The sequence below is a fragment of the Elgaria multicarinata genome, chromosome 8 (genome assembly GCF_023053635.1).
Source record: "Elgaria multicarinata webbii isolate HBS135686 ecotype San Diego chromosome 8, rElgMul1.1.pri, whole genome shotgun sequence".
In the NCBI taxonomy this organism is placed as follows: domain Eukaryota; kingdom Metazoa; phylum Chordata; class Lepidosauria; order Squamata; family Anguidae; genus Elgaria; species Elgaria multicarinata.
The window spans coordinates 17,480,157-17,768,514 of NC_086178.1; the positions used below are offsets into that span (position 1 = coordinate 17,480,157).

General features: G+C 43.5%; 1 protein-coding gene across 3 annotated transcripts; it reads left to right on the top strand.

Annotated features, from left to right (window-relative positions):
• The first annotated feature begins 7,703 nt into the window (after window positions 1-7,703).
• TBL1XR1 (TBL1X/Y related 1) lies at window positions 7,704-205,693 on the top strand. 3 transcript variants are annotated; one of them, XM_063131956.1, is made up of 16 exons: window positions 7,704-7,774; window positions 101,110-101,174; window positions 166,454-166,556; window positions 179,496-179,641; window positions 183,252-183,477; window positions 189,911-190,043; window positions 191,126-191,267; window positions 192,741-192,804; window positions 192,921-193,018; window positions 195,016-195,076; window positions 195,727-195,848; window positions 196,620-196,694; window positions 197,625-197,752; window positions 200,424-200,589; window positions 202,022-202,123; window positions 204,264-205,693. In XM_063131956.1, the coding sequence occupies exons 3-16, from the start codon at window positions 166,499-166,501 to the stop codon at window positions 204,288-204,290; spliced, it is 1,548 nt and encodes a 515-aa protein (XP_062988026.1). In that variant the 5' UTR covers window positions 7,704-7,774; window positions 101,110-101,174; window positions 166,454-166,498; the 3' UTR covers window positions 204,291-205,693. The 3 variants fall into 3 exon arrangements, with proteins under 3 accessions (XP_062988026.1, XP_062988025.1, XP_062988027.1); XM_063131955.1 differs by lacking the exon at window positions 7,704-7,774 and adding an exon at window positions 8,169-8,306; XM_063131957.1 differs by lacking the exons at window positions 7,704-7,774; window positions 101,110-101,174; window positions 166,454-166,556; window positions 179,496-179,641; window positions 183,252-183,477 and adding an exon at window positions 187,028-187,241.
• Window positions 205,694-288,358: the final 82,665 nt, after the last annotated feature.

Here is a 288,358-nt window from a genome sequence, read left to right on the forward strand (position 1 = left end):
TCCTCCTCCTCCTCCTCCTCCTCCTCCTCCTTTTGTGCTTTATAGGTTTTCTACAGAACTTGAATAACCATTCTGAGCCCACTCCAGATCTTATAGCAGCAGTGCTGCTGAAGCCAGGAAGGCACACCCTGTGCACGCCTCTTCACAAGTTTAGCCACATGAGATAAGAGAACACAACACCCTTATGGCTGTTTCCCCAGCATGGTTCACATTGGCTTGATCCATACGAGGGATAATTTACAAAAATATTGAACTGCACAGAAAGGCAACGACACCGTTGCAATTGCACATGATGAACTTTTGCTTTGTTTTGGCCAAGGCTCAGCGACATCTTTGGAACGTATCTAGAAGTTATAAAAGTATCTCCTCATTGCGCTAGAAGAGTAATGTGTGTGATATACACTCTCCTTCCCGTCCTAAGCTACCCTTGCTTTCCTGTCAGCTGTGGTTTTGCAATATGAACAGCGTGTCAATAACTCTCAGCAACAAAACAATGAGGGTGAAAAGGTTTCCCTTTAATGCACCGGATCCCCACAACCCCTCGTATGAGCCACTCCAGAGTGGCTTTGTGGGCTCAAATAAGGATAGCATAATCTTACTTCTGGAAAATGATGAAGAGTTTTGACTGCAATGCAGATCCAGTGGAAGACAGTTCCACAGTTTTATACGGTGGCCTTAGGTGTGTGTGTGTGGAAAGGGGGAGTGTTCTTTAGGCTCTTGCTATTAGGATTTGCTGCATGGTAGTTCAAGGAAGACCACTAAGTGGTTTTAGGATTTAGCCAGTTTAGAGATGTATGAAAAATTCATAGAATCATAGAATTGTTGAGTTGGAAGGGACCACAAGGATCCTCTAGTCCAATGCTACCTGCAGGATTGCCTTCTCCCATACAATCCGCCCCACACACTCAGGTCCTCTGGGAAGAACTTCCTTCAGCCAGCCAAAACTAGGCTGACAGGTATCACCAAGAGGACCTTCTCTTCTGCTGCTCCCAGACTGTGGAATGGCCTGCCAGAGGAGATTCGTCAACTTAACAGTCTTTTAGCATTTAAGAAAGCTATAAAGACTGATCTCTTCCGGCAGGCCTATCCAGTGGAATTTTAGTATGTTTTTAGTATGTCTTAAGGAAGTTTTAAGGAAGTTTTAATAATGTATACTGTTTTTGATTAATATTTTATGTATTTTATACTTGCTGTTGTCCCCCGCCTCGATCAGAATGGAGAAGCAGGTTAGAAATAAATAATTTATTTTTATTTTTATTTTATTATTATTATTATTATTATTATTATTATTATTATTATTATTATTATTTGCAGGAAATCCAATGAAACCATCCATAAGAGGAGGCTGTCCAGCCTCTTTTTAAAAACCTCCAGAAATGGAGAACCCACAACCTCCATATAGCATTCATTTCAGTGTGTTTGACATCAGAACTTTCCCTGTTGGCACCCCTGAATGCGAGGGCATTTTTCGGGCAAAACTCATATTTTCTTGAGCTTGCAATCTTGTTTGCAAAATGCGTTCATTAAGAAAATGTGCTCTTTAGAAATGCACATTTGGGGAGCAAAAAAAGTCAGTTTGAGAAAAGTAGGCATATTTCGGCAGGCACTTTTAGAAATGTGTCCCTAAATGCACACCTTTCCTGTTTGAACAACAATGGCAACAAACTTGCATTCGGGAATAAGAACGCAGCAGACCGGGCTCTGAGGTGGAACATGAAGAGCTTTGATGAATTTGAGCCTCCCTGAGTCTCCCACCCCTAATTCAAATCACAATGTAAGCTTATATTAATTGTATTAATTATATTACAATGAATACAATTAATATAATTGAGCCTTCTGAAATATTGTGGGATTTTCTACCATGTGTAGCTGAAGTTGCACTACAAAGCACCCACTAGGGGGTGCTGTTCCATTCAAGGCTACGAGCACCGAGAGGAGGGGAAGTTCTCAATTATAGACCATGTGGTTGCTTGTCTCTGCCCATGTAATACAGCCCATTACAATTGTGCAAGAGAAGCAGGAAGCAAAGCTCCAGTAAGGCAACATGACTTTCCCTTAATTTAAAGAAGCCCTATATCTCCTGTCCTCAAGTGATGAAAGATGAAGTACCCATGCCCTTGGAGGGGGGTTCTGTGTATCTATCTATGTATGTATTATTACCTTTATATCCTCCCTTCCCCACCTCTAAGAGCCCATGGTAGTTTACATGGTCCTCCTCTTCATTTTATCCTCACAACAATCCTGTGAGATTGATTAGGCTGAGAGTCAGTGACTCACCTAAAGTCATCCAGTGAGTTTCCATGGCCAAGTGGGGACTAGAACACGAATCTCCTGAACCCCAGTCCAACACTTTAACCACTATGCCACACTGGCTCAAGATAAAGGAACTAGGGCAGATATGCCATTAAAGGGCAGCACACACTCTAAAACCTTTGCTATTCCACAAGGCTTTTTATGACTTTATTTTATAGATTTCTGAGTTCACACACACACACACACACACACACAGAGAGAGAGAGAGAGAGAGAGAGAGAGAAATCAATACAATTGCTGACGTGTTATTGTTTTGATATCTGTTTTATTATTGTTTTGTTTTATAACTATTGTAAATATATTTTGGGGAAGTCTTTAAAGGCAGTATAGAAAGGCGTATAATAAACAAAAAAAATGTTGTGCTGGCAACAGGGAGGGGTTATAGGGTGACCATATGTAAAGGAGGACAGGGCTCCTGTATCTTTAACAGTTGTATTGAAAAGGGAATTTCAGCAGGTGTCATTTGTATATATGGAGAACCTAGTGAAATTCCCTCTTCACCACAACAGTTCAAGCTGCAGGAGCCCTGCTCTCCTTTGTATCTGGTCAGGAGGGCAGGGCTCCTGCAGCTTTAACTGTTGTGATGAAGAGGGAATTTCACCAGGTTCTCCATATATACAAATGACACCTGCTGAAATTCCCTTTTCAATACAACTGTTAAAGATACTGGAGCCCTGTCCTCCTTTTCATATGCTCACCCTAAGGGGTTACATCATTCAGGACACCCATTTTTTTTCTTTACAGGGTTACATAAGTGTATCATGCTTGAGCTGGAACATTTGGCTAGAAAAAGATAAAACAAACAGGGGGGGTTAAAAGAACACAGGCACTTAGGATCTGTGCCACTTGCCATTGATTTCGCTTTCCCCTGTTTAGCCCAACCTCCATTTCCCTACCTCTGTTCTGTTATCTCCTATTGTAAGCCCCTTGCAGCAGGGACCTGTCCTGCTTTGTAAAGCAACATGCACCTTTACCATTAAGGGTACAATCCTATGCATGCTTAAACTAAAAATGTCCTTCAACGACCAGCATGGCCGGCTGGGAAATGCTGGGAATTGTAGGACTCCCCCCCCCATCTACACACGCAAAGGATTGTGCCCTAAACCAATTGTAAGTCTGTAGTGTAGCTATGCCTGTAAGCACAGTTTACACTGTTGGTTTTGCCCTACCCTGTGCCTGTTTACACTTCCCTGTGCCTGTTTGCATTCTCCTTCCCTCTTTATTGTTTACTACAACTTATTAGATTGTAAGCCTATGCGGCAGGGTCTTGCTATTTACTGTGTTATCTGTACAGCACCATGTACATTGATGGTGCTATATAAATAAATAATAATAATAATAATAATAATAATAATAATAATAGCAGGAGGGTATAAACAAATATGACTGTCAAACAATGCAGCCTTTTTCAGCTTGTGCCCTCCAGATATTTTGGACTCTACTAGCTTCATCCCACATACCTGTTTCCCTTGAATTATCCCCTACAGCGCTAAGCTGTTGGCGGTGTTGTTGTTGCTAGCTAAATCACACCCCGGGCGGCAGCGCTGCTAAGATCCTTTGCATACCAGGAAAAGGGTTTAAGAGGGGAAATGTAAACAAATCATAAAAAATCAATGGATGATCCCATCCAATTCAAATTTGGTATGCTTAAAGCTCTCCTTAATATCTATTACTGTGCCAATTTTGATGCCTTTATCTTTAAAACTTACGCAGAGGTAAGCATTTGTTTCATTTGAAGCTTAAGAGTATCAAATCCTGCTCCTGAGCCCCCAGTTACCATCGGAGGCTGTGACTTCTACTGAGTCAGACCCTTGGTCCATCTAGCCCAACCTTGTTGTCACTTTCATATTGTATTTTACATTATGGTTTTATACTGTTGGTTTATACTTGGAATGGTTTTAATTTTTGTGAACCGCCCAGAGAGCTCGGGCTATTTGGCGGTATAGAAATGTAATTAATAATTAATAATAATTAATAATAATAATAACTGACCGGCAGCTGCTCTCTGGGCTTTCAAGGCAGGATTCTTTCCCATCCTTACCTGGAGAAGCTGGGAGTTGAACCCAGGACCTTCTGCCCGCAAAGCAGGTGCTCTGCCATCGAACTACGCTCCCCCCCACTAAAGAGGTTTCTTTCTTCACCTCTGTCCCCCAGTCCAATTTTTTTGTGTTATAATGAGCGTGCCCCCCCTTTAACATACATAATCTTCAATGTCCCACCTCCCTTATTTTTCTGTAATTGGTTTGTTTTCTAAAACAGTATTTTGCAGAGGGGTGTGTCTTCCCCCTTCCCCTAACATTTCTTTCTTTTCCTTTGCCCTCCCAGTCCTACACGCTCTGTTTCTACTTTTTTTTTTTTTTATGCACGTTTCATTTCAAATGTGCAGAACACCAAATAATGACTTGATCTGCTTAATGCAATTTCCTGGTTCTCTTCTCTCCCTCTCGTAGTAATGGACTTCCCCTCCCCCATATAGTGTGTTTTCTCTTCCCTTCCCTTCTCAATGCTCTTCTGGTGGTTTGTATGTTTCAAGTGGGGCTTAAACAATGCCTCCTTCTGCTCATTGTGCACATTTCTTTGGCTTTCTGGTTTGAAGAAAGCGTGCCTTTTTGCTTTTCATTGTATTTCACGGTATCTTTCACCTAGACCACGCAGAACTATTATTAGGCCTGCAAGACTGTTGCAGATGTGTGACAGGTTTGGGGGTGGATGCAGTTTTTTTCTGCCTCTCAACCACACTGTATCCTCCATTCCTCTTCTAGTTCCTGCTTCCGTGCATTGCAGCGGCCTGTAGACCATCAAGTTAGCCCAGTATTGACTACTCTGACTCTCTGCACCCAGAAACTTTTCACTGGAGACAGCAGGAATTGACCCTGGGGTGTTACGCACATGCTAAGCATGTGCTCTATTACCAAGCTACGGCCCTTCACCAGGCCCCCATCTTTATGGCGACATGAGGCACCTTGCTCCCGCACTTGCGTTCCTTCCCGGCATCTGCGTGGCAAGGAATGCAAATGTGAACTTTTCCGGTCTTTAAAAGTAAAATATAAAATAAAAAGGGGGAAGGAGAGGAACGGGGCTGTTCCTCCCCCCTTTTTATTTTGTCTGCATCAGTGCACCTGCACGGATACAGATAATAAAAATAAAACGGGGAGCAGGGGAAGGAACGAGGCAACCAGAGGGAGACGTGAGGGAGCAGGGACTCGGGGTGAACCACCTCTCCTCCCTCTGGCTGCCTGTTCGTCCCCGCCCCATTTTTTATTACCTGTATCTGCGCAGTTGCGCAGATTTTTTTAAAAAGTGGGGGAGGAATGGCCCTGTTCCTCACCTCCCCCCCTTGTTTTAATTCCCCCCCTACTTTTACAGGCTTGGGACTGCCCATGGCAACCAATCAGGAGGAGCCATGGGCTCCACTGCCAAAAAAGTAGGGGTAAATGCCTGACCTTTTTGGAGTGGAGTTTCCAGGGTTTGCCCCTGGATGGCTTTGCAATGGCGGCTGCGTCATGTAGATGACGTGCCGGTAACTGCGAAGCCACCCCGGGGCGAACCCTTCATGTAGTCATGTCCCAAGAATGCATTTGGAAATGGGGTGTCGTGTTTCGTCTTTCATGGGCCCAGAACTTTCATCCTTCCCACACCGGTACCCCAAATACGCCACCCTTACCCCCTCCCAGATGCAACCTTTGCCAGCCACCAGTAAACATCAATTCGAATTTACAAGTCATTGTTCATACCCATATAAATGTATAATTGATAGCGCGCTGGGGTGGGGTATTCATTCATTTTGTTTCTATACTACTTAATGGCCAAAGCTCTCAGTTTCGTTTACAAAGATTAACCCCGTAAAATACAATATAACATAACAGAAAACTATTTGCATACAGAACTATTAAACAATTTTCCTGCTCCCCCAACTCCTTCCTGCTTTGCAACTCTCAATTGTGACCCCCCCCGCCCACTATTTCCCAATTTTCTGGTGGTGCATTTCAGAGAGGGCCTTGGTATCAGGGTGCCTTATTCCTCCTTCCAGGAGCGTTGGAACAACCAGTATTGCCCCTCCTTCCCTCTTCCCTTTTTTGGGGTGGGGGTGGCCACACATTCTTCCCAGTGGGACTTTGCAGAACAACCGAAACACACATCCATCCTTTTCTTGCAGGGGGTTCCCCTCCCCCTCTATTGCATTTTGGAAACTCTGTGTGTGTGTGTGTGTGTGTAAAAGTATTATTATTATTATTATTATTATTATTATTATTATTATTATTATTATTATCCTCCCCCTCCTCCTCCCCCCCCCACATTGTACAGTCCTGAACCCCCAAATGTGCTTCCCCTCCCTTCTTCTCCATTCCCCTGCCATGTATGCAACCTGGTTTGTTTGGAACTACCAATATGCTCCCCTTTCCTGTTGCCCCTTTTTAGGGGATGGGGTGGTGGTGGCAACGCCTTTTCTTCCCAGTGGGAAGAACAACCAAAACACACTTCCACCCCGTTCTTGCAGGGGGTTCCCTTCCCCCTCTGTTGCATTTTGGAAAGTGTGTGCGTGTAAATGCATTAGATTATTATTATTATTGTTATTATTATTATTATTGCACCCGCCCCCCCTTCTACAGCCTCGGACCCCAAATGTGCCCCTTCCCTCCTTCTCCATCGCCCTGCGGTGCGTGCAACCTAGTTTGTTTTTGCTGGGTGCAAACAAGAGAAGCAAGCCAGGAGGCCTCTCCTCGCTTCGCTCTCCCTCCCTCGCCTATGCATATGTGCGTTTGTGTGTGTGTGTGTGCGCGCGCGCCTCTCTCTTTTTTTTTTTTCCTCCGCTCATTTCTGTATGGCTGGCCACCTTTCTCTCCCCAGTGCTGAGTGTCTGAGAGCCGTTGGCTGCTCTGAACCGTTTGGCTCCTTCCCTTAGTAACAGCTTTAACATTCTGCCTCAATTCCTCTTCAATCTAAATCACACACACACACACACACACACACACACACACAATACTTTTTTATTTTTTTATTCCCTCCTCCTTCCTTGGGACTTAATCTGTAATCTCTCTCCCCCCCACACACCTCCTCCCATCAACCTCTCCACCCCCCCTTTCCCCCCAAATCCCCACCCCCACCTTACCCAAGCTGGGATATAATTGAATACATTGCATTTTTGGTGGCTATTTGTGGTCTATTTTTCCCCCTCCCCCCTTCTCTGTCTTTTTAAAATTTTATTTTTGGGGACTGCATCAGCGATTGCAAATCCATATATTCCATATAGGTAAATCTCTCGAAAAGAGGAGGAAGCTGCATTATCTATCCCCATATAAATAGATCTATATCTATATAGATATATATGTGTGTGTTTCTCCCCCCCTCGCTTTCCCTTCTCTCTCTCTTTCTGTCTTTTTTTTTTGCGTGTGTGTGTGTGCCTCCATTGCAAAAAAAGGAGGGGGTGAGAACAGGCTACAACTGAGCCATCAATTGCAAGGTAAGAAACAAGAGTGTTTTCTGGATGTGCGTCCTTTTCTCTCGGTAAATAGACATTTGCAACATAGGATAATAGCGCATCAAGTTGATGGAAAAGGGGGTGACGGAGCAGGATTTGAAGGCTGGTGTGTGTGTGTGTGTGGTGGGGGGTACAGATCAGACATGGGGGGTGGAGAGAGGAGGGCGCCTGTGTTTGTAGCTAGTTGGAGGAGGAAGCGTGGGGGATGGGGAGCAGCGGAACATGCATTTTTCAACTTGGCCCTCTTTCTCTCCAATTCCCCCTCCCCCTTCCTGGAAGTCGGTGTCTTTTAACTTTAATATTTCCACCCCCACCCCGATCGCTCCTTTTCTTGCGTGTCGTGGTGTTTGGGTTGCGTTCTCTCTCGCCCCCCCCCCCCAGCCTCTGACCTCCTTTTTGGGTGTATGTGTGTGTGTTGCTGTGGGGGTGGGAAGTGTTGATTCACCGCGTTTGGAAGGCGAAACGAGAATTTGCGCAAATAAATGCAAGCAAGCAAGCAAGCAGCCATTATGAAGTAAGCTGGATTTATCGCCTATTTTTAGACCGATTTGTGTGTGGACGTGTGTGTGTGTGCAAAGAAAAGAGTTTGTGTTTCCACGCATGCATATAGATTTGATTTTAATTTCCTGCTTTAAAAGAAAACGCACACACGCCTGAGCATAGGCAAGATCGCGCTCGGAAGTGGTTTTTATTTATTACTTATTACTATTATTATTTAAAAGGTTAGAAGGGTTGTTTCTTCCTCTCTCTTTTTTTTTTAAGAGGGGGGAGGGAAAGTTTTGTTTGCTGGGCTTCTGTCTTAAATGTATGTTTGCAAGGAATGATGGGGGGAGGGGAAGAAATGTGCCTGCACTCATGCTGGAGTGGGGGATGGGACTGTGTTAACAGTGGCGGAGCTTCTTTCTTTTTGGCAAAATAAGGATTTTAAGACGTCTGGCTTGTTATGCTTCCCCACCCCCTTTCCAATTGTCTTTTTAAAATATAATTATGGATTGTTTTGTCTGTTTTTTACCTGCTTTGAAGAATGCAAAGTTAAAATTTGGAGAAGGGAGGGGATTGAAGGAGTCTTTAAAAATCGTTAAAAGTGGCAGAGTTGTCGTGGAGCAATTTTCTAAGTTCTGGGAAGCATTTAACATTTTTTTGGACAAAGTACATAGCCATATCTGATATATGTAAGTGATATAGGCCCCAGTTTGAAATCAGGATTTCTTACCAATGACTGGGTTTCTTGCCCACGTGTAAATCAGTCTCAGAAAATGTAAGTGGGCAACTGTAATTGTGGTGTTCTTGTTTATATGCACTTTTGTTGGGTTGCTCCACAGACTTAAAAGTTGAGGGAGGCAGTTCCAGTACGGAGCAATATGTGGGCTATCTTACGCCAGCAATGGTAAAATATTCGTTTTATTATTATTCTGTGACGTGGGGAGAAGGTATAAATTAAAGATGGCTCTGGCAAAGAGGATTGTCAAATGGCTTTTGAAGTGAAATAGGGCAAAAACAAAACAAAACACCCTACGGTAGATGTTCTTGAGCATGGAAAGTTAAAAAAGCAAACAAACACAGAAGTTTGGTCAGTAGATTGGTGTTGAAGAGAACTTGTTTTATGATGTCCCTGAATTGCCTGGTGGAGTTTCTCATTCTTACATGTGCTTTACTTCCTCATTTTTTTGTTGCTTGTGTACAGGAAGTTCTAACTGATTTATATAAGCCCTGCACAATTTCCATTTTCTGTGACACCGGCATGGAGGGTGAGCGGGAAGAAAAGTTGTGTTGTCTAAGCTTATGTTCATGATCTGTTATAATAAATACATGAGAATACCACAAACCACGTGGTAAGTGGTGTCTCTTGCTGTTTGTCTTGTGTTCTTAGAATCCTTGTAGAGTTGGAAGGGGCCTATAAGGCCATCAAGTCCAACCCCCTGCTCAAAGCAGGAATCCACCTTAAAGCATTCCTGACAGATGGCTGTCCAGTTGCATCTTGAAGGCCTCTAGTGTGGGAGAAGCCACAACTAGAGGCCTTCAAGATGCAGCTGGACAGCCATCTGTCAGGAATGCTTTAAGGTGGATTTCTACATTAGATGTCTGTATCACACACAGTTCAAAAGCACAACTTTTGGCTAGGCTAGGTACACAAAGGTTCCGTTTGCAAGCTTGTAATTCTTTGTGCGTGGGTTGAGCTAGGCCTCATGCTTGGGGCCTTGTTTGGTTTTGATGGACTTTTCTTAAATGTAACATTTCGCCCATGTGAGGCATCCTGAAGAATGCTGGTTTGGATCTTTACTGTGGTGCAAATACCATCATGAATGTGTCTGGGACAAAATGCTTTTGACCGCAAGCCAAAAGTCAATTACTAGGAAGTATGTCCCATTGAACTTACACTGTTGGTGCCACAAGTGTGCAAATGGAGATGAGTGCTCCTGGCTAAACCACCATATATCAGTGGAACTGTTTACATAAGTATGGGACAGTTGAGTGGATCTTGAATGGTTTATTTTGGGAAGAAGCTGATGGGTTCCTTCTTTGTTGACAGTATGATTCATGTGGCATGATGGCCACTTGGAAGACTGGAGGATTTTGTTGGAGTGTTGTATTGTTGCCAGCAGAATCCATGCCACTCATGTGTTCCGAACAGTGGCTGGCATGCTATTGGTGCTGTATGACAAATAACGGTGGTTGGACTTGACTTGGACATATTGATGATTAGATTGATGTTGCTATGAGCTGTCATTGTAATTGAGTTGTACTCTTACTTCATTTTAAAACATGGTGTTACATTCAGTTCGTTTGGGTCTGCTGATTCTTCATTCAAAAAATAAGCTACTGAGTTTGGTTCTGCATGAATGCTGTTTACCAATGACCAGTTCTCTTGGCAAAAGTGTAGGTGACCGTTGCTTTCATATTGAGAGAATTGGGGGAAAATGTTCAGTGCTCTTGAGCTCCAGAAGTTGGAGTCACTCAGTATTGCTCAATGGCAATAGGTTGACTACTGACGAAAGGACGTACTTGTTCACACAAGCGATAATTGATTTGTACAATTCACTACTACAAGATGTGACACTTTAGGCTCCATCTCATTTACCCATCTGTGTGAGAACCAACGTCCTGTAGTATAATCCCACTGTGTGTGTGCATCCATTTAAATGGATAATGTTGTTTTTATATTGTTGTCTATATGTTTCTGATGGTTTTTTAAATGTTGTATACTTTTTAAATGTTTACTGTTTTTAACTGTTTTAAACCGCCCAGAGAGCTGTGGGGCGGTATATAAATGTAATAAATAAATATAAATATATAACTGTTTGGGTGGGGCTGATGGTGTTGGAATGACCCGTCATTGTGCACCTTTCCTTACATAATTGGGGTATTCACACATACTCCCCAGCGGCATAGGATTGTACTACAGGGAACTGCATGTGAAACTGGGTATGTGAGAGTTAGGGGGCCTTGAGTAGCTTTAAGAAATAATTGGACCAATTCATAGCGATTGCCTATCAATGGACTCTTAGTCATGATAGCTAACTGCCTGGTGTAGAGAAGTAGTATTCCTTTCAATACCAGATGCCAGGGAGATAGAGTGGTGGTGGTGGTGGGAAATATTTTTTATGGCCTGGTTGTGAGTGCCCAGAGGCATTTTTTATTTATTTATTACATTTCTATACTGCCCAATAGCTGAGGCATATGGTCGACTGGTGTTGGAAAGAGCTTGGTAGATGAGATGGATTTTGCTGTACCTACTTACAGTATTTATAGATTGAAAGGCAATTTAAAAAATACAAAAGCAATCTATACAAAATAAACACTGGTAATTGGCCCCTTCTATTGTTTTTCCACTTAAGTTTAGTTTCAGGGACCACTCAATTTATTGTTTGCCTCACAACACCTGAGCTTTGTATATACTTCCCCCTTCCTAATAACATTAGTTATACGACTGCAAGGTTATACCCATAAACAGGGAAGGCACGCACGTGTGTCTCCATCTTGGGAACATCATGGCAACCCTCCCAAATGACTATTGAGAACACCTGGAATATATTTAGCGGTCCCTACCTTCTTAAGGGTAGGTGGAGGTGAGGGAAGTATTAATAGGGTTTGTTTTGGTGGCTATTTGGCTCGGGGAGGTCTCTCCAGGGCTGATAGGACACTTGTGTTTAAAGGTGAGTGTCTTTAAGCTTCATGGAGGGAAAATATAGGTTGACTGGAACACTTTGGTATATGTGCTACCTATGTCGGTTTCTCAGCCCACTAGCTCAAGGTATTTTTTTAAAGGGCGTCTGTTTACACACCAATGGATTCCTCTCTGTGGTGGTGTTTGCGTGGTTTCCTGAAGTTGTAAGGCGTTGTTGTCAATGTAAGTGCAAAGTATGATAAAACTGCTTCCACCTTTGTAGTCCTTCCTGCAGTCACCCCTGGCAATAGTTGATGAGGTATATGGCAAACTGAACAGTCGGGCTTTAGAGAATTGTTAAAAGTTTAGAACTATGTTTGTGGTTATAGGTGTGTGTGTGTTTGGCTAGTTCTCACTGAGTTCTCACAGTGGTTTTTTTTTTTATGAGAACCTCCAGGGAGTATCCAGGCTTGAAAGAGGTGCATGCAGAATCGTTACCTAAAACATACTTTACACATAAAAAGGATTGGAAGCTGGTAGTAGGCACACGGGATATATATACTTGCCAATATCAATGGCTTCCTATTAGGTTTCCGGGCTCAGCTCAGTGTGGTCATGGTTCGCTCATAAGGTCCTATGCACATTATTATTATTAATTTATATAGCACCATCAATGTACATGGTGCTGTACAGATGGGTAGTAGACCCAGTGTACTTGCGGGAGTCCCCCCCCCCCATCAGTGTCCCCAAATATTACATTCAGCGGGCTAGTCTGTTTCTGTGTACCATCCTTTTCTGAGATTAGATTTTGTGGAACTTGGAGTAGGGCCTTTTCAGTAGTAGCACCTTAGCTGTGCAACAGCTTTTCCATGGAGGCCTGCCTCACCATCTCTCTTTGTTTCTCCATTTAAATGACTAGGAGAAAACTCTTCTGCTTTCTAATGTTTTTGTTTCTGTTAAATCGTCTGGATATTTGTTGTTGACATTTAAATGTCTTTAGTTGGTGTTTTTTTTAATCCCTTGCGTGTTCCTTGGTTGCTCGCAGAAAGATGATTCATGAATGTAACTAATAATAAAATAAATACTGTCACTGCCTGGATGAATTGAAAATAAAGTCAGTATGTGGCAGTACTGTAAGCAAGTGGAAGAATGAATTTTTAGGTTTTATTCCCTGTTCTGAAAGAGCTATATTTAATTTAATTAATTTTAAAATGCCTATATCCCAGAGTGAATTCAAGGCAGCTTACATAATAAATAGGGGGAAAATACAATACAAAAAATACAATACAAAAATAAAATTACAACAGAATCAAATAGCATCAAGCAAAACATCAGCCATAGAGGTAAACATTGCTAAGATGAAGAGGCCAAGCGGACAATCATTTAAAAGCCTTCCAGAGCGGACCTGTCTTTGCCAAGCATCAGCTGTGTAGTTGTGAAATATAAAGGGCCTTGTTCCATAGGGCATATCTCTAAAGTAGAAGACACTCATGTCATGCCTTGGGTTGGTTTTTTGTTGGTGAAGTACTAGAGCTCTCTCACTCCAGGCTTTTTTCTTGCATGGGATATTGCTTCTATGTAGAAAAATCATGGAGCACGCTTCCTATTTGGCCATGATACCCATATAGGAAAATTGCTATGTGTGTTGTGGCCCCAGGTAACAATCAAAGGTTACTTGTGCAAAAATGTATATACATGTGAAATGGGGCCTTTCTTATGGCCTTGCTGCCTGGCTGTGTACAAACTAGTGTTTCAGAGACTTGGAAGTGGTGGTGTAAAACTATTTCCCCCACATTTTTGTGTGTGGTCTTGCTAGGGGTTTATGTAGTGCTCCACACCCTGGTGTTCTGCATGAGTACCTTTACTCAGTATGTTATGATGGCTTAACTAAAGATCTGGGTACTTTGTCAGCGCTTTGCCTTTTGGCCAGATTATTCATCCATCTAGCCCAATATTGTCTACTTTGACTGGCAGAGAGTCAAAGGTCTGCGGAGTCTTGGGCAGAGAGAGGGGATATTCAAGTGTTAGTTAATTCATCTTAACTGGAGGTTGCCATTGATTGCACCTGGGACCTTTTACCCCCTGGCGAGGGTAGAGCACATCTTGCTGTTTCAGCAGAACTTGGGGTTGGCCAAGGTAATTTCATTCTCAGTCCGTCTCTCTGATGGCTAACTTTATTTATTTTTAATTTAGTTATACTTCGTATAGCTAACGACCGATAATCTTAAAGCTTCTAGAACGTTAAACACACGGGTCGTGCATAAAAGAAGATCTTCATTTGATCCATTTTGTTCTCTTTTATTTGGCAAGGTTCAGCATTTTAATTTCCAAGCTTATCTTCCAAAGGAAGTGCACATCTTTCTTCTTAAATCAGGGACAGAGAGGTGAGGAATGAGGTGAATGTGCTAGCAGGGAGGGGGAATGTGACATGTCAATTGAGGGTTTGTGGATTAGCAAAAAAATTGACCATCTTCTGAATCATACATGGCCACGTTATTGTACATTACGTTATACATCCTAGGACAAACTGAATGGTTTTTGGGGGAGGTGAGTACTGTAAATGCTTAATAGCAGTAGACTTAGGGCAAACAAGGTAAGGCAGAGGGTAGGACATGAACCAGTAAGTCCAAGAGAGGATACTTTGACAAAACATTAGAAGAATTACTAAGGTGACCATATGGAAAGGAGGACAGGGCTCCTGTATCTTTAGCAGTTGTATAGAAAAAGGAATTTCAGCAGGTGTCATTTGTATGCAGGCAGCACCTGGTGAAATTCCCTCTTTGTCACAACAGCTAAAGCTGCAGGAGCTATACTAGTGTGACCAGATACAAAAGAGGGCAGGGCTCCCGAGAAGTGAATAGATATGCTAAATAAAACCTGTACGTTCTTCCTTTGTTGCTGTTCTAGTACACCATGGTTTTATCCAGCAATGAGTGGAAACACTCTGTAGAGAAAAGGGCCATACACCAATGTTATAAGTCTATGCTTTGAATGCGAAAGGTCCCGGATTCAATCCCCAACATCTCCAGGTAGGACAGGAGTAAATAGTCTGCTGTTTCCAGACACATAGATGAGCTTTCCCCAATATTGAGTCCTCCAGATATGTTGGACTTCAACACCTATTATCCCTAGCCAGCAGTGGGATGGGAATTGTAGTCAAACACATGAAAGGCAGCGGATTGAGGAAGGCTGGTTTAGGGCAATACTGACCTAGATGGTCCGGGCAGCTTTGTATGTTCCTAGAAAACTTTGCTGCTGAACTGAGATGATCCTTTCTACTTTATGTTGCAATATTTGTACTTGTATACTACTTTTCAGCTGTAACCGTTCTTGAAGCACTTAATAATCACAACATCACAGCTTTAGATGGCCCTTTTGCCTCTCGTCTCTTTTGCAGTAGTGTTCAGTTCTAGGCCTAGGCACTCCTATCAGGTAGGTGTCAAAGGGTTCTTTGGTGTCGGCTGTTACAAATGGTGAATGTATATATTTTAAATTCCTAGGCTCTGGCATTAAATTTATAGGTTCTTGGGTGAGTGGGAGGCCTGGTTATTTTAGTGTATAGTAAAAGAGCATGCGATCAAATGGGAAGGAATACATTTAGGTAGTAATGAAGTGTAGGACTAATAAACTCACATACTTGCTATGTTAGTTCAGTTCTAATTGGTGTGAAAATAAAGTTTTTCCTTCTCTTTCCTCATCTCCGTCCCCCTGCTCTGAACTTCAATGGTCAGTTCATACCAGTCTCTGCTTTTGTAAGTTGGGTTTACTTCATTCCCTTTGTTCTTTCCAGAACTTTCTCTTGAACTGTTGTGTGTTACTCTCATCCTTTCTGCCAGCGTTAACATTGTTCCTGCAACGAGGATAAGTTGAGACAAAATAAGAGGCAGGGGGGACGTGCGGCTTTGGTTGTTTTGTCGCCGTAACTAGATTTGAATAGATTTTTCAGGAAATGAAGTAGAGACTGTATTGGGTGGCACATCTAACATTCTGTATTATTTTAGGCAAACTTGACGGATGTATTTAAAGTGATTGCCACTTTTGATGCTGGTAAGAAATGATCCCCCATATCAAACTGGTGATGGATCCTGGGCTTCCATCTAGCGTCAAAGCATTAGACTAGCTATTGAGCTGGTGTGCACTTCCCATGGACAACTGAAATGTTACCAGGTTTCCTGTGGTTGGTGTTCTGCACTATATCTTACACCTACAGCAGCTTGTTGTAATCCCATGGTGAATCTCATTCTCTCAGGGTAGTTCATAATTCTCCATGTATCGGTGACTATCTAGATGAGAGAGGCTGTTTCCTATGGCTTCCCTGTGGCAAGTATTCGCTTTGGACGTTTCGTTGCAGTGCAGTAGCTTGTAAAGTTTCCTTCTCTGCTTGTCACAGAATGTGGTCTGTGCGAGATGGCTTATCTGTGGGAGGCTGGGCCGTGATGGCCTAACAATTTCTGAAAGCATGATTTCAGAGCTTTCCTGAAAATATTAGCAACGTTCATTTTAGGTAGTCTCTGGCCCTTTTTCCTGGAATAACCTAAGGGTTATTCCAGGAAAATATGGCGGCACATCTTAATCACCCACATGTTTAGTTTTTTAACGGTTTTTAATGCTTTATGTGTGTATGTTCTGTGTTTTAGAATTTTAAATTTTGTATACTCGTTTTTATCTTAATTTTAGAATTTCTGTAAACTGCCCAGAGAGCCCTGGTTATGGGAGCAGTATATATGTGCAATAAATAAATAAATAAATAAATAAATAAATTTATATCGTTCCTGCTTGCTCGCGGGATCCCCTGTGTGGCATTTGGATCCACAGGAATGATCCTGGGATAGAGGCCTGGTGTAGACATGCCCTCTGTCTTAAGGTAGTCTTTGTAAAAGAGCCATTATTCATTCGAACTATTTATTATTTTACCTTAAGTACTTCAATCTTTCCGGACTGCTTACAAAACCAGAATGTTGAGAGAATTGAAATACATACATCTGCATGAAGATGGTCCCAGGTTCACTCCCTGTTACCTCCTGGTAGGGCTAGGGAAGATCTAAAACCTTGGAGAGGTGCTGTCAGTCAGTGTATACAATACTGAGCTATATGGACCATCCTTACCTGTACTTGGGAGGGTATACCTCATTGCTCTGATCCAGACGACTCTTTCTCTAGGAGAATGAATGTATGTCCCATAGACATCGGTTTCATGGAGGGCATGCAGCCCTAACACTTCATTGTATGTTGGATTGGCAAGTGTGTGAACTGATCCTCTGTGTAAGCCTATTCTTTAAGGCGGGGTGGGCAATTTGTGGCCCTCCAGATTTTTTGGCCTGCAACTCCCACTACCCCTCGCCATTGACAGTGCTGCCTGATGGGAATTGCAGGCCAAAACATAAGAAGAATAATGCTGGATCAGACCAAGGGTCCATCTAGTCCAGCAGTCTGTTCCCACAGTGGCCAGCCTGCTGTCAACCAGGGACCCACAAGCAGGACACGCTGCAACAGCACCCTCCCAATCATGTTACCCATCAACTGGTGCACACAGGCTTACTGCCTCAGATACTGGAGGCAGCCCCTATCCATCAGGACATCTGTAGGGAAATAAGTTGCCCACCCTGCCTTAAAGAATAGGCTCGCGTAGAAGGTCACTTCACTCGCCCTGCTATCCCAATATACAATAAGGTATCAGGATTGTATGTCCTCCTTGCAAAGTATGTGCATGGAACATAAGGCACCCTAGAAAAGACTTGTACTGGGGTTGTGGTCCTTGAAAAGAAAGACGGTTTCTGAAGTGCCACAGTTTGTCCTCTGCGACAGATCCCCCTGATTATTTTTATTTAGGTTCTAGAACAGCCTTCCTCAACCTGGGGCGCTCCAGATGTGTTGGACTACAACTCCCAGAATGCCCCAGCCAGGCTGGGAGTTGTAGTCCAACACATCTGGAGCGCCCCAGGTTGAGGAAGGCTGTTCTAGAAGAAGAACGTGAGGTTAGGAACATAGGAAGCTGCCTTATACTGAGTCAGAACATTGATTCACCTAGTCCAGTATTGCTGACTATTGGTTCATCTAGCCCAGGCAGGAGATTTTCCAGCCCTACCTGGAGACACTGGGAATAGAGCCTGGGACCTTCTGCATGCAAAGCAGGTGCTCTTCCAGAGAGCTATGGCCCTTCCCAGTGAAGATCTCCACTATTAAGAACGCTTTGCCACCTTTATAGCTGACCGCTAGTTCACTGTGAGACCAATCCATTTATTTACATATTCAGATTTTTTTTAGCATTCTTCATCTCTGGTTCACGGCAGATTGCAATCTAAAAGTTACAGGAAACCAGGTGGAACAAATATTAGCTAAAACCTTATACCAACGCCTGTGTAATGGATACAGCCCACAAACTATGTACGGCCGCTTGACAAACCTCCCTTGTGTGTGTGTTTGCTGCCTGCCTGGAGTGTAGAAATAGGGGGTGTTGCCTGCCAATGCATGACAACACTCCTTGGCTAGTGCCCTATACTTGGCCTGGGCAGGATCTACACTGCTGCTTTATAACAGTATTGAAGCGCACTGACAACTGTTGGGGCGCATAACACATTCCATATACCGTTTCCAAACCGATTTCATAGTGTTATATCCTGCATGGTGTAGATCTGGCCCTGGTGGGTGTACCCTGTTGTAAGTTCTGCTGGCCTCTGAAAGACAGCTTGGTAAAAAATGCAAACAGTATTTCTAAAAAAAGATGTTCTAGCCTTGGATTTAAAGAGATAGGGATTTTCGGTGTCTTGGGGCTCCTGATGTCTCCTGATGTGCCCTTTTCTCTTGGTGCATGGATGGAATATGCAAGAGGATGGTCTGTTGGTCTGAGAGGCTATAGTGAAGCATAAGCAAAGAGACCCTTTTCTTTTCTTTTTTTATTATTTTTTTATTACTTTTTTATTAAACATACACATTACATCACATAAAAACACACAACATACTACATAATTCAGTTGAATACAATATCTTATCTTAATAACATAATCAATACCTCTACAGTGCACCCCCCACCACGGGATCTCATTCCTGATTCCAGAATCTCATACTTTCTTCTGCTGGTGGATTCCCACTCCCTTTAGAAAATACAAATATTAGGAACTGTTTCCAAATTCCTTCAAAATCATTTGATTTAGCTATACCTCTTCTCCATTTAATATTACTTGTTAATTTATCATTAATAGCTATATCCCATACTTCTTTATACCATTCTTCAATAGAATATTCCCCTTGTATCTTCCAGTTCCTAGCTATAATTAATCTTGCTGCAGTCAACAAATTCGTTATCAGTTCCTTAATTTCCTTTTTACATTTAAAATCTTCTTCAAATAGCGACAGCAATGCAACTTTTGGTGTTCTTTCTATCTTCATTTCAACAATTTCTTCAATTTCCAAAAACACCATCTTCCACAATTTCTGAACATAGTTACATTCCCACCACATATGCAAATACGTTCCTTTAACCCCACAACCTCTCCAGCAATTTTCTGTTTGCTGATTGTTTATCTTGTTCAATCTAACCGGAGTTAGGTACCACCTCCATACAATTTTATAATAATTCTCTTTTATTCTTACTGACATATTTCTCAACGCTCTTTGTTTCCATATTCCCTCCCAACCCTGTTGTCCTATTTGTACCTTCAAATCTGTCTCCCAAACCGTTTTACCCGAATTATCCATTGTCCCTTTCTCCACCAATATTCTATATATTTCGCTCATCAACCCTTTTAACACTGTTCTTTTCCCCCTTTCCTTATCTTTCTTATCTATTAATTCTTCAAACTTTGTTAATTCTCTACACTCTCCATTATCTCTTACCCACTTTTTAGTCCATTGTTCTAATTGCCTATAATTTAACCAAGTTAACTTTTTATCCTTCAAGACCTCTTCTATGTCCTCTCTTGTACCCATTCCTCTTAACCAATCTCTTAATTTCATTTTATTTTTTTCTATTAAAACTTTGCTTAATCTACTCTTTAATTCCTCCGGGAAATTCTTCAACAATATTACCGGTGACAAGGGAGAGCTGCTCGGAAGCAGCGCCCCTTTATATTTACTCCAAATTTCCCAGTGAAACCTCAAAAGCGGATTATTTATACCTTCCACCCATTTTTTTTTCCTTCCATAAAAAAAACATTTTCTAATTTAGTCTCTATGTTACTCATGTTTTTTTCTTCCATCCAATCTAAGTTCCCTAATCCTAGGGAAAAAGACCCTTTTCTTATGCCACTTCATTTCCTTTCCCTTCTTTTTCTTGTCTTCTCGTTCGTAGGCCTGAGGGCAGGGCTTGTGTCTTTTCATTTATGTAGCGCTCACCAGTGGTGTCACAGACTGAATTTTAATTGGTATGAGCTGCTTCGGGAGACTTTTTTTCTTTTCTTTTTTAAATGCCAGTTGTGCACCACTCATACACATGTATAAGAAATATGTTCAGCCTCTTGGATATGTGGCAATTTAGGGCTTATCAGAAATGCAAACATCTTCACTTGTGCCCAGAATGCAGGCAGCACTAATGCTCAGAACCAAGATGTTTTGCTGTCCGGAAGCAGCCCTGCCGTACATTGCAAAGTGAGCCTGAGCCAAGGGGCCAATTCCAGCCCTCTAGGGTTCTTTATATGGCCACACATCACTTTCCCTGATTGGGTGGTGGTGGTGGTGTCCTGGCTTTTACACATTCTTTTCCTAGTCGCAAAGGTTGAAATGCCTATCCCACAAGCTTTAAAGTAAATTCTGCTGGTATTTTGGCCTCACCTGTCCCTGGAACGCAGCCCCCAATACACCTCCAAAACTGAATTTGGCCTTCTGGCTGAAAGAGGTTCAACACCTCGCAATATTACGTTGCATGAGATTATGAGGTTCATCTCTCAGATTTCTTGGGTATCACTAAAATACTGCTCCCCCAAGCAACCTATTGAGCTGGAAGGCTGTTCTGGGTAATGTCCATGTGATATTCTCTGTCTCTCTTTCGTTCCTTTGAAGATAGGTTGCTCCATTCTGTACCAGCGAAAGCTTCCATTCTTAAGCGAAACCTCCTGTAGTGTACTCTACAGAAGTCTGGCCTAGAGGTTACAAAGGCATGAATGACTCAAAGTACAGTTACCACAATAGGGTTCATCATTTTCAGTAGTCGCCTGTTGCTAAGTATAATTTAGTGTTGGAAGATGCTTCAATTCTTCAGAGCATCTTGATGGAACTGGTGGTACATGGGTAGCATTTAAGGGACAGTTCCAGGAGGATCACAGTAACGAAGTCTTTCCAGACATGGAAAAAGTGATTTGGCAAAAAGTTGTCCACAGTGAAAAGAACTACGCTTCTAACCCACATATTCTCTGACAGACACTGTGGGAAAAAGCCATTCCCAGCAAGACGTGAAGGTACAAAACAAAACCCGGCTTGAATTGGGAGCAAGGTAATTTCAAAGGAGTTTGGATGCATGTAGAATCAGATGTTGTGACTCCCAAAAAGTGTAACTACATCCAGAAAACCTGCTGCAGGCAGTGGTGTGATCTATTAGACAAATTAATAGAGGATAAGGCTGTCAATGATTACTAGCCATGGTGGCTATAAATTATTTCTGGTATTGGAGACAGTATGACTCTGTAACTGGGTTCGGACAACACAGCAACTCATGATGGGTTAAATAATCTACTGTTGGTTATTTAACCGTGAATTATCGTGTCATGTGGAATTTTTTAACCCACCGTGGGTAATTTTGCTGAAATAACCCATTCAAATAATCCATGATGTGCAGAGTGGCTTATTTAAAGCACTGTTGCTTATTGTGTCATGTAGAGGGCACCGTCGTTATTTTTGTTGGCTACAGAGTTGCTAAGCAAGGGCGGTCAAAGTAGAGGCTGCTGCTCTACTCAAGCTGGCAGAACACTATTTTCAGCAGCAAGTGATAATGGGTTATAAGTGGGAGGACTGAGAGGAGGAGAGAAGGTGGGGGAGAGTTAGGGCTCATCTACACCAAGCAGATATTCCACTACGAAAGCTGTATATAAAAGGCAGGAGCCTCACTACTGCTTTGTACCAGTATTGAAGTGCACTGACAACTGTTGGGGCCCATTGACACATACCATATACTGCTTTCATACCACTTTCATAGTGTTGTATCCTGCTTAGTGGAGACGTGTCATGGGCCCCAACAGTTGTCAGTGCACTTCAATACCACTATGACCCTTTCTACACCTAAGGATTATGCCAGGAAAATGGAAGGATCGTCCCTGCCTGTGTGTCATTTGCATGCACAGGGTTGATCCCAGGATGATCCCAGGAAAAAAAGCAGGTGTAGAAATGGCCTATAAAGCAGTAGTGTAGATCCTGCAGTGGCCATTGCAAGGTAGATTAATAATCCACTCACAGTTGATTATGACCAACTCATGGTTAGTTATTTCTCTGATTGTGTGGGGAGTACCTGCAAAATAGGCAACTGTGAGTTGACTATTAACCCACTATTGACTATCGTGGCATCCAAATGCAGTCAGCCTGTTGCTGGGAAAAAACCTAGTGGGAGGTGCTTTGCATTCATGCCCTGCTTGTGGATTTTCCGTGGGCATCTGTTTCACCACTGTGTGAACAGCATGCTGGACTAGATAGGCCTTTGGTCTGATCCAGCATGGTCACTCTTACATTAATCATACAGCTTGTAGGTCCTTGTTAGAACTCCCAGAATACAAGCCTGGCCTATGTCTGTGTGTCACTTTAAAAGTACATTCTGAGCTTTCACTGTTGCAAAGAAGTTTGAAAAATGTGAGGACGTAGAAATTGGAAGGAAAGACGAAGCTGGAGACATGTGGAACCCCCCCCCCCCCCCCGCAATGCTAGACTGTATTTCACCTTGAATAAGTTCTAGCTACGTGAAATAAATAATTAACAGAACATGCATATAGCAGTGGAAAGCATTGTGAAAGCCTTGGTATGTAGGTGTTGATTATGCAGGATACAAATCTAAGAAATGTATAAAATAAGCAGGGTAGCTATCACTGTCCAAATATTATGCACTTTCTGTGGAGTCCTGAAAATGGAGTAGGTTGTTCTTCCTACCTTGCGTTAGCGTAGTTTCGCATGTCATTACGTACATCCTGAGATTAGTTAAGGCTTACAGTTTGCCATTTGCTTCTTCTAAGTAGTCTGGGTTCTGGTGAGCATCTGAACATTTTGGTGGGGGAGCGCTATTGCCCTCATCTCCTGCTTGTGGGCCTTCCCAGATGCATCTGATTGGCTACTGTGTGAAAAGTACGGAAATTATGGTGAAGCTCTGCTTCCACTTGATTGTGGCCTGCTCTCCACCGTGCACCAACACCTTTTTGGTGCTAGTTGAAGGTTTTCTCTACTCCAAGGAAACTGTTTTAGCAGGTCCTGGTATTTTATTCTAATTGAGGTTTTTTTTCTTTCCCGTTTTAAATTGTTTTGAAACTTTGTATGTTAAAAATTTTATATTATGTTTTTATTACATTGCATTTCTGGGTTCTTATTTTTGTGAGGAGCCCAGAGCGATTTAGCTATTGGGTGGTATAAAAATGAAATTTAATGAATGCACAGCTTGAGAGAGAAAGAGAGAGGGGGAGGGGAGGGAGGGAGCTAAAAAATTAGCTGCATCCGTTTTAGGCAGCATCTGTAGGGCAGCCATTGAGTTAAAAAGTGACTTCAAGCTAAGAATTCGAATCAGTAAAGATGTACCATTGCTCCAGCAAAGTCTCAGCTTAAACAGGGAAGTTATTATTATTTCCTGTTAAGGAGAGTCGATGGTGAACTTTGGTGGGCAGACTTGCTTCAGTACATTGGAACCCTTTACCGTTGCTTCAACCTGTAGCCCTGGTGGCTTACCACACAGGAAGGCCATGCACAGAAACGGCTGGTGTTCGCTCAGCTCCTGATGACGTGCATCGTGGTGCTTTTAACGGAGGTAGAGAAACCAGCATGTACCATATGACTTAGCAGTGAGCTTCTCCAGGCACCAGGGATCCCTTTCTATGCTTACCTTCCTAGCTATGGCTCATAGAATTAATCTGGAGTGGCTCCATATCCCCCTGCTCTGGCTAAAAGGAAGTTAAGGGTGGAGGAAGGTGTGGGGGACGTGTTGGATAACCATCCTGTCCTGTTATTCTGTGGCCCTGTTCAGACAACACATTAAACCATGGTGGTTAAGAGTTTTGAGCTAAACATTACGGCTTAGTGTGTCGTGTGAACCATTCCTAGCCCTGGTGGCTACGTATTTATTTATTTATTTATTTATTTATTTATTTATTTATTTATTTATTACATTTTTATACCGCCCAATAGCCGAAGCTCTCTGGGCGGTTCACAACCACGTAACCACGGTTTAAACACGCTCACTAACCTACTTGCTGCAAAAGGGTTAGCGGCCTAACCATGGCTTAGGGTGTTGTCTGAACAGGCCCTCTATCAGTCTAATGGGCAGGGGGGCAGTCAAGGAGACAGTAATGGCCCAAGGCTTTTTTGCAGGGGGTGGGGAGCTCTGGCGAGACACAGTGGTTCCTCCTTACTGAGGGGTGATGAGTTGAACAGGTGGCAAGTTGTTGGACCGGCAGCCATCGCCATCACTTACTCTGGGAAGGATGAGAGCAGGCGAACAAATGAGAAGGAGCAGTCCCAAAACACAACAGTGTAGCCTTCTAGGGTACTGGGGCCTTGGCAGTCTGCCTTAAAATGCCAGTCCCTGATATACTGGCTCTGCAAAGAAGTTGGTGGCTACTGAGTTAATACAGGAAACTTAGCTAATTTAGTCCCTATGTACCCTAATTGGGAGTTGAACCTCTGATTATTGTTGTGGGTTTTTTAGCACATGTAGAACTTGCCCTGGACCTGGGTTTTCCAATGGGGTGCGTGCATGGCCCTTCTTGATTTTTATTTTATTTCTTAATATTTTAAAACTTATTCTTACTATTTTAAATTGGGAAGCTGGCTTTGCTACAAAGCCAAGTGCTACCACCCAGTCCCATCTTTACTTGGGTTCAAAAGAATGTTTAGGAACTTAGACTCACTCACCTCTTCCTTGTAACTTAGATTCCTGAAGAAGGTACTTTTCTTTTAGTCTCACCATCCCACAATGGCAGCCATTTTATGAATAAACAAGGCACTTATGGCAACCATTTTATGAGAACGCCCATGACACGCCGCCAAATCCAAATGTGCCTACTGATCCAAAAAAGGTTGGAGGTCCCTTTTCCGGTTGTAGTCAAACCCTTCCCAATCTAGTGTAGATTGTCCAATTTTTTATGCTCTGGGTTCTCAAGCTGTATTTTTCCATATCTGGTACCTGAGATTGCTTTAAGCGGAGAAGCTAGGTTTTGCATGGAGGGCTTCATACATATAAACCTTGCGCTCCCCTCCTTGGGGAGCTGTGACATTCCCCTGAGGAAGAAGTACTAGGACTGTGTGGCTTCTTTACACTTGCAGTTTTTTCTTCTTCACACCAAGAGTTACCCAAACAGTACCTTTTTATTTGGAAAATGTGAGAGACAATCGTAGTAAGCAAGAGCTCTGCATCTGTTCCTAAATGATCTTTGATGAACTTTTGTTCAAATATGTAAATCTTTCCAGGAAGTCGTGCTTGTAAAAGAATACCCTACAGCTCTGTGGCTTGACATTTTGCATTTAATCTGTTGTGATTTTCCTCCTCCATTTTGAAGCTGAGCGAACTTGGTTATGATAGATATCTAGACCATAGCTTTTCCTTGGTCCTTTCTAAACGTATATTAAAGTGGTCTGCTATCCTAGGCATATGGAGAAAACCCTGCTGCTGAGGGACAGAGCTATGCTCCACTTAGGGAAATATCTGTTTGCCAGTTCATGGTAATGTGAGGGGTATTTATTTATTTATTGCATTTCTATACTGCCCAATAGTCGAAATGCTCTGTATGATCCGTTGCCCAACAGGGTTGAATTTAGAGGTGCCTAGGTGCGTTGAGAGAACTGACCAGGGAGAGGGATTGCTGAAGGGAATTGACTGTCAAGGGAAATCTTAATTGCGCCCTATTTCTTTCTCCTCCTCATTTCTTCTCCTCATAATATGTAGCACCATGTTTTGGAGCTTCAGAGAACTGGGGCAATGTTACTGGAACTTTATTTGGGTTTTTGAAACTGCACTAGGCCTTCTAATCGCCCTCAGTCAGGGCGCGTCTTCATTGGAGGTGAGCAGCTGCTTTTGTGGTGGTGGGATTCTCTGGCAAGGTATCAGTGGACCATCTTTGGCATTGGATGAGCTTTTAAGACATTTCTAAGTGTTGCCATGTGACTTCCTCCCCCCCCCCCATTTCTATTCACCTCTAAGGAGCCCAAGGTGGCATACATGGGTGGGGGTGGGGGATGGTGTTTACCCCATTTTATCTTCATAACAACCCTCAAAAGGAAGTTAGGTCTGAGGGAGAGAATGACTGGCCCAGGATCACCCAGGCAGCATCATGCAAGTGGGGATTTGAACTCAGATCTCCCTGGACCAATCCAGCACTCTACCCAATTTAGCACACAGCTTTGCTGCATGCCTTTTTTGAACTAAAATTTCATATGAATGCTGGTTTGCTGTCAGACGGTTGGAGGGCATTGAAATCTCTTTATCGTAAAGGAATTCGCTTTGTTTACTGACAAAGGCTGACACCCAGGTAGCAAATGTGCACAACACCCTTTTTGGATTCTACTCAAATTTAAGGCTTTAAGGACACAATTCTATGTAGGTTTAGGCAGAAAAAAGTCCTACAACTCCCAGCATTCCTCTTCCAGCCATGCTGGCTGGGGAATGTTGGGAGTTGTAGAACTTTTTTCTGCCTAAACATGCATAGGATTGCATCCTAAAAAATCAAAACTTTTCAACTGAAGAGCAAATAGCACACAGTGCGCTAGGCCCAGGGCCAAATCCTGTCTACAGTTGCCAGTGTCAGGAGGAACATATATTTAATCTGGCCTTGTTGTCCCCACAACTTTCAGACACGTATGTTGAAAAGTCTATAGCGTTTCAAGCTGGCTGATCTATGGGCTCAAGTTTGGTTATGTGTGATTTCCCCTGAGCTTGTATGCCAGTGAGAGCTAAGGATCAGCCACTGATAAATTCAGTAGGTCAGTCGAAAGTTTTGATGATGCTTGTATCACTTTGTGTGTGACGAGCATGAGCTATGAACTGGAAGTTCCCTTGTTCAAACATAAATCTGCAGTGAACTCTTCAACTGGCCTTAGGGCAGCCTCCTACATCCAACATGTGGATAATAACAGTAGCCTACTTTTCCGGGATAAATGTGTGTGAAGCACGACAAGTGCTAAGAGGAACACACCCCTTAAATACCAAGCATTATTATTTATTGTCTTTCTATAGTTGTTGCTTATTCTTAGCACAGGATTAGAGTTCCGGAAGAGACTTCTTCCAAAACTCTGGTCTAAGGAATCTTATTTTCCTCGAGTTTGACTCCCTCTCTTTTCAGTAATTTGGTTGTGGTGATGTGATCTGTCGCTTGCTCAGGCATGAATTTAGTGCAACCTGTCATATCCTAGGGAGCAAACCCAAAGTGAAACCTTGGATCAGTCTCAGGCTGTGGTGTGTTGATCCCTCTCTGTGTCACAGCATATTTAAGATTGCTTTCAGGCTGCTGACAGTCCTTTTGTAATACTTGATCTCAAGAGTTGGATTTTTTAAATTTATTTTTTTACCCATGACTTCTGTGTTTCTATGTAAGCGAACTGGTTCTCCTGTAGCTGAAGTTTTTGTAGATATCAAACACCTACAAACTGGTGGTCTTGCATGGTGATGCGGACTCTCATGCGCTGCCACCCAGATCAGTGGGGCCCAGATGGGCATTGCAAAGGGGAGGTTATGTATCGACATCAGCGGCGTGTGGGTGTGTTTACCCTTCCTGGTTCAGTGCCCATGCGTTAGTTAGAGGATCGTGGACTCCGTGGGTTGCACCCAATGGTGTCGTTCTGCTGGTAGGAGGCAACTGTTCCTGAAACAAATTTCCCCTCTCTCCCCACATGTCCCCACAAATGTACCCCAGAGGGTTTGGGAGACCCTCCAGGGCAGGGGTGGGGCTACAGGGAGGGGGGAAGGGAGGAAGGAGAAGTTTGGTGTGCAAGGATTTCTGCTCATGTTTGAGCTGGATCCAACCCAGTTTGAAGTGTAGGCTGTAAGATTTCATTTTAAACTTGGTCTTATGAATGTAAAGCGCATGTCACCATCAGTCACCTCAGAGGGACTCATGAATAACGCAAATGGGGCTCATGCGTAGTGAATCTCTCCCGGTGTCACACATCCCGATTGCCTGCCTCCATCTCCTTGCCCCTCCCTGTTGGCGGTACCAGCCTAACTGTGTGGATGCTCTGAGACCCATCTTTGCATCACGCTGATTGGCCAAGCCGGGCTGTCCAGGATCCCACTGATGGAGGGGCTGCCCTGTCTGTTTGGCACAGAGAAGATTAATGGCTATTAAAGCTTGAGCTTTGAACTTCTTTGATCTTTCAAAATTTTCTGCACGTCTACGCTGCTCAAGCTTCAGTTTAAAACGAAAATGGTCTCAAGTAATTAGCTTTACACTACTGTATTCCTATACAGATTGTGTTCGTTTTTTTAAAAAAATAAATTAAAATACTTCTCCCCTCAATAATTCATTATTCATGAACATTTTCATGCAGTGAGTTGCTGCAGGATGAATCTATCTTGAATCCAGGTGGTTTCAGCCATGTTTAATTTTTTTAATTTGTGTATTTTCTGAACAAGCATACCTACTAATTGGGGACTATAACAATTAAAACATAGTTGTTAGCAATTAAAAAGTCTTTGTACTCCCAGGAGCATAATCTTAAATGTCTGGTTTAGAGATATAAAATTCCCGGAAAATCAAAAGAGCTATGACTGGATGTGGTGGGCTGTGGAGAGGGACATAAAACAAAAATAAAAATCAAACACAGAAATGTTGGGGAAATTAGAATATATATTTTCCAATCAAATGTAAATATTTTTGCTTTAACAACACTAACTGCGTGGTCTTAGCTTAGTTTAGTTTAGCATATAAAATTGTCCTATTCAATATATTTATGGATTTTAAAGATCAATCCTATACATATTTACTCAGGAGAAGACCCATTCTGTTTACTGGAGCATAATTCCCAGGCATGTGCGCATAGGATTGCTTCCTCAAAAATATAAGTATTTTACAGGGCATTTCAAATCGTATAATGTCTACACAGAAATAAGCCCCATTGAGTTCATTTGGGTTTAATCTCAGATAAGTGGGTATAGTATTTACCCACTTCTCTGAGAGCAAGACCCTTGATTCCAGTATCTCCAAACTAGATCAGAGGTGACCAGAAGAAGGCAAATGGCAATCGGATGAAAAAGTAGACCATGTATGGTCCTCATGAAAATGGCAGCACCATCAAGAGAATGAATCTTGGATCAGAGTGTTGTTGAATTTGTGTGTGGACAGCAGGCAATATTAGTAGTCGGGAAACAGTGATCTTGAGTGGAATTGCAGGGTGAGTTGGGGGAGAAGGTGTGTGTGAGAACACGAGTCTCTGACCCCCAAAAGGGACCCCGCACATCTGATCTACAGTATGTACAGGAATTATCATTCGCTAATGTTGTTGGTTGTCTTACATAAACATCTTGCTCCAAAAGAGAAAATATTTTACAGGAATATTTTTCGGTGTTTCTTCTAAATTTCCAACTTTTTGGATAAAAAAATTGAAATGTCTGGGGTGTTTTGGGGATTGGAAAAGTACTGAGCCCCCACCCCCAGGTTTCCCCCCTCTCTCCTTGGGTCTTCTCATAGCTCTAGTCAGAGGATGCACTCCTATCTCTTTTGCATTACAGAACTCATGTATTGAATCTAATCCTGACTTATGTTCCAGTGGAATGGAAACTGCTAGTGGAATGGTTTTCCCTCCCCTCCTGCAGCCCCCGCCCCCCGCAAACTGCTCTAGAGGGTTGAGGGACCCTCCAGAGCAGATTTGTTAAAGTTGTGGGGGGATGCAGGGGGAAACAGCAGGGTGAAGTCCTGCTGTGTAAGCGGAAGTCTGCTTGTGGAACAACTGCCCTGTGAGGTAGGTTGTGCTGAGAGGCTGTGACTGGCCCAAAGTCACCCGGTGGTTTTCCATGGCTAAGTGGGGACTAGAACCCAGATCTCCCTACTTCTAGTTCAACACCCTAGGCACTACACCACGCTGGCTGATCTTCCCAAACCATTGTTTGGAGAGTCCGGAATATACCATGAGCTTGTAATGTACTGTGAGTTTGCATGCTTGCAACTTTCCCTCTTGCATTCTGATCCACCCTCAATTTCCTAATTTCCTCTAATTGCACTTTGTGGGGACATCAACATTGAGCAAATAGTAGTTAGTGCTAACCCCCAACTTTGGCTTAAGAACATAAGAAGAGCCGTGCTGGATCAGACCAAGAGTCTATATGTTGTTGTTGTTTATTACATTCCTATACCACCCCATAGCCAAAGTTCTCTGGGTGGTTTACATCTAGTCTAGCACCCTGTTCACATAGTGGCCAACCAGCTTGCAAACCTAGTTCAAAATATGATTTCAGAATTTTGACCAGTGCTAATGCAAGCCTTCAAATCATAATTTTTCCATTTGGAAGTCACAGCAAGCAGTGGTAAGAGGAAGGCAAGAGATAAAGGGAATTGTTATGCTAGAGTTATGCAATGGTACATTCCCAGTGTGATGCCTCAACAATGGTACATAATGTGATGCTTGAACTTGGCTGGTATGTGCTTGATGGAAGCTCATGTATTCAGTTTTAAGAGATGAATGTAGACTATTATGTGTCTCTTGAATTCAGATTCTTAAATCGGTATTTTTAAGGGGCACTTGATATAAGTGAATATTTGGAAAAAAGAGAAAGTAAATGGAATCCTATTAATTCTTTTTAAAAAATGAGTCGGATTAAAATACACACACACACACACACACACACCCTCATCCCCTGAAGTGGTTGCCATTAATATGAAAAATACAGTATGTGAACAGTTTGGCTCAGAGACCTGTAGCAAGAAACACAAGAACCTCTCTTCTGAGAAATGTCTAACTTCAGAAATATTTAATTATGTTAAAGAGAGTCTTTAAGAAAAAGCTAGGCCACATTCCAAGCCATCAGGCATGAAAAGGATTTGTCGCTTGAACCCACAAGGGTGAAAATGTTTTGAGTTCTATTTCAGGGCTTTACGAGGGATTGTATTCTGGTGTCTGTAGGCCGGGCAGCCTGCTCAAATAGTGATAGCCTGAACCTGTGCAAGCTTACTCTGACGAAAGTCAGTTCAGTGGAACTTTGCTGAAAGTGTGCAGGGAATTGCAGCTTTGGAAGGTACAAAGTTTAGCCATCCTTGAGCCACTTTTACCTGACTTGTATGAGGATAAAAGCAGTTCTCGTGGTCTCCAGTATTCGCTTATTTGTTTGTTATATTTATAGCCCACCTTTATTCCATCACGGAACCCAAGGTGGCCACATGTGGTTCTCAGGTGGTCTCCCCTCCAAGCACTGACCAGACCGTACCCTCTTAGCTTCAGCAAGTTGGGCACCTCATGTGTCTTCAGACCATGCACTGAGGCCAGTGTTGCAATACATTCCTCAGTAGTTTGTAAATACAGCAAGAAGGAGGCTGCTGTTAATGCTAGCAAGGGCCATGCAGCCTCTTTACTTAAAAATAAGAATAAAAAATCTTTGTAATTCAATTTTAAGATTAATATATACAGCTCTGCATATTTACATATACTTGTTTGATTTTTGCACAGCCTGTTTCGCTTGCATGAACTAGGTATTTCCATTATTTGAACATTCTGGCAAGAAAGCAAAGGTGATGGGAATGTTTAAAGAGGGGTAATGCACAGCAACACCTCCAGGCTTTTTCTCTCCATGAAGAATGTGAAAAGTGGTGGGGTTTACATGCTTTTTGGTAGATAAAATAATAATCGGTGACTTTCCGGATGCTAAATTCTGTAAAAGGTTGCGCGCTTCCAAGACAACCAAGCACTCAAGACACACAATCATCTGTAAAGCCCTGTTCAGAGCCAAGTTTTATATATGGATATCAACATCCTCCATCAATTGCAGAAGTTCCTGTTCGGTGCTTTTTAAACATATGTTAAAACATCTTAAGCCTAGATTTCGGTTGGAAAGTGGGGTGGGGGGATTCCCCCCCCATGGGTGATGCATTTGAATTGTTTGAATTTACGCTATTCTTTGTAAGTAAAGAGCAGATCTGATCTTGCTAGGGCGGTTAACGTCTCCATTCCACCTTCCCTTCAGCATTTTGTTCATGGAACAGATTAGGGTAATGTACGATGTAGAAAATATATTTGACATGAGCATAAATAAATGGCTTGGCAAACAACTTAGAACAATTTTGCAATGTGTGCAGTAGATGTTGGTTGCTGCTGTTAGTACAACACCAGGAATATGTCGTCTGGGTTGTGTCGCAGGGGAGTCAACATATAATTCAGCGACAGCACGTGTGCTGTGCCAGGACCGCAAGGTCTCTCGTTGTTTACATTTTTGGGTCCTTGCATTTCATTGTCATATTCTCAGATCAAGATCACGCTAGAACCTTGTTAAAACTGCAGAACAGAACTTGGTCTGTTGGGACTGCATTGGATGCCTGTGATGCTCGCTGAGCTGCACAGGAGAGGAATAGGCTGGCAACTTCTGGCAATTCTTTTTCAGTTAATAAAAATAAACAAGCACGCCTTTGGGCACCAAGTCTTTGTGCCAGATTGCATTAAAGTTAGTGGGATGGCATAATTGGAGCTGGCTTGGGTTCTGCCAGGGATTTTCGTTGGCATTTTTGGGGGGTGGCTTAGCGTTCCATGTTCTCTTCTGAAAGGTTTGCACGATGCAAAACTCTGCCTGGCTTCTGGTTTAGTTTGACTTGTAGGGTAGCTATAGCTGCATGTAGCCAAGCCTTGGTGGTCGCTTCTGCCTTGCGACACAAGGGTGATATGCATTCGAGAAAGAAAGGGATGCTTAACCTTTCCCCTGCTAACTGCTAACCCGTTTGGTGGGGAAAGAGTTTTACACTGGCTGGCAGGAGAAGCCTTAAGTCCTCTCTACCCAACCCCAACCCCCTTGCATCATACTCCAGTGCAAACTGCTCAGTCCCAAGTACATGTTTACAAGGGAGAAGAGCTTGCTGGGGTTTTTTTTTTATTACAGACAATGCTTCATTTTGTCTCCTTCAGCAAAGTTGATGATAGCTTGGTGGTACAGAGCATCTGTGTTGCATGCAGAATTTCCCCGGTTCAATCCCCAGCATGTCCAGGAGGGGCCAGGAAGGGATCCTGGCTGAGTTCCTGGAGAACCACTGCCAGTCAGCGTCAATGATACTGAGCTAGATGGGCCAGTGGTCTGACATGGTATAAGGTAGCTTCTTGGTTTCCCAAGGGCAAATCAATAGATTCAGTCCTGTGTCTGATGGTGGGTGTATAGTTGCCATATTTTACACTCTGGATCCCAGTCACTTCAAGGACTGCCTTCTTGTCCATGAACTTATCCTATAATGAGACTGTCCTTGGAGGTCCTGCTTTGGACCTCCTCTTTGAATGATGGTTGGGCCCTTTTCCATGGTGGCTTCAAGATTTGTGAACGTCACCCAGGAAGGAGTTCTATCTGACCTTTCTTTGCTGGAGTTTTGACACCTTGTGGAGACCGCTATTTCAGAGAACTTTGGGGAGTATTCCTAAGGAGGTTCCCCTTCCGGCATTTTCTCCATTCCATGGTGATTGGCTTATGGGGTGCCAGGACGGTTTATTTTGTCCTTGATGAGTTTTAACATTTATGTGAAATCGGTGGAGGAAGTCACCTTGAAATTTGGCCTGAAGAGTCATCAGTATGTGGATGATACCTGGCTCTACCTGCCTTTTCCAACTACTACTCCCTGGGAGTCTGTGGAACTTCAGAACAAGTGTCTAGAGGCGGGTTTCAGATGGATGTGGGTGAACAAGATGAGACTTAATCCAGGCAAGATGGAGGTACTGTGGTCGGGAAATTGCCTTTGCCAGATGGACATTTACAATTGGTCTTATATGGCCTTACACTCCCTCTGAAGGATCACGTATGGAATTTGGGAGTTTTCCTGAGCCCTATTCAGATGTTCCTGATTCTGAAGAGAGGAGCGCTTCAGCTGCACCACCATTCTCACACATTTCTGTTGCCCTGGACATGTGGGCGGGGGGAGCAATGCTCTTTCATTATGTTTGTGAAAGTCCTAGAGAGCAAGGCCACTGTGAAAAATAAAGTTCATTCATATCCCTCTGGTGAAATGCTTTGACTATCAGTGTTGAACACCAAGCCTCGTTTTCATGTCCCCTGGTGGTTGAGAGTTACTAGGAAATCCTTGTGTTATTTCACTTCTTTATTTTGTGTGACTTGCTGTTCTGCCTAATTTGGGAGTTTGGGTTTGTATTTGCAGGAATAAGGACTTTTGGATTCAGATTTATTGAGAATTATGCTGAGTGAATGAGGGTGAAGTCACAAGTGTACGTTCATCGTTGCAACTGAGCTTTCATACTGCCTCAAATGTCATGCTTATAAATGGATGACAATAACCCATTCAGGAGCTGTGTTTGGTGTAAGCCACTGGTCTTCAACTGGTCCAGATCTGAGATCCACCTTGGACTCCCAACCTGCAACATGGGACCCACTTTCACAATTTTCTCCATGCCCAACATGGTGCTAGGACTTTGCTGCTACCCATCTGGACCGATCCTGCACCCCACTTTTGGGTCGTGATCCAGCAGTTGAAGACCACTAGTCTGTGATAGTGAGTGATGAACATCTACGTCCGGTTCAGTTACCCGACAGTTCATGTTGTGTTCTGAATATGAAAGGTTCTAGGTTCAAATCCAGCACCTCCCAGCCAGTAGGTGGACTGGGGGGGAAAAATCTGCTGGAGACCTTTGAGGAGAAGGTCTGCTCAAGACTCCTTTCAGACCATGTTTTGGCCCAACTAAGAAAGTAAGAGGATTGAAAGTGACCCTTTCATTTGTCAATGGATAACAAGCTATGATGGTAGACTTTCAGCCTTGTTTTTTCAAACTGTCTAATAAAATAAATTCTTTCCTGTCATTTATAAGAAGCTCATAGATAACAAATCCATTACCAGATGACTATTTAACAGTCATAGATTTTGAGTTCAGTAGATCAATATTTTTAAACAGTCAAGATGTACAATCTTCCGTAACGCTTATGAATGGGCTTACAATCCTTTTATCTACAACATACTTGCAACGTCAATTAATAATTTTAAAGCCTTATAAACAGTAGGAGAAAATCCCTTGTGTTTGATCACCTTGGTGCTTAGGAATTGAAAATAATTGTTGCATCAAAATCCTCTAGGAACTGGAAGCATTTTTTAAGACTTATAAACAATGTATAAATTGATGCCTCCTATTAAGCACAGTCCATCCATTTATGTCTTAGCGAGCATTCTTACACAAGTGGAGAAATTTGTTTTGCTTTCCTGGTTGTATAGGAGGACACAACACAGCCAGAAAGGGCATATGGGCATTATGTCTCTCAGTGAATATTAAAGCAGGAAGGGACAGCTCCTGTACTTTTAGGGTCGCTCTTCTTGGATGACTATCTGGGGACTGGAAGTATATCTCACCATAAGCTGGCTCTTCCATGGATTGTCAGACTCTAATAAAAATTGGTGCCCCTAGTACAGGGGTGGGTAACTTCAGGGCGGGGGGGCGGGGCGGGCAGGAGCCACTTTCTAACTCCTGGCTGTCCCTGTGCACTGCACTCCTCCTGCTGTGCTTCTGAAATTTGGTGGTACAGTGGTAGCAAAAAACAAAAACGCCAGTTTGGCACCAAAATTTGGCAGCAAACCACTTCAGGTACTTATAAATGACAAATTTAGCTTGAAAACAAACAAATAAAAAGCTAAATTTGTGCTTTTAAAGGACATGCAGTGGTTTGCATGTCCTTTAAAAGTCATGCAAAGATTACTGCAGACGCTGACTGCAGCCAGGAAATCAGAAGACGTTTACTTCTTGGGAGGAGAGCAATGACAAATCTTGATAAAATAGTTAAGAGCAGAGACACCACACTGACAACAAAGGTCCGCATAGTGAAAGCAATGGTATTCCCCGTAGTAACCTATGGCTGCGAGAGCTGGACCATAAGGAAAGCTGAGCGAAGGAAGATAGATGCTTTTGAACTGTGGTGTTGGAGGAAAATTCTGAGAGTACCGTGGACTGCAAGAAGATCAAACCAGTCCATACTCCAGGAAATAAAGCCAGACTGCTCACTTGAGGGAATGGTATTAAAGGCAAAACTGAAGTGCTTTGGCCACATCATGAGAAGACAGGACACCCTGGAGAAGAGGCTGATGCTAGGGAAAGTGGAAGGCAAAAGGAAGAGGGGCTGACCAAGGACAAGATGGATGGATGATATTCTGGAGGTGACAGACTTGACCTTGGGGGAGCTAGGGGTGGCAACGGCGGACAGAAAGCTCTGGCGTGGGCTGGTCCATGAAGTCACGAAGAGTCGGAAACGACTGAACGAATAAACAACAACAAAAGTGGTTTGCTGCTGAATTTTGGTGCCTTCTTGAAATTGTTTTCCTGCTGCCTTGGGGCCAATTTTGACATCATAGGTAGGGGATGCAGAAGGGTATAGAGGAGGGCGCATGCGACCCACATATCATGTGCTGGCCACCCATGCCCTAATACTATGGGTCTTATAGGTATGGAACAGATGTGAAGCTTGTCGATTTATGCTGAGTCAGTCAGTTTGTCCACCTAGTCTAGTATTTTCTCTCTTGACAAGCAGAAGCTGCTGTGCAAGGTCTTGGGCAGAGATCTTTTCCAATCCTGCTACCAGAGAACCTTTTTCTTAACGGGAGTTTGCACACAGAAGTTCTCAGGTTTAAAACATGTGTGGCTAGTGAGCAACGGCTCCCCTGTAAAGGGAGGTGTTGGTTTTTGGAGGTCATCTCAACATCTTCCAGGAATGAGTCTTGGAACTTAATCTCATCACAGCCCTCTTTTCCACTGAACCACCAATCAAGTCACATGCACTAGAAAGCAGCCACAGCATTAGATTACAGATTTAAAGATGTAATGATGGGCACCCATTGGGATGGCTTTAAAAGCGAGTTAACCCAATGCATGGAAGATAAGGCTATTATCGGATACTAGTCTTGATGGCTATATACTATTTCCAGTGTCAGAAGCAGAACACTTATGTGCACCAGTTGCTGGGGGTACATGACTGGGAGGATGCTATTGTACTCAAGTTTACTCATAGGTTTCCCGGAATCAGCTGGCTGGTCACTGCGTGTGCAGAATACATATCGAGGTGGACCCTTGGTCCGATCCAGAATGGCTCTTCTTAAGTTCTTTTGAAGAGATGTAACATTAAAGAATGGACTCTCTATCTGAAACTATGGGCAAAAACTTTTACCAGATCTTGACTCAAGACTTGGTACCGCCACTAGGACCAGGCAAAATTGCTCCAGGAAATGGATGGAATAATAGCATGTACAACCCAGAAAGCATAAAGGGGAACTACAGAAGCATGAACTTGCTTCTACGTGTGCATTTGGACTCTCCCCACTCCTTACATAACTCCTTATGAACTCCAAAAAGCATTCATGAGGATTGTGTGATTCCTTGGCGCAGCCAAATGCATATCTCTATTTATGTTTAGCTGCATCTGAGGATTGGGCTGCATCTGGGGTAACACAGCCCAATGGTAGAGCACCTGCTGTGCATGCAGAAGATCCCTGGTTCAATCCCCAGCATGTCCAGATAGGGCCGGGAAAGAATCCTGCCTGAAGCTTGGGAGAACCACTGGATTTTTCAGTTGACAATACTGGGCTAGATGGATAAGTGGCCTGAATCAGTGTAAGGCAGCTTCCCATGTTACATTTGATAACTTTGGATGTTATCAATCGAAAGTGCAATTCAGAAGAATGGCAGATTGGCAGTAGACAAGAGTAGGAGATCATGGTGTCAGACATGCAAAACTGATTCTGTTGGATCGGCCCTTTGGGTGATCATGCTGGAAAGGCGTCTACATGAGCTGTATCTTGCAGAACCATGTGGTGGTACTGCAGTGCCTTTTTTCTGGTAATCTGGGTGTAGATGTGGGGAAAGACGTTGCAGCTACTTGGTTTGAATCTTTGGCAAAGTGTGTTCAAAAGTGTATCCTCACAGAAAGCAGCAACATTTTATTGCAGTCCTGTTTTCTCTTCCAGATATGAAGCTACCTTTTAATGATTCATACCATTGGCATATCTAGACCAGTATCATCTGTTTTCTGGAGGAGCAACTCTCCACCCCCTTAGGCAGGTCTTGCTACCTCTAAGATTCTTTATCTGGAGATGTCAGGTGATCTTGGCACTTTGCGTATAGGCTTGAACTGTGGCCCTTTCCCTGGGAGTTGTGCTTGGCAGCAACTTTGTCATCTTGATAGATAAGGATCCAGGTTTTGTGTAGAACCCCAAAGACATTTTTGCCTGGTGGAGTCAGTCCAGGTAGAATTTCTTCTTTAACCAACCCTAAATGCCTCCTTTGCAGCTCAGGTAATATACTCATTTACCTTTCATTGCTGTCTAGAGTTTGGGCATCTAGAGATAATAGCAACATAGGCTTCTTAGATTAGTATCTGAAATTATTTGGATAAAAGTCACCCCATCTCCAAGGGAAGCTTTGCCTGCTGGTTGAAAATAAACTGATGTCTGCATTAATTATATACCCTAGTGAGGAGGAGGTTGCTAGGAAAAAGCCTGCCAGAGATGTACTGCACTATTATGCCAATTAAATTACTTCCATGGTACAAATATATTGTACTGGTGCACTTTAGGAACAGTGTGTGATTACAACAAAATCAAGTTGCATTTTGAGTAGATGAATCTTAAAGGGGGGAAATGTAAGCTTCTACATGTTGCCTTCAGACCAGTTTCTATAACAGAACTCTCTGACTTGATGTTGTGTTTGCATATCCATCTGTGGCTCTCTCTGCTTGTGACTGAGGAAACAACATGTCTAGGAATAAGCATAAACTTTTTAAATTGCCGCATGCGGGGCTGTAGAAATCCCAGATGCCTTGTGTGGCTCTTGAAAGATGGGCTACTTTCTTTTTTTCCTCCTTTTCCTCATGCATGTCTGGCATCTAGGCATCTGAAAGATATTTTTTTCCAGCTGGTATCCCCTGCCAGAATAAGCTTCTTTAGTACAGACCTTGTTTGAAGAATTAACACACATTTCAAATCCTTAAGTACCAAATGCAATTCCCTTTGATGTCATCAATTGCTGTAATTTTTATGTTTTAATGTCGCCTCCCATTTTAAGTTATTTGATACGTAACCATAATTTCATGTTGGATTAGTTAAGCTTTCCCTTTAGGTGAGGACTGAGCAGACATTTTCAGGCCTACAATACCTATCCTGTTTGCTCGCCAGTTTATAGGAGTCTTAAGATAACTTTAATATTGTAGGTGACTCATAGGACTCATCGCACATAATGCTAACCTGTTTTTTTTTTTTAAAAAAAGTATGGTTTGCTGCCTTACCCAGGGTTGCCTCACAAATAATTGAACAAACCGTTTCCCCCCCTCAGTTCCTGGGATGTTTATTTTCCCTCCTCCTTCACCCTCTCCCTCCCAGTATTCCAAATGCCTTTGCGGCACTGTAGCTCTGGCATGTAGAGTGCCTGTTTTATTTTGTTTTTATACTGCTCTTGGTTGCTGCCTCCATAGCCTGGAGAAACAACCCATGAGTAACCACAGTTCTGCGTTCACACGTAACAACAACTCATGGTTTAAACGACCCAGAGCTCACAGCCCAACAACAAACGACAGGTTCTCATTTTGGGTTGTTTGTCGTTAACAAACCATGGTTTGTTAGTGCGGCCACATTCACACACAACCCATACCATGGGCTAGCATTATGTGTGAATCAGGCCATAAGGTCTACCTCTCAGATCTTAGGCATGTATTTAGGTAGGGTCACATATTTTCCTACAAAGGAAAGGAAAACAGCAGCTAGGGTCTGAAGTCACTAAGAGGCTGTTCACCCAGTTTGGTTTCAACTTCTCCTGTTTTGTGATTGGACATCGTGGTGTGAAACATTTCATGCTCAGGAGTCCTCACATTTTGAAATGGTTTGGCCACATAATGAGAAGACAGGACACCCTGGAGAAGATGCTGATGCTAGGGAAAGTGGAAGGCAAAAAGAAGAGGGGCCGACCAAGGGCAAGATAGATGGATGATATTCTGGAGGTGACAGACTTGACCTTGGGGGAGCTAGAGGTGGCGACGGCCGACAGAAGGCTCTGGCGTGGACTGGTCCATGAAGTCACGAAGAGTCGGAAGCGACTGAACGAATAAACAACAAAATATATGTGGTTTCTTGGCACATATATACTATCTGGGTCTCAGCACAAAACACAGCTTGCCTCCAGTTCAAAAGAGTGTACTCTGCCTCCCCTGCTTTGGTGGAGTGCAGTCATCTGGGGTGGGGGGTGCTGAAATGGCTACCCCTAGGATGGTTGTCCCTGGAGATTATATTAGTGGACCCATGTGCATAGTTTGTTCTGAGTAGAAAAATGAGTGGAAGACATCTGCCCAGACATGATATGAGGAACCCCTCCCCCCCCCACACACTCTCTGTATTATGGGATGTAGGTGGGGCTGCTGCAGAGAAGCTATAATGTGACCTTGGCTTTAACTGTAGCCATAGTTTGAAAACATCTCTTTGCCCTTGTCTACATGAAGATGAATCTCTATAAAAGAAAAAGTAGCATTTGAAGTGGCCCTAACAGTTATATCAACAAACAAATATGCCTAATTGGAGTGCAACTGAAGTCTTCAAAGATAAAAGGAGCATGCTTTATTTTAAGCTGTTACCATGCATCAAGTTTTTATGAAGATACTTAACAAGCTATGAAAAAGCATTGTCTGATGGAGATGAAAGACCATCTTAGGGCTTCTGAAACAGTGACAGTGAATTCTGACATAATGTATGTATAGCCTTTAATTTTTCAGCTAGATCTCAAAACAGCTTTTGAGAAAAATCGTACACACTTCCTGCTTATCAGGTTTCTTGATTAACAGTTGCAAATTAATCTCTCTTTCTCTCCCCCCCCCCCAAAGGATCCTATGCCAGGTCTTTCTAATTTTAAATGTTCGCTTGGAACCTTTTAAACAGCTGGTTTATTAAGCAGATTCTTTTTTTCTTTTTCTAGGAAGCTTCAGAGATTAACCAGAGGTACTAGAGAGAGAATCAAATTATGTATATTGGCAAGGTTGATAGTTCTCCGGATAATCAAGGCCTGTAACAATGAACGTCTACTCCTGGATGCTATATTTATTTCCCTTTTCCTACTGGTTATTCTGGGCCTAATGCAAAAGATGCATGCATTTGATTATGTTGCTCAGCTGTGAGAGGAAAGACAGGCCACAGCTAAGTTATAGTGTGATGTACTTTCTATTGGTAGTATCCAATGTCAGTCCTGTGTAGAGTAGGCCCACTGAAATGAATGAGACTTAAGTTAGTCACAACTAACTTAATTCCCATTAATGTCAGTGGGTCTACTCTGTGTAGATCGGACATTGGATGCTACACCTATGACTGAAGTTCCTGGCATGGCCAGTTAAAATAATTTTTTGTGTCAGGGCTGAGAGCAGGGCTAGATGGATTGATGTTTGACCTTGTATAAGGCTTCTTCTATAAGCAGGAGCAGATGCTCTGGTTCCATGGATATAAAAGCAGTATTCCTCTCAATTCGCCCCCCCCCCCCCAAATTAGGAAATGCCCACATTCTATCGAGCATCATCACATTATGAGGCTCTGTGCCATTTGCTTACATTGTCTGAGATGAGAAAATTCAAAGCGATAATGGTGCATCACTGGTTGACGTTTCGTATATATTCATGGGTGGAGCAGGATGTGCTACAAGGATGACATTTTCCATGGCGTCTCTGTGTTATGTGTAACACCTGCGCCTTCCCACTCTATATACTATTCTCAAAGGATGATATAATTAATCCCCATGATCCTGTAGGCATCACTGATGATGCACTCTGTACTGGGCTCGGCCAGGAGCTTAAGAAAAGCCTTGCTGGATCAGGCAAAGGGCTATCTAGTCCAGCTTTTTGTTCCCACAGTGCCTGATCAGATGCCTCTGGGAAGACCATGAGCAGGACATAACCACAATAGCTCACTCCAGCTTATGTTCCACAGCAACTGGTATTGAGAAGCATATGACCTTGATACTGGAGGTAATATACAGCCGTCGTGACTAGCAGCCGTTGATAACCTCATTCTCCATGATTCCTGCACTGAGCAGGGGGTTGGACTTGATGGCCTTATAGGCTCCTTCCAACTCTATTATTCTATGAATTTGTCTAATCCCTTCTCAAAGTGTGGGGTTGCATGAAGAGTCAGCCATATAATGGGTTCTCTGATGGCTAACACATCCTGTTGGGAGGGGCTGGAGCTCAGTGGTAGATCTCAGGCACGCATTGTCCGTCTTTTCAGTCCCTGGCATTTCCAGGTTGGGCTGGGAAAGGCTCCTGCCTGAAACCTTAGAGAGCCGCTGCCAGTCAGTACAGCTGATCCTGATGCCCCAAGACATCTGATCTGACGCCACAAGACATCTTCCTAAATTCCTATTGTTCCGCTTCTGTGCAAAGAATCTTGCATTGGCCCCTCAGATCTTGAGCAACGCAAAAGAGAAATAGGAGTTTGGATTGCTTTTTCAAATTGGCTATTTGTCGGTTACATGTCCCAGATTTCCAGTCTTACTTTTTGCACCCCGTTTGCATAAAACCCATTCCGTGGCTTCTGTAATTTGGTCACGCCTGGTGCCCACTTTCAAGCTTCTCACTGTCGTGGCGGCAGAATATTGCAGCTTTCTCCCACAGAAGCAAATTGGTGCCATTTTACTCCTCTGGGAGAGTTTAAAGAGACGACAGTTGTGGGGACAGAATGGGGTGGGGGGCAGAAGCAGCCTGACGATACGGCACTGCCACAGTTACTTTGTTGTGGACACCACCTGAACTGTGCTCCCACATGCCGCAGTTTCATCATTTGTTTCGATGAGACAAAAAGGACGGGAGGTGGCAAGACCTGCCTACTGTTCCTATGTTATGTGATGCAGCCTCTGCCGACTGGAACCTTTCAAGAGGATGGGGAGGACCATTCAGACTTTTGAAGAGATGGATCTCTCCCCCCCCCCCCATCCTTGCTATTCACTACTGCCCCCATAGTCCCGGGACGCACCATCTTTTTGCGCACACATGCACCAGCGATCCTGATACAGATTGTTCTTTGTTCACTGCTAACAGTGGCGCGGAAAGAGCAGTCTTCTGTAAGAGTATCTCTGGGGGACTGAGTGGAAAGCACAGGCGGAGGGTGGCATTGGGTGTCGGTGTTGGGGTCAGGGCACCCTTGGCCAGGTGGGTGCAGGTTGCACACCCTCTACCCTAGTCTTTGCCGGTGAGATCATTTTTGCCATTTCGTCTGCTAAATGAAAGCATGGAATCCGAAGGGTTTCAGTAAAAGCCCATGAAGTGCACAGAAAGATCTTTGTGGATGCATTTTACCCTGTGGTTAAAAGGGAGGTTATGCTATTCTTGAAGATGATAGGTAGTATTTGGAAGCAGAAAGCAAAGGAAAATTGGTGCAGTTTTAGAAGGGATATATACAGAAGCTGAGTTTGATGGGTATGTTCCTTCTCTGGCCCACCTTTGAATGTACTTGGGGTTAATGGCACCCTAATAGACATGCATTAAGCACCATCGTTGTTTTCTTGTAGCTTTGATCCTAACCAGCTTAATTCCACATAGATGTATCTTCTGCTAATACCATTTACGTGGTATTAGTAGAAGGGCACCTCTTATTGAGCGCTGTTAATTAACCCTGTAATGAGAGAGGCTATTGGTGCAGCAGCCTAAGAAGAACTTAGTTTCCACGTGCGGGTATGGAGGATAAAGAACTATTTTCAGGTTTCTGGCCAGGAACCCACCTGCCTATACTTGTCAAGCCCTTGGCCATCAAGGCAGACCATTGTTGCTTGCCTGTCGCTTATAGAATTATAAGAATAGTAGAGTTGGAAGGGGCCTGTAAGGCCACCGAGTCCAACCCCCTGCTTAGTGCAGGAATTCCCCTTAAAGCATACCTGGTAGATGGTTGTCCAGCTGCCTCTTGAATTCCTCTAGTGTGGGGGAGCCCATGACCTCCCTAGGTAATTGGTTCCATTGACATACTGCTCTAACAGTCAGAACATTTTTCCTGATGTCCAGCCGGAATCTGGCTTCCTGTAACTTGAGCCCATTGTTCTGTGTCCTTCACTCTGGGATGATTGTGAAGAGATCCTGGCCTTCCACTGTGAGACAACCTTTCGAGTACTTGAAGCGTGCTTCTCCATCTCCATTTCGAATCATTTTTCTTTCCTATTGTTTCTCTGCCCCCCCCCCAAAAAACCCCTCTTTTATGCTTTCATAGAGATCCACTCATAAAAACAGAAACAAGATTGGAAGAGAGATTTGGCTGTGTGTCTTTGCTAAATGATTCCAAATTCTGCAAATTCCAAAGCTTTGCAAGCAGTATAAGCTCTGCGGAATAAAAGTGGAATAAGATTTATTGCCTGGGAATGATGGGAGTTGGAATCTGACTCATCTGGAAGGTACCAGGTTGGGGAAGGCTGATGTACAATATGTATTGCTGGCATGCTAGAAAACATAACACAGGATTAAAAGGGATGCATGGTGGCTTCCATGCAGGCATGGTGGCTTTCTGGGCTTCATTCCCATGGCAAGTTTTGCACCCCCTGCAACTCCGCTTGTGAGCCCTGGCGCATCCCTCTGGAGAGGCATCTAATGGAGCAGAAGAGGCCTCAGGTGGAAGCGACAATTAGAGGAAGTCTCCATCTGTGAAACCAGCATTTTAGGTGCCTGCATTGAGCTCTTTTATCTCTCCCTCCCTCCTTTACGGTATGCTGTTGTTCAAATGTTTGTCAAACACTCTGAGACTCACCAAGTTCAAGTTGGCTCATTAGCCAGGTCCCGTGGCCTGCCAGATACTTGGTGACCCTTCCCTCCCCACCTCTTAAGTTTGGTGGGTCATGATTCTGCAGGCTTGATGTGTACACTATTTCCATATGAACCTCTTTCTTCCTGCCCTCTGCGCTTAAGGAACCTGTGCCATAAATATACTTGAAAGTAAGAAAACCAAAAAAGAAAAAGAAAAAAGAACTGCAAAGAGAGAAGAAAAAGGGGGAGGGGAAATGGAGGAAGAAGCGGGGGGGGGGGGGTGTACCAAGACCGGAGACAGTAGGAGGTGTGAGACAGTATTGATTGAAATAGTGTGCCGTTGCCCTGGGTCAAAACGTAGCACGCACACACTCCTTTTCTAACTATATTTGATATTTCCAATTCCGCTTTTTGACAGCTGCTGCACAGTGAAGTGTTGAAAAAATGACTATGGGATGCCTTTCCTGTAAGCAGCAATTTAGAAGCTCACATATTTAGCAAGGGTATTTTAATGGTGTATTTTTTCCTTCTTTATACGCTTAACATAGTGTTCTTTTCTTTGTATCCTAGCTGTGCAATGGATACGTCTTGGGTTTCAGAATCTTGGGTAACTGTGCAGGATGCAAAATTTTACACAACTACTGTTTGGAGATGTACAGTAGGTAGAGAAGGTGTGTGTGTGCGCGCGGATGTTTAATCTGACCATCTTGTTGGTGGAAATTCCTGTGTGTGTGCGTGTACCCACCCGCACCGTTAATTTGAAGAGGAACTTAGAAAGTGATGTAATTGGAAGCAGTGGCTTGTTGAAGTATAATCTAGTTAAGTAAGGCATTTGTATGCATTTATAATACTGTTGCCCGGTTCAGACTACACAGATCATTAATGAATGTATCAAACACTGCCATTTCCATTACAGTTACTCGAGGCACCCTGCTGTTTTTACCACTCTCTGGTGCTTCAAGGCGAAGTAGAGTTTAAATCTGAACACATTATTCAGTTCAGGGTGGAGGCATTCTGAACAGCAGTCCAGGTCGACTCTCTCCCATTCTCCTTTGAGTGGCTCCTGTCTCCCCCGGGGACTTTTATGTCCTTTTAAAGGCCAGGCCTCACTGTACATGGATTCTCTGGGAGTTTATCTGGCATCTGTCGTCTCAAACTGTTTCCCAAAGCCCCCTTGTGCATGTTCCAGAAAAGCATGCAGGAACTGAAGTTTTCTATTCTCTCTGCAGCAAATCCAGAGAGTACAATCTTGTGCATATCTTCTCTGAAGTAAGACCTGTTACCTTCAGTGGGATTGATTCCCAGTGGGATTGCAACCTTAAAGGCGTTCACAAAAATTACTTTGGTGTGCCTTTGGGCTGACTCGTAGATCACCTTTCTATGTGGTTGGCTCCCACCTCAGACTGCTACATGGAGAGACTGTGTGGGACGGACAGGTGATGTTCCATGACAGTGCTGTGGGTTCCCAGGGAGGTGTAGGTGCTGGCCTGGAGGGTAACTGCATAGTAAAGTTCAACTAATGAGAATGTGAGTGAGTGTATAGAATCAACATCTGTAAACCTATTCAGGAGTTAAAAAAAACTCCCACTGTACCAGAGGGGCCCTGCCCCCCTGGGCATCACAGGCCTTATACAGGGGGGCTCTGCCGTTTACAAGCATGATGCAAATGTCTGTAGACAGGAGTTTATTTCCAGAGATGGGATTGCATGGTGGGGTCATATGGTTGAAGAAATAGGGCTAAGTCCTACAAAAGTCGTCCCCCCTTCTATATATTCTGATTGCAAGATCTGTGTCTTGCATTTTAGGGGCACATTTTTTCTATTTTAGTTTGGATTACCTACTTGGCCTGGTTAATTTGGTACAGAATGATTATAAGGCTTACAGCTATTTAGAAGGAGAATGAAATACGTTCTTGCTTATTTAGTGTGACTTGGACAAATTCAGTTTCCATGTTGCGGTTCCCAAGGGTTAACAGCCTTCCCAGCAATGACAAGGTTAACTTTGAATACTCTAGGATACAAAGTAATGGAAGAAAATTCCTCAAGTGATGGCAGTGGGCTGGAAATATATGATCTCTTCCCCCCTCCACCCACCACAGGGTTTACATAGTTTACATAGTAAACATATATGTTTACATAGACCATCATTAGGAGAGACAAAACGTTGTGCTGACTGCCTAGCTAATGAGTGTAAGTGCTCACTGTGTAAAAGACTCACTGTGTAGTTCTGATGGTACAAATCCTGCTTCTTATATAAGAGATTTTACCTTGTCTAAGCAGGCAACATTATAAACTTGTCCTCTCAAGGTAACAACACCGCTCCCCCATCCACATATGCAAAGAATTTCAGAGATCATCAGTTGCATGGATCTGTTAATTTCACCCACCACCCAGAGTGAACAATTTCAGATTGGCAGGAGGAAAGAAGGCCTCACAGCACCCAGGGGCCACTGCTGAACCGCTGCAGAAGCTGGATACCAGTCTCACCACGGCTGCCCCAGTTGAACAAGCTGCAATGTCCATGTATATACTGTATTTCTTGGATTTTAAGACGCCATCGATTGTAAGATGCACACTAATTTCAGTACCACCAGCAGAAAAAAAACACCCTAATACACACGCGCGATTCTAAGACGCACCCCGTTTTTAGAGATGTTTATATGGGAAAAAAGTGCGTCTTAGAATGAAGAAATATGGTAGTTCCTAGGTACAAGAGCTGGTTCTCTCAGACACAGTCTTCGTGTGTATGGAACCCGGCAGCAGCCTCTATCTCTTGAAGTTCTCACTAGGGATACGCGAATCAGCAAAACGTGAGCTCAACGAAGTTCTCTGAATTCCATCTTTAATTTTATTTCGACTCATATTTGTAGCAGTTTGCAAGTGTTATTTTTTCTGTTTGCCTGAAAATCCACATGTATTTTTCCTAATGACAGCATCAATTGTGCACACCTTTCAAATGTATGCATCCTTCACCCATTGATGAAAGCGTATTTGTATGAATTTTTCAACAGTATGTTTTTTCACACAAATTTTTCAATTGTATTTTTCATGAGCATTTTTTTTAAAAAAAACAACACAATTTGGTGTGTGTGTTGTCTGCAAATCACATTGCAAGCTTGGAAATGTACCGACTTTGGTCACAGATTATGTCTGAGTCCATGTTCGGTCTGGAAGGTGTGAACTGGGTAAATTGTGATCAAAACTGAACTGAAATGAATTTCTCATACATCCCCAGTTCTCAATTGAGGACTGGCATAAATGTGAATGAAACCTTCGCTTCACATCAGCCTCTGGATAGGAATGTAGGAAGCTGCTTTATACCTGGTCATGCAATTTGTCTGTCTAGGCCAGGTTATTGTCTACTTTGCCTCTAGTTCTCCAGGGCCTCTTTCCTATTACCTGCTAAAGTATACTTTTTAAATAAAAACTGGAGATGCCAGGAATTTAATTCCAGACCTTTTGCATGCAAATCAGGTTCTCTGCCACCGAGCTAAGTTCCCTGCTCAAAGGTATGGCTTCTCTATTTCCTGGTTGCATGAGTTGGACTGAAAAGTGAACCCAGAACCGAAAGCAAGAATCACGCTCCTGGACCAACAAGCTGGACATGGGTATGTAAAACAAGCTTCTTGTTGTCCCAAGATAACTGATTCTGGGGGAACTTGGGAGCAGAGAAACTTTGCAAAAATTAGGAGCAAGCAGTGAGGGACAAAGGAGACCTGAATACTCTGGTGAAAAGAGGGATCTGTTCTCATTGGCATGTTGAGAAGAATAGAAGATGGCTTCGTCATACAAACAGCAGCAGAACCGGGAGAGGAGAAGAAATCTGTTTTTTGCCCCCCTTCAGTAACACAAATGCCACTTGGCCAGCCCAGTATTTCAAATATCAGTGGCTTCGTAGGCCTTTGATTTTTGCACACTTTTGAAATTGTCACCTGGGTTCAGAAAATGCCAAATGTTGTGCATGAGTGACTCCTTCAGCCTGGAACTGAACTGTTCCACCTATTTCCTACTGAGATTTGTCTATATGAAATAATGTCATAGAAATAACAGATGTAGACTACAATACACAAGATGACCATTTTCCCATAGTGCCTTGATGTGTGCATATATATAGCCTGATCCTTCCAGCAAGGCCACACTTTAATCTAGTTAAAATGGTTGTTCTTTAAACCCAACCATTTGCTTTTAAGTGTCTTCTCTAGGGTAACATCACAGGGGGGGGAATGTAATATAATCTGTTACTTTGAACACCTATAATCTGAGTTCTTTGTTACACAGGCTAGGCTGAAAAGGTACAAATCTCTTTATCTCTGAGGGGGTCGATCTTGATGTAGTTTTACTAACAGTTATGAGCAGTCGCTCTTATCCTCGAATTGTGAAATTAGCATGGGGGTTTGCTATGTTTGGCTTGACCTTTTACAGAAGACCAAAACAACCAGGTCTTATCGCTGCTGGCGTAATAGGTTCTGGCGGTGGGGATCGGACAGTGCTAGCTAGGTAAGCTGTGTGCATGTTCATCAGTCTCTTGTTTTGTAGCTCTTAAGGCCAGCAGGGAGAATGAGCAAGTCGCCTCTGAAGCTTTTCATAGCTCTCTGGGGAGAGATGCAGGCCTGCAGCTATAGCACTGTCCCTGTGACTGATGCTACTTTGGAAAGCCGTAGCTGGGGTGGGAATGGTGTACTGAATCCATTGGCATCTTTGGCTGCAGGGAGTCACACTTCTCATGTTGATATGGGCCTCTGGCATGTCTCTTGCCCCTGTTACAGCAGTCTTAATTCTTGTCCTGGTTTGTGTGGGACAGAAAGTACCAGACAAGGACCCTTAATGAGATGGATAGGGCTTGGAGGCTTATTTGAAAGGAATGATGGAGATGGAGAGGTGCATTCAGGTGGACCTTGAGTGTTTGGGTCTTCACCATGAAGGGATGAGCCAGTGACTACAATGGGAAATTGACTCTGTCTGCTGCAGGTGGTCTTATTTGTGAGGAGGTGGGTTTTTTTCTGCTTGGGACAATGGTATAGAGCAGTGGTTCCCAATTAGCTAGGTACTGCGGACCCCCTTTTTTTCCAAATGCTCAGCCATGTCTAGCAGCTACTAAATCTAAAAGTGATGGAAGAAATCATGCCTCTTTTTGTCCCGAACAGTCACTTCCACATCTGGTTCAATATTTCCTACTTTTAATCTCAAATCTGGATCAACATTGAGCTGATTTCTATGCTTGTTCTTCATATAACAAAATGTCGAAAATGTTTCTTCACAAAGATATGTGGAACAAAAGGGAACTAGATGTTTCAAAGCCTTTTCACCTATTTATTTATTTATCACATTTCTATATCGCCCAATAGCCGGAGCTCTCTAGGCGGTTCACAAAAATTGAAACCATTCAAAGTATAAAACAACAGTATAAAACCATAATATAAAATACAATATAAAACCTCAACCAGATAAAAACAGCAATGCAAAATTACAAATTTAAAACACCAAGTTAAAATTTATTTATAGACTGTTAAAATGCTGGGAGAATAAAAAGGTCTTCACCTGGCGTCTAAAAGCATATAATGTAGGTGCCAAGCGAACCTCCTTAGGGAGCTCATTCCACAGCCTGGGTGCCACAGCAGAGAAGGCCCTCCTCCTGGTAGCCACCTGCCTCACTTCCTTTGGCAGGGGCTCACTGTGGGAACCTAACTTCTTATAATCAGGAAAAACCTTCACCCAGAATTGGTCCAGTCTATATTTTTTGAAAAATGATTTCAATGAACCATCACAAGTCACGTCAACAAGTGCATCTTGCTGTTCCGCAGATAGAGTTGTTAGCTGTACATCACCACATTCAAAAGGATTCCTGCTCCATGAGTTTTCAGGATTAGGTGCTGGGAAGTAATGTCTGAAGCTAGTCGCTAAATCACGCAGGTGCTTTCGCGCATGACGTCACCGTCGAAGGAAACGGAGTGCGGGAGACGGCATATTTTCTTTTATTAAAATGCAGACCTTGCAGAGCTAATATGTGAATGGTGCCACGGACCCCCTGGGTGGGTTACACGGACCACCAATTGGGAACCACTGGTATAGAGCAAGACCTTCAGGGCCGGCTAAGAAGCTCAATCTTTCTGCTTGGAAGTTGAACACTTCTTCATTAAAATATCCTGTGCTGGAGAACCGGCTTTCTTACACCTTGACTCAGCACAATATGTGGAATTTTTTGTATTATTATTTTTTGGGTCTTGCCAGGTGTAACTCATAGTAGCATTTGTTTTTAAATGGATGCAATTGCCAGTTGCTTTGAGTGAATCTACTTTCTTCTTCTTCTTTTTTTTTTAAAAAAGTGTATTATATGTTTTAAAATTTATTTTATCATTTGTATTAAATTTTGTAAGCTGTTCTCAGACAAGCTCTTAAATAATTTGTTTAGGGGTTCTATGATCCATACACAGGCTCCTCAGGTGCTGCCATTTTAAACATAGCAATGAGCGAGGAGCAGGATGGATTGATGATTTAAACCAAGTTGTCTAACATTTTTCCAAAATAGCATGTTCTGAATAATTTATTTTTAAGTCACGTTTCCATTTTGTAATTCATATATTTCTTGAGCAAACATGCATACTAATAGGTTTTAATATTTTGCAACTAAGACACTTGTTTAATAGAGCCGTTATACCAGAAATGTAATTTAAAGCAGGGCAGTCACAAGCCAGGATTTTACCTTGGCCTATAATCCTGACTTGCAGGGCAAATGCATCCTATGGTTTGTCAGATTGGACGTAATGGCAAACCGCAGTTTCCAGACAAGAAGAAATTGTACATACCATGCTGGGAGAGGAGAGCTCATTCATGTCGCACCAAATCATATTTTGGGGTGCACGTAGTGACTCATAGGCTGTGATTGGATGCAACACTCTATTATGGTTTAGTCTTAACTATGGTTTATGGAAGCAAGCCAACTTTAAATGGTAGTTTCTGATCTTGGCTCATTTCCTTAAACCATAGTTAATACTAATCACAATTCTGGGTTTTCATATAATGACAAATCATGGTTAGTGAAAGTAGTTGTAGTTCAGAACATGTGTGGGGCCACACATTTTCCCATCCCTGATGTAATGCTATACACTGTGGGAAGCAAAACTTCTCTCAAACCATTTAAAATTCATTTCAACTTTGTGTCGAACCTCCAATATGAATGATAGAGGTTCATGGATTCAGCTTTAAGAGTTTGTGATTACAGTCCAATGCAAAGTCGTGGAATAACTGGGTTTGACTGCATTTAAAACTGGGTTCTATCAGTAGGTAAATTTATTGATCAAGACTTCACAATAGAACATCAGGTAGCATGCAGGAATAAAGTTCAAAGACATCAATTAAAATTAGAGGAGTAAAGTCGAAAGCATGGATTAAATATCTCTAAATGCAGAAAACTAAGATTGCTTTAATTAATTAATCTTTTAGCTCACACCTTTTTTCTATCAGCAAGAATGTAGCTAGTTTCTATAATAGGTGCATCTGTACCAGGAAAAAAGTAATATTCAGAGAATACAAAGTGATAAATGTATTGTTTAGCTCTTTTCATAGGTCTCAATAAAACTATAGAAGATAAAGACATGGTTTATTGTTTAATTGTTGCCTGGAAGTACAGTCTTTAAAAATACACACCAAATTCATATTTTTTTTAAAAAATAAAACATTTAATACATTAAAAAATTGCAAATGAGTTTATGAAATGCAATTGGATCTTTGTCATATTGTTGGGACCTTGGCACCTGTCCCGATGTTCTGCATTGCGTTGTCACATGTCACAAATGGTTGGGGCTCTCAGCTTGTTCACACATCAAGCTTACCCAATTATATTGGAATCTCTGTAGTCGTAATTCAGTGTCTGCAAAAGACATGCAGCTTGGTTACTCTTTTCTGTGGGGTTATAATTTTTGGACAGCGTCTCCCACTTAACCACCCTGACCTTGTTTGCTCCTGGAAAGCACATCTACACAACCTTTGTGCGTGTGCACAGTTTAGCTGACATGATTATGTAATTTTTGATAGAGTGACTAATGCGGCAGAATCTGTCAATTGTTCTGGCAGTTCTAACAAGTATTAACTCCAACACACAGGCTACAAAGCAGTTTTGAGGACCCTGGGGAAACGAAGTTGAACACCAATAACGTTCTTGATAGTAGGAAATGCTACAAGTTTATTTCTGGAAAAGGTCTTTTCATTTACTGTACAACTTGCAAATAAATATGCATATAAAATACTGTGAAGCTATATGTTATTTCCAAATGGTCTTCTTTTAAATCTTCATTGCTATATATACTTGTTTACTACTGTCAGGAAGTCTAGAATGAATTTCTAAAAGAATCTGACATTTGCATTTGGAGAAAACGGAACATGGATTTGGTCTAAAAATACCTCTTGGAATCAGTCCTAAGATACTTCTAGATCATCTGTTCTAGTCTTTGCCCTAAAGCTGGAAACTCAGAGCATTTCCTCCAGTGAATAACTTACCTTTTATTTTGCTTCATACCCTACCCTTCAACAAGTTCCCAGGGTGGCTTACAAAAAGTTTAAAATTATAAGAACCCCCCCATTAAAATACCACTATCTAAAAGAGGCAGTATAAAAGCAGTCAGCCGAATTCAACCAACCAACCAAGTGTATTAGCTTTTCTATAATCAGCCTGAGGAGGGGCTGTTTACTCTGGAGGTGAGTTTTGAGTGAGCAGCAATATTAACTAAACAACAAATATAACCATACAAACAATTCTAACTTTAAACCACAGTAAATGACAAATGCAGTGCGCCTGTTAGTATGATAGTGGCAGTTGTTTTTGCAGCTCCGCAAACTGTTAGTGGCCCCTGCTGTTGAATCCTGCCAATTCTCAATGGTTAAAGGTGGCTCTTTCTTTCTCTTCCTCCTTCCCGTCACCACTCCACTGTTTGCCTTATCTTCCTCCTCCGCAGCTCTACTTTACTCGGCTGCCTTCTCTCGCCTTCCTCCATCCTTCGCCTTCTCTCTTTCCCCTCCTACCATTCCTTTCCTCCGAGCTCTCTCAGCATGAAGAGGTGTCTTAAGTTGTGGCTCCTGCAATTTTGAGAGACGCGGGTTCTGTGAAGAAGGCGCAAGGCCAGGTCCCGAACTTGCTCCTTGGAAAGGGTCATGCAAATTGCTTAACCTCCCTGGTCTGTAGTATGTTTCGGCCTTCGTGATTTGGGAGCTTGAAGTTTGCATTTGTCTAACCAGTAAATCTCTTGGGGCCAAAGTGCAGCATGGGTCCCACAAGGGCATGAGGGCCAGATCTACACCAAGCAGGATATTGCACAATGTAAGCAGTATGAAAGCGGTATATAAAAGGCAGGAGCCACACTACTGCTTTATAGTGGTATTGAAGTGCACTGACAACTGTTGGGGCTCACTGACACATACCATACACCGCTTTCATTCTGCTTTCATAGTGCAATATCCTGCTTGGTGTGGCTCCTGCCTCTTATATACCACTTTCTTACTGCAATATCCTGCTTGGTGTAGATCTGGCCAAGGTGTGTGTGTGTGTGTGTGTAGATTTGTGCTATGCCTAGACCGGCACAGCTAAGTCATAACGTCAGGTCTTCCTAACTCTTTCAAAATGTACTGCTCCCTGCCTTCTGACTAGCAAAAAGACCTCAAGCCGTTGCAGGTGCCCATATGTACAGCTGTGACCACTATCTCACCCTTCCGGCTTGGCTTGTTGCACATCAGCCCAGAGCTTGGCTTCTGGACAGATTTAGCCAGTGCATATATAGGCAAATGTAAACCGAATGGTTTGGGATGCTTTTTTTAAATTTTTTTAAGGCTGGTAAAAAGTCTGACTTGTGTTTTGGTGCAAATGCTTAAAAGGATGGGGGTGGACACCTACAGGTCGCTTGTAAATCATATTCTAATCACCAGGCAGCACATTGCAGCTGTTGCTTAAGCTTCCACATTACTGATTTAACGAGGCATTTCCTTTTGTACTAACAGATAAGGGTGGGGGGGGGAGGCTGTTTCGCAACATAACAACTTAGCCTCACAGTGTTCTGTGGAACTGCAGTGGTGACCTCAAACTTCCGTGTAGCATCCCCCATGCCTACACATGGCCAACGCTGAATATGTGGTTGTAATTCGCGTTTCTATCTTATGAGAAGGATACTGTTGTGTTTCTTCTTGGTTATTTCAAGGAAGTCCCTTGCTGATGATAACTTCTCATAGGTTGCACTTCACGCTAGTCACTTTTCTTTATTAAAAAACAAAAACGAAAAACAAATGATCCATACAGGTAGGGCAGCATCCTTAGCAGACAATGTAATCAAAATCTATTTCAGTACATAAATAAGCTTATAATGTGTTGTACATCCCACATCTGTAATTTGAATGTAGCACTTATATTGTCTAGACAGGGGTGGCTAACTTCTGTATCCTTGGGCGGCCAGATAGTGTCTGGGAACTGGACGTATATTTGACCACAAGGACTGATTCCCTCATGAGTTTTCAGTCAAGCAACAAGGGCAGCCAAGTTGTGGATAACATATATTCATTGCATAGTATTTCATGCAGATACATACTTTTCATGCTATGTAGTATTCAAAAGAGAGCTAAGAAGCATGAGTTAACTGGGCAAACCGTTGGTATACTTTGAATAAATTTGGGTAAGGCTGCCTTGGGCCAGGTATAATTCTGTCCAGTGCGTTGAAGCAGACGTAAGGCAGTACAATTCAGAAATAGTTTTACAACTTCCACTTTGCTGTTTGTGTGAGCTAGGTCTTCCAGCAAGGGTGGACAGCAAACAGTCAGTTTGGTGCATAAGAACATAGGAAGAGCCATGCTGGATCAGACCAAAGGTCTGTCTAGTACAGCTATCAGGAAGTAGGATGCAATGCTTCCCTTTACTCCGTTTTTCCAAGGAAAGGTTCAGGTGGAAGGGGGCATGCGCTGCTTGGTGCTGCTTCTCAAAGGTCCACAGAGCATCTTCAGACAGTGGCATCTAATACACGCCTCTGAACTGGTCTTCCAGGGCACAGAGGAAGGGTGCACTGGGCACCGTGGAATTCTGTCATGTGTTGTACATTCTTTCCTACTGCTGTGGAGGAGGTACCAGGCATATACACTTTCTGTGGGTTTTACATATAGGCAATCAATGCCTTTGATGGTATAGGCAATCAACGCCTTCGTTTCTCAATGCTGCCAGAGGTGCATGTAGCAAAATGCAAAGAATTTAGTAAGTGGATAGGCCAAGAAGGGCAATTGGGGGTACTGCTGAGATGAGGATTTCAGCTCACAATTATACACTTACTTGAATGTTGGAAGAGCATGGCTGAAATGGGAAAGGTGGAAACTCCAACGATGTCCATGACAGATTGTTAGGGCTATTTCCTAGGCCACGGAGAATGTGTGTGTTGTGTTGAATCTGAGTGATGTATTGGGTTAATAGGGATAGTGGAAAGTTGATGCTATTGAAAGCATACAGCCTTGGATAGAATTGGAGGCTATTCTTTCCAAATTCCAGATACCAGAATCAAAGCTCTAAGATCCTGTAATTATTTGCCAGGGATAGACAATTCATGACTACCTAGATATCTAGGTAATTGGGTACCTAGGATAGCTTCTCATTTCTCACTTTTGCTTATTTCTGCTATGGTGGATGCTTGCAAAGTGGATCCCAAGGTTAGTTTTGATTTTTCTCCTCCCTTTTCTTTATTTTCCTTTTGTTTCCTCATTAAAATGCTTGGTTATGATTCTGTTGTTGTGACCCACTTAGGAGTTGCAGCCATCAGTTGAAAACTGGTAGGGTGGATAACCTTTTGTTCCTTTCTAATTTCTTACTTTTTAGTTTAGGCAATATGTTTGCTTTGGTTAAGTAAAATTCTGGCAGGTTAAAAAAGGGAAAGAACTCTGAGATGGCTGTCACCTCATTTGCCGAGTATAGCAGCAAAAATGTCGAAGCCTGCCTCTTTAGTCGTGCAAGAAATACAGAGTAATTGGAGCAGAGTACTATCATAGGATCAACATCTTCTGCTTTGAAAACCTAACACCTCAGCTTTGCTGCAACATTTGTTGCTTATAAACGGCTTTTTCTTCCTTATCGTTAGGTTAGCAGCAGGAGCTTTCTATTTTGGAGCAAATGTTGTGTCTTTACGCTCATTTGAAGGTCTCACATTCTGCTTCCAAATGGTTAATCTTGCAAGCAGAAGATGCTTGAAAGCAGAGTGATCAATGCCCGTTGACTAAGGGCATGGCTAGACCTACCTGCGGAGGGGGGACAATATCATGATATGATGATCATGAGATCCTCCCTCTCAGTCTATACGCGGCGCGCGATGTTCTGGGAGGACAAGGACGTCACGCCTGCCTTTTTTTTTTACTCAAGAAAGAGTGCTCCAGCACTCCAGGTAGGTCTTTTTTAAAAACAACAACAACATCCTGCTCCCCCCTCCCACCCCCGATGGGTACGGAGCTCCTGAGGAGCTCCTTGCCCCATGCCTGGTTCCTGGCTCCTCGCGTTTACTCGTGAGGAGCCAGGAAGAAACTGGGACGGCTGCCCACACGTCCTGCAGTCTCAGGATCATCCTGAGACCACGGGAAAAACCGGGAAAAAAGTGTAGGGCCATATCCTGGGGAAATGCAGGGATCATCTCTCCCTGCTCCCGGGATCCCCAGTGCATCATGTGGACGCACAGGGATGATCCCAGGGCGATCCCCGGGATATCACCCTGCCTAGACATGCCCTAAGTGCTATATTAATCCTTGCCTCTTGGAGAAAATAATCCTGTAACCCAATCATTGAAGGATGACATTTCTATACCTCCCAATAGCTAAAGCTCTCTGCACGCTTCCACCTTGCATTTTATCCATTCTACCTGCCGCGTCATTCAGTACAAGTAGATGCCCTCCACAGACAACTGATTCTCACTAGTTACTAAAGCTGCTCCCGAATTCTGTAAAAAACTTGCAGCCAAACCATCCAAGGAGCACTGTGTTCACACGCTCCCTCCCTCCTCCTTTGTGGTGTAATCCTGAACTCCTGTTCCTGGTTTGCTGCCAAACCATCATTTGGCTGTTGGCCCAAAAGACCAAAACTTGGCCTGCACTTGTCTCCAGACCGGGGTTTGTGTGTGTGGAAAATACCCTGGATTGTATCCAGCAGTAGCTTTGCCTTAGTAGAAGGAGCTTCTGCTCAAGCGAGCCAGGGTACCTAGTTTTTGCTTATCTTTCTTGCCCATGTTGGGCCCCCAAATTTCTTCTGAGGGTTGTGGAACCCTCTGGGACAGAATAGGATAGGGAATATGTCTAGGATGGGCTGCAGTAGGTAGGGGAGATTGGTTAAAATTGCTAATGTAAGCAAGTGGAAGGATTTGTCACTAAGGTGATGTGGGCAACTTGTGGCTCTCCAGATGTCTTGGCTTACAGCTCCCCATCAGCCCTAGCCAACATGGTGCAGGAACATGGGAGATGTAGTCTAAAACATCTTGAGGGCCACAAGTTGCCCACCCCTGTACTAAGGCAAAACCACCATTAGATACAACTCCCTTTGTAGAGAGACCAATGAATGTGGCCCATTGCCCACGTGGTTATTGTCAGTATTCAGTAGTGTAGTTCCATAGATTTAGATATTCCTCATATATGCGCAGTTGATACCCTTTTGATTGCATTTTAGCCGTTTACAGTTCGTATGAAAATATTGCTTGAGTAGTTGAATCAACACGTAGAATATTGTAATTTTAGTCTTTGCTTTGGCACAGGGTGACATATTTATTTTATTACATTTATATCCCACCTTTTTTTCCTCCGAGGAACCTAAAGCGGCGTACATAATTCTCCACCTTTCCATTTTAGCCCCACAACAACCACCCTGTGAGGTAGGTTGGGCTGGGAGTCTGTGACTGGCCCAAGGACACCCAGTGAGCTTCCATGGCTAAGTGGGGACTAGAACCCGGATCTCTCGACTCCCAGGCCAACACTCTAACTGGCTCTCTTCGGAGTATGGAGTATGGTACAATGTGAACACTTTTTTTGCATCTCTTTTTCATTGTGGAAGTCTTCTCATATTCTTCTAGAATATCATTTATTTAGAAAAAAGGACTTGGCATGTTGTTTTGTCTGTGATCACACAGCCTTATATGCTGAAAAAGCTGCAGTCACGGTTGTGTGTAAAATTTCAAGCTTGAGCCGTGTTAATTAGTTGGGCAGCTGCTTTTCTCTTTTGCAGCTACAGAGTACTGAAATATCAAAATAGATGGACATGCGAAGGCTGCATGAGATTTGCTCTGAGGGTTGTTTCTTTTTATGCTTCCTACTTACTTTTGGAACTAGCCAGGAATGGCTTGGAAGCCATAGCTTGATCACTTGATTCTCCTGACTGTTGTAAACAAATGTGTTTAGTTAGAAGTGATGGGAACAGTTAAATGACGGTGTGACAGCACCTCTTCATATAAGATATTTGGGCCCAGTATGGCTGCTGCTATGTTTTGCTCATTGTGAAAACCTGCCTTGAAAATAATAGTCACTAATAAGACATCTCACTTACCTGCTAGAGGTTAGCTTTGCCTGCTCCCCCTTCTTGTCCATAGTGCTTGTAACTTCCCTCCCCGGATACCTGCAGAGTTCTTTCTCCTTCTCCCTGGCCTGTTCTAGACATCACAGTCTTGGTCTGCTTTAAATCATGGTTTATTGCACCGGGAATGAATGGAATGTGCCTGTGTGCTCTCTCCTTGAGCCTCCCCTCACACCTCTGGTTTGGGTGAAACAACCTAAATGCTATTTATCTGCTGTATTTCTAGCCTGCCCTTTAGCTGAAAAAGCTCCTTGTGTGGTTTAGAAAGATAAGTAGCAAGACCATCCATGCCCTTAGGCAGCCTTCCTCAACCTGGAGCGCTCCAGATGTGTTGGACTGCACCTCCCAGAATGCCCCAGCCAGCAGGCTGGGGCATTATGGGAGGTGCAGTCCAACACATCTGGAGCGCTCCAGGTTGAGGAAGGCTGCCTTAGGCGTTCAGTCTGTTTAAGACATGATACTTGAATGGGAGGGAGGGAGGGAAGAGGTGGTGACGGTGGCTGTTTCCTTCCTCTTTCTGTCCTGTTCACAGATCAGTTGGTTGGGATGGCCTCTGTGAGGAGACGAGGAGCCCATTCTTTGCTTGGTGAAGCAACAGTGGCAGGTGGGGCAGGAGATGAGGATGCTTTGCCTCACCGCCTTCTCTTAATTTCTTAAATTTCTTCTTACGTTTCTTCAACCACCATGGCCTGCGATGTCTGAACTTGGAAAGAGCAGTTCAAGGAATACATCTAAATCAGGATATGACACCAAGATTATTATTATTATTATTATTATTATTATTATTATTATTATTTATTTATATAGCACCATCAATGTACATGGTGCTGTACAGAGTAAAACAGTAAATAGCAAGACTCTGCCGCATAGGCTTACAATCTAATAAAATCATAGTAAAACAATAAGGAGGGGAAGAGAATGCAAACAGGCACAGGGTAGGGTAAGCAGGCACAGGGTAGGGTAAAACTAACAGTATAAAGTCTGCACAACATCAAGTTTTAAAAGCTTTAGGAAAAAGAAAAGTTTTTAGTTGAGCTTTAAAAGCTGCGATTGAAGTTGTAGTTCTCAAATGTTCTGGAAGAGCGTTCCAGGCGTAAGGGGCAGCAGAAGAAAATGGACGGAGCCGAGCAAGGGAAGTAGAGGCCCTTGGGCAGGCGAGAAACATGGCATCAGAGGAGCGAAGAGCACGAGCGGGGCAACAGTGTGAGATGAGAGAGGAGAGATAGGAAGGAGCTAGACCGTGAAAAGCTTTGAAGGTTAACAGGAGAAGTTTATATTGGATTCTGAAGTGAATTGGAAGCCAATGAAGAGATTTCAGAAGCGGAGTAACATGGTCAGAGCGGCGAGCCAAAAAGATGATCTTTGCGGCAGAGTGGTGAACAGAAACCAACGGACTGATGTGAGAAGAAGGAAGGCCAGAGAGAAGAAGGTTGCAGTAGTCCAACCTGATCTAACCTGATAAAGCCGTGGTTTATTTGATTGAAATTATGACATCTAAACTGGACCTCGGCCTTCCTTCAGACCCAGCACAAAAGCCACCTTATCCATTAAGCTTTTGGCGTAACCTCTTAGTGTTCATTCTCACCTGGAATGAAGCACAGGTCTGCTTATTTGCATTCATCTCTTGTTCTTCTTTCCTCGCCTCCCTTTCTTGTCTTTACTCTCCCTCCTCCCCACCGTGTAAACATAGATTGTAAACTTATTGGGGTGGAAACCTGGCTTCTAGTTACGTTACTCTGCAAAGTATCAGACATACTACTGGTACAACAACAAGAAGGAGGAGTCCTTCTCCATGCCCCACCAATGCGAGATATACTCTATGGTGGGACATGGGAGAGGGCTTTCTCTGTTGTGGCACCCTGGCTGTGGAATGCCCTCCCCCATGAGACTCCACTGCTGCCAGCACTGGCTTTATTTCGGCATCAGGTTACGACATGGCTTTTTCACAAAGCCTTTGATGGCTAAATCCACCAGCCTGCACACTGTCTTGTTTTAATTGGATTTCACTGTGTTAAAATTTCTTACTGGTTTTAACATATTAATGGTTTAATTTGTTTTAGAATTGTATATTTATTGTTCTATTTTATATGTATGCTTTTATCTGTATGCCTCCAAGACATCCTTGAAATATAGGGCGGGATATAAATGTTTTAGTAAAACGACGACAACAACAATAATAATTTACACCACTGGCTATAGAACTTAAAGGACTATGGCAACAGGGAAAAGTTACAATTATTCCGTTAGTCACATCAGTCACCGGCATCACATCAACTTTTTTTTTTTTACAAAAAACTTCAGAAACTGGGCCTACCAAAATACATCCACACCAACATCCAGAAATCAGTCATAATTAAAACATGCTCAATAGTCAGTAAATTTCAGAATCAGTAAAAGAAAGCATGGCTTGGCAAAGCCCGTCACGTTCATCTAGGAAAAACTGTCACGAGCAAGAAAAGAGAGACAATAATAATAATTTCTAGAGCTAGAACTTTTGAAACTTGCAAGACTCAGTTCTGTTTATAGCACTTGCTTATTTATATTTATTTCCTGCGTTTCTACACCGCCCAGTAGCCAAAGCTTTATGGCCAGCCCACAAATAAAGGATTCTATTATTTGTGCCTATTTTCCTGGACTGCAAAAGCTCTCCTGGTCTAGAAAAATGTAACACGAGTCATCCTGGGAAGGTCCTTCACCAGCTGCTGCTGTTGCATTAGGGTGGCGGCGGCACAAGAAAACATTTTTTTACCATGCTGTCATCACTTGTGGAAAAAGAAATCATAGTGGTTCCCAAAGGGGGGGGGGGAGTTGTCCGTAGCATCCAGTCTCATAGTGAGTTGAATTTGGCCATTTTTCACTGTAATCCGTCGGAAAACAATAGGACTCTAGAGATACAGTTAAATTCTCCTCCCAGTCTGGCCAGGTGCTACAGTTAACTGTGGTGATGTGTGCCCTGTGATTCCAACTGGCCATCACATTGAAGATGGTGACAGTAATCGTATATCCTTAGTAACACTTGTAATAACCTTACAGGGTAAGCCTTCTTCCTTCTCTCATGGATCTGGAGTGGGGCTGAGGTTGAGAGAGAGAGAGAGAGAGAGAGAAGCTTGGCTAAAACTGTCTACTGATCTTGTAGCTGAGATGAGATCTGAACTGGGCTCCTCGTTGCACTGTATTTTCTCCAGCACTTCATTGTTCCACTTCTCAATGGTCACCTGTGTTTCCCCAGAAACCGAGGCCATTTCTTTCTCTTTCCTCAATATTATGAATGCATAAGCATGGATCGTCTTTTAACTGTCGGGTGTTTTTTTTTTAAATTATTAAAAAGGAATATTGCTTTTAAAAAGCAAGGACTGTTTGAATCCTCAGGGCGACTGAAAACTTCCTATTCTTTGTAGCGGTTATGATCCCGGAGAAAACAATGCTGCCAAGATTTGTGGTTACATAACACCCTTTTGGTTAATGCATCTTTTCTCCCAGCGCCCACTCTTCTGTTGCTGGTTGCTGTGTTCCTTTGTTTTCCTGAGCAGGATTTGTTTGTTTTTCCTTGGAACAAGGAGAAAGATGAGTGGTCTGTGGTCTAATGCATTTTGGCTATACAGTTCCACCTTTTTTGTAGTTCTGTTCTACCTCCACTACCTCCCTTGCCTGCGGTACGCTTTATACAAAATTTACTCTGGACTTTATGTGTAGAATTTACTCTGGATATTAGTGACGGGTGTCATGCCATCTTTGGGGGTCTTCTCCCCACTCTTTGGTTTGTTCCCAGAAATGCAGAATGTGAAAGAGAATCATCCCCATCTATGCTATCCCTCAGTGATTTTCAACTTTTCTGATTTTTTGCCCCATCTTTAAAATTACTCCCACTCCCACCCCACCCCAGGCTACAGCCAGGACTTAAAACAAAAAAGTTTTAGATCAGAGTAGCTCGGCCAATAACTCTCAAGGCTCTTGTTGCCAACGCTGCTTTTCTGTGACACTTAAAGTGATATAATTATTCCCTATTTTGCATCATTTTGCATTTGTTTACAATTTCACATGATTTATTGTGCATTTGTAGGTTTGTGGGAGGGTCAAGGAAGACAACAGAATAGCAGCAGGCCACTTGCTTTGTAATCTGATCCCGTTAGGTAGGACTGAGAAAGACGCCTCTCTGAAACCCTGGGGACTGATGGGATTCAAAGTCAAAAATATCAAGAAGAGACCAGGTCATGTTTGTTTTATTTATTTATTTATTTATTACATTTCTATACCGCCCCACAGCCGAAGCTCTCTGGGCAGTTTACAACAATTAAAAATAGTAAACATTAAAAGTATACAAAAATTTAAAAAACATAAAAACAGTATAAAACAACAGTATCCATTTAAAAACAACAATTCTGGGGTCCATTAAAAACAAACTTAATGTTGTTAAATGCTGTTAAAATGCCTGGGAGAAGAGAAAAGTCTTGACCTGGCGCTGAAAAGATAACAATGTTGGCACCAGGCGAGCCTCATCGGGAAGATCATTCCACAGTTGGGGGGCAACCACTGAGAAGGCCCTCTCCCTTGTTGCCATCCTCCGAGCTTCCCTTGGAGTAGGCACTCGGAGGAGGACCTTAGATGTTGAGCGCAGTGTACGGGTAGGTTCATGTCGGGAGAGGCGTTCCATCAGGTATTGTGGTCCCAAGCCATGTCTTTTCCATGCCTTGCGAAGAAAAGACTGAGGGGAGACCTGATAGCACACTTCAAATAATTGAAAGGTTGTCACAAAGAGGATGGCCAGGATCTCTTCTCAATCATCCCAGAGTGCAGGACATGGCTGAAGTTACCGGAAGGCAGATTCCGGCTGGACATCAGGAAAAACTTCTTGACTGTTAGAGCAGTATGATAATGGAACCAGTTACCTAGGGAGGTCGTGGGCTCTCCCACACTAGAGGGCTTCAAGATGCAGCTGGACAAACAACTGTCAGGGATGCTTTGAGGTGGATTCCTGCCTTGAGCAGGGGGTTGGACTCGATGGCCTTATAGGCCCCTTCCACCTGTACTATTCTATGATTCTTGGTTGAGGAAGATTGATGGAGACAATTCTGTACTAGATGGCCCAATGGACTGACTAATAAGAACATAAGAGCCATGCTGGATCAGAACAAGAGTCCATCTAGTTCAGCATTCTGTTCACACATTGGCCAACCTGCTGTTGACCAGGAACCCGCAAACAAGACAAGAGAGCAATAGCACCTTCCTGATCATGTTCCCAGCAACTGGTGTACGTAGGCAGACGTACTGTCTCTAAACCTGGACGTAGCATATAGGCATCAGGACTAGTAACCATTGACAGCCTTCTCCTGGAATTAAAACCCTTTTTAAATCCAATTGGGTGGACTCCATATAAGGCAGCTTCATGCAAGGTTCAACCTCTGCAGACCTTATTCTAGAATGCGTCTAGCTTCTGAGATTTATCCATTCATGACGTCATTATATTATGGTTTAAAGCAAGGCTGTAAAGGGGAAATGATTTCGAAATCTGCTTCGGTATAGTCCCACTACCTAATTAAACTGGTTTATATTTTAATGTTTGCATTCACTTTTCCAGGAACAAAGTTGAGCTCAAACCAGCACCTAACAACAACAAATCACCAAAACATTCCCTTCCATATATCCGAATCAACAAAATATCAAAAGAATAACATCAATAACGCAGTAGGCAAATAAAGTCACCATTGAAATACAGGTTAAAACGACATTGAAAAAGACATACTTGTTATAAAAATACATACAATACTTGATCGCTAAATTTGAAATTAGATATTTAGGATAGAAGCCAGTGGCTTCTGGCAGGAGTAACCAGGAAATCATACCGTATTTCTTCGATTGTAAGACGCCATTGATTCTAAGGCGCACACTAATTTCAGTGCCACCAACAGGGAAAAAAGCATAAAACTCTCGTCATGAGCAAGATCGCACGCGCTTGGACGACATCGCACGCCCCCCCGCCACACACACTTTCCGAAGAGGCCTCAAACTTGTGCCGCGCTCTCTATGCTCCCCCGTGCGCCCTTCTGTCCCTTGTCCTCTCTATGCCTTGGCCTCACATCCCCCCCCGTTCTAGCCTTCGCCGCGGCTCTGTAGTTTGAGGCGGCGCTTCCTTCTCGCGCTCCGCCTCTCCCTCGTGAGCCGAGGGAGGCGCTTTCTGAAGCGGCGCTAGGAGAGCCTGGCTGAAGGTGAAGAAGGTGCAGGAGCTTGAGGGTTGGAAGCGTGAGGTACGGAACTGGGGTGTTCCCCGGAGGGCAGGCGGAGAAAGGAGGAGTAAGCGGCCCGGCCTGGCAAAGCGGGGGCGGCCGGTGAGGTGGGGAAGAGGAGACGCAGAGGCATCGTCCTGGCAACAAAACGCTTGGCTGTTTTTTGGTGAGGCTTTTGAGAGAGCCTTTCTTAGGTTTTCTGTTGGTAGTGGAAGCTGGTTGGCGCCGAAGGGGTGGGAAGAAGGGGTAGATACCGTATTTCTTCGATTCTAAGATGCCATCGATTCTAAGGCGCACCCCATTTCTAGAGCTGTTACTTTAGGGGAAAAAAGTGCGTCTTAGAATTGAAGAAATACGGTAAATAAGATCTCTGATAGGAACTTGCTTTCCATGTTTATGGCGTCTTCTTACAGTTTGTAACCCAGGTCAGTTGAAATGCTTAGATTTGCAGGCATCCTCAATACTGCTTGCCAATGGCAAGTCCTCCTCTTGTTCTGGTGAGGACATATGTTTTCTCATTTTTGTCTCCTGATAGAAAGCCAGCGTCCCTTGGTCTTGCCTCTCCTCTCAGAATAGGTTTCCTTATCTGTGCACTGTAATCTCGTGTTTTGGTGCATTATCCATGTTTGTTTGGAGCAGATTATTTCTACAGAATAGTGCTTTATATTGCACGGCGTGAAGCCTTTCTCTGAGAAATGGATTTTCTTCTGGGTGCTCTAATGAGTCGCTTTTATACGCTTCTCTTCCCCCTCCCCCCTGCCCCAAACACAAGCACAGTGGTGTCCCATTCTGACAGGCTGTCCAGCGAGCGTACATGTTGTGATGTGGACATTATCATTGTTTGGCAGGTTCCTTCAGTATCGTTTGGAATTTCTCAGGCACTGAGCTGAATAAAAGTGGTCCCGACAGAATCTTGATAGAGCCAAAGTGGCAATTTAAGACTGGCCCGCTCTCTGTGGAGCGCTTCAGCCACGTTTTGCTAGGGGAATTGCTTCATACGTCTCCTGGCTGATCCAGCAAAGGACGTTGACCTGGCAATGTGCTAATGTCCAACATTCCTGTTTGGTCAAAAATTATATGATCAAGCCATACGTCAAGGCAGCTGTCTGAAAACACTGAAAGGGCCGTTGTTGCAGCCTTCCAAAGCTAGTAAAGAATGTGCGTAATCCACATGTTCTCAGCCTATGTAGCACGTGATTCCGGACGTGCTGCCGGCAAACGCAAGCTGGGGGTTCTTAAAGAAAAATATATATCTAAAGTTCTGGAGAAAGGTAACTTAAATTTTGAGAACAGAAAATTTCAGCCTTGCATGCTGCATAAATTATAATAATAATAATAAAGTGGCATGATTTCCCCTCTCTATTTTGCTCAATTCTACATTTTCACCATTTTGCACGACTGATCCTGCATCTTCAGGTTATGGGGAGGGGGAAAGGAAGTTTCCACGACACTGACCCTCATTGGTAGTGCAATTGCTTCGCATGTAGGAGGCAATTCCTGGCATCTTTATTTTGGTGTGGGGAAAAGGCTCTTCTAGGAAACACAGGACACTTGCTGCCCATCACTGTTTACCAGCCTTCCCTTGTCTGAGGCCCTCTAGATATGTTGGACTACAAGCCCCATCCACTTCAGCCAGTGCAGCCATGCTAGCTGGGGGCTGATGGGAATTGTAGTCCATAACATCTGGAGGGCCAAGCCTGGTGTCAACAATCTTAAGCTCACTTGGTATAAGGAGGCTTCATATGATGCCTTAACCTCTGCAGACTTATTTAACCATGCACCCGAACTTCTGAGATTTACTCAAGCATTAAATTATGTATTTTTACATCTCGCCTTTCTTCCATGATGGAACTCAAGGTAGCCTCCGTAGGGTTCCCGGATGTTCACCCATGGGAAGTAGATCTGTTTAGCTTCAGAATACAACCCTGGCATTGCCTGTGGATGTCCAAACATATCTTCGCATAGTGGTTTAAAAAGAATAAGCCTTTAAAAAAGGGTTGAGATCGTCAGGAGCTGAATTCTGTAGCTGTGGCTTTCCTGTGTTCCTGATACGTGCGTGCGCGCGCACACACACATGCACATACACGCGCAACTACTGCCTTCATTCCGTGCTTGTGGGTTTCCAAAAGGCATCTGTGGATACGGAATTTTTGGACTAGATATGCTTTTGGTCTGATCCAGTAGGACTCCTTTTATGTTAACTTAAGAGCCCTGTTGTTGCTCAGTGTTCAGAGCTCACTGCTCCTCAACATACAGCCACTATGACCATTGCTGTGGTATTCTGTACATCCCAAGCTGTGTCCCTCGCCAGGAGTGTTTCCACCCTCCATTCCATGTTTGGTTGTTCACCATTTTTAAATGTCCTACCTTTTAGACCTTTGGGCAAGTACTCAAGACAGTGCAGCAAGGATAAAATCATTGCTAGAAAGTCATAATCTTGTTTTGGTTGTCGATTGGCTCAGTTTGAAATAACGCATCAAGATAACAATCATTATTCATTATGGAAGAGGAAGAGAACCAGTCAGTGTTCATAGTAAACAGAAAATGTCTGTTGAATACTGAAATGTGAAATGCGGTCAAACTGTTAAGTCAAATATCCAAACTGAGAAAGACGATGTCTCTGTTGCAACCCTAAATTGCAAATAAGTCTTTAATAAACAAGAGATTAACTTTAATTGCAAGGGCTATATGCTTTAATTGATTTAATTGGTATTAAATAACATAAATTTTGGTTTGATGAAGGGTTGGGGACCAATTTTAATGAGTGCAGGCAAAGATGATTTAGAGTTAAGGGCACACTGTGTGTGTTTGTGTGTGTGTGTGTTTAGGTTATTCTGGTTTTACTGAAAAGGGAATGAAGAAAAAACCACAAAGTAGTACTCCTTTTAGTAAAAGGTTTAGAAAGCAGAATTTACTTTACTAGAATATGATTAAAGAATCTTAAATGATAGTGTTGCTACAGAGAAGTTTGGAAAACAGTCTTTTTATACTATAATGTGCTATGGCAGCAATATTAACTGTTGAAAACATAGGTTTAAATCAACCTTACCCATCCTGGTGTTGGAGTGCAATTCCTATAATTCCCAGCCAGCATTTGTATTGCTTGAGTGCCATTTTTGCTAGAAAGGCATGGTCCAAATAAAATGTAATTAATTAGTTAATTAATTGTGCTGGGTGTTGCAGTCCAACACATCTAAAAGGCATCAAGTTGGGGTAGTCCACCTTTCCAGAGTAAATGGCTCCAGAAGATGGCTTAATCTGCCCAAGGCCTCAGGGGAAACGGGGTTCTGCAGCATGAATCCTGAAAAGAACGGATAGTCCTTTTGTTGACCAGGAAAAGACAACCTTCAAGGGCAGAGCTCCCTAGTACTCGGTTCCCTGTCCAGGATGGGGAGGTGATCGGGTAAGGTAACTCATCCCTTCCCTCCTCTGCTCCAGCCACAGTTAACTTGTGGAAGCTTGTGAGATGCTCCCTCAACATAGTTGTGGATATGCTGCTAGTGCAGATTCCTGCTGTGGGTTCTTGGCTTGAGAAGAATGGACCTTTGTCCTCCCCCATTATTGGCTGTCCTTCTTCTGCTTCTTTTCTGAGACCAACTTGTTGCTCTCTAAATCTTTTGGATTACACTACCCATTATCCACAGGCAGCATGACAAATGGGTAGGGATTCTGGGAACACTAGTCCAAAACATCTGAAGGACACCAGGTTGCTTTACGAATAGCCTCTTTGAGATGTTGTTCAGTCAACATCCATGGAATGGGAGAAGGCTTGTGGCTGGAGCTGTTCTTTTCACATTATGTTTTGTAGGGCTGCATGTATAAGATTCCCACGGCAATGTACACCACAATTTACAATATATCAAAATAATTAAAAACAGAAAACAAATACACACACACTTCAAAGCTAAGCAACTTTAAAAAGCAGCAGCACAAAACAATTGTGTTAGTCAATCAATAAAAAGTTAACCCGCTGGTTAGGAAGCCAATCGAAAATAAAACAAAAAGGCTTAAATGGCTGCAGAAAGACGACTTCGGAATATATCCCTGTGATCTTGGTACTATCGAGCTCAAAGGGTTTTAGAGTTGGCGTTCAGCCCTGCAATCCCGAAGAGATGGATGCTAGGTGAGGATCAGGAGCTTGAAATGTTCAGGCGCGCGCACGCAACTTGTACACAGTGACATTGCACATAACTCACGCTAATGCCGTTCACGGTGACGGAGCTCAAAGCCTGATTCATATGTGACCTTTGCAACGTAATTGCGTTCTGCAAACCTTTCCCTGGGGGCTGACTTCCAACATTGCCCCTTCTGCTTCTTATGTGATCTGGGATTTCCAAACGCGAACCAAATCGGTACAGTTTTGGGCAGGGTTGAGTCCAGGTGTGAGTGCCTTCTGATATCAGTATGCAACCCCCCCTTCCCCCCATGTACAGCACTATGATCTACATCAGGCATCTGTGAGCTGACTGATGCAACGACCCACAATACCCTGATGTAGCATTGCTGTGGAACATTAAAAAAGGGCAGTTTCGCAGCCTCCGGTTGCTGCTGCTACTCCTGCTGCTGGGTAAACTGGAGACCTGGAGTGGGGTGGGTGAGAGGACCCCATGCAGGTGTTTTTCAGTGGTGGATCCTGCCAGGGCCCAGGAGCCTTGGCAGTTGTTGGAGGGGAGGGGAAGGGAATGCCACAAAATCTGGATTTTGGTGTTGATTCTTAAGGAATGGTTTTGTGGCAGCAGCTATGCTGCAGGAGTAGAATATGAATGGTGTGCACCTTTCTAAGCAGTGCAGTAAAACAATGGGAAACCCTCTCCAGTGCACCAAAAGTAGGCTTGTAGGAATTTCCTTGCATCCTGGCCCATATGTTCCACTCGTACGAGCAAACCATGTGTACATGTCACTTGTGCTCCTCCTCATAATCTGGTAAATGCTGCACGTAAGAGCATACGGAGCATCCGTGGTGGCTCTGACGTCAGTGGGGTGGTGAATCAACTCCAGGTTTCAATCAGAACCAGTCAGAGCTCTAAAGGAGTTCTCCAAGGTGCAAACCCCTTTAGCGTTCTGACTGAAACCCGAGCAAATTTACCGCCCTACTGACATGTTAACCACTAGCCTCCACAGCAAAGCTGGCTTGTGCTGGTTTGTCTATCTCCGTACTGCCGATACCGACTGACTGGTGGCTGTTAGGGATTTCAGGCGTCTTTCCCAGCCCTTACCAGTTGATGCTGGGGATTGAATCTGGCACCTTTTGACCAGTATAGAAGCAGGCAACTAGCAGCTAAGGATTTCATTCCAGCCCAAAGAATTTTCTGATATGGCTGTCAGTCCCAAAGACTTTCTCCTCACTTATTAGGCATATCTGCCCCTGTCTTTTGTGCAGAGAGACACAGGGCAAGAGCTATTTAGCATCCCCCTTCCCTTTGAACTCATAAGAACATAAGAAGAGCCCTGTTGGATCAGACCAAGGGTCCATCTAGTCCAGCACTCTGTTCACACAGTGGCCCACCAGCCACCAGCCAGGGACCAACAAGGCAGGACATGGTGCAACAGCACCCTCCCACCCATGTAACCCAGCAACTGGTGCAACTCCAAAGCCTTCCACTTGTATACTGTAATTGTTCATTCCCATTTGCTTGCGGCTTGGCCCATGGGCCCATCGAGGTATATAATAAAGAAACATCTCTATTAAGACCTCTGTTGCATCCCATCCTGGGAAGGAGAATATATTTAAGCCCTGGGGGCCCATGTTTTATCTTGCGCAGGAGGGAGTTGGTGGGTGGAGTACATGTTGCTGTCCTTTCAGCCGTTGGCCAATCCAAAATGTGGCCTCACTTTGAAAACCTGGCCGCTGAGCAAGGCATCCCGTTTCAAATTATGCCAGTCTTAAAGAGATTGTTCTGTCTTGTGTGTTAAGCCGCAGAGTCCCAGCGTAGGTTGAATGCTTTCTATGCCAATTGCATTTAAGGAAATTCGCCTTCGCCCATGCGAGAGTTTCAGGTTTGGAGATAACTTGTATTCCATGCAGCTCTTTGCATGAAGAAGCTGCAAAAAAAGAAAAAAAAAAAAGGGGGGGGGGAGGTAATTGAAAACCGGATCAGTAATTTTATGCATAGCTGGAATACAGTCTCTGATGTCTGTAAAAGCAATATTAGAAGCTGCTTCATGTATTTCTCAAGAGTTGAGACAAAGGAATTGCTACGTAGATTTTTTTCTTTGTAATGTATTTTAGAGAAGACCAAAAATATTTAGGGAGTTTTTCAGTTCGTTGAAACTGAAAAAATGTTACATGCAGATGCTTGTAAGTGACCTTTCCCCCCCCCCCCCCAGTGCTGCTTTTGTAAAGAAAAATTGCTGGGGAGAGGGATGGAGCTGAGAGTAAAAAGCAGTGGGTGCAGGAAAGGGGGAGTATCCACTCTGCATCCTGCTGTTACTTGGCTCTAAATTCAGTGGTCAGTTTTGAAGTACAGATACTCGGCATGACGCTCTTCATAGCCACGCTCCCAAGGAGAGTCCCAAAATGCAGGTTGATCCATATCAACCAACCAGTTCCAGGAGTTTTCATTTCTACCAGGACCAGGCCTTTTGTAAAGCTGTTGTTGTTTATTCGTTCAGTAGCTTCTTCGTGACTTTGTAAAGCTAATGGGTCTTAATTGCCCATTCAAGGCTAAGCCAAGCCACTTCAAAATACTTTGCATTACAGAAGGGGACAACATATTGTTCATGGGATAATTAATCTACACCCCCACCCCCAGGTACTGTGGGGATTGCAGAATAAACTCAGAGGGAACAGGCGCCTTTAGTGGGGAGGGTGGCAGAAGAAATTTGTGTCCCTGCTAATAAAGTGCTGGTGCTGCATATCTGCGAACATTTGCACATAAAGAGAAACCAGGAATCGTGGTTTATTAAACCACAATGTAAATGAGATCTCTGCTCATGCATGCATGCAGCCTGTGTGTGTGTGTTAACAAACCAGGCAGGAATGGCTGAATTTGATGTCTAAGCCTGGGATAGCTTAGTGTGTTGTCCAAACCTAGGATTATAGTTCAATATGCCAAAAGAAGCTAGGATTTGTAAGCCAATAACAAACCCTGGTTTAAACCTTGTTTATGATCTTGGCTTGTTTGGGAGCAGTAACACATAATCCTGGGTTGGGACGTCATGCTAAGCTGTCCCTGCCCAGTTTGTTTAACTGCCTGCATAAAGGGAGGAGCAAAATAGGAGTGCATAGGCTGGGTGCATGGCCATGCTGCTCATTCACATTGTTGTTTAATAATCCAGGATTCCTGCCTTATTGCTGTGTGCGAGTGCAAGCGCTATCACTTAGCCTGACCTATTGCACAGAGCTCTTTGTAAGGGTAACAAGAGTTGGTGGGCGAATTGTACCATGTATGTTTCAGTTGAGCTCCTTGGCTCCTTTAATAAGAGGATTCCTGACTTAGTGGCTGCGTTCACACACACACAAATGCAAAATCTCCACATAACCTACCACACAGTGTTGATGTGTGGATAAAGTTTATGTGTGTGTGAAGAGTACCGTCTACGTTGCATCTGAGCTCTTTGAAGGAAGGGTGAGATAACGTTACGTTCTTGGCCATCAAGAAACTATTTGCAAATAAAGAACTAAAGAATAGGCAGAGCACAACTCATGCCCCCAAAGCGTGGACAGTGTGTGGGTGAGGCTGGCAGGGGAGCTGTGGTGCTGCCTACGGGTGCAGTCCCCTTTTCCTCTCAGTCGCGTGGGGAGCAATGACTGAAAGAGCTGTTACAATGCCATCACAGGAGCAGCATTGACTATCTGGGTAGTTCATTATGGGGGTGTTTAAATGGAAGGGAAACATGTTTCATCCTGGCATGTTAGGTTAATGATTGCATATCTATTTATATGTGCACCGTGCTAAAGATGCCCTCTTCCCTTACAGAGATTTAAATTCTACAGATGTGGGTGAGGGGGCAAGAATCAGAATTCTGGGACAAATATGTGTATTTTATTTTATTTATAAAAATGTTTTGCTTTGTCCTTAAAAAGGGCCCTTGAAGAAGTTCACATCAAACTGGATTAAAATACATAGAAACCAAGAGTAGGATGAAATAGTGAAAGCATAATTAACGGGGGAGGTAGATCTTCAAGCGAAAAGCTAGGCAAAATAAAGTCTCCCCAGCCCCTTTAAAGAGAGCCAACAGAACCTTTCTAGGGAGTAGGATATTTGGAGAACTGTCAGGTTTCTATTGGGGGAAAAATCCTGGACCCACACTGTTCCAGTAATAATTAGCCCTGTGCCAGAAACGAACTGGGAGCTCATGCAGATGAAACGAGAGGCGTGCAACATGTTCCCCCAAAAAATCAGGCTCTATAAATTCATCTGGGCACCTCATTTTGCACTTGTTACATTTTCCAAACACTTTTTAAAGTCTGCTTTACGTAGAGTGAATTGCAGAGATCCAGTCTGGATGTGTCCATTAAAATCCATGCCCCCCCCCCCAAAAAAGTATTTTTCTCCTCTCCAAATGCCTAACAGGGAGAGTGATTTACCTGACACTGGGCCCAGAAAATAGGGTCTGTCTTTGGCAAATAGGATATGCTGGAGCATGTGCGTTAATATTTTGGCATCTTTTCTTCCTTCACTGTATTTCTGCAACTAGCGTGTGAAATTTGGCAGAGAATCTAGCACCCTGAGGATCACTTGAGAATCTAGCACCCTGAGGATCCCGTTTCAGTTTGCATGTCGCTTGAAAATCCCATGCCTGCAAACACGAACAGGAACACATGTTCTTCGAAAATATTCACAAATTACTGAATAGCATGCAGTTGCGTTTGCAAAATGAGCATGTCTAAAAATACACAACTTCAAAATGCAGAGCTTTTAAATATTCACATGCTTGTGTGATGGGGGAAAGGACGCATGTTTGAAGAATGTGTACTTTTCCTGTTCGAACAAACAGAAAAATAAATAAAACAAAAAAGAGGTTGCAAACGGGAGAGAGCTGAACTGAGCTTTGAAATAAAGTTTGGAGAAGTTCTCCCATCCCTGGTTCTCTCATCCCTAGGGCCTTCTGCAGGCGAAAGTACATGCTCAGTGATCAAGCTATGGGCCCTTCCCAAAGCAGTCTGTGGGTGAGGTAGTGGCAGCAGTAGCAAACATAAGCTGGGCACTTAAATATCTGAGAAGCTACCTTGTAGTTCTAGATAGTCTTCTCTCTGTTGTCCATTACCTCAGGACCTTGCTAGACCTACGAGATACTCCGGTCGGGAGTAGGGGCGACGGTGCGCTACAGCTAGCGCGTGCCATCGCCCTTTTCCAGACATCAACATGCGACGGGGCAAGGGAAAGCCCTGTCGCGTGCTCCGGTTTTTCTTCACTTAAAGGGCCATGTGCGCAGGAGCGCACTGCCGGAAAAGGTAGGTTTTTTTTAAAAAAATAAACGGTTCCCCGCTCCCCCTGCCTGTCCCCCGTCCCCGCTCGCCAGGCCCTGTCCCCCCCATCCGCCAGGCCCTGTCCCCTGTCCCCGATGCCCGTCGCCGCTTGCCAGGCCCTGTCCCCCGTCCTTCTCCCCCCCGATGCCCGTCGCCGCTCGCCAGGCCCTGTCCCTGTCCCCGATGCCTGTCCCCGTTCTTCTCCCCCCCTCTCCTGCCGGGTCCGGTCTTTCCCCCAGTCCCCATCTCCCCCCCCGGTGATTTCCCCCCCCCCCCCCCGGCCCGATGGGCACAGCGCTCCTATGAGCGCTGTGCCCAGTCCATGGCTTCTCCCGGCTACTTGCGAGTAAGCGAGCAGCCAGGAAAAGCCACGGACTCTGCTAGACTTTCCGCAGCCCTGGCTTCAGGCCGGGGCTGCGGAAAAGCCGGGCCATAACTGCATCCGGTTATCTCAGGTTAAGGGAGTACTTAGCCCGGCCTGACCCCGGGATCCCCTGTGCATCATCTGGCTGCACAGGAGGGAGACCGGGCCTCACACCGGGCTAAGACCTCGTCTAGCAACGGCCTCAGTCTCTTCCAGTAGATTCCCACAGCTGTATCTTATATGATAGCCACTTCTCTCTCTAACATTCAGCCTGTAATATAATATAATATAATATAATATAATATAATATAATATAATATATATAATAGGTTGAAACAATAAAGCTTTATTTATTTATTCAACCTCTAAGTGCATTGTGCATGCATAGATGATTGTGTACAGGTCTAAGAAAGATGCCCAGCCCTGTTGATTCCTTTTGCACGTTGCTTCAACTGCTTAAAGTCCATGCATCACAGGTGTCTTATACAGTTGCTAAGGAGTCGTTGCAGTTGGCAGCTGCCATGCAAGAGATGGTTGTGAAAATCCGAGAGGGCTGACTTCACCCAGGTCTCTGGGCCCTTCCATCCATCTGAGAGCTCCAGAGCTTGGTGCCTTTCTTGCTGCCTTTGGCTATATTCCAGCCTGGTGAAACCTTGTGTCTTCACCGGTTCTCACCTTGTTTTGTATTTAAGCGTATCAAATATAACTACAAGTACATTAAAACCAGATTCTTCTTAATCTCGTTTTTCAAGATGAACAAAAATGTAGGTGTTTATTAAGGGATTAAAGTGTCACTCTTCAAATGCCAGGTTGAGATTGCTTAAATTTACTTAGATTATACAGGGATTAAATATTAGTATTATTAAATACTAATAAACATACTAAATAAACTCTCAACAGCTTTCCCTAAAACCATCTCAGCCAATCCCTCACAACCAGGGACAGATCCTGTAGAGCAGGTCTTCCTCTGCTTCCAGCTCTTCCTGCTGTTTCTAGTTTCTAGCAGGATTCAGATGTTTCATTGACGATTTGCCTTTCTGGTCAGACTTCTTTCTGAAGCCGTCAGGTGCTGGGCTTTGCTCCCTGCTGGAAGCTTCCCCGCAACCTCTCAGCATGGCTTCCTCCCTGCAGCAAATAGCCCCGGACTTCCGGTCTCTCAAACTCACTCTTTCACCAGTCCTGAGCTCTGCCCCCTCTGGCCATCAAACCACAGACCAAACGCCGACTGTCAACTCAAGAGTTTCTACATGTGCAGGCAGCAGAAGCCACCGCCCAGGACCTTCTGCATGTGCTCTACCACGGTCCCTCCCAAGATATACATAGCTGTTGATGAGATAACTTGGTAGTAGGGTCATTTCGGGAATCCTGTTGTACAGAGGTTTTGATGTGATTGACTCTCGAGTCTGGATGTGCCTTCTAAATGTGCAGTACCGTATTTCCCTTGTAAATATGATACAGTGGTCTTTTTTTAAACAATAACAACAACAACAACAACAACAACAGAATCTTTATCATAATATATAGTGCATTCAGACAGAGCAGCCTCTAGTATGCCAGCACTGGATTTACTGCTGAATTCAGTGCCCAAAGGGGTTTTGCTGTGTTTGTTTATTGACGTGCCCATGGGTATGAACTTACAGGCGGAAGAATTCAAAGTCAGCGCTGGCTGTATTCCTTGCAGATTTGAGAGGCTTTTGAGAGAGCATAGGAAAGTACCTGATACCGAATCTGCCCATTGCTCCATCTAGATCTGGAAACAAAGCCCTATGAAGAGAGACTGAAACAACTGGGCATGTTTTGCCTAGAGAAGAGAAGATTGAGGGGAGACATGATAGCACTCTTCGAATACTTAAAAGGTTGTCACACAGAGGAGGGCCAGGATCTCTTCTCGATCCTCCCACAGTGCAGTACACGGAATAAAGGGCTCAAGTTAAAGGAAGCCAGATTCCGGCTGGACATCAGGAAAAACTTCCTGACTGTTAGAGCAGTACGACAATGGAACCAGTGACCTAGGGAGGTTGTGGGCTGTCCCACACTAGAGGCCTTCAAGAGGCAGCTGGACAACCATCTGTCAGGGATGCTTTAAAGTAGATTCTTGCACTGAGCAGGGGGTTGGACTCGATGGCCTTGTAGGCCCCCTCCAACTCTACTGTTCTATGATTCTATGATCAGTATTGTATGCATTGACTTGAAATGCTCTCCTCAGGGGCCTTTCCCTAACCTGTCTGTCGATGCTGATGATGGGGGCACTACCACTGAGCTATGTCCCCTTCCCATGGAGACAAAAAGGAAATGAAAAGATGGCATAGGGTTAGGTCAGCAGAGGCTAAGAAGAAAGAAGTCTCCATTCTTCCAATACAGTGATTTTGCTCCTACTGTTGCAACAGTACCATGGGCCTGTCTTACAATTTCTGAAATGTTTTGGAAGGAATTCACTGTCATCATCTGATGGGAGATTTGCTGCTTTAGTGGATTCGTTCTTGTGGCAGTGACTCTGTGGCTACATTCAGACAACATGATAGTCAACAGTAGGGTAACAATCATCTAGACATTTGTTTTTCTAGGGATTGTTCCCCACACAACATGATAACAAACAACCATGGTGTGGATTAGGATCAGCGTTGAGTTGACTGTTAGTCCACGCTGAGTTGACCGACGCACCCCCCGTCCTCTCTCCCCCTCCCTCAGTCCTCCCGCTAGTATCCCATCAGCCATTGCTGCCAAAAATCTATCCTGCTGGCTGGACTAGAGCAGCCGCCGCTGCTTTGACCGCTCTTGCCTTGCGATTCTGTGGCTGACAAAATTACCAATTGTGGCCGAGGAAATAACCTACGGTACCCTCCTCACAACATGATAACCAATGGTGGTTCAAATAGCCAACTCTGCACAGTGTTGGTTATTTGCATTAGTTATTTCAGCCCAATAACCAACCGTTGGTTAAAAAACTCCCGCCACACAACACGATAACCCATGGTGGGTTAAATTACTAAGCATAAACTATTTAAACCACCGTTAGTTACTGTGTTGTCTGAACCCAGTCTGTATAGAGATGCAGCTTCCAAACAGTTAACAGCCCCTGATTCCCCCCCCCACTGTCTTGTGGTCCCTGATTCTGAGTGTCAGAGCATACACACTTGCAGTTTTTTTCCAGATTAGGATGATCTTTCATGGGTCCGTAAACGATGGTTGAGCACTGCAACTGAGCACTCTCTCTTTGTCATTTATGTTTATTTACTTAAGAGATTTATAAGCTGCCTTTTTGGGAAAGCACTCCCAAGGTGGTATACAAAACTTAAAATAGAATCTAACAATTAAAACCAGATAACACCATATATGGAATGGCAGCCAATGCAGTCCTGATTCCGTCATAGGCCAAGGCAAGCAAACAAGTTTAAGAGCTAACTTGGTGGTTTGTAATGATGGGGCCTGGTTCTACAAGGGATGCGCTGCTGAGGGAGCCCTATCCTTCATGCCTACCAGCCTAGGTGCTTTGACGGGGACACATATGCAGGGCCTCCGATGTTGATCTCTTGAGTATGGACAGCTCAGTATGGGTGAATGTGGATGATGGGCCAGAATTTCATGTTACCTCCAAATCAGGGAATTCAGAGGCAGTACAAGGAATGAAATGCCGAAGCCAGCACACAAGGAGTAAAACAGAAGTATGCTCATTCCCAAGTTCGTAAACCAGAGGTAGGATGCGTGAGACCCAGGGGTCAAACCTGGCCATCCCCGAGATGTCCATGTCGCGTTGCCCTAGCCCCATCCCCTTTCTCCCACCCCCCATCGTTTCAGGCTTTCTCAGCTTTTCTGCAGCCTTTTCCCCATTCTAAAAGATTTGATTTCCTAAGGTTTGGTTACTGGCAGTAAGAGCTTTAAGCTACAATAAGCTGATGTGTTTTGTATTTCAGCTCTGGTCCTGAGTTTGGCCTTCATGTTGAAAGAGGGTCCCCACCCCTGTTTTAAATCCATAGTTATTATAAAAGATTGTCCACATTCTATTTATTTACTATCTTTTTTTAAAAAAAATTTAATTGCGGCCTTTGTGTATGAATACTGGAATTGTGTGGGAGGATGTATTCACTGCCTGTCCTCCTGGTTCAGCAGTGATCTTGTGGTGGGAAAATACTCATTTTGGGGGGTAATTGACCAAGCCCACGTGGTTGTGGCATTCATACACATACTGCAGTGGCATGGGGTGATATGATCGGGAAGTGATTTACATCTCAATTGAGCAGGAGAGGACAGAAGGTAGATCATGATCTATTTTTAGACCTCTGGGTGGTTTGCAGTAGATTAGCATGTATTTCTGTCTCCGAATAGTTTTAATCATAGAATAGTAGAGTTGGAAGGGTCCCATAAGGACATCAAGTCCAGCCCCTTGCTCAATAACAACAAATATAAAAGACTTCTCCACCCTAAATGAGGTTGCTGAGATGAAGAACTCTGGGTGGTGGGCTCTGTGGATTCCTGATTGAAAGAACAATGGGTTCAGTTCTGCCACTGAGGATATGCTCAGAGGTCCCCTGTTCCTCAGTTCTAAGTGTATGTCTGTCCCCTAAGGCACCATTTTTATTCTTTCATTTGGGCCCAGTTGGTGGATCTTGGGGTTCTAGCAAAAGCCAATGTGGTGTAGTGGTTAGAGTGCTGGACCGGGACTCCAGAGATCCAGGTTCTAATCCCCACTTGGTCACTGGGGGACTGTGGCATTACACCCCACAAGTCAGTTCCCAAATGTATGTTTGCAGTTTGTAAGTCTGTGGTTTTTAGAATGTTGGCCTGAGTGGGCGGAGTTAGAATGTCTTGGGAGGGGGGAGGAGTGATATATAAGGGAAGGACGGAGGGGATTGTGAGGGGACTTGTTAGGTACTCTTAGAGCAGCCTTTCTCAACCTGGGGCGCTCCAGATGTGTTGGACTGCATCTCCCAGAATGCCCCAGCTGGCTGGGGCATTCTGGGAGTTGTAGTCCAACACATCTGGAGCGCCCCAGGTTGAGAAAGGCTGTCTTAGAGTCTTTAGTGCTCTCTGTGTTTAGGGTACTTAAGTTCTGGGAAATTTGAGGGTCAGTGTAGAGAGTGGTGTCTTTGGAGTGTGGTGTGCACGTAGTTGATGTATATTAATCAATACTGATAATAAAGAAAGTTCAAGATTGATTGTGCAAGAAAAAGGAAAGTGCATATGTGAGTGAGTGAAAGGATTGTATGACAGGTTTCAAAAAGGTTTTTAAATGGTTTATTTGAAACAAAGCTTGTGTACTTTTGAAAATAAATTTTGATTGTTTTGTTTTTAAACTACCACAAAAATCTCACATGTCTGTTTGGCATTTATCATCTAAAGTTTATTTATTTAACACCCACTCTGACAATCATTCACCTCAGCACATATAACTCACAGTGTTTTATTTTATATAGTGAAATCCTTCTCCATTTTAACCCCTTTCTCCACATAGTTTGGAGGAAGGTGCGTTTTGTCCCTTGCCTCAGGCGTATCAAGCGGTGGTGCTTGGCTTGAGCAGGGAGTAGCCTCGGCCGGGTCTGTTGTTCAGAGCCTGTGTTGTGGCAGGGACTTTGAGCCAATCACTGACTCTTAGCCTAACCTATCTTACAGGGTTGTTGTAAGGACAAAAACGGAGAGGAAGAAGATCATGTATGCCACGTTGGGATCCTTGGATGGAAAGTGAGATATAAATGTAACAAATAAATAAAAGAAAGTACATCCTGTAAGTCTGCACTTGAGATAAGTGAATGGGACCAAAGCTGAGTCACTCACCGTCTTCATGCATCCAAATAGTAGTGTAATGTACTTTAGTAATATGAGTTGTGAAGTGCTAATGTCATGCTAGAATCGGCAGGGGCTGTATACAGAACTTTCACCAGAACATGCGGACTATATCCCCTGCTAAACAATTGGCAAAACTTTGATACTAGAAGTGCAGTACAAATCCTTAGTCATTTTGAATCCAAAAACCAGTGAGGGTTTGTATACCATCTTATTATCCCAGTGCTCAGTTCCAAGTTTTAGGGTCGGGGGGGATACTTTTAGATGAAAGACCAGCTGCTTTGTTTATACATTACGTTTTACAGTAGGGAGTTTTAAACTGAAGCAAGTACCACCAAGGGTTTTCTTCACTTTGCCGCTGCACAGACACTCTCTCTTTAGCATGGTCTGTGAAAACCTGGTTCTTGGAATTCATCTCTCTTCCCCTTCCCCAGCTGATTTTGATGGCGTTAGCCTGGCTTTTTCCTGCTGTAAACATTTTCAGAATACCCACAAAAAAGGCTTCACAGATTCGATAGCTTCCCTCCGACGTAGATATGTTTTTTGGTAGATATTATGTTAACCTAGGCAAAGTTCAAGAATAATACAGAATATTATTCTTTCAGTGTAACTAGAAAAAAGTCGTTGAAGGTGCCTTTTTGTCTTTTGTCATCTCCTCCTCCTCCCCTAATTGTTAAAAAGCCCCAAACCTTGCATTTTAGCACCTTTTCATAAATTATAAGGGTAATTCCCCTGGAGGTCAGGCAGACGCCAACTTTGTATTCCTTTTGGCGCCTCCTGAAAACGTCGTTAATGGGTTTTTATTCCGTTTTTATTTTAGCTTGTACACCGCTCCGGAATCTTGAATGGGGGATGTATAAATATTGTTAATTAATTAATTAATTGAGTTATAACAAAGTACATAAGATTGTAATGAAAATAAAAATAAAAATTGTTAAAATAAAAGAGATTGGGTTGTATATGTGTCTTCCAGTTCAGTCCTATGCAGGTTTGTGCTAAATCTCACTGAGCACAGTGAGGCTTATCTCCAGGTAGTTGGGTATAGGATTGCAACCTTCATTATGAACTTTCAGATCTTGTAACTCACATTACAAGTGTCATGTAGTTTATTTATTTATTTTATTATTCATTACATATTTATACTGCCCAACAGCCAAGGCTCTCTGGGCAGTTTATAATTAAAACCATAAAATAAATAAATACAATAATAGTCAATTGGTTGCAATAAAGTCCTTACTGTGTTATATTTTTCAAAGCGCTGTTGATATATACGAGATATTCTTGACAACGTAATCCCCCCCGCCCCACATAGCAGTAGACATCTGTGCTTGGATATGTACCATATTTTAATTTCATTGTGACAAAAAATAGCAAATTGTAACACAGCCAGTCATTAATCTTTCTTTGTAGACATAAGTCTGTACAGAAGGAATTCTTGTTGAAAAGTAGGACATGACCATAGTGTGCTCATCGTATTTTAATTCTTTGGTACAGCCATTGCATGGAATGGGGTAATTTTAAAACAGTAAGTCGGTAATTTCCATTGGGCTTCTAGGATGTGTGTTTCATTAATAAAATTACAGAAGAACACAATCTTAAATACTTATTGCAGTGCTCTTAGATTTTAAATGCTTATTAGATTTCTTGGGCTGAAGTACTGGGTAAAATGCTTTAAGTATAATGTATTAGAAGTATCAGTATTTGTTTTTAAGGTATACTCAAGGTTTTCCACCCTGCCAAATTTTTTCCTGGATTTTGGGGGTTCCAGATTACTGAAACTTTTTACCAGAGTGTCGTTGATAATGTCAGAATTTCTCGCTTTTCCAGAGTTTTATGTCTTGAATTTGAGTTGTTAGTAATGATTGCATGTACTCAAAACAAGAGGGAAGAATGGTACATTAACGGTCGAATCTGAACTTGCAAATTTGCTGGCTGAAAGGGGTTTAGATGGGGCTACCGGAGAGCGTGTGCTACTGGAGAGCATGTGTCTGTCGCAGAACCCCAGTATGCCTGTGGAAAACGCTGCTGGATCTTTAGCCTGTTTGTTCCCCCAAGAGACTGCTGGATCAGTCCAACTATATTAGGCCTGGGTGGAGGTGATGTAGTTAACTCTTTCCCATTGGTGTTGGGGGGGGGGGGATTCAAACAGAGATCCGCCATGCCTGCTCTGGCTACTGCTGTCTCGAACCTTGGGCCTTGTGTGTGTGTGTGTGGGGAGGGTTGAGACAGGGAGTGTGGGCCCTGGGGGTCATCAGGGAAGACTACAAGATTTTCTTGGGACTGGGCTCCCCAGAATGCTCCACTCTGCTAGGGTTTTCTGCAGGGTCCCGTGCCATCTCTGTGGATGAATCTCCATTGGGTCCTGCTCAGGCTGAACGTTGACAGAGAGACTTGGAGGAACTATAGTACACTACCTGTGATACAGTTACTCCTGAGAATAACTTCCCCAGGGTGAGGGATACCTATCTTGGCTGTAACTTCTAGAGCTAGTTGTGGGTTTCTGCAATGAGACACAACAACTCTCTCCTTGCCCCTGAACCCAGGAATTGTGGGCCACTCACTTTCTACCTTTGATCCTCCTCCTTCGTTCAGCTCTCCATCTTTCCTCACCACTTGGTATCCTTTGAAAATTTCTAATTGGTGTAATTTTTGTTGTCTGCATGGAGGAGAACAATATAAACTTTGCATACAATGCTATAATGAGTCATAATTTTCTTTTTCCTCTGAAGTGCTTTTAAGTATATGAATAAAACGTATGTGTTCAACAGCCCACGTCCTTTCAAAACATGCTTTACCAAATCACTTGTTTTTCCCCTCGGTGGTGTGTGTGCGCGTGCCTCCTCCCTCAGTTTGTGTATCTTTTTTGTTTTGCTTTTCTAGGATACTTTGGAACATGAAGGTTAGCTGCTATATTAATTGCAGGTTAAATGAGTTTAGAAAAATAGAATGTCCCTCTTGGTAGCATCTGGTACAGTGTACACCTTCCACCAATTAGCGGCAAGAATATCCATCACAGCAAAAAAGAAAAAGAAAAAAAAGGTTGTATAATCCTGTTTCCGATGAACTACACTATGGAAACCAGAATGTGAGAATGTGAGGGGGATCAGGCTGTCAGGTTACCATGGTGACAATATATAGGATGGAACACCCGTCACCCGAATGCTGAACTGCCAATTCTTTTCGTAGGTGTGAGCTTTGGTGATGAATATTTACCGTGTGTGGGCCAATATTTGCTGGAAACATCCTGTAGGATTTGAGTGGCAGCTTTGTAATTATATTATATTATTGCACACACAGACATCTGACGGGGTTGCCCCCACCTCACCCCACCCCACTGCCTCTCAAGTACACATTTCACTGAAAACATCTTTAAGCACACACCGGATTTCTTCTGTTATGGTTTCAGCCCTTTCGTCAGATTTCCTACATAATTATCAGGCCCAAGCACATCCTCCTTTCTCACGCAGCTTAAATATTAGCTTTGCTCAATCTAAAAGAATGGAATATTATAATGTATAGGTTGGCACGCTCATAGGAAGTGGGGAATTTTCCCTCCGGAAATAGTGATAATAATCTTTTAAAGCAACAGCATAATAAATGGGGCCGTGGACGAAACCTGCCTCTTTGCAGAGCTCTCAGTTGTAAGACATCGCAGCATCAATTGAGACACCCTCTTGTGTCTTTAAGTTTGTTGCAATCCAGGCAGCTTTCATTTCATTATTCTGCAGGGGCTAATGGTTTTCAGCGCAACCTCTTTTAGTTGAACTGGCATTGTAGTTCACTGGGGAAACATGCTGAATTTGCATGCTTTGTTTTGAAATCAATAGCCAAGTCTCCTTTCTAATACAGTGAGCTTTTTTTTTTTTTATGACAACGGGTGGTGCTGGGCTGAAAAACTGGTACCCTAGATAGGGGCCATAGCTTCATGGATACACGCTTTGAATTGCACCCATCCCTGGTTCAGTACTGGACAAGATATCTGGCTGGGCCCCAGGTTGGGCAAGGCCACATCAGCTCACAATGTCAATCATTTCTGACCACTGGCCTTGTTGGCTGAGGCTTATGGGAGCTGTAGTCCAAAATATCTAGAGGGACTCAAGTTGGGTCAATAGCTTCACCTAAGGTCCATAATTTTATTACACATTGCTTGAGTGTTCCATTTGTCCCAATCTTTTATTTAATATATTTGAAATATTTATATTATTCCAAGTGGGGCTCCCTCAAGGCAGCTCATAAGATTTTTTTTTTTAAAAAAGAAAACAATACTTACTCAATACAAAGCCAATAAAATCAAGCAAGCATAAGACTGTAAATTAGAGCTAACAAATCAATAGAGATGGGCAAAAAATTGAATCCAAGTAAAGACCTGGTGAAACCATATGGTCTTTGCAGCATGCCAGACTGCCGCTAAAGAGGGAGAATACGGGGGGTTGTACTTGGTTAGGGCATTGCTTTCTGGTCTGCTTTCCGCAAGGAGTCGGTCTGAGGGCATTGCATGTACAGGGAATGTATTTTCGGATTGTTGTTTGTGAAGCAAAACGTGCCAACAGAATGCAGAATGTGCCTTCTGAACTTGTGTGTGTGTGGCGGGGGGGGGAAGCCAGTGTGGTGTAGTGGCTAAAGTGTTGGACTGGGAGCTGGGAGATCCAGGTTCTAGTCCCCACTTGGTCATGGAAACCCACTGGGTTCCTCCAGTTACTGAGGAACATGGGTGGGAGGGTGCTGTTGCACCATGTCCTGCTTGTGGGTCGCTGGTTGATGGCTGGTTGGCCACAGTGTGAACTGAGTGCTGGACTAGATGGACCCTTAGTCTGCTCCAGTACGGGTCTTCTGATGTTCTTACCATCAGTCCGTTTTGCCCAATATTGTCGACTTCAGCCTTTCCCAACCAGGTGCCCTCCAGATGTTTAGGATTGCAACTCCCATCACCCAAACAGCATGACCAATGGTCAGGGAGGATAGGAACTGTAGTCCAGTACATCTAGTGGGCATCATGCTGGGGAAAGCTGATGTACTCCAAGTAGCAAAGCTTTTCATGGTCTAAGGCAGAGGTCTTTCCTGGTCTTGCTACCCAAGACCTCTGCCTTATTTCCTTTTCTTCTTTTCTTTTTTGGCCAGCAATCAGGCTGGATGTTCCATAAGTAAAGGATGTGCTCTAAGCCAGTGTGGTGTCGTGGCCAAAGTGTTGGACTGGGAGTTGGAAGGTCCAGGTTTTAGTCCCCACTTAGCCATGGAAACCCACTGGGTGACTTTGGGCCAGTCACAGACTCTCAGCCCAACCTACCTCACAGAGTTGTTGTTGTGAGGATAAAATGGAGTGGAGGAGGATTATGTACGCCGCCTTGGGTTCCTTGGAGGAAAAAGATGGGATATAAATGCAAAAAATAAATAAATTAAAATATTTTGAAGTAAATTTCAAAGCCAAAGCAGTGGCACTTCCTTTGATCACCACTTGTCCCCACATGCCCACTTCATCCCCTGTTGTCAAATGTTGGACAGCATCTGATAGGACAGTCACAATGTTCAGTGGGGCATGGGAGCATGCCGTTAGGTCCTGGTGGAGACAAGTAGGCAATTCCTGCTGAAGCGATGGCGGAGTGTGTGCTCGGGCTTCCCACTCTACTGCCATTGGCTTCCCCGGCCTGCCTGCACTATTGGTTTGTCTCTCCATAGATGAGCCTCTTGTCTCTTTCTAAGCATGACAAATAGTAAGAAGTATAAGGAGCGAAATATGGAATCTGGCAGCAAGGCCCAGGTGACTTGTGCTGTCCCGACAGTGGTTGGAAGAGCCTGCAGCTGGTAACCTAGGTGAATTGGGTGACCTGGAGAGCCAGCAGGGGGTTCTGCTGGTCTTTATCTATAAGCCAGTAGGGGAATCTCAGATTGGAGATAACAGGGGGATATCCTCCAAGGGGATTCCTCCAGGGGGTGGGGCTTAGAGCCTAAGCCCCTCCCCCTGGTGTGACCTCAAGAGGCTGGACAGAAGTTTTACACCACTGAGACAAGGTAACCGAGCCGTGACCCTTCAGTCTGAGCAACTTTGTGCTTGAGCATCTGTGGATATTCAAGCAACATGTTGCTCAGAGTGAGGGGATTCCTGTGAGTTGCTGACCTCCTTCCTGTCTCCCTCTCTGACTTGTTTGATCTGGTTGCCCCAGAAACAGCCTGTCTAGGATCAGTTTCCTGCCTCTGGCTCTTTTGACCCTCAGCTGCTGATTTTGGACTTGGCTTGTGCCTGTCCTGGACTAAGCTAATTTCCTCTAACCCACTGGGCCCTTACTGGAAGGAACAGTGTTGCATGACTTTCCACGTTGCCACTGATTTTCTTGGTAAGGTCCTTCCAGCTGCTGGAGTCCCAGTCTTTGCTTATTCAAGTGAGCAGCTCCAGGTTAGTGGGTGTATTTAGGAAAGTTTCCTTGCCTTGTTCATCCTCCATCCTTCTCTTCCCTTAGGTCCAAGTATCAGGAGGAAAGGCTGCTCTGGGTGGGGGCAGTAGGCTCTGTTGGCATTTTCTCCGCTGCAATAGCCACAGGAGTGTTGGTGAACAAGGAGAATAGATGAAAGCAGGCCAGTGTTACATTTTTGGGAAATAGCAGTGCAGGAAGAAAGTATTTTGAACTCCCAGGTACCAGCATGCAATTTTTAGGGACGTGGTTGACCAGATGTTTGGGATTTTTCCAGCTCATTTGGATGTTCTTTAAAAAATACGTTTAAACAACAATAATCCTCAAGGCTTCCTGCAGTTAACTGTGAGTGAGAATGAAATCTGGCAGTATTCAAAAATGTCTGTCAGGGACTGTACTATAAAATAAAAAAAGCAGTGAAATGGGATTGACGCAATACAGATATCATCGCAGCACTAAAGGAAAAAAAAAGATGACATCTGAAAGGATCCTAATGGATCAAGAAAATGTGAAATACTGTCTACCTGGGCATGTCTCCTGTTTAAGATGGACTTCAATAAAAAATTGGCATCCATTAAAAAAAAAGGCTTATAGCTTAAAAGGAAAGAGTGAAAACTGGGAGATTCTCAGAGGTGCCATATCATTCTTTATACTTCCTTTAGTTTTTGATGAAATGATATTGTTTTCATCCAAGTCTTTTGTAATATTGTGCGGTTTGCTGATGTGAGTGGAATTTCATGCACACAGATTGGTTGTGGCTACCATAGCATAGATCAGGGATGCACAATGTTTTCTGCCCCGAGGGCTGTATCGGTGTTTGCTTAGGTGGCAAGTGCCACACATGTGCGCGCACACATTCACATACAAATCCTGTCTGTGCCCCCCCCCCCTCAAACGCAACTCTTGCTGAAGTGTTTTTCAGAGGTCTGGTACTTGCTTTGATCAGATAAAACCAACATTCCTTCCAGAAACCTCAGTTCTCAGACCATCCAAGAATCCTGGCTCCTAGCCTCTCTCCTTTCTCTAATCCCTCTCTTGTTGAAGGATCTTGACATCTATGGCCATAGCTAGACGGGGCGAAATCCACGGGATCGTCCCTGTGTGTCCACATGACACACATGGGGATCCCGGGATCAGGGAGGGATGATCCCTCCCTTGCCCCGTGATCTCGCCCTCCTTTTTAGCCCCGGTTTTTCCGCGGTCTTGGGCTGAGCCCGAGACCACAGAACATGTGGCTGGGTGCCGCAGGTTGATCTGGCTCCTTGCGATTCCTTGCGAGGAGCCGGGAGCCACCCATTGGGGGTAGGGTAGGGGGAGCGGGGGGAAAATTAAATGAAAAAAATTACTTATCTTTTGCGCATGAGCGCTCGTGCGCTGCTGGCCCTTTAATAATTAAAAAATGGCAGGCGCGACGCCTGTCCTTCTGAGGTCGTTGCGTGTAAACAGAAGAGGGATCTCGTGATAAACACATCACGAGATCTTCAGTCCTCCGTCGCATGCTAACAGGTAGGTCTAGCTAAGGCCTCACACTCTGTAACTTGGAACTTTATCAGGGGGCAGAGGGAAACAGAAAAAGAAGGAAAAGCACTCTAGAAACAGGCTCTATGGTTCCTGCTGTAGAAGCTCTGTTTCTAGAGCATCCTGGGAAGCAGGTAGAAGCCTTTGAGAACTGCTTTCTTGGATGCCCTGGACACATCTCACACTCTAAAAATTCGAGTTTTATTGGGAGTAGGGTGGGGGGACACCACAAAAAGAAGGGAAAAGACACTTCAGGATCAGGCTTGATGGTTCCTGCCATAGAAGCCCTGTTCCTACAGCATCCTGGGAAGCAAGCAGAAGCCTTTGAGAACTGTTTCCTAGGATGCTCCGGAGACCCTCTTCTATGAGATGTATTCAGGGATACTATGTGTAGAGAGCCTGAGTGACCGCAGGTATTGTGGGTCAGTCTTATTCCTCCTGAACCAGGGCTTCTCTTTTTGGCCACTTTCTATTGTATTTGTCCACAACTAGGTGCGCTCCAGATATTTTGGACCACCACTGGCCATGCCCGTAGTTAAAATGTCTGGAGGACACCAGGTTTGGGAAGGGCGCTTGTGTGCGTGTGTGTGTTTGTTTGTGTGTGTGATGGAATATTACAGACTGGCTTTTATACGTATGAACTAGTAAAGTACTTTTTTATTTATTTATGATTGCACTTATATCCCTACTGTTTTACCTCTATTGGATCTCTAGCTGTAACTGCCAGGAATCCAGCCAGTGTCCCAGGAAGACTATAGGTGTTGCTCGCTCTGCAACAGTGTCCTTTATTGTGTCCCATATAAATAAATGGCATTACTTCCTCTGAAGATAAGTAAAGGTGTGGCAGCGAAACCACTTCCTGCCCACGCTGATATCACTCAGAACCAAGTCTATTCCTATTTGCATAGTCCCCTCCTGGGTTCTGTTTATTGGTCATGCTAGAACATGAAAGAATTTTGGAGAAAGTAGAATGGAATATCAGGAACGGGCTTGTGTATGTAATATTGATACAATGCTATGATGCCCACCGTGGGTTTACAGAGCAGCACAAGCAAAGGAAGACAGATCTTGACCCAAGGCAGCATTTTAAAGGGGTGGGGGAGATTTCTGGAAAGTAGGGTGGCATTTTCTCCCCTTAATGCTCCTTTGAACACTGCTGTGTGATGACATAGCTGAAAGGAGTTTGCTGCTTCCCTTAGCTTCATTACACCCTGCCCCGCAAGTCACCAAAACACCCCCCCCCCCCACACACACAAATTCACTCCCTGCAAATGGGGTGTGGGAATTTGACAGTCCTAGGTGGGTCTTTTCATCAAGAGTTGGTGGATTTAAGAGTTTTGCTTGGGTAGATGAAATAAGATGGTGACATTGCTCACTCCTGACTGAAAACGTTAGGTATCTTTGGGGGCTGTGGAGGCCCATTTTCTTCCCTGCCTCTCCTCCTCCACCCGTCTAACAGCTAGAAAGGGAGAGGAAAGTGAGGAGATTGTGAGGAGGATTTCTGTGAAAATCCCTGGTCTGTGGCTGTTACCGCAAGAACAGTTAAGAACAGTTAGCATTTGCCAACCCTTAAAATACAGATTTTAAATAGCTATGTACAAAAAAGCTGTCAGCCAGAATGTCTGGAATTTGATGTGCATAAGTGTGTGTGTGTGTGTGTGTGAGATAGATATATATATATATTCACACACACACACACTTTAAAATACCATAGTTTGTAATAATAGAACACTACTGTAAAAAGGTATAACTTCACTCCATATGGGAAAGTATTACAACTAAAATTGTCCTAAGGGACCAAAGTTGAAAAATTTGCTGTCGCCTACATATTGCATGAATTATTGTGAGATACTGTTCCGCCTTCTCTCCAGAAAAACTATTGAACCATCTGATCAGCATCCTCTATAACAAATGGGAAAAGATCCAAAAATAAAACTGATCTGGAACCCCTACAAAGAACTGATCTTCACACAGCTGTCCAGCTTGCAGACATTCTCCAAAGAGGCCAAGCCAGCTATAATAAATGATTTGCTTTCTGAAAGAAAAAGAAAGAACCCAAACTATCTAACCTACTGTATGACTCCATTGACCACAGCAGGAACTCTTTAAAGTTGCTCAGTAATGTTATTCATCTGTACAGCCATACCCTGAGCCAGGCAGAAAAGTGTATTCTTTCATGGGCCCTATCCTTCTGCCCCACCATATACTATTCTCTGGTGACCAAGAGGATTTTTTCTTCCACCCAATGTTCAATACATACTTCCACCGTGGCTTTAAATAATAATAATAATAATTTGTATCCCACCTTTTTCCCATACTGGATCTCAATACTGGACAAAATTCAAACATATACAATTAAAACATACAAATAGAAATATACAAAAGTTAAAATATAATTAAATATAATTAAATATTAACACATTTAAAATACAAACAATATTTTAAAAGTGCAATGCATAAACAGGTCTAGACTATTCGCCAAAGCCTTGACAGAACAAAAAAGTTTTTGCTTGCCTCTGGAAGCACACCAAGGAGGGAGCCAGTCTAGCTTCCCTGCAAAGGAAGTTCCAGAGCACTAGAGCAGCCACCGAGAAGGTCTTCTCCTTCTCCTTCCCTCAGTTCCCACCAGGTGTGCCTGTGATGGTGGTGGGACCGAGAGAAGAGCCTCCCCTTAACATCTCAAAGCACGAGCAGGCTCGTAAGGGAGAATACGGTCTTTCAGGTAACCTGGACCTGAGCCAGCATTCTACTGCATTCCCAGCATTCTACTGGATAGTGTACTGACACACACCAAACATCATCTCAGTGCTTCCAGAAGGATTCTGCACAGACCCTTCTAGAGATTCTTCATACCAGATTAGGTTTTTCCATAGTGCTTTAGCCGCCACGCGCCCAAGGTATTTTTTATGACTTAGGCGCATAGAACTTGACGCTACACACAGCCTCAGAAACAATGCTGACATCAATTTTAAAGAGGTTGGCAAAGGAGGAGCTGTTGTCATTATGAAAAAGTTGGACTACCTAAAAAGAGGCTGAGAGGCAGGTCTCAGCCACTACATTTTCCTGGTCCCTATCCAGAGACCACACTAAGGAACACAAGAACCCGAGGAAGGAATTTCCTATGGATGTCTAATACTAAAACTACTTCAATCAGTTATCTCCTACCTGCTACCCAAAATACACAAACCAGGCAATTCTGGGTGGCCTATAGTTTCAGGCATTGGTACTTTTGTAGTTGTGTTGTATGGGTATATCAAGGCTTTTGAGGACAGGGACTGAGAAAGCATTGCTCTAAGTCAACTGTGAAGATGTCGGCATGCTGTGGAACCATGCAAGCACCCATAGCAGTGGCAGTTAGTTCTATAGCACCCAATAGCTGAAGTTCTCTGGGCATTTAACAAAAATTAAAAACACAAATTGATCTGAAGATCATGTTCTCATCAAAGCTAAAGTAATTGTAGAGTGGCAGTGTTTGGTGGCTGGATGTGCTGTAGTTCCATATGGAATAATATTCCTTATGGCTTGTCTATCTTTGTGGGAGATTTTGGTGTAAATGATCTCACCACCATCCATGGTAGCTACCGTGGTGTTCTCTGGGAGACTGTTAATGGACTTCTCTCTCAGAAGTTATGCTAGGCCTGTACATGCTTACAGATAGCTCCTAAAACTGGTGCTCAAAAGCAACGAAGTTCTGCATAAGAATGATACACTCTCTTTGTAACTCTCTGTCTCAGTTTGCTGATGTGGCAACTTCTGGATTTGGCTAGTAATTATTGTAAGTTGGACCTGGTACAAAACACTGCAGTATATCCTGACATTGTAACAGGAGTGCTCCTATTGAAGATATCAGCTGGTCATGCCTTTCTCCTAGGAGGTCATTCCATGTATGCCCCTCTTCCATTTTTCTTTTCTAAGTGACAGTCAACACTCCATGGCTATTGTGCATAATAAATCCTCATTGGGCTCTGTTTGGTGTGTGAGCTCCATCATCATCATCATCATCATCATCATCATCATCATCATCATCATCAATAGCACCACTAACAATAATATTATTTGCTGAGGGAATTGCACTGGCTGCCTATTGTCAACTGGGCCAGGTTTAAAGGTGTGGTACTAATGTACAAAGCCCTAAACAACTTGGGACCAGGATACCTGAGAGCGTCTTTTCTCTCACCAGCTTGCCTGGTCATTGAAGGACATGCTCCTGGTGGTTCCACATGGACCATTGGCCTGATTGGAGTCCACCAGGAGAAGAACCTTTAGTGTGGTGGCCCCTTCTCTGTGGAACTCCCTGCCCCTGGTTCTGGCGCCTCCTGAAAACAAAGTTTTTCTAGGAATCATTCCTCAGCTGACTAGCCACTGTTGATTGGTCCTTTGTTTTAAATTGAACAGTTCTAATTTACCACTTTTAATCTTCTTTCCTTTTTGCTTTGTTTTGTTTCATTTCTATGTGCGCCACTCCGGAATCTATTTTAGATATGTTGCCATATATTATGATGATGATGATGATGATTATGATGTACTTCTTGGGATCCTGTAAACCTTGGGGCTGATCTCTCCCTCTTGTTTCTCAATACCTTGTTTACGCCCCGTTTTTGTTTGCACTCACCACCTGAGTTCATTATTAGAGGGAATGATTTAATTTCAGTTTTTATCCCACCTTTTTCCCGATAGCACTTAAGGTGGGTGAAAGGGTCACTGGGCTGAACCACTGCTCTGAAGTTCCAGTGAAACTTGTCTGGGCAGTGTATTGATGCATGGTATGTTTTGTTACATGTGTGTATTTTATGATGGCTATGACGACTTAGATTGAACTAGAAATTGTGTAACTGTTTTTGACTGAGCATTGCTAGGACCCAAGCTTGGGGCGCCTTTTGTGTGTGTGTGTGAAGGATTTCACACACATCTTCAGCACTGCAGGTTTGGGGGCCTAGCAGGCTGGCTGCTCTAGGAGCCTTTGGGAAAACAGCAAAAACACTAGAATTCTTTGCTTCCGACTTGACACTATTGCTATTGGACGGTGTGGTTAGAGTATTGGACTGGGAATCAGGAGAGCCGGGTTCTAGTCCCCACTTGGCCATGGAAACCCACTGGGTGACTTTGGGCCAATCAGAGACTTTCAGCCTAACCTACCGCACAGGGTTGTTGTTGTAAGGATAAAATGGAGAGGAGGAGGATTACGTACGCTGTCTTGGGTTCCTTGGAGGAAAAAGGGAGGGATATAAATGCAATAAATAAAGTGGCTCACATGTGACAGGCTAAGAAAAAAGAATTTTAAGAGTGTGAGCCTTCATGTAAATCACTGCAGTCTGTGATTCCCTTGTTGCAAGTTTGCAAACTTGAAGTCTTGTTGTGAGCTCATCCCTGTAAGTAGAGAAGAGGTACAAGAGATGGAAGATTACAGAGTTGGCTAGTGCATTTCACCGGTCCCCTCACACTCTGTCTTGTGTGTACGTAATAATGTGCCGTTCCCCCTCTTCTGCGGCAATCCCTTGGTGAACTAGAATTACATTTCATGCACTCTGTAGATAATATTCCTCACCTGCCACAATGTGCGATGTGGATAAGATTTATATAAAATTGTGATTGCACACAAAACTACGTGTCTGCTGCAGGTCTGCTTCCTAATTTTTGTCTCTTGGTGTGTAGAACTTGGTAAGAATTTTTGTCCTGGCTTGCGTCCTGAAAGTCATTGGGTAGGGTAGCTCCATTGAAATTAATGAGACTTAGACTAACATAGGACACAGCCCACTTGAATTCAACCTAGCATAACACATTTGTCAGTTTCCTTTTCTCCCCTGGGGGGCATTGCTTACTAGGATCCATTAAAAAAAGTTTAGTATGGATCAATGTATAAGTGTACTAGGTTTCAAACGGTTTAGTTTAGGAAGGCGATAGTTAACCAGATTCCCACCTAAACACACAGTATTTTATCCTTTCTTGTGAATTAAAGCCAATAGTCAGCCTTTGTGGATAGAGTCAGTCCAGTATGTGGGAAACATTTACCAGCAAGGGACTAATGGCGTAAGACACAGGGCAGCAGTACACAGGCCCTCTCAAGGCAGTACAGAAGGTAGTAACAATCCAAAAATATACAAAACAAATAGAATAGCAATCAATGTTCAATAACATGCTACAAAAAGAGATAATTCCAATAAAACCTGCCACCCACAGATTATGGAAAGGCCTGTGAAAATAAGTGGTTCTTCAGAGCCCTTCTAGAAGACTTGCAAAGAAGGTGCCTGGTGAATCCCTGATGGAAGCTGATTCCAGAGGTGTGGGGCCACCACTGAAAAGGCCTTCCGCCTTGTACTCTCTACCCTCACCGCCCTTGGCATGAGTGCAGGCAGGCTGGTATGCAAGAAAGGCGTCCTTTAAATACCTTGAACCTTACTCATTTAAGGCTTTAAAGTTTAAAAACAGAACTTGAAATTGGGCTCAGAAAATGCACTGGCAGCCAACGCAGCTGGGAGAGTAGCGATGTCAGACAAGCAGGCCAGCCAGCTCCCACCAGTATCTGAGTGGCTGCGTTCTGCGCCATCTGAAGTTTCCGAACTGTCATTAAAGGCATAATGGTGTTCAAATTGGATGCCGTATGAAGCGTTTGAATTAGCCAGGCCTATGATAAACTCTATGATAAATCACTACCTGGCCAACAGAATGTCAGGGTTTGGTTTTCTACTGCTTTCACTCCTTCCCACACATAACAGCTTCCAGTTTCTTCAGATCTGTGGCTGCCCAAGGGCATTGTCTTGGCCCTGACAAGTTCTAAGTAGCAGGTAAAAAAACCTCCTGGAATACCTGAAATGTGAACGGAGTATATCGTTATTGGCGGAAGAGTTGTACGTCTTGCCATTGGACAAGGTAGACATTTGTCCACGATGCTGAACTATTATTTTGTTGTAAGCTTCTGGGTGTAATCACTAGTATCTCCCACAATTAAGGCAGTAATATTTCTCTCTAATGCCCTGTTTTCAGCAGGTAAAAAAGCCTGTTTCATTAATATATGGCAGATTACAAATAGTTACATTTTTCATTGCAAGTTCACACTGATTCTGTCGCCTTAGGGAATTTCGGGTATTAATTTACAGTTGTACAGATTAAACCGGTAAAGTCGGTGAGTAATGCTAATGTGCAACATAATTTCTTATTGCCTGAGTACATTTTGGCTTTTGTGTGTGGCTGTTTTCTCGAGGAAGATGCAGTGACGTCATGCAATATATTCCAATTTTGTTAATGTTCCATAAACCGGCATCAAACATGACATTAGATGGAGGAGAAACAACAACAACAACGAAACTGATCTCTAGATATAAAGAATGTGTGAACCCAGCTGGTAGCTGTCAGAGTTCCAAACTGCTGGAGAGATCCATTTGGCTGGACCTCTTAAACCATGTACCCTCCCCATATGTCAGGCTCTAAGTCCCATCATCCCAATGTAGCCCACCACATTGGGAACGCACCAGGTTGGGGAAGGCTGCTTTTGAGTGAATGTGCTACATGAACAGATACAATTTTCTCCCACCCCCATGATGGTACAGGGAAAATCTTTCCCATGGATTGTGGGTAAATGCATTGATCTCTGTTAAAATTCTTCAGCTTCAAATGCATGGAAGTATGGCAGAAGGATAGGGTCTTCTTGCTATGCAACTGCTGCCTTTCCATCTCTTGTTCGTGTCCCCCCTCCGATCTCACATGGGTTGGGATGACCCTTAATTTGATACAGCGAAGCAGTTGAGCAAACATACATGGCCCCTGCCATGCTGTATTCCTAAAGCCCTCTGAAGGGAGGGGGCAGGTTTATAACAAGCCCCCAGCCTACTGATCTCCCCAGGCTTCTAACTATACCAATGGCAAAGCTATGCATTTTTACAATTAAATGGAAGCATTTTAATTAATTAAAAATTAGTGTGATATAAAAACAAAATAACCCCGGGGTGCATAACCCGTAAGGTGCCCTTAGCATGCATACCTATGTTTCATGGTCTTGGCGCTATGGTGCGGAAAGACAGGCAGAAGGACACACATCCTGTTGTATGATTATGGATACTGATGTTCTGGTTTTGTTGCTGCTTTGTTTGCTGGGTAAAACACTTTTTGCAGATGGGAGAAAGAGCTGTGGAATCACAAAGCCCTCCCCCCAAATAGTAGGTGGGCAGAACGTGCTCACGAGGTACGTGGTGTGGCGTACACACCCCTTTGCAAAAGTGTGCCTGATGGTTTGGTTTGTACAAGGCTTGTGATCCTGAGGCACATCTGTGAGCAACTCAAAGCTTGTAGAATGCCCTGGGAGGAATGTCTTCTGCGAGAGTGTCAGCCTCTGGAAGCTAACCTCCCACTCCTTATTGATGCCCTTTGATTCTAGGAACTATGTGTTCTAGGGCCAATGCCAGTGAGGCATTGAATCCACTCTCGGTTTCATTTAGAACTCTAAAGAAGCTATCCATGGTGGATAACTCCTGGAGAGTTCTGACTGAAACCTGGAGTGGACTCCCTGCTCCCTGCTCCACTGACAATGGCTCCACCAGCCTCCATTGGTGTGTTTTCCCCTCCCCGACCCCGTGTGTCGTTGGGGTGGGCAGTCGTCATATGCGTGTGGTTATTTCCCCCCTCGAAAACCTGGATTACGTTTGTGCTATCATTGGATCTTTAATTGTTGGCCGATTTGTGTGTGACGTGAAGCCTTTTGCCCTGCAATGTGGAAGAGCCTTTTGGCTTTGCCTCTTGTCGTCAACGTGAGATCATTCACATGGGATGGGAGGAAGACAGTGGCACTTTGAGTGTTTCCTAGTACCTGCAGTGCGGCAGTTGGTAACTGTGAGAGGGAAGAACCGCTTCCCCCAGCCCCAAACCCCTGGTCTGCTCATGTATATGCTTGATTGGAACTTATTTATTTATGCCATGATCCATAGGGCTCCTTCAGTATGTACAAATGCTTCTGGATGGCAACCCCCTCTCCCTCCCACTTTGCCCATTTCCCCCTGTTGGGTGGCACAAGATTCTCCCTTCAAACAGGGGGCATGCGTGAGCTATAGGAGGTGCACCTATTTGGATCCAATCCTTAGTCTTCATCATCAAAGCATCAAAAACCAGCACTTCATATTCGAGCCCGTCATGGCATCTGACATGGTCATCTGTCACTTTCCTCTTCTGTCTTTGGTTCTTCTTCGTGGTCTCTGTGCATTACACATATGGGCTCCGCGCCTGCGCTGAGCCTCATTTCGGGAACATTCTGTAGCTGAGGTAAATGTTTTTGGCGGGAACCCCTCCCCCACCATCTCAGTAAGCATGCTCCAATATGTTCCTGCCTTCCCCTCAGTTCCATTGCGACCTCCATAGCTGGTGCCTCTTGGGGCATCTCTCTTACTGAAGACCGTTTCTTTCCTACCCTAATTCTTATTCCAGCTGAGATTCCCTTACTTCTTCTGTCCTCTCTATTATTCTATCAATTCCACGTGTGATTGTCTCATAGAACGTCAGTTAGAGGAAATCCTTGATGAATGAATTAATGTGGTTTTCTCTCTTTCCCTCCTTTCCTGGGGTTGAGATTATCAGCTTCTATCCAGAGCCTTCCTCCTGTGGACAGAAGGGCTCCTTCCGTCTGCAGAAGGCTTCTGATATAGTGGTGCATTTCTGCCAGTAGAAGAGATAGCGAGGCACTCTTTGCCCTCTCCCGCCTTGCACTGTAGTTTTCGGTGTCTTTGAATATCTGCTTCGGAAGGTTGGAGGACTCTCCAGAACCTCATGGGAGGTGGGGCAGGGGGCTGGAGGAGGAGGGGAGGGGAGGAATTTGCAAAGATTGCTTTCCCCCACTGTCCCTCCAGCTGGATAGTCCTCCATGGCACTCTGCTCGGCGAGTGCTCCTGCTGCTGAGGATAGAAAAAGCCGGATCGAACGTATTACCTTTTGTATTGAAGGCGTTCTTATTGTTTCGATATAAGGAACGAAGCTGCTTAGCAAATAGATCTTCCCTCCGATGCATCCCATAGTTTTTGAGATCTTTTGCTTACTTCCAAACTCCGTTTTCTCATGCATCCTCTCATTACTGCTCCATGGCTGAAGCCCTTCTGAGCGGTGTGGCTTCCAGAAACCTGGAATTTCTGAGAGCGTTTCATTTCCCCCTTATAAATGACTCTTTCAGAGGCAGCTGCTCAAAGCAATGCGTGGGCTTCACTAGCCGAGTGCTGATGCTCATAAAGCCACAGTTGAATCTTACACATTCCCACAATTGTGTGCACATACCTTATCCTTGATTTTTTTAACGATCATTTACGTTTTATTACGTTTCTTCACATTACAACATAAAGACAGGCATAGCCCTTTAACCCACCCCTGAACACATGCATTTCATCCTTAAATTGCTCCATAAAGAACCTACTGTACAATACGGTTGTAGGTTCATTTCACTTATTGCAAAGAAGCAAACCCAAGCTCGCCACCAAGTGCACACAGAATAGGGATCTGCAGCAAAACGCTGTTCCCCGAGGAATGTACCTGTATGATATACTGGCCTGGAATCCACAAACAGCACTGAAATCCACGCATCCTGGCAGAGTCCACTGGTGATTCATGTTCGGGGCACCTCTCTTCCTCTTTATATATTTTTTCCTGGACCTTTGAATAGGCGCTCCATATATGAGAGCTGCCCTTTATATTTCCCACAATTCACTTGAGAGATGCAATGTGGGAAATAAAATGGCCTCTCCAAGCTGATTGGCACTGATTCAGAGTGCTGCCGTTGTTGGTGCGAGGTCATCCCACCAGGGCCAACTGTTTTATTGCCACCGGATTTGCAATCCGGTGATAAGTATCTATGTTTACGTTGGCTTTATACAGCTGCCTCCTTTTAGTGGGCTCCATAGAAGGCCTGTTTTCTCAAGCTTTAGGTGGCATATAGTTATGCAGCTATGTGCGGTTTTCCCCTAGTACGAATGCTGATACTGTTTCTGTTAGTGCATGTTTTTGCCAAAAAGAAACAAAGAAAGTTTCATTTTTATTTTTTTTACTTTTGTTTTGATTGTGTATGTTAAAGTTACCTTTGTGGCTATTGGTGAAAAGACAGTGTAGATACTGCATGCACATATGAGGTTTATTTAGGTGGGCTACATCCATTCAGATTGTTTCCTCTTATTGGTGATTTCCACGTAAAGGAGTGTTCCTGTGACAAATTTTCCTAGAACTTCTAACACTTGAGAAGATTGTTCTGATGTCTATTTATTTAGAAGTTTTATATCCCAACTTTCTTCCATCATGGAACTCAAGGTGGCATATATGGGATTCCCAGGTGATCTCCCATCCAGGCACTGACCCAGACTCAGATCTGCTTATGATTGAAAATATACCGTAGTTCTCTTCCCCCTCCCCCACTCCCCAGATTTTCTCCCCCTGAATCAGTTACTGCAACTTCAGATTAGAGGGTGAAATTTTATCTGTGTGGATAAGACCCTACGTAAACCTAGGGAGACACAGCAGTGCTAGCAGTGCTGTTGCTATTAGCTGGAGCAACTTGTCCTCCGAGGGAATGTATTTTAGTTGACTTATTGCAGGGTTTGTTTGTTTGTTTTTCCAAATCAGCTGAGTCATTTAGCCTCCTGAGACACGATTTCTCGGGGTTTGGTGACGGTGCATCATGAGAGTGCTGCAAACTGTGGATTGGGTCTGATGTTGCCATCACACTTTTCTTTAGCCCATCTTAAAGAGAATCTCTTCTAAATTATCATGTGTTAATGTATAGAAATTAGCAGTTGCCTTTGTTTCCATCCTTAGAAAAGTGTGAACTCGAACATAATTTCACTCTCTCAAAATTCAGAGGTGGAACTTCCATTCTTCCTTTTACAAATCTTCTGAGTAATCTGGTCTCATTACAGTCTCAATATGGTGCGTTAATGCCTTTATTTTTAATTTTAAAAAATGTTTTACCATATTCTTTACTGTTTATGTCTTCTTCTATTCCAGTACCATCTTTCTGTGACTGGAGGCTCCTAACAGGAAACCTTCCATCCATCAATGCACTGCCAATGGTAAGTAGAGTTAACCCTGCTTAGAGTGGTTTTGTGTTTGAACTGGTCTCAAATAAAACTGTTGATAGTGCGAAAAGGAGAAACACACGTCCTACATACCAAATGAATTTTTGAAATGTATCTCACTCGTGGTGGCATGCATGGCACCCTGTTGTGTTATCAGACAATTAATGACGGTCAAATCTGACATCTAGTAAATGTGTTTGGTTGCGCTCCCAACATTTCATTTTTAGCTAAGCTGAAGTATCGTTACTTCTAATAATGAAAGGTGATGAGCACTGACCAAAATTGAACCAAAATGGGCCCACTGAGAACCAAGAGGGAAGTGTTGGTATGGCCAGGCAGCTTCACATTTTGCAGAAGTATACCCGTCCTCGCAAATCCCAACAAACTAGCCACAGAGTGTTGAGTGTTGCTTGGACAAGAAAATCAGCGGAAGGAAGGTGGGCAAATCACTGGAATGCCCTATTTGAAGGGAAGGGCTTGCTGGAACTGTGAATGGGAGCATCCCCGTTGGGAGGAAGACTGCACAACAACATGGTGGTGTAGGCCTCACTTGTTAGGACACCCCTAACCTTAAAGAGGTATGTCCTGCCATTCACAGGACTGCTGTCAGAGAGCTGTTTCTCATGTTACTTAAAACCCCCAAAAACTTACCTGACAACCTGCTACTGCTTTCTCTGCCTCTTTATCTCCTTCCTGCTGTCTCTACCTACGTACCTTCCTCCTCGCAACCACGACCATCCTTTTTCTACGCGGTGGTGGCAGGGTGGGGTGGGTGAAGGTGTAGCACTGTTGTGGCTTGTTGTTGTTGTCCTTAAAGGTCACCCAGAAGCATGAGTCTGAGGCCATTTGGATGGGTGGATCAGTTTCAGTAGGGATGAAATGTGCTCAGCAGATTTTCATGGCCTAGTCTTGGATCTATTCAACATTAAACAGCAGGAAAATGTCTCTTTTTAAAAAGAGCGAGCGGCTTTTTTTAAACTATGATGTGTATTCATAAAACTGCTAAACTATCACCCCTGCTTCCCCTTCTTTTTAAAATGAAAGGTTTTGCATATTTTGACACCTGTACTAGTGCTCAGCTGAATTCTTGCACTTCAGCAATTTCAGGGTGAAAAGTGGGATTTTGAGAGTCGCGAAAGCCCCATTTGATAACCTTCCTAGGCCTTGGTCACTTGTGTTTTCCCACTAAGGTAGAGTTTCTTCAATCAGCCTTTTTGATCCTCAAAATGTTCTTAGGCAAGATACGCTGCTGCTTTGGTGCTTCTGCTTTACAGCATGGCTCCAGTCATTCAAGGATAACGTAGTGAACAAGAACATGTAGCCAATTACAGCGGGCTCTGTGACTGCATCATAGGAGGCAAATGTCCTATTGCTGTCACTCTGAGTGGGGTGTGTATGCGTGTGCAAAGAGAATATGTCCCTGTTGGTCAGGGGCTGCTTTAAAACTGCCAGTTTTTGCTGCCGCTTTTCAGAGGCAAATTCGGTGGCAGTGGAGAGCTGCAAAAATAGCCAGGGGGGACACATGTTGTCCACACCTGCTACAGGCCAATATTCCTTGTGAGGCCAGTACTGTGTGGCAACGCTTTTACCCCAGTCCTGGATCCTGGTTTATTATCCTGGCTTATTATCCTGGTTTTTCTCTGCTGAATTTCAGTAGCAAATTCTGGGGGGGAGGGGGTTGCACAAAAGGCCAGGGAGGGGTACATGTTACCCACACCTGCTGTAGGCTTATTATCTTGGTTTGTTAACTGTCATGAAGGCAGTTCACCGGTTTGGACGTAATGGGGAACTCTAACCTCATACGACCAAGGAAAGAAGTTCTGAAGCTGATGTCTGAGGGCCGAAGTGCAAAGGAGGAGTACTTTGCGCACCACTCCTTCCTGGCTTCATAAATCACGATTTTTGTATCTGCGAAAGATTGTCTAACCCAGCCAGAAGTTCTCACTGCATTTACCTCGTCCAATAAGACAACAATTAGAACATTGTAAATAATAATAATAATAAGAAGAAGAAGTTCAAAGTGTTCTCCTATACTTTCATCTGCGCTCTTTCCTTAGCTCTGTACCACATCATCCGGCAGGTAATGGCCCTTGCTTGTGCCTTTGAGAACACTCAGTCCTCTTCACCGTCCCTTCCTTGCCGCTGTTGCTATGCCAGTTGGGCAGTGACCACAGAGGCAGCCTCTTGTTTTGGAGGTGTGGTACCAAACATCACACCTGGGCAACACCTTAGTATCCAGAGAGGGCAGGGACTTCACCTCACCTTGATGGGTGGTACCAGTGGGGAATGTCTGAACTAACGTCCTTAGTTGCATTTCTTTTCATTTTTAAGTAGATTTGTAGAATGTAACAAACTAAGGGGAAACATCCCTAGATAGCGGCAGGATCTAAGTGCACTGACTGTTGCACAACTGTTGGGGCCCATTGACACATTCCGTATACCATTTTCAAAGTGTTATATCCTGCTTGGTGTAGATCTGGCTGAAGATTCCAACTGGGTCCACACATTTTCATTTTTCTTTATTTAAAATATTTTCTTGCAGCCTGTAAAGGCACCCACCCACACAGACACAATCGCACATTGTTAACTGAAATGGCAGCATTGGCAATTAAAAAATAAGATGTAAATATGAAAAATAGGCCAGCATCAATTAGAAGCAGGCTGAAACATCCGGATTTTAAGTTCATCTAAAACATACAAAACAGATTTTCCTCAAAACCTGTGTGAAGCTTTAGGATCTATGAAAACGATAGTTGGTTGTTTCATACTACCTTCCTTCTGATGAATAATTAGTGAAGCTAATTTTTGTTACTAGAACTCATTAAGGCACCTTTATATTAACAACACAGAATGTTGTACCCTTCAATAAAGGCTCACCTTTATTTATTTATTTATTTATTACATTTATATCCTGCCCCTCAGCCGAAGCTCTGTGGGCGGTTCACAAAAGTTAAAACAGTAAACATTAAAAAGTATACAAAATTTAAAACCATCAGAAACATAAAAACAACAGTATAAAAACAAGAGTATCTATTTAAAAAACAACAATTTTTCATTTGTAGTTATTAAATAGGTCAAGAAACGGATGTGGGGTGTGATTGCGAAACAAGCTTGTCTTTTTTCTTTTACTTTTTTCTTCATTCTGTGTTGTCGCAATCTAACAGATATGAGTCCTTTGCCGAAGTGATTGTATGAAAAGTGGCTTTTCTGCCATATTGTGATGCTTTCCGGTGCTCTGACAGGCAGACTTCTTACACACATTTGCAATTTGTTCGTCAACTTGAATTCTGGGGTTTATGCATGTTTTGTACACTATAAAAGTCCTCCACGGAGGTCTTTTAAAAAACCCATTAGACAGAGTTGATTTGGAGTCAGTTTTTTAAAACTATGTTTTTAGATTATTTTTATAGGATTTATTTATATGAGCAAAGAACAAGAAAAATACACTTTTCAGAATTGGAGAAAAAAGCACATACATGCATATGTTGCTTATTTATTATTTATTTATTTATTTATTGTATTTTTATACCACCCAATAGCCGAAGCTCTCTGGACAGTTCACAAAAAACTGAAGCCAAATTTGACTGTTGTACTTCGCAGTTGGAAGATCTGATGTTGTGTCTTTGGACAGAATGCGGAATGCAGTGCATGTTAGCATGGTTTCGAATTGGATACTGCTCTGTGTGTTCAGTCCACTATGCAAATGTGTGTGTGAATGGTGGATTAGTGGTGCAGATCATAGAGTCATTGAATAGTAGAGTTGGAAGGGGTCTATAAGGCCATCAAGTCCAACCCCCTGTTCAGTGCAGGAAATCCACATCAAAACATACCTGACAAGTAGCTGTCAAGCTGCCTCTTGAATGCTTCCAGGGTGGGAGAGCCCACGACCTCCCTAGGTCATTGGTTCCGATGTCGTACTGCTCTTACAGTCAGGAGGTTTTTCTTGATGTCCAGTTGGAATCTGGCTTCCTGTAACTTGAGCCCGTTATTCCGTGTCCTGCACTCTGGGATAATCGAGAAGAGACCCTGGCCTTGTGCACCATGGAGACTGGGGGTGGAATGATGCAATCCTGTACCATATGTACAGTTTTGAATAGCTGTGTAGTGCTAGACTTTCTATAATATCACCATTGCTGTTCAGAAGGGACCTCTTTCCAAAGCTGCAAAGTTAATGGCAGAGGGGGATAAAATGTTCCCTGCTTCAGTGGAGTGACACTGGGTTTGAACGTAGGCTGAGAACTCTTCAGCCATGCCTTTAGGGCACTTTTTTTTTAAAAAAAATAACTGTTTAATTTCTGATGTTCCCTTTTTCCCAACAGAATAACGCCCCTTCCCTGTATTACTTCACGCTTGCATACTGAGATTTCGCCAAGATTGAAATACTGTTCTGCATTATTGCTTCTCTTAAAAAACATGACTCATTGCATATTAAACTACTCCCAACACTTCATAAAATTTTAAAGTACCAGGAAGAGACTATTTGAAGTCTTACTGTATTTTGTCCTAATTTCCCCCCTATAGGCTATGCCAGAAAAGAAGTATTTGTAGAGTGATGGCCCTGCTACTTGGTACAGCGATAACTGATTATTAATTACTGCTTGGAGCAGGAGGAAAGGGACCTTTTTGGTCTTTTAGTAAAGGAAGTTTTACCTAGGCCTATGTGTGTTTTTGTGATTGTGCTCTGTGTTAGAATTTTGTGTTGGATGAAAAATGCAGTGTCCTGAGAATCTCCGTTCCCACTTAGTTTATTTTTAAATCTCTCTACTTTATGGCTATGAAGGTAGGTGGTCTGACTCAATATCAGGCAGGTTCCTACGTTGTGTAATTTGTGTTGTGCGTACCATCTGGATAAACAGCAATTCATCCTTGCTGATAAGACTTTTTTGCTTTTCTTCTATGCTGACAATGGTTGAGCTAGACATGTAGTGAAGTGTCTCACATCAGGCTGGGTAAGAAGGGGAGATACAGAATTCCCAGAGCAGCATTTTAGAGTAATGTTGTGAAAAAAATCCCATGGGGTTGCTCTTGCAAAATGACTCCGTTTGGTGTGACAAAGGTAGCATACGGACTGGCCCAGGGTGTCTGTTCATGGAGTTGCTCATGGCCAGAAAGGCTTGCAGGATATTCTTTGGGGTGTGCAACTTAGAGTTTCTGTTCCCGATGTGGCTGTCATATGTAGCCCATTTCTTTGCAGCCTAGCTGGTTTTGCCCATAGCTGCCTTTTGGCAATCAGATCTGATGCTGTGATGTGATTAGCCCATGTAAAATGGGAGGGGGTTTGCCAAATTTGTGAGCAGTGCCCACATTGGGACGGAGGTGCTAATGACATTCACAGATCCCACCCCATGACCTACACCGATTTTATCAAAATCACCTTCTACCTGGGTAGCCTTCTAAGTACAATAGTTAAGGGGACCATAACAGATGGAAGGAGTCTGGGAGCCTCATACCAATCCATGTAATTTCAGGGTTGTGTGCTACTCTAACACTGTCACATGTGGTGGTTAAAAGTGGAAGTCAGGAAGTTCCCAATTAAAATTTAACCTTGGCCATAAATTCGCAATCAGCCTTGGCTCTCCCCTGCAATATTGGATTATAATATCATTCTACCTAAAGTAGTCCTGTACAACTTGCAAACTATCAAGCTGAACTGGGCAACCCACCAAGGATTTAATAATCTGTTCTTGCTGCATGCCTGGGAGTGCAAAAGCAGGAAGTTGTTCAGCATCTGATAGGTGTCATTACATTGTTGGCAGCTGCATCCATCTTGTTGGGTTACAGGTTGTGCTCGTGAACCTCACAGTGGTGTTATTTTTAAGGATTTCTGAGATACCAATCTGGTGCAGGCTATCGTAACTCAGCAAAATAAGCCAAGATATGAACAAGTCTCTTGCATTCAGATGTAGCCCCTTTGCTCCTCCCAAGGTGTGAGCTGTGATTAGACCAGGAAGCTTCTAATTAAACATTTATTTATTTATTACATTTCATAGTTTCCCATTTTGTCCAATTTGGAGAACTGTGGTTACCAGCTTTGAAACAACCCCTAGGATCTTAAACCATGGTTTAAAATTGGCGTAATCTCTTCATTGGCTTCCAATTCACTCCAGAATCCAATATAAACTTCTCCTGTTGACCTTCAAAGCTTTTCACGGTCTAGCTCCTGCCTATCTCTCCTCTCTCATCTCACACTACTGCCCCGCTCGTGCTCTCCGCTCCTCTGATGCCATGCTCCTCGCCTGCCCAAGGACCCCCACTTCCCTTACTCGGCTTCGTCCTTTTTCTTCTGCTGCCCCTTACGCCTGGAACGCTCTTCCAGAACACTTGAGAACTACCAACTCAATCACAGCTTTTAAAACTCAGCTAAAAACTTTTCTTTTCCCTATAGCTTTTAAATATTGAGTTTGTTCTGACTCTATACTGTTAGCTTCACCCCACCCCGTGCCTGTTTACACTTCCCTGTACCTGTTTGCATTCTCTTTCCCTCCTTATTGTTTACTACAACTTCATTAGATTGTAAGCCTATGCGGCAGGGTCTTGCTATTTACTGTGTAATCTGTACAGCACCATGTACATTGATGGTGCTATATAAATAAATAATAATCATAATTCTCTGGTTCGGACAAAATGGGGAACTATTTTGTCCGAACTGTTAATTATAGACGTCCTGGTTTAATCATGGCTCATGCGAAAGGAGGAGCCAAAGAGGGTTGTGTGCAGGCAAAAGACTTGTCCACACTTCAGGTTATTAAAGTGAGATGCGATTGAATGCAGCCAGTGTTCTTTAAACACCCAAAAGGACTATATGAAGGGGATTTAGCTGTTTCTTTTAAAACATCCAATAATGTGAGGCTTACAGTAGTTGTTTTGTGCTTTTTAGCTGTTTCAGTCTCTTGAAGGGAAAAGGTTTGGAAATAGTGTTCTTTTTCATGTTGCTTTACTTTTACAGTTCTCCTTCTGTTTCTTTATTGTCCTCACTTGCTTTAGGGTGGGTTTTCTTGTGAGTTGAATGGTGGTGGTGGTGTTCCTTTATGACACTACGTATCCTTCCTTATGGGGCATAAAGTCCAACTTAAGCTCCTGTTTACCAAGAAAGTGCTAGAAACAAGTACCGGGGGTCTCATAAAGCTGCCACTGACTCTAAAGAGTCCAGCATTGGTATGTTTTAGTTAAGTACCCACTTTCCTGCTTTGTGTTGGCCTATCAGAAACATATTACTGTTTTTAATGGTCCATTTTTGCTTCTCCCACTGCTATCGATGCATGGCCCAAAAAGTGCCATTCCTCTGTGCAATCTCATCATGAACATTGGCCTCAAGAATACATTGGCAATTTTAAGCTTGTTTTGGAGGGATGGGGAAAAGGGAAGCCAGTAATTTCTTTGCGGGTTAAGATGTTTACTATTGAAGAGGGACTAATAAGGAGGAATATAGGCAAGATTATTGCTTTGCAGTAGCTTTCATTTTGTAAGATAAGCATATATATATATATATATATATATATATATGAGAGAATGCTATATTGTGTCAGGAGAAGTTTATGCCTATGTCTGAACTGATGTTTTCAGGAAGGAGTCTGAGGAATTGAGGCAAATAGTGGTGACAGAAGATAAAGTTCTTAACCTTATTGACAAATTGAAAGCAAATAAATCACCAGGCCCAGAAAGTATCCATCCTAGAGTTCTCAAAGAACTCAAATATGAAATTGTGGACCTTCTCACAACAATATGCAACATATCTCTAAGTTCAGCTTCTGTACCAGAGGACTGGAAGATGGCCAATGTAACACCAGTTTTTAAAAAGGGATCCAGGGGGAATCCAGGAAATTACAGGCTGGTTGGTTTGAGATCTGTTCCAGGTAAATTGGTTGAAAGCATTATTAAAGATATAATTAGTAAGCATATGGGCATGTCTTGCTGAAGAAGAATCAACACAGCTTCTGCAAAGGCAAGTTCTGTCTCACTAATCTTCAAGAATTCTTTGAGAGTGTCAACAAACATGTAGACAGGGGAGATCCAGTGGACATTATTTACTTGGACTTCTAAATGGCTTTTGATAAAGTTCCTCACCAAAGACTCCTGAACAAACTTTGCAGCCATGGAATAAGAGGAGAGGTCCTCTTATGGATCAATAACTGGTTAAAGAACAGAAAGCAGAGAGTGGGGAATAAATGGTAAATTCTCCCGATGGATGAAAGTGAATAGTGGAGTCTGACAGTGATCGGTATTGGGACCAATTCTTTTCAACTTGTTCATTAATGATCTGGAATTAGGAATGAGCAGTGAAGTGGCCAAATTTGCCGATGACACCAAATTATTTAAGGTTGTTAATTTAGTTATTTATTACATTTTTATACCGCCCAATTGCTGAAGCTCTCTTGTTAAAGCACAAAGGGATTGTGAAGAGCTCCAAAGGGATCTCTCCAAGCTTGGAGAGTGGGCATCCAAATGGCAGATGTGGTTCAGAGTAAGCAAGTGTAAGGTGATGCACATTTGGGCAAAAAAACTGAACTTTTTAAGTATAACCTGATGGGATCTGAGCTGGTGGTGACCAAAAAAAGAAAGAGATCTTGGGGTTGTGGTAGACAGCTTGATGAAAATGTCAGCTCAGTATGCAGCTGCTATAAAGAAAGCAAACTCCATATTAGTCATTATAAGAAAAGGACTTGAGAATAAAATTGCCAGTATCATGCTGCCTTTATTCAAATCTATGGTGCGACCAACACTTAGAATACTGTGTACAGTTCTGGTTGCCACACCTAAAAAAAGATATTATATAGCTGAAAAGTGCACAGAAAAGAGCAACTAAAATAATTAAGGGGAAAGTTTATTAGGGAAGTTTACAACAGCTGGTCCCTCTAGCTCAGCATTGACTCCTCTGCCTGGCAAGGGCTCTCTGAGGACTCAGGGCCTTTCAGTGATGTTTTCAGTGGACTTGCTAGGCCTTGAACCTAGCTGCAAAATTTGCACTCAACCACTGAGCTCAAGTGGATTCTTGCATTGAGCAGGGGGTTGGACTCGATGGCCTTGTAGGCCCCTTCCAACTCTGCTATTCTATGATTCTATGTGTCGAATACTCAGAGATGTGTCCTTGGCTGGAAGTACACTGGAGGGATAGAGTTCCTACCTCCATCACTCAAAAGTAGACTGTTAGAAGGTTTGTTTACTACACATCTCTCTCTTGCTACCGAATTAGCAATCCCAGGGGCCAGATAGTAAGTTCTCTTTGGGGTGCAGGAGGAAATGGGTTCAGAAGCCTCTCGCTGTTGACCTCTAGATTAGAACACAAGTTGAATCTGCAAGTTTATCCCTTCAGTTTTAAAAATTGTGTTAGGACACAATCCTACGCATGTTTAGACCACCCCAAAAGTCCTACAATTCCCAGCATGCCCTAGTTTTTAGTTCTTTGCATTGCCACTGGCTTTTTTCTTGGTTACTGCTTTGGTTTTATTCTGTTTTAAATGTACGGTTTTATATTATGTTTTACTACGTTAATTGTATTTTATGGTTTTAAGCTTTGTCTTGTGACATGCCCGGAGAGCTTCAGTTAATGGGCGGTATAGAAATTAATGAAATAAATAAAGTTTGGTGTGACCATGAATTAACCATTCCCATGTTTTTAAGACATTTAAAGAGATATATTGCAAAAGAGCGGGGACTGGGAGGGATTCCCTACCTACTTTATCTCACACTCAACGAAATAATGAGTCATTCTCCTTTTATTCTAGTACATGTTTTTCCCTTGCATTCCTCCAGGAAGACTCTAATGAAGAGAATAACTCATGTTCCCTGGAAGCAGTTAAAAGCTTAGTTTGCTACGGTTACCTAGAAGTAAAACTTCAACATGAAAGCATCTAGAAGTTTGCTTCCTTACGATGACATCAGTTTTTAAGGTCTTCAAAAGCTATAGAAGACCTTAAAAACAGATGTCACTGTAAGGAAACAAACTTCTAGATGCTTTAATGCTGAAATTTTAGTTCTCGGTAACTGTAGCAAACTAAGCTTTTTAACTGCTACTAGGGAACATAAGAACATAAGAGGAGCCCTGCTGGATCAGACCAAGGGTCCATCTAGTCCAGCACTTTGTTCACACAGTGGCCAACCAGCCATTGGCCAGGGACCCACAAGCAGGACACGGGTGCAACAGCACCCTCCCACCCATTTCCCCCAGCAACTGCTGTACATAGATAGGCATACTGCCTCTGATACTGGAGGTAGCAAGCTAGTTAGTGTGTCCCCATTCCACAGCAAGTCAACAATATGATAATTACATTTTGAACAGAAGGTGTGGTAACGTCCTCCATAGAATCCAAAGCACATGCAGTTGGCCCTTGTCCAGGGCGACATCAGGAGTGGTAGACTCCCTCAGAAACAATGCGAGGAAAGAAAATAAACATAGAGTGACCTGACCTGACTAGTAACCTTTAACAGTGTGCACAGACATCACCAAACCACGGCCACTAAATGATGCAGGCATGGGGAATAGCACCCCTCCACTACCTGATATCTTTTGTAAACTGCCCAGAAAGCTTCGGCTATGGGGTGGTATAGAAATGATGCTAATAATAATAATAATAATAATAATAATAATAATAATAATAATAGTAATAGCCCAGTTGTTAGAAGTGCAGCAATAGAACTAAGGAGCTGCAAGTTTCAAATGTTGCTTTTGCATCTGGTGCCATTTCCTTTCTCACAGTCTATGCACAGACAGTGCCTTAGGTATTCAAATCAGGGCTAGATTTGTATATGTGACACATTACAAGGCATTGGAACATGCCCCAATACACATGTAGCCCTGATTTGAATACTTAAGGCATTGACTGTGGGTAGACAGTGAGAGAGAAAATGGAACCAGCTCAGGGCTATGGCTCCATCTTATTTTATTTTATTTTATTTATTGCATTTATATCCCACCTTTTCTCCAAGGAACCCAAGGTGGCGTACATAATCCTCCTCTTCATTTTATCCTTTCAAGAACAATTCTGTGAGGTAGGTTGGGCTGAGAGTCTGTGACTGGCCCAAAGTCACCCTGTGGGTTTCCATGGCCAAGTGGGGACTAAAACCTGGACCTCCCGACTCCCAGTCCAACACTTTGGCCACAACACCACACTGGCTTAGAGCACATCCTTTACTTATGGAACATCCTGCCTGATTGCTGGCCAAAAAAGAAAAGAAGAAATGGAAATAAGGCAGAGGTCTTTCTTGGGTAGCAAGACCAGGAAAGACCTCTGCCTTAGACCATGAAAAGCTTTGCTACTTGGAGTAGATCAGCTTTCCCCAGCATGATGCCCACTAGATGTACTGGACTACAGTTCCTATCCTCCCGGTCATGCTGATGGGAGTTGTAATCCTAAATATCTGGAAGGCACCTGGTTGGGGAAGGCTGAAGGCGACAATATTGGGCAAGACTGACTGATGGTAAGAACATCAGAAGACCTGTGCTGGAGTAGACTAAGGGTTCATCTAGTCCAGCGCTCTGTTCACACTGTGGCCAACCAGCTGTCGACCAGAGACCCACAATCAGGACATGGTGCAACAGCACCCTCCCACCCATGTTCCTCAGCAACTGGTGAATAGGCTTACTGCCTCTGATATTGGATGTAGCATATAACCATCAGGACTAGGAGACATTGATAGCCTTCTCCTCCAGAATGGTTTGTTTCCATGTAAAGCAGCTTCTTACGTTTATGGTGTGTGTGTATATAACATATCGATTACAAAAAGGAGGCAAACCTATAGCTAAGTAGTAAAGCATGTAAAGTAGTAGTAAGTACTATAAGTTACTAAGTAAGTACTATAAGTTACTAAGTAGTAAAGCTTTCCTGCATTGAGCAGGGGGTTGGACTCAATGGCCTTGTAGGCCCCTTCCAACTCTGCTATTCTATGATTCTATGATTCATGTGCTTTTCGTGCAGAAGATCCTGGGTTCATTCTCTGGCATGTACTGGCAGATGATGGGAAAGATCTGTACCAGAGAACTTGGATATAGCTGCTGCCAGTCAGGGTAGGCAATAGTGGGCTAAATGGGCTGTTGCTCTGTATAAATCAGCCTGATAAGTTTGTTTATAAAATTCAAGCATAAAGCTGTATAATGTAGGCGGCAGAATAATGCAGAAATATGGTTTGGATTGGAAAGTTCTAGAGCATAAAGGCAATGAGTCACAAGCATTGAAGAATGACTGCAAGAACAAGGTTGAAGCACTTAGCAATTCAAAGCATGCATATGTGTTTGAATTGCTGTTCTGAATATAATAGCGCTTGATGGTAAAGTTCAGAGGGAGGAGGTGAAACCAGTCCATTCACTGGGAAGTGGGTCTAGAACATGGACCCACTCAATAAAGCAACTTTGTTACAGTCACCTACCCTATCTCTTCGATTCTGAGACACACTTTTCCCCCCATATAAACTTCTCTGAAAATGGGGTGCGTCTTAGAATCGCGGGTGTGTCTTACAGTGCAATCTCTCCTCTAAGAGCTCCAAGAAACCTGGTTGAGGGCATGGGCTAATCCACCTAGGATCTCTGGTCCTATTTCACATTTTGCATATTTGGACATATATTTCACATTGCACATTTTGGAGAAGCTGTGGACAGGGCTTTGTCTGTGCCATAAGTCTAAGGGTTCACAGAAAAATCTCAGAATCTAACCTTGCATGCAAAATTGAACTTTCAGAGAATCTTGGCTTTCAGTTGAAAGGAAGAGCGCGTTTAGCCCCTGTGATTGGAGTTATATGCTTAAATGTTTGTAGAACATGCACTACACACACATGAGATAGCATCGTCTAGTACAGACTTCCCCTACCCAGTGTCCTCCAGATGTTGATTGAGGATGATGGGAGTTGTGGTTCCACACATCAGAAGGGCACTGGGTTGATGAAGGCCGCTCTACTATAACCCGAGGATCGTGTTAGATCCAGATGCAGATCACTAAAAACCAGTCAACAAATGAAACAGAACTGATTCATACTTCTTATGAAGTACAAGAAGTGCCATTTAATGCCTACAGACTGAGATCAATAACATTGTACTGAAGCTCCATAATAGGTAAAGGAACAGGCTGAAAATTCAAGTTCAAAATACGCATTCAGAAGAGAATGTAGAACTTCAAAAATAACTCCCACATTCCTTATTCTGCTCGATCCCTTCCAAATGGTGAGATACATATTTTTTTTTCACTATGAAAGCAATTAAGCGCTCCAATGCAATGTCCTGAAAAGTCTTCAAAACAGTTCCAAATGACTTCAGGAGTCACTTTTAACCCCTTCCTTTCTCTTTGTTCTCAAAGTGTGTGGGTAAATGCCTGCTGAGATCTCCAAAGCCAGAGAGAAGTGGCTGAATCGGATTTCCAATGGTTGGGAGTGAGGATTTGTTCTCTGCATGACTCCTTACCTCTCACTATAACTAGCCAAATGGGAGTAAATTATTGGAGATGGTAAACATTGCAAATAAATCTTAATTCGGAACAAGGAAGTACACACGTTTGCTCATTTGACTTATGCCGGTTATAGAATTCGGCATGTCTTGATGCTAAATGGATTGTCCAGGTGCAAAGCTGTTGTTAGTGAGGGGTACATCAGTCTTTGCTATAAGCCAGGCCCATAGAGCAGTGCAGAGCTCATAGTTTGCATCTCAAAAGGCTTTTGAGTTCCCTGCCCCAAGGATCCCAGAGGGCAAGGCTGGAAAAACCAGAGATATTAGGAATGTGTTTCCATTCAGAGGAGCTTACAGTGTTGAGTGATGAATGCTTCAAGAATCTACTACTTCCTGTGTAGCTAGCATGGATTCCTGAATTAGAATACCCATGTGTCCTAGGAAGAAGGTGATTTAATGGCATATATCTATAGTATCAGCTCTGAAATGGCCTTTGGTCATGACTAACTGGACAGTGCTAATGGGAAATACTCATCTATTCTGCTAGGCAGTGTAACCCTTATGCCCCTCCCTTCTGATTATTATTTCCCCCCTCTATAATTGAACTGGAGAGAATAAGCATGCATGATGGCCACAGATCTGTAAGAAATACCTAGCAATCAGTCTTCCCCTATATACACCAAATCGACCTTTGAGAACCTCTGAGGAGGCCTTGTTGGTCATCCCACAGCCAACAGTGTGGCGTGAAGTAACGGCATGGAAATAGGCCTTCTCAGCGGTGGCACCCATCCTCTGGAATGGTCTCCCACGTGTGGACCAAGAGATGGAAGCTGGCAAACTTTAGACCCCTCTTGAAGGTGAACCTCTTTACTCATGCTTTCCCTGACTCGTCGTTGCATTTCTCTTTTTTAATGTTGGTAAGCACTTTTTAAGGTGTTCGTTATTGTATAATGGCTTCTATTTTATGTATTTGTTACGAAAAACTGCTTAGAGATCTTATATCAAGGGGCATATGAGTAGTTTAAATAAATGGTTGCAAATAGCAGACAGGTCCCTGCATTTTCATGATGTGTTTTGAACACTTCCTTTCTATAATGTTTGTAGCTTTTCAGTATTCTCCTCACAAGCAGTTGCCTCCCCTAGAAACAGTATAGAAAAAAATATGGTTAGCACGCAGTGGAAATGGGGAGTATTTCAGATGTCTGTGCATCTGAAGCGGCCACAAGTTTGACGGGTTGTGAAAAACCAAGCCTTAAGTGCTCTCTTTTAATGATGGCAATAGTTTCCCTCCCTCTCTCTGTGTTTAAATAAAAGAAGCAGCAAATAACAACAACAACACTGCCTATGCTATTTCCTTTCATGACAAACAACAAGGGACACTTTCAGAAGTATCAGGTACATAACAGACAAATTAAAGAAGAAAATAGATGGCCAAAAGGTTAAAAAGGAATGAAAACACGAGCTTTAATCGTCACAGGATCAAATGAGGCATTAGTTAATTTTCCTCCTTTTTCGGTGCAGTTCATCAGAAGTTCAAGTAATTCTACTGAGCGACTGAACTGGAACTGAGCATGGTGCCAAAACCCCTGATTACTGATAGCATAAACAGAGAAATAATCAACTGCACTTAACACTTGCTGTCATCTTTCAGATAGGAAATTGCTTTTGAGAATGTTGGAATTCTACCCTAGTTGCAAGCAGCGACCCATACTGCTTGCAAATACCCACAATGGCCAGGGCTGTAAGCAACAGTTGACGAATTCTTTCTGCTAATGAGCAATCAAGCTGCATTTTAGACTGAAATGGCTGAGACAGGGGGCATCAGGGGCAAGAGAAATTGACCACGGGTGGTGGTGGTGGTGGTGGTAGTGGTGAGAAAACAATTTGCTAGAGGTGTAGCTGAAGGTGATGTATTTCCAGAGCATGGCTCTTGCAGGAGATGCTATTGCTAGCACATGCTGAGCATGGAAACAAAAAGTCATAGACTGGGTTTAAAACGGGGAAACTCCGATGAGTTAATAAAAAAAATGTCAAGGTCATGTGATATAAATAAAAGGATGTTTCCATATTTAATATATAAGTAATTTCCCACCTCTGCTATACATACGCATCATGGAGGAAGTCCCATTGAAGTCATTGGGGTTTACTCCTGTATAGAAATGTATAGGATTACACTCATGGGCACACTAAGCTTTTGGAGTTATTTGAGAGTGATTCTGTTCAGACAATGCACTAAGCCACGGTGGTTAAGCACTTTGAGGTAAGCATTATGGCTTAGCGTGTCATGTGAACCATATCTTAATGTGTCATCAGAACTATTCCTAACCATGGTGCCTACATAACCATGTTTTAAACACACTCACTAACCATTTGCTGCAAAAGGGTTAGCGGCCTAACCATGGCTTAGCATGTTGTCTGAACAGACCCAGTGTCAATAAACATGTGGACAGGGATGATCTGGTAGACTTTGATTTCTTGGGCTTCCAAAAGTCTTTTGATAAAGCCCCTCACTAAAGACTCTTGAGCAATCTTAGTAGTCTATGGAATAAGAGGAGAGGTCTTCTTATGGATCGCTAACTGGTTAAATAACAGAGAGCCGATTAAAAATAAATGGTAACTTCTCCCAATGGAGGGATGTAAACAGTGGGGTCCCACAGGGATCGGTATTGGGTCCAATGCTTTTCAACTTGTTCATGGATGACTTGTAGTTTGGAGTGGGTAGTGAGGAAGCCAAGTCAAGTGGAGAATATGGTAACTCCTAAAAGTAGTTTTAGGATAGTGAACAACAACAAAGTGCTTCTGAAATTCTTGAAGAGACTCCCTCCTTGAGTAAATAAGGGTTGTTTAATCAAATTTTAATACATTTGCATAGTGTCAGTGTATAGGTGCCACTGTGAAATAATTTATAATGTAAGTTTGGGATCATTATTTCCAGTGAAATCCATCTTTTAATATCTTCTTTTCATATCATACCAAGAATAGCTGAACAAATAAAGTGTAAAACCCCTCTGATTAAAATCATCTCCAACAAAGAAAGCGTTCTTTAGAGCCTGTTTTTGCTTTGGAGCCTTCAGGCATGTCATGAGATCTGTTTCGCCACCATGATAGATAGAAGCGTTTGAATTTTCCTAGAATCGGTCTTCTACATTCTAAGTTGAAACTTGTGACTTTTTATAGTTTTGAAAGAGGTTGACTTAAGTGTGTGTGTGTGATTGTGATTGTGATTGTGATTAGAGGCTTATAAAATCATGAATGATATGGACAGTACAGGTAGAGAATATTTTCTCTCTTCTTTTGATAGTTGAATATGGGGGCATCCAATAAAATTGATAGGCAGGAGATGATTCAGGAGAGACAAAAGAAAGTGATTCTTCACACAATGTATAATTGATAGAAATTGCTGCTATAAGATGTGCTGACGATGACCACTATTCTAGATGAGTTTAAAGGAAGATCCGGCAGATTTATGGAGGATTAGTCTATCTGTGGTCGTTGGCCATCCTAGCTAAGTCGAACCTTCAGATGCAGTACGCCTCTGGGTACGTTTTGCATTGGGTGTGGGGGAGAATAGGGCAGGTCTTTTGCCTTCATGCCACACTTGTCACCTTCCAAGAAGGGTCTGTCTGGCCCTTGTAGAAGATGGGGTGCTGGAGTAGAAGGAGCTGTGATCCTGCGGTGTTGCTCTTATGTTCTTAAATGGCCCAACTTCAAAGTTTATATTGAACACGTGGCTTTAAAACTATCCAATGTTAGTCCCCCTGCCACAAAGAAATATAAAGACATTTGTGTTGTTCCCTTAAACATGCACACACATATCGGGATAGTTATAAGAGATTATTTTGCATTGATATGTAGGGAATATTTTATTTAAAATTTAAGGATTAATCTGCCTCTTTTTTATTGGTTACGTGTAACCAAATTAATTTAGCAACAGTGGAGGTTTCTCCTGGATTCGAGATGTAGTTCTATTATCAATCTAGTTTTCTCTGCTCCTTCTACTTCATCCGCAGTTGACATTTTGCTAGTAGGAGGCTAATTGCTAATCTAAAAGGAAATAAACCATAGATCATAGACTGGCAACAAATTGGTGTTTGAGCAGATGTTGGGAACTTGGCTTTTCTGCTCATTTGAAGGAGATTCTGATTTATGTATTCCACTTCTACAAAAGGGTTTAATGTCCCCCCTACCCAGCTTCAGCCAAATACACTTAAACTGTAAGTTGCTAATGTGCAAGTATTAGAATCGCATTCCTGTTGTTATGAAAGCTGGGATGCCAAAGGCAAGAGTAGAATTCTCTGCGAAATCATTTTCAGATGATAATTTTGAAAGTGCGCAAGACTTCCAGTCAAGTGACTTAAAACAAAAGCAAAACAACAGCCCTCAAAATCTTAAAATAATAGGAGCCCTTGGCAAACTAGATCCTAATGCAGTCTCTGGTCGATGGCTTGCTCAGCTCAACCCAACTTCCTTTAACTAGAGAAACCGTAGATTTAACCTGCAGCATTGTGCTGTCGTATCTTGAGCCTGCAGCAACTATTGAATTGGTGACCTGAGGGATGTCAGGCAAGTGGTTCAACCTGTGTGCTCCCTGACTCTTCTAGCCAATGGAAGGAACTGCCAGAGAGATTAGCTGCACCCAGGTAATGGCTCCCAGGTAGGGAAGAATGAATAATGGTTTCTCGGTCGGCATGAACAAATTTTGCTTTATATTTTTGTTTTCCCCATTTCCCCATTAGTTTGAGATTTCCTTAAGTCCGCACAACAATTTCTCCTAATATAAACATTTTTGTATGAAGGTTTTGACTGGAGAGTTGTGTCACAACTCACAACTCACAAAATTCAAGCCAGTTCTCATTAAAATGCAGAGCAAACAGAATTCTCCCCGTCCCTTTTTCTTGGCCAGTGAGCAAGTCTGTCTTGTTCAGCTAGGAAACCTAACCATGCTTCCTGACCCCTATTAAATTTCCTGGGCAGGATTTGTCCCTGAGAAACTAGGAGACATGCTATTTATTGAGTACCAGACCTGCTTTTCCTCCTCTACCTTTGCTTTACCCACACTCAACTGCTGAGGGATGACACATACATGTGAATTAGATGCTATGAGTTATAATGATACATTCAGGTGATTTGGAGGTGTTGCCACATTTTTGCTTCCACATCTAAAACACTGTCTTAAAAAAAATATTCCCGAGGAGGATGCAGCTATGCTAATCCTGGGATAAACCTTAGGTCTAGCTAAGGCCAATATCTTCTAACAGGATCTAAAACACAGGAATTAGTTATATGGGGAGTCCATATGCTTAAAGAAAGTGGTGGTGGTGGTGATGGTATGGATAGAGTACTAGATTTGGCAGGCCTGGCTTCAAATTCCCAATCGCCAATGAATCTCACCGAATGGTTTTGAGCAAGTTGCTATTACCTAACCCAGCCTTCTCCAAGCAGGTGCCTTCCAGAAGTTTTGGACTTCAACTTTCATCAGCCCAAGCCAGGATGGCCAGTGGTCTGAAATGCTGGGTGTTCTGGTCCAAACCATCTGGAGGACATCAAGTTGGAAAAGGCTGACCTAACCCATCTCACAGGATTGACATGAGAAGGAATCAGGGTAATTCCTTGTACATTCTCCTGTTTGTTTGTTTTTTAAATGAAACATGAAATATAAAATATGAAGGAAGAAAGGAAATGTAACATGAGAAATCGTCCAGAGAGGGTGTATTTTAATATCATAAGCTAGGGTGCGTGTAAAAGCTATGTCGCTATTTTAGTATGAAATAGCAGGGGGTATGCACTGTGCGTTTCACACGCTTAAGTCTCTTGCCACACCTTGACTGACGCTCATCCATTAGCTATCCACACCCAGTCTTGCTATCAAAGAATGCTGATGGGGATTATTGTTTAGCTATAAGCCATGGCTGCATAATCCAACGAAGAGATAAATTTGCTTTTGCTCATTGACATCAGGGGCCATGTCAAAAAACCACTTCGTTGTTGTCAGATGTGTAGGTGAAATACTTCTAATGCAATGACTAGCACGGGCACAGGAGGTATGAAAAGCAGAACAATTCTGAAAGGACCCTCTGATTTTTGGAAGACGGAACCCCCCCCCCCCCAGTCATTCCCAGCTTTCCTCTTTGTTGTGGGCTGAGGGGGTCATATAAGGCCTACTAAGCAGCGAGACAGCAGATCTGCTTGTTGGGATTAGCTCAGACTACAAGAGTGTGTCCCGTTTGCAAAAGGAAACCCTTTGGGTTGAGCAGGCGCTACTGATGAGTCAAAGAGAAAAGGCTGCGATCCCTTTAAAAGGATATTGCAGGTTTAAATGTGTTTCCTGACAGCTTCCAGAGCAGCCTCTTGGAGCTAACTGTGGTTGCACATTTTCACATGCTATAATTTTGCTGTAATTAACTGAAGAAAATAACTGTTCCCTTCTTAGAAATATAGCGCTTTCCCCCAGCTGTCCCTACATGCTGCTCTGGTTGTCCTTTTGGCACATACGTTGTTTTCGAGTTGATATTTTCTCCAAAGTTGTTCATGTAAGCAACCCTTTGACATAGTAGTGGTTGCCTTTTTGAGTCCACACGTAGGTGATGACGTTCAGCCCGTATGCCACCCAGACGAGTTCAGATGATCAGACATCTCTTGTAGTAGTCTTATACGTGGGGTGTTAGCCAGATTTTTCAAACCCCTCTTGTTTTAGAGACCCATTTTTTCTTGGTCCTGTGGACATGATTCTCTGGTTCTGTGTTCTTTGTTTTCCAGGGTTTCCCCCCCTCCCACATCTGTAGACTTAAGATTTCTGTAAGACAGAAAATTGAGTAATAAAATATTTATATATTTCTTTTCTTTCTTTGTTTTTTTAAAAAGTAACTTGCAGGGTTTTGACATGTTGAGAATAAAAGAAACTATTCTCAGGGCAGTGTCCAGTGCTGGTGTTGTGCCAGCGCTAAACACTTTGTTCTAACAGAAACAAATGCTACTTTAAGAGAGAGTTAGCATTTGCTAGCTCTACCCCGGAAAGTAGCCCAAATTAGCACTTACGGAATGGACAAATCAGACTAGCTCCTGTGACCTGCTGTTGGATAGTGCCCTTGGTCTTTTCCCCTCCTTAAAATGTCTGTCCTTTCTGCTGCCATTTACCCCAACCCACAATCCTGAGTGAGATATAAGGTCACATAGTGACACCTTTATAGTACAGTTGGGGCAATAAAATCAAAGGGCAGTTGGCGTCCTCACGTAGGTACTTGCGATGGGGGAAATTTTGTCTTGTAGTAGAGAAAGCCATTGGGTTGTATCCGGTGTTAGTGCTACCTAGAGCAAACCCATTGAAATGAATGGGTCTTCTTCTTCTTCTTCTTCTTCTTCTTCTTCTTCTTCTTCTTCTTCTTCTTCTTCTTCATATCCCGCCTTTTGCCCAATGCTGGGCCTCAAGGTGGCCTTGCAAACTTTAAAACATACATTGGGGAGGGGGAAATAAACGTTTAAAATACACAACAAAATTATAAGACATTACCATAGATGGAGGGCCAGATTATTCTCCATAGGCCTGCTGGAACAAAAAAGTTTTAGCCTGCTTCTGAAAGCCCATCAAGGAAGGAGCCAGCCTAGCTTCTCCGGGAAGGGAGTTCCAGAGCACTGGAGCAGCCACTGAGAAGACCCTCTCCCTCTCTCTAACTTAGTCTGATTTAAGTTAGACTAACATTGGATACAACTGATTGTGTGGGTTTTAAGATGCCATTATCTAGGTTTGGAGAGGGTTTAGAAGAAGGCTGTCTGGTCACTTATGAATAAGTTGGTTCAAGGAACCAATGGCATTTACTGGCAGTCCAACAGGATCCAAGCAGCTGGAGTAGGGTAGCTGGGGGAACCTATTATTATTATTATTATTATTTATTTATTTATTTAGTGCCATCAATGTACATGGTGCTGTACAGAGTAAAACAATAAAATAGCAAGACCCTGCCGCATAGGCTTACATTCTAATAAAATCATAATAAAACAATAAGGAGGGGAAGAGAATGCACCAAACAGGCACAGGGTAGAGTAAAACTAACAGTATAAAAGTCAGAACAAAATCAAGTTTTAAAAACTTTAGGAAAAAGAAAAGGTTTTAGCTGAGCTTTAAAAGCTGCGATTGAACTTGTAGTTCTCAAATGTTCTGGAAGAGCGTTCCAGGCGTAAGGGGCAGCCGAAGAAAATGGACGAAGCTGAGCAAGGGAAGTAGAGACCCTTGGGCAGGTGAGAAACATGGCATCAGAGGAGCGAAGAGCACGAGCGGGGCAATAGTGTGAGATGAGAGAGGAAAGATAGGAAGGAGCTAGACAGTGAAAAGCTTTGTAGGTCAACAGGAGAAGTTTATATTGGATTCTGAAGTGAATTGGAAGCCAATGAAGAGATTTCTGAAGTGGAGTAACATGGTCAGAGCGGCGAGCCAAGAAGATGATCTTAGCAGCAGAGTGGTGAACAGAAACCAACGAACTGATGTGAGAAGAAGGAAGGCCAGTGAGAAGAAGGTTGCAGTAGTCCAACCGAGAAATAACCAATGCATGAAGCAGTGCTGTCCAGAAGGAGCTGGACCCACAGTGCTCTCCTTGTGGAGTTGTTGCACCAGCAACTGTCAGATGTTGTCTGAGCAGCTTTGTAAAAGGTCCTGCCCCTTCCTGGAGCATCAGCTAGGCCATGATCTTGTGGTGTCCCGTCCTCTGCCCCTACTACTAATTGAAACTAGGCCTTTGCGCGCTGAGCATTTTTGGTCATCAATTCCAGATTTTTTCATGATCCTGTGATTTTTTTCGTGGTCCTGTGGAGTGCCTGCCAGAGTGTGGCATCTTCTGAGAGGTGGCCTTGGGTGTCCCTCAGGGGATGTTGGGTCCCTGTCTCCCCTGGGCTCAGTAGTTGGGTCGGTCTCCTTTTCCCCCTGGGGTGCCCTGGTCTGTCTGGAGGTCCAGGCCCAGATGGGGCCTGGCAGATTCCTGCAATTATTGTTTAGTTATTGTTTAGAATGTTTTTAGGATGTTTTAAGGATGTTTTAATCATGTATGCTATGTTTTTAATCAGTTTTTAATGTGTTTTATATTCACTGTTGTTCCCCGCCTCGATCCAAGTGGAGAGGTCGGTAAGAATTATTATTATTATTATTATTATTATTATTATTATTATTATTTGCAGTGTGCAGACTTCTGCAACGTGGCTTAACTTTTGGATGGGAACTGTTTGTGAGTCACAGCTGGCTCTTCAATTTGCTATCGCTAAGACTTTTTTTTTGCTCGAGGTGTAGGAAGGGGACAGTGGCACTGAGAGCTGGAAAGTCTGTCATACTTTGAAATGGCTCATGCGATGAATTCAGTGGCAATTTCATAGAATCATAGAATAGTAGAGTTGGAAGGGGCCTACGAGGCCATTGAGTCCAACCCCTTGCTCATTGCAGGAAACTACCTTAAAGCATACCTGACAGATGGCTGTCCAGCTGCCTCTTCAATGCCTCTAGTGTGGGAGAGGCCACAACCTCCCTAGGTAATTGGTTCCATTATCATACTGCTCTAACAGTCAGGAAATTTTTCCTGATGTCCAGCCGGAATATGGCTTCCTGTAACTTGAGCCTATCATTCCATGTCCTGCACTCTGGGAGGATCGAGAAGAGATCCTGGCCCTCATCTATGTGACAACCGTTCAAGTATTTGAAGAAAGCTATCATGTCTCCCCTCAATCTTCTCTTCTCCAGACTAAACAAGCTGGTTATTGTATCCACATCCACGTGGATACAAAAACCAGCTTCCTGTAAAATATTTTCACTTCTAACATTTTTGAGTATGTAGTGCCAGGTTTTTTAAGTTCCTGCCGTCACGTGTTTTGTGATGGGGCTCTGCAGAACCCTTCGGTTCATGTTACTTCATGACCATATCAATCTGTCCCATGGGATTTCTGATGCTGCTCCTCCATTTTATAGCTTTCCTAAAAGCAATGGGGCAAGTTGATCTCTGTTCAGTTCCCCCCTCCCCTCCCAAAGCACATTTGCTTTAATACACTGTCATCCCAACGCTGGAATGAACTATTCCTGATTATAGCCAAAGTGTCTTCAGTGCACAATTTCCAGTTTTCCCTACATTGATGGCAGAAGGCTTCGCCTGTTTCAAAACGACCTTTGCAGCCCTGTTGTGTTGCCAGCTCCAGAGGCATTTTGTTTGAATATGGTTCATAGACTTTCACAGCTATGAAAGGAACATAGTTAGAGGGAGAGGGCGGGGGCAGAACTATATGAGCCCCCTTTTTCCTTCTCTGACAATTGTGTGGTATGGTGCTTTTATTTCCTTGGCGTGCTGTTCACTCTGCTGTGCTCCGCTTGACTTTTCCACAGCGACTCAAGAGGCCGTCTTTCTTGGCAGCTGGTTTATCTGGAACTGCTTTAGTGCATTTATAATGCTGAACTCTGAGCCTCTGGCACTTAGGGTTCAAATCCCATCTCTCTTGGGGCTGTACATATTCACACCAGGGGCGCACCTTAAATTGGTAACTTGTCATGGAGCATGGCAACAACTTATTAAAGTGCATGGCACAGGCCGTCCCAAACCTGATACCCTCCAGATGTTTTGGACTACAACTCCCAACCTTCCTCACCATTAGGTGTGCTGGCTGGGACTGATGGGAATTGAAGCCCTAAACATCTGGAGGGCACCACTTGGGGAAGGCTGACAGATTGAGTGAGAATTTCCAGTTCCTCACCCAGCAACGGGTGCCGACATGTTCGTATGCTCCTGGGCAGCGAGAAAGCTGTCGTTGTGCTGTCCTTCCACCCTGCCTCTCGCCAGTCCTCCTCCGCTATCTGCTGTGGAGCAAAACTGGGGTTCTTCTCTGCAGAGCAAAGCGAGAGTGAAGATGGGCAAGGGGAACAGCGGGTGAATCGGGTGGGATATGCAATGTTCAGAATGAGACGGGAAATGGCGCCTTGGGACACTTACGGCATTGGCGTTATCTCCTTTGCCAGGATAAGTGTTGCCAGGGTGGGGGGTGGGGAGAGCGGGCCTACTTGATGTACACCTTTGTATCAATAGAACCCCATGAAGGGGACATTTATTTTTTATTTTGTTTATTGTATTTATTACATTTCTATACCGCACAATAGCTGAAGCTCTCTGGGCAGTCACAACATAGATGGCAGATCCAGCCATCGTGCGTGAGTAGCTCTTTCCTTGGACAGCTTCAGGTTGGTAACTGGCTCCAACATTGCCTCCAACTGAGGCCTTCTGTCCCTTCCAAGATTTACTCCCTTCCTGAAGAGTGTAGGCCTTTGGGCTGGAGCTTAGCATTTGGTCAACTCTGTCAGTTCTTGGCTGGTGTGTGGCTTGGGGTATGCAAAGCCTTTGGGATGGTAGGGGGCTGATTCCTTTGGGGGTGTCTGGCTTGAGGAGGTTCCTAATAGTCAGGCTCGGTCCAGTTCAGGCTCAGATCAAGGCTTGGCTTTGGCATCCCGTGACATACACTTCTGGTCCTCCACATCTGGCTGGTGGCTGCTTCTCCCTGCCAGAGCTCTTAGTGCTGTTAAAGAACCCATAGTTAGTTGGGGCCAGCTACTCGCCATTTCTGCTTTGCAATATTTCTGGGTTGTTCGCCATAACATGCAAATCTGGAACTCTGGTTTGTTTTAAGGGGAAACAATCCAGAATTTTAACCCATGGTTTATCGTTGGTCAAAACTCGGGGTTGTTTTCCCCTCAACAACCCGGAGTTGGAGTGTCAGGAATAGGGCATTTCTGGGTTGCTCCATAAAGAAGAAATAGAGCAGTGAACAGAGGGAGGCAGCATGCTTGTCATTACGTGTGAACTGTGTCAGTGGATTGATGGGGAAATACCAGTGGTGATTTCCCTTCTTGGCAAGCTTTGCTTTTCCTTTCTTTCTCTTGATCTGCGGTTCCTCCTGCTTATCCTAATATTCTAGGAGATTTACCTGAGGGTGCACACACCTATTTACAAGTCACTGGGGCCTTTGCTGGAAGCTTCTGAAAAAATAATAATCATGGTTTTTGTGCTGTGAATCCATTGGATAGTAGATTATGCCGGGATGTTGATAAATCTCTGTGTGGTGTGTGTTTGTGTGCCTGTGTGTGTTAAATTTAGACTGTCTGTGAAGCAAAATTAATAAATCAGTTCAAGAAAATTATTATGGAAAAGATAAGGGGGTATTGAAGAAACATGGAGTCCTGAGGGGATACTTTTGTGTTTGGTCAAAAAGCAACGTTTACGTTTTGCCGGTGATAATCTCATAGAGGTTCGTGCTCAAATATGTGGAAAAGTCATGCTGCCAACAATAATATTAATAAAAACCTCAACTCTCATTACATTTGAAGATGTAATAATTTTATAAACACAACTACAATGCTTCTTAGGAGCATTTTCATAATCTTTTAATCAGTTTGATCATACATGGATTCCATTGAATGAAATTGCCTGCTTTGTCCACAAGCACATGAAATTTGGCAGGGTTCGGTTTCTGTTATGCATAAAGAGAGAGAGAGAGAGAGAGAGAGAGAGAGGAAAATTAAAATTTTGTGGCCAGAAACTTCAAATTCTAAGTCCAGAAAAGCAAAATCCTCTGCATATATTATACTAATTCAGCATCTTCTTATTTTGCATAATTCTAGTTTCGCAAGTTGTAAGAAGGGCAGCACGTGCTCTGCTCCAAGCAATGAAAATGTTGTTCACCCATCTCTCTGACCTCTGAGGCCTTAGCTAGACCTAAGGATTATCCCAGGCAAATGGAGGGGTCGTCCCTGCCTGATCCCGGGATCCCCTGTGTGTCATTTGGATGCACAGAGATGATTCTGGGACGATCCCAGGATATAGGCCTGGTCTATGAGTCATCAGCAGGCAATACTCTGAATACTTTCAAGCATAGCTTTGCAGCCATAAAGGTTAGACACTTCTTTTTGTTTTTTTGTTTTTTAAATGGAAGTAGAAATGCCCAAGAAGCTGAACCTTGTGCCTCCTACCATGTTCTGTAATTTTTCTGCACACCTGTGGATTTACAGAATACGAACAACCCTGGGAGTTTTAATGACACCTTTTTTTCTGAATGGAATACAGCGTCCTTTGCATGTGAGTGTCCCATAGGGAATAGAAGACATCGGATTGTTTGAGAAGGACCTGCGCACGTGGCCATGTGAAGTTCCAGGGGCCACTCCCTGCCCCCCCCCCCCCCCGCCACATTTGTGGACTGTTGCCACACTGCTGACATTTGGTGGCTTGGTGCAAAAATAATTCCTTTTAGGTTTGTATGTGTGGACAGATCCTTTACCCTAAGCATGATTAGATCCTGTGTTTTTATTCTGTTTATGGCATGTAATTTCTTGAGGCATTCACTTGGTCTATTGCACTTTTTGGCATTGTTAGTGCAGAACTAAGACTTTTGCCAAAGGATCTTATGCATAGAATCGTTAGCACCTAAGAATAATTTGTGAGTAGAACTACCTCTTTAAAAGAAAAAAAATTACAATGTGGTCTAGCGTCAAAATCACACGTTGTCACTAGACAGATAGGTGGAGGTCGAGGTACAGCTTAAAAGATGTAGGCTAAATCTGTGACAAAAGTCCAGTGGAGGGACGCGATTGCTACGTTGGTTTATTTTGTATGGGATGCTGTTTGAGGACAATTTTACACCAGGCTTCTGTGGCTTTGAAAGTAGAGATTTTCCGATAAATGCACTTTTTGCTTGAACTAATTAAAATAATTATGGAGCTTAATAAAACAACAATTAAAGCATTAACTTAAAACTTTAAAAGGAGTACTCCGCTATGGAGGGAAAAGCCCACTGTAAATAAGAGCTTGTGCTGGAATTACTGGAATAAGTTCACATTATAGGCAAGCAGGTGCCTTGCTTCGTTTTTTAAAATAAGATTTTATTTCCTCCTCTTTCTGATGCGCAAGAAAAAATGAGGGATTTTTTTTTCAGAGCAAGAGTGAATTGTGTTTCATTAGCAAGCATATACTGGGAATTTTGAGAAGCTTATTGGCTTTAGCTAAACACCTGGGGATTCCAGTTTTCATTTAAAAATGCCCTGATCATCGTTGCTGCAGTGCACAGCAGTACTGCTCCATGAAATTATATCATGAAAAGACATCAGCTTTTTTTTAATGCCATCCATTTCCATCATAAATTCCTGTGTCTGGCAATTAGAGCCCATCTATAGATCCAGGAAAAGCAAGTGGTGAAGTCCTTTCTGGCAATGTGCCACTTTAGGATGCAGATGGAGAATTGCACCTTTACACACTCCCCGTTAGTTCCCAGTGTGGTGTAGTGGCTAAAGTGTTGGACTGGGAGCTGGGAGATCTGGGTTCTAGTCCCCGTTCGGCCTTGGAAACCCCCACTGGGTGACTTTGGGCCAGCCACAGACTCTCAGCCCAGCCTACCTCATAGGGTTGTTGTTATTGTGAAGATAAAATGGAGAGGAGGAGGAGGATTATGTACACCACCTTGGGTTCCTTGGAGGAAAAAAAGTGGGATATAAATGCAACAACAACAATAACATCTACTGCATGCATATTTCTCATGCATTTTCTGAATCTATTGAAGTTTAAAACAATGTTTAACTTCTGTTTGTTTGGGACTTGCAGGGTTCAAATTAGTAGTTGTGGACCTTTCAGACCTTTTTTTAATTAAACGTATGCGAGTGTATCCAACCACACATCACTAACCCTTTAAAGTCCTCTGAAATACATTGGTTTCAATCAGACATCACATTCATAGTTCAACAAACAATGGTTTTGTTGGATGGGGAACACGTGACAAGCTGAGTGCTCCCTCTACCCCCAGCTTTCTAGAAGACTAGTTTGCAAATAAATGCAGCTTTGTAAGGAACACACACTAAGTTTCCCAATCTGGATGTCATGAAAACTGGTGTAACAAACCAGATTGGCCCTGTTCAGAAGACACCTTAAACCACGGTGGTTAAGGCTTTTTTGTTAACAAAAAAGCCTTAACCACCATGATTTAAGGTGTCTTCTGAACAGGGCTGTTGTTTGCTACAAAGCTGGGCATGCAAACTACCTGTTCTTTTAAACCAGTTTTCCATGACATCCAGGCTGGGAAACCTAGTGGGTGCTCCTTACAAACCAGCATGCAGTTGAGTTCCCCTCTTGTCCATAATCTAAGAAACCCTGCTTCATATGACTGGGAATAAGATCTTTGAATCAAGCCATTGGTTTATGTTCCAGGAGGACATTGTGAGTTGCTCCCAGATTTGGAGGTGGGGTGGTGGGGACGACGACAATTCAGTATCATTGTTCTTGTTGTTTGGCTGGGCTGAACTTCCTGCTGATTTATGGGTCTGACTGGGTGTCATAGTCCATCATATTAAACCTGCCTAGAAGTGTAAACTAATGGCATCATAAGCCCAGGCTTAGAGGGTTCCTGTGGAGAACTCAAGGGCCAAACAGGAGTTTGTCATTAACCTCCTTAACATACAGCCAAGATGGTTCCTCTGAAGTACGGCTGGAGAATTTAAGAACATAAAAGACCCATGTTGGATCAGACCAAGGGTCCATCTAGTCCAGCATTCTGTTCACACGGTGGCCAACCAGCTGTCAACCAGGAACCCACAAGCATGGTATGGTGCAACAGCACCCTCCCATCCATGTTCCCCAGCCACTGGTGCACATAGGCTTACTGCCACCTGTACCTGGAGGAAGCACATTTCCATCATGACTAGTAGCCATCAAAACCCTTATCCTCCACGAAGTTGTCCAATCCCTCTTTTAAAGCCATTCAATTTGGTGGCCACTACTACATCTGAATTCCATAGTTTCCAACTCCCAACAGCCATAGCCAATGCGAAGACACCAGACTGGGGAAGAGTGGTCTAAAGCATTCAAAAGCTTGCAAGACTTGTAGCTGTCACTTGTCCCCACCCTAAGTGTCAAGGCAGTTTAGAACTCATCTGTTTCCCTTAGAACCACATCTGTTTTTTTTCCGGTAGTATAATAGTCAGTAATGTAATAAAGTGTAGATAGATGTGAAGAGGGTAAATCCAGTGCAGTATAACAGTTAAAAAGAAAATTGGTTTTATTTTTGAAAGGAATCCAAAGTGCATGCTATAGGAAAGAAGGTGGTTTTAAGTCTCATGAGATGCAGGAATGGTGTGATGTTTTCCCTCATAGGGCAACTAGCTTTTTGGCATCTGGGGAAGGGAGGCATTTAGACAAGGAAGTAGCTGGGGGGAGATTAAAAAAAAGTTCTCTTCTCCAACCCACGTCCCCCTCCCCTCAGTGCTTTGCTTTTAAGTAAAAAATAGTAATGTTGGACAATTTGATCATGGCATTTTGTAGTTTTGCTTAATAGCAAGTGATCGGGAGTCTCTACTCTTGGATCAGAGCAATACTACTGGGAGAAGGTGAAGTTCATCCTTTTGCCCCGTCTCATGTACTTGTAGCCCTAAAAAATATCCTCACAAACACAAACATTTGTAAAAAAGACACGGCCTCTCTTTCTGTTGGTACAGGATTCTAGAAACCTCAGTTTATTGTCTACAATCAGGTTTCAAGGAGGCATATGTCTGCTTTCCTTCCTGGCACATGTTGTGAATAATAAAGAAGCAAGAAAAGGGGGATTTATTTATTTTTACTCAGTGAGCAGGAAGGTCCAAAGGAGCTATCAGTAATATCCAATGTCAGACTTACTGTATGTAGAGTAGAACCATTGAAATTATTGGGACTCAAGATAGTCATGTGACTGAAGCTAGTACAGAATGCAGCAGCGAGGTTATTGTCAGAAACATCCCATAACACCAGTTTTTAAGGAACCGCATTGGTTTCCAATATGCTTCTGGTCTGAGTTCAAGGTGTAAGTGGTGATGTTTAAAGTCCTACATGGCTTAGGATCTCAGTATTTAAGAGAATGCTTCTTGTTGTATACACCTGCCTGAGTCTCAAGTTCTGATGAGGGAGCTTTCCTCTGTTCCTAGATCAGAGGGCATAGCTTCCAGACAGCCACTTTCCTCTTAAGAAATTAATTATGGATTGACTTCATGGCAACAAAATACAATTACTTGTCAGGAGGGCCATTAGTAAATCGTCTCGACTTTCTAAAAGTTTGTAAACAGACAAGAAACCATGGAAATCTTTTCCCCTTACGAAACCTGAAATGCAGCTGAAGAGAAAAGGTCAGAAAGATGAATGGCCAAGACTTTCCAGTGAAGGATAGCTCTTGATCTGTAACATTTGTCCCCTTGGTCATTCTGTAATGTATTTGCTTCTTGGCATAATATGGTAATGAGCAGTACTTATTAAGTTCATGTGCAGTGTCAATACAAGAGCTAGTAGACCAACGGCTATATTTTCTCCGTCTACCCTTTGAAAGCAACCATTGATAAAAAGTATCATCATGTGGTTTGTGTTGCAGATAGTGTAATACCAAGGGCTGTACTGCTGCCTCATCACAATTTGGTGGGGTTTCAGAGTGGCTCTGTTAAGGACACTCAGTGGTTATTATTATATTCTTTTCTTTGGGGTGGGGGAAATTGATATATTAAGCGTGTAATGCTGCATCGGGCCGGGGGTACATTCATTTTTTCAGCCAAGGTTCACAGTTTTGCAGTTGTCTTTACATGTCTCCATTTGTAGTCATTGAGGCTTAGTGTGTGTGTGTCTGTACTCTGGCCCTTAAGAGTTGTCATGAAAGGAAACCTTGCATTACATTACAGAATGGAAATACAAACCAGAGCTTTGATGGCTTTCTGCAGCTTTCCATGAATGGAGATGTCTACTGAATATGGAGCAGGTTTAAAAGGTGAAAGCCAGGTATTCCTATCTGTGGGTTGGACTAGTGCTATTTTCTTTTGAAAAAAACACTGGCTATCTTCTAAATGATATGCAAATTCCAGCATGCAGTCTCCAGTAGGATTTGGTCTCTCTTGGCCATTGAGGATTCATTTGTGTTTAGTTCTGTTCTGAAATGATTAATGATGGATTTGAATGGTCAATGCATTGCAAATTGAAAAGGTAATTTTTTAAAACTCTGAGCGTTGTTTTATTTTAAAGTCTGATTGGCCATGACTTGAAGACCCACTGTCAGTCAATGTCAAGTAGACAACGCTAGGCTAGATGGACCATTGGTCTACTTTGGTATAAGGCAGCTTCCTATATCCCGTAAGGTGTGTTGCATGTACCATCTGGATGAACAGCAATTCATCCTTGCAGATAAGTCCACAAAAGTTGTAAGACCACAAATATTCTAACTAGCCTGCATGCCAGCAGCTACTAGTATTGGTTCACATATGACCTGAAAAGGAAACGTTGGTACCACTTCTCTGCCTGGAGGCAATTCTTGCTCACTAGTAGGTGACCAGGCAAATGGCTCTTTACAAGCTTTCGGGAATCAACCCGGATGAGCCCAGTGTGTACTCTGTTGACTCATACAATGGCTTTTGTGCAAGTGGACTTTTTTCCATTTTGGACCCATCAGGGAATCTTCAGATCAGGATACATGTATTTACACTGATTTATTTTTGCCATGTAGTTGGGAAAAAATATGTGGAATTCTCTGCTAGAAGATGTGGGGATGGCCACCATAGCTTTGAAAAGGCAATTGGACTAATTCATGGGAGACAGGCTGATCAGTGGCCACGATGAGCTATGTTGTACCTAGATGCAGGGACAGCATGCCCATTTCTGCGGTCAGGGGCGGGGGGACAGGGGGACAGCAGTGGAGGGCCTTCCTGCCCTGATTGTGAGTTTCCCTGCAGCATACCATTGGTCACAGTGGAAGAGAGGATGCTGAATGAGATGGACCTTTGGTCTGATCCATCAGGGCTCCTATTGTTTTCTTATGGCACATGGCAGAGGTCTCGTGGCTGTAAAGGAAGCCATGGTGTGTTTTTCTTCACTATATCGTGGGCCAAATTCAATCCTCCAAAGTCCCCCAGATAGCCCCACTCCTTCCCCTCACTCTCTCTTCCTTTTCTGCAACACGCTGGTAATTTTTCCAGCTTTTTCATGGTTTCTTTCCCATTCTAAAAGGTTGAAATGCCACTCCTGAGGATTAGTTAACTGGCAGTAAAAGCCTGGCGTGAAAATATGCTGTCTTAAGGGAGAGGGCCTTTTCAGTGGTGGCCCCTGAATTATGGAATGATTTTCCTGATGAGGCTTGCCTGGCACTAACATTGTTATCTTTTGGGCGCCAGGTCAAGACTTTTCTCCCAGGCATTTAACAGCATATGTTGAGTTTTAAACTGACCCAGAATAGATGGATATTGTATGTAATCTGTTTTTATGGTTTTAAATTTTGTATATTTGTTTTTAACGTTCTTTGTTTTAATTTTTGTAAACCGCCCAGTGAGCTTCAGCTATGGGGCGGTATATAAATGTAATAAATGATGATGATAATAATAATAATAATCGCTTTAGCCCTGCCCACCACTGGAAAGGAGCCCGTGAGAGCGGCTCCGAAATAGCACTCGGCCCTCGGGCCAAAAGAGGTTCAACATCCCTGCTATATAGTGAAGGAAAACACACCATGGCTTCATTTACAGCCATGAGACCTTTTAGAAACATTGTTTTTGGAATTACTCCCCCCCCCCAATTGCCCCCATCTCCTAAAGACATTAGGAAAAGCTGACCCCAGAATCTATTACTTTATGAGAAGCGACAAAAGACGTTGCAATACCAGGAGTTCCTTCATGAGCACCTATTGCATCTCCCCTGCTGCCGCCCCCACCTCACACACACATACACATTAAGATGCTTCTGCTATCTTTAGTCTGCTCCAATCTACCTGAAAGGAGCCATTAAAGGAATAGGATTAGATCACTTTTTAAAGAAGAGGCTCTATTATAATCAGCCTGGCAAATCAGAAGCAACGATTGATTCTGTTTAAGAGTTTCTGTTTCTGTGCCGATCCTTTCAGCAGTAGATAAAGAGGAGTGTACTTCACAACCACCAAGGATTTTTACGTAGGCCAGCACCTTATAGAAGATGACATTTCTCCATAACATCTGTTTCATGTTGTACCAGCTTTTTGCTTTCCTTTTTTTTGTGGTGGGGGGGAATGAATTTTGAAACATGTGAGTCACAGAATCGTTAATTGTAGAGTGAGCAGCAACCTGGAGGTCTGCTTTCTGCTTCACTTGGCTGCCAGGGAACACCCCACCCCTGGGTTTCATCCGCAGAATCGCCTCAGGAATGTTGGAGAGGATTCTAGGGTGTGTTCTGGGACGCCATCTTTGTCTGCATGGGGGCTGGACAGGCCTGTTTCGTCGTCATTGCCCTTCACCAGGGGTGCAGAACCTCAGCCTGGGAACCCAAACCAGCCGTCCTGGGGTCCCAATTCAGCTGTCCAGGATTCCCCAGATAGCCCCAGCCTTATTTATCCAATATCTGGCCATTTGATGGGTTTCTTGGCTTTTGTGAAATCCTCCCTACCCCATTTGAAAAGGATGTACTGCTTCTCCTAAGCCTTAGTGACTGCCAGTTAGAGCTTTGGGCTAAAACATGCTGGTAGTCTTGGCTCCAGAATGGAATCAGGCCCTTGGGGTGGAAGAGGTTGAACACCCCTACCCTGTACAAACTGAGAATGGACCCAGCACTTATCCCATGGCTGTAGATACCGGCAGAAGTTCAAAATGGACAAGCGGTCTTCCCTGTCCCTGCCTCCCCATGCAGCCCTGCATGTCAAAGGTGTCAAAGCTCCAAATTTCACATCTGCCACCTCCTCCCTCCTCTCCCTCCAGTGCCAACTCACCATTTGAAGATGTTTCAGCTGATTCACATTTGCATTCCTCATACTGCAAACCTTCCCCAGCCTGGTGCCATCCATATGTGTTGGATTTGAACTCCCGGAAACTGGCTGGGGGATTCTGGGAGTTTCAGGCCAACAGATCTGGAGGCACTAAGTTGAGGAAGGCTGGTGTATGGAATTGCAACCCTACAGGCTCATGTACTCTGTTGTATATGCGTGCATTCAAGGCTTATGGCTGGCAAAGGCGTAGCAAAGATATCCAAAAAAAAGGTGGGACATCAGAGAGCGATGGTGTCATGTTACTTTTTGATCTAGGTACATTTTCAAGAAAATCCTTTTTGCCACATCATTTTCACCAGAAGGTATATAAAATGGCGTCTGGGAGTAGGGCACCATTTGCTAGTATTCATCCGTTGTAACTCTTCAGCCTCTCTGCTCTGTCTATATTTTAGATTGTAAGGTTCCTTAAGGCAGTGGCTTTTCCTTTTTCTTGTGTTACATAGTAGATCACGCTGTTCACTGAGGATGCCCAGGGAGGAGCCACAGCTCTGTAGGACAGCACCTGCTTTCTATGCAAGAAGTCCTAGGTTTACTCCCCGGCGACGCTAGGTAGGGCTCGGAAAAATACCTGTCTGAGATACTGGGAGCTGCTGCCAGTCCCAGTAACAATACTGAACTAGATGGAAATTGGTCTCAGCATGTTAATATTATCATCACTACTATTATTAAGTAATGGGGCAATCCTATGGCCCCTAGACAGCATCTGGAGGGGCAGGGCATAGGGTATTTTAGATTCCTGGATCTGAGGTCAGAGACAGCCCTCTGACCTTGGACCCCCAGGCCCCTCCCCATTACAGCCAGTGTGGAGAGCACTGTGGCGTGGAGAGCACTGTGCCGGCTGCATCTCCAAGGTTGTAAAAATTACCTTGGAGAGGAGATAAAGGGGGTGTTCCTGTGGTCAGGGAGGGTACCGGAGAGGCCGGCTGATGTGCATTCTGAGGCCTCCCCAGACTCCTTCTCTCCCTCTCCCTGGCAGCTCAGCTCGATGGGCAAAAATTATTATTATTTATTATTATTTATTACGTTTATATACCGCTCCATAGCCGAAGCTCTCTGGGTGGCTGAAATGCAGAGCAGGGTTGCCTCCGCTGCTCCTCACGCTCTGCACTGGATGCTCGTAAGCTTCCAAGTTTGGCGGCTCTTGAGTTTCAAGGACAGATCCCATAAGATTGTGCCATGAATATACCAGACTAATTGATAATAGTAAAAATGTTTTAATCCAGAGTCCGTGAGCAAGCAAATCTTGGAAATGGGCTTCCTGCCTCTCCCTGTGCTTTTTCTATCACCACAATGCCTTTGATCTCATTCATGGGTTACGTCGTCTTTCAAAGTAGCACCCTGTGAAGTGCCACTGACTGTAACATTGAAAAGGGATTTCCCCTTCCCCGTGTGGAAATGCTTTCTCCTTCCCCAGGGCAGGTGGAGGGTGGAGTACAGATGGATCCCAACCAGTGATTAAATTGGATATTTTATTTGTTTTTCAGTGAATAGCCCAGGCACAGAAAGAGGGACTGTTGCGTTGACACCACCTCCCTGCCGCCCCTAAACAAATCTACTTATTGATCAATTAAATATTGAAAACACCAAAACGAAAGAGCCGTATTTCTCATTTCTGGAACTCTTACTTGAATGTCTGAAGTGAGCTCAGCTTACCCTGTGGTGGGCGCCAACTCTGTTTGAAATGTCATTTCATATCGTTTGGCAGCCTTTGATAAGAAGAAGCCTTAAGACCGAACTAACAGAGAGAGAGAGCGCTGTGGTAATTACCTCACCCACGGAAAGCTACAGCGGAGGTCATTTGAGGGAGAGTTTGGAGACATCCTCCCCTCAGCTGCGTATGTCGCTGCCTGCCTACTGACCAAAGATGCCATTTGGCTCCGCTGCTGCTCCAATTCCTTCCCTGAGCACAAAAATATAATCTTCTCTCATGCAGTGCTTCTTTTTAGAAAAAAGAAACGTAAGCTGACGCAATAACTTGACATGCGACGCCCCCTTGGTTCTCTTGCTCTTATGAAAAGCCACAAGGGCTTTGGTCCCAGGTGTTCATGGGTGGGGAATTAGCAGAGAAATTTGCCAGCAATCGCTACAGCTGTCCGATAAGGTCCCAACCACCTCTGCTGTGCTGTATGTGAGAACATCTGTTGCAAATTTTCGTGGTTTTGGTTTCATTCTTGCTGAAGGGTGGATGCTTTGCAGACGGTGATGATGTTCTTGACAGTTCCAGCTTTATCCTGATTACCTTGGATGCCCAGATGACATCCGTGGCACGGAGAGCCTTTGACCAGCTGTAGCTCCACTTGGACAAAGTTAGTGTTGCCCACAGTTACCTGTACCCATGACTTGATAACTGCCAGGACCTGTACGTGGGGCTGCCTCTAGCCAGCTATTGAGAGACTTCAGCTGGTTCTGAATACAATCAATCAATCAATCGGTTCTTGACCAATGAGGTCATACACAGGCAAAGACATAATAGAATACCCGTCTTATACAGAAGATGACACCAATTGTTAAGAAAGAGAATACTATGGTCTGTGACTGACTGGCAGTAAGCAATTGGAACATATTTCAGCAGTATGGACTAGCTTCCAGTTTGTTTCTAGGTCTAATTCAAAGTGCTGTGTTCGACAAACAAAATCTCTTTGCAACCTGGGGCCGAAGAATCTAAATGTACGGCTGCTCTGGAAGTTGGAGCTAGTGCAGAATGCAGCAGCTCGGCTGTTGTCGGGAGTTGCCCCTTTCAGCATGTAACTCCTTTGCTGAGGGAACTGCACTGGCTGCCTATTTGCTACCGGGCCAGGTTTAAAGTTTTGGTACTAGTGTACAAAGCCCTAAACAACTTGGGACCCTCCTCCCTTACCAACCTGAGGTCATCAGAGGGCATGCTCCTAGTGGTTCCACATGGATCTGTGGTCCAATTGGAGTCCACCAGGAGAAGAACCTTCAGCGTGGTGGCCCCCTTTTGGAACTCCTTGCCCCTGGAGGGTCAGGCAGGCGCCAACACTGTCTTGCTTCCAGCACCTCATGAAAACAGCTCTGTTCCAGGAAGCATTCCTTAATTGACAGCCACTGTTTTTATTGGCATTCTGTGTTTTTTAGTATAAATAATGGCGTTTTAATTATTGTTTCTTACGTTCACTGCTCCGGAATCTGTTTGAGATACGAAGCGCCATACAAATTTTATAAATAAATAAATGAAATGCCTCCCCTAAGGCTTTGCTACCACACTAAGGGCTTTAAACCAAAGTATTCTGGCATTTTGGGCGCTCCCCTTTTGCCTTTAGTCTGCCCGCCACAGGAATGCAGCCCTCAAGAGCTTATTTGAAATTCCATTCAGCCCTTGTGCTGAAAGAGTTTCAGCACGCTTGATTTCAAGGGTTGCCCATTCCCGTACAATCCGGGCCCCTCTTTTTTAAGGTATGTGTCTGAGGCTCTGTTCTGGGCCTCTGGAGGTAAAGCAGGTGGCAGCCAGAGATTGGGAGCCTTCCAAGCGCCTGAACACAAAGGCACTGGGAACATTGTGCGTTTCGGGTTATAAAATCCCTTTCTCTAGGGCACTCCACAACGAAAGCAAAACATCCTGAAATATTATTTCATTAGAATATTTGTCTATTATCAGTAAGGTTCCGTAATTAAAAGACTTCTGTGTAAGTTTTGATTAATGTTAATATTGTTTAATTATTTGTCCCTGGTGTATTGTGTTGTTTTTTCTTTGCACTGTTTGCTTTTGATATAAGTTTTTAATGAGTGTTGATGATTGTATTGAGTGTTATTCATGGTTTTACATCTGGGTTTTTTTCTTGTAGAGTTCCCTTGAAAAGGGGTTTAGAATAAACATCGGGCTTAGAATAAACATCATCACAATTTAGTTTTCTATTATTTTCCCCCAACACTAAAACAATATTCCTGGGCTGTTTTGAAGGTTCCCCCATCCCATAGGGTTTTTTCTACGGTCACAATCCTGTGCACATTTAGATAGAAGGGAGTCCTACAACTCCCAGCATTACCCAGGCGTCAAGGGCAGACATGTCTATGCATGTTTAGACAGAAAAAAGTCCTACAAATCTCATGCTGAGAATTGTAGGACTTTTTCCATCTAAATGTACATAGGATTGTGCCCTAAATATATATATATATTTTGTAACTCACTATTTACAAATATAAATTACCGTGGAGCAAATTGTTCCATAGAGCATTTTGTTGACTAGATTGCTACAAAAGAGAACCCATTACTACAGGAGTTTCAAGTGGTATGTTTCCCCTAAGTGCCAGTCAAGCAATTAGAAGGCTTTGCATCTCCGTTGTGTTTGTATGGGATCCAAAAGAAAAGAAAAAGCTTTTATGCTGCTTTATTGTCCGTTCAGCAGTGTATCTAAGTTGAGGAGGTAGGGCACCTGTCCTGCATGCACCAAATGGGCACCAAAGGTCAAGTAATTTGCTGACCATTATTAAAATCACATGAAGTTTTTTAATATTATCTTTTCCCTTTGAAATAATTAGATATGTTATTGGACTGTCAGATGAAAAGCTGGATATCAGCTTGCCGAGAACCTTAAGTGAGGCAATAGGCTAGGTAAAGTAGCACTCTTGCACTTCCCCTTGGTTCAGTACCTTCATCCTAACACAGTAGAGCACATTTGGCTATTAAATACTTCTGGTGGAGGAGGGGAAAATTGGTGAGATTCTATCTGAATGCTGCTGATTGTTTTTTGTGCAACAGAAAGGGATATCTGAAAAGTACTTTCCTTCAGGAGGTCAGTCCAGGGGTAATGTCTGGTGTATGCTTATAATTCCCTTCCACATAATCTCTCTTCTTTTTAATCTGTGGTGCCAAGTATCTGGGAAGTAGAATTGGGAATAAAAATGATGAATTAAAGCCCTGCACCCATTTATTTGATCATTTATTGTTTACCGTATTCGTGACGATTTTCCAGAAACGTTCAAAGCATTGTAAAATTTTTTTTTTTAAAAAAATAACAACAAAGCACTGCTAAACAAATAAAATACAGTAAAACCGCAGCCACATTAAAACAGGAATAGCAACAAAACAGCAGCTGCTCAGCCAGCCTGCATTTCCCTCTGCTCACTGAATGAAATATGCATACTATCAAAACTATCATGCAAGATGTAAAAGTTTATTTTTTTAAAAAAAGTGTTAAATTAACCTCCCTGTTGCCCCACCTGTTTTCACTTGCGTAGGGAGGGACGGGGCTGAGGTTTGAATAATGGGGCACTGTCCTATGTCCATGTTTTGGCAGGGGTCCCACTGCCAGACTCTGAATTTATTTATTTATTGCATTTATATACCACCCTATAGCCAAAGCTCTCTGGGCGGTTTACATGCCCTTAGCTGCTCCTCTTCCGTACTATAGCTGCCTGTTCCTTTACTCTCCTCCTCCTCCTCCTCCTCCTCCTCCTCCTTTTTCCTAGTACTGGGCCTCAATGCGACTTTACAAAATTAAAACACATACAATTAAAACATATAAACAGAAATATACAAAGTTAAAAATATAATTAAACCTGCTGCAGTATTAAAACATTTAAAATACAAATAACAATTTTAAAAAGATCAATGCATAAACAGAAGTACAGACTATCCGGAACAATTTTTTTTTAGCCTGCTTCCAGAATCATACCAAGGAGGGAGCTACTAGCATCCCTGGGAAGAGGGAGTTTCCATTTGGTGTTTTGTGGCTTCTGACTGAAACACGGAATAATAATAATAATAATAATAATAATAATAATAATAATAATAATAATTCTTACCCGCTTCTCCCTCTGGATTGAGGCAGGGAACAACATTAAATACAACAATACTATACATGAAACTGGTTAAAAGAGCATATAAAACAGATACAATATTAAAATAACAATCACATCTTAAAATCCTTAGGTTTAAAATTCATCTGGGTAGGCCTGCTGAAAGAGATTAGACGGATTCACCGTCTCACATTGGAGCCAACAGCCTCCGCTGCCCAATGAACTGAGTATCATTTTAGAAAGTTGGAAACTAATCCAACAGTTCTTCACTGTGCTGATGATCTTACTAGCGTTTCTACACACAGGCATGGTGCAGCTATGTAAGGCATGCCTAAATTCTTACATCTTAATTTCTGCATAATCCTGTGGGTGTGTTAATATGAACTCTTATTTCTTTGACATTTTTAGCTAGCAACACTGGAGCTGTGAATTTTCGTTCTTTGTTCCTGTTGCTAAATAATCTGAACGCCTGGTGTGGGGCAGAGAAACTTGTCTGACAGATAAAGTTAATTTTATTTTGGGTATTCTGATTTATATCGTTTTCATTTTCTGTTTTGGGAATTTTTTAAAAATATATATATTAGGTAGAGCTTTGAACTGCAAATGTGATAAGTTTGTGGTCACATGGTTTAATCTCATCCTGGCTATTCCCCAAATGCTTCAGACATTAATATCGGAGCTATTCTTGTCGTCGTCGTCATCTTTTTTTAAAGCCTAAATGACATGTTACTTCAAGTGCTAATATTAGCAAGCAATAAACTGCTTGTTTGACATCAGTCCAAGACCTGCGCTGGGTGCAATATGGCCTCCAGTGTATATAAACCTTCCTGTTGGCTTTCATATCTCTGAGAACACTAAACTCATCTGTATTATCAAGGTGTCATTGGACAGACCATATTACAGTGACGCAACTGAGAGGGTTTGACTTCGCATGGGTAGCTCTTGTACCTCTGAATCCAGATTTGAAGGCCACAAAAGGCTCCTCAAGGACTAACTTGCCCCAAGTCCAGGCTGGTGAGCTGCTTTTGCTGTTAAGCCAGCTGCAGCCAGAGAAACCAGAGCAAATCTTGCATGCTTCGGAACCCTGCAGTATCTGAGCCAATCAGCCATTGAGGAAGCAAAATAAAGTAGCTTCAGACATTCGCCCTGAAACGTGACTCATGCTTCTTTCATTGGTATGTCTAGGTCTTGCACAGACAGAGACGAGGGGTTGCTGTGAATATGTGCCCTCCGCTGTAAGATGAGAGAGAGAGAGAGATTTATGCTGTTTGTTGGATTGAATTTTTATTTTGTATTTTACAATTATATTTGTAAACTCTCCTGAAAACTGAGGTCAAAGAACTTTATATGGAAATTCGGCCCAAGATCTGAGCAACATGGACGCATAGGCTAATTGCATCCGCTTCCCTTTCTGTAGGTCCTCATGGGGAAACTCCAATTTCTTATTGTTGTTTACTATCTTTTTGTGAGAACCTCTAACGCCCGTCCAATCACATCCAAAGTTAGGGTGGACAATACCTGCCTCAGTACCTCTGCATTGTATCTTCTTCACCCTGCATTCTGAAGTGAATAGTGAGTTGGCACCAGTTCTGCTCGCTAGTCAGCCCGCCTGTGTCTGAAACCTCTTTGGTGGTGAGAATTGCTGGGAGAGTGAATGCCTTGTGTGCATTTGCCATTGAATTCAGTAAGGCCGGGTAGCTGTGCAGAGTGGGACAGAAACAGAGAAGAAAAGGTGAGGGGAAGCTGAAGGAAGATGAATTGAGAGGGGAAGTGAGTGGTGAGGAGGGACTGAAAGACCTGTAGTGAGATAGAAGATGCAGTTATTGAGCTGAAAGAATGGTGGATGAAGAAATAGAAAAATAGGAGGGCAATTGATAGGGGAGGCAGGTTCAGAGAGAGACAGACAGACAGACAGACAGACACTTCATGTATAGAAAGAGGTTCCTTGGTCCCACTCCCTAGTGCATTGGTTTTTGCAGGATAAAGCCTAATATGCAGATGTCGGTGGTGAGTCCCCAGAGCTGCATGATAATTTCTATATATAATGCCCCTTCATGTTATTTATACGTTAAAGAGGCTCCAAGGAAGACAGAAGGGCAGCAAGCTGAAAGAAAATGAAGGGATTCACATGGAATCGATATAAAAGTAGATAGGAAAGGAAAGGAACCTCTCGCGCAAGCACTTGAGTCATTGCTGACTCCTAGAGGGACGCCTGCTTTTGCAGACGTTTTCTTGGCAGACTTTGTAGTGGGGTGGTTGGCCACTGCCTTCCCCAGTCGCAGTTACCTTTCCCCCAGCTAGCTGGGTACTCATTTTACCGACTTCGGAAGGCTGAGTCGACCTGAGCCGGCTGCCTGAGAACCAGGTTCCGCTGGGATCGTTCTCAGGCCGTGGAGAGAGTTTCGGCTGCAGTAACTGCCACTTACCACTCTGCGCCACACGAAGCTATTAAAGTAGATAAAGAGAATAATAATAATAATAATAATAATAATAATAATAACAACAACAATATCTCCCATGCAGTTAATGTAGCGTTTCAACCCTCTTGAATGAATTCTTTTTAAAAAGTAAATGGGGCCCTCCGAGTGATTTTGAGTTGTGCACCCCTGTTCTAGCTCTTTGATCATAAATTTGACTTGATCTCAAAGCTTAAATAAGCAGGGGGAAAGTTTGTTTGCCTTTTTAGATGTAACTAAACCTGGAGATGCCAATTCCCCATTTTATGTTCCATTGTTTTATTTTAGTTCTCTGAGTGCCAAACACTGAATCGGTTGCAGCCCAAAGATGCGCCTCCTCCTTTCCTCTTGAGTTGCTGCGTTGTTTCCATTACAGTGTTTTCTCGGAGGGCTTTTCCATTTCACCCGTCTTTCTTTCAGAGATGGTAGTTAGTATTCAACAGAACACCTGCCTCGGGAAACATTTGGCAGCTTTCATGCACTTGGCAGAGAAATTCTGGAAAAAAATGATTTCTTATTCCTAAACTAGAAACTGCCTGGGCTGGTAAACTCCAAAGCCTCCATCCCCTTGGGAATAACAGTTATAGGAAGAAATCAAGCTCAATAACAAGGAAGCATTCCGGTTTTATTTGCATTTAGAATAGATCAGCTTCTTTCCCCACCTACTCTGTAGTTGGAGACACCCAGTTACTGCTGGTAATACTTCCTCTCTTGACAGAATTGTCTGTTTACATCCCTGATTTCTGATGCTGGAACTGTTGCCTTGCATTACATACCTGCTGCTGGGAATCTTGACATGGTTATAAAACGAGGGTTGTAATCCAGTGATCTAGCCCTGCTTATGTGAACACGACTTCTCCATAGCCAGCAATGAGAACCTCCCGTGTATTTCTGTAGGGCTCTGGATTGCGGGGCGGGACAGTAGGAGGTTCCGGGAGAAGGATCAAGAATGGCCAACGTCTGCAGTTGAAATAAATTACATAAAGTGAGCGAACCTGATGCAATCCGAAGCGCACTCATGTGGAAACAACTTCCATCCAAATAAATGTAGTGCGATTTTGAACGAAGTTTAATTTGCATGTTTACACTCTCAGCCAGTTGTGGGTTTTTGCGGGCGGGGGAGAATTTGACAGTGTCTGTCTGAAGTTAACAGAATGCTAAAATGTGTTTTTCTTTGCAATGGGGAGGGGTGATCATTGATACCTCTCTTCCAGGGTGGCCCTTCAATATTTTCCTTGTTCTTCAAGAAGACGGCTTAATGGGACATCATACGTATGTGATTTTTAAGAGCTAATTAATTATCCTGGAATTTGGGGATAGGGCGAACTAGAAAGGCAAATAATTAGAAATCTTTATATAGCATTAGGGACTATAAAAGAAATTCAGGAAATCTGATACTTAGGAGACTGGGGAGGAGTATGTGGAAAAACTGCAGCCCATATTAAAATTGATGCAGCCTGCCAAGGCCTTTCTGACAGCTGGATGGGGTAGATAGTTTTGTTTTGTTTTTCTTGGAGCAATTGATATATGTAGTGTTAAAATAATATATTATTTATTTATTATTTAAAACATTTCTATCCCGCCCTATATCATTAAGATCTCAGCGCGGCGTACAGATAAAAAACATACAGTATAAAACAATAAATATACAAAGTTAAAAACAAATTAAACCATGATCCAAGTTAAAACAATATATAATTTAAAAGCAATAAAAGCAGTTAAAACAATGTGCCAGTGAGTTTAACCATCAAAGGCTTTGTTAAAAAGCCATGTTTTTACTTGGAGTCGAAATGCAATCAATGTTGGTGCCAATCGGGCCTCCAGGGGGAGGGCATTCCACAGTCGGGGTGCCACAACAGAGAAAGCCCTCTCCCTTGTCCCATCATAGTGTATATGTTGCGTTGGTGGGATGCAGAGAAGGGCTCCTCCAAAATATCTGAGGTCTCGGGCAGGCATATATAAGGAGAGGCGCTCTCTCAAGTATCGAGGTCCCAGGCCGTTTAGGGCTTTAAACATCATTACCAACACCTCGAATTCTAATTCTGCTTTTATTGTATTTTATCTTGTACACCACTCCAAAATTTTGAATGGGGAGCAGTATATAAATATTGTAAATAAATAAATAAATATTAGCAAAACCCACCATCACGATATTTCTTAGCTTCTGTTTTTTCACTTCATGGAATATATTTATAGTAAGGGGAACCTTTAGGAAGCGGTCTAGCAACGTCTTCGTATAGAAAGTAATGGCATAAGCGTGCCTTAAGGTAGGAGAAGGAGAACTACCAAGATATTTTCAGTATTTTCTCTGCAGCACCAGCTCTTTCATTGGAAGGCTTTGACTCTCAAATTTCTGGGTTTCCCGTTGAATAGCTTCAGTGGTGCAATTACGTTAAAATTCCTAGAATCCCTGATTATGGGAGTAGTCAATCACTAATTAGTAGTTGTTATTTTCTGGCAGATTTCCTGTGAACTTTCTGCATGATATCACTTACATTGTCGTAGCTTTTATATCCATATATAAAAATCCAGATAAATCCATTTCTGATTTTAAATACAGTTTTGAAAACACATTTTTTTGATACAAAGAGCTGAACATACATTGTTTCCATGAATGCCATTGGCTGTAAACATTCTTCCACAGAGATTTTCAAATAAAAAATAGTGATTAATCCATGGCCCCTCTATCAAACATATTGACTGTGTTTGGCCATCACAATAAACTATGATTTATTGTGACAGGAACCACCCTTGGCTTGCACTCAGACACGTCCACCTTTTTACTTCTGTTTTTGATTAACTCATGGTTGTTGTGTTGTCCAAGCCCAACAAACTGTGGTTAATTTTAACTATGGTGTGTTTGAAACAGCCAACTTCAAATCATGGGTTATGAAGGTGGCTTATTAAAATATGTTTAACCACAGTTCAGGATTCAGGCATAATACCAAACTGTATTTAATTGAAATCTGAAATCAGAGCTTCTGATCTTTTAACAGCTGCTCTGGAGGGAGAGTACACAATTAGAATGTAAGCCTATGCAGCAGGGTTTTGCTATTTTATTGTTTTACTCTGTACAGCACCATGTACACTGATGGTGCTATATAAATTAATTAATTAATTAATTAATTATAAGCCTAAGGCTCTTTTCTGTCACAATAAACCATAGTATATGGATTATGTCCAAATGCAACCATTGACCGGGTTGGCATGATCACTGCAGCCCACAGTGGGTTATTTAATCCATGATGGGTTGCAGCATGTGCCAGATGTCTTTTGAATATTCAAGCCACAATCACAGTTTGTTGTGTTATCGAAACCTGGGGAGGGTCAGTTGTTAACCATCCAGAACACATGGGTTGTTATAGAGTTGTGAGTGGGTTGTTAACCACGCCAGCAACTCCCCCTCGCTGGATTCGGATGACACAATAAGCCACAGTAGCAGCTTGAATATTCAAAATGCCTGCCTGCACATGCCACAGTGCATCGTGGCTTAAATCACAGTGGACTGCTTGATCAAACGAACCATCCCATTGAGTTAAAGTCTGCTTTTATTTGTAAAAGAACTAGCCATGGGAAAACATACCTGACTTTTGAAGTCATGCATTGTAAAGGATGGAATTAGTTGTGAATGAATTGTGAATACTGTCTCTTGATCATACATTTTCTATGTATAATGTATGATCAACTTTGCATCTTATCAACATACATTAACAGGACTTGCTTTTGCAAATTTCACACACAGCCTTGTCTTATATGTGCCTATTTGAAAAATAAATTCCAGTGTTGCGAGGCTTACTCCTGGGCATGTGTGTCTAGAATTCCAGCCCTGCAATGCTATCTCTCACATGTTTACTCAGAAAGATGTCCCATAGTATTTAATAGAGCTTAGGAAAGGAACCTCTTGTGTGAGCACTGAGTCATTACTGACTCTTGGAGGGACGCCAGCTTTCACTGACGGTTTCTTGGCAGGCCTTATAGTGAGGTGGTTTGCCGTTGCCTTCCCCGGCCGTTATTACCTTTCCCCCAGCTGAGTACTCATTTTACTGACCTCGGGAGGATGGAAGGCTGAGTTGACCCGAGCTGGCTGCCTGAAACCAGCTTCCACTGGGATCGAACTCAGGCCATGGGGAGAGTTTCAGCTGCAGAAACTGCTGCTTTACCGCTCTGCACCATGATGAATACATAGGAGTGTAAGTCTTCCTGTAAGTTATCTTGCTTAGTATCCTTGCATTTGTGTGGAGAGAGTGAAACAAATAAATTACTTCACAGTTGTCTCTCTGTGCATACAAATATACAATGCAAAAAGCATATAGACTGTGTGATCAAAGGTTATAATCCAGGTAGTATAAAAGCACTTCATAATTACAAACCAATAGTTGTTTAATATATTTACACTCCATTCTTCTGCTTATAGATCACTTAGAACAGCTTCCATCAATAAGAAATGCAACACAACAATAAAACTATAAAACAATACCAAAACAATAGGATTGAAAGCCACAATTAACAGTGCAATTAAATGTAATAATGTCAGATTAGTATGTACGCTTATTCAAGGGGGGGAAAATCATAAATACCGAGAAACTTGATTTGAATCAGTGATTTGAATCAGTTGTTCTTGTGCTTGGTGATTTAAATCATGATTTAGATCTCTGATTTAAATCAATCTGCCTTGTGCTATAGAGGCATGTGAATAATTGGGAAAGAAAATGAGTTATGGGGAGTACTGTTGAATTATACTCAATGGGTAAAAACCCTTCTTATTCTTTAGCACAGCTGGTTGCTTGATCATCTTACCTCCCTCATATAAATTCTACTCCAATATAAGAGTATTAAGAAGTCCTTTGGCGGAAAACTGAATGAGAACTGGAGCTTCTGTCCCATTATTGTCAAGTTAATAATATAAATACCTTGATGATAATAAATGAATGCTGCTGTTGGGATAGCTGACTTATTGATTACTCTTCCTATCAAGCATTCAGAAAGGTCAAAGACAGTTAATTGATAAAGGTATATTGGTCCAACTTTGGTAATGTTATGTTTCGTTTCGTTTTAATTACAAGTAAGAGGTTACTAGATGAGACAGTCTATAACCAGCTGGCATTTTAAATCACAATAAGGTAGTATAAGGCCACAGCTAGACCTAAGGTTTCTCCTGGGATCATCCAGGGTTCGCCCCTGCCTGAGCACTGGATCCCCTGTGTGTCACCTAGGTGAACAGGTTTGACCCCTGGATGATCCAAGGATAAACCTTAGGTCTAGCTATGGCCTCAGTCTCTTCTGAACATGATCTCTTTTGAAAACAGGTTTCCCAGCATCACTGCCTCTAGACTTAAGTGTGTGTGTGTGTGTGTGTGTGTGTGTGTGTGTAATGCTCAATATTTTCTGCTTTGTGCAATTTAGGAAGTAGCATTGGGTCTTCTGAAGCTTATAGATTTTTTTCAGGCTTGTAAACTGAACGTAGGGAGAGACCTGCAGTATCATACAAGGGCCTATTTAGGCCAGCATCTTGTGCTCCACTGGGAAGCGTAACAGGGCCTGATGGTGGCAACTGTCTCACGGGGTTTGTCACCCATGTCTTGTATTCTGAGACCCAAACTGTGTGTATCTCTAAAGGCATAGGTAGCAGCTGCATCCATGTGTGTGTGTGTGTGTGTGTGTGTGTGTGTTTTGTTTTGCTCTAAAGTAACCGCAGGCCCCCAATTTGGATTGAGACCCTCGCGTGAGGTCAGTCCTGATCCAGATCAGGGCCCCTGTACCCACCATTTTTTTTTTGCCAAACCGATGCGTTAAAATAAATGGATCACGTTTTGGCAATATAAATGACAGGCATGAAGCATGTCCAGAAACATGCTCACTTGTCTGTGTGTAAGACCAGATCTAGACCAAGCAGGATGTAGCACTATGAAAGTGGTATGAAAATTGTATATAAAAGGCAGGAGCCACATCAAGCAGGATATAGCTCTATGAAAGCGGTATATGGTATGTGTCAATGGGCCCAGCAGTTGTCAGTGCACTTCAATACTGCTATGAAGCAGTAGTTTGGTTCCTGCCTCTTATATACCGCTTTCATACCGCTTTCATAGTGCTATATCCTGCTTGGTGTAGATCTGGCCTAAGAATCTCCTCCATATAAGTAAATCGGAAACTTTACCAAACTGAAACAGAACTGATTATTTTCATGAATATGTTTAGCTCTTGATGTTCCACAGGTGACTCTCTTTTGTGAATTTATCAGCAAGGCTCAACTTATCGATCTCTGAACTGCCACAGGGCTCCCTGCCTGTTTTGCTACAGCAGACTGGCATCACTACTCTTGTGGAATACATCCTTCTTTTTTTTTTTTTAGAGATTTGTGTGTAGTTTGGCAGGTCCCAGTCATCTCTGAAGGTATATAGGAATATGACATCAAGAAGTACAAGCACCTGTGTGCCTCAAGAGGAAATGAGTGTATTGTCCAAAGCCGGTTTGTGACATGTGAAAGTAATAGAGATGGACTTAGGTCATTTGTTTCATTTGTATTTAGCTTCTTAGGTGAGCCGGGTTAATCTTGTCTGAAAATGCATAGGGAGGTTGGGATAACAGGATGTGAGTTCTTTGGGTGTTACAGCAGACCAAACTGCAGTAAATCGCTGTAGTTGGGAAAGGCTGGTGATGGAGTGATATTGGTAATCAGAGAACGGTGGTTAGCATGCTACATAAACTATAGGTAGCACCATAAATTCTGCTGCATGCACTGAGTGAAAGGGTCTTTCACTCTGGGACTGCAACAGAAATTCTCCAGTTTTGATATTCAGCTGAGAATAACAGTTTCCAGCAGGGTCAAGATAGTACCCCCTTCACAACAACAACAACAACACCTTCTTTGGCCTCTGGGTAGTGGCACAGTTTCTCCTGGCTGCTACTGCTTGAGCACCACTCATGTCTTGGTTGGTCCTGAGACTGCTGCTGTTGTTTTCTCCCACAAGAGTGATCCAAGCCAGTACATAGCCAGATCATAACTCTGTGATCTCGCTACGCTGTGTTGATGTCATTGAGGGTAGAAGGAGGCAATTGAAAAATGAGATGTAATGTAAACGAATGGGTGAATTTGAAAAAGGAGGCGTGCAGTGACGCTCTCAAAAACGTTTGCAAAAAACACACAATCCGGATTATTTATTTATTACATTTTAATTTATTTATTACATTTTTATAATGCCCAATAGCCGAAGCTCTCTGGGCGGACTTAACTCTATTACAACTTCACAAGGAATGCATACTTAAGAACTGTGCTTAATATTCTGGAGGAGTATTCCGCAACAAGATAGTTGCATATAAAGCACATCTCTTTATAACTTTTAATGGTAACTGTATAGCCTTATGGGACTCTGCTGATTGAATATAGAGCAGTATCTTATTAACCTCTGGCTCAGATAAACCATTTAAATAAATACCTTAATATACAGTCATTAAAAGGATATTTTTAGCTCAGCAGCCTTTAGCCATTAAAAAAAAACTTGAATGGGAATTGTGTTTACTGTGTTTTCTTTATTTTTAAAGGTCACAGATGAAAAATGACCATAAAAGCTTTCTTTGGAAAGGAAATTATTTATGTACTATAAGGAATTAAATTACTGTGAGAACTACTGGTGCCATGTGCTGTGTAAACCAAGGGTAGACAGAAAACACACACACATTTGGCATCTAGAAATCTGATACGACACTTAGAAATTGCAGACCTTTCTTAAGTTTTGCATAGGACTGACTTAAACGTCCTACGCGAAAGGAAGGGAAATATTTTTCATGTTGTCATATAAACCCGTATTAAGCATGTGTTTTATTTTCTTGCCTATCATCAGTTATTGTGAGCTGCCTTGAGTGCCGTTTTTCGACAGGAAGGCGGTTGATTGATTGATTGATTAATTAATTAATTAAGGGACCCATCCTATGGCCCTTCAGCAGAATCTGGGGGCCCCTAGGACAGTTCTGATTCCTGGATCCAAGCTCCCCTCCCCCTGCCCCTCCCAGCTGGTGCCTCTCCAAGCTTACGAAAGTGATTTCAGACAGGGATGGAAAGAGAAGAGACTGCCGAGGCCGTATCCCCAGGCTTCCCTACCTTCCTTCCTTCCTGAAAAAGCTCGTCTAGCTGAAATGCAGAGCAGGAGGAACTGGTGGCATGTCTACACCATGCCTGTATCCCGGGGTCATCCCTGTGCATCCAATTGACACACAGGGGATCCCAGGAGCAGGCAGGGACGATCCCTCCATTTGCCTGGGATAATCCTTAGGTGGTAGAAAGGGCCACGGAGATAGAGATCACTTCCACCACTCCTTCTGCTCTGCGATGGACGGCTGTAAGCCTCCAAGTCTGTGCCCTAAATCTGAAATAGAAATAGGGAAGCCACATAGGAAGGGGGAAATGAAGGCACGGATAAGTGGGGAAAGTATATGCTGTCATGTACACATATTTTGACTCCGTTACAATAAGATACTGGGTCAAGGACAGCCTCCCCCAGCCAGATGCTGTCGAGATGCTTTGGACTTCAATTCCCATCAGCCTCAGACAGCATGACCAGTGGTCAGAAATGCTGGGAGTTGTGGTCTAAAACATCTGGAGGGCACCATGTTGGATGAGGCTAATGTTGGAAGAGGGTCAAATGTCTTCCCAGAAAAGTTGAGCTTTGAGGAGACATTTTTCTCCCTGCCTCATAATACTTGAACCCGGGGTCATCCCATGAAACTGACTGGTAGGAGATTCAGGAGAAATTCACAAGACATAGTGATGTCCACCGATCCGAATGGCTTTCAAAGGGGGTTAGACAAATTAATGGAGGAGAAGGCTGTCAATGGCTACTAGTCCTGATGACTACATGGTACCTATCAGAGGCAGTAAGACTATGTATACCAGTTGCTGGGGAACATGGGTGGGAGGGTGCTGTTTTACTTGTGTCCTGCTTGTTGGTTCCTAGTCAGCAGCTGGTTGGCTACTGTGTGAACATAGTGCTGGACTAGATGGACCCTTGGTCTGATCCAGCATAACTCTTCTTATGTTCTTATTTGGGACATAAATACATTTTGTTCTCCAGGAGCCCCCACCAATGGAAGTGTGCTGGGTGGCTTCTAAGCAGAGGGCCTTTTCTCTTGTGGCACCCCGGCTGAGGAACGAGCTTTCCCGAGAGGCTCGCTGCCTTTGCTCTTTTTGGTTTCGGCGGAAAACCTTATTTTTCCATGTGTATCTTGACTGTATTTTACACTGCTGCTGGGTTTTATTTGGTTTGTTTTATCTTAATTTTATACTGTGGTTTTAAACCTTTTTATTCCATTTTAGTATGTTGTATTTAATGGTTTTAATTGTTGCAATCCACCCAGAAAGCTTTGGCTATTTAGCGGTATAGAAATGTAATAAATAAATAAAACAAAGGAAGTGGCCACACAGGAGGCAGTTCCAACTGTCAGTGGCATTGAGATAAAATGAGTGGCGTCATTTTAGAGAGCAGGAAACATGTGTTTTATTAACAATCCATAGCTCTGTATTGCATGCAGAAGGTCCCAGATTCTACCCCTACCATGTCTATTCCATCATCATCTAGCAGGTGGTGTGAAAAACTTCCACCAAAAAACCTGAAAAATTCTTTCAGTACTGGGGTTACTTAGAGAAGAAATAGTCTGACCTGGTATAGCTTTATTTATTTATTTATTGCATTTCTATACCGCCCAATAGCTGGAGCTCTCTGGGCGGTTCACAAAAATTAAAACCATTCAAAGTATAAAACAACAGTATAAAACCATAATATAAAACACAATATAAAAGCTCAACCAGATAAAAACAGCAGCAATGCAAAATCACAAATTTAAAACACCAAGTTAAAATTTATTTATAGACTGTTAAAATGCTGGGAGAATAAAAAGGTCTTCACCTGGCTTCTAAAGGCATATAATGTAGGTGCCAAGTGAACTTGTTGCTTTTGTTTGGATTTTATTCTAGGCCATTTATGGTAGTGGGTTTGGAGAAACAGTGGTTCAGTGTGGGTTGTTGTTGAAGTGTGGATTGTTGTTGAACCATGAATTATTGTGTTGTCTGAATGCAGTGCATTTTCTGCAGGTTGGCTTGTTAATCATGTGGTGTGGGTTATTTTTCTAGAACAAGCCACCTTGAGAATCTTTGGTTTGCTGTAGCGGTGTTCAGGGTGTTTAACAAGCCATACTGCATGCTTAACAAGCCACCTTGTGGAAAACGCGCTTCATTGGACAACCCAATAATCCATGGTTCAACAACAACCCATGATTCAACAACAACTCACACTCAACCACTGAGTGTGGGTTAGCATGTTGTCCGAACCCAGCCAGTAGTGTGGAGAGAGCTTTTATAGGGACTGTACTGTTTTTCTTTATTTTTAATGTGCCCTATTCTAACAGCTGTAGCTGGTATTAATACTGCTGCTTAGTCTTTGTTTTGCATCCATATTGTGCTAGGTACAGTACAAACACAGTACAATCAAATTATATAGTTCCTGCAGGGGGCTTACAGACTACATTAGGCTACAGTGTCTGTGTAACACACACACACACACATTCATAGGAAGTGGGATCACGTTCAGAGAGAGTCAGCTTTGCTGAATAATTGGATAAGGAACTTAAAAGGAGATACCCAATTTAACCTGGCTTTGTGAATGGGTTTCTCACACTTCTGGCTACTCTCCCATCACAACCCTAGCAACTCCAGTTTCTACCGTCGGGGTGGGCGTGTAGAGCAGCTAGCCAAGCTATTCTTAAGACTGCCTTCCACGTGGATCTCCACCATAAGGTTGTGGTTAAAAATAGTCTTGCGGTGAGAAGATGGTGCTGCAAACCGTCCCTCATTTATGTCAGCAGATAATTGCTTGGTAGCAAAGGAAAGATAGCTGCCCCTGGGTTGCATCACTGCTCTGTCACAGCACACAATGTTGTGCTGATATTGTGGATGGAGTTGCCGACAGCTGTTTAGGATTGTGTCCGAAATGGGATGCTTCCACCCAAATTGTCTAATGAGCGTTTCTTTTTAAATGGACGTAACGATTGCTTTAGTAGCATGCTGTTTGCTCCGTCTCTGCTCATGAGGGACAAGGAAACAAATTGCATCTGGCTTGGGAAACCCGGTGCAGTGTAATGCTGACTACACACATGATACAACCCCTTCCCTCCCTCCCCCTCTGCAGGCCCTAAATTTTAAGACTTCGCTAGTAGCCTTCTTAAGATCCAAGGGGAGACTGGTGACTGTTCTCTTTTAGAGAATGTCAGATTCAAGACTAGTAGCTTATTATCCCAGAGTCATTTACAGCATAGCTTGGGATACTCAGCACCAGTCTCGGTTCTCTTGGTGGAGTTGGAAGGGAGATAGGGCATCCGCAGCAATGGCAAGAGGGCAGTGGCATTGGGTGGGTACCAGGTGGCTGGTGGGCCAGGAGGAGGGAGGAGGAGTACCATCCCTTCTCCCTCCTCCTACTTCCTCCTCATTATTCCTTCTTTTTCCAATACTGGGATTCAAGACAGCTTTACAGAATTAAAACGTATACAATTAAAACATATAAACAGTAATATGCAAAAGTTAAAAAATGTAATTAAACCAGATGACATAGTAAAACATTTTAAAAATGTAAAAGACAAATGACAATAAAAAAACGAACACATTAACCGAGAGGTCCAGACTTATTTCCAAAGGCCTGCTGGAACAAAAACGTTTTTGCCTGCCTTTGGAAATACAGCAAGGAAACCAGTCTAACCTATCCGGGAAGGGGATTCCAGAGTCCCGGAGCAGCCACCGAGAAGGCCCTCTCCCACGTTCCTACCAGATGTGCCTGTGATGATGGCGGGACTGAGAGAAGGGCCTTCCCTGAAGATCTCTGGGCACAGGCAGGCTTCTAAGGGAGAATATGGTCCTTCAGATAACCTGGACATAAGCTGTATAAGGCTGAATGGTACCCAGAAGCAGACCAGAAGCCAGTGGTGCTGTTGTAACAGGGGAGTTGTGTGCTTCCTGTAACCAGCCCCTGTCAATAATCTGGCTGCAGCTCTTTGAACCAGCTGAAGTTTCCAAACACTCTTCAAAGGTACATATAGTGTGTTACAGTAATCCAAACGGGATATAACTAAGGCATGTGTAATTGTGGTCAAATCAGACATCTTTAGGAACTATGACGAATTAACAAGGGATCAAGGGATCATCCCTTAAAGGTCTAGATAATCCTCCCCCAGTCTTGTGCACTCTAAATGTTTTGGACTACAACTCCCAGCATTCCTGACCACTGGCTGTGTCTGATGGGTGTTGGAAGTTAAAAATATCCAAAGGTCAGCAGTGTAGTAATGTTTGGTATTCCAGAGCATAAACAGAACTGAGTAACTTTTACTGAGTGAGTTACAATACAAACTAACATTCATGCCTCCATACAATATCAGGTGAGCCCTTTTATACCAATCGGTGTAACACTCAAATAAGTCCTCCTGTGCAACACAAACCAAATACACACCTATCATTACAAGCAGGTTCAGGAAGCCTGTGCTAGATACAGTTCTGGATGTTGTTGTGCAGCAGGCCCTTTCCAAAAGACCCTTTCCAGAGAGAACAAGATTTTAGTAACTTGGTTTCTCATTCTATGTGTTTTTGCTTGGTAGCTGGAATTTTATTCTCTAGCAAGATTCCAACAGGTTGGTATAAATAATTATTCCAGTCCAGATAGCATGAGCAGAGATTTTCCTGGGTCACTTCCTATTCTCCCCCACTCCAAAAAAGAAAAAAAGCTTTACTAGTTTAGTAGTAAAAATAATGATTTGCTCTGGGCATATTTGAGAAGGAGACCTTATCAGTGCTTGCTTCTGTTACACTAAAAATGAAAGAGCGGTGTGACCTGCTTCTGGGAACATTATGCCCAGCAATGCAGCCAGTGAGGATGTGGTTATCATTTTTAGCATTTGTTTTCCCTTAAACTAAGCTCTGCCCGGCTCTAAAAAAACAAAACAAAAATCCTCAAACCCTGTCATTTTCTTTCTTTAGAAAATTCCAAACCAGCTGTGTCATATCATTTTCTTTCTTTATTCAGATTGGCCCAGAGGGATGGAGTTAGATGCCTTAAATTAGGTCACTAAAGTTTAAGAGTATAATTGGAGTTTCACATGAGTGCAGGCACACACACACACACACACACACACACGCGCACACACAGACCAAATTGTCTGTTCTTCACCAAATTATGAAAATAAGTCAATATGTCAGCTTTGTATAATTTCTTCCACTTTGGGGTTTGAGGTTCTCAAGGCATTTGTTCTTCTTTTCTAGCAAGGATTGTGTAGATAAAAAAAAAAACATACATATTGGGAACATACAGGCTTTTTGGGAAAAGGGGATGGGCATAGGTAGGTTAGATTGGACCTGCATCTCTACCCGTTAACTCTGAAAGTCTATCCAGAACTCCCGGCCTCTGATAATTGAGGAGGCTCTTCTGACATAGTTCAAGGCTTAAATAGAACTCATAGGGTCTAGAAACGCACCTTTATTTAAGCAATGAAAATGAATCCTTTCTGTGGTATCTATAATCCAGGTATTAAATGTCCAAGTTAAAGAAATCATGTTGTAATGCTCAAAATGCATGCGGCCTGGATTTTGTATGCTAGCATGTGAGACACTTTTGCAAGTGGCTCTAAAATGCCTTTTGGTTTGTTTCTCTTTTTTAAAAAAGTATTGTGTGAATACCAATAATGAAGCATATAACATGGGAAGCAGCCATTTTGAAATCATAGAAATCTAGTACTTTGTTTTGGTGGCCTTTTCATATGTTCTTAAAGATTTGCCCATATTGGTCACCCCTCACAATTTTTGGCACAGTAATGCAAAGCTGTTGGACTCTCTTCTGAACTGTGCACCAGAAAATGGTAGTTTCTTAGCAAGTGACTTGCATCTGTTCCAGGAATCTTCTTTGTATTTTGCTGTCTAGGAGTATGACCCCCTCACACACATTTTCACTTCATATAATGACATTACAAATGACAGTTCTCTTCCTCCTCCACCCCAACCATATCACATGTTGAGACACATACAGTGTTACCTACGGTATGATATATAGCTGATAAGCATTATCTCATCTTTGTGGTGTGTGTGCATGTGTTAAGAGTGCCCCTTTAGTTAGTGTCAGTCTCAACAAGAGGTTCCACCATTCTAAGCCTCATCTACTGGTTATAGAAATGACATCAGTATAACTAATAACTTGAAACTTGGCATCCGTGATCTACCTGATGGGTTCTACAATTGTAGAAAATTTCAGACCAATTGTATACAAATTGCCAACAGATAGCACAACTTAAAAAGAGCTGAAAATGGATACATTCATACTTTTTATTCAAGCTGCAGCTCTTCCAAATTTGGTGGGAAACTGCTGATATACTTTATTCTGGCTTGTTGTGGTGAGGAGTTGTGCCTTATTATTATTATTATTATTATTAATTGCATTTTTATATCGCCCAATAGCCGAAGCTCCCTGGACGGTTTACAAAAACTAAAACAATTCAAAGTATAAAACAAACAGTATAAAAACATGATATAAAATACACATTAAAACAGATTAAAACATACCATACATGATTAAAACATCCTGAAAACATTCTAAAATTTCACCGGATAGGCAACGTTTCTGAGCAACGGTTTAAAAGTAATCAAGGGTGTTTTGCCCTATGGAAGCCTATGGCAAAATTACGCCAGACATGATCAGTTTCCCTCTGAAGCTAGAATGCTGCCAATACTCTGAATTCCAGTGTTCCTGTCAGCATCCTGACAGTGGTGAAGGGGTAACAGGGAATAGTCAACTAAGATAAGAGTGAGGAAATTTGGAAGGCCGAGTGAATCATTGTCACTGATTGATGCATCACTGATGAAGAGAGGGAGGAAAAGGAAAAAGCCACGCTGAAATCCTGTGCAGGCTTACTCAGAAGTAAGCTATTCTGAACATATCTACTCATTTGTACACATCTACTCAGTTAATTGTTCGTTTGTGTCTTCTTCTTCTTCTTCTTCTTCTTCTTCTTCTTCTTCTTCTTCTTCTTCTCATTGTAATAATTTCTTACAATATATATTCAATATATCTCACCATCAGAAACAGCTTTGCTGGACAGCATTGTGAAAGTATCATCCCAAAGCATCGTCAGAAGACATTTGATACAGCAGCTTGCTGAATTTCCCTGCTTTGGAAATTTGCTTACATACCAGAAAGCAGGCTGCAGATCTTAAAATAAGTCAGCTAGGAAGGCCTAGGGATAATTTCCGCCTGCAATGGGAACCCTTTGTGTTGCTTTAGTGTCATGGAAGAACACTGGTATAAATGTGTGTGTGTTTTTTAAAATAATAATAATCAATGATTATTGCCTTTGCTCATAACAATCAGTGGTTGATTCATTTTATTAAATTGTAAGTTACCTTCTGCTTTCCTCAATACGTATAATGAAGTTTGGGCAATATGCTGATATATTAAAAAGCTGGGTTGAGAGGGATTAGTCAATTTGTCAGCCTGTGTTCGTTCGTTCATTTCTTGTTTGTAACTATCTCATCCAATACTCAAGGAAGCTCACAAAAGTTGTGTGCTTGGGAGAAGCTTGATCTCCTCTCAAAAAAGAGGATGTTTAGTAGGCGCGTCTAGATTAGGGATGGGCACCCTCTAGCCCTAGGACTGCAAGTTGCCCCTCTGCCTAATTTGAAAAGCCCTCTGTGAGCAACCAATTCAGTTCTCTGGCTGTGCTGATCTGTCCCTCCTCCATCAGCCCAAAGAGGGAAGGAGGGAAAAGGAGAGAGAGGACAAAAGGGTGGCAGAAAGAGAAACAGCAAAATGGGGTGGTCTTGCCCACTTTTCTCTCTGGCCCCACTCAGCACTGTCATGCCCCCCCACCCCCCTGGAGGGAATGTGCCTCTCACTAGAAACATGCTTCCCCAACCCCTGAAGTGGAGGCCTAAAGAAATGTTAAAAGTTGAGGTAGTTCAGCTCAACCATGATAGAACCAAAGCTTTTATTTTGGGCTGTTCCTAATCTATGTAATTTGCGGAAAAGTTTCTTTTCTTTTTTAAAGGCATTCCCAGACAAGACGTTAAGTGTTGTGGTGCACCAAGGATTAAAAAAAGGTGCTCTTTTGAATTCTAAAGAGGAGCTTGCTGCTAACAGCTTTGCTCAATCCCAGAAAAGCACCTCACAACGTTCATTTGTTCCACACCCATGAAAGATTTGAAAGCCCAAATGTGTCAGTTTGGAGGAGTCGATCAATAACCTCTTGCAAGAGGCAATATTTAAGAACTTGGGAGGAAGTGGGGGGAGGGAATGTCAGCCTTAATTCAAATTGATACCTAATAAATACATCCCAATAAAAGACGTAATGCATTTAAAATGTATGAACTACCTATTCATTATACAAATTTGCTTCCTTAATGACTTTTAGATGGATGAATTTCACCCAGCTTCATTTCTCCTTTGAGTTATGCTAGGGCAGTTTATTGAAACTTAGGGGGAGGCTCTGTGAAAGTTATTCTTCTGCATAAACGTGGAAGCTTGCCACAATTTATAACATTTAATGGATAAATTAGAAGAAGGCCTTGATCCTGTCATTGATTAAACCACTATGGGAACACACATATCAAATGGTGGGGATGGGCATGGAAATTTGGCCATAAAGTTGGAAAATTGGCCATTAAGATAGAAAATGCTCCTCCCCTTCACTCTTGCAAGCTTCTTGTTCCCCGGCCTCTTGCTCTGGACCAGATAATGGTGCTGATGAGAAGGAGGAACAGTAGATGCCGCTGTCTACTTGCTCACTGGCTCTATGCCTGTCAAGCAAGCAAAGGGTAGCAGTTATGAGAAGAAGGAGTAGGAGCAATAGCAGCAGGCGACAATGACGGTGAAAAGGTAGACTCACTGAGAGAGAGGGAGCCCTATAAGGCTGTCTTGCCCAGGTATCCTCACAAACCTGGACCCAGCATTGCTGCTACCCCTTCCTACCTAAGATAAGCTTCGCTGCATGAGCACAACTGTGATGGCCAATAGGTGGAAGGGTGTTCAAGGAAAATCGGAGGGGACACCCAGTTTAAAGTGGGCTGCCCCTATTTTGTACACAGAAGTCAAGATGTGGTCAAATACATGACCGCCCCTATTTGGTATTTACAAGATTTCTCAGCTAGCGTTCGGGAAATGTCTGTTCTCTTAGACTTGTCTCCAGGCAGACGAAATGTCACGTTTCCGAACCCCAAAGGACTACCATGTGTGCTTTTCTCATTTTTTAAAGAAATCTTAGTAGGCTAGGCTAGGTAGAAAGACCAGTCTGCCAAAGGTCACCTAGAAAGCTCTCTGACTCAGTAGGAATCTGAACCTGAATCTCCTGCATATACTTCTTCCTCTGAGAAAACTGACACAGTATGAGTAATGTACTTCTGACCACATACCCAACCAATGACATCTATAGGGAAAGCTTTAAAATAGATCCTATTTACTGTAGCAGTGGGAGAAGATTTTCCATCGCTTTCTCTCTGCAAATTTTGGTTTCGGCTGCACCTGGAGCAGATCTTTTCATAAACATTTCATGAATGCAGCTCTGACGTGCAGCAAAATTCCTAACAACTTAACTTTTTCAGCCTCAAGTTCGGTGTTAGCAATGGGTGCAGTTCACCAATACTGTAATAGGTTATGTCAGCATTTCTGTTACATTCCCCTATTGTGATATTTATAACATGGCCATAAAATCCACCCAAGAGTTGAAACTTGGCACCAGAGATGGAAATGTGAAGTAACTGTTTATTTGGAGGAATTTGGCGTTCCCAGATAGCACTGCTGTTGTGTGGCCCTCATCCACACATGTAGGTGTAGATGATAAGCATAGACCTCAGAGACCCAGTGTTAGTCTAACTTAAGTTCCATTCATTTCAATACGTCTATTCTGAGGAGAACTAACATTAGACACATCCCTCAGGTTAGAATCCCTGTTCAGTCACATGCTGTTCACTGACCTGACCCTAGCCAGTCATTATTCACAGCCTAAATATCCCTTATGGTTTACAAGGTAGCTTCGGTTTGGGTTGGGGGAACCATATGTAGTAATGTTCCATGCAAGTGGGCTCCAATCTACAGTAACTCCAACATACCTCACTGCAAATCTACAGTTGTGGTTTGGCAGCTTCTACACATGACATGTAACATTTGCATCAGTCCTGAGGGTTTCCCAAAACTTTTTACATTGTTTTATCCCAAGTGCTGGCTTTTCTTTGCCTCTCGCTGCAGTGCCTTTCCAGTTCAGTCTGACTACAGCACAACCTGATTCACGCCAACAAAATCTGGAAGTGGTGTGAGGGGGCAGTCATTTTTGACAGAGGTTAGGCCCCATCTGGATAAACATAGGGTTCACTCAAAATCCCACAGCAGTTAAGAGAAGCTGGGCGGTCACCGTTCAAGAAAGGGAAAAAAGGGGTGCCTTATTCTAGTTCATAAATAAAGGCATTGGGGATGCATTTCCCAGAGCAAATTTTTGAAAAGAGTATCACCATTATATCAGGTTACCGTGACTTCCTTACCTTTGCAATGCTTTATCGGGAACAAAAGCTGTGACGATTGCAAGAGCTGCTTTTCAGTTTCTTTGGGCTGATTTTAGGATTCTTGTTACAAGATGGATCTTTAAAAGAGAGAGAGAGTTTGATATAAGCTTTTAAAAATACTGTAAGGTCTGCAAAACCCCATTTATCTAAACATTCTGTTTGCTTGTTCTGGGATATTATCTGAACAATTTCTTGGTAATTTGGGAGTGTGTGTGTGTGTGTGTTAAAAGGGAGATCATAAGCATACTGACTGACTAAGCAGATGCATGAAATTTAGGCCTCAGCTAGACCTACATGTCTAGCACGACGGAGGGGTGAAGTTCTCGCGATATTTTTATCACGAGATCTCCCCCTCTGTTTACACGTGGCGTGCAACAACCTTGGAGGGAGAGGACGTTGCGCCCGCCATTTCCTTTTTTAAAAGAAAACAGAAGCTGCACTTGTGCGGTCAAAGGTAGGGTTGTTTTTTTAAAAAAATAATAATTTCCCTGCTCACTCCACCCCACCCCCAATGGGCGCAGAGCTCCTGAGGAGTTCTGTGGCCCGTGCGCAGCTTCCGGCTCCTTGCAAGTAACCGCGAGGAGATGGTACAAACCGTGGCGCCCAGCCACACGTTCCGCTGTCTTGGGATCAGCCCAGGACCGCGGAAAAACCGAGCTCAAAGGGTAGGGCGAGATCCCGGGGCAAGGGAGGGATCATCCCTCCCTTATCCCAGGATCACCTGTGTGTCATGTGAACGCACAGGGATGATCCCGGGGAGCGCCCCGGGATTTCGCCCCATCTAGCTATGGCCTTAAAGTTATCTTGGGAGCCAAGACTGCCAGCAGCAGGTAGCCTGTAGTGGCTTTCTCCAGCCCTTACCAAATTTTAAAAAGGACGTGGCAAGAGATTTGGCTACGGGTCTGCTCATAAGAAAAAGAGAAGAGAAATGGTTAAAGTTGTAAGAAACAGAGCAGTTTCTTTCAAATTCTCTTTTTTGGCATCCGTACAAAAAGTGTACGCCAGAACCCCCTCCAATATTTTGTGGCTTTTAACTTGTGTGCCCCAGGTCCTTCATGTGCTCCTCTGTAGATAATCCTGGGGCCTAAATGAAGGGCAAATTCATGTTCTTACTCATGAGTAAATTTACTTGCAGTTAGGCTCAGTTGTGTACCTTGAAGGTTAGCCGATAATGTTCCTCATCCTATCTGCCAAGACACTGTGGAAAATATTGCAGAAGAGTTGTTGCCTCTTTAATGATAGACTGACTTCTCTGTAACAAAAACTCAAGAAGCAAAGATCCAGCCAGAGGGAGGCTTCCTGGAAAATATGCTGATTGCACCAGCTGTTCCTGGGATTTCTGGGACACATTGCAGGGGGGAAACGGCTGCTGCAGAAACACCTTATGCCCTTCTGAAATAAAAAAGTGTGAGAATATTTGTCGCTTTTTGATGGTGTGCACCATCTACAAAGGGAGGAGACCCAGTCTCCAGAGATACCCTTAGGCAACACACTAAATATACTTGACTAATATTATTTGAGCTCCTCATCTTGTTTTTTTTTTAGAAAAACCTGTGTCATGGTTCTTTGGTCAGATGTGGAGAAACATCTGTATAAGGCTGGAGGGACAGGGCGGCTAATCAACGGGTGGGTGGGGTGGGAGGAGGTAATAGGGACAGAATCAGAAACAACCATTGCTTAGCGTGTCGTCGGAACTCAGCCGACAAGTCCTGGCGCTATGGGGATGGGTTTCGACTGAAACTTACTGCTACCATTAGTTAAAAGAACAAAGGATCACCTTGGAAAAAAGGAAGCACATTTATTTTGGAAGGCTGTTGAAATAATCTGCATGTCTAGATTAGGCCATTATAAGCAGGTTGCTCTCTGACGTCGTCACTGGGGGAAATTTGCCCATTTATTTCACAGGGTTCCTTTTATGCTTCATTCACTGTTCACTGCGTTCAATGTTTATGTTACACTGCCACCTTTTGTCCATTAGATAGGAAGCCTCTTGTCAACACACCAGAGTTTTAGTCTCCCTTGTCTCCTTGATCAGCCTGGAAGAGAACACTTTGATCCAACCTTTGGCAGAATTTTTTTCAGCCCGATGTTGGTGTTAAGGTTATTTTGACAATTAGGCAAAAGTCTTCCTCTTCTTCTTTTTTTCTTTCTCGTTCTTCTCATCCACATCTTAAGCTGTGAGGGCCCAAAAGCCTGCAGCGGTGCATTTTTAATGACCTCTTTGCAATGTTGTTTTTCATCCATTAGTTCAGTGTTGCTTACTTTTACCTCTCAGGTTGCTGACTATTTAAAACGTTTTGATCCCTCCCTATGTGGATTAAGGGCACAATCCTATGCAAGTTTATACAGAAAGAAGTCCTACAACTCCCAGGATTCCCCAACCAGCATAGCTGGCAGGAGAATGCTGGAAATTGTAGGACTTTTTTCTGTATCAACATGCATAAGATTGTATCCCAAACAGCCCTTTGCTCCTTCTCCTTTCTCCACTAAAGAGACACTACCTCAAAATGCACCGGGATCTCTGATCTTTAGCGAATAAACAATGGTGACATCAACCATTGGATTTCCTTCACTGTACCCTAAAGCATTCCCGACAAGCATCTGTCGGGGATGCTTTAGGGTGGATTCCTGCATTGAGCAGGGGGTTGGACTCGATGGCTTTGTAGGCCCCTTCCAACTCTGTTATTCTATGATTCTTGTACATGTTGGGCTTGATTTATTTATTTATTTATTTATTTATTTTCACTGCTGGAGTTTCGATTAACTTTTTTTTTAAAAAAAAAATCTGACCTTTGAAAACTGGTTAGCATTAGGCCACAAGTACTTGGGGGAGAGGGAAGGGTGAATTACCTATCATGACATGGCAGGACTGCAATACAAAGCCAAAAGGTTGTTAGGCTAACCCTGATGTGTGTATGTGTGTGCGTCCGCACATGTATCTCTGAGCCAACAGAGATGCAACATTACCTTCCCCTTAACTTATGCTAAGCGAACAGTAACTTTGTCCTTGCTCTGTTTCTCTTTCTCCCACACTTGAATCCCTTCCACCATGCACACACATACGCCGTCTTTTACCTTGGTTCACCATTAATATCTGTCCAACATAAATCCCGGAATGTTTCGGAAGTAGCTTTTAAATCTCAGTCCTGGATTGTCGCCAGTCCACGAGATGAAACTTCCCTGTAATAAATGGCCGTGTGCATTCTTCTGAACTTAACGTCAGAATCCAATTGTACCATCCCAGCAAGTGCAAAATAAAGTTGCGCTAGCGGAAACAAGGTTCCCCAACTTTGCGGAAGAGGGGAATACAGCTAAAGTTAACGTTTGTGCAAGCGCATCGTGCGAGCGGTTGCACAAGCGTAATGCACAGCTGCTTGCGCAATGGAAGGATTTGTCAGTACTTTGCCGCCGCTGGTGCTGCTTGAGTTTGCAGAATCACACCGCTGGACACTGCCCTTAGGGTGGAATTGTCCTCCCCATCTTAAGAACTGTCCTCAAAATAATATAATTTATTCAGAATGGAGACCCTGCATTTGCTGCACTTGGTGTGTGTGTGTTTAATTGTATCTAAGTCGCTGCAGGAGCCTTTTGAGCTGAAGAGGTGGGGTATAACAGCTTCAAATCAATAAACAGTTGTAGGAAAAGGGCTAGTCAAAAGCAAATTCAGGAAGGCTGGTGAAGTGGGCAGGAACCCTTGTGGTACAGGACGATGTAGAGCAGGAGCAGGCTAGCTAACAGGTATGCAGGTAGGTGCTTAGACAACATCCTGAGTGAGAGGTTGCTGAAATTCTAATACAGAGCAAGTGATGTTTTTGTTGGTGGTCCCCAGTTCAGCAGAGACCTGTTTCCCTGGGTTTCATTTCCCATGTTACACTGATCCTCTGTCATCAGAGGGATCACGTGGGTTTCTTTGCACGTAAATGCTGTGCTGTGTTTGGGGATGCTAGCAGTTGTAGTCCAACACATCCGGAGAGCCCCCGATTGAGGAAGGCTGCATTGCTTCAACCATCCTGAAGATGCCCCCTTTTTACATTACAGACGTATGAAACTGACTTATACTGAGTCAGAGTCTTGGTCCGGCTAGCCCAGTATTGTCGACACTGACTGACAGCAGCTCTGTAGGGTTTCGGGCAGGAATGTTTTCCAGCCCTACCTGGAGATGCCGGGGATCGAACCTGAGACCTTCTGCATGCAAAGTATGTGGTCTGCTACTGAGCCAAAGTTGTTGTTTTACCATGCAGATACTGCATCCTCTGCTGTTTAATTATTTATGTACGTGCTTTAGAGGCAGAAACCACTAATGTCTTCAGATTCCTAACTTACTGTGCTTATATTTGTTTTATTTACTTTTTTTTTGTAGGGTTATATCCTTCGTTGTGACCTCATGGTTTAAGCGGGCATAAAGATGAGTATAAGCAGTGATGAGGTTAACTTCCTCGTATATAGATACTTGCAAGAGTCCGGTGAGTATTTGGCTAACAATTCTCTGCAGAATGTCCTTTTGGGGCTAACTTTTAAGACCAAATTCATATTCGAATATACACTTGTCCTTCAGGATCTGTACTTTTTTATATGCATAGTGGCTGAAAGACGGAGATATGACTTGGAAATGTCTTCGTTCAAATCTCAGTTCCCAGGACTGCCGGGAATTCACTAGATAGCATTAGACCAGAGGTGGGCAGAGCAAACATTTCCAGATGTTTTGGACTTACAACTCTTAGGAGCCCCTACCAGCATGTCCAATGGTCAGGAATGCTGGGAGTTGACGTTTAAAACATCTGGAGATCTACCTTCTGCCCACCCCTGTATTAGACAATACACACACACACACACACACAAATCTGCAATATGTGTGTGTTAATACTGGATTATTTTATATTGTTGTGTGTAAGGATTATAACAAGCTGAAATATGTGACCAAACTATAGTGCTAGAAGAATCGTTATTATTAGAGCTGAGATTTTTGTCTTGAGTTTCTCTTTTGTTTCTGTTTATTGTTGAAAAATGCCTGCATTTTTTGGCTTGTTTTCAAATACCCATTGAAATGTGTATGTTGCCATAATGCAGAATGGTCAAGAACATTATTAGTGCAAGGTGGCTTTGAGATGCATTGATCCGGTTTAAAGAGGAACATTTCCTAGGCAGAGGTGTTCTTGGCGGCAGCATTGCATTGTGGAATACTCATCCTATCCAGGTGCTCTCCCTGGCTTCATTCTGACAGCAGGTGAAGATGTCATTGTTTCCAAAGGCCTTCTCTGAGTTCTTTTTTCAGTGATAGGTTTTCAGATCAGTGTTATTGCTTGCTCAGGATAGTTTTTTTTAAAAAATGTTCCTACGTCTGTTTTTACTTTCTAAGACTGCAGTCCTATGGCAACTTATCTGGGGGTAAGTCCCATTAAAGTGGGACGTATTTCTGAGTAGACATGTATAGGGTAGTGCTGTAAGTCGCTTTGTGTTGTTGTTTTGTTTTAATAGAAAGGCAATGTATACATGCAATGTATAAATAAAATAAAGGTACCTCTGCTCTTCTGAATGCTTAGAAGGTGCTGGAAGCACTGGGACAGCCACTAACTAGTGCTGGTGCAGGTGGTAATAAGAGATACTCATTGCTGGGAAATCCTATTCCTTTTTCAGCTTGATGGAGTTCCATGGTGTGTATGACTCAATTTGCATTTGCAAGTTGAACTGCGTTCCCCCCCCCCTTTTTGCTCATTTTTAAAAACAACAACTCAGAAATATGCACAAATTGTAGAACCTGTGAAAAATGCCAGAAAATTCCATGAACTGGCCTGACTCACTGCAGACCAAATCAGGTGCCACGGTGGGAACCAGAATGGAGTCTAGGTCACTGAACCCCCCTACCATTTTTTCCCTGACAAACCCTAGTTGTAGTCCACCACATTTGGAAGACACCAGGTTGGGAAAGGCACTCCAGTAGAATTTCCTTTCCCAGTTCCTTCAAAGACCTCACAGCCCCTTCCTTGCAAAGTCTGGGAATTACTTCCCATGTAATGAAAAAATGGCTGTACTGGAGGCACCTGTGACTAGCATTTTTCCTTCCCCCCCCCCTTTGCTTCTGTGCCATGTTAGGAGTGGGACTTACCAATCTCTGCCCATTCTAAGATCTGTGAAGTCTAGAAGTCATACTTTTATAGCCGAGGAAGGTCAGACGATTATAGATTAGCAGCTGGCCCAGAACAAGCATCCAGTCAAGACATCCATTAAGGTTGTCATGAGCCTCGCTACCTCTTGCCCTACTTTCACAACTCCTTATCTCCAGATAACGGTCTCTAAAGTAAGTTCAGTCTTAAATATACACATCCCAAGCACAAGTCAGAAAGAGTCAAGAGCTCTTGAGTCCCCGTTCCGTCCAGCTGGAGTCCAGTGTTATATCTGGGCAGAGTTCATGGGGAAATGTGAATCCATTGCTCATGTAGACAAGTAAAGTTATCTCAGGAGAATGGCCCTAAGATAACCCACTTTGTGGTTGTGTAAATAGGTCATCAGTCGCATGGGAAGCATCAACTGCTATCCTGGGGTTTTCTTTTACTCAGGACAGCAGCACATGGTGGCCCTAAGAATATCCTTCAGCAACCCTCTGGGGAACAGGTGCTTTCCCAACAAGGGGAGGCTTATGGTAGCCATTCTAGCTGGACATTGGCTGGATGAACCTTGGGGAGGGGGTCATTCTCTCCTAAAATGCATGAAAAACTAGGGAGGCCCAGGTCCTATGACGTGAAAAGCAGAATTCTGTAACCTGTGTGAACCATACAAATCAAACGGATATAAGGAAGGCCATGGAGCTACACATGGGACAGAAATCATAACTACTGTAAATCCTATTCAGCCACCTGTATGTCTTCTAAGATTTTACTATTTATTTTTATTTACAATATTTATATACCACTCCCCATTCAAAATTTCGGAGCGGTGAACAAGATAAAATAAAATAAAAACAGAATAAAACAGCTTTAAAATAGGTTTTAAAAGAAGCAAAATGAACCGTGAACCTTGGCTGGTCATTGAGGAAAGCCTTCTTGGAATAATGTTGGCACCTGCCTGACCTCCAGAGGCAGGGAATTCCATAGGAGGGGGGCCACCACACTGTAGGCTCTTCCCCTGGTGGACTCCAATCGGAGGATGGGTCTATGGAACCACCAGGAGCGGCTCACATATTTTCATAGCCATCTTCACATCTAAAGGAGCAGAAAGCAAATAAGCAAAACCAAAACCCTTAACAAATAAATAAAATAAAGCTGTGATTTCCCAGGAGCCAGAATTATGTGCACAATAGGCATGCATTTCTACACTTGCCTATATTTAGGGAAGGTGCCTTGTACTGATTCACAGTGCTTCCTCCTGCTTCAGCCAGGCAATAGAAGGGATGCAATGCCCCTGTTAAAGGATGTGGAGCCAATAAAATACCCTTATGTGGAATAGAAGAGCCAAGAGCTGTCCTGCAGGTCTCCCCACAGTCTGAGATGTAATGTAACCTTCTCTGCTGTAATCTTTGAAATGCACTCCCCTGGGAAGCTCACCTGTTGCCAATTCAGCTACTTTTTTGGCACCGACAAAGACCTTTTTTTTATTTTGATGCCTGTGTGAGAGTGCTTATGCATTTTATTTTGACTGTGTGCTTTTCCCCTGCTGCCATGTTTTGATGTTTGTCGTTGAGTGCTTTTCAGTTTGATGGAACATTTCTAAATAGGAAAAGCTTGCACATGGTATCTGAGCTGAATACTCCCCCTCCGTTCAGTTACATTGGGATAGCACCATCTAGTGGCAGAAGATCCTGCTTTATCCCAGCTATTGTCATTTTAAAAGTGGTTCTTTTCATACCCGGATTTCCAGAGGATACCATGGGAGATGTCCTGGTTGTTGAGGATGTCATGTAATTGACTCGAAAACTTTTGTGAGCGACCAATCACGAGCATGCAATATATCACTCGTTTAGAAGAGGCCTTAGTATCTATCACGTGAATGGCTTCAGTTTACTACACTCACTACAGCAAATTCCCTTCTTAGTTTCTATGCAGCTGCAGATTCTAATGATTAAACTGCATGCATTTCCTGATTAGACAGAAGATAAACTCTCTTGGATAAATCATCAGCGTATTGCTTCCAAACGATCATTTTCTCAGTAAACTTTCTTTCTTTCTTTCTAGGAGCAGGCACAAATTGCACAAAACATAAGCAGAGACATTTTCAATAGAACGAGCTCCACAAATGGCAGTTAATTAGAACATTTTCATACTATCCTTTTGAACTGATAGCAAAATGAGAGAGCATTGTTTTGAAACCTCAGTGCAAGGAAGGCTTTTTGCCGAGAGGATGAAGGCAGATTATAAAAATAGCTTCCTGTATTAAATTACCAGATGTTCAAGCCAAAGGCTTGAACTACAGTCTGAGGCCAAGTCTGAACTTAGCAAGCTACTTGGACTATGTAATGCTCTGGCCTCAGATGTTCTCTCTGCATGGAAGAGGACTACAGCGTGTGTAACTGGTGCAAAATCAGTCCTAGGGGGTCTGACCTTTCTGTCTTTGCCCAGCTAATGGAATAGTTTGTAGTTGTTATTTATTTACATAGGAGGCATTTGATAGTAAGTTCCCAGAATGGCTTCCAATGCAAAAATACCACTCAACAAAAAGTTAAAATTAATAATACTGATAACAAAACAGCCACAACCTGACCAAATATGATAAAAGACATCTAAATGGACTGGGTTGTTGTTGTTTTTAGAAATGGTGGTATTTTAAAAAGGGTGTCTCCTGGTGCCCCAAAGACAACAAACCCAGTGCCACACTACCACCAAGAAGACTCTGTCTCCAGTCACCCCATGCCTCGCCTCCAACAAAGGAGGGATCCAGAGAAGGGCCTTCGAGGCAGGTCTTAATACACGGGCAGGTCCTGAAGTAGCTGGGCTGTTTAGAGAAATATTGATGATGATGATGATGATGATGATAGGCCAGTGAGGACAGCCCTCATTTCTTCTCTCAGAATTTCATTACATAGTGGCATTCTCGGGGCATACTGTTCCAGAAACACCACAGCCACAATTTGCTCATGGCAAGACCTTCTTTAATTGTTTAAAAAATGGGGGACAGGGGCATGGTAAACACACACACCCCTCCAAATCCATTTTAAAGATAAGGCAAACGTATTTCAAATCCCCCCCCCATTTTTTTTAATGAAAATTGCAAGGCTGCATATGTCAGTACAACACTAGGTTAGCGCTTTGTAGGCCAATACCAAGACTTTGAATGTGTCTGAAAATGGCCTTGGAGCTTACACTTTGCTTTTCACCTCAAGCCGTTTTCCCCAGAGATCCTGAGCTGGAGAAAGTGCTCCTCAGGGTCTAATTTAGGGGAAGGGCCATAGCTCAGTGTGACAGAGCACACACTTTTGTATGCAGAAAGTTCTAGGTTCGATCACGGCTTTTCCAGGTAGTGCTAGGAAAGAATCCTGCCTGAAACCCTGGAGAGTCATTGCTGCCAGTCAGTGTTGACAATACTGGGCCAGATGGACCCAGGGTCTGACACTATATAAGGCAGCTTCCTGTGCTCCTAGTGTTGAGCACATGCCTTTGCAATCCCAACCTTTGGCCCCGACAACTCCAAAACTCTGACTTCATACCAATTGCATTTTGGGGTGCAGTTATTTTTGGAAACTCCCACTTCTCTTTCCACTCCTCTCATCTTGTAGATCTGGGGTCCCCAACCCCCAGTCCGCGGACCGGTCCCGGTTTGTGGCCTGTTAGGAACCAGGCCACGCAGGTGAGCTGCTTTCACCCACCCTCCCCCACCCCAGCGTACCTGGGTGCGGGGCGCCATCTCGCCTGCCCAGCCAAAGCAAAGCTAGGATGCTGGGGTGGGGGTGGGCAGCTTCAGAACAGCACACCCAGCCGGAAGCCGCTTTGGGAGAGCGACTTCCGGGCGCGCCGTTCCGAAGCCGCCCATCCGCACCAGCGTCCTGGCTTCGCTTGAGCTGGGCGCCCACCCAGCTGAAGCAAAGCCACGCCCGCCCGCCACGCTCCAGCATCTCAGAGGCGCTGTGGGAAATCGGCTTCCGGGTGTAGTGGCGGGGGTGGGGAGGCTGCCGCAGCTCTGCTCCTCCCACTCGGGGACCAGGTGGGCGTGACCCTGGCCACCGCCCTTTGCAGGCAGGAGCGGGCCTTGTGCGTGGATGGGCTGGAGGCACACGGCGCTGTCGGCACTCCGAACGTGGAGCAGGTTGCAGCTTGGGCTGTTGCTTGGTGGGAGGAGGAGGGAGGGAGGGAGGATGACTATGGCTGGCAAGGAAAGGGGCGGCTCACCCCATGGTGCCTCCCTAACCCCTCAACCCACCCACCCCAGTCCATGGAAAGAATGTCTTCCACAAAACCAGTCCCTGGTGCCAAAAAGATTGGGGACCACTGTTGTAGATAATCTCCACAGCCACCCTCCTGCATTATTCAGCCAAAACTGGGAGATGCATTCATTCTCTCCCCACCTCAACACATTTGCCCAAAGTGGGAGAACATCAAGGCCTAGCAGGATATTGCACTATGAAAGTGGTTTACAAAAGGCAGGAGCCACACCAAGCAGGATATAGCAGTAGGAAATGGGCCCCAAGAGTTGCCAGTGCACTTCAATACCGCTATAAAGCGGTAGTGTGGCGCCTGCCTTTTATATACCGCTTTCGTAGTGCAATATCCTGCTTGGTGTAGATTGGGCCCAGGTTTCTGAAAGCTCCCTTTAAAACCTTCATCTGATTGAAATCTCCAAGGGCGAGCCTAGCTTTCCATTTAAGAAGAGTTTGAAAAGAGAAGTGATTTTCAGCGAGCTGCCATGAGAAGCTCTTTTGGGGTGGGGGATGGGATCCTCGGGTAAATCAGCAGCAGCACCAATCTAACTTTGGCTCATTAGTGCCAGGAAGTGCACCGTCCAGGAAAGAGCTGAATACACACATTATTTCCAGTGATGGCAGGAAGCCAGTGCCTGGCAGCTTGACCCACTGGCGTGTGATCTTTACTGCCTAGCTCCCCACAGAACCTCTAGTCACATTTTGGTCCTGCCTGTAATAACCGATTTCAGTTCTTCTGCCAGTGTCAAGGCCATTTCTCCTCAACACAGCGACCTGTGACAGAAAATGTACGCTCCCTCTCTCTTTTACATCACCCTGCCTGCTCTTTAGCGGTCTTGTTAAATTTTAGTAGACTTGACAAATTTTGACGAGTCTTAACAGTTTCACGCTAGAGGCCCAGATTTCCTTTTATTTTATTTTTTCCAAATATAATCCATAAGAATGATGCTCGCTGCATCGACAGCTACAAAACTGCAGGAGGTTTCACCTGCTAATTTATTTATAGCTGCACACTAGGGTGACCCAATGCACACTTTGGGAATTACTGCCGTAGCTAATAGCAGCACTCTGCCTCCCCATTGTGCTGACATTCTGCTAGTTATCTTACTTGGGACCAAGTTATGTCCATTTTGCTTGCATGCACTGAATTTGAAAATCTAGAAAGTTTTAGCCTTTGGGGACTAGAATGACACGTGACAAATCCCAATACACACATTTTATGCCACCTAAGTATGAAAAAGTATTTTCTGGATTTCAGGGCGCTGGATTATTTTCACATTCATATTTGAGAAAATCTTGGGGGAAGATCAGACTCAGTGGAATAATTTGCTGATGTTGTTGGTTTGGGAGGCTCATATTCTTGAACCCCAGTTCACTTTGGAGAACAGATTGGTTTAATACTAATGTTGGAAGATGTGGTTAAGGGAAAAGATCTCCCTGTACCTTTCCTGGATTCCCTTTCATTTCCTCCAACGTTTATTTATTAACATATCTATATACCGCTCTTCCAGTTGCTCAAAGTGGTTTGCAGCCAGTAATTTAAAGAAATTAAATTAAACAGAAACAAGATCAACATAATCCAGTAGTGACACTGAACAGCCACTCAACAGCCATTTAAAAAAGAAGAGAAGGTTAATTATAAAACGGAAGGAATGAGGTAGCTGCCGTAACCTCTACTGGAGATTCCACAGCTTTGGAACGACTACTTTGAAAACTCTTGTGCTCTTTCTTAGCTGCAAAGATGGTACAGATGGTAAAGCCTACTGACTGCGTCCAAGTCCATGTTTGGTCCTGAAGATTGGAGCTGGGTGAATCCTGATCAAAAACAACCTGGAATGAATTTCTCATACATCCCTAGGAAAGACGGACCTTGAGTGTACTACATTCCTGGGGGTTTTGTCAGGCCTGCACACCTACCACTAAGCCTACGCATACAAATTCGAAGACTGATTTCTAGGAACAGAGATCCCAACCCAGATGTTGGAGTTTTACAAGGCAGCGCGTTATAATATACTGGGATATATTTGTATTTTGTAACAGAGTTGCGCACAACTAAAACTACAGAATATGTACAACCGGTTAACATCCTCTAATATTGTTCAGACTTCAAAGCAAAACACTACTACTAGGACTGTGTTTAAAAATTCTGCATGCTTGGGACGAGCACATGGAGCTCCGTATGAACAGGATCTTTCTGTGCAAAGGTGCTGCAGATAGAAAAAAACAAACCAGGGTGGTCTTTGCATGAACGGAGATCCATGGACACACTGAAGCTCACACATGCGCTCTATAGCCATAGGTTTGGATTGCAGCTGGGACTCTTTTGTTCACAAACTCTTCCCTTATGATCTTGCGCTTCTTTCGAATTGAGTGGGGCTATGCGCTGAATGCTATTCACATCTGTGCTATGTAGTCTTTGCAGTGGTTTCATAGACTCACGAGAGAGAGAGAGAAGGAGATCTGAAAAAGGATAGCCATTGCCTCCCCACTGATTCCTGGCCCACCACCAAGCCTGGTATTCCAAAGAAGCATGTAGGCCAGACTGTACTCCTCCATGATGTGGCCCATGGACATGGAATGGAGTAAGGACATGCCTGCCCACCCACCCCCAGCTCTGACATCTTGCACATATGAAATCCAACACCTCTAGGCCCAGATCATATATGCGGGGAAATGATCTCTAACTATAATGTGGGCATTATAGCCCTGTGTGAACATCCAGGGGAAGGTCCAATAAGATAGTGGTGGAGCACACACTGTACATGCAAAAGGTCCCAGGTTCAATCCCCTGCGTCTCCAGGCAGGGCTGGAAGGGCTCCTGCCTGAAACCCTGGAGAGATGCTGCAGTAGACAATACTGAGCTAGATGATTTGGTATAAGGCGGATTCCTATGTTCATAAGGCAAAGAGGGAAGGAGCAGTTGCTCTTCATGATCCCATCTTGCCCATAGCAAATAGCTGTCGGTTGGCAAAGTGGTTTTATAACAACAAAATGGACTTATGAGAAAGGCCTTATAACTGCCAGTGTGGCCTCTTAAAAGGTGGGATATGTATGAAAGGTGGGCTTATATATTGCAGAGACCCTGGGGCCCTCTGCGCACAGAAACACATCGTACCTGTCTGCATAAATAAGGGCTAGTCTAGGGTCAAAGACGGAAGGCAGGTTTTGCCCTCATTGCAGTAATCTCATAGTGATTCACTTTTACTTTCCCCAAGAGAGTAAACTAAGTTTGTTGCCCAGCCGTTGAGAACCACATTTTTATGTGCATAACTCCACCCATTCTCCCCACCCTGACTTCTCAGTCTTGGTCCTGCTGTTGTCACACCTGCCAGTCTTGTAAAATGGATCTTTTTGCTCTCCTCCATATATGTAACATTTCAGTTCTTCCTGGCTATAAACAACAGCTTATAATACCTCAAAAGGAGAAATATCTAAAGCTCCAATTACCTCTGAAGGGAAAACATGATGGCTCAAGAAGAATCTCTTCTTCGCAATGAAGATTTACCTTTTTTTCAGGGCAAGCAAATAAATAACACATTAACATCCAGTAATCCTAATTTCCCTGCTTGAAAAATGATAATTATACTGCTCTTGAAGGCTAATGCAAGCCGGGTGCTGCCATGCGCACACACAATTAAAATGCTTCGTCATGAAGTTAATCCTCCCTCTTGTCCTATGCAACTTTAAAAACACACAAAATGAATACAGAAAAAAATAAGCAACTGAATCTTGATGTCTTACCAGAGCCTTCAGTTGGTAGAGTTGACCGATGTTTAGGAAGGAAATAAAATTTGTTTCACTAGGTAACAGCAAAGCAGGAGTTAAATATAAATAGTAACCAAAAGCAGATTTTCTACTATGGCCTTTGGCTGATGTTGTTTGGTACCTAGATCTTGAACAAATGGTGTCATTAAGTAAAGCCAATCATACACTCACTCCTAGAACCCTGCTGTGGGTGGGGAAGACATGTTGGAATGCTCCCCCACATCAACAGATTCCTGCCAACATGGGAAGGGCAAAGAGTTCTAGCCACCTTAGTGTGCTAGCTGTTTCACCTGAAGAACGTTATTTATTTATTTTAAATAAATATCCCAATTTATTGGCTTGAGCTTAGTCCTCCAGTGTGTGGTGGGATTCACTCTCCAACCTGCACTGAGCAGTTCCGGTCCAGGGAGGACTATACCATGTGGTTTCCCTGAACACTTGCCTTGGCACCATGATGGAATTAATTCAAAGGCCACAACTAGACACTGTAAGAGTTGTGTGGTTGCTGCTGAAAACAGCAGCCATGGGGCCATTAAATAATAGATAGTGAGTGTTCTTCCTTCCAAGCTTGTAGTATAAGCCTCTTTGCCGCTATAAGGGGTCTCTTCATCAAATGTCTGTTATCCCCCATGCCCCAGTAATATGACTTAAAAGCACAGGAGGCACCTGCAAATACCAAACATTTTTTCTAAAGGAAAATTAATCCAAACTAGAACTTCTGAACCAAATGGAAGTCACCATAGAGCAGTGGTCTTCAACTGGTGGGTTGCGACCCCAAGTGGGTCACGGGAACAGTCCAGATGGGTAGGGGCAAAGCTGTTGTCACCATGTTGTGAAATTGTGAAAGAGGGTCCCATGTTGCAGGTGAGGAGTGCAAGGTGGGCCTTGGGTCTGGACCAGTTGAAGACCACTGCCATAAGAGCATGCCTACATCATATGCCTCAATGAGGCATTATATCACCAACATCTAGCAGAGCTAGCCAATGCCTTCTTAACAAGATGCTGTAGTTAACATCCAGTGTATACTGCAGTCTCCAATATATTTAGGAAGTTTTAATTGGCTGCTGGTTTTATTGATAGGTTTTATCTGCTCTTATTTTGTTTGGATGTTGTTACTTATTCTACTGTGGTTGTATTTCTTCTTGTTGTTAGCCTCCTTGGGCATCATTGCTAAGATAAAAATAAATAAATAAATAAATAAAAGTAGAGATATTACTGAAGTTCCCATTGTTCAGGTGGCGCTGATTTGTTTAGTTTCTGTTAACGGATTCAGCTCTGATAGATGCCTCCTCCAAACGTCCACCCAGCTGCACGGGGAACTGCTTCTCCTTGGCAGGACTCTTCCAAGTAAAGGCTCCTACCACTAACCATCAGAAGGCATTGTGCAGCTATTCTGTCTTTTCTTCTTTAGCAGATTTTCCACGGTAAGGACAAAAGGTGGAAGAAGCCGTGGGAAGGGTTATGAGTGGAAGGAGACGTTGTCTGGCCCCCCTGTAAAATTCTGAAAATGGGGCCAGCTGATTGCACAATAAAAAAAAGCCTCTTCTGGAAGTCCCCATGATATCCACGCAATTGGAATATAGGTGTAACTACAGTAGGCACATTGGCAGAAACAATTGTGTGGGTCTTTGCTACATGGTGGGTAAGGCGATGGTGCGGGAGAGTACCAGTTATCTGGGAAAGGCCCTTACGATCAACCCTAGCCACTTGGTTGTGGTATTCATACCACAGCATCTGGAATAGGGAAGTGGCTCCTAGGGACTGGGTATGTCTTTAAAAGAGGATCATAGTTACTCTACCTACACAAACTGGTGGTTGGAATCTAAACTGGTTCTTTGTATATTTCACTAATATTTGCTGGCAATGTTCCAGTGCTCTGATGGGATTTCCCCAGGAGACTCCTCCCTAGTCCTTCTTGCCCTTGTTCATTCTTTGTTTGATTAATTGAAAAAGTAAAGGTCAATAAAATCGTGATAACTTTGAGCACAACCCAAGGCTTCTCTTGGGCTTGTGTATGCACATGACACAGGAGAGGGATGTTGGTAGGCTGTTCCAAGTGCACAATGGGAAATCCCGATTGTGCATACAAAGAATTCTCAAGAGTCATCGAAGAGAATGGGACCATGTGTGCATGGGGAGCTCATGCCTGCATCCTAGATCTACTATCTCAAGTCATTTGTACGATACAACCTGCAGCTTTGGTCACAATTCAGTGAACTCTTAAGTGAATGCTAAAGTCATGTTGACTATACACGGGACATAAATGTTCCTGGCTGTGGTCTGGTTCGCACCCTTGTCATGGCAGTATAGCTATACCATATTCCTTATCTATGCACTATTGAAAATGAAAAGGATATATGATAGAGTCAAGACATCTGCAATGTAGGGATTGTTTTAAATTTGAGCTCAAAAGAGTGGAGGAGAAAATACGTGTTAGGAGAAGTTATGGACAAGTACAGCCATTGGATTGAAAATATATGGGGCAGAGCAGTAACTACAAAGATTCTTGGAACGTTTGGGGAGATCTCCGCTAACCCAAAAGTGCAATGCAGGATATGTTGGGGAGTTTCTATCTCAAACACTGTCAGACAGACAGGCTAAGTTCCAAAGCAATCTCTAAACTTCTTTCTAATGTGGCACTCCAGGAGAAACAGTTGCTGTTCTGGACCACCTTTATTAAGGGAGTGGCTGGTGAAGGTATGGAAAGTGGCAGAAATGGCCAAGGGAGCCACTTCACTTGGCCATTTGAGAGAGAATAGGCAGAAAACAGCCCTCTTTTAACCGAGATGGGAACCTTTTCCTACCGTTTCTGGAAGGCAGGTATAATTTGGAGATGGATAGGTACAGAGTATTTCTAATGAATATGTTTAATGGTTCAGCAAAGGTAAGAGTAAATGTTATTTATAGAATGTTCACATGCAGCATATATAGTATTTTCCATTTAAAAGATTTTCTCAACAAAGAAGTATTTTTTTTTTTAAGAAATGGAACTTTTAGATGAATGGATAAACGTTGTAAAAATAGTAAGAAGAACTGTTGTTTTTAAATATGTTGTAATGATTAAGCTGGAAGCCTTTATAGGTACTTTTGTGGCATTGTGCTCCCTATAAATTGATGTAGATACTTGATATGTGATATTTCTCTCTTGTATTTCCGGTATTTTATTTGTGAAACTATAATAAAAGCAATTTAGGAAGGGAGGAAAGAAGAAAGAGTGAGTTTCCGGCCATAGCCTGACGACATAACTTTCCTTGTATGAATGAACACGTCCTTATAACCTCCCCCTTGTCTTTAGGGTTTTCTCATTCAGCATTTACCTTTGGTATCGAGAGCCATATCAGCCAGTCTAACATCAACGGTGCTCTGGTGCCCCCAGCTGCATTGATATCCATCATCCAGAAAGGCTTGCAGTATGTAGAGGCGGAAGTCAGTATTAATGAGGTAAGGAAATCTCTCATTGTCTACGGAAGTGTTCACAGGCTTCCTTGCAATAAGTTGGACTGCTAGTCACTTCCCCGCACCACTCCTTCTTGACTTTCCTGTTCTGTTTGTTCACTGTCTTGCTAGCGTTCCCTGTTGCTTGTGTTCCCCAGAATTAGCTGCTGCTGCTGCTGTTGAATGAGATCTGAGCATCAGAAAATTATGGCCATAGCTAGACAGGGCAATATCCTGGGGATCGCCCCAGGATCGTCCCTGTGCGTCCACGTGACACACAGGGGATCCCATGAGCAGGGAGGGATGATCCCTCCCTTTCCCCGGGATCTCACCCTACCCTTTCAGCCTGCTTTTTCCCATGGTCTCAGGCTGATCCCGAGACTGCGGAACGTATGGGCGGGCGTTGCGGTTTGTCCTGGCTCCTCGCAGTTGCTCGTGAGGAGCCGGGAACCGCGCATGGGGTGGGGAGTAGGGAGGGGGAGCGGGGAAAATTGTTTTAAATTAAAAAAAAACCAAGCCTTTGTACACGAGCACTCGTGCGCTCTTCTCCTTTAAGAAAACAAAAAACAAAATGGCAGACGTGACGTCCTGTTCCCCCGAGTCCGTTGCACGCTGTGTGTAAACAGAGGGGGAGATATCGCGATAACAATATCACGAGATCCTCACCCCTCCGTCGCGGTAGACCTGTAGGTCTAGCTGAGGCCTATATATGGGATTAAAATCAGGGCAATCATGTGTGGCCGTGTTTGGAACATAATGTTGGGGGATGCGATGGGGCTGCCAGGAGATAGCATCCTTGATCACAGTGCTGATGTCTAGAGATCAAATATTAATCCAATGCACATTTTGACAGATAAAACTCCTGTAACTCTCAACGTTTTTCAGGCAGCCATGGCTGGTTGGGGAACACTAGGCGCTGTAGGACTTTGTCCTGTCTAAACATGCACAGGATTGCACCCTGAAGTGCTCTTAATGCATCGGTAGGGGTCCTGCGATGAGGTTCTGGGCAAGCCAATGAAAATCAGGGGGAGGCAAACCTACTTGTGAAACATGGAATTTATCTTGCCAAAAGTATTTATTTTTAATATATACCCTGCGTTATCCTGTAGGTCAGGTGGCTTGCAGTAACTGTCCTCCTCCTTGGTGTTTCACCCTCAAATGCAGATTCTTTGCCCACCACTTTCTAACTAACCCTTCCTCACACAGATTTTTTTTTTTAAAAAAAACATAACGTCATTTCCCATTCAAATTATTCTCCTCCTGCTCCCTACCCCATGATTGGGAATTTCCTCTCGAGGGCTTGGAAGTGGTGTTCATCAAGGCCCTTAATTCTGCACAGTGATCCTTTTGATAAGGTCCATTGTCCAAGCAAACATTTCCGTCACCTTTGATATCCCCCTGGTTTCCCGTTTGAATTGGAATAGAGGGGGTTCACAACTTTCAGTGAAAAGAATTCCACTTTCTCTGGGAGCAACATAAAGCCAGAGCGAGTCGTGAGGGTAAATGAGGGTGATTACCTGTCACAAGAGGTTCCCTGAACTTCTAAAAATAAATCAAAGCATATATATATATATATATATATATATATATATATATATATATGTATGTATGTAGATAGCTATCATGAGACCACTTTTGATGACAATTTGCATTTATTATTTTTTCCCTTTAGCAATTCCAAAAGCAAATTTATTAGTAGTACTAAACTCATGTCTGGATATTCTTTTCCAAAATGTTTTAGTCCCATTGGACTGTATAGCTTTACTTATTGTTGCTTGAAGGCCTGGGATTCCTGATGGCTGCCTTCCATGGTGTGTGTGTGTGTGTGTGTGTGTGTGTGTGTGGTGTATTTTCTTGAAGGTGGAAGGCATGGATAAGCTAGATGAGGCCTTATATTGCCTATTCTAGTATTAGGCAACCAGTAGGGGTAACAGTTTTAAGTCATCAAATTTTACAGACTTTCCCCAAGTATGTAAGAAGATAAATGGGGAGGTTTCAACACATTCAACACACACACACACACACACACACACACACACACACAAATGGTTACTCTACACTTTTTTAAAAATACTTGAGCATCTGTACTTAAGTACAAAATTCAGCATAAGAAGCAGCCCAAGGGAGACTCAGTGGATGTGGAATATTGATGTTTTAATATAGCAATCCTCAACTCAGATGTCTCCTTAAGTCCTAGCACTAGTCAAATGTGTTTGAAGCATTAACTTCATTAGAACTACCAAAATTGATAGTGTATAGCGTAATCCTAGACACATTTAGTCAGAAGCAAATCCCATAGAGTTCAAGTAGGCGGATTCCCTAATAAATAAGTTTAGAATGGGAGCCTTAATTATCCACAGGTGTGTTTCTTATACTAATGGCAAAGCACGTTAGTTTAACCGTTATGAGAAAATGAAATGAAATTATTTCGAATGATGCTGCCTTATTGTTTTAACGTTTTTATGATATAGTTGTTTTTATTGCTCTTGATCTGTTGAGCCCCGCCTTGGTTTCTTTCACAGAACAGCTGGATCAATAAATATTTTTTTCCAAAATATAATGAACAATAGTAACTTCTAACAACGTTAGGGAAGGTTTCTGTTATTATGAATAATTTACTGAACAGTTCCGCTTTCTTGGTTTTTAATGTGTAAGACCAGAGTCAGCCTACTCTTGGAAAATTTAGAGAGCAATCCTGTGCCCCCAAGACAGTGCCTGAGGGGCCAGAAGATGCTGGAGATCCCCCTCACACACAGCCAAAAACAATGCCATGACCTGGAGGAGGAGGAAGGTGGAATCGAATCAGGGATTCTCCCCACCCCATCAGTCCTACCTCTTCCAGCTGCCACAGAAAGCTCCACATTGGTCTCTTCTCCCAAGGTTGATGTTGGGACGGAAGGAAATGGGCAGATTAGGAAGGCCATGTCTCCCCTTAGCCTCCTTTTCTCCAAGCTAAACAATCCCAGCTGTTGTAACCTTTCCTCATAGGGAAGATACTCCAGTCCCTTTACTGCACTTTTTCGAGCAACTAAAATGATCAAGGGACTGGAGCCTTCTCCTTCACCAACCTGCCCAGTCACTGAGGTCATCAGAGGGCATGCTTCTGGTGGTTCCACATGGACCTATGGCCCGAGTGGAGTCCACCAGGAGGAGAAACTTCAGTGTGGTGGCCTCTGAAGGTCAGGCAGGCACCAACACTGTCTTGTATCTGGCACCTCCTGAAAACAGTTCTATTCCAGGAAGCTTTCCTTGACTCATAGCCATGTTTTTTATTGGCACTGTTGTTGTTGTTGTTTTTAAAGTATAATTTTAATGGTGTTTTAATCTTTGCATCTTTTACTGTTTTACATCTTTTGTTCACTGCTCTGTAATCTGTTTCAGATCTGTAGTGGTATACAAATTGTGTAAATAAATAAATCTTTAGAATGACAATTATGGTTGCCTGCCTTGCAGGGGACTCTTGACACTGCACCTATAGAATCATAGACTAGTAGAGTTGGAAGAGGCCTATAAGGCCATCGAGTACAACCCCCTGTTCACTGCACATGTCACTAAACATTTGTGTGTTTTCCTCTCTCTCTCTCTCTCTCTCTCTCTCTCTCTCTCTCCAAATTAGGATGGTACTTTGTTTGACGGTAGGCCGATAGAGTCCCTCTCGCTGATAGACGCCGTAATGCCAGATGTGGTACAGACGAGGCAGCAAGCCTACAGAGACAAGCTTGCTCAGCAACAAGCGGCGGCTGCAGCAGCAGCAGCGCCGCCGCCAAACCAACAAGGGTCTGCAAAAAATGGTGATAATAACACTGCAAACGGAGAGGAAAATGGCGCCCACACAATAGCAAGTAAGCTGACTTTAAGAAGGATCAGAGGATTTGCACTCGTTAATAGCAATTAATAAGCATATTTTATGGAAAGTAGTTGCACATCTCATGGAAAACTGCTTTCATACATCTCAGCGTGCAGTTCCAATCCTGGGTTGGCATCTGGGATAAATCTGCACTGAGTATGTGTCTGTAAACATTTGGAAAACAAGGCCTTGGCGATGCTCAAAATGTTCTGTCTCTTCCACTGTTTTTCAGTTTTATTTGGAACAGTGTGCAGTTGTTATGTTCCCTCATTGCTGCAGCTTCAATATTAGTTTTTGACGGCTTATTCTTTCCGGAATGATCTCGGCCAACCAGGGATGAAATAATGGGCATGATAACGTTACATTGACACATGGCGAACTGGATTAAGTTATGTCCATGTACACATATGAAGAGTTAGAGCGTCATCACACGGGGGTTGGGGGGGGAATTGTGATTGCTTATCGTCACTTCCCCACTTATGTGTTTGTCCCTCACTAAACAACGTGCACGTGGCCCATGCAGTGGGCTGTTTTGATCGCGCTGTTTCTCCTGCACACGGCAGGAGATAGCGACAACTTCCGTCTTTAAAAATAAGACCGACATACTGGGGTGTTTTTTTGTTGCGCGAAGAAGGCTAGAAGGGGCGGGAGGAGCGCAGGAGGCAGACGATGTCGTGAGAAGGACACGCAAAAATCCATTAGTGCCCGGTAACGAGCGTGCAATAAAGCACTTGTCTGATGGAGCTCTTACAGATGGAAGAATAGATATGGATATTCTTGATAATATTGTTCATTGAAACCCACTTTGCAAGTATTCCATTGGATGCATATCCTCAGTAGCCAATTCCATCCTTCACCCCGAGCTCAGAAGGGGTCCTCTTTTTCCTTTCAATAACAAAGAGGGAGTCCCCCCCACACACCCCACTGAAAAGATCCTGACTGTATGTTGGCTTCAGAGCGCTAGTCATATGGTATGTTCCCTCTAAGCTCAATCCCCCATCGTTGTGAACCTTCCAATGCCAGGGTCAATTCCCTGTTTTCAGTGGAACTAGGCCTCTGAGTTCAGTTCCTCCTATTCCTTTGGCAGCAGCAAGGATTTGCACCCACTCCCATTGATTATTTTCAGGTGCTCTTATGATTTATATATTATTTCTATATACCCACATGTGGGTACAGTAGGAGTGGCAATAGCATGTGGACCAGGTCCTTTACACATCAGCATCTATTTTTGCAATTTCAGCAGAATATTTTTCAGCCTGCAGAATTGTTTCTGGGTACCTGCAGCTGTATCCATAAAAAGTCCAGTCACGTGCTACATTCTTCATGGAATGTGTATTCAAGGAGGATCAGGATGCAACTCCCAGCTGTGTAAACTGATCTCCCGTCTTATTATTGTATTAGAGAACTGAAAAATGAATGGGCTTATTGCAGTCCCTGACCAGTTTAAAGGCAGAAGTTAATAAAGATGGGAAACACAGTTGAAATCCTTGCGTTAGGCTGAGCTGAGTTCCACTTTGTTTGTCTCATTTCTTATTTACTGCTATTTCTATGGCCTGCTGATTTATTTTAAATTTACAGAGCAAGAATTGATACTCGGCTCTCCTAACACATGTGGCAAAACTCAACAGTGATCCTGAGTTGTTCACTCCTGCTTAAAAACATACAAAGTGCCTCGCAGGATCAGAGCAAGGGCCACCTACTTTTCAGCAACTGGGAGGCAGTAGTCAGTCCACTGGAAATTAGCTTCACAGTCTCTGGTTCACAGTCTCCCTCCTACCAAACTCTGTCCTAAAGTATTCCTCCAACACACGGTTATTATTTCTCTTGGTTTTGAAAAGTTAACACTTTATCTTTCATGTGGAAATCCGTGGAAATGCACATTCTTTTTAAAACCAGTGTCTTCGTTCCTTTCCACGTTTAGATTTAGAAGCTTGTTTTTGCCTGTTAACCGTGAGTTTGCAGGGTATGATAGAAATCGAAGCTATCGATGTAGTGAGAATATGATGTACCAGCCACCCCTACTGGCTGGAAAGGCAAATAATATTGACTCTCTGTCTTCACAGAAAGGAGTATTTATAGCTGCTGTATTCAATGCTAGTAATGCTGGAATAGCCTCCCCTCCTTTTCCTCTCCCCCTCTCCCTTTCTTGCACACACTTGTGCACTTTTGCACATGTGCAGAAAGAGCCATCTTAAATTAGTCTGCTGGTGTGCAAAGGTTGTGCTTAACACAGGTCTCAATTAAATGTAAAATAGTTGGACATGCTAATAATAATTTATCTCCTTTCGACTGCTCTCTTGGTTTAATCCAACATAACCTTTAGGTGTTTTAATTTATTTTTCAAATGCTTTGGCACTAGCACAGACTAATACAGTTTTGCTTAATAAACAAACTTGCGTTATGTTACAGAGCAACATAGCTAAACCATTCAGGTGAAGTTAGTTAAGTCTGGTAAAACTACTAGTTACTTGCATAGGAGCAAAAAAATTTGTTAAACTCTTTTTGGAAAACTATTTTATTTCATATACTCATACAGTAGGAAAATACAGTCTTGCATGGTTTCCAGAATCCTCCTATTTGCACTTAGGTAATTGTTAAAACACTTAATATGACAGGAATACACAATCCATATGTATAACGGGAGGTCCGGAGGCCCATTTTCACCTCCCCGGACCCACCCCCCTTTGAAGACACTGAATTAGCTTGCAAGCACTGAATTAAAACAAATTCAGTGCTTGTAAGCTAATTTTTACCATTTTGGTGCCCTGCCACAGCTACAGAACGTTAAGAGGGTCAAAATTAGCTGGCAACAAAGCTAATTTGTGAGAGCCAGTGTGGTGCAGTGGCTAGCGTGTTGGACAGGGAGTCGGGAGATCCGGGTTCTAGTCCCAACTCGGCCATGGAAACCGACTGGGTGACTTTGGGCCAGTCACAGACTTTCAGCCCAGCCTGCTTCACAGGGTTGTTGTTGTTGTGAGGATAAAATGGAGAGGATTATATATGCCACCTTGGGTTCCTTGGAGGAAAAAAGGTGGGATATAAATGTTGTTGTTGTTATTGTTGTTGTTATTATTGATCCTCTGGGCACTCTGTAGCTGTCACAGACAATTTTTTTCCTAGGGAAAAATGTTTTTAAACTGATTTTGGGGATGGCGGTGTTGCCCACCCCGATATGTAAGAACTGTCTTCCGTAAGCCAGTCCTATTATTTCAGTATTACTAAATTTGCAAAGATCTCAGGATAGCCTCTGTGGTTCCTCCGCCCTTGTATCCTCATAACAACCCTGCAGGGTAGCACCAAAGCATGCCCTGCCCCAGGGGACCCCACTGCAGCTGTTTCGCTCCTCTGAGTCCCTTTATCTCTGAGCCCAAGCAGCAAGGGAAGAGTGTTTGGAAAGCAGCAGCTAGTACAGGGAGACCGGGCAAGCCCTTGTTGCTACTATGAGGTGTGGCCCGGAAGTAACCAGGGCGAGTACTCAGCTGGCCAGAGTACGGGGGGGGTGGGGCTGCCACCGGAAATCCTGCTCAGCCAGGCAGCATTTGGCACGCGGGGGGAAGGAACGGAGAGAGCAGGTCGGCGGGCAGCGAAGAATGAAGGGCCGCAAGACGCCGAGGGTTTGGAAGAGGGGGCGAAAGGGCAAAGGCTGCGTGGAGAAAAGGACTACAGGCGGCAGGCCGAGATTCATTGCGCTCCCTGTTAGCGCGGTAGGAAGCGGAGCAAGAGTCTGCAGCGCCTGTAGAAGGCCACGGAGAGAAAGGGGTAAGAAAGCCCCGTGCAAGCCGAAGCGGAGCCCCAGGGTGCAGGAGGAAGGGCCGGCTCAGCCCCAGTGTGTGTGTGTGTGTATGTGGGTGCGCGCACTCGGGTGCAAGGCTTCCCCGGCTCCGATCCTGTGGGAATTATGTGGGTCCTCGTTGGGGGGGGGGGAGGTGCGGCCTGCCTCGAGTAACAACTCCAGGGTGTAGAGCGCAAGGCGAAAGGGTTTCCCTGGTTTCCCCAACAGACTCCGAAGTCAGGAAGCAGAGGAGCTGATCTAGCTGCAAACCCAAGACGCGCAATTTGTTTAAAGATACTTTTTTATTTTTCTTGGCTTGGTTGCTGAAAGCAATGCTGTGCCGAAATTTTTGCTATCAGATTTTTTCCCCGACGGTTTGCTGGGAGGGAAGGGAAGGGGGGGATTTCATCAAGTGTGTGTGTGTGTGTGTGAGAATGCATGCATGCATGCGTGCAAGGAAACCATGGAGGATTTTGGAGAAATTCTTTGTAATGGGTGGGGGGAGGAGGGTTGGTGCTTACCTCGTGAGGAACTGTTGAAGGAGGGGGTCAAGGGGCGAGTATTGTTCTTAACCTAATTAATCAGCAATCGCAAGCCCCCCAGGGCAAGCGCATATACCTTCCTGATAGGAGGCTTTAAAAGACAAGGCTCCTCCCCTGAGCCTCACATGATGTATTTATTCAGCAGTTCAGGGGAAGTAGTTCAGTGGCCAGTGAATCCTTATCTCTCAAGGCCTCTTCCCCGCCTGACTGAAAAGGGAGATTCTCTTCTCCCCCTCCCCCAATCCAGAGAGGAAAGAAAGCCCATTGAAAGTAGTGAATGCACTGGTAGGGATCCCAGGTTTCTTCCTGCTGGTGGGAGAGAAGGGAAGGCAGCTCCTTACTCTGCTTTTTGGAGGCTGCCCCTTCTATTGAGAGCCACATTAAACCAAGAACACGGGGTACTGGGAGAGCCCTGCTTAAGGGGGTGGGGGAGATCCCAAGTACATCATCATCATCTAGCACTTTATTACAAAGTGCCGTACGTAAAATAAAGTAGGTCCAGAGTTTTCAATACAATAAACCATTCGACTCTGCTAAATGCAAGTTTACAGCAGAAATATCACAAAAATACACAACGATATAGTAGAACAATATTTAACTATATACGAAACAACAATATTCAAATACAAGTCACTTGTATACTATTCAAATACAAGTTACTTGTAACTTGTATACAAGTTACTTGTATACTTGTATACAAGTGAACTTGTATACTAAATACAAGTTCACAGCAGGACAGATAAGAAAAAAAATACGCCCTGAAGATTGGGAAATGGGGGGAGGTTAAGGCTGCCACCCTAAGGAGGCTTGCAGTGCCCTCCTATGCAAGCCTACTCAGAGGCAAGCCCTTCTGGGTTAAATGGCACTTACTCCCAGAAAAGTGAACTTTATTGCTCCAGAGGACTGGAGCAGTAAAGCACCACGGCTTTTCTGTAGATGCCTTTTTAAAAACAAACAAACAAACAAAAAAACCTACAGCACAAGTCTGTGCATGTCTACTCCGAAATAAGTCATATTGAGTTCAGTAGGACTTACTCTCAGGTAAGTATTTTATAGGATTGTAGTCTTGACCACTCACAGTCATGTAATCACTTCTTGATCTATTGGTTTATAGACCGATCCAGTCAATAACTTACACAGCCAGGCACTACAGAAGTTATTAGTGCTTATAAGCTTACTTGAGTAGCAATCCTGTAAATGGTGGCACCCCGCATTGCCCCCAGCTAGCCCATATCTAGCTCATTTTAGGTTCGTTGGGGGGAGCCTCTAGAGAAAGAGTTGGAATAGAGGAGAAGCCAATCCCCAGCTCTGTTGCCCCATCAATTCTTGTTGGGGGTGGACTCCCCCTCCCCACATGCATGGATATAATAGAAGAATGTAGTTCATATTCTCTGGTATGTTTGTTCTTCATTTTGTCGTTCGCTTGAGCATGAGCCAAGTGTGCTTTTTATTTTTGAAATCAAAGGCATAGGGTTGAAACTAGACCTAGAGCAGACCCATTCAAACCATGACTAACAAGTCAGATTGATTTCAATGGGATTAGACTAAATTCAGTTGCAATCAATAATAAAATTCGGTTCTTTTTTCTTTTCTTTTTTAAAAAAAACAAGTTATGAAACTCATGCAAGAGAGTAAGTAGAATTTACTCTTTCAGAAGTAATTACACTTACGCAAATGTAGTGTGAGGGGAAAGATTAGCAAGCTTTCCTTTGTTTGAATAAGAACATGGGGCAATCAGAGCTCTTGGAAGATGCAGGCAACCTTCCAACCACCATATTTCCTAGAATGCCCTTGGAAGGACTTCATGAGGTCCTTTTTTGGGTATTCCAGGAAATGCACCCACAGGGGAGACTTGGGAGAACAGCAGACAAGGGTTTTCATTTAAAAATAACATACAACAGCGCTAATGTTGTTGTACTATTGCTGGTAAGTACAATACGCTGCCCCCCACAAAAACAGGAGGATGGATTTGGCACAACACTAGTTTACAATGTGATTTGGCACAACGCTATGGCATCCCTAGATGTCCTCCTGGCTAAAGCCCAGATGCAGGGAGTGGGATGGGTCAATAATAATAGCACATCTGTCTCTATTTGTTGTTCCCCATTATGCAGATAATCATACAGACATGATGGAAGTGGACGGCGATGTTGAAATCCCGCCTAACAAAGCAGTAGTGCTGCGTGGCCATGAATCTGAAGTATTCATCTGCGCCTGGAACCCTGTTAGTGATCTTTTGGCCTCAGGGTAAGTTTCCCCGAAAGTATTAGTCCAAAATGTCGGTTCTTGATTCCAATTCTGTGAGCGTCCACGACAGAACATCTCTTCATTTCTCTCCCTGTGAACATGCCTAATAGGAAATGTAAGGAACAGCCACTTTTAAACCGCGTGATACTGCCTAGATATTGTTTTGTTCAGTTGTGTAGTAGATGGAAGAGCAGCTCTGGGATTTTTTTTCAGAGAGGGAATTGCAAAGTCATCTACCAGAGTGCAAGGGTAATTGAGAGGCCCTCCTTTCTCTAGCAAGCGTATAAAGTGGTAATGAGGCTGTCAGGGTTCCTTCTGTGTTCTGAATTCCCTGAGCAACTCTTTGAGGATCTCTGTCTCCTTAAGAGTCCCACCTCCCTTCTTTTTACCTTCCCCTCCCTAGCAACGTGGAGTTCAGGCTGTAGATGTGGGGTGCGTAACACTCCAGACACTTGTGGGTGAACATAACAGTTTACTAGCGAAGTAAAACAAGCAAATTACAACTGAGTGTATTTAGCCAATAGAGCTGAATGATACAAAGGCATTAAAAGAAAATGAGAGTTGCAAAACTGCAAGTTCCTTTCTCCCAAGCTGTTTCTTTCTTCCATAAGTTCTGGTCTTTCTCACCCTAATCTTCCCCAGCTCTCTATCTCATTTATGCTGTATTCCCCCATATCTGAAAGTACCATTTTGATATTGAAGATATGAAACATAACTAGGGAACTGAAATTTAACTAGGGAATGAATCTTAACTGGAGAAATGAAATTATTCCTCTCAGGGATGCCCTCTCCCAATAGAAAATTTCTCTAAGGCCTGACTTTATTACTTTTCCTCTGTAGGCCTCAAACCTTCATATCAGCTTTTAAATTTTACTGTTGTTTCTGACGGATTCACATATAGGAAGTCGGAGAATGAGAAAAATAATCCAGCGGAGGCTGGATACAGCTTTCTATTTCTTTGGTGGCATTCCTACTTCACGCCAACAATTCAAATGGTAGCATTCCTTTGCAAGATTGTTTGTATTTCTAAAGGTTAATTTGTTGCCTGAAAAGGAAGAAAAAGGAACCTGTGTATTTTGCAGATCTGGAGATTCAACGGCAAGAATATGGAACCTTAGTGAAAACAGTACCAGTGGATCCACGCAGCTGGTCCTTCGGCACTGTATACGAGAAGGGGGCCAAGATGTACCCAGCAACAAAGATGTGACATCCCTGGATTGGAATGTAAGCAGAAACTCCAAAGTGTTCGAATTATCCTTGGAGTAAATTCAGTTTTCAGCATCAAACACTTGACGTTCTAATGGACGTTCGTAGGGGAGGTGGTTCTTAATTTCACTTTAAATTGTGAGTTGTGGATGTCCCTTTTATTGCTGCTATTATTATTATTATTATTATTATTATTATTATTATTATTATTATTTATTTATTTATTTATTTATATAGCACCATCAATGTACATGGTGCTGTACAGAGTAAAACAGTAAATGCTAGAGTGCCATCAGTACACATGGTCACTATTAGAACAGAAGCCCTGTTGAAATGTCCGCATTTTGGATATCTGCGATATTATGTAGTTATGCAAGCCCAGCAGGGTTTAGACTTGTTCAGGATCTTGTTCAACAGCCCCTTACTCTGCACAGCAAAGAGCTTTCAAAACTCAGTGGACTGCCAAAAGTGGTTTGTGATACAGTGTTAAAGTTGTAAAGTCCCAGCAGGCCCGCAAAGCGTTTGAGTGTGCTTCAATTCGCTGTCTGGAATATGCCCGCAGATGATGAAATCGAAGGCAGGAAAGTGGGGAATGGAAAAGATCAAGTCCCGTTACAAACAAACTTCATTTATAATAGCCTTAAACTAGTAGTGATTGCAATAAGCACATAAAAAGAGAAACCAGCATTTTAGGTGAAATAACACCAGTATATTTTATTTATTCTATTTATATTCCCACTTTCCATCATGGAACTCAAGGTGGCTATAGGTAATCTCCCCTCCAAGAACTGACCAAACTTAGACCTGCTTAGCTTCAGCAAAGTGTCTGCTTCATGTGCCTTCAGCCCATGTCCTGTGTATAGATGAAATAAATGCAACATTCAGCCTTAGGTGATTTTTCCCCTGGTTACATGTTTGCAAGAAAGTCCAACTCTGGACTTTCTTGCAAACATGAAACGCTATACTTGGGGGGAATCGGTAGACCATAATTGTCAGTGTTTTGGCATTGCATATCTTCTCTGAAGTTTGGACTAGATCGAAGGCAATTGCATGATGTGCAGCTCAATCTTAAACGTTCTTTCTTTCTAAGTTCAGTCAGCTTACTCCCAAGTAAGTGTGTATAGCACTGTAGCCTCTCCATATATCCCCACCAGAGGGACCTTACTCTAGCTCTGGTGGCAAGGGGGTTGAATACCAGGCTTGCAGGCCAAATCCAGACCACCATCGGTTGAAATGCCTTTCCTAAGGTTTAGTTACTAGCAGTGAGAGCTTTAAGGTAAAACATGGTGATTTTATTTTTATTTTTGGCATTTTCTTTGCCCCTTTGGCTGTGTTGCCACCATGCTTTTGGTCTCTAACCCCTGTGAGCTTCTTTGAAGTGGAATTCTGCCCTGGGGCTGAAAGAGGTTCAACATTCTTGCTCTGTTGAGATGTTGGCTGCCTCAGTGTGATCTATGAGATTAACAGTAGACTTGAACTTTTGCTCCACAGAGCGATGGTACGCTTCTAGCAACGGGGTCGTACGACGGATTTGCAAGGATATGGACTAAAGATGGTGAGTGCATAGCTTTCTGTTTCCCTCGCTCTTTCATGCATGGCTGGTTGCAGGGTAATTTCTTTCCGTTGTTTTTTTCAAAAGCGAAATTGCAATAATCGCTCTTTAATTTTTAGGTAATCTCGCCAGCACGTTAGGGCAACATAAAGGTCCCATATTTGCATTAAAATGGAACAAGAAAGGCAACTTCATTTTAAGTGCGGGCGTGGACAAGGTGAGAAGACATCTGGCTTATTTAAAATTCATCGTTGCAAGGTTAAGTTGCAAGGCACCAACAGTTGTAGATTTGTGTTAGGCAATAAAGCTATGGAAAAAGCTGTCTGGGTATAGAAATAGCAAGCGACAGTATGACTTGATCAGCCCTTAATATAGCAAGTGATTTATATGCAGCACAGACAATGGGTGTGAAGCTCTTAATGCTAGTGGAAATCACAGTTCACTCCAGTATTGGAGGGGAACAATCAAATAATGAACTCATAAGAGTAGGTGAGAGCTCACATCGCTGTAGTGGCTCAAGACCCCAGGGCAAGCAAATACATGGAGGATCTCAGAGGAAATGCAGTGCTGTTTACATATGATGCCCCTTGAATTTCCCTGCACTGTCTTAATGACCATTTTATGCATTACATGGCAGGAGACCCAAGTTTGCTATGCAGTGAGTCCTCAATAAGAAGCCATTGAAACTGACCTCCTTTCCCTGAACAAGTCTCCTTGTACGGTCCTTGAGTTAGCAAAAGTGTATGTCACATTGGCTTGCAATTTTTGCTATATACTTAAAACTAAAGATGCAATGTTTAGTTGATGAATCAATTAAAAAACTTATGACCAATTAAAAAAGGGCCCCCAATTAATCAGACAGCAGGTATAATGATATAATAATTTTTGATACAAAAACTTACAAAAACGGTGTTTTCGGATCTTACGTGGGAAACGTTGGGTGGTTAATCCACTCTGAAATAACTTTGCAAAATACACCTGTGCACAGGATCACTTCAAAAAGGATCTGCTCTTGAATCAGGGTGATCTCATTTAAAGGAATAAGGAATTTCTGCTTCTTCTTTTATCTTTCTCTCTGCGAGGAAGAGAAAAAAAAGGAGAAGTGAGAGGCTGAAACTTGCTTCTGATTTCTTCCTGGGTAGAGAGAGAGAACAAGCGCGATTGAGTGTGACTGTGTGTGTGAGAAAGAAACAGAGATGGTCCAAACAGGCCCCAAATACTTACATGAGCCCGAGTTTCTTACTGCAGTAGCGGTAAGCCCCAAATGTACAGGTTTTCGAGATATTGCATGCCAAAGCAAAGGAAAGCATATGTTTTGAACATTGCCGTGTAAAAATGTCAATGGAATAGGTGGGAGATCTAGCATCCCCTGTCATAGGTGTGTGCTCAGCATGGCTGTCTAGCAGGGCACAATCACAGATTCAGCATGTGAGTAATGTGTGAGTCTTCACTGTGGAAAGGCCTTACTCCGCTCTTGCGGCTCCTGGACTCCATCTAACCACCCACTTTGACCCTGCCAAGCAGCTGGTTTTCACTTTAAGAAGCCAGCACAGCAGTGTGATCACAACTGGCACAGTACATTTCTGCACTTCGGGCCAGTTTAATTAATCAACTAATTATATAGAAAACTGAAAGAGTTGACTACTTTAGGTGCTTGCAGGCACAAATCTTTCTAAAGGTTTTTATGACATATGCAAAGAGCAATATCAGAAACATGGCCAATCATTTCAGTCAAGATCCTTCAGGAATTTAACCTATTAAATGTTTACATTTGGCTGTTAACTTTCATATGGGATAAATGATGTGTGTTGTTTTGAAAGAAAGAAAGGGTTAGAAGGGTTGCTTCACGTTCCTGAGGCGCATTTTGGTGGCAGCGTGGGGTGGAAGGGAAGGCTATGGGGGCTGGGTTGCATGTATTTGCAAGTAACAGAAGGAAGATAAGGTAACCTGCAAATATTTGAAGGGAAATGAGCTTAATAGTAGACTGCAGAATAGCATGATAGAGATCTTAAAAGGCCAAGAAGATGGATATTAGAAACTGCTTTTTGTTCATCAAAATTTGTGTGCTGTATTTTTCTTGCAGTCAACTTTTAAATGGCGAACCTACCCCTACAAAACATACAGTCTTGAATCATGCTGGTCAACATATCTTAGCAGTGGGTGAGAATATATAAAGCAATGTTATGTTTTCTCTTTTCTTTCTTTTTAATTCAGACCACAATTATTTGGGATGCACATACTGGAGAAGCCAAGCAGCAGTTTCCTTTCCATTCTGGTATGTATTTCTATTCAAAGAACAGATCGCTTTTCAAAAGAGGATAGGGGATGAGTAACAGTGGAGGCCAGAGTTTCATGTCTCTGTTAAGTCCGGATTTTTAACTTTTCAATAGTAGTTGTTTTGTATGACTGTGCCCAAAATGCCTTTGCTAGATAACTGGAAGACTTTTGTGTATCATGCTGCAATTTGTGCAAATAGGGATTTGCACAAATTGCAGTGGAAATGTGCAGAAATTTAGGTAATTCGCACAAATTGTGGCCATAATTTGTGTAAATTGTAGCTGAAATTTGCATGAATTTATGCATTTTGCTACAATTTGTGCAAGTTCCAGAAAATTTGTGCAAATTTAAAAATGCGCAAAATCCGCTAAATGACTTGACTTGCTGCGGGGCGAGTTGAGACAGTTAGTGGATAATGGGACAGAAGCCCAGAGAGCCAAACCAACAGAAGCTTCTCAGGCTCCACCCCACCCCCAGTGGATTCCTCCTACATCCTTAGTCCAGAGTGAATTTTGCAATCCACTCCGAATTCCACCTTCCACTCTGCTCTAAGTTGGTCAGTCGTTTCCTGGTTGCCTTTTGCTCATGATCATAGGCAGGGTGAAATATTTCTCCTTACTTTTTTCCCCTTTTTCTTTCTGTCAATAGCACCAGCACTAGATGTTGACTGGCAGAGCAACAACACGTTTGCCTCCTGTAGCACCGATATGTGTATTCACGTCTGTAAGTTAGGCCAAGATAAGCCCATCAAAACCTTCCAGGGCCACACAGTAAGTAGCCGATTGCTGCTGTTTTAACTCTGTTCCACTTACTCAGTGCCAGCTGCACGCATGGAGCAAAGTAAAGAGACCATGACCCTGTTACTGAGTTGAAACTTAGGGGTTTTTTTCTCACTATGTAAATAACACCATGTATTAACCCTGCTCTGAAGAACGCGATGTCTCCAACCACGATTCACAAAGTTTCAAGAGAGCCCATGAGCGGCTTCTTGGAGCATGAGATGAGCTTTGGCTTGTTCTTATGAGAGGCAGAAGCTGTGGGCACCATAAGGTTGTTCCATGGACTGCTGCATTTGTGCAGTGTACACACCATTGTTATGCAATTGTGGTGCTATGGTGATGATATTAAGAAGGTGCTCTTGGTCAGTCCTAGAGATTGCAGTGGAATAGTGGAGAGGCTACGATCTCTTAGAGCCCAGGGCTAAGCCCCATTACTCCGATGTACGTCCCACTGAATTGAAAGGGACGTGCTTCTTAGTAAGTGCTGAGGATGCAGTTTGAGTGATATTGGGTCTTACCTTGCAAATGATCTGCACTGTGAGAATATAACAGGCAGGCCCAATAAATCTTCTCTGTACATCCGCTATATCTGAATCACTTCTAGCCAGGCGAGTTACACCATATTTTCAACCCTGACCTCTTCCAGTTAAGTTTCCTGCCATGCCGTTGCAGAGTTGAGAGGGAGCCCACCTTCCTTTACTTTGCAGCCGCTTGCGCGGAGGAATTAGAGATTCCAATTTCACTCTCGCTCTTCAATTTCAGAATGAAGTAAATGCAATCAAATGGGATCCCACTGGTAATCTTCTGGCGTCTTGTTCTGATGACATGACTTTAAAGGTAAAACTGCATTACAACGCTGGGTGATTTGGCTCTGCAAAAAGAAAAAGCGTTTTATGTTAAACTTCCTTAGTCACGTTCTTAGGTGGGGTGGGTGTGTACGGATATCGATGTAGATATAAAATGTGACATAAGACACTGAAATGCCAGCTGTCATTCCTGATGACGTGTTAGTTTTCTTTGGCAAACGTAGACCTGGTATCCCAGAAGAACTGTCTTGCTGGATCAAAGCAGGAGCCCATCAGGTCTGTCTCCAACAATGGCCATCTGGCCACCCCACCTCAATTCACTGTTGCTTGTCCCCAGCATTGTGTAATGGAAGAAAATTGTCCAATAGCCGTTGAAAGGTCAGGAATCCATGAATTTGCTTCTAAAGCCATTTATGCTACTGGCCATCCCTACACGTTGGGACTTCATTAAGTGTTCCATGACTTGATTAAGTGTTGCTTGAAGACATGCACTATTTTTTTGTGTGCAGTCCCTTCCACCAATCAATTTAATTGACTTGCTTCATCTCTGTGGCAGTCAATCCATGCCAAGCTCTCTTGTGACTTCATTTTGTTAAGTTACACATTTTCCTACTGTCTACCCTTACTTAGTGCCAGAGGTGACCTGGAACTGTATAAAACACAGGGGCACAGTTCCTGCTCAGAAGGCTCATAGTCTGCAATAGCCTTTCCCAACCTGATGCCCTCCAGATGTGTTCGTCTGCAACTCCCATAATTCCAGGCGGAATGGCTACTGACACCAACATTTTGACATTTCACCAATGTAAGACCAACTGAAAGGCCAGCTGTAAAATAATAACGTTATATTATATCGCTCCAATTCCTAGTATTGGCATCTCATATCCAGGATAGGAAATGAATGTCTCTTTAAAACAAAAATAAAACTGCTGCTGCTTTTCTTTTCTCTTTTGACCTCTCCCAGATCTGGAGTATGAAACAAGATAGTTGTGTCCACGATCTCCAAGCTCACAACAAGGAAATTTATACTATCAAATGGAGTCCTACAGGGCCAGGAACAAACAACCCAAATGCCAATCTTATGTTAGCAAGGTACGATTGACGTCAGGATTCCATGTGAAGGAACAGTGGACAAACCAGTTATTTTGGTCATTTGTGTCTCTGCGCTAGTCCTCAAGGTTCTTCTTTAGCGCGGCATTCCCCAACCCTGGTGCTCTCCAGATACATTGCACTACAACTCCCGTCCTCCCCAGCCAGCATAGGTATGGCATGATGGTTGTTGCAGCAACACAACTGGAGGGCACCAGGTTAGGGAAGCTGTTTAGAGGATGAGTTCTGCAGGCAACATCCTCCTTACTGTACTTTGCATAGAGGGACCCTCCAGCTCAAGATGTCACGGGTTTTTCCCAGAACATTGCCAGTGTATTCCCAGATGGATGCTGTAATGCTCACATGCTACACAATGGGCCTGTTCAGACGACACTTCAGGCTCTGCGGATAGCAAAACTGGTTCTCTGGGGTTAGCACTAACCACAAGCCGTGCTGTCGCACACAACACTTTAAGCCGTGGTTAGAGCCGCTAACCCTGCTGCAGACGGTCCGACTGTAGTTAATGAGTGAGCAGGGTTTAACAAAATGCATCACACAAGACGCCTTAAATCCTGCTGCTTAACCAAAAGCCTTAACCAGCAGGGTTTAAGGTGTCTTCTGAACAGGCCCAATGTCAACTAACCCAAAGACATCCATATATAGAAAGCCACTCCGTATGTAGATCCTTGGTTTGGGGTTGCACGCAGAGGCCTGAGCAAAGACTTGGCTCAATGTGCTTCCCTCTCCAGTGTGGCGGGGAGGAGTACTTTTGAGTTTAGTTTCAGTTCCCCCAGTGTGCAGGAGCCAGGAATCCACGGTTTAAAACAAACTCTAGTCAGTTGCTGAACAAACTGAAAACAAGCCCTGGATTGATTGATTGATTGATTGATTGATTGATTGTTTTACCAACTTGGAGGGAGGGGACTCATCCATGAAATGCAACCATATTAATACAGATACACACATAATGAAACAGAAGCCTTTATAACACTGATAGTTAAAGTATGATCTATATGGAACCATATGCTGCAACTAGAAACGTGGGTGGCTGCTAATTCGATGTCCTCTTCTCTCCCTCTTCACCAAAGTGTGGAATTTCCCTATAAGCTTGAAAATAGAAGTCTCTGAAGCAAAGTGTGGGGGAGCATTTCCCCTCCCCCCCCATTATCATCTCGGAACTCAGCTTTAAAGGTGTGAAGCGTCCTTCTTTGGAGTCACACCTTTGACCTGTTTAACTTGTGACCATCTCAGACACCTCTGCAAGTTCTGAGGCAGGAATCTTTCCCAGCCTTGCTAGCTGAGCTCCATTTTTACTGGGGATTAAACCCCTGAGTTACGGCCCCCTTTCCATAGGAACATCCTTATACTAAGTGTGACCATTGATCTGTATAGCCCAGCACTGTTTCCTGGGTTATTGGGTGGGAACCTTTCCCAGCCAAGATAGGTGGCTAACTAGCCCAGACCCATGACTTTCTTCTTCGTTTACTGGAGATAATTGGGATTAAACCTTGCACTGGGTACATGCAGTGGAGATGCTCTATCATTGACCTACGCCCCTTTCACAATAGGAAGCGTACTTATACTATGGCAGCTCATTCGCCCATTCAGCCCAGTACTGCCTGCTCTAACTTGCAGCATCTCTCCAAGGTCTCGGGCAGCAGCCTTGATACCTTGGGATCCTTTTCACTAGAGAGCCCCTTGATACTGGGCCTATGCCTAGGGTTGTCTATATTTTGTTAAATCCGTTCTCTTTTGAGCTTCACAGATTGTCAGTCACCTTTCATTCCATTGTCCACTCGTTGACAGAATTGGATTTTTCTGTTTCCCAAACTTGGGTTCATGTGCATTACCGCAAATGTGTATTTCCAAAAATGGATAAATCCCTCCCCCAAATGCACACATTTACACTTCAGCCTATGAGCAGGGAAATGCGCATTTTCGGTCATTTTTTTTCTTTCCTTTTTTAAATTTTTTCTATGACTAAATTTGTGCCAAGTTAAAAAAAAAAAAAGGTCCGCAAGTCCACGGAATCCACGTGACTTAGGAAAAGATGGCCCATTGCAGAATCCACGGGGCGGATTCATAGAAATCTGAACTTATTTGACTCAGTTGTGGATTTCTGTGACATCCTGACATAACACCTTGTGTGTGCAGAACATGGAGTCCATATCACTGACCCTATGGCTGCTCCCCAGACTTCTGTGTAGAATTTTGATTTCAAAAAACATAGCACAGAATCTATACAGCCCCACGAAAGATTGGGGCTTTGAAACGTGAGTTTTCTTTGTCCCTTGCTTCCAGTCCTTTTGTTGTTCCTCTCCTACTCTTGATCCCTCCCCCAGTATTTTATTTATTTATTTATATATTTCATTTATATCCCGCCTTTTTTCCTCCAAGGAACCCAAGGTGGCATACATAATCTCCATTTTTATCCTCACAACAACAACCCTGTGAGGTAGGTTGGGCTGAGAGTCTGTGACTGGCCCAAAGTCACCCAGTGGGTTTCCATGGCCAAGTGGGGACTAGAACCCTGATCCCCCGACTCCCAGACCAACACCTTAGCCACTACACCACACTGTACCATTTGTTTATAAAACGTCTTTTTGCAGCATTTTAAAGTAAATATTGTAGAAATAGCAGCTACCTTCATTTCGACTTTCTCCCTCCTCGGCAGTGCATCCTTTGATTCTACGGTTAGGTTATGGGATGTAGACCGAGGGATCTGCATCCACACCTTGACGAAACATCAAGAACCTGTGTACAGTGTAGCTTTCAGTCCTGATGGCAGGTACCTGGCCAGTGGCTCTTTCGACAAATGTGTACACATCTGGAATACACAGGTAGGTGTACTTGGGTGCCAGCACTTCTATTTATTTTTTTCTTGTTTTTTCTGTTATTAGAATGCATATGCTGCCTTTCAATCGGACAGTTTTAATGGGAGGGACTGATTACTAACGGATTTGGTGGTGTTGCTTTTATCTGGTGATAGCTATTACGTTCCTTAAATGCCTCTGATGCTCAGGTCTTCCTCTCGCCAGAAATCCTAGCAATTCCATTCAGCAGCATCTTTGCTTATCGAAGGACACAATTGATTCCACAGCTTTTCCTCTTCTTTACCCCTTGGAACTTCCCAACACTTGAGAATGAGGGAGCACGGCAGGTGGGGGAGGGGCATTTGCAAGTCCAGGGTGCCCTTAAGATGCAAGGTGCTTCTATGATTTCAGCCCTGCTTCTAGGGTGTCTGAGCTCACAAGTTCTTCTAAGAAGGGGATCATCAAGTAGCAGGAGTTGCCTGTTGTGGAACTGTTATCATAAAGATATATTTAAACGTCATAATGTGGAACTGGAAGCACTGAGCACGTGTGACACAGACGTTAGGCTTAAAAGTGGAAAATGTAGGAAGGGCAAGATAAAACGTGCCTGAAAAGGTCAGGTTCGTTGCCCCCAGGACACCCCCTTGTACTATATAATAAGGAGCTGCCCTATTCGAAGACCAGCAGCTGATCTGTGACCAGCAGTAGCCATTTCTTTGCGACCCCCTTCCTTTGTGATCAGTGGAAGTGGCCTTACTTCCGTCTCTGTCGTGGAGTGAGATCAAGTTGGTCGTGCGGCGGGGCCTTCTCTGTGGTGGCTCCTACTGACTGGCACTTGAAGCACAAATAGTTTGTATGGCAACCTGTGTGCAGAAGTTCTGGCAGAAAATGATAGCATTTTATATCAAAAGGTCCCGCCTCCCCCCACCAGCCCAAGGACAGCTTGAGAACTTTGATCATATTCCAGAGGGTAGCCTTGTTCCTCTACTGCAGCAAAAACAGCCAAGAGTTTTGTGCCACCTTAAAGACTAACAATTTTATTCTGGCATACACTTCCGTGGCATTCTATTTCATTAAACTCTGTTTTTTGGGGTGTTTTTTTAAAAGTGTATGCTGTTTTATCTACTGTAATTCTTTCAAGGGCCCAATCTTTCCTTGCACATAGGCACAGCCCTTGCAAACAAAGGGATCCACATAAGGTTCAGTTTATCTTCCTTTTTTTTTTTTGCCACCTTCAAGGCACTGGAGGACGCTCCTGGGACTGGGAGGTCTGCACATGTCTCCCATATCCTCTTCCCCCATCCACTCCTTTCTGTACTAATTGAAGTTATTTGAGATCTTCATCTTGCACAGGGAAGAATTATGCCCATTGTGTTTTAATCTTGTATTTGCAGACAACAGCAACAATAATAATAAATAATAATATTCTAATTGCATTCTATTTTCCCCCCTCTTTTAGACGGGTGCTCTAGTGCATAGTTATCGGGGAACAGGAGGCATTTTTGAGGTTTGCTGGAACGCAGCAGGAGACAAAGTTGGAGCAAGTGCTTCAGATGGTTCAGTAAGTAAATCAGAACAGTGTCTTGTTCCCCTTGTAATTTTTCATTCCCGGGGTACCTGAGTGTATCAGGTACGTTTGAAATTGTGGGATAGTTAATATGAGCTAGAAGAACAGTTCCTGCTTGACAAGCTAGATAGATTGCAGCTTACATAAATAATCAAAGCAGCAGTTTGAAGCAAGAGAAAACCCAGCGGCTTGCTCTTGATGGCTACAGTTTTATGAAAGTTAAGTCAGATAATAATAATAAAATTTTATTTATTTGTTAGTTACCTGCCTCACCCTCTGGATTGAGGTGGGGTACAACACAAATAAAAAACACCATAAAATACATACAACTAATTCAACCGTTTAAAACCAGTGAGTCATTAAAAGCAGCACACCATCTTTGACATTTGTCACCTAGGATTTCCAGCTAGAAACTGTCTGGCAAATTCTATTAGCAAAATTTTATTGGCAATATAGAGTTGTTTTCTTTAGAAATGTCACAGCAGCCTTCCCCAATCTGGTATCCTCCAAATATGTTGCACTGCAACTCCCATTATCCCCAGTGGGAAGGCTGTGTTTCACAGTCAAATGTTGGAAGCAAAGGCAAGGTTAAAATAATTATAAAAAAATTCTTCTGCACGCTGCCAGGTGAACAGGGAAACTCCCCAATTGGGGAAGGAGCAAGGCAGGCAAAGTCACCCCAACCAAGATGACAGGTGCTGAAGCGCTCCTCCGCTTGGTGCTTTGATCGGGGTGGGTTCGCTTGCCCCACATTGTCCCCAACGGGGGAAGGTGCAGGGCAGATAAAGCTGGCTCCCTGACAGAAGTGCTGGATGGAATAGGTCCAGCTGATGCTTCAGTTGGGGACCAGATAAGATCCGTGTCTGTGACCCCCTTCCCATGGGCATCACCCAGCCTGCAGAAGGGTAGGGAGGTCATCCATCCCCTCACGCTACTCAGGTTACTTGCTACAGAAGATGGGCAGAATTGAAATTCCTGGAGTCATCTACATGATCCAAGAAGAAAGCGCCCCTAAGTTGTCTTCTTGGCTTCCTTAAAAAGCTCTAGCATGGTAGTTGTTCCATCATTGTGCACCATGAGAACACTGGCTTTCATAGTAGGGAAACAGTAAAAATCCAAATTGCTCTCACTGACTTAGAACATGGTTGAGCCCAAAGAGCTTCGACTATGGGATGGAATAATGATGATGATGATGATGATGCAGACAGTGGAGAGTGATTTGAGGCAGTTAGAGAGCTGTGAAGTCCCTGTCAGGAGATCACTGGATTAGAACGAGGAGCCCTCAGCTCTGTGTGCAGCTGCCTCATGAGAGCATTTCGTCCCCTTCCCCCCCCCCCCCAGTCTTACAAAATGTGTGTGTGTCGGTCGGTGTGTGATATGTATGTATATATCAATATTAAATTTCTATACTGCCCAATATCTGAAGCTCTCTGATTGGTTCACAACAAGAACATGCAAAGATGGAGGATGAGTTTATATAAGCTCACTTCTAACCAAGAAATTTCTCCACCAAGTGAGAGGTTCCTGTCATTCTTCGATGATTCTCATAATCGTATCCCGTTGTGGTAAAGAAGAGATGCAACTGAGCAAAAAACCCCAAACAAATTACCCCAAAAGCCTTTACATTTTTAAGCAGAAGAAACTCCATGGTTGTACCTCCGTTTTACCACATGATGGAGCATTTCTAACCACAGAAGAGCTGAAGGGATTTCTCAGCTCTTGGTGAGATCAGTATTCCGCATGACAAGTGGGACCTGCAACGAAATGTTGCAGTGTGAAATAAGTTCTGGATGCCAGCCAGCTACGCCCCTTCCAGGGTTCTGTCTCCTAGTTTTCTTTCCATCACCAGAAGACTCCACATTCTAGGGCCACTGAGCATACTTAGATGGGAGACTTGCAGCCAGCGTATGAAGACTGTGTCCTTCCACTGATGCGATTCCCCTGCCTTTTTGAGTTGGGTGTATCTTGGCCTGCTTGGTTGTGAATGCTACACACTGATGGCTAAGATTGCTAGAAGTTACTGATAGGCCTCTCTTCCATTATATCCTTTTACAGAGTTATGTAATGTGTTTGTGGACTACTGTAGTGTAAAATACCTTTCTGAACATGCCACCTTTCTTTCCCCTCTTTGCAGGTTTGTGTACTAGACCTACGGAAATAGCGCTACTAGTTGGAAGCCATGGACCGACTATGAATGTGTACATAGCCAAAATGACTGTCCCTTGACCCACGTACTGCTATAGTCCCAATTGAACCATGGCCAGTCCACTACAGCCAAACCCGAAAGAATTATATATACATATACTGTATATTAAAAAAAGCAAAAACAAACGATTACAACCCTGAAGAAGATGACAGAGTTTTGTCACAGCTTGTGAAGCCTGTTCACCAAGTGCTGGGATCTGCTGTGCCCCCCCTTGTCCCCCCCACCCCAAAAAATAACATGTAAGCATTTTGGAAATGGGGGGAAAAAACCAGGAAGAGAGAAAGAGAGAAACCTAACCGTATACGGGCAGCCTGTTGAGTGTACCAAATCTGGCTGCCTTTCTTTTTCCTCCTTCCTCTTCCCTTCACCCTTCCTAACGCTTTGAAAGATTGGATTTCTCCCCCCACCCTTCTTTTTGGCTTTCTCAATAGGTGATGAGCAGTTTTTGTGTACAGGGAGAATGGATTTTCATAATCCTGCGACAGTAGTTCGTTCATTGCTTTCCTCCCACGCTTGCCTCTTGTTTAGTTTTTACTGATGCACAATGCAAAGGTGTGAATCTGCTTCTCGGTGGTGGTGGTGGTTCTTTTCACTCAGAATTGGGGTTGGGGGGGGGAATCATCCTTTCGCAGCAGTTCTTTTGGAAATGTTTTTTTAAAAGATGTAGACATCTGAAACGTGTTGTGGGTATCTGCTCACAGTTTAGGCAGGGAAGGAGGAAACAAAGCAGAACCTTTTGAAACATGGAAGTTTGACATTCCTTTATATTAATAAGATCCATTAGTTATGGGCTCACATATTGGGGGTGGGAGGGGGTGGCTTCTTTTGGTAGTGACTGCTCCAAAAGGCAGTACTTCCTTTAAGATCTTTCTGCCAAACGTAAAAGGGTACAAAGTGTGCAAAAACTAGACCGATGTTTGGGACATGAGCACACGGTGGGTTCAGAATTGTGTGGCCTGTCCGACTGGAAGTTTGTGTGTTGGATTTATATTTGCATATGGGCCTGCGCATTGCTCATGGGGCATCTGCCTAATCTGTACTCCTTGGACTCAAGTGGTTGGTCTGGGTTGGGGGGTGGGCTGGTGCAGACCTGTGTGTCCCCGCCATGTGTACGTTCCAAGCTGTGGCTTAGGAGTACAATAACAACAAAATGGATCCTCTTTTTCTTTGAAACCATAGTCATGGACCAATTGTGTACTGCTAAGAGAAGGAATGCAACAGTGGAGAAAAGGGATTGGTTCGTGTTCAAATTCGTCTGGGCGAGTGTTTTTGCTACAACTTCTGTGAGAGTTTTTTGCCCATTCTTACTCAGATGTCTAGTGTAACCAAATTCCAAATTAAAAGTATTTTTGATTTTTGTTTTTTGTTTTTCTTCATACAAAAAATACCTTTGACATCTCTCTGCTGTCGCTTCTGGAATGAGGCCGGACGCTTATTATAAGGTACTGATCCACTGGAAACTTTGTCCGTACAAAACATGTTGAAATGGAAAAGCAGAAGATCTGCCTCATGGTGGTGCTCAACAGATGTTGTGCTGGTGAAGTTCCCAATGAATTGTGCCTCTTAATTTTCCATTGACGGGAAAAGAGGGAACCGTACAACAAAGGACTCGCTACAAGTTTATTTTAATATACTGAGCAATTGAGCTTCCGTAAAAGAAAATTGTCTTGCACTAATTTTGCCCTGCTGCTCCCATCTCATAACTTTTGTATGTGCTTGTGACATTACCCCCCACCCCCTTTTCCAAATTTAGGATAAACAATAAGCTGCTATTTGTTTTTAGGGGGGGGGGAATATGATCACTACTATAGAGTGTCTCTGTGTTTCTAATATCAAGTATTGTGTTTCCTTCCTTTACAGTGAGAAGCAGACCTGACAAACCATTTGTCTGCTCACATGTTTGATTAAAAGTAATACCCGTAGTGGTATCATCTTCATAAAAGTACGGCATGGAGGCAATCTTCTGCCAATACCATTAATACGTCATGTTTTATGCAGTCCCAACCTTTTCTTAAAAAGAAAGATTGTCAGGGTTCTTAAACATTTCACCCAATTTTTAATTAAGTGGATGATTTATATTCAATAGCTTTGCAAAGGTCTCCATTCTATATCACCATTTCAATCACAGCAACATGGCGTACAACTACTGGACATCAAATCTTGGTGGGTTCTTTTTCCTTTCTGTGGGCAGAGTAACATGCCTTTGAAAATGGCAACCCTCTTTGAATTCCTCTCTCGCTGCCCGGTAATGTCTATCTCAACTTGTGTCCCAACTTCATTACGATGTGCATTTCCCTGCTTCACATCACTGGCAGGCAGGGAAACTTCATAGCTTAGTTCAACCTACCAAGACCGAGTAAGAACTAAAACTATGGAGTGAAGGGGAGAGAAAGATTCAACACTGCCATTTTCAGTAGCAGCTCTCTTTTCTTTGTATCATCCCTTATATTTCATTGTAGATTGAGCTAACCCAGAGAATACAACTCATTTGCCTTTTTATCAGGAAAATAATTTTAGTGTTGAGTTCTGCCGTTTCTACGAGCGCACACACACACGAAAAACACATTTTGAAGCAAGCAAAGTTAAGCCTTAGAAGGCAAGGAAACCATTTTAGCCTACTTTTGATACACACACCCCAGTTATTACTAATGGGGTATTATACTCTTATACACAGCATTCTGAGAAAACAAAAGGAAGATTTATACCCATTTGGGCAGTCAGTTATCTAATATGGCTCTGTACCAGCTGTTTGTAGGGTTTGGGGAATAGGCTTGAGATGTTTAGGATAATTTCCTTGTGGATTACAATATGTAAGAAATTTAATCTGTTGAGTATCTGGCACTTGAAAAATCTTGCTTTCTATTGCTGGAGGTCCAGGACTGTGGCTGACCTCTGTCGTTAAAATAATTTTAAAGAAGTTTTTAAAAATGTAAAAAAGTTTTAAAAAAAATCTGTGCAATAATTTTAAACTGTGCTCCCAGGAATAGACACACGTGTTTGGGGGTGGGGGGATTTTTATTTTGAGTATATTTAAACAGCATTTTCTTTTCCTTTAGCAACGCAAATGTCAATTGCACTGAACTTAAATCTTAAAAAAAAAAGTCAGAGGTGATTCTTGATAGTACTTTTGTATTTTGATATGGACAGTCTGTTCGTTTTTCATACAAGCTCTTGAAAGGATATTTCGGCGGACTTTAAAAAGTGTATAAAAGCAAAAGATGGTGTTGAATTCTTTTGAACTCTCTTGACACAGCTGCACGATTCCACGGCAACGTTCACATTTCTGGTTTTGCGACTGTTTAGCTGTTTATTTTTTCCTGTTTTATTTTTAAGTTTGATTCTAGCCATTTACTATGATGATAGCTGATTCTGCCTTCCTTTTGCCTTTAACACAATTATTTTTGTGGGCCAAGCTCAATCAGTCTCTCTCGCCTTGAGGTATGAGGGCCAGATACTAAATTCCAAAGCCACAGTGAGAGTGAGTGAGTTAGTTACTTGGGCCAAACACCTGAAATGCAAATGCACCCCTAGCTCTATGAACTTAATCCCACTGAAATAATCACCATCAAGAGTATGCAGTAAGGGTGCAAGATGGTAGCCTTCAGCTACACTCCAGGGAAAATCATTTATCAGATAATGTCTTTTTTGTCTTTTTTTTACAGGGGGGCTTTCTTCCCCCTTCAGCTTCACAGCCTCCCTTTCCTGCCTCATCCCACTTTAAAAAACAGTGGGGTAGTAGCTTCTGCAAAAAAGCCGTGGGGCAAGGGAAAAGCTCACATCATAGTTCCTTGCATTTGCAGGAATGGGATGATTGAACTTGTGCAAGTCCTGGATTCTCAGAACTTTTGCTGCTGTCCTTAAATTTGTGTGCCACAGTGCTGCTCCAGTTCTGAACTGACTTCTCTTCCTCAGTACGAGACACATGCAAAAAATGACATAAACAGAGAGAAATATCTCAAATGCCTTGTCCTTCCCCATCATTGATCATCTCTTGCTACCCCCCCCCAACACCACTGTTATGATCCAAAAATGGAAGGCAGCACAGCTGAAGGAAACTCCGCCTCCAGCATTAACCACCCCTTCTCTCCCCACCAATTCTGCCCTGCATGTGCTTGCACAGGCTTGGGAATATGCGTTTAGCATGGTCGCATGTGGTGGTGCTTTGACACTGGTCCGTGGTTCTAGCATCCTTCGGAGAAAACACCGAAGGGTGGAACAAAAAAGGCATCTCATGACCATAAATGCTTTGCATGGCATGAAAACTCATTTTAGGAATGAGGGTTCCAAAGGCATTTCCCACTACATGCTAGTGTGGTGGAGAGTTCTTTGCCTTTCTTAAAATAAAACTATGAGTAAAATAAAAGCATTGTTTTGATGTGTTTTGTGCGGAGAAAGGTGTGTGTGGAATGCCTGCTATGTTTCAGCGAAACCAGTAAAATATCAAAAGGACAGCAAGTGTGGAACTCGTGAAAACCAGCTGAGACTATTATGCGGTTTCACTTTTGAGAGCAAGTCAGCAATGAGGGCACGGCTGGAAAACAAAAATATCTCCACTTGCCTGCAAATCGCATGTGTCTCTGCTTAGAACATCGGGATAAAACTACGATCTGTTTCAATGAGAATGCAACCATTTTAATTGTTCAGTCAATATTTTAAATTCACTCACAGGACTTGCAACCCTAAGCCTTTTTCTGGACCTTTGCTTCCAGAACTCTGAACTACTTTGGCTAATGTAAATGGGTCACATTTAATTTCAAATGGAAAAAGATATTGGGGCCCTTGGATCCCAAGCTATAAATAAGACAGAGCTTCATACATTTAAAAACGCCACAAAAACTTGACCTTGCTAAGGAGCAGTGCGCAAAAATTTACATTGGCTAAGCAAGAAAATCTGGAAATGGGCCTCCGTGGGCTTGGTTTGGAAATTGCTTTTAGAATTGGAAGTTGATTCATTTCATACTTTTGCAGAATGAGGCAGCATTGTGGCACATGAACATTGGAAGTCAGGGAGAATCCACATAGGTTTAAAAGCAGAGGAGTGTGTATGGACGATATGTACCGTATTTTCCGGCGTATAAGACGACTGGGTGTATAAGACGACCCCCAACTTTTGAGAAGATTTTCCTGGGTTAAAAAGTAGTCTTATACACCAGAAAATACAGTACATCACCCCAACCCCTATCCACAACAGCCCACAAATCCTTGACTTCATCCCATCCTAGATTCTCCCACCCCCAAACTACTGATGGCGATAGCCATGCTGTGTCAATTACAGGAGCTGCACAATAAGCTTTCAAACAAAAAACCCAATGTCTTTAAAAAGTCGCCTGCTTTGATGGCTTCCTGTATTTCAGGATTCTTACACAAAAGCTGAACTGTAAAAGTGCAGGAAGCTGTTCTAGACAGGCCTCTAGAGTTGGACAGCAGCAAAGGTTTGATACCAAGAGCCTGGACCTGTTCTAACAAAGAAGTGAAGCTTTCCCCAGCTTATTCTATATACACAAAACCCCGGTGTTGTTCATGTGTCAACCTCATAAACTGGCACAGGCTCTTAACAGCTGCTCGTATCGGTGCAAGAGCGGTCAACTAAACATAGCAAAAAAGCCTGGATGCTTTAATCCTTTTGAAGTTGCCAAGTGTTGAGGTCAATAAACGAGAGCATGGTTTTCTTTTTTTCTTTTCTTTTTTGCATTTGTGGATAAAATTTGGGAAATCACTCTGTTTTGTTGTTGCTTCTGCTGTGTGCTTTGCAAACTTGTTTCTCGACAGGCTACAGTAAGCAAGTCGGTCACGTATAATACGAAAGTAATCTCTCTTTTCTTTCCCCCCTTCTTCTCTCCTGACTTTGACATTGTAGTTGTTTTTTTTAAAAAAAGGTTCCGATTTGGAGTTGCAAAACCTTTGGGTCTACTTCTGTGAGCCTACCTATAGCACTGGATAAAAAAATATGTCTACATCATTTCTTCAGTTGAATATCCAGTTAAATTACAAATGTTGTACAAGTGTAAAACCAGCCCATGTGACAGGTTTTATTTTTTTTTTACTTGTTCAAAAAAGACTTTTTATTCAGTTTTCACAATTTATTGTCTAAAGAAGACTGATATAGATGTTCTATACTGTCCTGGACCCATGTTAATTACACCTTTAATGATGTACTTTGGTTCCACATCATGATGATTTTTGTCCCCTACCCCACCCCCACCCACCCAAAATCCCATTCTAGGCACATTTTTTTTCTGTTGCATTTTTCCCTTTGCATTGTATTGCTCTGACAAGTGTAATTTGAATCAGATCTGAAAGAGGTCCAGAATAAAATATATTTTGATACGATGCTGGCTGCATGGTCTTTTAAAGTTCAGTTGCAATTTTTTTTCTGTCTATAGAATTTATGTCCCACCTTTTGATGCAAACACCCACCAGACAGCTCATCAATTAAGAGCAGAGACACCACACTGACAACAAAGGTCCGCATAGTTAAAGCAATGGTATTCCCCGTAGTAACCTATGGCTGCGAGAGCTGGACCATAAGGAAAGCTGAGCGAAGGAAGATAGATGCTTTTGAACTGTGGTGTTGGAGGAAAATGCTGAGAGTGCCTTGGACTGCAAGAAGATCAAACCAGTCCATACTCCAGGAAATAAAGCCAGACTGCTCACTTGAGGGAATGGTATTAAAGGCAAAACTGAAGTACTTTGGCCACATAATGAGAAGACAGGATACCCTGGAGAAGAGGCTGATGCTAGGGAAAGTGGAAGGCAAAAGGAAGAGGGGCCAACCAAGGGCAAGATGGATGGATGATATTCTGGAGGTGACAGACTTGACCTTGGGGGAGCTGGGGGTGGCAACAGCCGACAGAAAGCTCTGGCGTGGGCTGGTCCATGAAGTCACGAAGAGTCGGAAACGACTGAACGAATAAACAAAAAAAAAAAACATCAAAACAAGCAATATTAAAAACTCAAAGAGAAATGCAGCAAAAACTGGTTTTAAGCAGAAGCCAATAAAAGGATCTTAAATACCATTATAAGAGCGGGATGGGCTTGCTGGGAACTAAAAGATGGTGCTATGGAAACATGTCTGAGGACAGTCCAAATGTTTGGGTGCCACCACCGAGCAGGTGCTCTCTCTGATCATTGCCCATCACACTTGTGTAGGGCTTCTGAAGATAATCTTAATTGGCTGGCAGGTTCATGTGAGAGAAGAAATCCAGCATCTGTAGCATGATATATGCAAATGGTGTTGTACCATAAGCAAAGATGTCTTTAGGCCATAGGTAGGCAGAAATTCTTTCACAAGTTCGGCAAATCTGACCTGTTCTAGCAGCCTCAGGAAGCCTTCCCCAACTTGGTATCTGCTACAGACGTTTCCCAGGATTTCTTACCATTGGCTATGCTCACTGAGGCTAATGGGAATTGAAGTCAGAAACATCTGGAGAGCTCCAGGTTGGGGAGAGCTGGTCTAAGGCCACAGGCATTTGCCCAGCCTTGCTACCAGAGGCCCATTACATGGAGATACCTGGAAGAAAGGACCATGGCTCAGTAGTATAGAGTACATGGTATGAGTGCAGAAGGTCTCTGGTTCAATCCTTGGCATCTCCCAAGTCCAGCTAGGAAAGACTCCTGCCAGAAAGCCTGAAGAGCTGCTGCCAGTCATTGTTGGCAGTACTGGGCTAGATGAACCAATGGTCTGACTCGGTATGTGGCAGCTTCCTAGGTCACTATGTGTATGCTCTCACCAGTGACCTAAATCACCTTTTTGTAATGATCTCTATAATCCAGAAACAGGTTCCTTTAGACACACTCGTCTCTTTCTGACTCGCAAACAAGGAGGCTTTATAGAACATGTAGCGATGTCCACCAGTTTGAATGACTTTGAATGGGGGTTGGATAAATTCCTGGAGGAGAAGGCTACCAGGGGCTACTATTCCTGATGGCTATGTGCTACCTCCAGTATCAGAGGTAGTAAGCCTATATTTTTACCGGTTGCACCATGTCCTGCTTGTGAGTTCCTGGTCAACAGCTAGTTGGCCACTGTGTGAACAGTGCTGTACTAGATGGACCCTTGGTCTGATCCAGCAAGGGTCTTCTTATGTTTTTAAGGTCATTTTGCTAGATTGCTGCATTTTATGTATTGATTTGACAAATGCAGTAGCCATGAATGCTGCTGTTCCCAGTTAGAATGTCTGAGCATATATATATATATATATATATATTTGAAAAACCGCCGAATAGGCTAGGGTCTCTGGGCTGTGTATAGTGTTTAAAAATAAAATGAAATGCAAAGTAACAATATAACAATGACAATAAAACAAACCAGAAAAAAGCATTCCATAAAACCAAAAGGAAAACAAGCATGACAGATAAAAGAGTGTAAAGATCAAAAGCACTAAAACATTTCCTAAAATGCCTGGAAAAAGAAGAACATCTTCAGCTGGAGCAAAAAAGAGCATAATATAGGCAGCAGGTAAGCCTCTCTCAGGTGTGCATTCCACAGATGGGAAACCACCACTGAACAGGCCCCGTTGCAGCCATCTGCTTTGCCTCATTTGATAGGGGCATCTGGACAAGAGGCTCAGATTGTGTCCTTGGGGCCTGGGTGGGTAGATAAGGACAGAGACAATAATTTTTCTAGAGCTGCCATTGTTGCACACAACGGAGGCTCTGAACGATGGTGGGTGGCCTTGTGGCTTTAGCAGGCGAGCGCCTCGCCATGAAGGCATTTGCGTGTCATCAGGAGTGGTGGCAGCAGCAGCAGCAGGTTGGCAGGCAGGCATCTGATGAAGCCGAACACAGGTGAGTCCATCCCTAGTGAGAGCTATTTATAGACAACAGTGGAGAGCTTACCTGTAGCTGTAGTTGGATTGCAGTGTGACCACCTGGAACCAGGAAGGAATTCATGCTCTTTCCAATTTTGGTCTTATTTCATGTGAAAACTGTAATTTTTAATTTAAAATTTCTCATGCCCAACCAGAAATGTGGTCATAGTGGCCAACCAGATGCCCACAGGAACCCACAAGCAGAACAGGAGTGCAACGGCCTCTTCCTCTTCATGTTCCATGGTGATTGGTATTAGGGATGTGCTCCGCTTCTAATCGGACCGGCGAATTAGAAGCGGAGTGGGGGGCTTCGCCTGCCCTTAAGGCGGAGGCAAAGAGGATTGGGGGGCCAGCGGAGCGTGGTGAAAAGGTTCGAGGTGAAGGCGGATCCTTTGCCTCGATCCGGCGACAGTGGCAGGGCCCGGTAACCCCCCCCCCCGCCCTCCTCTCCCTTACCTGCCTCCGTCCGCGGTCCGTCAGCGTCTTCAATTGAGCCCGCGGTTCAACCAGGAAGTCTGGGCCGCTTGCAGCCCAGACTTCCTGGTTGAACCGCGGGCTCAATTGAAGACGCCGACGGACCGCGGATGGAGGCAGGTAAGGCCCCCCTCCCCCTTGGTCCCTTACCGGGCCCTGCCGCTGTCGCCGAACGGGCGGCAATGGCAGCAGGGCCCGGTAAACCTCCCGCCCTCCTCTCCCGGCTTTACCTGGCGCCACTCCCCTTCACTGCGGAGCTCTGATTCGGAGCCGGAGCTCCGCAGCGAAGAGGAGCGGAGTATGGGCGGAGCGGACCGGGCCGCTCCGAAATTTTCGGATTGGCCCGCGGGGCAGAGCGGGGGGGGTCCGTGCACACCCCTAACTGGTATTGAGAGGCACACTTCCTCTGGTAATATATAGCCATCATGATTAATAGCCATTGATGGCCTTATCCTCCAGGAATTTGTCTAATCCCCCTTTACAGCCAACCACATTGGTGGCCATCACTACATCTTGTGATAACATATTCCATAGTTAATACTGCACTGTGTGAAGAAGGACTTTCTTTTATCTGCCTTGAATCTCTCACCATTCAGCTTCATGGGATGACCCCAGGTTCTAGTATTATCACAGGGGGTGGGGGGGGGCAGAATGTCTTCCTATCCACTTTTGCTACACCATGCATAATTTTGTACACTTCTGTAATGTCATCCTGTATCCCCTTTTTTCTAACCGAAACAGTCCCTGATGCCTCCTCATACGTTAATTCCTCCAAGCTCCAGATCATTTTGGTTGCCCTTTTCTGCACCTTTTCCAAATCTGCAATATCCTTTTTTAGGTCCAGTGACCAGGAAGTTGTCTATACTTTTTAAAAGCCCCACAGTGGTTTCACAGTGCTGCTGCGTCAGTTATCCAACACAGCCCCGATTCACAGCCACCAAGGGGCTTTCCCCAAAAGCTGTGTATTTAGAAAGTCAGGGACTTACCCCAACTTTTTATGCTGGAGTGAGGTCACTACAGCCCTTTTGCTGTCTGACCTCACTCTAGCGTTGAGACAGGTGTTCCCGGGCAGATGGCAACCCCTGATTTGTCAATGGAAGCCCAGATAGAGGACAGTGGATGGACCCGGTGAGCCAAATGGCCGCTGGAAAGCCTGTACTGCTTCCTGCGTTGGGATTACCCGCCACCACCCTGCAGCAGTGAAAGCAAGGGGTTTTCCTTAAAGAGGGGGGTTTGAAGGCAGTCCCCAGAACTGTACAATATTCCAGGTGTGGTCTCTATAGATTTGCATAGGCGCCTTGGTTGACATTTGTAGGGCAGCCATCTGGTCAATATCGTATATCTTTATTAGGCACTGTGTATTTAGCACTGGGGTTCACTGGTCATATTATGACCATATAGATGTACCCTGTGTTACACCCAAACTGTTTTAAGAACTTGTTAATCTGGGATAAAGGCATGTGAGAGAGCCTACAAATGGGCAGTAATAAGGTCTGATAAGCATTAAATCTAGCACAGGAGCTGCTATTTTAAGCCAATTTAATACACTCTTGAAAGCCATTTTAATACAATCTTGAAAGTACCCAAGGCTTTTTTCCCCATTTACCACTTTAAAAACGCTAATCAAACTTGTTACAAGTCATTGTAACACACACACACGCACACACACCATTGCTGCCATACACATCCTCTTTTACTTCCATCCTAGCCAGAAGGTTGCAAAGACTGTAACATCCTTTGAAATGTGCTTAAATCTTCATCCTGCAATAATTAATTTCATTTCGGGAGGGAAGGAAGGAACCCTAGGAGATTATTAACTGATTCCCCCCTCCCCTTCAAAAGCTGCTGATGTGATTTTCCTGAGATGTTGCTCCCACTCATCTTTTTAATGATCTAAGTTTAGTATCTTGGCAAAGGTGGCTTTTGGATCTCGTTAGATGTGTAATAATCACTTGCAGTTCGTTGCATTGCAAATCAGCAGTTTTGCTCCCAAAGCTATTGCAAAAGCTAAGCTGGGTGTCTGAAGGCTAAAGAAGAGGTGACAAGTTGTCTCCTCCAATGTGGGACTGCTCCAATTGAGCAGGTAGTGGGGATCTGATTTTAAAGAGTGAAGGGGATGAGCAGGTAAGGATACTGCACTTGTCCTTCAGCATTTGCATTACCAGGGGTCCAGAAGTGTCCACCTCATACGATTTGTGGTGGCCTATTTAAGCTACTCCCCAACCCCAGTAGACTATACTACAGGGTGAGCCATGATTTGCTTAAAACTGGAAGGAGTCAGTGGGTGGGGGCTTGTAGATTTCATTAAAGACCCCACTTCCTTCCCCCTACCTCCTGTAATCTGATCGCTGCCCTTCTCTCACTTCGATTATCAGCCTGGCTGGCTAAAAAGAGGTGTTGAGGGATGGATTGTGGGGAAAAAGTTCAGTAATGACCCATCAATAGGGTGAACATATGAAAAGGAGGACAGGGCTCCTGTATCTTGAACAGTAGTATAGAAAAGGGAATTTCAGCAGGTGTTATTTGTATGCACGCAGCACCTGGTGAGATTTCCTTTTCAGCACAACAAAGTTGCAGTAGCCCTGCCCTAGAGTGACCAGGTACAAAAGAGGGTGAGATCTAACACCAGCTTCCTGGCATCACACAGCCACCTGCCCCCTACTCCTGATATTCACCAGAGAGATGTGGTTATCCCACAGTGAAGGAATAGTCTAATATCCAGGCCTTAGCTATTCACTTTCCCCCTCAGCTTTCTCCTAGTCTTTCTAAAACACCACACACCAAAACAGCAGGTCTTCTCCTTCCTTGTCTGCCAACCGACTTCCTAAACTCCCAACTATCAACTCTTTAACTGTCATTTCCCAACCTAGCTAAAATCCGCAGCCAATCAAAATGGAATTTATCTGATTCAGGCCATATCTAACAATGTTAGGGTAACCATGTGAAAAGGAGGACAGGGCTCCTGTATCTTTAACAATTGCATAGAAAAGGGAATTTCAGCAGGTGTCATTTGTATATATGGAGAACCTGGTGAAATTTCCTCTTTATCACAGCAGTTAAAGCAGGAGCTATACTAGAGTGACCAGATTTAAAAGAGGGCAGGGCACCTGCAGCTTTAACTGTTGTGATGAAGAGGAAATTTCACCAGGTTCTCCATCTATACAAATAACACCTGCTGAAATTCCCTTTTCTATGCAATTGTTAAAGATACAGGAGCCCTGTCCTCCTTTTCACATGGTTATCCTAACATTGTTAGATATGGCCTGAATCAGATAAATTCCATTTCGATTGGCTGCGGATTCCCTTTTCAACACAACTGTTAAAGATACAGGAGCTCTGTCCTCCTTTTCATATGGTCACCCTAAACAATGCTAAACATGATTTTCTCTCTCTCTCTCTCTCTCCCCGCTTCAGAATGTCACCAAGCAACTGCTACACAGGCCTTTGACAGTAACAAAACAAGGTCTCAGGCCTATTCAGATACATTATTGTCTCACAGATTCCACACAAAGTAAACATTACATAACAACAGTAGTTATATAGACACACCTATATAGCAATAGTTTTATAGTTATATGTCAGGGAAGCAAATGGTAGGGGAGAAGGTTAATACTTCCCTCCTGGTGTGCAGTGGTCCCAATATGAAGTAGGGTGTGCACACTTACTCTAGAGAACCCAGCGGCGGCTTTGAAGATACGCTCAAAATGTAGGGGCTAAATACGGCAAATCTTTTTGCTTTATTGCACTATTAAGGCAGGATGCATGGGAGTACTTCACAATCAAAGCAGATTATAAGGTGGAAAACTTCTGAGTCCTTTGCATGCAATTTGCAGTGATTGCACAGTATAACGCTGGTTTGATAAAGCTCTGTGTCTGTGAGTGTGAGAGAGACAGCACCCACAAGTATGTGCGAATGCACCTTAATGTCATCCAAAGACATTTACTATTTTGGATTCAACACCAATGTTGCCATTTTTTTTTTTTTTTTTTTTTTAGCTGATTACAACTTGGATAATTACAGCCGTGAGTCACATATTTAGCGGAAACAAAATATATAGATGACAAACAGCCTTCTTGTCAGAGAAACTGAAGAGAGTGTTGTGAATCCAGATTGGGCAATGGTGGTGCAGGTGAGCAACTTCAAGGGGCTTAGGAAGAGAAACACACAGTTGACAGTGAAATTGCATCATTTGCAGCAGCAGCTAAGAAAAGCCAAGCAAGATCGTCTCGATGGCATTCAAAAGCAATTCTCTAATCTGAGTAAGCGAAGTCAAACGCAATTACTGGAAGTTTTGATGAAGTATTTATTCCAGTTCTGCTTTTTATGTTAAATGAGAGTTGGGAAGCTCAATTACTCATGTTTTATGTCCTTGTTTCAGATACCTTGGGCTCTTTTGTGGAGGGTTAGTGACCCAGAAGTGCTTGTCCAAAAATGTTCAACATCCTGATGTTGTATGAATAGGGTGACCATATGAAAAGGAGAATAGGGCTCCTGTATCTTTAACAGTTGTATTGAAAAAGGAATTTCAGCAGGTGTCATTGATATATATGGGGAACCTGGTGAAATTCCCTCTTCATCACACCAGTTAAAGCTGCAGGAGCTATACTGGAGTGACCAGATTTAAAAGAGGGCAGGGCACCTGCAGCTTTTACTGTGGTGATGAAGAGGAAATTTCACCAGGTTCCCCATATATTCCAATGACACCTGCTGAAATTCCTTTTTCAATACAACTGTTAAAGATACAGGAGCCCTGTTCTCCTTTTCATATGGTCACCCTATGTATGAAGGAGCCACTCCTTGCCCTTAGGGTGATCATATGGAAAGGAGGACGGGTCTCCTGTATCTTTAACAGTTGTATAGAAAAGTTATAGAATTTCAACAGGTGTCATTGATATGCATGCAGCACCTGGTGCAATTCCCTCTTCATTGCAGCAGTTAAAGCTGCAGGAGCCCTGCCCTCTTTTGTATCTAGTCACACTAGGTAGGGCTCCTGCAGCTTTACTTATCAGCACAACACTATCTTAAAGGGGCTGCTGGGAGCATGAAGTCAGGGGAGGCAAGGCGGGGCTGAGGAGTAGTGACTTGCAACAGTGCAAAGGAAAAACAAAACAGAAATCGAGAACAACTACATCTCCCCAGTTTGACAGATTATTTCTAAAAAACACAGACGACTGCAAAGTGGGTGAGAGAATTAGTCTGTGCACCTTAAGACCTCGGGGGTCAACTTGATGCCCTCTTTCCATTATGAATATAATTTAATTTCTTAGACTTACATGCCAACCAATATCATCTGGCAATAAAAAGGGCTAGACATATGCTAATCGACAGCTCTGATAATTACACAATCTTCAAATTAATTAACAAGCCAACGGCAGCCAAACATTAGCATTTAGAAAGAGCTTTGCTGCATTAACCGCTAATGAGTTCATTTAAATCTATCGCGTAACCCATTTTGGGAAGCGTGGGCCATATTTAATCATATTCAATCAGATTTAATAATGAAATCCTCAACATCAGGCATTGTTGAGTGTGAAATTGGCATGGAATTTTAATTGTTAAATACAGAGGTCATGGTTTTAATGGGCACTTTTCAACTGAATAGCTCTTTCATGTGAAAATAAGGTCATACATGTCTGTGTACTAGCATGTACCTACAATGGCTTGGACCATGGACACCAATCCAGTGGACACTCATAAGAACATAAGAAGAGCCATGCTGGATCAGACCAAGGGTCCATCTAGTCCAGCACTCTGTTCACACAGTGGCCAACCAGCTGCCGACCAGGGACCAACAAAGCAGGACATGGTGCAACAGCAGCACCCTCCCACCCACGTTCCCCAGCAACTGGTGCACACAGGCTTACTGCCTTGAATACTGTGTGGCATCGTTACACAATCAGAGCATGGCTTGCACGTGCCGCACAAGCATGTGAGAAAGGCTCCTGCTGTTGAAAGGGGGAGGTGATTTTTGCTGATCCCCTCTTGTCCCTGAAGTTCCTTCATTACCTTCCATGCTGTTCTGGAGGCGCTCTGTTGCAGCAGGTTTACAATGGGAAGGAGAAATTGGTGAAAATTGCCTCCTCCACATAACTGTCAGTGGGAGCGTCTTGTGAAGTGCAGTTTCGCTCATAGGAACATAGGCTTGAACACCTTGTTCCCTCTATTTCCAAAATTCAGCGCTGAGTTCAGATCCTTCTGTAACCCAAATGGCACCATCTACGCACAACAAGGTGGTATCGGCAGGCATGGGGGAACCATAACATTTGCGGTGGTACATCAAAACTTTAGAAAAAGGAAAGGAACCTGAGCAGCCCAATGATGATTGAGCACACTCAGTAGTCACAGATAGTTGAGTCAGTTTGAAAAGAAAATGGTGGCGGTGGCAGGCAGGAGCAATGGCCTTCCTGGCTGGCTCCAGGGTGAAGCATTCAGCATTCTGGGAGGCTTTAAAAAGCCGCTGATCAGCTGATGGGTGTGGCACATGCAAGAAGATTCACCTATAAATGGGAAGAGAAAGACAGGGATCAGGAGAGCTTGCACAGATCCAAGCAACTGTTGCTAAGGTGACTGGAAACTGGAGGAGGAGGCAGTTTAAGGAGGGAGGCTGGGTGGAAAAACTGCTGAGGAGGGGAGGGGTGTGAAGCCGCAAAGGAAAAGGGGAAATATGAGTGTTACTGGAAGTCTTGAGAGTAGATTTATTGAGCCAGGAGGTGTGGTTTGATGTGGGAAGCCAGCGGCACAGAGTGGTCTGAAGACAGAGTAGTACAGCCTGAACTGTGAGGGACAGAAAGGTGGTGAGGAGCAGGGAAGCTGGCAACTTGCATTGCACAGCATCATCATGAGAGGAGCACATCTCTGTGGTACCCAGGCCACACTATGATCATTACACAATCAGAGCATGGCTTGCACATGCCACACAGGCATGTGGGAAAGGCTAGCCTAGACAGAAGGCAAGAAGCATGGAGGGAGGAGAGCGGAAGATGGGCACTGATCTCTCTCTCTCTCTCTCTCCGCCTCCATGATCCTTTGCTCCATTTCTCTCCTCCTTTTACTTCCTCCATCCTCTTATGTTTGTTTCTCTTGGAGGAGACACATAGATACAAAAAGGGCAGAGAGAGCCATCTCATTGTCTGGATAGGTAATTTAATGGCTCAGAATGAGAAGCTATTTCTAACCATTTCCTTGGTCTGAACTGGAAAGTGTCTGTAGAAATCCAGGACTGTAATGTAGCTGGGATTGGGCGCCAGGTGTCCGGCCCAGTCCCCAAACCCCAAAAAGGTAGCAGCAAAGAAAAGAGCTCCTGCTGTTTCAAACTCAATTTATTTAGTTTGAGATATTTTAAAAAGCGAATGCATATTTGAAAACAAACGCAGTTCATTGTCCTCAGATTACAGTTTGGAAGGGGCTGTGGCTAGCGGAGAATAGCTAATGACAGCACCAGAGTGTGGTAGTTCACTTTGAATATTTCAGGTCAGTTTCTGAATGGTTTGCAACAACCCATTGTCTAGAGGTATTAAATCCCTATTGCAAGTTGGCCTGAAGCTGAGAGAACGGCTTACATCAGCCTGGCAGAGTTATCCATTGTTTCCACCCCCACATTGCAGGTTGGGCTGAGAGAGCATACAACAACCCTGCGGTGTCGTTTAGTGTTATACCTCTATTTCAGGATGGAGAGCTATACTAAGAAGGGGTAGCTTAAAGCAGCCCAGCAAAGGCATCCTCTGTTAATATTACAAGCCAGAGGTAGAGGTGAGGCGGGTTTGTATTCCCAGTCAAAAATCCCCCAAACCTCTCAGGTTGAAGCAAAGGTCAATCTATTTAAATTGTGCCCTCAGATCTCCTCCTAGGCCAAATCTAGCACTTAACTGCATACAGAAGCCTTTTGTTCCACTGCCTTGGATGCAGACTAGTTATATTTTTAAATGTTCAAAAACATCATCATCCTCATCACACATGAAGTAAGACCCAGATTATAGCAGAGGCTCCTCTCTTTGATGCTAACCTTTGCTTTGTTCCCCCTGATCCCTCAGCCACAGACTCAGGTAATGCACACATGTGTGTGCATTTCTGCACACCCACCCAACAGTGATAACACTGCAACATTTGGCCATAGGGCCACTAAAACTAACTTCTGTTCATCAGCGTCAAAAAGTTGGGACTGAGTAGCATAAATGTGGATGACACCTACTGCTTCCATTCTCATTCATGAAACTAAGGAGTTGATAGGTTGGTCCCTTATTTGGTGTCCTAAATCCACATTGGACTGGATAGGGCAGAATATATTGAAGTGGAATCCAGGCAGGATGGAACAGATGGGGGTTGAGTCTCCTTGGACCCAGAATAGAACCCACGGTGGTTGGGTCTGGAACCTCCCAATCTGCACTCTGCTGCCTCTTGTGGTCAGCTTCTCAGAGCTGCAGATTAAAAGGTTCCCATAATATGAATTGCCCTAATTTGCGCTTCCCAAATTAATGCGCAAACCGAAGCGCAATTATCCTTCACTTTTTACACATCTCTGAATTTTGCAGTGCAGGTCCCTAATTTTTTTAAAAGACAGTAATCTATTGCATAAATTAAGAAAAAAACCCCATGTACAAAATTGTGTACATTTGGGGAAAATAGCACACAGAAAAAGGCATATCTTATCGGTAATTGAATTCGAGCATGCATATGTGAGGAGAAAGTACACAAATGTATAGAAATTTTGTGCATATGGATATGTGTGCAAAAATGCATCTGGATTTTTGTGTGGACTTCTCCCCACCCCCCACCCCTTTGCAAGCTGATGAGGGAATTGGACAGAACGAACTTGTACTTGAAAAGAAAATGTTATAGAAAGAGAAATGTGTTGGGTATTTGAAGTAGAAGGATGTGCTCCGCTCCGATTAGGAGCGTAGAAGCAGTAGCGGATTGGCCTGCTCCGCCTTACCCAGAGGCGGAGTAGGAGCGGACCGCGGACCCCCTAGAAGCAAGGCGAAGAGAAGCACCCATTTTTCAGAGCTCCTAGTTCAGGCGGAGCGCTCCGGTCGCCATCTTGAAAACATTTCGCCATAGGATTGCATTGCGGCAAATAATCGCGCATAACTACGTTGTTTTTGAAGCTATCATTCTGAAAATTCTTGTGCACAGAGAGTCGTGGATGGGGGTCATTTTGAGACCACTCTCACCTCTCTGCGTTGTCTAGGTCGCGTGCTATATTTTTGTGAAAATCGGGTCAACCGCACGGCTCAAACGGCGTTTTCAGCTTTTCGCCCATAGGATTGCATTGAGGGAAAGAATCGGGGATAACTGGGGGGGGGGGTTAAGCTATCATTCTGAAAATTCTTGTGCACAGAGAGTCGTGGATGGGGGTCATTTTGAGACCACTCTCAACTTTCTGCATCGTACGGGTCGCGTGCTATATTTTTGTGAAAATCGGGTCAACCGCACGGCTCAAACGGCGTTTCGCCCATAGGATTGCATTGAGGGAAAGAATCGGGGATAACTGGGGGGGGGTTTAAGCTATCGTTCTGAAAATTCTTGTGCACAGAGAGTCGTGGATGGGGGTCATTTTGAGACCACTCTCAACTTTCTGCATCGTACGGGTCGCGGGCTAGAAGTTTTTAAAAAATCGGCGGGAAAAATACCTTTTTCAAAGGGCTGAGGGGCAGAGTCAGCTCCCGGTCATGATGATCCCAAAGTTGGAGGAGGGCATAGGCAAAACAGGTAACTTGGGATTCTGGGAAACTTCTCTTTCTTCATCTGAACGGGCTTTTCCCCATGTTTTTTAACACAGTAGCCCCACCAAATGCACAAACACAACCTGAAATCATATACTAAGCCAAGAATAAGAGATAGAAACACAGCACTGCTCCCCACCCTAACCTTGGTGAACAACTGAATCGATGTGGTGCAAGGGGATGAGCTCCCCTAGGGCATCTCATCGTGGACGTGCCCCCACTCTCTCCGGCACTGGAAGGCCATTAGAGCCTTCCAAAGAGAGTAAAACGGTGGAGCAATGCCTATCATGAGTTGAAGTGAATGGTCACTTTTCAGTGGTGGAGCAATGCCTGTTCTGAGTCGAAGTGAGCGTTTTACTTCTTCTCAGAGCTGTTGGTGGCTGTCAGTGTCTTGAACTGGCAGCTACTTCCCCCTCCCCCGGGCACGTCCCCCTATTGCTGGTAAAAGACAGATATAGCCTTTTTTAAAAAATTCTTCTTGCTGTTTATTGAGCAACACTGCTGCTTTTAATTCCACCCCTCCTTTGTTTATTGATTGATTTATTCCATTTTATATGCATTACTGGCTTATCCTTGGCTCACTTCCTTATGCCCCCAGAAATGCCAGCTGCATGCCTGCCTGCCTTCCCTCCCTCCTCCCCTGCCCACCTCGCAGGGATGTTGTGTGTGGGGTGCCCGATTTTCAAAAATTCGCCAAAAATCAGGGGATGATGGGATTGCTTTGAAACTTGGCGTGCGTGTGTATATCCCCATGAGGTGTCATGGTGCCAAACATGAGGTTTCTAACTTGAACAGAAAAAAAGTTGTATAATTTTTTAGCTTTCAATGCAAGCCTATGGGGGGGGGGAAACGGAGCTCCGGATCCGGATCCGGAGCTCCGGGCGGAGCGGAGCGGAAGTGGGCGGAGCGGGGGCGGGGCGGAGTGGCCTGATCCGGAAAATGGCGGATCTGCAAGTGAAGCGGAGCGGGGGGTCCGTGCACACCCCTAATTTGAAGGAACAAGCAGGGATTTGGAATAGATGGCCTAGAACAGGGATGCCTGCATGCACCCTGGCACCTGTCAAGGCGCCTCTGTACTCTCTTTTTCATGTCTCTCTTTTTCGTGTCTCCAGCCCCTAACTGGCCCCTAACCCACCTGCTTTCTTTGCTGAAGCCCTGAGGAGAAAGCAGGAAACCAGCAGGTCCAGGCAAGGGTGGGGGGTTGGTGAAGAAAGAGAATCCCCTTCTCCTAAAAAAAAAAAAAAAAAAAGACAAATGAGCCCAGGGGACTGAAAATAATAATAATGTGCCCACAGGACCAAAAGAAATGACATATTTGCCCTCGGGACCTAAACATGGAATCATGTCATAGAATCATAAAATAGTAGAGTTGGAAGGGGCCTGTAAGGTCATCCAGTCCAACCCTCTGCTCAATTGACTATCTGTGGCCCAAAAGTCCCCAACTCTATGGTTCTATAACAGTTCCCCCATCCCCAACATACACAAGTGTGATGTTCCCATAGTGTAACAACTCTGCTCTCATCACACAGTGCCTCAGGTAGTTGCTCGAGATGCCAGCCCCGAAATCTGGCCCTGCCTGCAAAGCTCAAGAGTGGAAGAGGATTTGCCATTGCTGGAAATATCTAAACAGAGGCTGGAAAAACATCCTATGTAGCACATCCTGCATTGAGCAGATGAATAGATGCCCTCCAGAATAGATGCGCTCCACATTCCCTTCTAGTCCATGTTTCGAGTTAGCCTCGCCTTTGAAGTGCATCTTTAGGCTTTAACGAATTCATTTTCTCATGACATAGTACTAACCGTTTCATCTCTGTTTTTCTTAGTCTGGGAATTACAGATGTTGATACAGATCTGTAAACGTTGGGTTACCCCTTCTCCTCCCATCCCACCTTTCTCCATCATCCCCCCACGCCCCGCCAGAAAATATTCAGACATTCAAAACCCAGGTCTGGATTTTTGCCGCTTAGGCTGTGGTGTAAATTAAGTGAGAGCTCCTATATCGTTTGCGAGAATCTATGTCATAAATATCTCCATTAAGTAGCAATTAAGATGCTGGGATTTAGGCTCTGTGCTGTTCTAGGAGGTAATTATAAAAGAATTGGATTAATTAGCCACTGAATTATTTATGTAGACATAAATATTGCACATGCGATTAGTGTTAAATAGGATACTGCTGCCCACCCTAACCCCCCAAAAGCGAGGTAAAGATAAATTGATTTTCACGTTGCGGCTTTAATTCCCTGCCCGCCAAATGAAAAGCTGAAAGGATTGAGATTTCCTTTCAGAGTGAACCATCCCTTCTGTTAGAACGTGTGCTTCAGATGACCACCATTCTATGAGTGTCATCAGACAGGGAAGGGTGAATTGCTTTTCCTTACCGTCACTTCTCCCCCCATTTCTGTCCCATGATGCTTCCTCATTCTTCACACAGGGGAAGAAAGAGGAAGTAAGCAATGACCATGTGGCCCATTCAGTGGGTGGTTTTAGTCCACCGCTTTCCCTGCACACACCAGGAAATGGCAGCACATTTCATTTTATAAAATAAATCGGATTTACCGAGGTCTATTTTGTGACGGAAAGGAGGCTAGAAGGAGCGGGAGACAGACGCCATCATCAAAAGGACCCACAAATTTCCATAGATGGGCAGTAACAAGTGTGTGACAAAATGCTTGTCTAATGATAGTCTATAGCTGTACTCAGGAATATTTGAAGTGTAGCCCTTCTCCTCTCCTTCAACACTTTTGCTGTAACGAATGTGTTGAGCGTGACCATCATAAGCGGAGAACCTCCTCTATCCATCATAGTCTCCACACAGCCCAGAATGCTAGTTATCCAGCGTTCTAGATCGTGTGGGGAGCTGAAAAGACGTTGGTGCCTCCGACAGGGGCCAGTTAGGGGCTGGAGACATGAAAAAGAGAGACATGAAAAAGAGAGTACAGAGGCGCCTTGACAGGTGTCAGGGTGCATGCAGGCATCCCTGTTCTAGGCCAGTCTTTTAGAGATGTCACACCAGGAAAAACATCCACCCTAGTGCTATCCTATATATGCCTACTTAGAAGTAAGTCCTGCTGAGTTCAGTGGGACTTGCGCTTGGGGACGTGGATGTGGGATCATAGCCCAAAGAATTCCCCCTTTCCGGTAAATTGAAGTCAGATTTTTGTTCCGTTGTGGTATCACTTATGGTTGAACAATGTTTATGTATTGATTGATTGATTGGATTAGATTGGATTGATTGGAGCCTTACCAAAGAAAAAACAAACAAACAAAAAACAATAAAACAAATGAAAACAAAGTGGTTAAAATAAGAATGTTAAAACACCGCAATATAAAACCAGTCAATAAAATCGAAACAAAACATAAAAAGAAAGTTCAGAGGATTAAACAAACTGGGCAAACAAAGAGGTCTTTTCAAAGTAGGCAACAGGTGAGTGCATGCCATAGTAGGTGTGCCTCCACCATGTAGGCCCTTTCCCTTGGGACCAGGGTCATCCTCTGTGTAGGAAATGAAAGGGTTAATTGAGTTTTAAGCTGCCCCTTGTGCTTTCTGTAGACCCTGCAAGAGGAAGTAGCTGACTCACACATCCCAGAGAGATGTGGAATGGCAGGGAAGGGGGTTGGGACTAGGTAAAGGTATCCTGTTTAGAAATGTATCCCACTCCTCTCGTACACAGGTTGTGCAAATGTATCCCACCCCCTTCATCCCACTCCCCTTTTTCATTGTCAGCTGACCCTATGTGAATAAAAGTGGTGTGCAAGCTCCGATCGGGGTCCGACCCTGTTTGAGTCGCACCTCAGTATACTGATACGTGGTGTCCTCTGCAGTGTTTTTCTACGCTCGTCTTTCGTACCTAAGGTCAGGGACAAGAACCTGCCATATTTCTAACACTCTGCATTTTGATGGTGGGGTTACTCGAAGAAGGGCCTATGATGAAGATCTAAGTGTACAAATTTATTCTTGTAAGTTTTGACAGAGAATGAAAAAGATAGTATCATAGAGCTGGAAGGGAACACAGAAGTCATCTAGCCTAACCCCCTGCTCAATACTCTGCAGGGTGGAGGTACAGCATCCCTGACAGATGAGCCTCCAGCCTCTGTTTAAATACCTCCAGAGAAGGAGAACATTATGTCAAATTATGGCTGACCCTCTTCAGTGGCACCACTTTTGTTTCCTAGTCAATTCATTCATTGATAATTTATCTAGACTGCCTCATAGCTGAAGCTCTCTGGGTGGTTTACAAAGATGAAAAACAATTAAAATTTCCATATACAAAGTGTAAAACTATTTACAGACAAACATATAAACTGACACATATATCTAAAACAATTTCAAACAATAAACAATAAGACAAAACCAGGCCCTGATAACCTCACCATATGCTGCCAAATGCCTTAGAGCAGAGAAAGGTATTAACCGAGCACTGAGAAGATAACAGTGTTTGTGCCAGATGGGACTCATCAGGGAGATCATTCCATAATTGGGGGGCTGCAACAAAAAAGACCCCTCTCCCTTGTTGATGTCCTCTGAGCTTCCTTGGAGGAGGCACCTGGAGCAGGGCCTTAGATGTTGAACGCAGTGTACAAGTGGATTCATGTCAAGAGAGGTGCGCCATCAGGTATTGCATTTCAAAGCCATGTAAAGCTTTCTAAGTTAAAACCAACACTTTGATTTGGGCTCAGAATCATTCATTCAGTCCTCAGCCTGATTATCAGCCATCATATTTCAAGGCTTAAATAGTTGTCATCCAGCGTATCAAGAGGAATCCGTCCTGCCACACTGCTGGCCAGTTGAGATGGTTGAAGGGAAGCTCCGTTCTGCCTCCCGACCCTATTTCAGGCCTCAGCTACACCTACAGGTCTAGCACGACAGAGGGGTGAGGATCTCGCAATATTTTTATCGAGAGATCACCCCCTCTGTTTACACGTGGTGTGCAATGACCTCGGAGGAACAGGACGTCACGCCCACCATTTTGTTTTGTTTTTTTAAAAAAACAGAAGGAGCGCACGAGCTCTGAAAGGTACGTTTGTTTGTTTTTAAAAATATTAATTTCACCGCTCCCCCCACCCCACCCCACCTCCTCAGGAGCTCTGCACCCTATGCACGGTTCCCGGCTCCTTCCAAGTAACTGCGAGGAGCCGTGACAAACCGTGATGGTGGGCCACACTTTTCGCGGTCTCGGGATCATCCCAAGACTACAGAAAAAATGTCACTAAAGGGTAGGGTGATATCCCGGGGAAAGGGAGGAATCATCCCTCCCTGCTCCCAGGATTCCCTGTGAGTCATGTGGGTGCACAGGGACGATCCCAGGATATCACCCCGTCTAACTATGGCCTCACTTTACATTGGTAGGTATGTAGGACAGGGTCTTCTTGTTTATGACTCCAGGCCCTCTGGAGCTCCTTCCCCTAGGACTTTGGCCTAGCTCCGTGCCAATTCTTAAATGGACAGTGAAGAAGAACATCCTGTTACAATGGGCTTTTAATATCAGCTAACCTGGGCTAGATCTGCATTACTGCTTTATAGCGGTATTGAAGTCCACTAATAACTGTTGGGGCATATTACACATTCCATATACCACTTTCATACTGTCATTTCTTGCTTTTTATTCCACATTCAAAATACCGGAACAAATGTCATTGTGTGTCCTATGCGGTATAAATCCAAAAGAAGGATATAGTGTTACCGTGATGGGATCATAATGATTTTACACAAAGTGTACATCTGGCCTTGGTGTCCTGGCTAGATTATTTTTTATTGCTGATGCCAAATTACTTTTGCTTTTTATCTGTTTTCGCTGCTCATTTTATTTAGTTTTGTATTATTTTAATTTACTCACTTTTAATGTTGATATGTCTGGAAGTTTTTAATACGTTTGTTTTAGAAGTTTTTATTCAACCCACTTTTATTAATATTTTAAGGTCTTAAGTTCATTGTTATTTGAATTCTACGTCAGAAGGTTTTCAACCTTTAAAGGCACTATCTAAAACATTTAAACAAGCAACAAAAGGCAGTCGTTGTTACACAAGAGAATAAATGGGCACAAATATTTTTTAAAAAGTAGCACCCAGCAGGGGTGGAAGGAGCATTTTAATCTCCCAGGATATTCTGTAACAGACCTTAAAGTCATCATCCTTCTACAAACAAGTTTCAAAGGAAGTCTGGCTGAGTTGGAATTCATTTGCAAATTGACACTATCAGACTTGGGCTTAGTAGAAACAGTGACTGGTCAGCTCATTACAGGAGGTAATTTTAGCTCTTTAGGTGTTCATTGACACTATCCATCTTGAGAAGCTTATTCGTCTCCAGAAGCTAGCTGTGAGCAGGTCACACTCACACTGAGTGGCTGCTGCATTCATTTGTCTGGTTCTTGGATTAATTTGTGCTCTGCCTAATAATGTGGCATTATCTAGTGCTATTTCTTATAGCTGTTGGCTTTGGGAGCTCCCAAATCTAGGGCCTAATCTACACCAAGCAGGATATTGCACTATGAAAGCGATATATAAAAGGCAGGAGCCACACTGCTGCTTTATAGCAGTATTGAAGTGCACTGACACCTGTTGGGGCCCATTGACTTGGGCCATAGCTAGACCTAAGGTTTATCCCTGGATCATCCAGGGGTCAAACCTGTTCATCTGGGTAACACACAGGGGATCCAGTGCTCAGGCAGGGGTGAACCCTGGATGATCCCAGGATAAACCTTAGGTCTAGCTGTGGCCACAGACTATGTAACGCTTTCATACCGCTATTTCCTGCTTGGTGTTGTTCCTGGCTTTTATATAATACTTTCATACCACTTTCATAGTGCTGTATCCTGCTTGGTGTAGATTAGGCCTAGGTTTCCATCGCTATGAACGCTTGGCCGCCACAAGCCAGTTTTCCCTGTGGTAACTTTTTTGACACCTCCTGCTTAAAACCTAAAAAGTCAGAAGGATCATGAGGCCCCACTTTCACGGTCTGTATTCATACTGAAAATCAAGATCAAGCGAGCTTTTGCCCTTCTGCCCCACGGGAGGTTTATGTCCTCCCTGAGCTCGCCTTAGGACACCTGCATTACAGTTTGACAGGTGTACCGCCCCAGTCAAACTCCCCACCTGATGCTGTCTGGGCGGTTTACAAAAGTTAAAAACAGTGACAAATATACCAAAAAAAAAAAAAAAAAATAGATTGTAAGAAATATCTTTGTACACTGCCTTGGGAACCTTTTTTGCCTAAACGGTGGGATAAAAATACTATAAACAGTCATTTGTTTATTTATAAATAAATTACATTAATGAATATATGTGTTAGTTTCTGTCAGGAACCCTTATGGGTTAGAATAAAAAACACACAGCCCTCTGTGAAGCTGCCCATATGGCAAGCCGCAGCACTGGGGTTTAGAACATAGCCCTGGGCAGGGATGAATTTTCAGGATTTGCACTTGCCCCGTGACTGGCCATTGGGTCCTCTTAAACAGGAAGGACTGTAAAAGACATTGTGTTTGTCCTGAAATTATAATGACAGCCTTCCTGGATCTTGTGTGTTCCAGTATCTTTCTTGGCTTAACACCAGGTTCCCAGATCCTTTCCATGTGCCCAGACTTGATTGTCTTCATGCTCCGCTGTGTGATTTGAGTCTTTGACTAAACTATCTTAAAGAGTGCGCAAAACAAACAAACGCCAACCAAATCAACCCTAGTAGAACTGTCCAGAATCCAAAAATGGTTTCCATCAGGAATAATAATAGTAATAATCAAGAATGGGAACACTTCAAGGTTAACCCATAGCTTATGAAAAATAAATAAAGTATCCAACCTTTAAGTAACAGTTCAAAATGAAATGATGTCTAAGTCCATAAAACAGCCATTTATATTCTTATTGGAGTTCCAAAGCCCACAGAAATGTGAGAATCTCTGATCAGGTCTGCTTGTTCTATCTTTGCCTCTTAAGAATGAAGAATCCCCCCTTCCTGGCTATATGAACTGGTAATTAAAAAAGGAGGCTTATTATACAGTAAGTACCTTATAAATCAAGAAGCAAATAGGAGTACATGGGGGCCATTAGCAACTGTGTGCTAATAGTTCCCCTTCTGCAGTTGCTATTATGGAGAGAATTTTTTATTCCATGTTATTATCCCAGTGACTGGTTGTCACTGATACTTCATTTCCCAGACTGCGCAAGTGGGGGGGATTTAACCCTTAATGACAGCAGTGAACCTGATGCCAAAGTCCAACTTTAATGTGGACATCCATCTATGCTTTAGACTTTTAAAATGTATTTAAAATGTTGAAATGTTTTAATATTAAAACTTATTTAATTATATTTTTAACCTTTGTATATTTTTACTTATAGTTTTTACTTGTATATCTTTTAATTTTGTAAAGCCACCTTAAGGCCCAGCATTGGGCAAAAGGTGGAATAATAATAATAATAATAATAATAATAATAATAATAATAATAATAATCTGTTTCCACCAGGGGCAGACTTGCCATGAAAAGAGGGCCAAGCACTCACTTCAAGGAGGCAGGTTCTGCTTTCAGCTTTGTGTGTCACCACAAGTATGGGATTGACACACAAAGACAAAAGTTGAAAGCAGGAAGAGACACACTCCGTCCCGGAACTTCCACAAGTATGGTGAAGTAGATGAAATGTTGGAGTTGGGTCAAAGAAACCTGGATTAACATCCTCTCACTCAATCACAAAGCTCACAACAGCTCACCTTGGTCCTGTTATTGCTTCTTGCTCAGCCTAGCTTACCATACAATGGGCAAGGAAACCGAATATACCATCCAGAGCTACTCAGAAGAAGGTGGGCTATCTCTATCTATCTCTCTATCTCTCTATCTATCACCTAGCTCTATAGCCCTGTTCAGATGTTTGCATGCTTGCATGCAGGGCTACCGTGGAAAGGGGAATATGAGCACACACGTAAATGCTACCCAACATCCCCACATGCCTGGCTACCATTTAGGCCATATCAGCATTTTGGACCATGATTGCTCTGTAAACATGTTCAGCCAACTGCGCTTAAAGAGCCCTGTTCAGACCTTCATGCTAGATGCACAGGGACATGGGAGGTGGGGCTTACATGTATAGCCATATGGCTATATGGTGTATAGCCATATTTATTTATTATTTATTCATTACATTTTTATACCGCCCAATAGCCGAAGCTCTCTGGGCGGTTCACAAAAATTAAAACCATAATAAAACAACCAACAGGTTAAAAGGTAAATGCTTGCATAGGGCATCTGTTCTGTCTGTCTTAGGGTGACCATATGAAAAGGGGGACAGGGCTCCTGTATCTTTAACAGTTGCATAGAAAAGGGAATTTCAGCAGGTGTCCTTTGTATATATGGAGAACCTGGTGAAATTCCCTCTTCATCACAACAGTTAAAGCTGCAGGAGCTATACTAGAGTGGCCAGATTTAAAAGAGGGCAGGGCACCTGCAGCTTTAAGTGGTGTGATGAAGAGGAAATTTCACCAGGTTCCCCATATATACAAATGACACCTGCTGAAATTCCCTTTTCAATACAACTGTTAAAGATACAGGAGCCCTGTCCTCCTTTTCTTATGGTCACCTTAGTCTGTCTGTCTGTCTCCCCATTCAGGCATTCTGTACCTGAGTAGCACTTCAGCACCACTCCTCTCCATTGTCATGTTTGTAGCTATCGTGGAGAACAACAGTCTGAAGAGTAGAGCCTCCATGGATACAGGAGGTTGTCCTGTATTCAGATCCTCCTCCTCCATGAATACAGGGTGAAGGAAATGCATGAGGAGTGGGCAGGGCTAGAGTGATCCCTTTCCTCACATTTTACTCTACTCAGCTACAGAATGCCTGAATAGGGCTTCTCTCTCTCTCTCTCTGATTGGAGAAGAGTATCAGTTTGAACATTTTGTTCATGTCCAAAATGTCAAAGGCCAACACTGGTCTTTACTTCAGTTGGTAACGTTTGGTGACTTTGGGGATCCATTTGGATGATACTCCCCCCTGCTCCCTCGTGCAAGCCATACCCTGGCCTCCCTGCCTATACATGTAGGGAAGGGCCGTCTGATTGCTTCCTACACACGCACTTGGGATCATGTAATTGATTTCTTAATTCAATTAGGAATTCAGCAATGTAATGTCACATGATTTGTTAAATTTAGTTGTGTCTGCATACTGGATGATCTCTCTCTGTGTGAGGAGGCAAGAATGATAGAGGCAGGGATGGGATGCCAGGTGGGTGGGGAGCAGCAATAATGGATCTCAGAAGGGTTGCTGGGTGGTTTGTTAACCAACCTTACAATCCACGATTGCTGGGTTCGGATGTCATGACAACCTGCACTTGGTAAATGGTAATTAGGGAAATGGGACTGGAATGTCCAGGGGTGGTTAACAAGCCACTGTGAGTTAATAAGCATTCTTATGTCATAGAATCATAGAATAGTAGAGTTGGAAGGGGCTTATAAGGCCACTGAGTCCAACCTCCTGCTCAATGCAGGAATCCACCCTAAAGCATACCTGACAGATGGCTTTCCAGCTGCCTCTTGAATGCCTGTAGGGTGGGAGAGCCCATGACCTCCCTAGGTAACTAGTACTGCTCTAACAGTCAGGAAGTTTTTCCTGATGTTCAGCCAGAATCTGTGTTCCCATAACTTGAGCCCATTATTCTGTTTTCTGCACTCTGAGATGATCGAGAAGAGATCCTGGCCCTCCTCTGTGTGACAACCTTTCAAGTACTTGAAGAGTGCTATCATGTCTCCCCTCAGTCTTCTCTTCTCCAGGCTAAACATGCCCAGTTCTTTCACTCTCTCCTCATAGGGCTTTGCTTCCAGACCCCTGATCATCCTCGTTGCCCTCCTCTGAACCCCCTCCAGCTTGTCTGCATCCTTCTTCAAGTGTGGTGCCCAGAACAGCATGCAGTACTCAAAATGAGGCATAACCATAAGAAGCAGCTCATTTTATGTGCAGCCTTCAGTCAGCCTAGGAAATGGAGCACATCAGAGGTGTTGAATCTGAGGGCTGAATCAGTTTTGGAGAAGCTCTCAGGCCCAAAGGCAGTAGGGAGCAAATATCAAGAATACCAGCATATTTTAGCTTAAGGCTCTTACTTCCAGTAATTAAGTCTTAGGAGAGGCAGTGCAACTTTTAGAAGTGTGTGTGTGTGTGTGTGTGTGTGTGTAAAAGATAGGGAAGTCATTTAATAATTGGTTGTCAGAGGGAAGTAGGTGAGGCCAGAGGAATGCGGCATGCCCTTCTGGGAAAACCCAGAAGGCCAAATTGAGGCCCAAAGTGGGATGGTCCTAAAGTTCAACACCCTGGAATAGATCTTCCACATTTGGTGGAAAGTGGTGGAACTGGTTGTCCCAATCCTCAAAGTACTGTCTCCCCTGTCTGCTACTCCAAGTTGAGTTCTTTTGCCATGGAAAAGATACAGGTCATAGCAGTGGTGGGTGGTGGTTCTGATATAGAGGGGATGATGAACCCTTTCTGAGTTTTATTCAGAACCGGCTAGATGTTGTGTGCAGAGCAAGCTACTCCTATAAAGAACTTCTGACAGAGACCCGTTTGCACAGACGTCCCAAAACTATTCCTAATGAATCTACCTACATTTAAGAAGGCATCTAGCCTTGTTGAAGACTTATGCCTGACATTAGATCTTTAAAGGGACTATCCAAGGTGCTGAGCCTGACTTGAAGATTAGGTTCAGCACCGTGGATAGCTACTTTAGAGTTGTAGCTGGTTCTGACAGAAACCCAGAATGGATCCAGGGCCCCACCGAAATCAGAGCCACCAGCCTTCACTGAACAGGGAAGATAGGGCTGGTTTTGATTATTTGACTTGATGCTTTTTTTCTTCCAGTTGGAATACTCCAAAAGATCTGAATGCTTTTTATGTTGCACGGGAGGGAGAAAACCCATGTTTCCCACATCCCGGCAGTTTTCCCCTCGAGAAGTATTCAAATATAAGACTTCCTCACCTGAATTCTGAAATGCAGAGCTGTGTGTGATTCACTCCGTTTCTGAATGGGCAGATTGGCTATCAGTCTGAAGCATCGACAATCTGGAAGCGGGTCGTATTTTATGAGCCTTTGCTCGTTGCGATGCTGCGCTTCTTTCTTCATGCAACTAGGTGGCACTCACGTTCTATACATGTTCCCGAAATTGCATGCCTTGGTGGTGGTGGTGATGGGGACGCAGAAACTCTGCTGACTGCTACTTAATTCTATTTTTAAAATGTGTATTTATTTTATAATATCGGGACTTTTATAATATACCTAATTATCTCTGCTAAATGGGCAGGGTCTCCGAAAGACTTAATCAGTACAATTTGAAGTAAAGATATAATATGGCCGTATAATTTTCCAGCCAGAATCGGCACAATTTTATTTTATTTAAGGCTTTGAGTGTACTATTTTGAGAAGAGGGTTATAACTTCTATTTATGTGTATGATGAACAAACAACAACCGCATAAAACAGCTTTATGAAGCTACAGTGTGCCACTAAATTATATGGCCGGAAAATGCCGCTCCTGAGTGCAAATTTTCCAATTTTGTTTCCTGTGGGGAATGGTGGCACCACGAGGCTGAGCTGAAAAGAGCCTTGCAGAGTACGGCTTGCCACGTGCTGTCCTGACCGTTGGAAGCTGAAGAAAAGACCTTAGCTCAGGGTTAAAGAGGTGAGGCCATGGAAAGAGGGTAAGCGTGAAGCCCATACTTCAAAGGAAAAGAACAGGATTCTGGTCTCCCTCCAGAGTTCCTCTTTTCTACAAGGATATGAGGTAAATTAGGCTGAGAGAGCATGGGCCTCACACTTGACCTGGGCCCATGCCACAAAGTCTCCTCTTCTAGTGAAGATTCTGAGGCTGACGAGCCCATGAGACTCCCAACACCACCATTCTCATAGGCATCCCTCACACTCCTATAGAATAGGGTGGCCATATGGAAAGGAGGACAGGGCTCCTGTATCTTTAACAGTTGTACAGGAAAAGGAATTTCAGCAGGTGTCATTTGTGTATATGGGGAAACCGGTGAAATTCCCTCTTCATCACAACAGTTAAAGCTGCAGGTGCCCTGCGTTCTTTGGTATCTGGTCACTCTAGCCATACTACAGGCGACCTAAAGCCCTCTGGCATCAGGGGTCGTTGAGGCACCCTTGGACTGGTCTCCTGACAAACTTACCTCACCAGTGGAGTCAGAGGAGGAGGCCGAGCAACCACCCAGCCAAAAGGAACTCTACTCTTCAGGAGTAAGAGGGCTCCTCAGAAGTAGGGGACTCCAAGAGCCAGAAGCTCATGTTAACTGTTTGCAAGTGGGTCTGAAGACAAGGCTACAAAAGTCTTCAGTTTTGGCCTACTTGCCCCAGCTGCACATCCATGTTGCTGACTTTGCAGTGATCCTGAGGCTGTGTTTGTCCCTTGGGTTGAATTTGAACCAGTGGAGAGGCTTGGATTTTGGTGGGGCTATGGGTCCAATCTAAAGGAGCTATCCAAGGCACTGAACATAGTTTCTAGTTAGGGCTCAGCATCTTGGAGAGCTCCTTTAGAGTTCTGTCTGGTTCTGCCCAAAATCTGCAATGGATTCATAGCCCCACTGAAATCGGAGCCACCAGCTTCCACTGGCATCACGCATGCTCCAAGCCCAGGGCTGGATTAAGGCCAGCTGATGCCCTCAGCACAGCCCAGTAATGGTGCCCCTTTGGCCCTTCCATTGCTCAGCCGGCAAGACATTGAGACTTAAGTGCTGAAGGTGAAATAAGACATTAAAAACTCAGTTTTCACCACCAGGTTGAAATGATAAACAAAAAACCAATGCCTGGTTGATTGGGTGTAATAAAATAAAGCATAAAGAATAAAAATTTGCTGCCCTTAGAATATGCCGCTAGGCCCTTTATGAATCTGGAATTCCTTAAAATTAGATGGCTACAGCTATGGTGCCGGTACTCTGTGGTGCCCCCTTCCCTCGGTGCCCTAAGCACGTGCTTATATTGCTTAAAGGTTAGTCCAGGGCTGTCCAAGCCACTGTCCTCTGCTTCCTTCCATCCTAGTCCAATTGGCATCCCTCCTCCTGCTCAGGCCAATGACCGGCTGCAGCGTTCAGACACCAATTCCTGCCTTCACATATCCCCTCCCCTCCCCACGTCCACGGTGCTCCCCAAACCTGATTAAGAACATCAGACTGAGGGTCCATCTAGTCCAGCACTCTGTTCACACAGTGGTCAACCAACTGTCGACCAGGGACCAACGAAGCAGGACATGGTGCAACAGCACCCACCCACACACCCCCATGTTCCCCAGCAACTGGTGCACACAGGTGTATTGCCTCGAATACTGGAGATAGCACACAACCATCAGGGCTTGTAGCCAGTTGTTTCCTCCTGGTGGATCTGGCCAAGGGCTGAAAACTCAAAAAATGCCAGCATATTTTAATCTGAAGCTCTCTTACTGACAGTAACTAAGCCTCAGGAGAGATATTTCAATTGTTATTATATTTATTTATTACATTTATATCCTGCCCCATAGCCGAAGCTGTCTGGGCGGTTTACAAAGATTAAAACACTGAACATTAAAAACCGATATGCAAAATTTAAAACCATGAAAAGCATAAAAACAAATTAGATACAATATCTATTTAAAAGAACTATTCTGGGACAGTTAAAAACTCAACATATGCCTGGGAGAAGAGAAAAGTCTTGTCCTGGCGCCAAAAAGATAACTACGTTGGTGCCAGGTGAGCCTTGTCAGGGAGATCTTTCCATAATTGCGGGGCCACCACTGAAAAGGCCCTCTCCCTTGTTGCCATCCTCCAAGCTTTCAACCCTTTAGAAACAAAGGGGGAATACGCGAAAGCTTGGAAACTGGAAAGTGACTATTAGTTGGGAAAGGAAAGGGGGCGGTCAAACTGGGGGAAAGGGTTGTGGCTGAAAGGGGACATTTATTTGGGCACCTGAGAGATGCTGCATTCCTGGCATAGCACTTGAACAAAAGATCTTCAGTTAGCTGAAACACAACCTTCACTGTTTAATTAGGCATACCACCAACCTTGCAAAGAAGTGTTACTATTTAAAGTGCTAACATGATGAAATCTACACAAGTATGACAGGATCTCAGAACAGGAAAGATGCTTGGTTAGTTTCCTCATTTTCTGGCTTCCTAGATGCAAAACTTGAAAGCCTCATTATCCCCTCTTTCTCTCACTAGGAGGGTCTTGTAGATAATATGAGAATAGCTTGATGAATAAGCAGACGGGAATTGCAATGAATAGTCTGTTAAGACTTATGGTCAAGGTAAAAAAGAAAATGATTCAGGAAGTGCCTTCACAGGAAGCCAGATTCTGGCTGGACATCAGAAAAACTTCCTGACCATTAGAGCAGTATGACAATGGAACCACTTACCTGGGGAGGTCATGGGCTCTCCCACATTAGAGGCCTTCAAGAGGCAGCTGGACAGCCATCTGTCAGGGATGCTTTAAGGTGGATCCCTGCATTGAGCAGGGGGTTGGACTCGATGGCCTTATAGGTCCCTTCCAACTCTACAATTCTATGATAATAGCTTTATTCTAAGTAAAAAAAACCATACATTGTCATTTCTACTATTGGAGATATAAAAAAAGACAAAACTTCATTGCAGAACAAGAAGGAGAGAGATAAGAAAAGGGATTGGAACGGAAGTGGTCAAGATATAGGAACAGAAAAAAGGGCAGAACCAATTAAACCAATGAAGACAAATGAAGAAAGGTTCATCAGGTTAACCCCTTCCAAACAACCAACAAGCATCATTGCCCATTTCCAACAGATATGACCATTACTTTGGTGCTTTGTCAGAAGACGTCCCCTGCTCCTGCTCTGGAGAACCCCCCAGAGCTGCCCTCCCACATATCCCACTGCACCATTGGACATGTGGTAACAGTGGCATTTCTAGGAGCACAGCAGCTGTTCTAAAAGCATATTTCCTAGGTGGCTGGGAGCCCTGGTTCCATCACTTTTCAAAATGAATGACTGCCTGCGAATTCAGAAGGCCGTTTTGAAGATCTCCCTGGCCCGCCTGCTCACCTTGCCCTAGGATGTCTTACCTCCGCTCTCCAAAACCTCTCCTCTGGGAGCGATCATGTTTGAAAGATGAAATCAAACACGTAAATATTTACTGGAGGAAACCAATTTTGTGTCGTTTCAAACTAAATTGCTTTTTAGGGGTGGGAGGGGAGCATGGGGGAGAAATGCTCCAATAGGCGCTGTAAGTTCAGACAGAAACCTGGGCTGCTAGGTGAATGGAATGTTAAACCATGCTCCTGATAGATTCCCGTTGACAATGCTAAGGTTGTCTGAAGGTGCGGACGCTATCTGCCATGCAAAAAGCTAACACTTATTTCTCACTTGTTAATATACTGCCCAAAGTCGTTGGCTTTGGAGTGATATTTGTGTCCCTGCCAGTTTTGCTGTCAGAGTGGCAGAGTGGAATTTATCTAGATGCTGTTAAAATCCCTTTTTTATTCTAGACTTAAGAAGCTCTTGGAGAGATCGAGATTTATCTCGCTGTAGACCAAAGGACTCTGGCATACTAACTAGTTACGTGACCCCTGAGCAGTCGGCATCCAAGAAACTCTTTGGAAACTGGTCTTCACACACAAAAAAAGATCCATTTTTGTGTCTACTGATTCCATGGAAACAGTGAACTAACTTATTTTTAAAAATATTGGTACATCCAGACTAAAGTTGGTTAAGATTAACTTGTCCTAGGCATGACCAATTTTAGCTAGACTGTAGCCATGGAAATGTGAGCTGTTTAGAGAGTTCTGTTCACCAATATTTCAAGGGCCAGGGAAAAGAATAGCTCCATCAAGGAATTATGGTACTGTAGTTAATTTAATGGATAATTTAATCAACTAAAATAAATCAGAGGGAAAAAAATTAATCAACTGCCAATTGGAGATGTGAAAGGAAGTGTAAATAAAGTTAATAAAATAAAAGCTGCAACTCATTGTTAGAAAGAATTACTATGTTTCTATTTCCTCTTTCGTTGCTAAGTGTTGTTACCCATATCCTGTTAATTTCAGTGGGACCTGTGCGAGAGAACTTCCCACTGGATTGTGCCCTAAAAAAAGCAGTAACCATTCAAAAGTTCCTTCAACTCACATATCTGTGAGCTGTTTTTTTCCTTTGTGATTGTAATGAAGCTACTAAAAGTTCAGTTGATTACTGATTATAGTTTGCAAGCCTTAAGAGTTAAATTGCAATTGAACCACTAAGCTGGTATCCCTGTTTATATAATTTATATTCCACACCATCAACATACATTTAGAAATTTATGTTCCAAAGGCAGCTAAGTAGTAAGAAAAATAGGTACATTATTATTATTATTATTATTATTATTATTATTATTATTATTATTATTATCTTTTCTCACTCATGACAGTTTTTCTAGATAAACATGATGGGCTTTGCCAAATCATGCTGTCTTTCTGATTATGAAATTTCCTGACTACTGAACATGCCTATGTTCAGTATGAATGCTTTCTGAATATTGGTGGATGTTTTTTGGTAGGCCCAGTTTCTGAAGGTTTTCTGTAAAAATATATATATGATGTGATGCCGGTGACTGATGTGACTAACAGAATAATTGTAACTTTTTCCTGTTGCCATAGTTCTTTTAACTTCCACAGCCAGTGGTGTACATTTTTCTGTCTTTTCTTCTTCCCTTTCTACAGCATTTTTGTCATTAAGTATTGCTATGTCAATGAGGTAGGTGCTTCCCCCCCTTTTTTGTCTATAACTGTCTGGTTGATTGCAAAGTTTTGTCTTGTCCATGCCATATGTTTGTTTGGCATGGAATGACAGTAATGAAGGCTCCTGGTAGGCCTTCTTGGGGAGTGAAGAAACCAACCCTGAAAAGTCTCTTTCCTGTTTACCCTAGACTCAGCTCAGATGGTGGAGGCACTCAGAGGAAGGACTCAGGTCATGATCTCTGTGGTGGGGTGGCTTGATACAGAAGATTGGATTACTGCAACGCGCTCTATGTGGGGCTGCCCTTGAAGCTGCTCCGGAAGCTGGAGCTAGTGCAGAATGCTGCATCTCGGCTGTTGTCTGGAGCTGCCCCTTTCCAGCATGTAACTCCTCTGCTGAGGGAACTGCACTGGCTGCCTATTCGCTACCGGTCCAGGTTTATAGTTCTTGTACTTGTGTACAAAGCCGTAAACAACTTGGGACCAGGATACCTGAGAGAGCGCCTTCTCCCTTACCAACCTGCCCGGTCACTGAGGTCATCTGAGGGCCTGCTCCTGGTGGTTCCACCTAGATCCATCCTCCGATTGGAATCCACCAGGGGAAGACCCTTCAGCGTGGTGGCGCCCCTCCTGTGGAATTCCCTGCCTCTGGAGGTCAGGCAGGCTCTGACCTTGTACTCCTTTCGGTGCCTCCTGAAAACATCTTTATTCCAAGAAGCCTTTCTTTAACATGCAGCCTTGGATTTCTGATTTTTGCTTCTTTTTAAATTTTGTTTTAACTGTTTTTATTCTGTTTTTATTTTCATTTTACCTTGTACACCGCTCCAAAATTTTTCAATGGGGAGCGGTATATAAATATTCTAAATAAATAAATAAATAAATAAATAAGAAGGCAGGCCAGCAAATATCTGGGTTCTAAGTCATGCTGGTCTGAACTTTAGCACTACATTTTGAATTGAACTTGGAAACATACTGGGGGTCAGTGGAGTTATTTTAGTACAGACAAGATACGATCTCTTTGTCCAATCCCTTCTATAGGGATGTCAGAGAAATATGCTCCAGATTTCTATAAATTCAACCTGTGCATTTCACAGTGGACTGGCATTTTCTGAGTTGCACAGTTTCCATGGACTTGTGGACCTGTTTTTACTTCTAGGGCAGTAGGGGTGGTGGTTTTCATACAATTTTGTTCATTTGCAAATGTGCACTTGAGCTGATGTGTATTCATGTGAGTGCACATGATGTAGTGGCAAAGGCGTTGGACTGGGAGTTGAGAGATCTGGGTTTATTTATTTATTTATTTTATTACATTTATATACCGCCCCACAACCGAAGCTCTCTGGGCAGTTCTAGTCCTCACTTAGCCATGGAAACCCACTGGGTGACTTTGGGCCAGTCACAGACTCTCAGCCCAACCCACCTCACAGGGTTGTTGTTGTGAGGATAACATGGAGAGGAGGGGGATTATGTATGCCACCTTGGGTTTCTTCAAGGAAAAAAAGGCAGGGTATAAATGTAATAAATAAATAAATAAATAAATAACTCCAACTTCATTAATGAGTGGATGATGGAATGAAAGTCACCCGAAAATCCACAAAACAGACAGAACAGATTCAAACAATCTGCACATCCATAGTTTACAGACAAGCTTTTGGACTAGTTTCTAAACTGTCCTCAAAGGCAGGCCCACATAAAGCACATTGCAGTAATCCAACTTAGAAGTTACTTATAACTGTTTTACTGCCGCCTAGAGTATTTTGTATATACGTGGGATATAAAGTGAATAAATCATCATCATCATCATCACCTGTGTCCAGGAGAGATCACAATCCATATCGGTCACAAGCACGAGAAGGTCCTATGTGCCACCAAGGCTGGTTGTGAACAAAGTGATAACAATGATTCTAATAACACCCTCACCTGATCCTTTACTGGTGGTTCCATCTCCACTGTCAACACTAAAACAACAATACTTTTTATTAGGGAATGTATAGAATGCAACATCTCTGAAATGGATGCCTTTGTACCATATCTCCCCCCCCCCCCATTTCTGTCCACCAATGTTGGTTGTGTGAGCTGGAAGTGATTCACCTGCATCTGGCACCCTTAGATGCCCGCCAAGCTGCCACCGCCACCCGTGGCACCACATGAAATCTTTCATGGTCCAGCAAGTGCCCAATGAAGCCGCGAGGCTTCCTACCCTCATCCAGAACCTCCATTGTGCACAACAATGGAGGCTTCAAAATTGCGGATTTCCCAACGTGCACAAATGGGGCATTGACGGATGCCATTTATGCATGTTGAGAAATACGCAATTTCTGGAGCCTCTGTGGTTGTGCGCAATGGAGGCTACAGCCGAGAGTGGATGGCTGCTGCATAGTCACTGAGCTGCCGGGTGCTGGAAGAGTGGGCCAAGAAATGCACTGCGGCCCAGTGAGCTGGATCTGGTGGGTGGGTGGGTGGATGGGCACCCATGACATCCCTACTTGGAATGTTCGAGGAAAACCTGCCCTTTTTTCATTCTTTTTAATATTTTAAGTCTCATGGCTGCCAAGCAGATGCTGCTGCACACATCTTACCTTGTCGGTGCGCCACATGGGCACAAGCAGCAGGGATGATGAGCGCCATAGACGTTTGCTTGTGAGCTTCCCTGAACTGATCCGCCATTGTTGAAGACAGAAGCAATGGATTGGATGGGTCCTTGGTCAGGTCCAGCACAGTCCATTCCTGACATCTTCAGCCTGCCTCCTTTTCGAAAGCTCTAAGCCTTCCGGCACCCGAGTTTTGCCCTCATCCATGTTCGCCTGACACATATTGCGATGCGGCGAAGGACACCGTTTATGGCATTAAAGAGAAATCTTTTACAAGATCATATATATAAAAAAAGGAGGAACATGGCTCTGTTTTCCAAAGCGGTGCAGAGAATGGGCGGCATGCCTCACTGCCTCTAAATTAGATCACAAATTTTCTGGCGGATGGCAGCATCTTAGCATTCGCCCTGAAGTCAAAGATCTGAGCAAATTATGTTTTAATATCTCGGCTTCATTTCCCCACGCTGAAATTACACAGAGCCCAAGGTGTGTGAGCGTGTGTGTGCCCATATACATACATGGGCACCCAATAGGTTCAGGGGCATATGGAGGACAAACACTGAATGCCACAATTTTTCATATTAATTATACTTGCCTGCTGCCCTTCCTCTAAGGGAAGGGTGTGCGCATGATGGTTCTAGCCTTTCCCCCATTTTATCTTTACAACAATCTTGCAAGGCAGCTTAGTCTGAGAATTGCAGTCCAACAACAGCTGGAGTGGTCACATGTTCCTCACCCCTGCACTAAAGGATGCTGGCTGTTGGCAATGAAGAATGGCTACCAGTGCTAAAAATGAAAACTATATCTATCTATCTCGTAGAGCATGTGGAGGTAGAGCACATGCTTTGCATTTACAACTTGATAAGCTTAATTCATGACGTCTTTAGATAGCGAATGTAACTAGCAGGGCTGGGAAAAGCTTCTGCGTGAGACTTATTACTAGTCAGAGTAGAGGATGAGGTGAGATAATTTGGCATCTTCAAACTTGTCAGCAGCATCATTGGCAGTCTCAAGAAATGAGAGCATGATGCTGGCTGATTCTACTGAAGTCCTAAGGAGTTTAATTCCACACTTAATGCAAGTCCAATGTACCCGTTATTGCTCTCTGATCCAAAAGATCTTTAGGCTATAGAATGCTATAGCGTTGGGATGAGACACATGCCATGAGCCCATTTATTTTTATAAGTGCTGGGCCGAATCCTGCCCCCTATTTTTAGGAACTTTCTCTCTTCCTGCCTCTTTCTCAGGAAAGGGGGGGGGGAATTCAGAGAAGTTTTCTCCTTGGGGAGGAGGACAGGGTTTCCACATAACCCCCCCTTTTTTTAAGTGTAGCCAATTGCTGAGGGGCCTTCTTCCAATACTTTAGTTTTTCAAACCCTCCTTCCCCTCAGCATTTGTAGGAACGCAGCAGTTCTTAGTGAATGCCTATTGGAGACCATGTGATCTTACCCTCTCCAATAAGCATTCAGGAAGAACTCCTGGGTTCCTGAAAATGCTGGGGCTGTTTAAAAAAATGAAAGAAAGAAAGAAAGAAAGAAAGAGAAGACCCCTCAACAACTAGCTACATTTAGAAAGGTATGTGGAAACCCTGTCTTCCCCAAGGAGAAAATTCTCTAAAATTCTCATCTCGCCCAGCCTCTTTTGTTAGAGTTTTCATTTTTGGCAGAACACTATTTTTAAAATTATTTTTCATGGTTCATGCTGCATTGATACACAATCTTACAGAGTTGCACAGCCAGAAACAGGCTGTCCTCTGCCCACAAAGAACTTCCAGACTAAAATAGGAAATAAACACAGGAGTGGAGGGTTTAGAGGGCTGAATGTGGGTAAATGCACTCACATGTGCTTATGACTTGGGCCAGATCTACACCTTGTGACAGATCATCACAGTAATACTATAATCCCTCATGTGCATTTATACCCCATAGGGCACATGATGACATTTTTTGTGGTATTTTGGATAATGTAGAATAAAAAGCAGGAAGTAACACTATGGAAGTACCCCAACAGTTATCGGTGTAATTCGATACTGCTGTAAAGCAGTAGTATAGATCTAGCACTGCTTACAGCTGGGAACTGGGCTTCAAGAGAGAGCTTTTTATTCAGTGAAATATCAAAACGCTTCTTGGCATTTTAGAGATATTCAGTGTTGCACTGAACACCCCTTTGATTCTTAATCTGAGCTTTGGAATTATTGACATTTTGTTCCAGTTAGTACTGACTGGTGAGGTGGTTCCCTAGGGGATAGTTTCAGCACCTTAGAGAGCTCCATTAGAGTTCTGCCCAGTTCTGACTGAAACCTGGAGCAGATTCACCGTCCCATTGGTATTGGAACCACCAGCCTGCATTGGAGGTGGACTTGGAAAAGCCAAGCATTTATTTGTCCTGAAGACGTGTGTGTCTCTCTCTCTCTCTCTCTCTCTCTCTCTCTCTCTCTCTCTCTCTCTCTGTGTGGCTACAATGTGGCAATAGAAGCATGAAAGGTACTGGGGCAGGCAGGGGTTGCTGAGGTCAGATTTCCTCCTCTGTGGCTGGAGATATGGTTGTCTCCAACCTCGGAGGGGAAGATCCCATTTTTCCTATGGAAGACACTGTCCCAGGGACCATAGGATTGCGCCTTAAAGTCACAAAGCTGCAGTTACAGTCTGAGAGAATGTGATTGTCTCAAATTATCCAAATGATTTGTGTAGTGATTTGAACTCTGGTCTCCTCAGCCCTAGTTCAACACTGTAACCACTATCCCAAGGATGGGGAACCATCTAGGTATAGAAAAAGTGGATAGGGAGACCTTTTTCTCCCGTTCCCATAATAGTAGAACCCAGGACATCCCATGAAGATGATTGGTGGAGATTCAGGACAGAGAAAAGGAAGGACTTCTTCACACAGCATGTAGATTGAACTCATGTCAACAAGATGTAGTGACAGCCACCAATTTGGATGGCTTCAAAAGGGGATTGGACAAAGTCATGAGGAGAAGGCTATCAGTGGCTACTAGTCCTTTTGGCTATGTACTGCCTCCGGTATCAGAAGCAGTATGCCTCTGTACACAAGTTGCTAGGGAACCTAGATGGGAGGGTGCTGTTGCATTCATGTCCTACTTGTAGGTTTCTCGTGGGCAGTTGGTTGGCTACTTTGTGAACAGAATCCTGGACTAAATAGACCTTTGGTCTTATGTTCTTTTGCCTAATCCAGCCTATGGTGATTGCCAGTCTGGCCTACAGAGTTTCCTTGGATTCCTCCAGGGGGCGTGGTGAAGCTTCCAAGCCTGTCCTTTGGAAGAATTCCCACGGTTACCGCTGCTGGTTGAATGGAGATAACAGTGGGGATTTCCCTGTGTGCCTGCCATTTAGATGGGTGAGTGGTGTGCAGAGGAATCCCCCCCCACACACCCGTAAACTCTAATCACAGGTCAAAGGTAACCAGTAGCTCTGATTTCGGTGGGCCTGAAAATTCATTCCAGGTTTCAGTCAGTACTGGACAGAACTTTAAAAGGGCTACCCGTAGTTCTGAACCTATTTTGGGGACAGGTTTCAGCATCTTGGATAGCTCCTTCAGATTTCTGGCTGGTTCTGACTGAAATTAGAGCAGAATCACTGCCCTACTGATATTGTAGGTTTCCAAGCCAACGGCAGGTGGCTTGGAAAAGCCAAGCATTTTTTCTTCTTAAAGGCACTAGTGTGTGTGTGTGCGTGCGTGTGTGTGTGTGTGTGTGTGTGTGTGTGTTGTGGTGAAAGTGACACTCATTTTTAAGGATCCTTTGGCTTCAATGGGATTACTTTCACAGAAGACATGTTGTCACCAGGGGGCTAATATACTTACACTTGACTAGCTAATGCCTGCTCCGAATGAAAAGGGAAGTGTCACAAAAGGTGCCTTTTCTTTTCTTTTCTTTTCTTGGGTCTGCATCCACATGAAACAGACTTTGAAGGGGATATGTATGGATCGAGCAAGGGAAGTATAAAGAAAATCCTCCTTAAAAGGTGACTCAGCTGTGACATTTCATTGTAATTGGTGCCTTGGAGGACTCAGTGCAAAAACAAAAGGTTTCTTTTAAAAATAATAAAATAAAATAAACACAGTGGTACATGATGAGACCCTGCCCCATCCCACACCCCACGAAAAACACCCGTTGAGTCTATTCCTGTGTCCCTAAATAATAAAGGAACCAGGCAGGCTGAAAGATGGTTGGTTAGTTCAAATGTATATGTGAAATTTACCCCCATTGCTAGCACCCTCTGCTCGTGGGTCTTCCTTGACCCTCTTAGGAGGGTCAAGGAAGCTGCAGTGACAGTAGAAGTAGAGATGCTCACAAAGTTCTCCTTCCAATTAGAGACTGCCTCAAAAGAGAGGTGAACTTCACAACATGCACTGGCCCCATTCAGAAGACACCTTAAACCATGGTTTTAACCATGGTGGTTAACCCAGAAAGCCAGGCTGTGTTCAGAAGACACCTTAAACCATGGCTTTAGCCATGGTGAATAAAGCAAAAAGCCTTATTCACCATGGTTAAAGTCATAGTTTAAGGTGTCTTCTGAACAGGGCCACCATTGTTTAGACAGACATTTGACCTGAGTGGCCATACTTGGCTCCTTTATTTGGCTTAGCTGATTTGTGTTGCTGTGGTCTCAATTTAGTTAGGCTGTTGTGTTTTGGGAGTGTGGCTCTTTGGTTCCCCCCACCCCCTGATTTTGGCACTCTAGTTTTATTTTAGTGTGGTTGTTAAAGAAGGATGTCAGAGAAATCCACATGGGGAAGTGGAGTTTGACTTTTTTTCCTAGGTTCTCCCTCTCCCCCGCCCCCAGACTTCATTCTGGTTCTTGCTGTAGCACCTGATTTAGTCTGAAGTGAGTTGGGCCAGTTTATGGATTTTCTAGACACATTGTGCATTTCTTCGCAGGTTCTGCAATTTGTGCAAATGTCAGAGCTTTTGGGGGAAAACTGCAGCCAAATTAGTGCAAATTGCTCAGAAATGTGTACAAATTGTGGAACCTGCAAGAAATGTACACGAAAAGGTCCCATCGTTTGGGGAAATAGCCTGCAGCTCAGCTCGTAAATGCAAAGTGAATTGTACGTTCTGCAAAACTCTGTCAAGTAAAAAAACAATAACCAAACAGGACAAGATTTCCCAGCAATGCCCATCCCTATTGTCAGATATTTTGAGGATCCCATTTGGGCATGAAATGGTGGCATACGAAGAGTTTAAACAACAATGATAAAGAATTAAATAAGATTATGTGTCCATCCATCCATTTGGACCGCATTGACAAGTGGATTTCAAACCCAAAGCTACTGGCTCCTCTATCCTGCTTTCAGAGTACTAAAGTAGCACTTAATTAATTCCTCTGTGGTTCTGCCTCTCGTATGCTGTGAAGCGAGTTGTCATAACTACGCACATGCTTTATTTAGCCTTGCCTTTATTAAGAGATTTAGTTTGCACAGAGGAACATAGTGCTTTGCTAAATGCTGGCCACTTGCATTACTTTTGGCACTGTTGTGGGAGTCTTGCGGGAATCTTGGAATAGCATAGTGGCACCTCTGGCCTCTGGGCTTGAGGAGCATGAATACAGATGTGTGTCAGTTGTTTACAGCCATTGTCCCATGGGCTACCCACAGCCAGCCAGTGTTGCTGAAAGCAATGGTGTGGTGGTTGCTTAGGGCTGTGAGATTCCAGAGACCTCTGCTCTCATGGTCACCCTGGGAAGCCAACTTTGCAAATTGAACATCTCATGCGATCCCTGATAAGCCCCCCTGTCCCCATCCCCCCAGTGAGTTTTGCAAAGCCCTATTAAACTGCCATCTTGGCCCTGTGGGGAAGAAGAAGGACCGAGGGGACAGGAGCAGGCAGAGGTAACATCGGGGCCTGCTCCTGCTGGACTCTTCCCCCCCCCCCCGCAAGGCAAACTGCCATCTTGGCCCTGTGGGGAAGAAGAAGGACCGAGGGGACAGGAGCAGGCAGAAGTAACATCGGGGCCTGCTCCTGCTGGACTCTTTCCCCCCCCACACAGGGCAAACTGCCATCTTGGCCCTGTGGGGAAGAAGAAGGACCGAGGGGACAGGAGCAGGCAGAAGTAACATTGGGGCCTGCTCCTGCTGGACTCTTCCCCCCCCCCCCACAGGGCAAACTGCCATCTTGGCCCTGTGGGGAAGAAGAAGGACCGAGGGGACAGGAGCAGGCAGAAGTAACATCGGGGCCTGCTCCTGCTGGACTCTTCCCCCCCACACACAGGGCAAACTGCCATCTTGGCCCTGTGGGGAAGAAGAAGGACCGAGGGACAGAGCAGGCAGAAGTAACATCGGGGCCTGCTCCGGCTGGACTCTTCCCCCCCCCACAGGGCAAACTGCCATCTTGGCCCTGTGGGGAAGAAGAAGGACCGAGGGGACAGGAGCAGGCAGAAGTAACATTGGGGCCTGCTCCTGCTGGACTCTCCCCCCCCCCCACAGGGCAAACTGCCATCTTGGCCCTGTGGGGAAGAAGAAGGACCGAGGGACAGGAGCAGGCAGAAGTAACATCGGGGCCTGCTCCTGCTGGACTCCCTCTCTCTCTCCCTCTCTCTCTCTCTCTCTCTCTCTCTCTCTCCTCCCTCCCTCCCTCCTTGACTCCTTTTCCTTGTGTGTCATGTCTTTATTAGATTGTAAGCCTGAGGGCAGGGACTGTCTTTTTTGCCAAGTGTAAGCCGCTCCGAGAGCCTTTTTTGGCTGAGGAGCGGGGTATAAGTATGATAAATAAATAAATAAAATAAATATTAGGGATGGGAGAACCAACGATGTCTGAGCTGGCTAAACTTCTATGAACTTTGGCTAGCTCATGTATAGGCTGTGACGTGGCTTTTGGTTCCTTTGAATAGGGCAAGCACAGGTTGGGTCCCTATTCCTCGATCTGCCATTCAACTGACCATGAGCACCTCTTCCTTGTCTGGATTAAGCTCCAGTGTGTTTTCCCACATCCCATCCATTACTTATATCAGGCTCCAATTTAGAACCAGAACAGCTTCCTTGGATTTAGATGGAAAGGAAAGACAGAGTCACCATTGATGGTTGCCCCAAGTAGGAGTCACCATTGGCAGTGGGTCTCTGCAGCTGCCCAAGAATGCCAGCTGGTGATGCCAGGCCTGATTTCCACATTCCCTTCCATGTGGTGCAGTGGGTGTCTCTACTTCCAGGAAAAACAAAACAAACCAACCATTCTTGCCATGGCTTTCTGCTTTTGGGTTCTTAAATAACTAAGAAGAATCACATTGAATTTAGACCTAGCGTAACTAAAATCTAGCATAATTAAGGGCCTTATTCTTGTGGTCTTATAGAATGGTTTATGCTCCCTGTGACACACTTACTTGGGAGTAAACCCCATTGGACTTAAAGGGGTGCTCTTGGTGGGTGGATCAGACCTGTCTCGCTTTGTTGCAGGGAGTCATTTTACCTTTCTCTCCCTCGATCACAGACATGGAAAGTCCTTCCTCAGCAAGTTCATAGTGCAATGCCAGCTTTACACACTGCCGATTTTGCACCTTTAATTTTGAAGTGGTGTACAAGATAAAATAAAATAAAAACAGAATAAAACACTTTAAAATTGTTTTTTAAATGGTTTTTAATGCTCTGTGTGTATGTTCTGTGTTTTAAAATTTTAAATTTTGTATACTTGTTTTTATCTCAATTTTAGAATTTCTGTAAACCGCCCAGAGAGCTCTGGCTATGGGGGCAGTATATAAGTGTAATAAAATAAATAAATAAATAAATAAATTTTAAAAGAAGCAAAATGTACAGTGAACCATGGCTGGTCATTAAGGAAAGGCTTCCTGGAAAAATGACGTTTTCAGGAGGCACCGAAAGGAATACAAAGTTGGCGCCTGCCTGGCCTCCAGAGGCAGGGAATTCCACAGGAGGGGGGCCACCACGCTGAAGGCTCTTCCGCTGGTGGATTCCAATTGGAGGATGGGTCTATGTGGAACCACCAGGAACATGCCCTCGGATGACCTCAGTGACCGGGCAGGTTGGCAGGGGAGAAGGCGTTTATTCCAGTTTATCTCTGATCTTTTCAAAAATGGGAGGTGACCTGGCTGTTCACGACATCATATAATCAGCCCGCAAACTTCCATGAGTGGCCAGTTACAAGCGTGCTATATAAATCACTTGTTTAGAGAAGCCCTTGCCAAGCCAAGAGTTCTAGACATGTGTCTGGTGGCACAGCCTTCCTCAAGTGGTGCCCTCCAGATGGACTGCAGCTTCCATTATTCTCAACCAGCATGACCAAAAGTGCAATCGGCCATGCTGGCTGGGAATGATAGGAATTGCAGTCCAACATATGTAGAAGGCATCAGATTGGGGAAAGGCTGGGGTAGTGAGTCCCTATCTGAAATGGAACCCTGAATATACCTGCACAGAACCCTGAGTAGAACTCTGAAAAACAGGGTTCCGAACCCCAAGCAATTTATTTATTTATGTATTACATTTCTATACCGCCCAATAGCCGAAGCTCTCTGGGCGGTTCACAAAAGCAATTGCATTGCACCACCTCTCAAAACAGCCGTGCATCTTAATCATGATTCATCTGTATGAAATTACTCTGGGGTTTCTTATCCTAAACCTGTGCATCCACCAGTACATTAGCAAAAGAAATCATTGCCAAATGCCTCTTTGAAAAACTGCACAAAGACGTATTCGTCATATGGTCCCCGCGACTTGATATTGGATTTTCGGTTTGTGTCAAAGAATCTTTTCTGGTTTTAGATTTCTTGTGTTAAAAATCAATATTAAGTGCACTGGGTTTTCGTTTGTTTGTTTCTAACAGGAATAGACATACCTAAATTTAAAGGCAATAGAAAACGTGCTTCCTACCCCCACCCCCTCACCCCTTGTGTGCTTGGAGATATTTTTGTTCTATTGCTGGGAAAAGGAGTTAATATAAAGACAGATTCCCTGAAACATAAATGCCTCTTTTGGGAGCACACAACACTTTCTGCTTTCTTTGAGCATTTTTAGCAACACATTTTTAAACCATTCGAAGTTGCAGGGCTTTTTCCTGCCTAAGCATGCATAGGGTGGCGTCCTTAAAGTCATGGGTAATTTGGTTTAAAATAATGTGTGACGTGCTACGAGTTGGACAATAGTTTTTCCACCATCATGTTTAACTAACTCCTGCTGAGCCTCTTGGTGGGTATTAAAACATACACACAGTCTTCTGTCGTTAGTTATTTAAGAAAAACAACAATGAGATCTTTATTTTAAACGTTGGTGCCTAACCACCTGTCATTATCCAGTGGTGATGCACAAAACCTCTCCTCGACATGGAGGACTTTTTCAGTGGAGGTTGGTGGCTCCAATATCAGTGGGATGGTGAATTCACTCTGGGCTTCGGTGAGAACTCTAAAGGAGAACTGACATCGGAGCCACCAACCTTCACTGGACCTTTTGCAAATGACGTAACTTGGGGTGTAGCTTGGCCAGTGGTTTGACCTGGCATAAAGCATCCTTTCTCCCTCAGCCTAAGAGTTGCTCTGGATATGCAGGGAGTATTGTGCCTATTCCCTGATGCTGGAGACATAATCATCACTGTCGTCATCACCATCCTTTTGATCTGTTTCCCCTCAAAATGTGCCAAAGCATCTCTCAGCACAACAGCAATGAAAAGCTAAGAATGGATAAACAATCCATGGATTGCAAAAAATACGGCATTACAATGATTTATTTAATTAATTTAATTTATTGCATTTTTATGCCACCCAATAGTCGAAGCTCCCTGGGGCGGTTCACAAAAATTAAAACCATTCAAAGTATAAAACAAACTATATATATATATATATATATATATATATATATATATTGATATAAAATACAAGATAAAAGCACAACCAGGATAAAATAAGCAGCAGTGCAGAAATACAAATTTAAAATACAAATTTTAAACGGCAAAGTTAAAATTAAATTTATAGATTGTTGAAATGCTGAGAGAATAACTGGCAGCTGAAAGAATATAGTATAGGTGCTCCCTCCTTAGGGAGTTCATTCCACAGCCGGGGTGCCACAGCAGAGAAGGCCCTCCTCCTGGTAGCCACCTGCCTCAATTCCTTTGGCAGGGGCTCACGGAGAAGGACCCCTGAGGATGACCTTAGGGTCTGGGCAGGTACATATGGGGGGAGGCGTTCCTTCAGATAGCCTGGCCCCATGCCGTTTAAGGCTTTAAAAGTTAATACCAGCACTTTGAATCAGGGCCAGACCTGGACTGGCAGCCGGTGAAGTTGGAAAAGGACTGGCGTGATGATAACAATCCAAACAGTTAGTTTCATTAATATGAACCTTATTAGTATTAATATAACAGATCAACCTTCATGTTGCAACCTTCATATGCAGTGCTGACTCAGCTAAGTCAGTTTCACAGGTTCAACGGTGATTCAGCAAGTCAACAGGTGATGTACCTGCATGCAGAAAACTAAAATTCAAGAGTTTGCTCATTGGCATGAATACACAGCATGCTATTTGTTTTAACCACCCCCCTCTGTCATATTCTTTTTGCACCACAATCTGCTGTGCATGTTTATTTTCTATTATGTTTCTCAAGCCAAGTCTCAGATCAGGGATGGTATTACGAACCTACGCAGCACATGGCGAATATTTTTGCAGTGAGAGAAAACACCATCTGCTCGTGCTCTCAGCACCCGATCTCTACATCCAAGAAGAAGTTCTTCCTTTCATGAGGAGGTCAAAGGATGCACGTCTGAAAAAAGCTCCCACCCTCTAGCATATGTCTAGCATGCATTCTCCATTTTTGCATGAGCCCCTGGTTTCTAAGTCCAAGCCACCTTCCCAAGTCCTTCACATCAGGAAGGAAAACATAAAGGTGCACGTGTCAGAACTATCCTTGCATTGTGGCAATTTCAGGGCACTTCTCAAAATGGATAAAGGTTTCTGAAAAGGAAGACATACCGTAAGAGTGTTCTGGCTCATGGATGGCTGTTACCTGATGCTTAAGGAATTCAGTCTTTGCTAGTCCCGTTGTGACATGACCCATCAGTCCCTCTCAGGCCAGAATGGAATTGAATTATTGGTACAAACATGCAAAAACTACACAGCCCAGAACAGATTTGTCCTTGGGCTTTTATGCTGTCTCCTCTCTCCCCTCCATCTTGCTCTTGCATACTCCGCTTAGTAAGTTACATGTCAGTTTGTGGCAAACCGCACTTACATCCAAACCTGCTCACTATGATTTGGATGTAAGCATGGTTTGCTGCAAACCAGGAAGTAACGAATTAAGGCTGTAATTGTATAGCACAACTGAGTGTAAGCCCCATTTAACTCAATGGGCTTACTTTTGAGAAGACATGTATAACATTTCACTGTAAGTAAAAAAAAGAGGGGAAGTGGAGGAATAGGGGAGGAAGGATTGAATACAGGGTTCATGCCTCTGGTTTGAAATTACATTTGAACTGACCCTACATTGAGGAAGTGCTTTGGACACAGAATGTCTCTGAATCAGTGCAGTATCTTCCGAAATGAAGAGTGTCAGTTCCAAAGTAATTTTGCTTGAACTGCCTGCATTTTACTACTTGCATTTTCTATTGAACAAAAACATTTCCCATGTCAGGCATATTTTCAAATGCAACAGCTTATAGTATTCTTTGATACCCAACTCCAATATAAAAGTCAAACCAATCTCCAGCCATTCAAGGTCAATTTAAGTTAAAAAAAATCCATTCTGCTGCCTTTATTGGATGTATGGGTACTATCAAGATGCCATGATGGAATGCACAAATGACAAGCCACCTCCAAGGGGTATTTATTGCCCTGTTTGTTTAGGGCTATACAGAGCCAGCTAGCCTATAGCAATTACAAAGTACTACCAGTTTGCCATGGCATACTATCTTGAACTCCTCTTCTCCCAGTTGTAAAACCAAAGCTCCTTGTCCAATCTAACACACATGGAAGCATAACTCATGTGTATTTTCATGCTGGGTTGGGAAATGCATGAATGGAACAGACACAGCTGTGCATCCAGATGTGAGTCATCCAAGGCAACCTGCATTTTCATTGTATGGGCCAGACGGGAATATACTACATTTCCATCTGACTGGGAATTTGTATACAAATGCAAGTGGGCACACATCCGCTGACTCAGTCCACTAGATGTGCAGAACACCTTTTTGTGTGCATCTTTCTTTGGGTCAGAGACAATATTGATATTCTACTTGAATGCAAGGACACACTCCCAATTTTGTTTTTCATTGGCTGGCTGGATTTGGTGCTTGTCAGTCTGTTTATCTGACCCATTTAGGTTGCACTTCACTTATGTTCTTACAGTGAATATCATATCTGTTCATATCTGTTCTTCTATGCTTGCAGCAAAGAATTGTAAAACTATCCTTTATGTTTACTTTCAGATTCCAACTGCTGATTCACAGGTCAACTGCACTCCCTTCCTTACATGGTGGATGTATTGGTGATCATCATTAGTAAGCCTGGATTTCTTCAACATAGTGAAGTATAAGCACTGATAGTGTGATCTTCTAAATTCCTGGAGGCAAAGGCTATCAATGGCTACTAGCCCTGATGGTTGTGTGCTATCTCCAGTATTCAAGGCAGTAAGCCTGTGTGCACCAGTTGCTGGGGAACATGGGTGGGAGGATGCTGTTGCAGCATGTCCTGCTTGTTCATCCCTGGCTGATGGCTGGTTGGTCACTGTGTGAACAGAGTGCTGGACTAGATGGACCCTTGGTCTGATCCAGCAGGGCTCTTCTTATGTTCTTATGTTCTAGGATCCCCAGAGTAGTGCCTCCAGGGGCCATGGCCCTTGAGGGGACCTCCAATGATGCTCATAAAGTTCTCCTCTCCAAAACATGGACAATATTAGAGATCAGGGAAGAGGCCAGTCAAGGAGGTCATGTGGATTCCCTACAGCATGTCCAGTCATTGTTAATATTGGGGTGGGGAATGCTTTCTTTGGTCCCCAGTCTTGATTCATTGGGCTGGATTATTTATTAACTAGCTTGATCTGCACATAACATCTGCATGCCAGTAGTTCATTGCTCGGGAGCCCCTTCCCATCCACTCCCCACCCAGCTGCTCCCCCTGCTCACCTACCCGTTGACCCATGGGACTTTCCCCCAAGGGACAGTGACTGGACATTGGGCTGAATAGGCCCCAAACGGTTTGGCTGCTTTGACAATATGTTCCAGTGCCAGCTATATCATCTTTGTTTATATCCCCTGTTGCTTAGCAGCACTAAGTTCTTATCATGGAACTTCTGCTGCTTAGCAACACCCTCATGGAACCTCCAATGTGCCACGCATGACCGCGTGCCATGTACTATCTCACCATTTTACATAGAGAAATGAACTATCCAAGTGCTGAACCCTAGCCCCAAGACCCAGCATGTTGGATAGCCTCTTTAGAGTTCTGGCTGAAACCCAGAATGGATTCACAGCCCCACCGAATACAGAGCCAGCAGCCTTCACTGGTGGTCTGAAATCCAACCTCCAGCTTCACCCTTGGCCTTCTTGAATGGTGTGAGGAGAGAAATCATCTGCTTTTCTCTTTGGCAATTCTTGCACATCTGGCTGTGCTCTACAAAGTGCTGTCACTAGGGATGTCATCAAAATGTGCCAAGCCTGCCTTGCATATGTGCATTGAGGCTTAGACTCTCTTCTAGAAAGCACTCAACTCTGATTCTGGATCCGGAAGTTTCAGTGAATTCCAAACCTAGGTTGTTGAAACTTTTAAGAACTTAAGAAGTGCCCTGCTGGATCAGACCAAAGGTCCATCTAGTCCAGCACTCTGTTCACACAGTGGCCAAGCAGCCATCGGCCAGGGATGAACAAGCAGGACATGGTGCAACAGCACCCTCCCACCCATGTCCCCCAGCAACTGGGGCACACAGGCTTACTGCCTCGAATACTGGAGATAGCACACAACCATCAGGGCTAGTAGCCACTGATAGCCTTTGCCTCCAGGAATTAATCCAACCCCCTTCCAAAGCCATCCAAGTTGGTGGTAGTGAGTTCTATAATGTAACTATGTAACTTTTATTTGTCCTGCATCTCCCACCCATCAGCTTCATGGGATGACCTCGGGTTCTAGTATTTTGAGAGAGGGTGAAAAATGTCTCCCTATCCACATTCTCCACACCATGCATGATTTTGTAAACTTTTTCCATGTCTCCCCTCAGCCTCCTCTTCTCCAAGCTGAACAATCCCAGCTGATGTAACCTTCTCTCGTAGGGGAGATGCTCCAGCCCCTTAATCATTTTAGTTGCCCCTTTCCTGCACTTTCTCCAGCTCTATAATATCCTTTTTTAGGTGTGGTGACCAGAACTGTACACAGTATTCTCAGTGTGCTCGCACCATAGATTTGTATAAGGGCAGTATGATACTGGCTGTTTTATTCTCAATTCCTGAATGCAGTAATTCTGCCTCCATTTAGCAACAAGGCCAGATCTACTCGAAGCAGGATACGTCACTTTGAAAACGGTTTGAAAACTGCATATGGAGCATGTCCTGGCCCCCAACAGTTGACACTACTGTTACAAACCATTTTAAAGCAGTCGTGTAGATCCTGCCCAGGAGTGCAGAAAGCTGCCATGTAAATAGGCCTTAGATGCATGTGGTGGTGGTTGAAATGGGATCAGTACATGCTCATGACTGTCCTGTGCTGTAGTCTCACATCTCCATCCCATAAGAATGCTTTGAAAAGGGCTATCGAAAGGGAACACTTCAGTCCTCCACTGCTACCTGAAGCATGGATGGCAAAAGTTGATTTGAGTAGCTGAGCTGATATTTCTGCCTGATGTGCCCTGGAGAGTCCGTCTCCAGCAAGTGAGTGGAAACTATTGGTGCCGCAGAGGACAATAACTTATGTCACACCAATCCTCTTATCTTGAGCCCACACTGCACATTAGCACGCATCCCCATGGTAAATCTCCTTCACTGATTTTTTTTTTTTGCTTTCAGAAGTCAGTTCAGGTTCACATAGTAAAAGAAGATTAGTACATTGGTTAAATGCTTCAGTGATTTACACAAGATTCTAAATAATAGGCTCCGAGCACTTCTGAGCTGCTTCATTTCACATGTGGTTGAAACTGAATACATCGCCCCGCCGTGCTGTCATTTGCATCTCAGAACTGGAGGTGACATCTCAGGCTGTTTGTGCTCATCACCAATGTGACTCCTGTGTTTATTCAAATAACATGCATTGTTATTGTCAGATGATATGATGTTGTCAGACTCCAAAGAGTTCCTGAAAACTTCTTTCGTCGTTTCAAGAGGCCCCCTTTGTCTCTCTGATTGCAAACAGCTGTCAATCTGCAGGAAATGAATTCACGGCGACTTTCAACATGCATGACCCGTGATGAAATTCATTTCTCGCAGACTATCAGTTAAAGTCTAGGCCCAAAGATTGGACTTAATGGAACCATTGCTACAGGCGAAGTGGGAGATGATTGACAGGTGCCATGGGTCTTAAACCATGTTCCCAGATGAAGGATATTATCCAGGCTTTCCAGAATATCCCATATTATTGTGTGTTTTGCCTCAACCCTAGTTCAGGTCTTGAAGATGGATAATAACGTAATTGTCTCTTTCCCATAGTGAAGGGGATGGACAGAATCTATTGGCTCTTCTACATAACTAATTCAGATTTTAAGTTAATTACAGTTCCAATATATAATTAATTTTTGCAGAGTTGATTGTGAAGTTTGAATTAATTAGGAAGAGCTTCTGGAGTCCTAGTGATGTTATCGGTTAACAGACGCCTACAGGCTTCCAAGCATTGCCAGGTCTCTTGGCATTATGGGAAATGTAGGGCCCATACATCAACATCCTGCTGAACTCTGGCCTATAAGACAAAGGACTGGGTACTCCCCACCACCCTACACTTCAGTCATCCAAGTGGGGAGAGGGGGTCAGAGAGGAACTAATCCCTATCATTCAGGCTACAAAGTGCTTCAAAGTCCAAGGTTGACTCTTGACCTTTATGAGAAACACTGGCTCTTTTTTCGGTGGGGTTGTGAATCCATTCCGGGTTTCAGTCAGAACCAGCCAGAACTCTAAAGAAGCTGTCCAAGTCACTGCAGCAATTTTGGGAATAGTGTTCAGCACCTCAGATAGCTCCATAAGACTTCTGACTGAAACTCAGAATGGATTCACAGCCCCACCAAAATTGGAGCCACCGGCCTCCTCTGATTTTTCCACGTTATTGAGAGGTCCAGACATGCCCAATAATACTGTGGGTCTTGGATCAGGTGTTGGCCTTTTTACACAGCAGAGATCATAACAGCATAAGAAGAGCCATGCTTGATCAGACCATAGGTCCATCTAGTCTAGCACTGTTCTCACACAGTTGTCATAGCCCCTCCTGAGGAGACTTCTTCTGATGAAGAAACTGACTTACCTGAGGTTGTGGACTCTCCTTTCTCTGAAGTCATGCCCAAAGCAGTGTTGCAGCAGGAGAGAGAACAGGCAGTTGAGGAGGATGCAGGCCCCTCGGGAGAGCTCCATGAAGGCCATCCTCCTCCACTATCCGATGATACAGATTCTGAGCCAGAGGCGAATCATCCACCCAGCCCTCGTGAAAGACGGTGATTGAAGTACAGAGAGCAAGTCCAGCCTGCAAGGAAAAGACCTCGACTGCAGGCCAGAAACTCAGCTCTGTGAACGCCGCCCTTTTATAGCTGGTGGAGAGGGAAGGTTCCTTAATGAGCCACAGCTGGAGCTGGGTGGGACCCTCCCAAGACTCTGGATAAAAGGATGCTTCAAAGAAGCACTCAGGCACCAGGAAACAACTGTTGTGACATTGCTGGTTTTGCTATCCATGCTGTGTTTCCTGTATTTGAGACCTTGGACTTTATTGTGACTGGACCTTACTTCAGACTGTGACTTTGGACATTGATTTTGGACTTTGCCGCTGTGTCTTTGCTGCTGGGACTCGCTTATCTCTGCCCATTACTCCTGGCAACTAGGAGCTTTGCTGCTGGCTGGCTTCCAAGACAGACCTGATAAGACTCTGCAGCTGTAATTACGACAACACTGTCCAACCAGCTGCCCACAGGAAGCCTGCAACTAAGGTGCAGATGCAACAGCACCTTCCTACCCATCTTCTCCAGTAACTAGTATACATAGATTTACTGCCTCTGATATTGGATTAGGCCCTCCCTTCTACTCCTCCCCATCCCAAGTGGCTTCTTAGGAACTGAATGGTTACATTAGAAAGGTCCTGATCCCTTCCATCTACATTACACCCCCTCCAAGGCCCAGATGTCTGATGCAAAGAGTCTGGGTATTCCAAATAATATCCCAATGTCTCGGAGAAGATGACTGAGTCCTGACATCTCTGCTGCTTGGGGCTAAGTTGACATCTCTGTGAGACAAATGGCCCTAGCTAAAATAAATGCAGTTTGGCTCATAGTGATAATGGGGGCTTTGACTCCTTGGAGTGGTAGCCTCAGGAGCACAGGAACCCAGAAAGCCGCAGGGTCAGACTATTGGTCCATTGAGATATGGTCTGGCAGAAGCTCTCTAGGATTTCATTTTTCCCCAGTGCAGGTTCACTCTCACCTGCATTGTTGTAAACTGCTCAGACAGCTTTGGCTATTGGGTGGCATAGAAACAACAACAGCACAGAAAACCTTCAAAAACTAGACCTACCAAAATACATCCACACCAACATCCAGAAAGCAGTCACACTTAAAACATGCTCAATTATCAGGAAATTCCTGAATCAGTAAAAGATAGCATGGCTTGGCAAAGCCTGTCATGTCCATCTAGAGGAAACACCACGAGTGAGAAAAGAGATAACAATAATAGTCAACTACACAGAAAACTTTCAGAAATTGGGCCTATGAAAATACATCCACACCAACATCCAGAAAGCAGTCATACTTAAAACATGTTCAATAGTCAGGAAATTTCTGAACCATAATAGACAGCATGACTTGACAAAACCCATCATGACCATCTAGAATAGATGATGATGATGATGATGATGATGATGATGATATGCCAGGGATTGAACCTCTAACATAGAAAGCATGTGCTCTATTGCTAAGCTGTAGGCCATCCCCGCAAAAGGACATACCAGGTAAGAAGCTTGGAAGGGAGCACAGAGAGGGAAGATGGCTGACCGGAGACCAGGATTTTAGGGGCTCCATGCCTGATCTTGCAGACAGCCTACCTGTCTGAGAGACCTTGCCGTACCTCCTCAAGATATGGCTTACTTGTGAGCCTGTAGTTAAGACTTGTGGGCAGAAGTATCTCCATCCTGGTGAGTCAGCAGACCATAGACCCATTACAGAGTAACTGGATTACTGAGTCCATAGTTATTATGGAGTAACCACGGTCTACCATGATGAGGGTTTCTAGGGGCCAATGGGTTAGAGTAGGCCAGCAACCATTGTGGCATTTGTGCTAGTAGCCTAGCCAGACTTTGCTAACTGGTCAAGTGGAAACCAAGAGCCTCCTTCAGCTAAATGTAAATGGTCCGAAGCTAATGAAACACTGAGTGCAAGTTGCCGAAGTGAATTATTCACCATTCCCAAATGGTACAGAGCTGGATTCAAACATTCATCAAAGAGAAGTAAATACTTCAGCCTGAGATCTGAGCATTTGAAGGAGACTTATTTAATTTTGTTTCATTAGGGCCTTCATTTCAGCTGTCCATGAAATGTCTCCCCAAGGACACTTCATCCTTGACATTATTACACCATCTTACGTAGAGTATTAGCGCGCTGCGTTGCCTTAATTAGTTTACTAGGCCACAAAGAGTAAACTGCACATGCCATTAGCACATCACATGCTTGGAGTTGTCATGGTATTCAGATGAGTAATTGAATGCATTGAGAATAGTACCCTAGACTTGCTAAATGCCAGGAAATGGAGGCATTTAATGGTTTAGCAAAGCAAAAAAAGAATGACATGAGAAGAAAAGGACAAGCTATACGCTAGAGTTGCAGACAGATGCTATTTTCCATACAGCATTGCAGGTGATTAAAGAAAAGGTTTACTTAAGTACAGCAGAGCTCCTTCAGGTGTTCTCAATGAATGTGTGAAGGGGTTGTAAGGTTGTGCGCATGAATCCCACCTCCAACATCACCAGCCCCATAGAACCCCAGACCTCCACTAAGATCTGAAAGGGGTATGGTTCACCACTAAATACTGAAAGGAGTATTTACATGCGATCGATCAGGAACTCTAATATTGTTCCCTTTTCAACCTTCTTGCTGAATGTGCAATGGTCTAAAGCTCCCTCCCACTGGGACAGGGACGTTATGGGCAAGATTTGCATGTGCACCCCATTAGATACATAAGACCATAGGAAGCTGTCTTATACTGAATCAGCCTACCTCAGTACTGTCAAAAAGGCAGGAATTTCTCCAGCCCTACCTGGAGATGCTGGGGATCAAACCTGTGGCCTTCTACATGCAAAGCAAGTGCTGTACCGCTGAGCCACAGCCCTTGTCTAGCTTAGCCAAAGTTCCCAGGGGTACTGATCTGAGGCATGGAATAGCATTTGTCTACAAAAATGCACACAAAAATACATACAAGTTTTCATGCAGATTTTTTGGGGGCTGGGGTGGGCGGAGGAGGGAACCGCAAACTGATGTAGAAATGGGACAGGACACATTCAACATTAGAAAAAGGAGCAATTGGGCAAATACCAAATTTCAGAGATTTATACTAGGGCTGTGCTCCGCTTTGGGTCGTAGAAGCGGCATTGGAGTGGCCTGATTTGCCTCCATTAAAGGCGGAGGTGAAGTGAGTCAGGGGCTTAGCGAAGGATCACGAAGCAGGTCACCCATTTGCGGAGTGATCCACTTGTTTTTGGCACGCCACCTGCCATTTTGTTCCCCCCCCATAGAATTGTATTGGCTGAAAATATGCCTATAACTTCTTTGTTTTTAAAGCTAGATCCCTGAAACTTACTGTGTGTAGACATTGATGATTTGGGGTCATTTGTGTCGATTTTCAGAAGTTTTCGTTATGTGGTTTGCTTGCTATAATTTTTATAGAACGGCTAAAATGGGAGGGGAGAAGCGCTTTCCCCCCCACTTTGATGATTGACAGATTCAACACCCAATTGTGATAAGTGATCACCTGATGTGAAGCATCCTCCAATCCCAATGTTGGAGGGGGGGGGAATAAGCAAAATGGTATACTTAGTAACTTGGGATACTAGTAGCTTTGATTTCTTTGTCTTCTGATCTGACTTTTTTCAGTGTTTTGAAGCAGTAGCCCCAGTAAACTCTCACACATAACCTTAAACATTAATAAGTAAAATAACAGATAGGCAACACACCACTGCAAGGTACCCACCATAACCTTGGGGAACAACTGAATAGATGTGGTGCAAGGGGATGATGTCCATACGGCATGTGGACGTGCCCAGTGCACACTGCCCTGCCTGGAGAAGCCAATGATTTGCATGAGTTGAAGTGTGATGTCACTTCTCAAAGGCAGATAGATACCTAGACAGGACTGGCCAAATAACTGGTGATACAGTCCCCTGTCCCGCTGGGCATGTCCACTTTCCCCTTACTGGTAATAAAGTCAGACAAAGCCTTTTTAAAAAAATTCTTGTTGTGATTATTACTAGATTCAGCAACACTGCTGTTTTAAATTCCACCCCTCCTGTGTTTGTTTGTTTGTTTAATTTATATACCACCCCATAGCCAAAGCTCTCCTGGCTTTCCCTCTTCAGTGAAGTCAGGCAGGCTTTCATTGTGGTTCAAGTTCTTATTGTTGTTGTGATGATTATTATTAATATTAGTACTGCTATTATTAATGTTGTTGTTATTATTATTATTATTATTATTGTTGTTGTTGTTGTTGTTGTTGTTTAATAATGGCTGTGATCACAGTGCAGTCAATCAACTCTGAAGCAGGGAAGACAAAAGTTTACTCTTATCCTCCTAGCCCCCTATTAGTTATGGGATGCAAAAGGCATCTCTCTGTGCTGTTCCCGCCTCACAGGGCTGGTTTGCATTCCTGGCTTTGAATGGCCTGGAAAGTGGAAACAATCCTTGGCTCACTTACTTGTGCCCCCATAAATGTCTGCTTCATGCCCGCCTTCCTGCCTCCGCCTGGGTGCTGTCGTTGTGGGGTATTGGGATCTGCTGGGACTTACTTCCTCATAGATCTATGGCATAGTCGTACATCGCGCACGTGTGTGTGTGTGTAGCACCTCTCTACCTGCCTCTCTGCCCTCCTAGTGCCTGAGAGATGTAGATGGGCTGTGTGGGTCAACCCCATAAGCCTATGGCACGCTTGCTCCCAGTGCTTCAGGCAGGGCATAGCCGCTGCCTCTCCTCTTCTGTGCCTGCCTCATAGGGCTAGTTTGTGTGTGTCTTACTTTGATTCAGGGCATTAGTCCTTCCTGGTGATGAAAAGGCAGCTGCATTGCTGCTGTGCTCACCCTGTTTTAGATTTCTTGAAGTTCCTTGTTAATTTTTGAAGAGTTGAACATTCTTATTTAGGTTTATCTTTAAATATTCCCCACAATTCAGGGCATGTTCTGATTTCCTTTGAAATGGCCATGAATAAGGATCTATTTAGAAGCCCAGTTAGCTGTCTGCAGCTTACAAAATCCCTGAGATACAGTAGATGCATTTCTGAAAATGGGGTGGGGTGATATTTAAAATATTCCCCAAAATTCAGGGGATGCTTGGATTTCCTTCAAAATGGAATGGATAAGAATTTAGGTGGAAGCTCTCATGGTACTCACTTACAGGTTTGTATCTGGAAAAATCCCTGAGATATTTGCATTTCTGTAAATGGGGTGGGGGAATATTTTTTAAAATTCCCCCAAAATCAGGGCATGCTCAGATTTCTCTGAAAATGGGCAAGGATAAGGAACTAGGTGGGAGCTGTGATGGTGCCCATTTTCAAGTTTCTAACTGCAAAAATGATGGCGATAACTGCATTTCTGAAAATGGGGGGTGATATTTAAAATATTCCCCAAAATGCAGGGGATGCTCAGATTCCCTTCAAAATGGGCATGAATATGGAAACATTTAGAAGCTATCAGGGTGCCCATTTTTTATGTTTCTAACTTGAAAAGTGACGGAAATGTTTGCAGGTTTGTTGATTGGGGTTAGGGTTGAGGGTTAAAACTTTTAAAAAATCGTTAAAAATCAGGGGATGCTCGGATTTCCTTCAAAATTGGCATGAATGAGGATACATTTGTAAGCTCTCATGGTGGCCAGTTCCAAGTGTGTATCTGGAAAAATGATGGGGATAATTGCATTTCTGAAAATGGGGGCAATCTTTTAAATATTCCCCCAAAATCAGAGGATGCTCAGATTCACTTCAAAATGGACATGAATTAGGATCTATGTAGAAGCTCTCATGGTGGCCATTTTGACGTTTCTAACTTTAAAAAAGTTAGAGGTGTTTGACATTTTCAATGCAAGTCTATGGGAGGGAAACACTGAGCTCCAATCTGGATCCGGAGCCCCGACGTGGAGTGGAGCATACCATAGGCAGACCGACACAGGGCAGAGTGGATCCAATCCAGAAGTTGTGGATTGGGATCCAGAGTGGATTGGGGGGTCCGTGCACAGCCCTAATTTGTACATCCCTGATTTGCTCATGTCATTCTTAAACTGTAACACCCAGAACTGGACATGGTACTCCAGGTGAAGTCTGACTAGGGCCAGATCTACACCTTATGTCAAATCATTACGAATGTGGAATAAAAAGCAGGAAATAACACCATGAAAGCAGTACATGAAAGCAGTACATGAAAACCCCAGCAGTTATCAGTGCAATTCAATGCTGCTATAAAGCAGTAGTGTAGATCTAGGCTAGTGCAGAGGAAAGTGGAACAATTACTGCGTATTCTTGGAAACTATTGGTTTTTGTTAGTTCCTGTCATCTGTTTCCTGCCTAGGACTGCTTCCTGGAATTTCTCAGGGAGAGAGAGAGAGAGAGAGAGAGAGAGAGAGAGAGAGAGAGAGAGAGAGTACCCAGCAAGTTAGTGAGGAGTTGTTACTTAAAATATTAATACTGACAAAGTACAGAAGACCAGCTCTTTACAGTTTCTTTATCTCAAGCCATTAGCTTTGATTTAGTGCAGTCATGGAATTCTTTTGGAAGCCTCCTTAGTATCTTCTCACTCAAGTTTAATAGCATTTGTTTAAATGAGGACTGGATTCTCAAGTAATATTTCTCTTTAAATGGCACGTCCCAGCACAAGGTAATAAGTAAACTGGGAACAATATATTTTAAAAGGAGAAAGAGATCCTGCCAGCTGAACTGAGATATTTATTACCTGCAATTTTTCAACTATTTTTCAAGGAAGTAATATAAAATGATCTTCCTTGAAGAGTCAAAAAAAAAAAAGGTGGGGGGGAGAAAAAAAAGAAGAAAATACAGTGGGTGGTTTGGAAACTTCCACTATTGTTGGGAGTTAATGTATCTCATTGCCTGGATGTTGTAGGAGTAAAGGTATTATTTATATGAGGGCTTTGCTAGACCTACCTGCAAATCCAGTGGTGAGGAGGGGCCAGCCCGTGCTAGAAGTAGCTGTCGCTCCTTTCCACACGTCAAATGCGATGAGGCAAAGGAAAGCCCCGACGCGTCGGCCATTTTATCTTCATCTTAAAGGGGATGGATGCGCAGAAGCACTTGTGTGCTTAGGTAAGTGTTTTATTTTTTTTTAAAAAAAACCATTCTCCCTGCTCCCCACCCCCTGCCCCGAACTTCCGCCTGGCTCCAATTCCCCCCATCTCCCCATGGCTCCGTTTTCCCCACCATCCCCCCATGGCTCCGTTTCCCCCTCATGGCTCCAATCCCCCGATCTCCCCCCGCCCTGCCCTGATGGCTGCAGCGCTCCTCATCCGCCGCTTTCCCCGGCTACTCTCGAGTAATTGCGGTAGCCGGGAAAAGCGGTGAACCGGTCTACACGCCCATGGTCTCGGGGTCAGCCCGAGGCCGTGGGAAATACCGGGCCAAAAGCGGTGCCGGTTATCCCGGGCCAAGGGAGAGTTACCCCTGCCTGGGCCCGCGATCCCCTGTGCATCATCTGGATGCACAGGGGCGAGCCCTGGGCTCACACCGGGCTAACCCAGGGTCTAGCAAAGGCCTCACCATCACTTTTGGGAGTCTTGAAACTATAGCTATGATTCCCTCCCCCACCCCTTTTAAACTCTGATGTGCCCCAAACTCCTGGTGTCTGTGGAAAGAAAAATATATTGCCAGTTTCAATCCTTGGTTATATGTTTGTCTTGGCAGAAATTGAGTGGCTAAAATTAGTGTACTATATTTTAAAATCTTCGTTAGAAGTATTCTAGACCACCATGTTATAGGAAAAGGCAGCAGGCAATGCTGTACAGGAACATCTCTATGCAATATTTCTATCCTGCTGTTTTTCCAGAGGAGGTGCAGCTGACACTAATAATAATAATAATAATAATAATAATAATAATAATAATAATAATTTTATTTCTTACCTGCCTCTCCATCCTGATCGAGGCGAGGAACAACAATAAGTATAAAATACTGATTAAAAACATAGTATACATTGTTAAAACTTCCTAAAAAACATCCTAAAGGCATACTAAAAGCATCCTAAAATCCCACTGGATAGGGCTGCTGGAAGAATCAGTCTTTACAACTTTCATAAATGCTAAAAGACTGTTAAGGTGTCAAGTCTAATTACAGCATGTAGAGAAGGAGGAGGTGTGTGTGTGTGTGTGAGAGAGAGAGAGAGATTGAGAGAGAGAGAGAGAGAGAAACAGAATGGCTGTGTTATGTGTGCATATGTTACGGGTGAGAATGGAAATTTGTGTGTTATGTGTGGATGTATATGAGTCTCTCTCTCTCTCTCTCTCTCTCTCTCTCCCCCCCTCTCTCTGTATGAGAGAGTGGGGTGTTCTTGTCCAATTATTTTTGACCCCACCCACTTTTGTGTGGGCCTATCCACCTCTGAAATGTGCCCTCTGGTAGGCTGGCTACAAAGGAATGGCAGGTATTCCCTCAAAAAAAAAAAATCTTTCCACCTTTTTTTGATGATAAACTACAAAGTATGAGGAACACAGAGTTGCTGCTGAAAAAGAAACCTCGTCTTGGGTTCCCCCCTCCTCTCCTGATAATGTGGAAATGCATGATAAGATATCAATGGATTCTGTTCCCATACCCAATCTTCTACTCCACATGATTGGCTGCCCAGGCAGATGGTCCATCGAAGCCAGCATCCTGTCTCCTAAAGTGGCCCATCAGAAGCTTCTGGGAAGCCCCCAAGGAAAGCATGAGGTATTGCTCCCCAGCAATGGGTATTTAGTGGCACACTGCTTTGGAGCATAGATGTTCCATGTAGCCATTATGGCTTCTAGCCACTCATAGACCCTTCAGGAGTGGGTTTAATTCCACTTTAAAGCCATCTAAGGAGGTGCCTATCACCACATCTTCTGGTTTTGAATTCTATAACTGTATTATGTGATGAAGTGCTTTATGCCACTCACCCCCCAAACCCAGAGCCACTGCCTATGGGACTTACCTTTGCAGTCTGTTTTTACGCATTAGAGCTGTGGCTTAAAGTACGACGGGCCCCCTCTTGTTTCCATAGATCTACAGTTGCAATCTACAGACATGGCCCTTTTGCAGATCTTGGCTCTAATGGAGGAAGACAAACAGCAAAGGTAAGTCCTGTGGGTGGCATTGGTGGGGAGGGAGGGAGAATAGAGGAGGGGGAGGGAGGGGAGTCCAATGAACTCTTAGAGCTTTATCACACCAGCGTTATATTGTGCAATCACTGTGAATTGCATGCAAAGGACTCTGAAGTTTTCCAGTTTATAATCTGCTTTTATTGTGAAGTACTCCCATGAATCCTGCTTTTATTGTGCTATAAAAGCAAAAGCCTCGTCGTATTTTGATACTAGTTTTCAAGCGTATCATTTGTTGCTTTCCGAGCGGCCACTGGGGCGCAGGAGCAGGATTTGAAGAAAAATTAAACAAATACTTACATCTGTGTAACCTTTAAAGATAAAGACGTCAAAATTGGCACAGTAATAGATATTAAGGAGAGCTTTAAGCATACCAAATTTGAATCGGATTGGGTCATCTGTTGATTTTTTAATGATTTTTTTTACATTCCCCCCCCTTAAACCCACTTCCTGGTGTGCAAAGGATCTTGCCGCCCGGTAGCAACAACAACAACAACGCCGACAGCTTAGTGCTGTAGGGATAATTCGAGGGAAACAGGTACGTGGGATGAAGCTACATGATCATCCTCACAGCAGCTTTCCCACATGGGCAGGCAGGAGGAGCCTCTCACCACCACCTTGAATCAGTCCAAGGCACCCCAAGACACTTCGGAACTGATCCGCTTTGCCTTGGGGTGCCTTGGGCCAACCCGGTATTGCTCATATTCGAATTCAGCAGCACACAGCCCTAGTAAACATGCCATTGTTCTTATCCATGCTTAGCCTTTGGCATCTGTTCCCCGTAATCTAAATTATGCTTATACCATCCCATTTGCCTCCTGCTGCTATAGCTGTTCTGTAGTCTAGTTGAAGACATTCAAATCTCCAATGCTTTATGAAATTAGCTTGCTTTTCCCCCCCTCTTTAGAATCACCAGCACTTTGGGAGATGTCGCGTCTGTTTCTGGTTTAGTTTCCCTACTCATATTTGGTGGTGCAGAATTGATTCGATACAATGCCGTTCCTTAGAAATCAGCTAATTGGAAACTGTACCCAGATGTTTATTTCTGCACCACATTTCTTACCTGTGGTTTTGCTTTCGCTCTCTCTGATAATGCAGTAAACCATCTTGCTTATGATGGTGCTCCTTGAACAGCTGCTAAGTAATGAGTTAATCATTTTTAATGTGGTTGGTTGCTTTCTCTCTCTCTCTCCCCCCCCCCCCCTTTAAACTTCCCTTCACCGTACCTTTTTGGTTGATTTGTTAGTTGGATGATTTTCTCAATTAGTTTATATTTCCCTTGCTTCCTTTTAGAGATGTATACAAATTCTGTGCAGATATTATCTTATCATGCCTCAAAGACATCCAGATATACTTGTGTCGGAAGGATACCTTGGGGATGATTCAGATGTTGATGCTGTTTGGCAATGACCTCGACACGGTGGGGCATGCCCTTAGTCCTTGGGGAATATATGTAGACACCGTACGACCCAGGCAAATATATGCATGCTATATATTAATAGTAAACTCATTATCCAAGTGTGGATTCCTATGAATAGCACATAAGATGGAGGTGTCAGCAGGCTTGGGGAACCCCAAAGTGCGTAGAAGTACAAAACAATTTTAAAGGGGAAAATATCTAATTGCAGGGAGTGGGGAAGATCTGAGCATGCTCAGGGGCCATGGAAAGCTGGGTGAGTGCTGGGGATAAAACAGAAATTTGGGAGGAGGGGAAAATGAAATGGAGCATCTTGGAAGAGGACATGGCTGGCTGGCTGGTACCCTGGGCCAGACACTCCATCCATCAACACTTGATTGTGGGCATACATGTCCTCCATCTTCCTTATTGGCTCAGTTTTTACTCCTCCCAAAAGCAGTGGTGAAGACAGAGACCAAGCAAAGCATGGCTACATTCCTATATTCAGGTGTCACATTAACTGCATTGCACTTCTGAGTGGTGGATGCACTTCTTTCCATGGACCAGGGCTATACTACATCCCACACCATGTACGTGGTAGATAGACCTGTCCTGCTCTTTATTACTACCACAGCATATGAATTAGTGTTGAGCCAAACTATAGATGGGTGGATATGTGTGTGCCTGTGACCATTTTCAGTGGTGCCCTTCAAATGCCTCCTTTGGTACTCAGTGAAAAGTGATGCTCCATTGAAAGGGTAGGCAACCTGCTTCCCTCCAGATGTTTTGGATTACAGCTCCCATAAGCCCCAGGCAGCATGGCAAATGGGGAGTCCTGGGAGTTGGGTTTTTGTTTTTTGTTTTTTGGAGTGTGAAACACTCTTCCCCCAAAACAACAACAGTGGGTTCTAATTTCTAGAAAGGAGTCTTTGACTAAACATTAAGAAGAGCTCTTGATGGTTTCGGCTGTTCATCAGCGGAACAACCGGCCTTAGAAGCTGTGTTAGATTATTAGGAGAGGCTGAATGGCCACCTACAAGGGATGTTGTAGAAATGGATTTCCTGCATCTGCAGTGGGTGTTGGACTAGATGGACTTTGATGTCCTTTCCATCTCTATGTGGCTATGATTCCTAGTGTATTATGCCAGTGGTCTTCAACTGGTCCAGACCCAAGACCCACCTTGGACTCCCAACCTGCAACATGGGACCCATGTCTAACATTTCTCCATGCCCAACATGGTGGCAACAACTTTGCCGTGACTTATCTGGACTGATGTTGCTACCCACTTTTGAAGACCGCTGTATTATGTCGTGCCTTTCAATGCCTCCCATTCTCAATTAGCATCCTTCAAAGGAAAGCAAGGCTAGAAGTGTGCTATTTCACCCAGCAAAACAAATTAGAGTTGACTTCAGCCCCATTTTGTTTGCACTGAACGAACACTCCTTTTTCTGCCTCCCATCTTGCTGTAGCGGTGTTCCATTCTTGATAAGGCTCAATTAAAATGCTGGAATTGAGATTCAAACCTGTGACCCATGGAAGAAGAGGCTCTATTGTATGCGTATGTGACTTAAAAGGACAGCACCACATGAGGCTCTTGTAATGCACCTGAAATAGCAGCTCCAGAAGGTAGAAATGCATGGTCCCAAGTGACGGCATTCATGCTCCGTCCGGCTCGCCATGCGGGAAACTCTGTGCATTACCTGTTTCTGTGATCTAGCGGAAATTATAGCCTTGGGAGTCTGCCATTTTGACCTTGTGAAATAGACATCCTGTTGGGCAGGCTTTATGATCTGGAAGGGAACTGCTAATAGATTTTCACAGCTTAAATTACAGAGAGTCCAAGAATGTCAAAGAAACGACTCAGGTTCTGTTAAGCAGGCCGGCCAGCGGTAGACTGTGCGGCTTTGTTTGAAGGGGTGGGGAGAGAAATCTCATAGTAGATAATACCACCAATTGTTGAAAATGGGGAAAGTACAGTGAAAAGTATGAAAGCAGAAGTGGTGGATGGAGGATTCTTATGGACGTCAGGTGTATTCTGTTCTATGATGGCTGCTAGTATAGTGTAGCGTAGGAGAGCCAGTGTAGTGTAGTGGCTAGAGTGTTGGATTGGGAGTCGGGAAATCTGGGTTCTAGTCCCCACTCGGCCATGGAGGCTCACTGGGTGACTTTGGTCTAGTCACAGACTCTCAGCCCAACCTACCTCACAGGATTCTGGCTGTGAGGATAAAATGGAGTGGAAGAGGAGGAGGATTATGTATGCCATCTTGGGTCCCTTGGAAGAAAAAAGGTGGGATATAAATGTAAGAAATAAAATAATAAATAGTAGGAAACCTTTTGGCACATTAAATAGAAAAGCAGCTTTCTATTGTTAATGTGTGGCAGCAGAACACCACCCCCTTGAGGTGAAAGGCTGCTGGCTTTGTCTGCAAAGAGCGGTTGTGAAGTGGTTCCATTGGTAAGGCCACAAGACCTCCTACCACCATGGCAGCCAACTGCCAATACACTGTGGCCAGAATGTTTCCAGTAAAGCCTCATTTTGAAACAACCAATGACCAGCTCCCCTCCAATATCCCATCACACTGGCTGCACCTAGAAAATTAACATGCCAGGGAAAGGGGGTTCTACACTAACCTTCTCCCTCAGGTGTTGAGCAGGGGGTTTGGACTTGATGGCCTTAAAGGCCCCTTCCAACTCTACTATTCTATGTTTCTACCTATTTTTCTGTGAACAAGGAGAGCCTGAAAAATTGCCCTCTCTCACCTAAATTCTGGAGAAAGAGTGGAAGGTTCTTCCAGGCACACAAAGCACAGCCCGTCCTAAGATTTAAAGCCCTAAATGGTTTGGGGCCAGGTTATTTGAAGGAACTCCTCCTCCCATATGTGCCTGCCCAGACCTTAAGATCATCCACAGGGGTCCTTCTCCGTAAGCCCCTGCTGAAGGAAGTGAGGCAGGTGGCTACTAGGAGGAGGGCTTTCTCTGCTGTGGCACCCCGGTTGTGGAATGAGCTCCCCAGAGAGGTTCGCTTGTCACCTACATTGTTTTCTTTCCGTCTCCAGCTTAAGACCTTTTTATTTTCTCAGTATTTTAACACCTAATTTAACTTAAATTTAAACTTTGCTGTTTTAATCTCATATTTTAACCTATATTAATTTTTGCTGTGTGGTTTTATTCTGGTTGTGCTTTTTATATTGTATTTCGTATGTGTGTTTTAAATTTGTTGGTTGTTTTTATGCTCTTCGTGGTTTGTAATTTTTGTGAACTGCCCAGAGAGCTTTGGCTATTGGGTGGTATAAAAATGTAATAAATAAATAAATAAATGAGATGTGGATTTGGGGTGGGTGGGAGAAGAAGATAATAGTGACTGTTGGGATATAAGCTTGGGTGGAATGAAGGATGCAAGAAACTGTTACCCAAAGTGCACGTTATGTTAAGCACACTATTTCAGAACAAGATGAGGTTCTGCCATTTCTCTTTCTTGACAAAGAGCAGCTGCAGGGACCCCAATTCAGATTGGGACAATGGCACAGAGGGTGGATGTTTGGCTCTTCCCTTGTTTTTCCACTGGAAATGCCCCCTCCACAAAGATGCTATTTGACCCCATAGGTGCAAGGTACTGCAAACAGCGCTTTTGGGGAGCAGTAGCACTTTGGGGAGGTAATTTTCAGCAGGAAAATGGGAAGTTTTAGTCTTCCACTGTCCTACTGCAGATCACACACTCAGAGATGCTTGTTGTTAAGCAACCGAAGTGGCAGGTCCTAATTATGAGTTTAAATAGCATCCTTAACATAATGTGCAGTTTATCACTATGTCAGACCAGAGAGAGAGAGAGAGCGGGGGGGGGGGGGAGAATGATTATGGAAAATAAACATCTAGCTGAATTGGTGACCACTCCACATGAACAGATCACTCCGTAGTGAAAGCCAGTACTTAAAGCCACCTCAGCATGGCCATATTAAAGCCACCACAACATGGCACCAGCCCATATTCAGGGCCAGAGAAAAAGGTGGAGCACTTACAAACAACTAGAACAGGGGTAGGAAACTTTAGCAGGTCCGAGACCATTTTGCTTCCCAGACCTCCCTTTCTCCTCATGGGCTGCCTCTCCTCACAGTTTTCTAAAACAAGGGGAAGAAACAAAAACCAAATGGTATTCAAAGCTTCCATAGAGTATGAAAAGGATCAAAATTAGCTTGTTTGCAAGCAAATGATGATCCTTTGAGGGCTCTGTAGCTGCTACGGTATCCCAGAAAAGAAAAAAGTTACGTTGCAAATAAGCTATTCTTGACCCCTTTGGTGTTCTGTACCAGCTCTGGATGCCATTTTGTTTGATTTCTTTTTAACCCTCATTGAATTTTGAAGGGGCCACATTGGGGGCAGGGACATGCTGCCCTCCCTTGGACTAGAACCTTGAAATTCATACACAGCTTGGCTGTGAGCCACTGAGGAGTTATACAGCAGACTGTTCTTAGAAGGCTTGCAGTGTGTTACAAAAGGAAGTAAAGAGTAATGGTGTGTTTATACTGCAGGTTTAAAGACAGGGTTGGGATCATGGATCAGCCTGGTTGGGCAGCTGTTGATGTCCACCTCCCTACAGGGAGGGACCCCCTTCAAATCCCCAGAGTCTCCTGGCCCTGCTGCTGTTCCTCTTTGCTGTCTCTGCCTCTTGACCTCTGCACATGCAACCAGTGACAAGAGTGAGGAGGCAGAGCAACAACTTTCTACCAGTGGAGGCTGGTGGCTCCAATGTGAATGGTATGGTGAATTTGCTCTGGGTTTCAGTCAAAGCCAGTCAGAACCCTGAAGGAACTGTTCAAGGTGCTTCCAGAGTTCTGATTAGTTCTAACTGAGTTCTGAACAGAGTTCTGACTGGTTCCAACTGAAACCCAGAGTGGATTCATTGCCCCACTGACATCGGAGACACCAGCCTCCACTGCTTTCCACTATCCTTGCCTTGCTAGACCTGCCGGCTTACGCCGGCAGGGAGGTGGGGCCGAGGCACGCTAACGTTAGCGTGCCTCCCCCAGGCTACCACACGGCGGACGCGCAGGGACGTCGCGTCCCTGCGGCGTCCGCCATTTTTTTTTTTGGTTTTAAAGGGGCCGGGTGTGGCCCGAAGACGGCGGACAAGGTAAGTGGGTTTTTTTTTTACGGGGGGGGGGGGGGCGAAGGATGACAGGGTGGGTGGCAGGGTGGGTGGCATGGGGGGAGGGCGGGTGCGATCGCGCCGTGCGCCGCCCGAGCCCGGGCAATGCCTGGCATGGGGCGGCATTGCCCGGGCAAGTGCCGCCCCATGCCAGGCATTGCCCGGGCGGTGTGCGGCGCGATCGCACCCGCCCTCCCCGCGTGCCACCCACCCTGCCACCCACCCTGTCATCCTTCGCCCTCCCCCGCTGATGGGCACAGCGCTCCTATGAGCGCTGTGCCAGGTCTGCGGCTTTTTGCGGCTCCTCGCGAGTAAGCGAGGAGCCGCGAAAAGCTGCGGAACTCTCCACACTTTCCCCAGCCCTGGCCTGAGGCCGGAGCTGGGGAAAAAGCGCGCCATAAGCGCATTGGCTTATGGCGCGTTGGAGGAGGCCTCAGCACGGCCTGTCTCCGGATTCCCCTGTGCGTCATCTGGACGCACAGCAGGGAAGCCGGGTCAGAAGGCGCGCTAAGGCCTCGTCTAGGAAGGCCCGTAGTTGATTGTATGCATTGAATCCAGAGGGGAACAGTGAGAAATGGTGTGAGAGAAGACTGTGGATCTCCACCTCATCAAATCACAAATTTCCACGATCCTCTGAGGAAAGCCATGACAGTTAAAACAACATAATAAAATTAATATGTGTTAGTAGCGCAAATATTCCCCAAGTGAACGCAAGGCTAGAGCGTGCTGTTTCTGTAAGTATGGATGAAAATCCCATCTCCAGTTGCTATCTCCTAGAGGAGCTGAAAATGCCTGACGAATTCAAGCAATTTAGCCATTGCTGGAAGCAATATAGCATCAAATGTGGAGCGCTTTCTTCTCTGGGCAAGTCCTTCAATCCGGAGAAGGAGCAATTTAAGCCAACATTTTTAGTACCATGTCGTCTTCTTACCCTGCTTCAGAACCAACAATAACCTGTAGGAATTCCACTCTGCTCAGTTAAATTGCATTGACTGCAGCCATAAAATCCCCTCTAAATAAACACCTGTTATATCTCAGGCAAAAGTTCAGCGCATCAGATCAGTGTGGTGTGCAAGCGCTCACTGAAAGGAGATTTTCTTGACATGAATCCAATAGGCAACAAATTATCAGCCAACTAGGGACCTTCGAACTGCAGAAGACGCCCTGTTCACTGCCGCCATCCCTATAAATAGGGTGGGAACACAAGATAGGGTATTCTAAGTGGTGGCCCCCTGTTTGTGGAACTCTCTCCCAGGACAGGTGCAATTAGCCGCCCCATGAATGTTTTTAAATGTAAGTTAAAGAGCTTTTATATTCAAAAGCCATTGGCTCCTGACTGGTTTTTGGTGTTTTAACTTAAAACTTTTAAGGTAAGATTATTATTGCATAAGAACATAAGAGAAGCCATGCTGGATCAGACCAAGGGACCACCTAGTCCAGCATGCTGTTCACACAGTGGATTTTACACAACCAGCTGTTGCCCAGAAAGCAGGACACGAGTGCAATAGCACCCTCCCAGCCATGTTCCCCAGCAACTGGTGTACCTGGGCTTACTGCCTCTACTACTAGAGGTAACACGTAACACATAGCTATCAAGACTAGTAGCCTGTTGTATTTAAAATTGTTTTATTTTGACAGTAGGGGCTTACAGTTGTTTTACTGGTACTTTTTAAATATTGTAAACTGCTCCCATGCTCCTTTTGGAGGAAGGGTGGGGCATAAGCATTTTAAATAAATAAATTGGTCCTCAACGTTTTCCTGCGGTGGAAGTTCAGTTTTGTACTCTACGTGTTTGGCAAACAGGTAGAAAGAATCCCACAGGATGTAACTCTGCATTTTAGGACCAAATTAAATGTGATGTGGAAGACATGTGATAAATCTCTTTTTAAAAAAATATATAAGATTTTTTAAAAAAAAATACAATAAAATACACTCTAGCTGGGGGAGGATATGAATGTGATCAGAGTAGAATGCTTTCATTCATGGGCTTTTTAAATTTTTAATACCGGATGAAACTCACTCCTCAACTGTGTACTTATTAGGGTGATCATATGGAAAAGAGGACAGGGCTCCTGTATCTTTAACAGTTGTATAGAAATGGGAATTTCTGCAGGTGTCATTTGTATGCATGCAGCCCCTGGTGAAATTCCCTCTTCATTGCAACAGTTAAAGCTGCAGGAGCCCTGCCCTCTTCTGTATCTGGTCACTCCTGCAGCTTTAACTGTTGCAATGAAGAGGGAATTTCACCAGGGGCTGCATGCATACAAATGACACCTGCAGAAATTCCCATTTCTATACAACTGTTAAAGATACAGGAGCCCTGTCCTCTTTTCTCTATTTATTTATTTTATTTATTTATTTAAGTATTTTTATGCTGCCATTCAGCCAAAAAAGGCTCTCACGGCGGCTTACAAAAGTGTTTCTTGACAGTCCCTGCCCACAGGCTTACAATCTAAAAGACATGACACAAAAGGAAAGGGGATTGGGAGGGAGGAGGAGGAGGGGGGAAAGGAAAGCAAACTCAGGCACTACAATCTTAGTTGGAAAGTTCAGCAGTTACAGGTGACAGCATGAGGGAGGGGGCTCTCAGCTGGAGCTGGACCCAGGCCCGGTGGAGAGGTGCCTGGCTGCTGCTTCCTCCCTCTCTGGTGGCCTCTGCAGAGACAGTTGGTAGCAGGAGGGAGGGGGCTCTCAGCTGGAGCTGGACCCAGGCATGGTGGAGAGGTGCCTGGCTGCTGCTTCCTCCCTCTCTGGTGGCAATTACTCACATTACTCTATTATTATTATTATTATTATTATTATTATTATTATTATTATTATTTATTTATTTATATAGCACCATCAATGTACATGGTGCTGTACAGAGTAATACAGTAAATAGCAAGACCCTGCCGCATAGGCTTACATGACATCCTAGTACTTTTACGTGGAGAAAAGAAATGGGGACCCTTTATTGTTTTCCTCTATAGATGAAAAAGCAGTTGAGGGGGTTGATTTGAATTGGGACATGGCCTGGGAAAAGATTAATTCCCCCCCCCCCACTTCACTGTGCTCAAACTGACAAGCCCTGCACAGTTGCGGGGGAGCGGGACGCCTACTCAGTACTTCAAAATAGTTTGGATTCAGTTTCATTGTTCCACTCACAAAAGGCAACACTTTTAATCCGCAAGGATCCCAATGTGACTTTGCAAGTTATAAAATATTAAATCAGATGGTCCAGATGGGTGCACCATAGCGTGAGGGAAAGGAAATGTTAGCCATTAATGCTACCGTTAGGAAAAGCATCATGGGACTTTAATGTCAACAGAATGCAGGCAAGTCCTTGGCTTTTAAGCTCTTATCTCAAAAGACAACCATCATGCAATAAACTGCATTTCTAGTTACTAGAGCATGCATATATATATATATATATATATATATATATATATATCAGTTTCTAGAGGACAAAGTCAACAAGCGGAGTCTTAAAGACCAATGAAACTCTTGTGCCTTTGCATTATTTCTTCTTTATATTTTGAGCAGGGCTATAAATCCTGCACTAAGTGAATAACATTCAGCTTCTCCTTCTTCCTTAATATAGCACAGGAGAAAATGGAATTTAATTTCTTCCTAACCTGCTGCCCTAATATCTTTTGGGACTCCTGAGTTATATTTCTCAAACTCTCCAGTTACTCTAATACTGTGACAACTATTACACACACACACACACACACACACACACGTGAGAGAGATTACATTGATTTGTTGGTAGAGATGTTTCTGACCTGGTATTCATACGGTCTCCATGGTGAATGTCGGGGAGGAATTGAGGTCACCCAAATGCTGGGGCTTGGTAAATACAAACCAAATGGCACAGTTAAAATTCCCTTCCCCCGAAAAACTTTGAAACATGAAACACCAATCCCAACATTGTCACCAGGGATGTGACCTTCTCTACTGACTACAACCACCTTGAAAGTTTTTTGAAACTTCCATAGATATCCTAACAATATTGACTTACACCTATGGGTTTCTAGCTTTGCTACCTTGAGGGAGTACTTTCCATGTTGTCTTTTCTGCTCAGGAACCCTGGAAACTTCAGGGGAGCAGATGCTAACATGCACACTCCAGGTATTAGCCAGACCTCTTAAGCCTTGGTGTGAACTCAGAGCCAAAAGAGATGTGATGCAGGAAATCCATGTTTGAAGGGCCAGTCCAGGGTTGAGGGGCAGGTTGACAGAGTGCTGTCCGGTGTTCCCCTTCGACATTGGCAGAGGGTGTGGGCTTACTCCGTGCAGGCAGCAGTAGGCAGCCCTCTTCCCACAACGTCTTTGAACACCTGTTGTAACATTGCTCTGAGGCCTTGTGGGAAATTTGAAGGCCATTTGCCACTGGAGATGTTGGAGAAATCCACAATCGAATCAATGATTTTGGATTTTTACCACCATTTCGTTTGACTGCCTGCCAATGGTTGAAGCTAGTTCCTTCTCTCAGACGGGAGGACGGTTGTGCTGGGGAAGAGCCTACTAGGTGTATATAGATCTCTGCAGGAGGTTTGAGGGAGAGACAACCTCACTGCAGGCTGATCTGGAACAGGTGTTGTGTGATGCCAGGCCATTATGAAAGCCAATGTGGTGTAGTGGTTACTATTGGGCAATCCGGGTTTTAGCCCCCACTCAGCCATGGAAGCTCACTGAGTGACTTTGGGCCAGTCACAGACTCTCAGCCCAGCCTACCTCACAGGGTTGTTGTTGTGAGGATAATATGGAGAGGAGGATTATGCACACCATCTTGGGTTCCTTTGAGGGAAAAAAATGTGGAATCTAAATGTAATAATAAATAAATATAGAAATGCAATAAATAAATAAATAGTTGCAGCTAGGATCAAAACAGCATGCAAATGGAACACTGACTCTTTCTCTATCGGGGTTAAGAAAGTTTAAAAAGAGAGGGGGAACTAGGAATGTGTTTGGGGAAAAACACAAACATGAGTAATTTTTCAACTTCTGGAATCACTGAATGAATCATTGAATCACTGAATTCTCCCCCCCCTGGGTTGAATGACAAGAACATACATTCATTGTGGTCACTGTAATATTACTTTATTACCTCCTCCTTTGGAACCCTATTTATTTATTTCAAAGATTTCTAGGTCGCTTGCCAAAGTATTTTTTTCCAATGTAATGTACAACCATATCAAATCATTTTAAAACAATATCAATACTAACAGTTAAAGGAAGCTGTCTAAAACATTTCAGACCAGTTCTTAAAACAGTTGAAATATCTGTAATAAACCTAATTATATTTTCAAAGGAAAAGAACAAGGACAATCTGCAATTTTTTTCACAGCCTGGGTTTTTAACATCTCCATAAAAACAGACCTAATATGGACAGAAGCTTTCACAAACAGTCTGAAAACGGCAAGAAACTAAAATGTTTACATGATTCTCTTCATCATTTATACAATCTACTCCTGCAGGGCTGTGCCCAACACTCTATAAATTTCAATTATATTAGCAGTGGTTCTGCGCTGCAGTAATTGGTACACTCACTTTATCTAATGGAGTATTTTTCATCTAATTGACTCCCAATTTATCATATAAATGTCAAAGCCAAATTTTTCTATAATAACCTATTATCTCTGCTTTTCTAGCTCACTGCACTTGTATGAAACACAGTAGTAATAATCTTTGGAGATAATGAAAGACAGTGACTTAATTCGCAAAGTGCTACAGAGAACAACAGCTTCTTCCTTGTCCAAAAGGGGAAAAAAAAACACTTTTTAATATATTTGTTTAATTAGGTAATGGGTTTCATCAGGAAGATGGGATTTCTCCGCTTCCACTCACTGCCTTGCAGGTCTTTTGAGACAGAGGGGTTCATCAGACGAGAATTTTATTGCACACTCACTACTGCCCAGTCACTTTTTTTTGCACGTCCTTTAGGCAATGCTTCCCACACACCTCCTGATCCTTCTTGCCTTTTTTCCATCACAAAATGGACCCCTTTTAATCTGATTATTTTTTGTGGGGAATGAGCCACCATTTCTTGCTATGTGTAGGAAAAGCAGTGCAATAAAAATGGCCTCTGAATGGGCCTCGTGGTCTTTGTTTACTTCCTCTTTCTTCTTCGGGAAGAAAGAGGAAGTCATGTGGGACAGGAGCAGGGGCAAAGAAGCGATGGTAGGGAACCATGATCCCCCCCCCCCATCTGATGATGCTCTAGTTCTACACTAATGCACTGATAACTATTGGGGCAGGATACACATTCTACATACTGCTTTCCTAGTGTTATATCCCGCTTTTTATTCCACGTTCATAATGATTTGACACAAGGTATAGATGGGAATGAATCTGTCTTTTGCCAGAAATAAGAGAACCTAGGGGTCATCTACACCTATGAGCCTTCCAGGAGGGAGAGGGAGGATCCTGGGCTTTCCAGCTTCCAGGATCCTCCCCCTGTGTCCAAATGGCAGTGCGACATCCCGGAAGTAAGGAGGAACATTGCGGACACCATTTTTTGTTTTGTGTGGAATGGAGACAGGAGTGCATTCCACCGCAAAGTAACTTAAAAAAAATTCAAACCCTTATAACTGCCCCCCCTCACCCCCACTGGCTATGGATTGCCCCCCCCCCAGCTCTGTGCCCATTTCCAGAGCCCTGCTACTCATAGGGAAGAAGGGACTACCTGTGATCACGCTACACCAGCCACAGTCCTTGGGGGTGTCCCAGGACCGCGGAAAAACTGGGAAATCCGCGGTCCCAGTTATCCTTGGGAAAGTCTTTGGTTGTTCCTGCTTGACCCTTGGATCCCCTGCATGTCATTTGGATGCACAGGGATGACCACATGACCAGTCCGGGATAAATGGCTGGTGTAGACATGCCCCTAGTAACTGGATGACAAGAATCCTGCATGTGTGGCACTCTGTGTGACTCCTTTCCCCTGAAGAATGGTGTAATCCATCGTGATGCAAGAGTCAATCATGATGCAAGGAATAGGCAATTACATCATGACACAGAAGTGACAAAGAGACAAAAGTGCAAAAGGGGAAAAAGCTTCTCGATACACAAGTGAATGTTTGGGAACAAATACAGAGAAAGAATATATGGTACTCTACACCATCGATCAGTCTTAGGAATTTTACAGGGCCCCTAGATAAGACCAGGCAATTATTCACAGATGCCTCCGAGAATATATATTGTTAACTGGCTGGATTGAGAATGGCTTCCTGTAGAGAAAGTAATGGGATTCCAACCTTATACATATAAGCCAAACAATCCTAGCACCTTATGCCAGTTACAGAGGCTTTAGCTAGACCTAAGGGTTATCCCGGGATTGTCCCAGGGTCATCCCTGTTCATGTAAATTACACACAGGGGATCCTGGGAGCAGGCAAGGACGACCATGGGACAATCCTGGGATAAACCTTAGGTCTAGCTAAGGCCAAAGAAAGCCTAGGAGTTTAGGTATCTCTCCGTGAGATTCTTCCACTCTGTTGACCACACCAGGAGCACTGCCCAGTTTGAAGGGGGACGAGGAGCACAGTGCTGTAATGCATTGAAAGCAATGGTCTCAGTCTAGCTAAGGCAGTCAGTACTGACTTTCATTGAAATCAATGGGGCTTGTACAGTGTATGGTGTTGTGTTGCCAATAGGCAAACGTTTTCTTTTAGGTTTCAGAATAGAATGAACACACTAATGAATGAACGCTAAAGATTCTATTAAAGAGAAGCAAATTAACAAAGGACAAGAGGATAACTGCAAAAATCTACTTCAAAGCAAGATCATAGGGTTATGTCCTTACATTTCTTGGGGGATCCCAGAATCAAAATTTGACAATGAACATGAAACCACCGGACAACATATCTCCCATGTCCAACCGATATAGATGGTCCAGAAGTATACCATAGTTAATGGTATCTAATGCCAAAGAGTGGTCCAGGAGAACCCTTTAAAAATAAATAAAAATATTGAGTTTTCAAAATAAAATACAGTAAAAAAAGAAAACGCAATAATGAAACACATTGATACTACCGTATTTCTTCGATTGTAAGATGCCATCGATTGTAAGATGCACACTAATTTCAGTACCACCAACAGAAAAAAAAACCCCTAAGACACACCCACGATTCTAAGATGCACCCCGTTTTTAGAGACGTTTATATGGGGGGGAAAGTGTGTCTTAGAACTGAAGAAATATGGTAATTAAAAATCCCTCCCTGTTCCCTCCCCCCACTTGGTCCATTTCAGAGTTTTTTTTTCTTATATCTTTCATTTTCTTCTTCATTTCCAGGGTAGTACATTAATTCATTAATTGGTTATTTATTTCTATTCTTCTTTTCATGAGTCCCACAGATTTCTGTAAGCTTCTGCCAAAGTTATTCTGTTCGATTCTATTTCCATATAGTTTATGTATCTTTGCCAGTCCCACACTAGAGACATTCAAGAGGCAGCTGGACAACCATCTGTCAGGGATGCTTTAAGGTGGATACCTGCACTGAGCTGGGGGTTGGACTCGATGGCCTTGTAGGCCCCTTCCAACTCTGCTGTTATATGATTCTATGATTGTCTTCAACATACATATTCAGTAAAGCTCTGGTGTTTTGCAAATTTCTTGGTCGGTAATTTTTCTTATTTCTTGGAAAATCTTATCCCAAAACTTCCTAACCTCTCTAAATTCCTACTACATATGAATTTGGGTTCCATTATTTTCACATCCTCTCCAACACAGAGGTGACAAATTCTTATTGATTTTTGCCCATCTCACAGTTGTCAGTTACCACTTCTGAACTAATTTTAGTGCACCTTCTTTTATTCTTGTGGATATTGTTTGAAAGGGGAATCTCTCAAAGATTTCCCCCATTCTCCATCATCCATCGCCTCTTCAATGTCTGTTTCCCATATCTGTTTTATTGTTACATTCCCCCTTAACTTCCAGGAGAACATTAGCACCATTGTGGGATATCATCCCAATAAAAACGGCAGGGTTGGAGGAGAGTTTCGAATATAGTTCTTCCCCATCCAAGCCAGCAGGATAAGTTGGAGGGTTTATAGCAAGCAAAGACACCCGCACCCATCTGCTTCTCCTTCCCTGTAACATCTCCTTACTAGGCAGTTTGGGGTCCCACTACATCTTAGGTTTTGTAGTTTCATGCCTGCATACATAGTTGATGGGTGGGTTTTCTGAGGCACAAAATTTAAAATATCATAAGGCAGATTGTGAGAATATACAACAGTGGTTCATGTAAACATGTCACATAAAGCAAATTGCTGGACTCGTGGCAGATTTTGGAATGGCTTTCAAATGTCTGTCACCCGGGAAGTGACAGAACTGCAGTATTTATGTTGGCAGCAAAGCAAATTCTGCCTTGGGACAACAGGTTGGATAGGAGTTCACAGTTGTTGTTGTTGTTGTTGTTGTTGTTGTTGTTGTTGTTATTATTATTATTATTATTATTATTATTATTATTATTATTATATGTGTATCCTGCCTTTTGCCCAATACAGTTCTAGGATTCTCCATAGCCTTTCCTCACAGCTTTTTGCTAACACTTCTACTCTCATAAATATGCAAGATTGTCTGGATTAAGAAGGAAATGAAAGGGTCAGGAAGCACAGTCTGCTATAATAATTTAACTCCAGCATTACAACTGCAGGGCACTATGAAGAGGTGGAAGAAACTAGCTAGTCAGTATGGGTATATGTATACATGGCTTTGTTATGAATAGTGACATCTACACTCAAGTTAAACCCTGTGCTTTGTCTCCGAGGCATGTCAGATTACCAGCTCTCATATTTATTATATAACAAGTCCAATGATGATGATAGCAGCAGCCACCCGTATCTTAGAAAAACAACCATCAACTGACACAGCAATTGTAGCTGATTTGTTTCAGAGTTGTAGATGCACTGGGAGGTTTCCCAGAAATTTTATCTTAACAGTTTGAGATGATGTTTAAATCATATCAAGCCTCAAGGGATAAACTCCCTTGGATATCAGCACTCTGAGAATGTCATGAAATTAAATGACCATGAACTAAATCCACTCATTGTTTCTTTGTTTTAAATCCAAACGTTGAATTTCTGGACGGACGGAGAAGCCTTTCTGACATCTAACTTTAATTGAGAAGTTTTCTGGTTGATGCAGTGGTCATGTTTAATTGTTAAAAATAAGGGCCTCATAAAACAGAGGTTATCCAATCTCCAACAAGCAGAGGACCACTTCTCCATCACTTTCTCTGTCAAAGAATCACTGGATGTCAACCAAGGAGTGTATTCTATGACCGCAGGCCTCAAACATTTTTGGGGAAGAAGGATCACTTGAAAATTGGTCCTCTCTCAGCAGACCACTTAATAAACATTTTTAAAAACAAATTAAAGCAAATTACGTGACTCATATTTTATCAAAAAACAAATTACGTGACTCATATTTTAATACTATTCTTTTCTTCAGTGCCAGCATGATAGCCAAGTCAGCACCATATTATGAAAATCGTGGGCCTTAGGCAAAGCTGGTGAGAAAGGGATCTTCTTCTTCTTCTTCTTCTTCTTCTTCTTCTTCTTCTTCTTCTTCTTCTTCTTCTTCTTCTTCTTCTTCTTCTTCTTCTTCCCCAGTTTTTCCCCAATACTGGGCCTCATTGAGGGAAATGTTAGTTGACTGCATCAGAGACATATTATGAAAAGCACTGGCCCTAAGTCAGGGCCTTCTTAGCTTGTTCTGGCCAAAACAGCCCTCTTTTCCATCACCATAAAAATAAATAAATAAAGTGCACAGACATCTTTGACTGCTCCACAACCTTTTCCCCAGATCCTCTGAATGAGGCATGCAGGCTACCAGTGTTCTGTGGATCACAATTTATCTACCTCTGATGGAGTCCACATATTTAATCTATATTGGTTTACTGTCACTCAAGAATACTCCAAACACCTCACCGTGACTTTGTGTTGTGAAGGGAGACTGGGAGTTGAAGGCAAGATATATTTCAAGGAATATTGGTGACCATTTTAGAAGCTTTTGAGGAACTCTCATGAAAAGCTCTTGAGGAAAACCAGTGCCATAAGCAATCCAATATATAATGCATTTCCTGAAGTCATTCATTGCATTTGGAACCTAGTTATTGCTGATTTCATTTAAACACACACACACACACACACACACACACACACACACACACACACACAGTGTGGTACAAATGTGAGCAGTCCCTTTGAACATATTCTCACAAATTTTAATCTATGTAAGGTTTAATCATATTTGTATGGCCCTAGGTGGAATTTTCAAGGAAGATTACTTCTGCCCATTGACTGTTTCAGTCCCAATGTTTTAAATATTTTGAGCCTCCTGGGTGATTTGAATACATCTAAATAAATACATAGCTAAAATAACAGACAAATAATAAATCACACCTTTCTCTCTTTGGTCCATGAGAAAAGTTTAAGTTCTTTGTCATGAATACCTCATTATTCTTCACAAAAAAACACCTGTTAGAAAAATAATAATGTGATAAATTTATTCATATACACACACACACCGCACACACACAGAGTCAGAAGGTTCTAGAGCTAGCCTTTCATTTGTGGTTGCTTGGCTCAAGTATTGCAAAGAGCGGTAAAATTGCATTGTTGAAGGAGCTGTGATAATGATATTGGCCTGGGACCATTTCTTCATCTGTGACATTTTATCATGGAAGCAGTGGCCAAGATTTTGATGGGGAACTCATGCTGTGAAATACAATGAGTGTAATATCTAGCAAACAAGAGAGAGAACAGATGTAGCTGAGCTGTATAATCTAGCATGACATTTGTTAGGCTTGGGAAAGGAACCAGTTAGTGAGCTTGGAAGTCAGAGCAGGGGAAAATAGAGCGGAACTCTGGTATGGATTGAAGCAAACGTAACCAGCATTCTGATGATTAACAGGATACACAGGATGTATGGACCATAAAGAGCAGGATCATGGTTGCAGCTCTTTCCCTGCAACATTCACCCTAATTTCTGTACAGATCTAATCCCATATACAACTTGTACATGGCGGGGCTGTTTCTGTGTAGCCAGGAACCAAGCCTTACCCTTAGGCAGAGCTAAGGGTGGTAGATGCTGCAAGGGACACAGCAAGGAGTTGGAGATAACTCTGCAACATCAAGTAAGGCACTGTTTCTCTCTCCCTCTTTCTCTCAGTTCTTAACTACAGTGGCCCCGTTCAGACAACACGCTAAACCATGCTGCTTAACCACAAAATGGTTTCGTTAACCATTTTGTGGTTAAACAGCATGGTTTAGCATGTTGTCTGAACGGGGGCCTCTATGGGATTTTTGTTTTTGGATTACAAAAGCAACCAAAAGCCTGTATGGAAGATGTACCGGAGGAGTAAGGAGGCATGCTTTACTTGGGGCTCTTCTTGGACTGAGCAAGAGATTGGACCAGATGAACTGCGAGGTCCCTTCCAACTCTATCATTCTATGTGGATGGTATTGGTTGCCAGTTGGGTGCATGATAGCTTCAGTTGCATGTTCTCCAGTGAACAGACACATCTGGGACATAGGTCCAGCACTTTGCCACTGACAGCCATCCAGTTCCAAGGTCACGGTGTAACTGGAACTAGC

Excerpts from the sequence above, each read along its gene's own strand:
- TBL1XR1 (XM_063131956.1), top strand. The coding sequence starts at position 166,499 with ATGAGTATAAGCAGTGATGAGGTTAACTTCCTCGTATATAGATACTTG. Across the intron at positions 192,805-192,920 it reads AAGGATATGGACTAAAGATG|GTAATCTCGCCAGCACGTTA; the intron begins GTGAGTGCATAG and ends TTTAATTTTTAG. Across the intron at positions 200,590-202,021 it reads TACACATCTGGAATACACAG|ACGGGTGCTCTAGTGCATAG; the intron begins GTAGGTGTACTT and ends CCCCTCTTTTAG.